The sequence below is a fragment of the Giraffa tippelskirchi genome, chromosome 5, assembly GCF_054371585.1.
Source record: "Giraffa tippelskirchi isolate mGirTip1 chromosome 5, T2T-mGirTip1v1.2.pri, whole genome shotgun sequence".
Classification (NCBI taxonomy): domain Eukaryota; kingdom Metazoa; phylum Chordata; class Mammalia; order Artiodactyla; family Giraffidae; genus Giraffa; species Giraffa tippelskirchi.
The window spans coordinates 36,856,376-37,144,733 of NC_137279.1; the positions used below are offsets into that span (position 1 = coordinate 36,856,376).

At 46.9% G+C, this 288,358-nt stretch overlaps 3 protein-coding genes and 2 long non-coding RNA genes across 12 annotated transcripts; 4 read left to right on the plus strand and 1 right to left on the minus strand.

Moving 5' to 3' along the window:
* Positions 1–3,959: 3,959 nt before the first annotated feature.
* MTOR (mechanistic target of rapamycin kinase) lies at positions 3,960–136,375 on the minus strand. 7 transcript variants are annotated; one of them, XM_081493286.1, is made up of 58 exons: positions 136,185–136,375; positions 128,065–128,240; positions 127,327–127,435; positions 126,467–126,699; positions 125,011–125,211; positions 124,174–124,308; positions 120,310–120,585; positions 120,117–120,225; positions 116,807–116,993; positions 115,733–115,861; positions 114,776–115,020; positions 113,497–113,712; positions 112,950–113,155; positions 110,104–110,226; positions 109,250–109,339; positions 109,033–109,125; positions 108,213–108,347; positions 107,858–107,987; positions 106,249–106,499; positions 96,133–96,219; positions 93,289–93,456; positions 92,677–92,789; positions 92,166–92,328; positions 90,966–91,058; positions 89,912–90,058; positions 85,535–85,677; positions 82,453–82,615; positions 82,190–82,335; positions 47,779–47,854; positions 44,701–44,840; positions 40,394–40,494; positions 38,572–38,687; positions 37,325–37,402; positions 37,030–37,137; positions 32,203–32,328; positions 31,978–32,109; positions 28,140–28,255; positions 25,454–25,571; positions 21,682–21,933; positions 20,915–21,015; positions 20,134–20,230; positions 19,593–19,691; positions 19,179–19,301; positions 18,820–19,002; positions 18,277–18,411; positions 17,892–18,066; positions 16,481–16,616; positions 15,729–15,876; positions 14,999–15,121; positions 13,581–13,663; positions 12,443–12,515; positions 11,765–11,839; positions 11,246–11,381; positions 10,553–10,618; positions 8,341–8,421; positions 7,982–8,062; positions 5,607–5,712; positions 3,960–4,912 (listed from the first exon to the last, which is right to left on the minus strand). In XM_081493286.1, exons 2-58 carry the CDS (start codon positions 128,224–128,226, stop codon positions 4,897–4,899), a joined length of 7,653 nt encoding a protein of 2,550 aa, XP_081349412.1. In that variant the 5' UTR covers positions 128,227–128,240; positions 136,185–136,375; the 3' UTR covers positions 3,960–4,896. The 7 variants fall into 7 exon arrangements, with proteins under 7 accessions (XP_081349412.1, XP_081349411.1, XP_081349414.1 ...); XM_081493285.1 differs by lacking the exon at positions 136,185–136,375 and adding an exon at positions 130,112–130,524 and having other exon boundaries at positions 128,065–128,267; XM_081493288.1 differs by lacking the exon at positions 136,185–136,375 and adding an exon at positions 130,112–130,524 and having other exon boundaries at positions 109,033–109,120; positions 109,245–109,339; positions 128,065–128,267.
* Positions 65,711–75,723, plus strand: ANGPTL7 (angiopoietin like 7). The gene is made up of 5 exons (XM_081493293.1): positions 65,711–70,408; positions 72,681–72,781; positions 73,370–73,564; positions 74,248–74,446; positions 74,651–75,723. Exons 1-5 carry the CDS (start codon positions 70,039–70,041, stop codon positions 74,818–74,820), a joined length of 1,035 nt encoding a protein of 344 aa, XP_081349419.1. The 5' UTR covers positions 65,711–70,038; the 3' UTR covers positions 74,821–75,723.
* Positions 107,647–114,048, plus strand: LOC145507223 (uncharacterized). The gene is made up of 2 exons (XR_014054706.1): positions 107,647–108,650; positions 112,894–114,048. It is a non-coding gene; the product is annotated as an uncharacterized LOC145507223 (long non-coding RNA).
* UBIAD1 (UbiA prenyltransferase domain containing 1) lies at positions 136,078–148,040 on the plus strand. Of its 2 annotated transcripts, XM_081493296.1 has the most exons (3): positions 136,078–136,627; positions 136,721–136,904; positions 145,466–148,040. In XM_081493296.1, exons 1-3 carry the CDS (start codon positions 136,394–136,396, stop codon positions 145,951–145,953), a joined length of 906 nt encoding a protein of 301 aa, XP_081349422.1. In that variant the 5' UTR covers positions 136,078–136,393; the 3' UTR covers positions 145,954–148,040. The 2 variants fall into 2 exon arrangements, with proteins under 2 accessions (XP_081349422.1, XP_081349421.1); XM_081493295.1 differs by having other exon boundaries at positions 136,078–136,904.
* LOC145507222 (uncharacterized) lies at positions 138,912–143,259 on the plus strand. The gene is made up of 2 exons (XR_014054705.1): positions 138,912–139,022; positions 140,309–143,259. It is a non-coding gene; the product is annotated as an uncharacterized LOC145507222 (long non-coding RNA).
* Positions 148,041–288,358: the final 140,318 nt, after the last annotated feature.

A 288,358-nucleotide genomic window follows, 5' to 3' on the forward strand; every position in this document is an offset into this window, starting at 1 on the left:
ATCTCTGTTCGTTTCCAAGGCAAACCATTCAATATCACAGTAATCCAAGTCTATGCCCCAACTAGTAACACCGAAGAAGCTGAAGTTGAACGGTTCTATGAAGACCTACAAGATGTTCTAGAACTAACACCCCCCAAAAATGTCCTTTTCATTATAGGGGACTGGAATGCAAAAGTAGGAAGTCAAGAAACAACTGGCGTAACAGGCAAATTTGGCCTTGGAGTACAGAATGAAGCAGGGCAAAGGCTAATAGAGTTTTGCCAAGAGAACACACTGGTAATAGCAAACACCCTATTCCAACAACACAAGAGAAGACTCTACACGTGGACATCACCAGATGGTCAACACCGAAATCAGATTGATTATATTCTTTGCAGCCAAAGATGGAGAAGCTCTATACAGTCAGCAAAAACAAGACCGGGAGCAGACTGTGGCTCAGATCATGAACTGCTTATTGCCAAATTCAGACTTAAACTGAAGAAAGTAGGGAAAACCACTAGTCCATTTAGGTATGACCTAGATCAAATCCCTTATGAGTATACAGTGGAAGTGACAAATAGATTTAAGGGACTAGATCTGATAGACAGAGTGCCTGATGAACTATGGACAGAAGTTCGTGACACTGTACAGGAGACAGGGATCAAGACAATCCCCATGGAAAAGAAATGCAAAAAAGCAAAATGGCTGTCTGAGGGGGCCTTACAGATAGCTGGGAAGAGAAGAGAAGCGAAAAGCAAAGGAGAAAAGGAAAGATATTCCCATCTGAATGCAGAGTTCCAAAGAATCACAAGGAGAGATAAGAAAGCCTTCCTCAGCGATCAATGCAAAGAAATAGAGGAAAACAACAGATTGGGAAAGACTAGAGATCTCTTCAAGAAAATTAGAGATACCAAAGGAACATTTCATGCAAAGATAGGCTCGATAAAGGACAGAAATGGTATGGACCTAACAGAAGCAGAAGATATTAAGAAGAGGTGGCAAGAATACACAGAAGAAATGTACAAAAAAGATCTTCACGACCCAGATAATCACGATGGTGTGATCACTCACCTAGAGCCAGACATCCTGGAATGTGAAGTCAAGTGGGCCTTAGGAATCATCACTACGAACAAAGCTAGTGGAGGTGATGGAATTCCAGTTGAGCTATTTCAAATCCTCAAAGGTGATGCTCTGAAAGTGCTGCACTCGATATGCCAGCAAATTTGGAAAACTCAGCAGTGGCCACAGGACTGGAAAAGGTCAGTTTTCGTTCCAATCCCAAAGAAAGGCAATGCCAAAGAACACTCAAACTACCGCACAATTGCACTCATCTCACATGCTAGTAAAGTAATGCTCAAAATTCTCCAAGCCAGCCTTCAGCAATACGTGAACCGTGAACTTCCAGATGTTCAAGCTGGTTTTAGAAAAGGCAGAGGAACCAGAGATCAAATTGCCGATATCCGCTGGATCATCGAAAAAGCAAGAGAGTTCCAGAAAAACATCTATTTCTGCTTTATTGACTATGCCAAAGCCTTTGACTGTGTGGATCACAATAAACTGTGGGAAATTCTGAAGGACATGGGAATACCAGACCACCTGACCTGCCTCTTGAGAAATCTGAATGCAGGTCAGGAAGCAACAGTTAGAACTGGACATGGAACAACAGACTGATTCCAAATAGGAAAAGGAGTACGTCAAGGCTGTATATTGTCACCCTGCTTATTTAACTTATATGCAGAGTACATCAAGAGAAACGCTGGGCTGGAAGAAACACAAGCGGGAATCAAGATTGCCGGGAGAAATATCAATAACCTCAGATATGAGGATGACACCACCCTTATGGCAGAAAGTGAAGAAGAACTAAAGAGCCTCTTGATGAAGGTGTAAGAGGAGAGTGAAAAAGTTGGCTTAAAGCGCAACGTTCAGAAAACTAAGATCATGGCATCTGGTTCCATCACTCCATGGGAAATAGATGGAGAAACAGTGGAAACAGTGTCAGACTTTATTTTTTTAGGCTCCAAAATCACTGCTGATGGTGATTGCAGCCATGAAATTAAAAGACGCTTACTCCTTGGAAGGAAGGTTATGACCAACCTAGATAGCATATTTAAAAGCAGAGACATTACTTTGCCAACAAAAGTCCGTCTAGTCAAGGCTATGGTTTTTCCAGTGGTCATGGATGGATGTGAGTTGGACGGTAAAGAAACCTGAGTGCCGCAGAATTGATGCTTTTGAACTGTGGTGTTGAAGACCCTTGTGAGTCCCTTGGACTGCAAGGAGATCCAATCAGTCCATCCTAAAAGAGATTAATCCTGGGTGTTCATTGGAAGGACTGATGTTGAAGCTGAAACTCCAATACTTTGGCCACGTCATGCGAAGATTTGACTCACTGGAAAAGACCCTAATGCTGGGTAGGATTGGGGGCAGGAGGAGAAGGGGACGACAGAGGATGAGATGGTTGGATGGCATCACCAACTCGATGGACATGGGTTTGGGTAGACTCCGGGAGTTGGTGATGGACAGAGAGGCCTGGCGTGCTGCAATTCATGGGGTCGCAGAGAGTCGGACACGACTGAGCGACTGAACTGAACTGAGTTGATATACAATGTTAATTTCTGCTGTACAGCAGAGTAACTCAGTTTTTCTTCTTCATATTCTTTTCCACTATGGTTTATCGTAGGATATTGAATATAGTTCCCTGTGCTACAGTAGGGCCTTGTTGTTTATCCATTCTATATGTAATAGTTTGCATCTTCCGGTCCCAAACTCCCAATCCTTCCCTCCACCTCTCCCCCTATCCCCTGGCAAACACAAGTCTGTTCTCTATAGCTATCTGTTTCAGTCCTGTAGATATGTTCATTTGTGTTGTATTTTTATTTTTTGGTTGCGTGCTGCGGGATGCAAGATCTTAGTTCAACCAGGGATTGAACCCATGCCCCCCTTCAGTAGAAGCACGGAGTCTCAACCACTGGCCCACCAGGAAAGTCTCTATTTGTGCCGTATTTTAGATTCCACATGTAGGTGATACCATATGGTATTTATCTTTCTGACTTATTTCATTTAGTATGATAATCTCTAGGTCCATTTTACAAGTTCTTTGAATAGCTTTTATAATGATTCAGTAGTTCCCACTGGGTAGCTGTGGTCCACAGGAACTTAGAAAAAGAAATCTAGCTCAACAACTGAAAACAGTATTGTTTTGGAAGAACTTGTTAGGCATGCTCTTTAGAGGAATCTAATACTTGCCAGGTCCGTTTAAGTTCTCTTCATTATTGCAACAGCTTTTTTACTAGGCTTTGCAGTTTTTAATTTTCTTTCCACCTGTTTGATACCAGTTTCTTTAAAAAACACTACTGAGATTCTACTTGTTTTAAAACTTCACATGATTCCCTCCCTGCCATCCCCAGCATCAGGTTCAGACTCCTTGCTGCTGGATTGTGAGGCGGCCGGTCTGGCCTGGATCTACATTCTAGTCTCCTTTCAGTTCCCTTATGTCCCAGTGACCGCTGAGCCGGACATGCTGAACTGTGAGGTCCCAGTGTGTGAAACTGCTGTTTTTATGTATAAAAAGCGGCCTAATACCTGCAGTCTCACATGGTTCAGGTTCACACGTGCCCTTCCTGCACGGTATTGTGCTTTCACACCTCTTTTCTGATGACGACGTCCTCGCTTGCTTCATTTGACAGACTCCTACTCCCATTTAAGACCCCCAGCAAGTGTCCCCTTTCTGTGAGGCTCCCAGTGGAACCAGTGCCCCCTACCCAAGGCTCTCGCGGCTCTCTCTTCTCACCAGGTGGCCGGGTGGCTCCTAAGAGATGTGGCTCTGTCTTGTCTGGCCTGGGAACACCCCGAGGACAGGGATCACAGCACATACAACCCTGTCCTGCATAGTCCCAGTACTCGGTGTTAGTGAATGTTGAAGGAATAACTGTTTCTTTCATGAACTAATATACAAGAATAAAAAGCCACTCATATTCATGTTTTTAAAATTCTGATGTCGTTTATTGGCACAAAAATTATTCAGATACAACACGGTGTCTAGACATGGCTACACTTTATACTTTGTGCATTTCATTTAAGATTTCTTTTGCTCCTACTTCCCGACATGTACTAGACCTTCCCTCTCTGTGTCAGCACCTCCATGACAGCATTTCCGTATTCCAAGGCCTTGCTCCAAAAGGAGGGCATTCAGACCTCACTGAAGACATCCCAGAACCAGGCCGGGGAAGGCCAGTGTGGGCCTCCTACTGCACTGTGATCCCCTCTGTGCACCTGCCCAGCCGAGGCTGCCTGGCAATCTGAACAGACTCTCCTCTGAGTGGCTCGGGTCTTGGCTTGAAGTGTATATGTCGCAGCATGGCGGGTGAGGCAGAAGACCAACCTTTCCCACCCATTTTGGCCCATCTTGCGAGGGTTGTTGCTGCGTCCACGGACCAGTGAGGTAATGAGATGGGCGAAGGCGATGAAGTCAGCTTCTCTACGTCTTTACAATCCAGAGTCCTAATCCGTGTCCTCCACGACCTGAGGCTTTGTGACTGCACTGAGTTTGCTGTGTCCATGTTGAGAGGAACGACTAGGCCATTCTCTTGTCAGCAAACACTTCTGAGTTCTTTTGTGAGTTAAGTCAAAACCCGTATTTCTAAAGTTATAGGTCTTCTGTTCCCCAAAATCAAGGGCTTGATTTCTGTAGTATTACTATGTTTACTGTCCTGGGAACCAAATCAAGCCTTGTGTTTCCAACAATATATTCTTTAACAGCAGCTAGAAAGTTGGTTCAAACCAACTTATAATATACAGTAGTTCTTTTCATTTACATTTCAGAGCTGAACTTTCTGACCATGATTTCAGTTTAGTGGAAGCAGATACCAAAGTACAAAAGCCTCAAGAGAAGTGCTGTGGGCACGTCTGTGCCTCCAGTTACCAGAAAGGACACCTAACGAGACAGGGAGAAAAGGAATATTTTAATAATCCTGGCTTCTTCAAAGCTTTATGCAGATACATTGAGAATGGAAAGAGCAAGGTCTGCCCACCCCCGGGACCCTCCCTGAGATCTCCCACAGCTAATTGTGCAGGACAGGTGTTATCGTTTCCAGCCCAGGCCAGATGCCTGCTGTGGTCCCGCAAGGACGCCTCCCTGTCACCCTCTCTCTCTAGTTTCTACCTTCAAGCATGCCTCAGGCGATTAATCAAAGCAGACCCGAGTGGTCCTTGAGGTTACAATCGCGGATGATAAATCTGTCTTTTCATCTCCTTCTCTCTGTCACCCCTCTGGCTTCTTCTCCTTTGCCCTTCCTGTATCTCTGATTTGACAGCAAAAACCCAAAAATAACACCCCCACTCCTCAAATAAGGAGGCCTCACTTATTCATCTAAGTCAATTTAACATACCATTTTAATTCACTTTGGCGTTTGCCTTCCAGATACACATCTATATGTCTCCATTTTCTCCTTTTTGGAACAATGAGCACACCCAGTGAGGATAAACTTTTGAAGAGATTTGAGACACAATTTCCCTATATGGATACCCAATTTCCCTGTATGGATACCCGCCCCCCCATCTTTTTTTGCGACTCTGGCTTTGGGGCACAGGCTAGGGGCCTGATTGCTTATTTGAAGAGAGGTGCTCACCAGCCAATGTAGCACTGGCAGAGGTTTTCATGGGATGTCGCTTGTTTGATGAGCAGCTCGACTTGTGTTGGGACATCCAGGGTTTCGTCATGAGAGAAGTCCCGACCTAGGACATAAGGGACAAAAGCGTCCAGTGTGCACCAGGCACCAACCTCCCAGCTACACAGTCCCCCAGCCAGGCTCAACTGTCCGCACAGCCTGAATCAGTTCCCCCTCGTACGTGAATATAAATGCTATATAATACTTGGATTTTTAAATTCACCTACACGTGACCCATAAACACCTGATATATACTAATAAACACACTAATATATACTCTGCTCTCAGTTTACAGAAGGTAAAGTCCTACAGTGGGCAGAGTACAGGAGTGGCAAAGATCTGGCCAGTGGGCTTCTATTCCATAATCACCCTTGAGTTGAGCAAGTGGCCAAGGAGCCTCTTTGAATCCTACCAGCCTCTCCTTCCAGCCCCTTGTCCTGCAGGGCTGCCTGCTTTTATCACACACTCATAGTCTCCTGCCTTATATGGGTGCTCAGCACTGCCTGGCCAGCTCCTCTAGCTATACATCCTTCCATCTCCACCACGAAGTTCTCTCCTCTCCTCGAGCGTCCAAACCTCTCCTCTGGCTCCTCACCCTCGGCAGGTGCCCTCATCTCCTCCTCTAGAGCCAACTGACTCACTAAGGGCAGAGTTCAGAGCCCTGATATGTTGGGCAATGTTCGAGGTACCAGCTTTGTTCAACACGGTTCAACACGAGCTCCCCCTTCTTCCTTTCCATCACCCCAGAGAGTGGGCCCTCCTCCCATTTAAGGCCGAGTTCATCTGCACTCTTGATCCATCACCTCCTCTTTGTCAGGAGCCTTACAACACTGACCATCCTGCCTTTCACTCACATCTGCAAACCCTCCCTCTCATGTGCTCACTTTTCTGTAAACGTTCCTCCTCCTGCTGAAGGCAACAGAGCCGCTCATCCAACTTCTCCCTCTTCAGCTATGTCCTCTCTCCTTCCTGCACAGCCAGACTTCCTGAGAGCTTTGAAACTTGTCTCTGTTCCTTCTCTCACTTCTCATTCTCTTCCACTGCTTTACTCTGGCTGCCAGGCTCATCAGAGCTCTCAGAAGGCCACCAGAGACCCAGAACCACCCTTGATCCCTCTCCACCTCTCACGGCCCATCATCAATCCTTTGCATTTTCCTCCTAAACAGCTCTCAACTCCATCTCCACTGCCACCCTTGTCTAATCAACTGTCCAGCTGGCACTGACTGTGGCAGCCGCTTCCTGCCCTTCAGCCCCACAGTCAGAGCAGGCAGGATCTCACAATGCAAACCTGCCCAACTCCCCTCCACCCCCTTAAAACCCTTCAGTGGTTTCTCACTACCCACAAGATATAGGGTAAAAACAGAAGGCCCTGCATGGTCTGGCCCTGGCCCTCTCAGAGTCCAAACACTTTGCATTATGCTCTTCTCACCCTTCTTGAGGGCAGTTTGGTCTGCCAGGCTTTCTGACCTTTTTTTCTTGCTATCCTCCCTCCCACCACAGGGTCTTTGCACATGCTGTTTCCTTTACTTGGAAGAATCTGCCCTAATTAACTCCTCTAGCAAATTTTAGCTCCTAGGTGGTTTGCTGAGGGAAGCTTTTCTGGAAGTCTTGGACTTAAAATTCCCCTGTTACTGTCATCACAGCCCTAGTCTCTCTTCCACTTACAACAGTAATCCTCTTTAGACTCATGAAAGCAGGGAAGATGCCTGTTTTTAACTGACATTGTTTCTTCAACATCTAGCACTTGCAGGTGCTCAATGAACCAACATGCCTTGATGACAGAGCTTATGTGCTGGGCCTCCTACGTTCCAGTTCATCCTCACTGCCTTCTGAGTGAGGTGTTCTTGTCACTTTCTGGCGAGAGGAAGAGACACAGGCCTGTGGGGTCCCAGCAGTGGTGCTGGGCCTTTGGCCTCCCTGCCTCCCACCCCGCGTCACACCATCTGGTCAACATGACACGTCTCCTGTTCAAAAGTAAACGGTGTTCCCATCCAGGCTCTCCACTCCGTAACAGCTACCTGAGCACAGGTGGACAGTGAACCAAGTGGTCAGATTTGCTCTAATATTCACCCATGATGATAAATTTTCTTGAATTGGCTGACTTTGGACTCAATAGAACTTTACTGTTAAACGTCACTGTTAAAACGAGATTATTACTTAAAGGAAGTTCACTGGTCATTAGAGAATCAGAGAGGATCCTTCACTGGTGGCCTCAGAGACACTCCAGTTAGCAGCACAGGGTCACAGTTTAGGCACCAATACCACTAGAAACCGGGCTGAACACCCACTCAAGGAGATTTTATGTTCCTTTTAAGTAGACACATACACACACTCACCAGTGAGCTTATCTCGAACCCTGTTAATAATCTGAATAGCCTTCTTATTTAGGGCCTCTGGTTTCACCAAACCATCTCCAACTGGAATAAACAAAAGCAGAAATAATAGTAAGATTGGATCATCATAACAGGTTCAATGCACACCTATGTTTTTCTCAAATAATCACTTTTGTTAAGTGTGGAGCAATTCTTCCTCTTTGTCTATCTTTGTCCTCAGAATATAATGAGAAATTCATGGGACCTTTGCTGCTCAAAGGCAGTTCTGTTGCTTCCTCTTACTGACCCTCCTCCTGGTGTTCACAGCTGCTCTTTTCTTAATGAGCTAGTCATTGATGCAATTCCTCAGAGGCTGGACTTACTGAAAGAATGAATAGATTCTGGCACTGTGGTCCCCGTTTTCTTATGGGCTGGTTCCCCAAGTTCCACACCATCCAAAATTTCTAGGAGGGAAAAAAATCAGCAGAAGATTCAAACACCAAGAAGCCACTGTTCAAGGTATTAGCTCTAATTCTTCATGTATGATCTCCCTTTTAACACCTGCCCCACCTGTCTCAGAGGAGAAAGGAAATAGGAAGTGTTATGCTCTTTATGAATTTAACATTTTTTAGGGAGTTCCTGAGTTGTCTAGAGGTTAGGACTCAGCGCTTTCACTGCTGTGGCTTGGGTTCAATCCCTGTTCAAGGAACTGAGATCCCGCAAACTGCACGGCACAACTCCCCCACCCCCTCAAAGAAAGGTTTGAAATCTGCATGAATTTGCAAACACACAGCATTAATAAAATGTTCTGACATACAGAATAGGCTCACGGGTCAAAGATCTGGCCACAAAATTTGGTTGGTTGGACCTGAACTGGTCATAACATAAAGAAAACTAGCTTTCAAAGGATCACACGTATGACTGAAATGTTATTCCTTGGAGGAATTTATACATCAACTCTGGGGAGAAGTCCACAGGCTTTACGCTCACCCTCTGCTGACTGTGGCCTTCAGGAGAGGCATCTAGAATCAGAACTCTGAAGCTATTTACACACTGCCCTGGGACACGACAGGTCTTCAAACCGAAGCTAGTGATGATAATATTTTACTCCTTGGAGTAAACTTGGAACTTAACTTGGAGGCTTAACTTGGAGTCCTTGGAACTTAACTTTTGAGGCACATACAAGCAACCAAGTCTACCACCACTGGTGCCACCAGAACAAGCTGTCCTAACTCCCCTCGGTATATTGCAGGCGGCACATGGCAGTCCCAATAATGTATTAACAAGGCAGACCCTGAGAGTTATACCAGTAAGTGTCACATAATCTGGGTGAGACCAGTCATCTGCCCGAGGCCCCCAGACACTGTGGGTGATTCAGGGATTCCCAAGTCCTATCATGGTGTCCAGGGTAGAGTCCAAGCTATTCGTGGATGACACAGATCCAGGATGCCCATTTCCTGCTGAGAACTCTCTCTTCCTTTCTACCCATCCAGATCCCACTCATCCAGTAAGATAGCTTCAATTCTACCAGCCCACAGGCTCCCTTATCCCTCGCAGTTCAGAGTGATACCTCCTTTCTAAGGCCTACCACCCCTGGTTCCCAACCAAACCACATGGCAGCTGCCTACCCAGTTTAGTGTGCTGCTCTATTATCCCATATATACTCTGGGATTCTGTGCTTCCTCAGAGCATTCTCAGTATGTCACATTGTTTTCATACCTCTGAATACCATTTGGCCCAGCTGGTAACCAGTTGCAAATGTTCCGCAAGTATTTGGAGAGAACGTTTAACTGTTTTACATCCCAATGGTATTTCCAAAATATGACTGTGTAGGATGTTGTTGAATGTGGGGGTCAAAGGGTTGGGTTAGGGATAAGGGGCAAAGGGGAGGGGTAAACGAGTCAAACAGCTTGACTCTAAGACGTCTGAGAGCAGGGAATACATGGAGCCTGTTCTGGCTCTCAGAGGGGCGTCATCTTCTTGTAACCCTGCTTTGCAGACCACGTTGCCGGGAACAGTGTGTCCTGTGGTTTCCCAGCTGCTCAGTCAGCAGTGTGTGTACATTTCCGCTGCTTCCATCTTCCCATTCCTGAGCTATTCCCAAAGCTTTAGAATTAAGGTAACATAGCTAGTAATTATCCCAGACACCATTTAAGGGCATGCTAAAGACTGGCTAATACTCAGACATACTTTAAAAAAAAAAAAATTTTTTTTTTAAATTTATTTGACTCTGCTGGGTCTTAGTTGCAGCACATGGAATCTTTGATCTTAAATGTGGCATGTGGAATCTAGTTCCTGGACCAGGGATCGAACCCAGGCCCCCTACATTGGGAGTGTGGAGTCTTACCCCCTGGACCACCAGGGAAGTCCAATTCAGACATACTTTAAATTGATTGTGTTTTTACATATAGATTAAGATTGGATAGTGTGATCAAAATTTCTGAGCTTTAGGTACCCACTTCTTCCTGAGAGGCACTAAATAAAAAATACATTAGATGCTTATTACTTAAGTCATGCCTTCTAAAGGCAGTGACAAGGCTTGCCCTATTCTAGAAATACCCAGGACAAAAACAGGACAGAGTCTGCAGCACTCACCTACTGACTGGCCAGCAGAGTAGGAATCTGTCCTCGTCCGTGATCGCTTGTTACCTTTGGTGTTTGCTAGGGAAAGAAAGAAAAGGAGGGTTAAAAAGTGCTTCAAACTTTGATTTGAAAAAAACTTGGCTGATATACTTTCCCTTAATCATAAAAATATAATTTTCCCAAAAGCCATAACTAAGAGAAAACCAAAAATGTAACACTTAGGAGTAAACAGGGGGATGTTCACAAGGCATCTGATCCTGAGGGGCATTTTATATGGCTGAGTGGGATTCAGACGATGTAAACTGGATAACGAGTGTGTGACAGCTGCAGTGGAGAAGACGTCTCTGATTAGTAAACACCTTCTGAGGAGGTTGGAATAAAGAGTAGACTAAGACACTGTTGAGATAGCACGACCGTTTGCAAATCCTGTAAAAATTCCATCTGCTATTCAACATAACAAAAGTCACTAGAGTACTTATTTTTTCTGAAAAATGCTTTCATCAACATCTAAACTGATGACCAGAATTTTCTTAGTTAATAAAAATACTTGATTTCCAGCCACCATAGCTGCCCTGTGGAAGTGTGGTGTGGCAGCTGATTACTGGGTCTTGGGGTCTGTGTGTGAAGGGGGGCAGGACTATGAGCTGGCCATGCCCACTGTAGGAGGGGGTGAGCCCCAGCACCCGGGCTCTTGCTGAAACTCACTGTCCATCAGCCTCCAGTTCAGCAGGGGGTCATAGACGAAGGCTTCCAGCACGGCCATGACGCTGTCCTTGTGCTCCCGGAGCACCTCCATCACGGTGTGGCATGTGATCCTGTAGTTGCCATCAAGGCCAGTGACCTGCGGACGGGCCAGAGGTGCGCACCACGGAAGTCACCATGCTGGTCCCCGAAGGCCTTACCACCAAGCATCACCTCAGAGGGTGTGTCACCCCACTTAGAGAGATGACATGGTTATCACCAAGGGGCCAGGCTGGGAATGCCTTCAGAGCAAAGGGTCAGGAATGTCATTCATATGAAACAAGGTCTGGCATAAAGGTTGGGTAAGACTTTTAAAGACTGATCATTTCTAACGGGATGGAAAATACCAGGAGGATACAACTACAGCATAAGCTGGGCATGTGGGGAGCTGGAGATCTAACAAGGAAGGAAGTCTGTCCTTGGAGAGGGGATGGAACTATACTGGTCCCACTTCAAAGCAGCTTGTTACTAACATCCACTCACCTCCATAGCATTGGTCAGCATTCTCGTTAGTCTAAATGGAATCTTCTCTGGGAATTTCTCTCTGGTCATAGCAACCTAAGGGTAATAAAGGGAAACCAGGTCCACTGGTTAGACTGTCTTCCTCAGCCGGAGCCAGGTGCAGGTAGATGGCTTTCCTTTGCATCACCAGCACAGATTTCAATTAGAGCATAGAAAGGAAGCAGCGTGAGTCTAGTTTAGTGATGGGACTTATCGCTGGGATTTAAGACAGCTAAAAATTTAAAAATAAAAAAAGAGAAGTTGGGGGAGTGGGTAGGGAGAGAGAGGAAAAAGATAAGTGTGTATCATGCCCAGGCCTTCAACCAGCATCTCCTTTTCTGAGTCCTGTAACAGCAAGAATCAAACAGCATGTACTTCATCTGTTAGATTGATGTTCTATCACCTTGAGAGAAGAGTCAGGGGTAAGAATACGGCATTTGGGCTTTTTTTTTTTTTTTAATAAATTTATTTATTTTAGTTGGGGGCTAATTACTTTACAATATTGTAGTGGTTTTTGCCATACATTGACATGAATCAGCCATGGGTTTACATGTGTTCCCCATCCTGAACCCCCCTCCCAGGCATTTGGGCTTTTAAGTTTGCCTAAATGGTCGGAGTGGGGTAGAAGGTGGTCCTCTGGGTTCTGGAACATGTGCTCACCTCAAAGCAGTCCCCAAAGTCAATGTGCAGGATCTTTCCACTCAGCCGGTCCAGCATCAGGTTGGATGGGTGTCTGAGAAACAGAAGAGAGAACAGCTCAGAAGAACAAATCCCCAAGTCTGTGAGACTCTAGGCCAGGGGTTGGTAAACAACAGCACTCAGGCCAAAGCTAGCACTCCACCCCCAACTTTTGCAAATAATTTTTATTGGAACACAGTCATGCTCATTTGTTCATGCACTGTTTTGGGCTGCTTTTGTGCTACAGCAGCAGAGATGAGTACTTGTGATGGAGACTGTAAGGCCAGCGAAGCCTAAGATATTTACTATCTGGCCCTTTACAGAAAAAGTTTGCTGACCCCAGTTCTAGGGCTCAAATGAGAATTGATCTGTGTGAATCACAAGTTGCCTCATGATACCAAGACAGTTTGTTTTCCCAAGGTCTTTGGTCACAGGATAAATGGTCACAGGTTTCTGGCAGTGCTGACATCTCAGAGTGACAAGGCTCTTTGAGATGGGCTCTCATCTCCCTGAGTCCCTGAGCCCCTCCAGGCAGGAGCATCTGGGTATTCTGGACAGGTACTCAACTAAGTTTTTTAAAAACAGGAATTTATTATTTTTGTGGGATTAAATTTTTTTACTGTCAAATAATTGCATGAGAATGATCCCAGAAGAAAAATTATAGACATCAGAATATTATTATTTTTTAAAATTTCTGAACTTCCTAAATGACTTTTGCAGTCAGTACATTTGCATGAAATTTAACATGTAGAAATATCAGAGGGATCTACTTTGGTTGGTTTCAATTATAGAAATAGGATTATTTATCTTAGCATAGTGATGATTGATAAATGTTTATTGAATCAATAAAATCAACTGGATTTCATATGGTTTTTAATACATTAAATCAACCTATGGAGAAAGTACCCTTGAACTATGGTTTTTCTTCTCTTTAGTTTGACATGCTGTTTTGATGGCATGGACAATAATAGGGGACTAAGGTTGATGCTGCAAAAAATGCCTAAAGTACAAAACACAAATATTTACCAAACGGTCATAAAGCTCACTGGAAAACAAAATGAAATCATTCAAGAAAACTATATAACGGAGAATGAAGATTCAAAGAAACAAATTCACTCACCTATCGCCCAGGCCCAAAATATACCCAACCATAGACATGACTGCTAAAGAGCGGGTATAATTGGTTCTTCGATCAAACCACACCTAGAATACAGAAGCACATGTGAACCGAGGCTCTGAAAACTAACTGGTTTTCAACACAATTATACCCTAATCAGTTGTTTGCTTACAGTCCAACAATAACCAGTTAGAATGTATAAGGGAACAAAAATCATTCATAATTACAAAATTAATAAACTCTGATCAGAATAAACTCAATTGGAAATGTGTAGAACTTAGATGACTAAGTAAATTAAACTTTGCTTAGAAATATAGAGACTAGAGTAAACGAAAATATCCATTTAAGGATATCCACTTAAGACTGAAAAGATGTAATATCCTTCCAGATTGTTTAATACATTTAATGTAATTTCAATAAAAGTTCATCGGCACTTTCTTGGGAATCTTGACAAAATGATCCTAAAATTTACCTGGAAAAAAATTACATGTAAATAACTAATGAGAAAAGACTTGTATTAACAGTGGGATACTTGAGGATAAATAGGCAGAAAGATCAATGATATAGAAATTCTAGAAAGAAATTCAAGGGCATACAAGAATTTAGTATATATGTATAAAAAAAAAGAATTTAGTATATAGTAAAAGTTGACTCTGTTACAGTGGTGAAAGGATGGATTATTTGGTAATATTGTGTGTGTGCTAAGTCACTCCAGTAGTGCCCGACTCTTTGTGACCCCACGGACTGTAGTCCACCAGGCTCCTCTGTCTATGGGATTCTTCAGGCAAGAATACTAGAGAGGGTTGCCATGCCCTCTTTCCGACACAGGAATCGAATACGTGTCTCTTAAATCTCCTGCATTGGCAGGCAGGTTCTTTACCACTAGCACCATCTGGGAAGCCCCTGGTAATACTGTCATGTTGGTTAATCACCTTACAAAAATAAAATCTATACCCTAACTTTAAATTCCAACTTGGGTTAAGGATTTAAATGTAAAAATAAATCTTATAATTAGTACAAGAAAATCTTGAGGTGGAGAGAGCCTTTCTAAATATAAAGCCAAGGAAACTTGAAAGGATTAAAAAATCTATTAACTTCTAACATTTAAAAATGTACACCAAAACCAAAACCAAAACTTCAAACCTAGAAACATACAATTAACAAAACTGAAAAACCAGAAAAATAGGAAATTAATAATATATATGAAAAAGATTTAACAGCCTTAATAAAATACTATTATAAGCAACAGTTGAAACATGACACTAACTACAGCTAGACTGTGTGGCTCAGCCATTCGGTTTCTGCTCTAAAAGACTACACATCACCCACAGCTAATCGTTACAGGACACGTCCACCAGGTGCACAGGAGCAAACGAGCCATTCCTGACGAGAGGGGAGGTTGGAGGGCAGGGGCGCCATACCTCGGAGCTGGGGCTCTTCAGCCACAGCAGTTTGGCCAGGTCATCCCCAGCTGTGTTGTTGACGGCGTGCTCAAACACCTCGACCTTCTGCATCAGAGTTAGGTGGTCATAGTCCGGAGCCATCTGCACCAAGACACAGGTGCTATGAAAGAGGAGCCCAAGACGAGCAACTCACATCCGGGAAGAAACAAGGCTCTGAGACCAGGCAGGGATGGGTTCTGATTTCACCACTGCCACCAAAAGGAGAAGGGGAACAAGGAGAAGCAGTGGCCACTCTAACCTGAGGACCACGGGAGGGGCCAGGGCACAAGGGGCGAGCACCAGGCCTTGCCTCGGTATCAGCGTCAGTGCGAACAAGAGCACTGGGAGGCTCATCAACTTCCTCACTTTCCTCCCTCACACACCTACTGAACACTGCTTCCCCATTCAGCCAGTCAGCGCTCTGTGTACAGTGTTAGGATCAGCAGATGTATGTTGCCTGACGAGTAATACCATCCAGTCTCACGGAGGGTGATGAAAACCCAATGGCTAGGCTTTAGGATCCTAGTTTCTTAGAGAAGGTTATCTGCTTGAAGACTTATACCATTAATCCTTTGTCAACAGCTAATTCCCTTGAATAGACTTTTCAGTGATGGAACAAGGAAAACAGCTTTGTACCAATTCCCGAACTGACTTGCGAGCTTCGCCCCCAAGACACTGAAGGGTTGGGTCTGGCAGCCTCATCACGTACCCGCAGCATGATGCGATGCTCGATGTTGAGAAGGATCTTCTTTTTCTCCCTGTAGTCCCGGATGAGGGCGTGCAGCGTGTCACAGTGGGGGACCCAGCCGATGAGGCCCGAGTTGGTTGATAATGGAATGACGGCGTATCTCTGGATGCTAAAGCCCACAGGAAAGCAGGGTCAATGAACAGAAAACAGAGCAGACCTTTGAGCCACTTGTGGCACATGCAAACTGGTTTTAATGAGCCTGTCCACACAAGGCTATTGTGTGATGAGGGACGTGGTGCGAAGCATAAAGCCTAAAACACAATCGGGGTTGATGGAATGAAGGTACCACCAGCCTTCCCAACCTGCCTAACAAACTCACTGCTTTGGGGGAACAATCCCATGATGACTTTTAAGCCTAAAATGACCTCCCCACTTAATATCCATGTTCTTAATAGAAAGAGGAGTGAGAGAAGCCTGAGGACAGGAAGGGCTTGTTAGGGCTGTCATTTCATCTGGCGTAGAACACATCAAATTTGTGGAATCTCCCATCTAAAGGCCATGAAATGTTCCTTTCTGAGTCCTCTGAAGGACTTCCCCTGAGAACACTCTAAAACCAATGGAGAGTCTTTCTCTTTGACATCTCAGCTACTGATGACCTCCTGTCAGGTACAGAATCATTTACTTGGCAAAAGTAAGTGACGATCTGGAAGAGAAGTAAGAAATAACTAGATTTCCCTAGTTATCTAGGGCTGTCTCTGTGGCATCCTGAATACCTGAGGTTTTTCCGAAGAGACGTCGGGTCATTGGCCAGAAGGGTGTTGACCAGGCCGAAGAGCTGCATCACCCGTTCGTCCTGCCGCAGGTCCTCGTGGCCCTTCAGGAGGAAGACAAACTCGTGCCCGTTGCTGCCTGTGGGGAATGAAGCAGGGAGTAGTTAGCGAGATGAGAGGTTTTCCATCCTGTCGGCTGGGGGACCACCGCTGCATTCGCGGGTCAGCAGACACATACCATACCCAGTCACAGTCCTGACAAATGGAAGAAATGCGCCATAGAATGGGTGAAAAGAATGGTCTTCCTTTTGATGGTCCCCCAGTGAGATGTTCGAATCAACGGTAAGTAAAGTTTTTTTAAAAAGCTCTGTCTTCAAGGGCCAGGAATGAGTCTGTACAGAGATGGTCACTCTACATGTTACCTCCCCAACCCACTTTCTGTCCTGCTCTGACCTTAGAAGCCTAACTCCTAGAGACCACATCCCCTGGGCTCCCTACTGTGCTTGGCCAATGAGGGCACTGGCAGGAGGTTAGAGGGTGGAAGAGGGAGAGGTTGGGGTACCTGCCCCTGACAACTGGTCAGGTTCTGGTTCTAGAAGTAGCTCCCTCCCTTGGTCTGGACCATGGCTTCAGGGGATGCCCTCTCTTTCCAAGTTACAGCCCTTGCTGGGCTCCGTGCCCTCTAGGTCTGAAGGGCAGGGGTGAATAATTATACACTTCATACTGCTGGCCCTCTTAACTCAGCCATGCCTCTGAAAACAGTCCTTCATTAAAGTCTCTTTAGTTAGAAGCTGCTGAAAGCTGACCAACATGCATATTAGTATTAGAAGAGACCAGCCTACAAAGAGACAACCACCCAGGGACCAGCATTTGCCACTGCTGGTGAATAATCACTGTTTAAGAAACATGAGTACTGTTAAAGGTGAGAGAGCTCTGAGTGCCAGCAGAACACTCAGGCCTTCAAAACCACCCTCCTGGTAGCACATGCACTGTCAGAACTACTGCTTCAGTAAGTTCACTTTACAAAGCATCCCCGCAAAGAGAGGATGTGAAGTATAAAGGACACTCCAGCCCAGGTGGCCCTCCTCGACGTGGCCTGTCATCTGCTGTGCTGCATCCGCAGCCTCTTTCTTCCTCATCGGCCCCCCGACCACCCCCCTGCCAGACCCCCCCTCCACACTGTAGGCCTGCACGGTTCCCTTCCACCTGCTCTGGGGTGGGGCTGATAGGCCTCACCTAAGGAAGCACAACAGTAGGAATCAACTAGAAATCCCAGCGAGGACGTCCTCTACTCGACTCTCAATACATGGGAGAAAGGTTTGCAGTGTGGACAGCAAGCAGTCACGTCAGGAGGGGAGGGGTCCCCCGGGCTGGGAGGGAGATTCGAGTACCAAAAGTGCACGAGGGGCCTTACCCATGAGTGTCAGCTTCCGGGGCCTCTGCTTGGATGTGATGACTTGCAGGGACGGCGCGATGGACTGAATGCGAATGATGGGCTGGTTGGGGTCGTAAGTTCCCGGCACAGCCAGTTCCAGATCCCGGCACATCAGAAGTTTGGGGGAGACGTACTGCAGCTCTAAGGATGTGAGCTGTGAATAGTTACCACAGAGTTTAGCTTCCTGCCTTTTGGGAGACTGTTTATGTATTTTTCAATGGATTGTTAGTAGCCATGACTTGTCCCAAAGTCTGCAGGTAGAAGTGGAGCCAGGTGCTGGGGGCTTAGTGTCAGAATGTTCACATGCAGCAGAACAGAAAGGACTATAATGACTGGTAACCCTGCTAGAACCATGAGATCCTACCTGAGGCAGCTGCTTGGAGATTCGTCTGAACACGTGGTAATAGAGGTCCCAGGCTTGGGTGAGGTCCTTGACGTTCCCTGATTTCATGTACTTCCTGCACCATTCCTGGGCCTCCATTAAATCTCGACCATACGCCTGAGAGGGGAAGCAGGAGAATGCACAAGGTGTCACTTGTGTTGACTAAGCCCAACTCTGAGTCCCCGGCAGGCAGCAGAACTGCTCGGGAGTGTACGCCGGCTGTACGGCACTGGCTGCGTTGCTCAGCAGCTTTCCAGTCCTGGAGCCCCACTCTCAGGATGGCTTCTCAGGTAAAGTGAGGTTGGAAGAGAGACGAGGTAGCCTCATGAAGTACCTCGTGGTTTTCCAGTTAAGGTTTTGGAAGCGTTCTTGTAACTTCACGACAATTGTATTTCTGGTGTTTTATATCCTGTGACCTCCCTCCATCAGAATACATTTTATTCAAGTCAGCAGAAAGGTCAGAGGGAAAGAAGTCTGCTAAGGACTTTGGGGTCCCGTCAATTCACGTCTTTTTTTATCCCATACCTGGTTAAAGGATGTTTCCTTCAGTGTCTGGGGTCCCCGCTCCATCATGGCATGCAGGGGCTCCAGCACCTCGAACATGCCTTTCACGTTCCTCTCCCCAAAGTACAAGCGAGATGCCTCTTCCAGGCCTTCGTGCCACATCTCGTGCCAGAGGATGGCCACTCGGATCAGCTCCTCACTCACCTGGATCAGAAAGGGGAAGGAGGGACATGCCCAGGGTGAGCTAAGCTCAGAAAGGCCTGTCTTGGAGAAACAGGAGGAACTCTTTCCGGCAGAAGGAGTATGCGGCCCCGCCCTGAGGAAGGAAGGCTGTCTCATTCGAGACTTCTGCTCGGTGGCTCGAGTCCGCCCAGACTTACCATCATGGCCTGCTGCACCAGGGTGTTGCTGTGCTCGCACATGTTCTTCAGGATTTTGTTGGCTGCGTTGTGCCGGGCTGTGGTGGTGGACTTGGAGGCCACTGTCAGTGGGTAGATGAGGGCCTGAAGCAAGTACAGAAGGAGCGTTTGCAAACGTGTAAAAGGAGGATGACGAGAGTATGGTGCTGACACTCATTCGAGTCTACCAGGCAGGGGCTGTGTGGCCTTGGGTGGAATTTTTTCTTTCCCAGAAGACCCCTGGGTCCCTGAGCCTGCTAGCTGGGCAGACCCTCCTGGGGGCAGGACAGGACTCTTGGCTCCCAGGGGCATTTGTGTCCCTAGAGCAGTTTTAGGAAAGGTTGATGGCCAAATCAAAGGTCAGTGGTTAGAAAACTGTCTGGAGTCTCCACGCACCTGGGGGTGGTATCGACCGATGTCTGTGAGAAGCTGGTGGATAAGACGTCCCACCAGGGGCCTCGGTGTATCAATTCTTGCAATGAGCTGAGGTATAACCTGATATTCAGAAAGACACAGTATGCAGCCTATGAGATGTGGAAACAACTCCAATTATTCTTCTGAGCCATGAAGAGCTCTTGCAACTGGTTTGATAGATATTGATGGGCATGGAAATGGTTCATTCTCTTCACTTCCCTAAAGGAACTGAAGAAAATATGGAGTCTTGACCTTGGGGTTGATCATTACTTCCTTACCACTGTATAGTGCATGCTTCCTTGCTCCTCTCAACACTGCATGATTCCAAGAGAGACGAGGAGCAAGACCTGACCCATCCTCACCTGTAACCCAATGCCCTCATCTGTAACCCAGTGCTCTCACCTGTAACACAGTGCCCTCACCTGTGACCCACTAACCTCACCTGTGATCCAGTGTCCCCACCTGTAACCTAGTGCCCTCATCTGAAATCCACCTGTCCCCACCTGTAACCCAGTGCCCTCACCTGTAACCAAGTGTCAATCTGGATTGCTTTCACCCCTTCCACTAAGGCTTCATTTACATCTGGCCAGTGACCATAATCAAACCATAAGGTGAGGACTCTGGAAAAGAAAAAGGAAAGTCATAGAAAATTTAATTTGCCAGGTTTTGCCTGCTTTCTCATCTTTAAGACTCTCTAGAAGAGAAGTACTGGCGGGGTCCCAGATCAGTGACTCTCCAGTGTGCTTGGTCTCGGGAGCACTTGGGAGTGGGGTGGTGGTGATGGCTGGCAGTGCCTGACTGGACACAGGAAGACCATCCCCAGGGAATGACTATTTCACTCCAGACAACAGAGAGGGATCACCATAGCACCAGTTCATACATCTAAGAGATGAGTCCATGGATAAGCTTCACATGTGTAGGAAGAGTTGCCTCTAACACAGTAGCAACTAGGAAACCTAGCACTTAGCCAGGAATCCCCCAGACGCAGGAGGGCTGGACACTGACAGCCTCTGGACTGACCAGCCTGTTATTTGTTTGGGCCTCTCAGAGTCACCTCTGAAAGCTGAAGGGATTCTAGCAATACTCTGAGAAAGAGCTGGGCTTCTTCTTTCTACATAACAGGTTACACACCAGAGTCCTCAGGCATTGCTCCTTCCTCTTTGCAGATTTTACCCACACCAATGAGGCCCAGTCAGCTGCGACTCTGGGATGTACTCATGGGGGTGAGGAGGGAAAGAGGACTTTACGGCTGACTCCTGTGACCTGCCCCCAACATGGCCCACCAGGACTTCCCTTCCTGATACCTGAGCGTGTCCTGGAGGTTGTTGCCTCGTGACAAGGAGATGGAACGGAAGAAGCCCTGGACAGCAGGAACAGTGTACATCAAGAGGGTTTTGGACAAATCCTGTTGGAATACACGTATGTTAGTGACACTCCCACTTCAGCTTTCTCATCTGTGAAATGGGCAGAACAGCCCACTAAACAGCACATCTCCAAGAGTGGTTATGAGGATTAAATCAGTTAATGCACAAAAAGCCTTTAGATAACACGACATGTAGCAAGCACCCAGTAACTACAATGGTGCCCTAACTGTTAATATCTTGGGCTAACAGTGGCTTCCTGGACAGGGCGGCAGCGGAGGTGGGGCTAAGGCCCTGAACATGCTGATCTCTGGGCTTATCAGCTTGAACTGACTGCCCCAGGGGAAGTGGAAGGGGAGAGAAAAAAACAGAGAGTGGATTCTGCTGGGCTCTGTGCTCAGAGTGGGCCCACAGATGTGCAGGCCACCCCCACACAGGTGGTGGGCATTAGGAGAATGAGCTCAGCCACATGGGAGGCATGACAAGGACCTCATTCTTCAGCATGGAGGCTATGTCAGGTCCCCAAACGCAAATACACACACAGAAGTACCGTCTAAACAATGCCAGATGGCAAGCCATGCTTTCTGACTTCCTCCAGGGCTTCAGAGCAGAGCCTCAGGCTCCTGTAAGCCTAACCAGGGCTTCATCCTCAGGGTGCCTGGTGCCCGGGTCACTCCGTGACTGCGGGGGCGGGGGGGTGGGGAGGGTACCTCGGTGACCTTCTTCTGCAGAGGAGACGGGGTAGGGCTGTTCTCGGTGCTCTCAGCCTCGCTCTCGCTGTTGCTCCCCTCGGTGCTGGTGGCGGTGGCTGTGGCCGTGGCCGCTGTGGTGGCAGCAGTGGCTGCGTTAGTGATGTTGGCCCCACTGGCGTGTCGCAGCTTCTTCTTCTCGTCGCGGGCTTGGTTCTGATGTTTGTAGTGGAGCACAGCCTCGAAGTTCATCACTGCCCATGCGTGCCAGGCCTGGGGGCGGGGTGAGAGTACAGACAAGGGGGCTGTGACAAGCGCTGGGGCAGGAGGCTCGGGTATCAAGGGCCTCGAGGGGTGTGAGGCCACAGCTGAGGCTAAGCAAGGGCTGCCCTTTCTTCTCAGTGGTCAATAAAGCAAACCTTCACGTCACTTCAGAGGAACACTTGGGAATGGGGCATTTCACTAAGTCCAATGTGATCCATTCATTCTGTGGTGCATCTGTTGTATCAGGGACTGTGGTGGCTGATGTAGGATGGGGGAGCATGTGAAGAGGAGCACGCCATGGGCCTTGACTCAGGACCTCTTCATCTAGAGAAGAGGTCGCTCAAAGACCTGCAAATAGGCAGAATGGGACAGGGGCAACGAGAGAGAGACAACAGGAACACCAGGTGCAGGGCTGGGAAGGCTTCATGGAGGAGGGACTTGGGGCAGATTTTGAGCCATGTTAGATGGGTGAGGAGGGAATAGGAAGGCACAGCAAGGATGTCCTGTAAGAATAGGGACGAAGATGCAGATGGGCAAGCAGCGTGGTTCACAGGAAATAGACATGTGCCTGAAGCTTAGGACACATACAGGAGGGCAGGGTATTCCCAACAGAGCTTTTAAAGATGGGTTAAGGGGCTTCCCTGAAGGTCTGCTGGTTAAGAATCTGCTTGCCAATGCAGGGGACACGGATTCGATCCCTGGTCTGGGACGATTCCACATGCTACAACTAAAGCCGGCACTCTAGAGCCAGGGATCTGCAACTACTGAAGCCAGTGCACCATAGAGCCTGTGCTCCAAAACAAGAGAAGCCACAGCAATGAGAAGCCTGTGCACCACAACTAGAGAGTAGCCCCCACTTGCTGCAATTAGAGAAAAACAAAAAAGACCTAGCACAGCCAAAAACAAATAAATAAGTACAGTTAAAAAAGAAAAAAAAAAAGATACGTTAAGGGAATTCCCTGGTGGTCCAGTGATTAGGACTTGGTGCTTTCACTGCTAGGGCCTGGGTTCAGTCCCTGGTCAAGGAACTAAGGGCCTACAAATTGTGGCTCTGCCAAAGGAAAAAAAAAAAGAGAGATGGGTTAAAAGCTGCGTTTGAAAGATTCCTTTGGTAGCAGATACAAAACAGATTATGGAGGACAGCGGAAGTTCAGAGAGTGAAGGTGGAGGTCTTAACCAGGTAGAGGACAGTGGGGAAGGGGCCACACCAAGAGCACAGGCTAGCCACGGAAGGTGACTCGCGGTCACCATTTGTCCCTCACACCTGGCTGAGGGTCTGTCGGAGGTCAGTGGTCAGGGACTGCCAGCCAGAAGAAGCCTTTGGTGCTAACTTCTCACACCTCTGAGCGTTTGAGCTGTAGTAATGCTTTGAGATAGCATGGCCTGGTGCACAGGGCATGAGGAAGAGTTTGATTTGGGACCTTATAAATTTGCAGTGATAGCAAGACATTAAATAATCCACTCATAGTTGGAACTTTCTGGATAACTGGTAAATTTCTTTGAATCCCTTGCTAAAAACCTTGCTTTAACACAGGAGTGCCCATTTCCCCAGCTAAGCAAAGTAGATGAATCACAATCAACTTCTACTTGATGAATAAGAATCCTACAATGGCCCAGGCTCAGCTTTCCCACACCTTCGTTTAATCCACACACACTTGTATATGTACTATGAGTTGGGGGTCACAGCAAACAAGACAGAGAGAGTCCTGCAGGCATGTGGGACTAACACGTACCACAGATGGGAGATGACAGCACAGACTCAACAGGCCCAGACCAAAGCTAGTTTTTTCTTCCTTTGTTTCTTTCAGAAAAGTTGAATGAAGGAAAGTAATCTGGTTAGGACACAGTTCTAATTAGTAAGGCTCCAGCTGGTCAAGGGTTCACTGGACATATTCTTCCAGCCTTGGACTGAAGCTGTCCTAGACAGAATAATTACTGCTGCTTTCACAAAATGGGCATTTTTCAGATCAGACTGATACGTGCTTAAAGCAGGACAAGAATTTTACTGTAGATGTTTCTGGGGCCTTCAGATGCAGGTTTTGACCCCAGAGGGATTCATTCCCAGAGTATTAGCAGGTTAAAAAGACACCAGAAAGGAGTGGAAGACATCTGCCTCACAGGCAGTCTAACCAGGAGGCCCCTCAGAAAAGATATAAAAAAAAAACATGAGAAAGCATGCTCTCACCAGAGATGTGTACTTCCAAGACTTACTCCTCTACCAGTCAAGTTTTTGTACATTTTCTAGTTTTATCTTCTTGAAAAATTTCCTATGATATAACAGGATGTTACTCAGAGCTTTCCAACAGAAACAGAAAGTTCAGTTCTTAGATGAGGAGCAGGCAGGGATGGAAATCATAAAGAAGCTGGGAAGGAACAGATGACCCAAGGGAAGATAAGAGTTCCCGAGACTATAAGGGAAGATAAAGTTCCAGATAAAGTTCCAGAGGGAAGGGAAGGGAAGGTTCCAGAGACTAACCGTGTGTCCAGATGCTCTAGGAAAACAAGCTGCTAAGAGTCTGTAAGACTGGAGAGAGTATGAAGAAAAGAGAACCTTCTTGTGATGCTGGTGGGAATGTAAACTGATAGAACCACTATGGAGAATAGTATGGAGGTTCCTTAAAAAACTTAAAATAGAACTACCATAATTAACTGCTACAGGACCCAGTAATCCCACGACTGGGCATATACCCTGAGAAAATCACAATTCAAAAAGAGATATGTACCCCAATGTTCACTGTAGCAATATTTACAATAGACAAGATATGGAAACAATCTAAATGTCCATTGACAGATGAATGGATAAAGGACGTGGCACATATACACAATGGAATATTACTGAGCTATAAAAAGGAACATCGGGTCATACGTAAAGATGTAAATGGACCCAGAGTCTGTCACACAGAGTGAAGTAAGTCAGAAAAACACATATTGCATGTTAACACATACATGTAGAATCTAAAAAAATGGTACAGATGAACCTATTTGCTGGGCAGAAAGAAAGATACAGCTGTAGAGAGTGGTCATGTGGGCACAGGGGATTAGGGGAGGGTGGAACGAATTGGGAGATTAGGATTGACATACATACACTACCATGTGTAAAACAGATAGCTAGTGGGCAGGGAGCTCAGCTCAGTGCTCTGTGATGACCTATAAGGGGAGGGGGTGAGAGGAGGTCCAACAGGAAGGGGATATATGTACACACACAGCTGACTCACTTCAGTGTACACAGAAACTAACACAACACTGTAAAGCAACTATATTCCCATTAAAAAAAGAATAAAAAGACGACAGCATCTCCACAGCCATGCACATACTCATAGTGTATTAAATCTTTCTCAAGTGAAAGAATCTCTCAAGCTTTCTGTATCAATTAGACCTCTGACTGACTAGCTCTTGGCACTCAAAGAATCAAACTCATGGTACCAGACCAGGCCACCGAGGCTCTGCGGTGAAGCATGAGCACACTGGGGCACAATGGAGGCGTCTGGAGGCAGCGGCAGGAAGCCTGCTCACTCCCATCTCCAGTTACCTTGTACCAGCTGCGGTCGTGCTCCGTAGCGGCGCTGTAGTACTGCAGGACTTTGGGGATCGTGCTCTCGTTAATGCCCTGTAGATTCAGCTGCCACTCTCCAAGTTTCAGGAAACACCTGAAAACAGAGAAACAAACCCTGTGTTGTTCCCTCCTCAGAAGAGCCATGCTGAAGAGGATGACGTCCCAGGAGCACAATGGCCTTCCTAAGGTTGACTCCCAGTCTAGGGAGGCAACACGACTGAACCACCTGGATTCTCAGCCACCTGGAGGGAAACAGACAGGTTTTGGGCACTGAAGTTTTAAGGGATAGTCTCTTCCTGCTCTCTTTCAATGCTAACATAAACCAGGTAACTGGCACACCGAGGTCTGAATGGACCTGGCTTCCCCAAATTCATTGCGGTGGGTGGCAGCTGCTGAGAGTAATTTTTCTTATTGATTGCTTTATGGCTTCTCCCTTATTTTCTGGCCATGCCATGCTACATGCAGGGATCTTAGTTCCTCGGCCAGGAATGGAACCCAAGGTCCCTGCAGCAGAAGCATGGAGTCTTTTTTTTTTTTTTAATTTTTTTTAAATAAATTTATTTATTTTAGTTGGGGGCTAATTACTTTACAATATTGTAGTAGTTTTTGCCATACATTGACATGAATCAGCCATGGGTTTACATGTGTTCCCCTTCCTGGACCCCCCCTCCCTCCCCATCCCATCCCTCTGGGTCATCCCATTGCCCCAGCCCTGAGCATTTGTCTCATGCATCGAACATGGAATGGTGTTCTGTTTCACATATGATAATATACATGTTTCAATGCTATTCTCCCAGATCGTCCCACCCTCACCTTCTCCCTCAGAGTCCATAAGACTGTTCTATGCATCTGTGTGTCTTATTCTGTCTCGCATATAGGGTTATCGTTACCATCTTTCAAATTCCATATATATGCATTAGTATACTGTATTGGTGTTTTTCTTTCTGGCTTACTTCACTCTGTATTACGGGCTCCAGTTTCATCCATCTCAATAGAACCAATTCAAATGTATTTTTTTTAATGGCTGAGTAATATTCCATTGTGTATATGTACCACAGCTTCCTTATCCATTCGTCTGATGATGGACATCTAGGTTGCTTCCATGTCCTGGCTATTGTAAACAGTGCTGCGATGAACATTGGGGTACACGCGTCTCTTTCAATTCTGGTTTCCTCAGTGTGTATGCCCAGCAGTGGGATTGCTGGGTCATATGGCAGTTCTATTCCCAGTTTTTTAAGGAATCTCCACACTGTTCTCCATAGTGGCTGTACTAGTTTGCATTCCCACCAACAGTGTAAGAGGGTTCCCTTTTCTCCACACCCTCTCCAGCATTTATTGCTTGTAGACTTTTGGATAGCAGCCATTCTGACTGGTGTGAAATGGTACCTCATTGTGGTTTTGATTTGCATTTCTCTAATATTGAGTGATGTTGAGCATCTTTTCATGTGTTTGTTAGCCATCTGTATGTCTTCTTTGGAGAAATGTCTGTTTAGTTCTTTGGCCCATTTTTTGATTGGGTCGTTTATTTTTCTGGAATTCAGCTGCAGGAGTTGCTTGTATATTTTTGAGATTAATTGTTTGTTGCTTCGTTTGCTATTATTTTCTCCCATTCTGAAGGCTGTCTTTTCACCTTGCTTATAGTTTCCTTTGTTGTGCAAAAGCTTTTAATTTTAATTAGGTCCCATTTGTTTATTTTTGCTTTTATTTCCAATATTCTGGGAGGTGGGTCATGGAGGATCCTGCTGTGATTTATGTCGGAGAGTATTTTGCCTATGTTTTCCTCTAGGAGTTTTATAGTTTCTGGTCTTACATTTAGATCTTTAATCCATTTTGAGTTTATTTTTGTGTATGGTGTTAGGAAGTGTTCTAGTTTCATTCTTTTACAAGTGGTTGACCAGTTTTCCCAGCACCACTTGTTAAAGAGATTGTCTTTTCTCCATTGTATATTCTTGCCTCCTTTGTCGAAGATAAGGTGTCCATAGGTGCGTGGGTTTATCTCTGGGCTTTCTATTTTGTTCCATTGATCTATATTTCTATCTTTGTGCCAGTACCATACTGTCTTGATGACTGTGGCTTTGTAGTAGAGCCTGAAGTCAGGCAGGTTGATTCCTCCAGTTCCATTCTTCTTTCTCAAGATAGAAGCATGGAGTCTTGACCACCGGATTGCCGGCAACGTCTTCCTTCGTTCTTTGTATGATGAAACTAACAGCTAATGTTCACTGATTGCTACTCTGTTCCAGGTATTGCTCCAAGTGCTTGACGTTTTCTTTCTACTAATCCTCACACCATCCTGTTCCACCCTAGGGAAAAGGAACTCTTACTATCCCCTTTTTAGATAATGAGGAAACTGAGGCACAGAGAGATTAAGTAACTTATTTAAAGTCACACATCAAACCAGCAGCATTTGAAAGCTATAAGTCTTAACTCTGAAGCTGGACACCAGGAGAATAGCACATGGGTGCTCTTGCGCTATTTGATCCTGGGAAAATAAGTGGCAGAGACTGTGGAGCAGCACGATTCAACAGCTGCCTGGGCCCCTACTGGAAAAGGTGAGAGAGATGCAAGCAACTGGCTGCTCTGGGAGCCTTGAACATGCCCAGGGGGCAGAGGCTGCTGATGGGGCAGGGGTGGGGCGTGATAGGCCTGGCCGTAGGGAGCTCACCGGGCCATGAGCTTGTGCAGCTCCTGCTTGTGCTGCTGGTCCTCGGTGGCGATGGCGTGCTGGGCTTGCTGCTGCATGGTCTGAACAAAGTGCTGCATGTGCTGGAAAGCCTCAATCTGTAGTAGGACAAAGGCACAGGGAGTCACTTGGTGTCTGGCCCAACACTAGGGGAAAGGAACTGCTGTTCACCCTCTCCCAAAGAACACCCTAGAGCATGGGGTAGGACAGGGGGCCAGGGCATGATGCTGAGAGATGGCTGGACTTGTCAAGAGGATTCGTATTTTTTCAACTCAAGGAGTAACTCTCCTTGGCCAACTGCAATTACTAGTTTAACATGCCTTAGGAAAGCTACTTCCCCAAATAACAATCCATATGAAGTAACCGGAAACCACTGCTTAATTCACTATCAATATATTGCCCTGGGGAAAATCAGACTTCTTGGGAGTTGTTTCAGGCTACTGAACCATGAATATTTGTTTAAGACACTGTGTACCTTGGACACTAGCACAGGAAAAATTACAGTGTAAAAAATCTAATAGATCCGGGGACAAACCACAATGGAAAAGAATATAAAAAATAGTGTGCCTGGTGTGTATACACACACACATCTAAAGCACTGCCATATAGCAGAAATTACACAACCTTGTAAATCAACTATATTTCAATAAAATACATTAAAAAGATTTGATAGAACTCTCAGTACCCAAATAAGAACACAGAGATGGGGTGAGGCCCCTCATACATCCAAGTGGAGTGGGGAAGACACTAGCCAAGCATTTAGTTGAACAGGTTGGCTAAGAAGCAAAGACTTCAGAGGGTCCTCAAGCAGTTCCATCTCTTTACATGATTTTATACAAAGTGAGTGGGAGGCATCTGGGTTAGTAACAGATAGTGGAACGAGGGAAGAGTAGAGCCAAAGTCAGAGGTCTGGGAGTCAGTTACAAACCACTTGTATAAACCTGCCATGTCCACACGCACCAGCATCATGATAAACGGAGTCCAAACTCTTCAAAGGGCTTCAAGGATGAAAACAGAGCACACAGACATGAGAAGTACAAATGGGAAAAACAGTGGAATCCAATCCACCGACAGAGAGGGGAAATGGCACGGGACAGAAAATGAAAGAGAATATGTGTTCTCTGCTACAGAAAAGGAGAGAAAAACCCAAAACTTCAAATAAATAAGGTCAAAATGATATCCTTATAAATTATATTAAGTTTTTCTTTCTTTTTTAAAAGTGGAAACATGTTAGTAATGATAGCTCTGAAGGAAAATGAAATTCCCTTGCTTGGGGGCCAGAACCAACCTCAGATACTTTTAATATATAAGGAATTAATTAATTAATTGGCATCAAGAGACAGAGGACTTCACCCAGAAGAATGACATGTCAACAATTTACCAGGGAACTAATCCACATATGAGGACAGCGCAGACACACACGTGTTCTAATACTTAACAAGACACCTGTCTCCCTCACATCTGCCTTTAGTTTCATTCCTCACCACTGGCTTTGAAAAATGAACTATATTAGCCTCTCACACCTGGGAAGTGGTAAGTATTCTTTTAGTTTTTCTTCTATGGGAACTACACTGACTAGACTTAAATCTGATTAGGAAGAGAAAAGAGAATTGACCTCTCATGACAAAGGTGGAGGATAACTCTGGGGCTTCCCTGGTGGCTCAGCTGGTAAAGAATCTGCCTACAATGCAAAAGATGTGGGTGTGAGCCCTGGTCTGGGAAGATCCCACATGCTGCAAGCAACTAAGCCCACACATGAGAACTACTAGGCCTATGCTCCAGAGCCTGGGAGCCACAACTACTGAGTCCACACACCATAGCTACTGAAGCCTGTGAGTCCTAGAACCTGTGCTCTGCAATATGAGAATCACTGCAAAGAGAAGCCCGCACAATGAAGAGTGGCCCCTACATGCCGGAACTAGAAAAAAGCCCGTGCAGGAACAAAGACCCAGAACAGCCATAAATAAGTAAATAATTATAAAAAAACAAGTAAAAAAACCTCCTTCTTTTCTCCATCTCCAGGAAGTGAGGAGGGGGAAGAGTGATCCTTTCTCTCTTACAGATAGGTCCCTCACTCGGAGGACAGGGCTTCTCTTAAGCTGAGTGTGAGCTGGGCAGACTCTTCTGGCTCTTGACTGCCTGGGGGCTTGTGGGCAAGAACTAGGTTCTCGGCTTAGTGAAGTTTCACAGAAGGAACCAGACTGTCTCTAGATTCTGTGAACTGTCTCTTCTAGAAGAACACTGGCCATACACCTACTGCCTGATGTTTTCTTGCAGAAGGGTACCTGCTTTTCCCCATGTCTACCTGACTGAGGCAAGGCAGAGAGTCTAGTCCTTATTTACAGCAGAAGAACATAACACTCAGAGAAGTAAAGTGACTTGTTCAACAGCACAGTTAGTATTAATAGTCAGTTTTCTTGGAGTAGCTGCTGAACTCTTATGAAGATGTGGCATCTCTAGCTCCAGGCTTGAAGTTCAAGCACCTACCTAATTTTAAATTGATTTCTAAATCTTTAATCCATGTGGTTTTGTGGTCTGCCTCCAGAATGTGGGCTCCCAAGAAAAGGCCATAATCTGTGAAGTTGGGCTGTAGTCCTATGTTGAAAGAAGCCACTCCGTGGTTGAGATATTAGCCAAGATACTCCTTATGCCTGCCTTCGGCAAGACATTCAAAGACTTGGAGGCTACACATAGGAAGGAAACCAGACTACATTCAGATCCAGCACCTTCTGTTTTTCTCATTTGCCTGGAGGAAGAGCAGGCTTTGAATCAGAAGTGCTCTGGCCTGAGAGGCACACTAAACAGAGACTAAACAAACACGTCCTCCCAAACAACAGAAGAGAAAAACCTTAAACTGCACATTTGGAGAAGGACACTTGGGCCATTACTTTTGAAATATGCCCCAATCAAAGACCCAGGACCTGGGTGCACAGCTGTGGCTCCCACCCTGGGTGGCATTCATAGTCACAGAACCTAGCACCCACAAAAGAAGTCAACTCCCAGCCACAGTCCAAGGATCTCCCAAGTGAGCCTTTAGCCCAGACTTGACTGCTCTTCTCTCATATCTCCCACAGCCATGGCTTCAGTGGCTGCTCTGTGCTCCTTCCTCACCTCAGGGACACTGTGGGCACAAGAGGGAGAAGACAGCTGGGACTCCCTCCTCTGTTTCCTTAGGAGGATGATGAGGAGCCAAAGCACCTGCTGACGGTGCCTCCAGGATCTACTTTGGGTTAATCACCACCATCAGCCAGGGAGATTGTTTTTAAAAATAAAATAGAAAAAAAATCCCACCAGAAGTCACATCTATTTCCCAAGGGCCTGTCTGTAAATAAAGTCAGAGGAATACCACACTGGCTTCAAGATGACTTTCCCCACTGTTTCTAGCATTACACCCTGGGTGTTGCTGCTTGTGAATCCAAACTGATGAGAGAAGAGACAAGACATCTGAAAAAACCAAGTTGGTCTTATGAAAGCTTCAGTCTGTGTTTTCATAAGCACACTGCTTTTTTGGATACTTCTCTTGGGGGAAAAAACAAAACAAAACACAACCCAGAAACTGTGCTTTTTCTGTTGCAGCACATTCTAGCTGCTCATAAAAAGAACTGTGATTACATGCATTGGTTTGATCCATGAGTATACGTGCATCTCCCCAAATGTGATTCACTTTTTGAAATCTGGCCCAATAGCCTCCCCACAGAAGCGAACTCCCTGACATGGTGGTTTGGACACTGTCTCCTTTCTGGCCTGGAGGAGGTAGTGAGAAGCAGACTAGGCAAGTGTTCTAGAGAAACGTGGTCTACTGCTGCAGTCGGGTACAGACCTTGCGGGCGCTCTTCCACATATTTTTCATGTAGGCGTAGGTCACCTGGGGGTGAACTGTTGGCAGAGGATGGTCAAGTTGCCGAGATGGATCAACTCCCAGGAGCAGCACTAAGGTTTTGTGAGCAAGCGCCTTCAAGACAAGAGGTCAGGTTAGACACAGGACTGGACCAGACGCAGCGTTCCCTCCTCAGCCCCCACGCCACTGAGAGGGCGGGACACTCACCAGCCTGCCACTCTTGCCACACAGGCTTGCGTACTTGAGCCAGGTCCTCATGTCCTCGTGAGGGCTGACGACGAGTGACCGCACCATGAGGATTTTCTGCCAGTCCTCCACGATACGCTGGCAGCCCTGAACGTTCAGAAGTGAGGATTAGATATGTGCTCTGCTATATCTTACCCCCTCACGGGCCACAGTGAAACCCACCCTGAAACAAAAAGAGATTCATTTTTATAATCTCATCTTTCTCAAGAGAAGGGTACTGTGAGTGAACGCCTCTTAGGCACTTTTCAAAATTCGAGAAGCTACAGAGCAAGGCCTCTGGAGCCTGAATCGTGGCCCGTCCACTTACTACCTATTGTGACTCTGGATAAGTCACTTAACCTCTCTGTGACTGATCTGTAAAATGGGATCAGAACGGTACCAACTTCATGGGGCTATGGTGAAGTTTAAATGAACTAATTTATTTAAATTTCTTTTCTGGATTGTAAATAATGTATTTTTAACTTTTTTTGCTTCAGTCTCTGGTTGAAGATGACTATCGCTGACAAAAATTAAAGATGTATCATTCAAAATTTTAAAAACTACTTAAGTGTAAAAAAACATTTAAATAATTAAAGTTTCAACTGATGTTAAGTTGGTGGCATTTATTTATATTCCTGAAGTTCAGTTCAGTTCAGTTCAGTCACTCAGTCATGTCCAACTCTTTGTGACCCCATCAACCGCAGTACGCCAGGCCTCCCTGTCCATCACCAACTCCCGGAGTTTACCCAAACCCATGTCCATAGAGTCGGTGATGCCATCCAACCATCTCATCCTCTGTCGTCCCCTTCTCCTCCTGCCCCCAATCCTTCCCAGCATTAGGGTCTTTTCCAAGGAGTCAACTCTTCGCATGACATGGCCAAAGTATTGGAGTTTCAGCTTCAACATCAGACCTTCCAATGAACACCCAGGACTGATCTTCTTTAGGATGGACTGGTTGGATCTCCTTGCAGTCCAAGGGACTCTCAAGAGTCTTCTCCAACACCACAGTTCAAAACCATCAATTCTTCGGCGTTCAGCTTTCTTCACCATCCAACTCTCACATCCATACATGACCACCGGAAAAACCATAGCCTTGACTAGACAGATCTTTGTTGGCAAAGTAATGTCTCTGCTTTTAAATATGCTATCTAGGTTGGTCATAACCTTCCTTCCAAGGAGTAAGCGTCTTTTAATTTCATGGCTGCAATCACCATCAGCAGTGATTTTGGAGCCCAAAAATATAAAGTCTGACACTGTTTCCACTGTTTCCCTATCTATTTCCCATGAAGTGATGGAACCAGATGCCATGATCTTAGTTTTCTGAACGTTGAGCTTTAAGCCAACTTTTTCACTCTCCTGTTTCACTTTCATCAAGAAAGAGGCTCTTTAGTTCTTCTTCACTTTCTGCCATAAGGGTGGTGTCATCCTCATATCTGAGGTTATTGATATTTCTCCCGGCAATCTTGATTCCCGCTTGTGTTTCTTCCAGCCCAGCGTTTCTCATGATGTACTCTGCATATAAGTTAAATAAGCAGGGTGACAATATACAGCCTTGACGTACTCCTTTTCCTATTTGGAACCAGTCTGTTGTTCTGTGTCCAGTTCTAACTGTTGCTTCCTGACCTGCATACAGGTTTCTCAAGAGACAGGTCAGGTGCTCTGGTATTCCCATGTCCTTCAGAATTTCCCACAGTTTATTGTGATCCACACAGTCAAAGGCTTTGGCATAGTCAATAAAGCAGAAATAGATGTTTTTCTGGAACTCTCTTGCTTTTTCGATGATCCAGCGGATGTTGGCAATTTGATCTCTGGTTCCTCTGCCTTTTCTAAAACCAGCTTGAACATCTGGAAGTTCACGGTTCACATATTGCTGAAGCCTGGCATGGAGAATTTTGAGCACTACTTTACTAGAGTGTGAGATGCGTGCAATTGTGCAGTAGTTTGAGCATTCTTTGGCATTGCCTTTCTTTGGGATTGGAATGAAAACTGACCTTTTCCTGAAGCTATTAGAGCCTAAACTTGCACTCAGATCTTGGCTTTGTCTTTCCTCTTCATTTTTTTAAAAAAATATCTCAGATCAAACACTGTACACAGAAGGGAAAAGACCTCATTCATTCACATGTATAAATTCTTTTAAATTAAAAACAGTGAACTAATCACTATCAAAAGGGCCAAGTTAATTTTATATCAAAAGACTGTTGAGAACACAGTGAGCCTCTCCTCCTCCATCTTCCTGATAAGAAATCAGACGCAGAGACAAACACCAGGGGGACGGGTTTCTGAGATCAATTCATTAGAGAATTCCGTGAAACCAAAGTCTAGCAACAATGGTTGAAAGTTTTAAAATAACCTTTTAAAAATAACGTTTATTTATTTCTGGCTGTGCTGGGTCTTCGTTGCTGTGCAGGCTTTTCTCTAGTTGCAGTGAGCAGGGGCTACTCTTCATTGCAGTGGCTTCTCTTGGGGAGCATGGGCTTGAGGGCGAGCAGGCCTTAGTAGCTGTGACATGGCGACTCCATAGTTGTGGTTCCCAGCTGAATAGTTGCAGCGAATGGGCTTAGTTGCTCTGCGGCGTGTGGGATCTTCCCACACCAGGGATTGAACCTGTCTCCTGCACTGGCAGGCAGATTCTTTACCGCTGAGCCACCAGGGAAGTCCAGTTACAGGCTTTTAAATATGACAGGACACAGTCTGAGTCTGAACAAAGAACCCAAGGCAAGAAAAGAACCCACTGCAAGTAAGGCTGACCTCTCATACTGTCCCATGGGAGCTACTGGCTGGGGAGTTCACCTGAATGGATCACAAAATGGCAGTCTTCCAGCCTAAGCAGTTGGTTGAGTGTTCAGACAGCAAGCCATCCACAAGAGCCAAATTCCTACCACAAAGTTAACAGTGTATTTTTAGCCTTTGGACCATCATCTTTCATCCCGTTAACGACAATGATTTGGAAAGTTAGAAAAACAGAACAAAGTACACTGAGTGACTGTTCTGGTGACTTCTCATCTGCCAGCTTCTCCCACATGCTGAAATCCCTTGGCTCTGGAAAGCAAAAAGTGTCTTGTGTCTCAAGGTAGGAAGGTCACGAAGGCCTAAGATGATGATGGTATCATGGACACAGTAAAGTTAAACATGGGTCTCCCCTCTCCGAGACTCGTCTAGTTCACCCCCTTCGAAGTCTCTGTCTGGCCAAAGTCCCACTTGTTAGAAGGGCAGAAGAGTCATCAGATCTCTGATTTGGAAACTCTTCACCCCATTACAGGCACTTAAAAAAAAACAAAAACGAGGGTGTGGACAAGTGGGAAATTCTGGCTTTGTGGAATTCTTTTCTGGGGTTCAACAGACAATTTTCCACCAAAACATTCACTGGACATTTCATAATTGCTAATAAAACATGGGAAGGAACTGCATGTGCTCATTTCAGAGCATAAACGACTGTGCTCATGGGCGAGCCTCTGCCCCACTCCTTTCCTTTCCAGAGGAATGTGCCCGGAACTCCATGGACAGGAATGCAACTTGGGAGTCAGAAGGCTCTGTCACAGCCTGCTGAAAAGCTGGAAGCACAAACCTCGGCTGGTCTGGGGACAGAATTTGGAATTAAGTGTGGATTGGATCAAGAGGAAAATGCTGACAATCAAGGGAGGTTGATTATGATGAGCAGGGGGACAAGTGCCTTCTGGAGCAGTGAAGGCTTTGCCAATGAACTTCCCCTTCTGTCTCCTCAGGGGACGGGAGAACTGTCCTTTTCAAGAACACTTGAGACTCCTGACTCCCAGGTTGGGAATTGACAGCTCCTCATGCTAAAATGATCAGAATGTACAATGTGAATACTAATGGGGAATTTGGACTAGTCTCTCGATGAGGGAAATTTAGGTGGAAAAAAGTTTGCAGAGATTACAGCATGACTAAGACCTGAGGAACTGTAAACCCCAGAAGTTAGTAAATGAAAACATCGCCGCCGCGCCACGCCCCCCCTCCCCAAAAGGGCTAGATGCAGGTAGCCAGCAAGTGGATTTAGAGCAGTGGATCTCAGCATCAGCCACATCCTGGAATTATCTGGGAAGGCTGGAAAGATACTGATCCTGAGTCTATCCCCAGGACTTTTGTTGATTTGGTCTGACGTGGCCTGGGTATTTCAATTTTTAAAAGCTTTCCAGGTCATTCTGGGCTTTCCAGGTGGTGCAAGGGGTGAAGAACCCGACTACCAATTCAGGAGACGTAAGAGACCTGGGTTCAATCCCTGGGTGGGGAAGATCCTCTGGAGGAGGGCATGGCAACCTATTCCAGTATTCTTGCCTGGAGAATCCCATGGACAGAGGAGCCTGGAGGGCTATAGTCCATAGGGTTGCAAAGAGTTGGACATGACTGAAGTGACTTAGCATGTAGTACCAGGTCATTCTATCACGTGGCTGAAGTTGGAAACCACTGATTTTGAGGTCAAGATTCTCAACTGGCTGGCCATAATGTCACTTATTTAAGATACTTTCCTTTTAAGAATTTCCTGGTGGTCCTGTAAGATTAGGACTCCATGCGTCCACTGCAGGGTGCACGGGTTTAATCTCTGGTTGGGGAACTAACAACCCACAAGGTGTGGGGCATGGACAAAAAAAAAAAGACTATTTTCTTTTATTCCCTGAGAAGGGTAAAATGAGGCTGGAAAAGTGGTCATTCTCTCACAGCTAAAGGCTCAGGTGAAAAGCCCGTGGGTGTTCTGCTCTGAATGCATACCGGGCCTCAGTGAGGAGGCAGGGAATGGATGCTAGCAGGGATGGAGGAGTGGGAGGGTGGCACAGGGCTTTCCACCAGGCTCACCTGTAGTCTTTCCCACCAGATCTGGCGGATGATCTCCCGTCGCTCAGGGACAAGTTTGTACTGGATAACCTCTTCCAGCTCAGACAGCATGTGGCAAGAAACCATGGCCTGATGGAAGCAAATCACATTCCAACTTAATACAGCATGAACAATCCAAAAGCCAGGCTTCATTTCAGTCATTCCTTCTGGTCCCACAGGCACACTCCCAGCAGCCTGTGTGTCCTCATGAGCCCACTCTGCAAAAAGAACTGAACTGAGCCGGAAACCCGGCACTGTGCAGGTGGTCCACACTCACCCCATAGGCCCGACTGTAGCTCTCTCCCGCCATTGCCGTTAACTCCGCGTCCAGTAGGTCCCGGGCTTTGTCGATGCACTGGAAGAGAACGAGAGAAGCATAGGAATGGGGCTACAGGCTTGGGAGCTGAGGGGAGCACTGTGATTTTTGGGCTTCCCTGCCAGACACACAAATTCCCTGTCTCACTGAAATCCTAGTGATGCAGAGAAAAGCTCACTGAAGAAGGGAGGAAACCTTTTACCTGATTTGAAAGCCCAGATAAAAGCATTCTCTGATTTCTCAGAAAAAACAAAAATACATTAACAGCCAAAAGCTCACCATCTTAGAGCTTGGGTGACAAGGGAAGGGAGACGTGCGCTTAGAAACAGAATCACTGTGCTCTCGCATCTCAAGAGGACAGCCTATGGACTGATCAGCTTTCAACTTCTTTTTGCTGGGCATGTTGGTAAGAACAGCCTGTGCAAGCACTCAAATGGCCCACCTGCTTTTAAGCACCTTGTCCTCCTAAGAGAGTCTCTGAAACTGGCAGAAAAATGCCCGATCCTCTCCATGTAAATGGGAGCTTTTGTGTCTGGAATATGAATGGCCCAGGGCTCAGCTTTCACATCGTGTAAACCAGAGCTCATAGGACTGCAGTCTGAGGCTTCTCTGTTTCATCAGTTAAAACCTTGGCATGGGGAACTCTTCCTTTCTTGAACGTTTCTGGTTAATGACTATGTGCCTGTCCTGGAGCGCTCAGGTCATTCACCCAAGCACCTCACCTAAGACAGTCTGGTGCCCGACAGGGTGGGTGTGATCACATCATTATTTTAGTTTGCCAGACAGCAGAGGATTTCCAGATCAAGTGCTGGCTTCCCTAGAAGGTATGCCCTCATAGCCAGAAGAGGTGGGATTTCTGCTGCAAGGGGCGCACTGCTCTCTGAATCCTCCTTTAGTGGACAGTTTCTCTCCACCATAGGGAACGCTAAAGCAATATGGTAAAAAGGAGGCCACGATGACCCAAGAAGCCAACTCCAAAAGCAACCTACACGGTAACTTCCAGAACAGGTGTCCCTCTCAGAGAAGAAAGTGGCTGACGTGCTAGGAGTTGTCTTCTCACTGAGTCTTAGGCTCCTAAGCCATTCTAGCAAGCCCACCGAGCCAAATGCCAGAGCCTGTTTACACAGGTGCCCTGTGCCTAGGAGCTGACTGGGCACCCGTGTTTACCATTTTATGCTCGAAGATTTTGGTTACATGTAGATTTTTACCTGTTGTGCCAAGGAGAAGAGGTCCTGATGTAGCGCCAGCACAGCTCTATAAAATGCCCCGTCGTGGGTGTCCCGAGGGATCATACAGGTGTACTCTTCCATGCTGTCCCACTGACCTACACGTGCATACACGCACACACATATACAAAGAGAAAGCATCAGAGTGGACAGCTTGCTGGGTTAAAGGCACTATATCAAATAGGCCTTGTCACTGTTACTTGCATTTAGCTTGGGGTTCAAATAGGACAATCTCGAGGCTGATGTATCAGAATCCTGCAGAGAGCCTCTATACTCTGTGAGGCTGAACAAGCCAATTTAACAACGCCATAGCTGTCTTCCAAACACGGGCCTCCGTGGCTGCCCCTGGGAGTTAGTTCCATGAGAGATGGAAGGAGCCACCTGAGTATGAGCCCACAGGTCAGGAGGGGGAGTGCAGCACCTCATTAACCTAGAGAACTCGCCTGGGAGAGTTCTCTGAGAACTCTCTCAGTGAGACCAAGAGCCTTTCCCCTACCAGTGGAGCATCTCACAGTTCAGTGATACCTTGGAAATTACATTTTCCCGCAAACAACTGATATGGGTCATTATCTGGACAGGGGACAGGATGAGACAGTTTACTTGTCTCATGCTGGCAGCACCTCTGCCTCAGAAGGAGGCAATAAATATTTTAAGAGACTCTGTCACAACAGAAAGATGGGCTAGGTCATAGCACAGTAGTCCTGTATCATGGCAGGCTGGGGAAATGGTGGCATCTGGGAACAGATATTCACTTCCCCTGGTGGGGTACGCATGTCTTAAATGCCAGGATTTCTAAGACCATCTGTAGAAAAGACACTGGCTTCATTAGTTGCATGCTGCAGGGCCCCTGATATTATGAGGCCTTTCCCTGCCTTTCACTCCAGACCACCGGTGCATCCATTCTCTGTGCCTCTGGGCAAAAGTGAATAACAAACAGTGACTCCTCAGGAAGCAATTCATTTCTGAAAAATGTTCTGGATCCAGCTCAGAGCTCATGAAAGGAGAGGATGTGAGCTCAGTGACTCAGAGGGTGGGGATGGAGGTGGACGTTATGTAACCTTCCTCCGGACTCCACAGGTGCAGCTTCCACCTGGGACACCCACAGACCCTCCCTCTCTTGCCAAGAGCACTTCTGGGACAGACACGGGTAATCCTCTCTGCTGGGGCCTGAGGTCAGAACATGACACTTTTCTGTGGGGATTAAAAGGAAATCACTGCTTGAAAACACTCAGGGAGTGAGGAAGGTGGGTGAGTGTTGGGCAGCAAGGAGAAGGAAAAAAACAAGACTATCAGAATGTCTGTAACTACTGGAGGAGGTGAACAGCATATAGGGACTCATTGTACTATTTACTTTTATCATCATTGGGAAAGTTCAACAATAAAATTAAGATATCAAGGAGATAGACAGCTGACTTCTTTCATTATTCCTGTGGGGTAAAAACATGCTGGTAGAACTCCAGCAATCATACTGGATCATGACACAGAGGCTCCAGGCAAAGCAGAAATGCAGAAAAAGGCTAATGACAATGGAGCCAGAATACAAACTTCACTAAGTATCTCAATGTTGATGCTCGCGCACTGTTTTCCCTGGCTTTCCTGTGAAGAGATTTTTATGCATGTCTTACAACTTAATCAAAGCCATGAGACAGAAAGGACAAACAGAAGAGGCAGAAGTGGACATGAATGGCTCCACGCTTCTGTAGACCTGACACTCTGCCTGCAGCCACAGTGCCTTGCTACTCAGAGGTGAGCCCCCAGCTTCCCTGTCCTCCCCATGACTGGGTGCCTGGGAGGGCAGCCTTACCTAAACCCCATGCAGCTGCAGCAGCCATGCGGGCCATCTTGGCTTGGGTCTCATCATTAACCAGAGTCCATTTTTCGCAGCACTGCTGGTGAAGCTGCCCCCTGAAGGAAAAGAATTATACAGTTGGGTTAACTGAAATCACCTCCATGACCTGCCCATCTTTCTCTCGAGCCCCTTGGGTTAGCTGGGGGGTTGCAGAGGAACTGGATGATAGGGGCCTGCCTTCAACTGGGAGCCTTTAAAGAAAAAGTGCTTTCATGATATAATTGAGAAGTGTCTGGTGATTTCTCGTTTCTATGGCCTGGTGGTTCAGAATTTTCCTGAGAATGAGTTTATCTAAGAGAGGGACTGTGTCTAACTCGATGTAACATGAAATGTCCTCAACATCTGGCCCTCTTCATAAATATTAAATAACTTCTTTCCTATGCCAATGAACTTTGGGTTCTTTCCCTTTGGCAGGCCTACAGAGAACGCAATCAGAAGAGACACATCTGGACATTCACTTTGGGTTCAAAGCTATAGGGACAATTGGCTCTTATAAGTATTATACAAATGGCTGCAGTCTGAAATGAAATTCAAATGAAATCAATCTGTGCAGAGGAAGAAGGCTCTACAATGGTCACATCCACCAGAAATCCAGATGCTGCTCACTCTTGGAATTTTGTACAATGACCGTGAGTGCAGGTGTCACTAGGAGACACCGAGATGCATTCGATACACAGAGAAGAATCCCTTAAGAAGAGACGTCCTGTTGGCAGTTAAAACTGCTGCCCTCCTATGTGGCAGATCTGACTGAAAGGAAACAAAACTCTGCTTCTGTGGAAATACGAGCTCCTGCATTCATGTGAGCTTCAAGACTCAGCTAGGAGACTCCTCAATCTCTCCTGCTTTCTGAAAGAAATATTGCAGGATATTTTAGCTTGGCATTAGGATTGGAGTCAAGAGAAAAGGTACAAGCTCCAAGTGGCCCAGCTCAGAAGCCTGTGGGACATAAGTGCACTGTAAGGTGACCTGGGGGACCGTGATCGGGGAGGAGATAAAGATGCTGAAGGGACCTAGGCTGAGCTCCCAGAGAAGGTGACTGGTGACCACATCCAGGAGAACTGCTCGGGGCCTCTATCCAGCATCGTGGCCCGGCAGTCATCACCTTCCACTGTCTCTCTGGCACACAATGAAGACAGTCAGGGACATGAGCATTCCAGCTTAATACATGGCCAAGATAAAAAAGAGGAGGAGGCAGGCAGCCATCCTGCCCCGTGGACTTACTGAAGCTCAGCGACAGCAGCTGGATGACCTCAGTGCTGGTTCCCTGCCACCTAAACCTAGAAACCTTCACTGTGGGTCCTGCTGGAGGTTCTCCTAGAGTAGCAGCTCTTCCTGCAGGAGACTTAGGTTTGATCCCTGGATTGGGAAGATCTCCTAGAGAAGGAAATGCCAACCCACTCCAGTATTCTTCCCTGGGAAACCCCATGGACAGAGGAGACTGGGAGGCTACAGTCCACGGGGTCACAAGACTCAGACACGACTGAGTGACTAAACAACAAGTTTCTAGATGATACAGATGTTGTGACCCAAGGGCCACCGTTTGAGAACCACTGGCTCAGGGCACAGCACAGCTCCTCTGGGCAGCGTATTCTGGTGGGAATCCTGCCTGGAGCTAAAGAAAAGCGACATTCTCTCTCTGAATGGTCCTTCCAACCCTAGAATTCAAATCTGTACAGCTCACAGCCATAGGCACTTCAGCCTCCCTCTGCTGTTTTGTCAGGACACCCCATTTCTGTGTCCCAAGTCTGAGAATTTGCTCTGCTCTTCACCTTGAGCCTGGGAGTGAGTTCAGTGTGAAACACCACATACTGTTACCTCCAGAGACAAAGCAAGGAGCACTGCAGAGTGGCATCTTACAGAGGAGGCCCGCCAGAGGATACAGGCACCGCCTTCGAGCTGCGACTGTGTCAACAGCTGTCAGACCCTGGTCAGTGTGAACAGAGGTCGGGTTCCTCTCCTACAAAGACTTCTTACAAATAAGAATGCAGAATATACTGATTCCTAACTCTCAAAGGTCGGGAGGGGAAGAGAACCAAATAGAGACAAAGTATGAGACTGTCTATGGGGCAAACACGAGGAGGTTCTCTGACACTTCTTTGTGACTCCAAGGAGGTCTGGGTAAAAGGTCCTCCAAGACTTTGACTTTCTTGCCTAGAGCATCAGCCAAAAGCCTAGGGGAGCATTCTTTAATCTGGAACACCTAAGTACTTGGCTGTCTGGGATCTCATTCCCAAGGAATCTGTTCTCAGGATGCAGAGGCCACGCAAGGGAACAGTGTGGGGAGGAGGCTTACTTAGCTTCACGTGGCTGCAGGTGTGGCTGGGGCTGGAGCTGGGGGAGGGGGAGCTATTTCTTGTAAGCATGGGGAAAGGGGGTCTTCCACTTGCTGGTAACCCCAGATTGTGCCTGACAGCCATTTCCGGTGAACAGCTGCCTCAGGCACGTTCAGGATATATACTCAAAGCAAAAGCAATTTAAAAACTGTACTATAAATAGAATCGACTGAATAAACCATATAAAAAAACCCTGCATATGATCAGGAAAAGAATTCTGCTTCTTTCATCTCTTTTAAAAATCTCTTCTAGTCTGCTGCATTTTTAAACCCCTTGGTCAGCATCACTGGCCACTTATACTTTATAGGTAATTATAAAGCTGGAAGGAATCCAAGACCTCAGGGGTGGATGGCACTGCGAAGTGCAGCATCAGGAAGCCCAGAAGACTCTGCTCTAGAGAGGCCTCAGGGCAGAGACATCAACTCCTACAAGCCTCAGTTTCTCAACTGTCACATGAGGATATTAAACAAAATCACACCTAAAGTCACTTCTCACAACCAAGCTAGCCCAGTGTTGGACAGTGGTTGTTTCTAACTATGAAAGGGGGAAGGCAGGACAGGTTTCCAAGAGGAAGAAACAGTTCAGGTGGTGCTTGAAAGATGCAGAGAATTTCAAAGGAGAAAAAGGAGAAGAGGTGAACAATACAGGGCACTGAATGAAAGAATGCAAAGAAAAAAATTCTGTGGGGTTTGGAGAATGGCCTAGCAACAGCCCTTTGGTTAAATAAAGTTCAAGTTCTAACTTGGTCTATAGGCCCAACTTGCCCTGGGGCTTGCTGAGCTCTCCTGCCCCACCTCTTATCTCTTTTCTGCATCACACCTGACCCCACAGCCACACTGAACTTTCAGAACCCGTAACATAATACTGTGCTCAATCCTCCTCACTGTCTAGGCCCGAGTTAGAGCAATTCTTCCTGGAAGCCTTCCAGAACTTTCCAAGTCAGGATTAGGGTCCCTTCTTATCACCCCTGGGCTTCTCCTTTATAACTGTATTCACTCAGTGCTACAGCAGCCTGGTCATCTGCCCTGTCAGCTCTGGGAAGGCAGGGGCTGTGCCCTTCTTGTTCACGCTGTGTTCTCGGGGCCCCAGCACAGATGCTGGCAGTGGGCAAGTGCTCAGTAATGACTGGTTGAATGAATGAATGGGGGGCCCTCAGTCTTACAAGCAAGAGAAAGCGGAGATATTTGCTCCTGGGGAGGTAGTAAGGCATTTGTTATTAAAAACTGTAGTTAAACTAGTTCATGACTGTAGTATGGCATTTTATTTTAGCTATTTTAAAAAAACTGCACTTCATGCTGGAAAACATCTCCTAACAACTCCCCAGACCAAGACCATGGCAAGTGTTCTCAGCTGAGCCATCCCTGTTGCTTCCATCTGGAATATCATTTCCCCTCTCTCTACTCTCTCCACCTGTCTCCCAGCCTTGGTCCTTCCTCCAGGAAAACTGCAAGGTTGCCCCACCCCCATGCGGGTCTTTCAGAGTTGTCTGCTCAGACCATTGTCCCTGTACTCTCAGTAACTGTACAGTAACTGCCTGCAAGCAGTCATCTGTTCTTCTTTCCTAAAATCACTAGCAATAGGTAATAAAGAGAAAAAGAAAAATCAAGGTTGTGGAGTAAGAATTTGAAGTCTTCATCAGCCAGTCAAGGTCAAGAGGCAGACAGAAAGAACAGGTGTAGATTCTAGGAACACACTCAGTCCTGTCCTGTCCTAGAGCATTATGAAGACTAAGTGAAAGAAAGAGAGAGAGAGAAAGAAAGAAAGAAAAGAATCTTTCTATCTATCAATGAGACAGAACAGAGACAGAAACACTCCCAAGTGAGAGATGCTTCCTGGGAAAACAAGTGAAAGCAAAAGCAGGAGTCTTGGGAGAGAGCTCTGGGAGAAGTCTTTCTAAGGCAGCTGGGCCTCCATCCCGCTGCAGCTCACCATTCCCCCAAGGCCTCGAGGCAGCGCATGCGGCCCAGCATCAGCTCTGGGTCGTCCTTGTTGGTGTCCATTTTCTTATCATAGGCCACGAGAGCATCTTCCCACTCGTGCAGCTTCTCATACCAGGTAGCCTGGATCTCCTGCCAGGTGGAAAAGAGAGAGGACTGCTGTGAGGCACAGAGAACACAGGGCTGTGTTTTGTTTATCCACAGACTCTATTTCCCTGAGCATGCTGTGTTGTATGCGTGACACTCCACCCAGTACAGTAGGCCTTCAGAGTATCCGGAGGTATGTGCGGTGCTGGTGGGGATGCTGGCTCCTCAGCACAGTGATGGAATGACCTGGAGATAACATGAGAGCAGTTGTCAGGCTATGTCTTTCCCCATCTCTTCCTGCCCAGACACAGGAGTCACCAGAACTCCAGCATGTGGGCATGCAAGGACAGGGCAAATCATCTGGATGGCAGGAAGCCCCGACAAGGGCTCCCGTAAGGAGGCCAAAGCCCGGATCTGCTGGAATGCTGACAGTGGGCCACCTGGAAGGGCCAGCAGCTGCTTTCCTGATGAGGCCAGAGAGACCAGGCCACATCTGCATATTTGCTGGAGGAAAACAACTCACTTTTCAAAAGCTCTTTATTCTCTGCATTACTTAATACATTTTTAAACTTTCAGGAAATAATAATTTAAAATACAATATAACACTGCCACTTAAAATTCTTTGGAAAAATCTTCCTCCCTTCTTCTATAGTCTCCCATCCAATGTTCCCTCCTCTGAGCACTTGGCAACTTCATCCCTGGCAGGGGCCAAAGGACGGATTCCATTACCCGGCAGATGGCGTGCCACGCTGCCATTCGGTGTTGGCCACGTGAATGAGCACCCGCTGCAGTCTAGAAGCTGCAGACTATGGCTCTCTGAATGGCCCGGGGACTGTTTTATGTCTCTGTCTGCTCTCCACCTGCCGCCACCCTAGTCTGTCTTCTGAGCTTCTTCCTCGCCAGCTTGGTGATGACTAGTTCTCTACCAGGCCAGGGAGCAGCTCTCCAGGGATTTCTTTAACAACAATCTGATCCTGCAGCAGCATTCGTGTGACATAATGCAGTGCCTGCATTCATTCTCCCCATTACGCTCCTTTTCCTTGCCAAATGAAACTCTAATTTGAATAGCATGTATGCTCACAGCTATGTGCTATTAAGCTCTCTGAAAGAATCTTTTCTTCTTGAACCGCCGTGAGGAGGTCACATCTATTTTAGGTCATTAACTTGTGCCTACTTCCCCCCGTTTGTCTTCAGCAGAGCCAGTCCCCTCCGCTTCCCCTGTCCTCATTCTGCAGCCACAACAGCCTTTGCCCCAGTGTCCGTGTACAGTGGAGTTTGCCAAAATGGGCTCTAAGCTTCATTTCCTGAGCTTGTTTAGAATCATGCTGCTCCACTATGCCTAAATATGAAAGACACAACTTAGAAAAGAGTGGCTGCAGAGACTGTAACATTAAAACTCTTAAATTAAAAAGGAACACTGGTAAATTTCCCATTTTGAATTTCTATACTGGGTGGAAAAGTGGGTACTAACATACGGTACCCACTCAGTATGAACAAGCAGAAAGTAGGGGGAGCAGCATATGGAGCAGGTCAGGTAGGGGGCAGGATATTTTGAGTTGCAATAGATTGCAGGAACTATAAGGTTTAAGCAATGAATCACACACAATTCTAATGAGATTGCTGTTACATAAATTGCGCTGAGAAAGCACAGGCTCTGCCAAGAAAAAGCAAACCATTGTCGAGTTTAATATGATTCAGCTACCTAAATATAACAGCAAATCCACCATGGGTTTAGCAATAATCCTGGAGCTAATGGCCACCTTCAGAACCTGGAGATGGAGGATCTTTTCATTTAAGGTTGGCACTCTGAGCCACCAGCATATAAATTCACCCGAATACCAGATGTTTGTGGAATCCTTGTTTCAACTACTGCAGTCTGAGCTCTACGGATATCAAAGGAGAGGACATCTCTGCCTGAGTGGACTACATTAAGCGCCCTCTCTTCTGACTTTCTTCCCTCTGCAAACAAGGTTGTGGCACAGATGGATGAGACATAGTCCTTTCTGTTTTGTCATGTGGAGACGCTTTCTCAGTTGAGTTACAGGCATGTGCTCAAGATGGCAAAATACTCCCTTAAAATTTTCAGTCCAATTGACTAGCCATTACATAAGGCAGTGAGGTAGTCAATTTTCTTTACTCTAACACACTGGGCTCTTGATTAAGGCAAACCGGAGTAAGTGACCAACACAACTAATAAAAGGTTCCTCATCAAATATATGGACCCAGAACTTCTTGACCTTCCAGGAAGCCAATGTTAAGTTGATTAAGTCAATGCTTTATATATGGTTAGGAAGTTACCAAAGCACCCTCCCAAGACCACAGAGAGTAATGGAAACATTTTAATATCGGTTGGGCAAAGATGGCAGGAAGGAAGAAACTATATAAGCAATAATGAAATAGAACAATCCCTCAATATCATGTATAAATTATGGCATATTTTTTTCTGGAGAATTAGCCATGGTTTCTTCTGAAGTATATACTGAGCCTCAAGTATGGGCAATGGTAATGTTGGCTGTTAGACAATGCAAAGATAACTCGGGTCATAGTTAAACATCTGGGCTCTGACACCAGGTTCTGCCACTTATTAACTCTGTCAGCTTAGGTAAGGCTGTTATCCTGTTGGGACTATAGTCCCTCCCATCCCTGTAAAATGGGATAACAACAGTACCTGTTCACAGGGTTGCTGTGAGGACTGAATTAGATGAAAAACATAAAGCACATAGCAAAGAGCTAAGCAAATTCTATTTGATAAGTACAAGTCATTACTGTTCATTAGATTCTGTCCTCACAATCTCTGTTCAGCCTGAACATACTCCATACGGCCACTGCTTCCCTCAACCTCAAGATACAGGTAAGTCAGCATCAGGTTGTTAATAATTGGGAAAAAAACAGAGAAGGACAGTAACTTTCTCAAGGCTGTGGCCTAGTGCTTCCCTAGCCAGGTGGCTGCCTCTTGCTCTTCTAAAAGGAATGAGACACTTACCAGCTCTCCAAAGTGCTTCATGGCATACTCCAACACCCCAGCAGCTGCCTCTGGCTGCTGCAGCTTATTATTAATGCTGGGAAAACAAAAGGAAGTGGAGGTTACACTCAACACGTCGGAGGGTGGGAAGAGCAGGGTCACTAGTGGGCAGATGGCTCACCAGCACATCGGGGACAATGTCTTACAGAAGCAGAAAGAACACCAGTTACCTATTATATTACCACTCGGGAAGCTTAGCTTGAATAATTTCATCTTGACCTCACACTCCTTATCTTGAAGTGGCCACACCTGGTGGACAGGAGGCCTCACCTGCCTGGGGCCCTTTCTCCAAGCAGCAGACTGACTGGTTTCCTCTCTGACGTCAGATGTCAGGCAGCACGCGTCTGTTTTTGAACTAAGAAACCCTGGCTCCAGAACCATCCCAACCAACACAACAGATGAGATACCTCTGAACTTTTAGTTTTATGTCTCAGTGATAAAAATAACCAAAACAAACAGAAACCATCAGGCTCTGTGGGAGACACAAAAGTGGCCCTGAGGCTGGGTCATCCATGTCAATGACAGAGAACCCTGGGGCCTATGGCTGTGCAGCTGTCTCGACTGCTCCCTGATGGGGTCCATGTCTTACAAATCTAGATGTCCCCTTAGTCCCTCTCCCAGGACCATGCTCTGCCTCTGAAGCAGGCTGTGAAGGGACCACATCCCAAGGCACTTGCCTAGTCTCTGGTGGAGATATGCTTTTCATCACCACACACAACGCTGCTGATGTCATCCTAAGGGCAGTCGGGGCTGGAGGACTGTAACTGTATTGGGGCAACTAGGCAGAAAAGCTGGAAGGCTTGCCGCCTGGAGTTGGTTCATCAGAGAGGCTGTGAAGACGTCTTGAATGGAGAGGAGCTGCAAGGCTCAGACCCTGTTCCAACAGGGAGGTAAACAGCAGCTAACCCAACACTAAACACAAGCTTGAGTTATGGGAAGGAAGGGAGGGAGGGAGGGAGCAGGCCTGAGAAAAGCATAGGATAATAATGACTGTATCTGTTCACAGGTAGGGAGCAAAATGTGACAGACTAGCTTGGGAGTCCAGACTGGTTTAATAAGCTAGGATCCAGTTTATTGCCCTAAGAACAAACTGTCTACTGGACTCAAATTAATTTTTAAGTGGTTTTGGGAAATTCCAGGATGTGGGTTCAACGTGGTAATATGGCAAGAGATTGGTGTTATAAAATACTATTTTTAAAAATTCAAATTCCACCACATTTCTTCCAATAAAACAGAGGGAACTGCCCAGAAATCTGATGAACTAGAAAAGTTAACATTTGTGAAAGTAATAATCGAATGCCTCATGTTTGCAAATCACATCTCAAACAATCTTTCCAATCTATTGCTCCTCTGACCTCATGCATCCCTAAGAGAGTGGGTAGGGAAGGGTATCACTAAGCCTGTTTTACTCCTAGGGAGACTGAGGCCTGAGAGGGCAGTGACTTTCCCCAAGGCCCATATGAACGAGGACAGTCTCCACACAACCTGAAGCAATCTTACTGTTTCCTTCACGGCATTCTTTAGGGAATCAAATGAAATAATGGATATGAAATTGCTAAACAGGTTCTTATACGTGCTTCTTCCTCCATCTGTTTTTGTCCAAGGATAGAAGCTTCTGGAATCTTACTTATATGTTTGTGTACAGAAAAAGCATACGTCTAATGTTGAGACTTGAGCCAGCACTAGGCAATCATCCGTGCAAGTTCTATCTTGAACAGGACTACCTGAGTGGGCTCCAAGCTCAAGGTCCAGGCTCTGCAACCAGAGGCGAAAGTAGCTGTACAGACGCCCTTCTCCTTCACTTACAGGAGTAGACGGGTCACCTTGTGTGGAATCTACTGCATAGACTCTCTGGCGCTTCTGAGTGGGTCCCAAGCAAAGCAGTGAACCTGAATGTTTTCCATAAGCTTTCTGCTGCAGGATTCAGAAATGTTTTTAATTTTAAAGTGATGCTGTAATGTCATGGTTTTCTTTAGGCAGCCCTGTGAGAGTACAAAGCTGAGAATGAAAATACGAGTCTGAAGGGACTCCCTCCACTGCATGCTCACTGTCAGGCAGTTTCCTATTCCTCTTGGCCTCATAAGTCAAGTTCTTAACTTTGTTCTCACTTACGTGGGGCTGGGAAAACTGTATTAATAATTAACACTACTGGGTATATATTTGTGATCATCTAATTCCTTGAGCCCAAGTAAAGATTTTGGCAGTATAAGAAGACAGGAAATAAGAAATCCAGTATATATTCTATATATTATTTATGAGATATTATACTGGGCTTCTCTGGTGGCTCAGACGATAAAAGAATCTGCCTGTAATGTGGGAGACCCATGTTCAATACCTGGGTCAAGAAGATCCCCTGGAGAAAGGAATGGCTACCCACTCCAATATTCTTGCCTGGAGAATCCCATGGACAGAGGAGCCTGGCAGGCTACAGTCCATGGGGTCACAAAGAGTCGGACACAACTGAGCGACTAACACTTTCATACTGAAATATGTAATATATCATATGTAACTATCTATAATGATATAGTCTATATACATACTACTTTGAGTCCTAATGTGGACTACTGGGATGGCCCTGGTAGGAGTATAAAGTATTTTGATGAGAAAGATAAGGAAAGTGTTCTTTGCCTGAACCAAAAGAAGTTAACTCTAAGAATCAGACATAAAAAAATCCAGGAGTTCTAAGAACTGTCTTCCAATCTCATGTTCTGGAACATATTCTATTTTCAAGACCAATTTATAAACATTACGAAAACTCGCCTTCCTCTGGGGATAAAGCAACAAAAACAAAAGCAAGCAAAAGCCATTTCCCCCTTCACTCTCCTACTTGTTATACATAAAAAGGAGAATTTTACAAGAAACTGATCAAAATCAGGAAGCTGTAACTAGAGACCTCAGAGGAGAAATACAGATTTTACCTTACTATTGCAATGACTTTGACCTACCTCCTCTAAGGACAGACCACCATAGCTCTGCAAATGTGACAAGAAAACTCATCACATGGCCCCAACTCCTTTAAGAGCAAGTCCAAATAAGTCACCTGTATAGCAGTTCCCACTTGAATATGTGTGGAGGCAGGTGAGGATGCAGACAGAGCCCTGTGGGAAGGAGAGAGGGATTGGGCTCATTGAGGACCCAATGACCAGGGCTCCATCAATGGTCAGGAAAACCAGGGGTACAACTTGAGATGCAAGGTAAGCTCTTGTCCAACAGTAAGGACAGTGAAAAACCACAACTTTGACTAAATGGACTAAAATATACCCATGAAAAAGGAGCGTGAGCAGAGAAAAAGGGTCCCTTTGATAAATTAAGTTCTGGTGTGAGTACCTGAAAGAAAGGAGACCGTACACACCTACAGTCAACTGTTCAGAGAGGAGAGATTTCAAGTTAACTGGCTGTTTTCTCCCTGTCGATTCTCTCCTCCTCCCTGTTTACATTTTTCTTTCCCACAGAACTTTCTCCCTAATACACCTCTCTCTTGTTTCCCCGCCGGGGAGTCTCCCACGTGTGCCTGTAAGGCTGCTGAAGGACGCAAGCGCAGGACTGAGGATCTGTAGATTCTCTCAGTGCTTCAGAGAGTCTGCCACCTGGTCTGAGATCTTAACTTTTTCTCCGTCCTCCATGGCTTCTGACACTCCATGCGAGGCCAAGGATTATAGCAACAAGATACCTAAATTTACTGAGAGCTCCTGTAGGTGCCAGGCACTGTGCTGACTACTGCTGATACGTGTTATCTTAACTCTGTGAAGTAGACACTACTATTAACACTTCCATTTGCACAGAAACGGAGAAGGCAATGGCATCCCACTCTAGTACTCTTGCCTGGAAAATCCCATGGATGGAGGAGCCTGGTAGGCTACAGTCCATGGGGTTGCTAAGAGTCGGACATGACTGAGTGACTTCACTTTCACTTTTCCCTTGCATGCACTGGAGAAGGAAATGGCAACCCACTCCAGTATTCTTGCCTGGAGAATCCCAGGGACGGCGGAGCCTGGTGGGCTGCCGACTATGGGGTCGCACAGAGTCGGACACGACTGAAGCGACTTAGACTAGACTAGACTTGCATAGAAAGAAACTGTAGGTCAGAGGGCTATCCTTTCACTTCAAAACTGTACCATTAAAAGGATCTCAAGTAATAACTAAGGGCACAGCTTTGCAGCAGCAAAGTGTGTCAGCTGTCTACTCCCCGCATCAGCGGGCACTAAGCAAGTACGTGTGAAATGGACAGATGGAAGCAGGGCAAGGACGTCTCCATGAGCTAACTCCACATGCAATTCACAATACAGGACAGGAGCCCTACTGTACTTCACTTTAGCCTCCTCATTCATACTGTGGTTGACACCCTGCTCTGACCCTTAAGCTCCCATTCCCTAGTTTTTCTTTTGGCTGCATCAACCAGCCTCTGGGATCTTAGTTCCCCAAGGAGGGACTGAACCTGAGCCCTCTGGAGCTGAAGTGCAGAGTCGTAACCACTGGACCACCAGGGAAGTCCCTCCGATTCCCTATTTTTTATTTCCCTTCAGAAGCCACTGCCTCCATGCCTCCCAGCACGACAGTTCCCATGCAGCCACAGAGGGTTTTTCTGGGGTGCTTGTTCGAGGCCACCAGGCATATAGACAGAGTCCAGGGTGCAAAGTGGGGGATGAGTAAGCCTCCATGGAAATGCAGCAGTTCCCAGCTACTAAGTTCCCTGTTGCCTGCCTACTTGGGTGACACAAGACCATCCTTTGAGATACTCCCCTTTGAAACTCAGATGTGCTTTTATGAGACTGAAGGGAGAGACAGTATGTGTGACTCATGTGCAGAGATCACCTTTGCTCAGAAGCTCCCCTGATGAAGAGCCCTCGTTTACAGGGCAGCTGGGAGTCTTCCACAGCCTGTTCTATAAACGCTCCCGTGTGTGCCCTGGAGTCTTTCCCTATTAACGCTGGAAGCTTATAAAGGGCAACCTGTTCAAAACTCAGCCCAACAGCAGAGGAGTGCTTAATGACACAAACCAGACCTCACTGATGCTGGTTGGGCTGACACACAAGTTTAGAGAGAGGGAGGCTTCGACAGTAACGTGCCCACAACAGCATAGAGATGACAGTCGACCACAGGGCCTAGCTCTTCTCCATGCCCACTGAGGCCAGAAGGCTAAGATGGCTTAGCTGCTGTCCTAAGTATCGGTGTTGTGGTATATTTATATTCTACTTCATATCCCAGTGAGAACAACCAGTTGAGGTTTCGTATAGTTGCGAATCTATACAGCAAACAGAAGCTGCCTACCCACAGAATAAAATGCAGAGCCCACAAATAAACCTGGTGTTAGAAATACAATGAAGACAGGAAAACAAAATGAATTAGGATGTCAAGAAGGGAAAAGGCAATTATTCAGACATATTCACTCATTCATTCCTGCCTCCCCTCTCCTACTCCAAGATTTAATTTTTATTAAAGGAAGCTGAGTTGAAGAGCTTGAAATTGGGAAAATTGACAAGTGAGGGAAGCACTTTCTAGAATTGAGTCAAATTAACAAATAAGAATATGAAACGGCCTCATTGTCTTCTACACTACACAGATTACCCCAGGCATCTTTTCTTCACTATCCAAAAATCTCTTTCCAAATGTAGGGAAAGTATGTAAGCGAGCAAGGAACTCAGGCATGAAGGAGCTTCTCACTGCCTTGGCGGGTTTCCTGTCAAGAGTGATGGACGAGGAGCCAGTGCTCGGTGCAGGGCCTGTCTACTTTCCCATGACTCTCCCTTTTGAGCTCTTCCTCAGGGCTTTCCGCAGGCAAGTGGCGACCAGTGTCACTGAGGATGTGCCTGAACAAAGGGTAGGTCATGAACTGCTCCAGGTTCTAGCCCCAACCTGTTAGCAAACCAATAGGGGGGTAGCTGGCTCAGCATCCAAATGCCATTCTTACCACCGGAAGGGAAACCTGAGGAACTCTATCGTCTCCTAAGTCACTGTTCCACAGGCTTCTGGACTAACGTCAGATCCAAAATCCTCTGGCCTGGGAATTCCTCCTGGTAGTTTATTTGGTCTTCGACCCCATCTCTCAGCCTTGGTGACCTTTGGCTACTAGGAGCAAAGACGCAGGCACACTCAACACTAACCGGAGCCCACAGCAAAGCCAGTCACACGAGGAGCGTCTGCAGTGGCATCTGGGGGACTACTCAGGCTTGCTGGTGCTCCTGTCAGGAATTTATGAGAACGTCATGCACTGGCTTCCCAAATGGCTCTGGGCCTTCTCTCTCCTGTCTATTTCTAGTGCAGATTGCTGTCTGCATTTTATTTGGTTTCCTGTCAAGAAAGAATTCTCTGAATTCCCTCAGTGCTGGGCTGGTGACACGCAACACAGCTGACAGGAGACCTCGGCAGGTCTCGCTGAGGAGTTCTTAACCAGGCAAGTTGTGAGGCCAATGGGACCCTGCTTTGGGTCCTTACGCTGAATCAAGCTGTATCTTTCTTATTTCTCTCTTAGAACGGTAGCTGCTTCAGACCATCTCTGTTACTTCTTCCAGCACCAAGACTCAGCTCTGTGTCCAGTGGGTGATTAGAAACAAAACTGCTTGATTCCTGTACAGAGTCAGGAAGATCCAGGGTTGGTAGGGCCCTGATATCTTCATGAGGCAGCTCCCCGGGGCTCTGGGGAGCTCAAGGGAATGACAGTGTCTTTTTGAGCAGGACAGTAGTGAAGACAGAAGGCAAGGAAAGAACATCTGAAATGTGCGCCAGAGAAAGGCGGTGAGGGGCAGCTTAAATGCAGGTGGCAGGGAGAGTGAAGGGAACTGGCAGGTGTTACAGTTCCGCCACTTAAAGCCAGAGTCTGGTTGTGAAGATAGCACTCAGGGTCTGGCAGGTCAAACTTTCCTTTCTTGCTCCAGGAACTTAGGAAAAGTAACTTTACTACTCTTCTAAACATTTCTTCTTCTAAGAAAGTGGAGGCTGGCCTTGTTAGAAGGTTTCAAAGCTGGGACATTTGGTGTCCCTGGAACTCTCGGAGGCCTAAGGCACCAAGACAAAAAGAATGTGATGCAAGAGAGGTGGACTGCCTCGACAGCAAATGGGTTCCTGACGCCTTATCCCAGAGCAGATTAAGGGTGAAGAGTTCTGACTTGTCTCCACTTTTTCCTTTGTCTAGTCATGGTATAAATGACATGTCTGTCAGAGTACCTAGAAGACTTGCCAGATCTGTATGTGAAAAAGTGGGACCTTAAGAATGAAAACGATAGGACTTCTCTTTTGGCCCGGTGGTTAAGAATCCATCTAACTGGAGAACAGTATGGAGATTTCTTAAAAAAAAAAAAACAAAACAACTAGGAATAAAACTACCATATGACACAGCAATCCCACAACTGGGCATGCTGCTGCTGCTGCTGCCAAGTCACTTCAGTCGTGTCCGACTCTGTGTGACCCCATAGACGGCAGCCCACCAGGCTCCCCCGTCCCCAGGATTCTCCAGGCAAGAACACTGGAGTGCGTTGCCATTTCCTTCTCCAATGCATGAAAGTGAAAAGTGAAAGTGAAGTTGCTCAGTCATGTCTGACTCTTAGTGATCCCATGGACTGCAGCCCACCACGCTCCTCCGTCCATGGGATTTTCCAGGCAAGAGTACTGGAGTGGGGTGCCATTGCCTTCTCCGACAACTGGGCATACACCCTGAGAAGATCATAATTGAAAAAGACACCCCAATGTTCACTGCAGCACTATTTACAGTAGCCAAGACATGGAAGCAACCTAGAAGTCTGTGACAGATGAATGGATAAAGAAAGAAGCTGTGGTACATATATACAATGGAATATTACCCAGCTATAGAAAGGAATGAATCTGAGTCAGTTCTAGTGAGGTATGAACTCAGAGCCTGTTATACAGAGTGAAGTAAGTCAGAAAAACAACTATCGTGTATTAATGCATACATATGGAATCTAAAAAACTGGTACTGATGAACACATCTGCAGGACAGGAATAAAGACTCAGACACAGAACAGACTTACGGACACAGCAGGGGCAGGAGAGGACGGGATGAATTGAGAGAGTAGCATTAAAATATATACATTACTATTACATAAAATAGATAGCTAATGGGAAGTTGCTGTATAACACAGGGCGCTCAACCCAGTGCTCTGTGACAACCAAGAGGGGTGGGATGAGGTGGGAGGTGGGAGGGAGTTTCAAGAGGAAGGGGACATATGTATGCCTATGGCTGATTCATGGTGATGTGTGGCAGAAACCACATAACATTGTAAAGCAATTATCCTCCAATTAAAAATAAATAAATTTGAAGGGGAAAAAAAAAAGAATCCACCTGCCAATGCAGGGGGCACAGATTTGGTCCCTGGTCCAGGGAGATCCCACATGCCTTGGGGCAACGAAGCCCGGGTGCCACAACTACTGAGCCTGTACACCTAGGGCCTGGGCACCACAACAAGAGAAGCCACCACGAGGAGGAGCCTGCACACTGCAACTAGAGAGTAGTCCCTGTTCTCCAAAACTAGGGAAAGCCCGTGCACAGCCAAAAATAAAAAGCAAAAAGAATTTAAAAAACAGAATTCTAACAACTGTAGATTAGGGAAAGGAGAGACAAAAATTCCTATCTTTTCAATTCTGGTGCATATGTGCTAAGTTGCTTCAGTTATGTCTGGCTCTTCCATGGGCTATATGTAGCCCACCAGGCTCCTCTGTCCATGGGATTCTCCAGGCAAGAATACTGGAGTGGGTTGCCATGTCCTCCTCCAGGGGATCTTCCCAACCCAGAGATTGAACCCACGTCTCTTATATCGCCTGCATTGGTAGATGGGTTCTATGTCACTAGCACTACCTGGGAAGCCCCTTTCAATACTGGTAGGGGGAGGGGTGTGTATGTGTGAGTGTATATATAATTTTCTTAATTAAAAAAAATTGGGGGGGTTCACAATTTCAAAATACTTTTGCCTATGCATATTCTGTATAAATGCATATTTTAGACACAGTCCTAGCCAGAGTGATGATATAGTATTGTATTCTGCTCTTTTACATGACACAGGCATTTCCCACTTTATCCGGAGTCTTCACAAAAACTTTTTTAACAGCTGTGTAAGAACATCTCCTGCGCTAGATCCCATGTCTGAACCAGTCTCTTGGGCGCACCCTTGCGGCCGGGTGAGAGCAGCACTAGTTAAGCCACCAAAGTGTGGCAGGAGCTCACAGGGGATTCGCCCTGCAGTTGTCTGCAGGCTTGGCCCTGGGAATCAGAGCAGCTGCACAGAGGATGGACACAGGGTCCAGCAATAAGCTGGACAAGCTGTCCCATTTCACCCATCACTTCCAGCCACCCCCTGGCTGGATAAACGGGGCCTAAATGCCCTAGCACAACCAGCGTGAGGCACTAAGAGGCCACAGAGCCCTGGAGTGTCAAAGCACACGATTTGTGCTGGCCAGGTTTGCAACCCAGGGGCCTGTCAGAGGCGTGTTGTAAAAATGATGAATGGCTGTCACATTTCCAAGGCTCTAGCTGATTTAGGGAGCCACTGGCAGGCGCATCACTCCCAGCGTGTCAGCCAGTTAATTACTTCCAACTTTATCTTTCTTGTCAACACTTCTTGACAAATTGGCCATTATCTTTTTATTCGACAACAATGAGCACTACTCCTTTTCTGGTGAGGCCTGGAGGATTTTCTCCTCCTTTCTGCTTCTTCATATCCAGAGTGAAATGAAGAGCTCTGAGAGAGAACATTAGGGAGAAGAAGCTGTCAGGGAAACAGAACAAAGCGGGGAGGGTTGACAGATGGAACCCAAAACTTATTTTCAACTACCTTGACTCAAAATAGAGTAGATATTTTGGGTAAAAATCCATCCTGATTTCTTGGCTGCTGCATGTCTAAGAGCTCTGACTCAGGCTATTATGTGGATGAAGTTGGGAAACAAAAATTAAATGAGCTGGCGTCCAGAGACTTGGCAGCTCTGAACTCTCCACACTTATAACTGTGTGAGCAGACGTGCCCTGGCCCTGTGCTCTGGTACAGAGTGAGGCCACACTGTAGAAATACTGATGCCCGTCCTGGAATTGGGAAAAGGAAAATATGCTACCTTCCTGGTAAGGAAAAGCTGACAGATGAGGACTACAACACACTCTAACTGAATCACCAAGATTCACAGCCAGTGAGATGTCCAAAAGAAGCTGGAGAGACCAATGGTGTCACCACTGACATTTTTCACTGTCACTGGGACAGAATGTCAGAGATGGCCATGGCGCACCCACTGTATTTCATCAGTTCTAAGATGCACATTTAACACCTCTGAAATCATGATACAGCTTATGATTCAAGGTTTCAGAGTACCATGACCCAGCTTAATTGCCAGTAGTCTGCCCCCCATCATACAGGTACATACAAATCAGAAGCACCTTTGCTAATTCACCATAAGAGTGGTCCCTTTAAATCTCTAGTCATTCCTGGGGATAAGCTAGATGCAGTGGAAGGGCAGAGGTTAACTACTGACCAACAGCAAGCTTTTCATTGTGTTCATGGGGTTGCTGAAGCTGGAGCTCCAATACTTTGGCCACCTGATGGGAAGAGCCGACTCATTTGAAAAGACCCTGATGCTAGGAAAGGTTGAGGGCAGGAGAAGGGGGTGACAGAGGATGAGATGGTTATATGGCATCACTGACTCAATGGACATGAGTTTGAGCAAACTCTGGGAGATAGTGAAGGATGGGGAAACCTGGCCTGCTTAAGTCCACGGGCACAAAGAATCGGACACAACTTAGTGACTGAATAACAGCAGCAGCAGCAAGCTGCGCCCTTTAGAATGGTCATGGGTGCAATGGAAGACCCTCTGTCTTCCGGTCAGCTCTGGAAGAAACCCCAGGTCTCTGCCCTTTGTAGAGCTCCTCATTGACAGCCAGCTTTCTGCACTGAAAGCAGTTTTCCTTGGAGTTTGTTTGTAAGATGCTCTACAAAGGCAAGCTGTTGTAAAGTGAACCTGTAAGAAGTCTTCAGAGTGGCCAGAAATAAATTGAAGCTCTACTGGTGACTGGTGAGGGACCTGGCCTCTTGGGTAATGAGTGGATGTAAGGGCATTAAAGAAAAAGATGGGGTGAGAAAGAAAGATACAATCTGTGCTCGTGCTCTGGCTACACCGGGGTTTCCTCCGTCTGACCCCTCTTTGCTGCCTGGAGCTTTTCGATAGGGTACAGATTCCTAGAGGAATACTGGCACTTCTGAAGGCAGCATGAGTCCAGACATTTGGAATGTGTTTTTACCAAGAAGAGAGGAGCTTTGAGTAAATCCTCACCCCCTGGACAGAGTGTTTTCTCTTCCAGCAGAGGTGCGGGAAAGAGAACAAGACTGTACCTTTTCAGGAAGCCAGGAAACAACTGTAAAGGCTGGGCTCATGCTTCCAAGCAACACAACAGACACCTTGGGAACATGTGTTTAGAGTTAAGACAGAGTGGGCTTGTTTGTCATCCAGCCCCTTGTCTGTAGGCTGTAAAGCCCAGTCACCCTCACCGTTAACTGGTTGCTCAGGCACAAACTGGATCAATTTCTTTAACGTTCTTCTCAGAGAGTTACAGACCACCTCCTGTTAGTGCTGCCTAAGTCAGGGCAGCTAAGGCTCAGGCCAAGGGGACGGTTCTCAGTCCCTGGGCGACTGCGCACGGACTTGCCATCTCAACCTGCACCCTGGCTGGGATCTGTCTCTGGTGAAGAGTGATTTTCTACAATTACAAGACAATGTGCGTGTGATTCCCCTTTGGAAAAGACAAGATCTGTTAGGTTTCTGGATTAATTATGGGGAACACAGCTGCTCAGACATACGACATGTTACTTTCTCTGTCTTTCACATGAACCTCTGCGTGTGGCCCCTCAGGCTGTGATGAGGGTTAACTGACAGGCCAATGCAGGGTCATGCTATTGCATATGCCATTCATACAGGCCTTCAGAATATACAGGAGGGGGGAAAACCCTACCCCAAATGCTCTGAGGCCCTCTTACTCATCTTCATATGTAACAAAAGAGGTTGCTACTGTTTGCTTTAGTCTCTAACACTTGCGATCCTACAGACAGTAGCCCGCCAGTCTCCTCTGTCCATGGAATTTTCCAGGCAAGAATACTGGAGTGGGTTGCCATCTCCTTCTCCGGGGGATCTTCCCCACCTAGGGACTGAACCTGTGTCTCCTACATTGGCAGGCAGATTCTTGACCACTGAGCCATTGGGGGTGAGATGCGAACCAATGATTTCGAGGGATACAAAGTGATTATACAGTAAGGATGCTACTTCAAGTTATTGGTTAAAAAAAAAAAAGCCTGAACCAAATGATTTCAACTCTTCCAGTTCTCACTTTCTTTGATTCTATAACTAAAACCTATGGAAGAAAATGTTAAAGCAGGAGAGAAGACAATGTCCTGCAATGAAGAACTCACCATGATGAAGACTGGTATTGACCATGGAGAGGGATTCTAAGCCTCCACAACACATGCTTATTTAGGGGGAGACAATCTTCTGCCGGGAAGTCATTCGTTCAATTGGCAAGTATCTCTTTTGTCCCAGGCTTTGTGCTAAGTGCTGGATGCTACAGCTACTGTGGTAGATGAGCCAGGGCAGGTCTCTGCTTTCACAGAGCTTATAGGTCAGGGAAGTAGATAAGCAAAACGCAAATGGAAATAAGTGCTGTGCAGGTAAACACCCTGAAGAAGACAGCGCACAAAGATGGCAAATAGCACAGGGTGCTATTTTAGATTTAGGTGGGCATGGAGGTTTTTCTGATGAAATGATAATCCATCACCTAAATTAATACTACTTCAGATTTGCTAGATATGGACTATGTGTCAGACACAATTCAAAGTGTTTTATAGCTCACATAACTCAATAACAAAAAAACAAACAACACAATTGAAAAATGGGCAGGAGACTTAAATAGAAATTTCTCCAAAGAAGACATACAGTGGCCAACAGGCACATGAAAAGATGCTCATTATTGCTGATTATTAGAGAAATGCAAGTCAAAACTACAAGGTACCACCTCACACCAGTCAGAATGGCCATCATTAAAAAATCTACAATAAATGCCAGGGAGGGTGTGGAGAAAAGGGAACCCTCTCATACTGTTAGTGGGAACGTAAATTGGTAAAGCCACTATTGAAAACAGTACAGAGGCTACTCAAAAAACTAAAAATAGAGTTGCTATTTGATCCAGCAACCCCACTGATGGGCATATATCCAGATGAAACTATAATTTGAAAAGATACAAGCACCTCTATGTTCATAGTACCACTATGCACAATAGCCAAAACATGGAAATAACCTAAACATCTATCAACAAACGAATGAATAAAGACATGTAACACTGCATGTAATGGAATATTACTCAACCATAAAAAGGGATGGAATAATGCCACCTGCAGCAACATGGATGGACCTAGAGATTATCACACTAAGGGAAGTAAGAAGTCACTCCATCATGTCCAGCTCTTTGTGACCCCATGGACTGTAGCCTGCCAGGCTCCTCTGTCCATGGAATTTTCCAGAGAAGAAAACAGGAGTAGGTTGCTATTTCCTTCTCTTAGGGGATCTTCCTGACCCAGGGATTGAACCTGGGTCTCCCGCACTGCAGACAGTCTTTTTACCGTCTGAGCCACCATGGAAGCCCCAAGGAAAGTAAGAAAGAGAAATACAAATACAATATGATAACACGTATATGTGGAATCTAAAATACAACAGAAATAAGTGTATCAACAAAACGGAAACAGACTCACAGACATAGAGAACAGACATGTGGCTGCCAAGGGGAGATTCTGGGGAAGGGAAAGATTGGGAGATTGGGAGTAGCAGATGCAACCTATTATATATGGGACGGATAAACAAAGTTCTACTGTATAGCACAGGGAGTGAGTGAAAGTTGCTCAGTCGTGTCCAACTCCCTGTGACCCCCATAGACTACACAGTCCATGGAATTCTCCAGGCCAGAATACTGGAGTGGGTAGCCTCTCCCTTCTTCAGGGGATCTTCCCAACCCAGGCATCGAACCCAGGTCTCCCGCACTGGGCACATTCTTTACCAGCTGAGACACAAGGGAAGCCCAAGAATGCTGGAGTGGGTAGCCTATTCCTTCTCTAGTGAATCTTCCCAACCCAGGAATAGAACTGGAGTCTCCTGCATTACAGGCGGATTCTTTACCAATTGAGCTATGAGGGAAGCCCATATAGAACTATAGTCTATATTCTGTGATAAACCATAATGGAAAAGAATATGAAAAAGAATACATATATGTATAACTGAGTCACTCTGCTGTAAAGCAGAAATTAACACAGCACTTTAAATCACCTATATGTCAATCTAATTTAAAAAAGTGTTTTAGGGGCATTATCTGTTTTTAAAGAAACTTTCTGACTGAGGTACAACACATAATACAAGAAAGCATATACTTAATTGTACAGCTTGATAAATTATCACAAAGTGAAGTTACCATTATAACTACCAACGAAACCAAGAACAGAACACAACACAATGCCAGCACTGCAAAAGCACTCAAGCCTTTTCCCATCACAGCTTCCCTCCTCATCCTCAGAGGTAGCAGTTGTCTCACTTCTGACACAACTGGTTAGTTTCACCAGGTTTTGAACTCTATATAAATACTCATCATTACGTTTATGAGATACATCCATGTTGCTGCATGCCATGTTAGCTTGTCTTTTTATTGCTGAATAGTCACTGTATGAACCCACCACAAGTGAACTATCTTGCTGTTGATGGAGGTTTTAGGTTGTCTTCAGTTTGGGGCTATGATAAGTGACGTTACCACAAACGCTCCCGTTTGTGTCTTTGCTCATATTTCCGTTGGGAACAAACCTCATGGTAGAACTGCTGGGTTTCAGGGCATGTTCAGCTTCAGAAGATACTGACAAATGGCCATTGTACATTCCCAGTGGGAGGGTACAGGAATCTCAGATGCTCCACATGTTTGTCAACACTTGGGATTCAGTGTTTCCCATTTCAGCTATTTGGGCTGGTATGTAAGTTGCATCTTCTAGTTTTAACTTTGAGCTTCCATAATGACTAATGAGCTTGAGCAGTTTTTCATGTGTTGACCGGCCTTTTAGATATAATCTTTTGTGAAATAAGTCCTGTTCACATCTCATGCCCATCTTTTAACGGGCTGCCTTTCATCTGTTTGTTTGACAAGAGTTCTATATATACTCTGGATATAGTACACACAGAGGAATGTACAGGAAATACCTCGTTACCTTTATACGCTCTTCATGATGGTTTCCAGTGAAAAAAGATGACTCCTTGTATTACATTTAATAATGTTTTCCTTTATGGTTAGCGTTTTTCAAATCTTCTTTAAGAAATCTTTGCTTATCCCCCAAACGCTTGAAGATAATCTCCTATGTTATCTTCTGGAAGCGCTCCTGTTTTCAGATTTAGAATGTAAATCTCCAGGACTTGAGGTTTTGGGTGTGGTATAGGGTGAGGGCCAAGAACCTTTATCCCCCACGAGGCTATGGAGCCGACGCAGCAGAGCTCACTCTTCTGTCATAAACCAAGAGCTCACAAATGTGCGGCGCTGTTGCTGGGCATTCACGTCTGCTCCATTTATCTGCTCGTTTACCCTGTGCCAATACCACATTGACCTAGTCACTGGCTGCAGCTTTAAGATAAATCTTGAACCCTAGTATGGTAATGCCTCCAAATTTATTTTTCTTTTTCAAAAATGCCTCAGCTATTTTTAATCTTTTGCTATATTTAACTTAGTCTTCACGAAAACCCTGCAAAACAAAGCAGTTGTAATTTTTTTTAACTAACATTTTTTGAGGGGGGCACATTGCACAGCATGAAGGATCCTAGTTTCCCAACCAGAGTCTGAACCTGGTCCCCTTGCAGTGGAAGCAAGGAGTCCTAACCACTGGACCATCAGGGAAGTCAGGAGTAGTTATAGTTTTTATCCCATTTCATGGAGTGGTCAATTCAGAGGTTAATTTGCTCTGGGGTCATATAACTATCAAGTGATGAGAGGGGATTAGAACCCAGATTTATCTGATTCTAGACCTAAGACTTAGAAGTCCTTCATATACTGCTTCCTTAATCCTCAAGCCAGATGAGCCCTTCTGGGCATTTAATATGAATGCATTACAATGTTAAGAAGTTCCAATGTTCTAAGCCACCAACTTCCAGTTAAAAATCTTGTTTGGCAACTACAAAGAGCCACTGTCCTGGTGAGACTCAAGAAAACAAAGCAAGAAGTAAAAGCTTCGTGGCTTTCTCCCACAGCCCTTGTCTCTGGAATACAAGGGCCCGGGGGCCCAGTGCCCCTCCACTCCTCCAGGTTTCATTCCAGCCACCACTCCTCTTCCTTCTCGCCCCCCACGCCACTCTTGACTACTTAGGCTGTGTAAGCCCAGGCTTTTCATACAGCTGCACTTTGCCTCAGGATGTTCTCTCCAATCTCTGGCTAATTCTTCCTTAAAAAACAAAACAAAAATAAAAACAAAAACACCACAAACTCTGGGTATCAGGCCTTCCAGAACCTCATCTGGGTTGGGCATTCCCCCTCTGCTGTGTCCCCCACTCCAGCCTGTCAAACAGCCCTGCAGTTCAGCCGTCTGTTTCTCCAACTAGCCTGTGAGACATGTGAAGCTTCAAATTTCTAAAAGGGGTCAGAGACAGACTTTTTTTTTTGCTAAGTGCTATAATTACATGGTAGGCTCTAAGAGGAAGCCTGAACGAAATGGTTTCTGATTAAGTCCAGGATGCACTTTTGGGTGCATGTGTATGAGCTCAGTCATGTCCGACTCTGAGACTCCATGGACTGTAGGCCTGCCAGGCTCCTCTGTCCATGGGATTTTCCAGGCAAGAATACTGGAATGGGTAGCCATTCCCTTCTCTAGGAGATCTTTCTGACCCAGGGATCAAACCCACATCTCCTGTGTCTCCTGCATTGGCAGGCAGATTCTTTATCACTGTGCCACCTGGGAAGCCCACACTCTAGGTATGAGAGGCAAACTAGGAGGCTTAGGGAAGAGGTGGCCATACCTTCCGTGATGCACCTGGGCTTTGGGCTGAGAAAGAAATAGGACTAAGTGGTAGATATGTCAGGATTAAATGGCCACATGTAGAAAGGCAGCTGTGGCTCATTAGAAGACTTCAGAAGTAAAACATGACCATGAGCACACAATTCAACTAAGAACAAGGCAGGTTCTTCTGAGATGTATTCATTCAACAAATTGAGAGTCTGGTGCTGAGGGCAGCCGTCCCTCCCTCACCAGTTAGGAAGCATGGTGTAAGAGCAGGCCGGGGCAGGAATACACTGAAAAACAAGGAGTCTCTCCAATAGGAACATTTTCAAGAAAATGAGATAGGAAGTCCACACTGGGGTAGAAGGAAAGACCACCTCTAGGCCCTTCTGAGCTGTGGACTCCCCAGGCTGCTCAGATACTGCCAGTCCTTGGTGCCAGCCCAAGGTGGCAAAGCCAAGAATGTAAGATTGATTGATTGGTTAGTTGGTTTTTTTGGCTGTGCCCTGTGGCATGCAGGATCTTAGTTTTCTGACCAGGGATTAAACGCAAGCCCCCTACATTTGGAGCACAGTCTCAACCACTGGACTGCCAGGGAAATCCCCATGAGCTTTATTTTCATAAACATCTTTCCCAGGAGCACCAAGCTCCTCTTTCACCACCAGAAAAATGGAGAAGAGGAAAAGCTGTACAGTGTCCAACCCAGGTTTTCCATATTTTCTTAATTAATTTCCATTTCTTATGGCCACTTTGTTCACTGAAGGGCAAAGAAAGGATTAAAAGCCTCTCAGACAAGGGAATAGCACTCTAGTCTTCCACATTTGTTCTGGTTTTCTCTACTGGCTTAGCTGTACTCAAAACAAGGACTTATTTTTCCTTCTTTTAGAAATTCAGAATCTAGGACATTTAGGGTTGTGGATGTTTTGGAGAATAGATCTTCTGGCATGGGATATATGCCTAATTAGCTATTTTTCTCAAAGGAGGGGGCGGGGGGATTGAGATTTGGGCAGTTTAGATAATTTAAGAAAAGCTTCAAATAAAAAAAGCTTCTGTCTCCAACTTATGCCTTATGTTAGAAATAAGTTTCCAGAAAAGAGATGTCAGAGAGGAGGTACTCATGCTAAAAGTTCCTACTTTTCCTGGAAAGGATTGCTCCATGGGTTGCTAATATGAATGACTTCAGAGTGCCTGAAGAACTATGAACAGAGGTTTGTAACATTGTACAGGAGACAGGGATCAAGACCATGCCCAAGAAAAAGAAATGCAAAAAGGCAAAATGGCTGTCTGAAGAAGGCTTACAAATAGCTGTGAATAGAAGAGAAGCAAAAAGCAAAGGAGAAAAGGAAAGATATACCCATTTGAATGCAGAGTTCCAAAGAACAGCAAGGCGAGGTAAGAAAGCCTTCCTCAGCAATCAATGCAAAGAAATAGAGGAAAACAATAGAATGGGAAAGTCTAGAGATTTCTTCAAGAAAATTAGAGATACCAAGGGAACATTTCATGCAAAGATGGGCACAATAAAGGACAGAAATGGTATGGACCTAACAGAAGCAGAAGATATTAAGAAGAGGTGCTTAAGAAGAATACAGAAGAACTATACAAAAAAGTTCTTCACAACCCATATAATCACAATGATGTGATCATCAACCTAGAGCCAGACATTCTGGAATGTGAAGTCAAGTGGGCCTTAGGAAGCATCACTACGAACAAACCTAGTGGAGGTGACGGAATTCCAGTTGAGCTATTTCAAATCCTCAAAGGTGATGCTGTGAAAGTGCCAGCAATATGCCAGCAAACTTGGAAAACTTAGCAGTGGCCACAAGACTGGAAAAAGTCAGTTTTCATTCCAATCCCAAAAAAAGGCAATACCAAAGAATGCTCAAACTACTGCACAATTGCACTCATCTCACACACTAGTAAAATGCTCAAAATTCTCCAAGCCAGGCTTCAACAGTACGTGAACCGTGAACTTCCAGATGCTCAAGCTGGATTTAGAAAAGGCAGAGGAACCAGAGATCAAATTGCCAACATCCGATGGATCATCGAAAAAGCAAGAGAGTTCCAGAAAAAATCTACTTCTGCTTTATTGACTATGCCAAAGCCTTTGACTGTGTGGACCACAACAAACTGTGGAAAATTATTAAAGAGATGGGAATACCAGACCACTTGATCTGCCTCTTGAGAAACCTGTATGCAGGTCAGGAAGCAACAGTTAGAACTGGACATGGAACAACAGACTGGTTACAAATTGGGAAAGGAGTACGTCAAGGGTGTATATTGTCACCCTGCTTATTTAACTTATATGCAGAGTACATCATGAGAAACGCTGTGCTGGAAGAAGCACAAGCTGCAATCAAGATTGCTGGGAGAAATATCAATAACCTCAGATATGCAGATGACACCACCCTTATGGTAGAAAGTGAAGAACTAAAGAGCCTCTTGATGAAGGTGAAAGAGGAGAGTGAAAAAGTTGGCTTAAAGCTCAACGTTCAGAAAACTAAGATCATGGCATCTGGTTCCATCACTTCATGGGAAATAGATGGGGAAACAGTGGAAACAGTGTCAGACTTTATATTTTTGGGCTCCAAAATCACTGCAGATGGTGACTGCAGCCATGAAATTAAAAGACGCTTGCTCCTTGGAAGAAAAGTTATGACCAACCTAGACAGCATATTAAAAAGCAGAGACATTACTTTGCCAACAAAGGTCCGTCTAGTCAAAGCTATGGTTTTTCCAGTAGTCATGTATGGATGTGAGAGTTGGACTGTGAAGAAAGCTGAACGCCGAAGAATTGATGCTTTTTGTACTGTGGTGTTGGAGAAGACTCTTGAGAGTCACTTGGACTGCAAGGAGATCCAACCAGTCCATCCTTAAGGAAATCAGTTCTGAATATTCACTGGAAGGACTGATGCTGAAGCTGAAACTCCAATACTTTGGACATCTGATATGAAGAGCCAACTCATTAGAAAAGACCCTGATGCTGGGAACGATTAAAGGCAGGAGGAGAAGGGGATGACAGAGGATGAGATGGTTGGATGGCATTACCAACTCGATGGACAGGAGTTTGAGTAAACTCCGGGAGTTGGCGATGGACAGGGCGGCCTGCGTGCTGTGGTCCGTGGGGTCACAAAGAGTCGAACACGACTGAGCGACTGAACTGAACTGATTCATTTTCTGCCCAGATATAAAATCTATTCATAATATTTTTCTGTTTGGGCAGGGGAAGTGGCTACTGGAAAGAATAAACAGAAAGCTGGCGAGGAAGCCGCAAAGCACCTTTCTTCCAGGATGTTCTCTACCAAGATGGCAGGGTCACGTGTGATGCCGCACAGGAGTGTGTGACACGTGGTTTGAGCTCAGGGTCATTTGTTGCGTAGGATATCATCTTGAAGATGCTAGTGGAGTTTAGCAGACCCTGGTGAACCTGGTGGTCGTGGCCAGGTTCACCACAGTGAACACCATGAGCTAAGGCTGCCATGGCCAGACATATACCAAGAGAGGGCAGGGGTGGGATGGCGGTGCCAGTGCTGAAAAAGCCCTTTTGAGCAGAGTGACAACTGCCACAGGTGCCAGCAGCACCCTCACTCCTAGGCAGGCACAGAAGACAGGAGGTAACCAAACCAACCCTGATCCACCTGATCCACTCCTGCTTTTTGATTTACAGGGGGAAAAAAAAAAGTGTCTGGTAACTCCAGCTGCCTGAAAAGAAATAACTTTCTGAGAAGCAGAAGCTCTGACTAGAAAAGGGCTCTGGGGGTCACAGCAGGAAGGAGGGCCTGAGGCCAGGCCTCATGCTCATGGGTGAAGGGGCCACACGGAATAGCCACAGAACACACAAGAACTGTACCTGGAAATGACAAGCGTATGTTCCAAAGACAGTTACCATATACAGAGAGAGGGACCTTTGTTTACATTCTTAGTGAAAAGCTCATTTTAAAGATTCAAGATGTGCTGAAAACTTTTTCCCCATTTGTTTTCAAAGGAGGAATCTCCTTTAAATACAGGACATGAAAAATTACAATATCCCTATTTTCAGGGATATAGATCATATATAATGAATCTGGAAACCATATTCCACAGGAAAAAGGAAATGAGACTCTAGACATGGATTATTAGGCCATGGGGATTCTTTTCTCTACATTTTAACATACTTTCCAGGTTTAGAACGTGGGCTGTGGCTGGGCTTGTTTCTTGCTCTGCCTGAAGACCATGGATGTGCGGATGCCCATGCAGGTACCTAACCCTGGGGGATTCATGCCCTGCGTTTCTGCCCCACTGTAACTGCTGACACACCCGTGCCAAGAGGCTAACACTGGCCCACTCCTTACTGAAGGAGAAAGTATGTAAAAAGACAGACAACTGGGTAAACCTGTGGGTACAAACTACAAAGTTCTTTTTCACTTCCTGAGAACTTTACTCTATCCTCCTATTTCTAAAGCTTTTTCTACATTGGAAATATTCAAATGTGAGATGGCATTAGATCCTGACCAAAAGAAGGTTTTGTAAAACACTGAATGCTGATCAGAGAAAGGAATAACTAGCCTTGTTAAAAGCACACTCAGAAGGATGCCAAAATAGACTAGAGCCGTGTATAAACAGCATGGATTGCATTAACAGGTCTCCCGGGGTGACTGGAGAGTCTTATCCCCACTCTCTTTGCCTACCTTGTGCTCACCCTGTGGTTATGTAACCTTTAGAATGGAATCTGGAAATTCTTCTGACCCTGCCCTGCTCACTGATAGAGCTGAGCCAGTGGCTGGCAGGGGCACAATCTAACAGGCAAAACTGGAAACACACAAACTCAGTCCTCTGGTCTCGGCCCAGAGACTGCGCAGGCAGGGAAAGAAAGACGCGCCCCTGTCTCTCCCCTCCCCTCCTCTGGCCTAAGTTTGCACTGACTTCACCGGACAGGCACCTGACCCTCCCAGATGAGCTGGGAGGGGCTAAAGCGCCATGCTCGGCCATGGTAGGGGTGGAGGTGCAGCAGCAAACGATATTTAAGATGCTCAGTTTGTTGAGCATTCAGACTTGGGAAGAAAAGCTATGGGCTACTCAACTGAGCTGTACTTTCAGAAACGCGAGTTTTGAGGAAGGCTAAGAGCAAGGAGAGAGAGAACAGCAAAGTGGTAAGTCCATCACGAGCGAAAGTCTTAGGTTCTAATCTGTCGCAGTTTTGCACACCTTAGCTGGGCATAGCTAGGTTCCCCCAAGGAACAGCCTTCCTCACCCAGGCCCACGAAAGATGCTGAAAAAGACTCTCTCGGCCGTGGCGTGGCTCTGCATTTTCCTCGTGGCCTTTGTCAGCCACCCAGTTTGGCCACAGAAGCCCCCTAAGCGCAAGACCCCGGCAGAGCTCACCACGGCCACCTGCTGTGAGGAGGCAAAGGCGCTCCAGGCCCAGGTCGCCAACCTAAGCAGCCTGCTGAGCGACCTGGGCAAGAAGCAGGAGAGGGACTGGGTCAGCGTGGTCATGCAGGTGATGGAGCTGGAAAGCAGCGCCAAGAGCATGGAGACACGGCTCACTGAGGCTGAGAGCAAGTACTCCGAGATGAACAACCAGATCGGCATCATGCAGCTGCAAGCAGCGCAGACGGTCACCCAGACCTCGGCAGGTAAGGACGCAGCCTCTCATTGCTCGCCACCTTCCCCTCACACAGCTGAGTGCTTCCCGTCTGCAGCCCTGCTTCTAGGTGATGTGGTCAGAATGCTCCCTGGGGCTTCTCGTGGAATTTAGTTTCTTGGGTACGTGCCACCAGCTCTAGTTTCTCTTTTGCAAGGCTTACAAAATATTTCTTTTGATTTCTAAGATGCTATAAATTTACCCAGGTCTCTCTTTACTCCTGCAATGTTTTGGCATATTGAAGGTATGAATCGCCATCCTGGAGCACAGAGAGATCAGGAGGTCTGCCCAGAGTCACACAGCAAGTCTTAGAAACAGAGCTCATGTATTCCCGACTAGTCCACTTCCTTGCCCAGAGCTGACCGGCTGTCCCCTCAGTCCCAAGGAAGTAGGAACGAACACCAAAATCATAACATCTCTAGAAAAGTTTTACCAAAAACAGTTTTCTCGGGTTCCTGGGATTTAGTGGGCTGGGCAATAATGGAACTTGGTTGTCCTATTGGCCAATCTCACTCTTCTCACTGGCTCAGAATTAAGTGCACAGACACTGCCCAGGGCATCTAAGGAGTCCTTCATGTTCAAAAAGGACTGGTTCCTCAAGGTTCCTCAATTCTGCATTTCTATTTTTTCCCCCCACAATCTCAAAATTGTCCCCAGTCATACAGGAAAACGCAATGCTGAAATCTGCATTTTTCAGTAGGCCCAAAATAAGATACGTTTACTACTCTTTTCTTTTGCAAAACATTTCTTAGTTTCTAGTTAGCTTGGCTCAGACAGGCCAGGTGAATCTGTTGTTCAGACAGAAATTTGGTTTTTTGAAATTATCAGCAAATTATTAGTTACAAGGAGCCGAGCCTATAGATATGTCACTTCTTACTGACACAAGAACAGAGTAAGTCACTGGTAATCCTTAGTTCAAATGAAGAAAAAGTTTTAACTGGAAATTAAGCCTAAAAATTTTGTGTAAATCACTTTCTCAGTATGTACTTACTGACCCTCAGCTTGGGATGAGAAAGGTATTTTCAGGTCATTTTTTAGACAAGTGAGCCCTGATTTGGGCCTGTGAGATGAAACAGATACGCAGGTGACCAGGGAAGGCAGAGGAACTTGACCTGTACCACCTCCAAACAGGTCAAGGAGCTTCTTGGGTGTCAAGTGCAGCTCCCTTGCCGGGCCTCATCCTCCTCCTGCCCAGGCCCTCATTCCTTACTTCCCTTCTCTACTAGCAGGTGTGAGGGCACCTTTAAACTCTGTAAGGAGTTAGCCCCTTGGAACGAGCAGTAACAGGAAGTGAAGAACTCTGATGGTGAAGGCAAGGGTCTCCCATTTCCCCTTTGCAAAGCACTTTGCCTCAAACAATTCCCACAGTGCTTCGAAGAGTCACCATCTGCCAACCGTGTCCTCTTCTCGAAGGCCGAGTGCAGTGATCACCAAGAAAAGAACCCCCAGACAGAGTGGCAGGGAGCATCTCCTGGACAGGCGAGGGTTTCTGCTTTCTGATCCTATCTGGAAAGGCTGTCCCTTCCACAGTGATCTCTGATATTCAGAACAGGAGACACAATCTGGTGTAAGGCACTAGCCCCCAGGGCAGCTGAGGAAACATTAAAATCAACCCCAGAGAGAAAGCCAGCCTGCCCAAAGCTCTCATTTCCCTGTTTTAATAACAGTGCCGGGGAAGGCCTACAGGGGTTCCTTAGATTGTTTGCATTTTCATTTGTTGAGCAATGTTGGATTAAGGTGGAGAAGATAAAATTATAAATCTCTGCTAATAAGGGACCTGGTAGCCAGTAGCCATTACCTCTGAAAAACAACAAAACAAACAGAGAAACAATAAAACCAAAGCCTCTGAGATCCTCATGACCTATTTGGCAATAGAGGTTTGCTGTCCCAGAACCTGAATCCATTGAACAGGAGCATCTGTTAGTGGCCCTCACGCATAGTAACAATTCCAGAATTCATGCCCTAGAACCACAGCAGGATAATTTACTTCACCACAAACCTTAAGCCTGTTTGTACTGTTGTACAACTCAGGTGAAGGGCTTCCCTACCCCTCAGCCCTACCACCAGTGAGGCCAACACACACCTATTCCAGGTCTCCTGATATTCATGTCTCCCAAATATGGATGCTGCATAGGAATGAACGCTCCTATGAATTTCATGGTAGAAGGAAGTCTCCCTTTTAAACTTTCAGTGTAGATGCAGCAGGGGTGCGGCCAGCCCTGGAGCCTGGGCCTGGACGCTCACCCTGCGGCTCACTCCTGCAGATGCCATCTATGACTGCTCATCCCTCTACCAGAAGAACTACCGCATCTCCGGAGTATATAAGCTTCCTCCCGACGACTTCCTGGGCAGCCCTGAGCTGGAGGTGAGGCCATCACAGCCTACTGCCTGGGTTCTGTCATCTCTTCTCCACCCACTCAAAGGCTGGGGACAGCAGGGCTAGTCAGTCTAAAGAGCAGGAAACTCAAAAGACAGGAATGCAAGCACACCAAATACCAGAGAGTGATCTAAACACTCCATTTATAAGGGGAAAAAGTCCAGGCATCTGTTTGGCTCCTTCAAATCACTACCAACCAAATACTAATCCTTTTGACATGGTTAGATCATGTTCTCACCACAACCTACATGCTGTGAAATCTTGCCACGGCCTACAGCAGTTACTCTTTAGGGAGAAGAAAACAGAGAACATACTGTAGGGAGCATGTCAGAGGACCTGGATGCTTTCCCTTCAAACTCTACGTGCACTTGCTCTCATCCTTGATTTTGATCTTTCTCAGCAAATCACCAGCCTGCCCAGCTTGCCAATACTGGGGAGAATTGCTACCTAGTGAGCCAGTGGCTGTGGAAGGGCCTATGTCCATCAACTCTGGGGGCAAAAGGAGGTGAGAAGCCATGCTCAGGCTCATGCTGCCTGTCTCGGCGGGTCCTAACCAGGGCGTCCCCTCTGTTTCAGGTGTTCTGTGACATGGAGACTTCAGGTGGCGGCTGGACCATCATTCAGAGACGGAAGAGTGGCCTCGTCTCCTTCTACCGGGACTGGAAGCAGTACAAGCAGGGCTTTGGCAGCATCCGTGGGGACTTCTGGCTGGGGAACGACCACATCCACCGGCTCTCCAGGCGGCCCACCCGGCTGCGCGTGGAGATGCAGGTGAGCACGAGGTGCGGTCCCCAGGACTGACCAGGGCTGTCACGCCCAACTCTGCACAACTCCAGGGGTGTCTTTCCTACTCCTTTCCACCGTCAGCTGGGATACTTGCTATGATGGTTTTCCTGCAGGTTGTAGTACAGTTGAGGAAGAATAGGTTTTTTTTTTCACCCCTGTATTGTTCACAAAAGTGAGGCTGCAGGTACAGGAGAGGCCAGACTCCGGCCAGAGCAGAGGAATCCAACTGTTAGCTGGGCTGAAACACTGGTCCCTGGCCTGGCCTGGGGTATGACGACCTCTGCAAGCAACCCTATTGGTGTCAGTTGGTGATATTCCTTAAAGGCCCTGAAGCATCACTATATTCTCAAGTTACTCTTATGACACCTCAGAGTAGGATATAGCAAAACTCAGGTCTACACTTCACAGAGAGAGGAAGAGAGAATGAAGGGGAACAGAAAAGAGAGACTAATCAAGCCGTATGGGGACTCAGGAAGGAAGTCTGATCTAGGACTCTTACTGTCTGATTTCCAGGTTAGTGTGTTTAACTAGAGACAGACAAGTAGTAAAGTCTTGCTACGTTCCCTGCAGTAAGAAGATGTATGGCTGCAGCTAGAGAGAGAGAAGAGGGGCAGGGTGGTATGACAGGAGGCCCTGCCAGTTTTTCTAAGGCTCTGCCTCCCCGACAGGACTGGGAGGGCAACATGCGCTATGCCGAGTACAGCCACTTTGTTCTGGGCAACGAACTGAACAGCTACCGCCTCTTCCTGGGCAACTACAGCGGCGACGTGGGGAATGATGCCCTCATCTATCACAACAACACAGCCTTCAGCACCAAGGACAAGGACAACGACAACTGCCTGGACAAGTGCGCCCAGCTCCGCAAAGGTGAGAGTTGGGGTCTGGAGGGGGGAGCTCAGAAGCAGGCCCACAGTCCCGCTGGAGGAGAAAGAATGGATTTATAGCTGCACAGTCAGTTTTCTGGCTTTGTACTCCTTTGTGACACTGACCCTAATGGCTTCAGCACATCCCTGCTGCCCAGGGTGTCAGTGGTCCCTGAGGACACCGGAGTACTGACTGTTTCCATCGCAGGTGGATACTGGTACAACTGCTGCACAGACTCCAACCTCAATGGCGTCTACTACCGCTTCGGGGAGCACAACAAGCACCTGGATGGCATCACCTGGTACGGCTGGCACGGCTCCAGCTACTCCCTCAAACGAGTGGAGATGAAAATCCGCCCGGAAGACTTCCAGCCATAAAAAGGGGCCTGCTCTGGAGGAGGACTGGAGAAACCAGAGGCTGGGAAAAGGGCAGAGGAGGAGAGGGAGGGAGTCTAGAAAGGGGAGGAACGGGAAGTGGCCCATCATCTTCAAGGAGAGGGAGAGTCTCTTAGGAGGACAGGACTCTGTGCTGAGGATGTTAAAGTAAGTGGGAGGAAGTATTTAAATGCAGCGGGTCCAGACACACACTTCTCAGGGGGCTGGCCTGAGGGGGTTCCCTGCCTGTGATCCCTGACATAGCAGCAGCTTCTCCTTTCCACACAATTTTTCTGTGGAGGAAAAACAATTGTGAGTTCATTTTAGCCATTTTGCCTCAGGCCGAGGTGATGTGAAGGGAGAAAATGAACCTTACTGCTTTGATTCTCTTGGGTGTTAGAGAAAGGAGTGAAGAGGGTGATGGGGGCGAGGGGTTTCTATTTTTAAACCCAATGAAATTACCTTCCGTCTATACACTTTTTTTTTTTTTAAAGACAAAAATTGTTCAGCTGGAGGTGAATGGACCCAGGCTGGAATGGACGGGAGGAGGTTCCAGGGTTCTGGGCCTTGCACTGGTCTCTGAGCACCTCCCCTGCTCAGTCTCCATCAGGCGCAGCACTGAGAGGCAGGGAGTAAGCCCTGTGGTAGCAGGAGCTCAAATGGAGGGGAAGATAAGTCCCTGTGGACACTCACACAAAACTGACTTAAAATTTTCTCAGTCAATACGGATACATCTATTTTTATTTACTTTATGAGAAAAGGGATCAAAAAGCTTCCTCTTTTATCTCGTCTATAAAGAAATGGCTGAACAGGAAGGTAAATGGCACCATGGTTAATAAATAATTCATGCTGCATATAAATAAGCACTTTGCTTTGTAAAAATAAAATACTGTAGTTTGTTTTAAATGTTCAGTTTTTTTCTTCCTTCCACATAAACTCTTTTAAATCTTGTTCCTTTTAAAATTATTACTATTACCACTGAGGGCATGGTGAAAAGTTTTAAGTGAAAAATCAGAGTGAGCCATGAGAAAGAGACTCTGGGTGTGCTGCAGTCTTCAGGGAAACCCAGGGAGGGGCAGGAAGCCAAAGACAGGAAAGCAAGGGAGAGAAAGGGCAGCAGGAGCTGGACGAGATCAGACTCTGGTCTACCCACCTGACCCCCACCCCCCAGAGGCCAGGGCCACTGCCTGGTGGCAAAATATTCTGCAAAGCAACACTCCTACTTTCTACCTGAGCAAACTTACATACACAGAGGGAAAAAAATATCTTTAGTCATAACAGACGTCAAATAATTTTGACCTTCAGGAAGTAATTTTTCTTTCCCAAAAAGAACCATTCCCTTGAACCAGTCAGGGTAAGGTAAGCATAATTCTTTAACTCACTATTTTCTAATGTATCTAGGGTCCTTTGATTGTTGGGAACCCACTTGACCTTAAAACCAAGATCATCAGGATTTTAAAAGAAGTAAAGTGAGTAGAGAATAAATATACTGAAGCAGGGCTTCCCATGGGACAGGCAGTCAGACAGAAACTTCCTGAAGCAGGCAAGGGATCTGAGATGCTCAGAAGTGGGCACAGTACTGCTTGGAGAGAGGAGAAAGAGATTAGAAGGAGATGAAGAGAAGGAAGAGCACAAGATGCCTGAGGCAGAAGTAGCTAGTCATTCTCTCTCATGAATTATATACCCCACAACTCAAGAAAACGGAGGCTCGAGGCAACAAGAACTAAAATAAGTAAGTGGGACTACCTCAAACTAAAAAGTTTCTGCACAGCAAGGGAAAAATAAAAAAACTGAAAAGGCAATCTACAGAATGGGAGAAAATATCTGTAAACCATAATCCCTGGATTAATGTCTAAAATAGATAAAGAACTTACATGACTAAATAGCAAAAAAGCAAATAATCCAGTTTAAAAATGGGCAAAGGACCTAAACAGTTCATTTTTCCAAAAAAGACATCCAAACGGCCAATGGGTACATGACCAGGTGCTCAACATCACTAATCACTGGGGAAATGCAAAGCATAACCACAGTGAGATACCAACTTACATCTGGGAGGACGGTGATTATTGAAAAGACAAAAGATAGTAAGTGCTGGCAAGGAACTGGAGAAAAGGGAACTGTTGGTGGGAATGTAAATTGGTATAACCACTATACCAGTCTGGCAGTTTCTTCAAGAAATTGAAAACAGAACTACCATAGGATCTGGCAATTTTTCACTTCTGGGTTCATATTCAAAGGAAACAAAATCACTATCTTGAAGAGATATCTGTATTCCCATGTTCACTGCAGTATTATCCACAAAGCTAAGAGATGGAAACAACCCAAAATGTACTTCAGGCTTTCTTGGTGGTTCAGTGGTAAAGAATCCACCTGTCAATGCAGGAGACATGGGTGCAATTCCTGATCCAAGAAGATCCCACATGCCGCAGAGCAACTAAGCCTGTGTATCAGAACTATTGAGCCAGTGCTCTAGAGCCTGGGAGCCACAACTACTGAATCCTGTGCACCCTAGAGTCTGAGCTCTGCAACAAGAGAAGCCACTGCAATGAGAAGTCTGCGCACCTCCATGTAAAGTAGCCTCAGCTTGCCACAACTAGAGAAAAGCCTGCACAGCAACAAAGACCCAGCATAGCCAAAAACAAATAAATAAATAGCACGTGTGTGTGTAAATATATACACACACATATAATATAAACAATGAACTATTATTCAGCCACAAAGAAAGAAATTCTTCCATTTGTGACAACATGGATGAATTTGGAGGGCATTATGCTAAGTAAAATAAGGCAGAGAAAGACAAATAACGTATAGTATCACACATGCAAAATCATGTTTTTAGAAGTGATTTCATAAAAAAAGAGACTAGAATGGTGGTTGTCAGGGGATAGGAGAATGGGGAAATGTGGAGATAGAGGTCAAAGTACACAAACTTTCAGTTATAAGATGAGTAAGTTTTTAGGATCTAATACACAGCATGGTGACTATAGCTAACAAAACAGTTTTGTATATCTGAAATCTGCTGAGAGTAGATCTTAAACATTCTCACCACACATTAAACAATTAGCCATGTGAGGTGGTTATATTGATCTTAGTAATCATTCTATAATGCCTATCAAATCATCATGGTATACATTTAAATATATACAATTATATTTGTCACCAAAGAGCCTCTTGATAAAAGTGAAAGAGGAGAGTGAAAAAGTTGGCTTAAAGCTCAACATTCAGAAAACTGAGATCATGGCATCTGGTTCCATCACTTCATGGGAAGTAGATGGGGAACAGTGGAAACAGTGTCAGACTTTATTTTTTTGGGCTCCAAAATCACTGCAGATGGTGATTGCAGCCATGAAATTAAAAGACGCTTACTCCTTGGAAGGAAGGTTATGACCAACCTAGATAGCATATTTAAAAGCAGAGACATTACTTTGCCAACAAAGGTCTGTCTAGTCAAGGCTATGGTTTTTCCAGTGGTCATGTATGGATGTAAGAGTTGGATGGTAAAGAAAGCTGAATGCCGAAGAATTGATACTTTTGAACTGTGGTGTTGGAAAAGACTCTTGAGAGTCCCTTGGACTGCAGGAAGATCCAACCAGTCCATTCTAAAGGAGATCAGTCCTGGTTGTTCATTGGAAGGACTGATGTCGAGGCTGAAACTCCAATACTTTGGCCACCTCATGCGAAGAGTTGACTCATTGGAAAAGACCCTAATGCTGGGAAGGATTGGGGGCAGGAGGAGAAGGGGATGACAGAGGATGAGATGGTTGGATGGCATCACCGACTTGATGGACATAGGTTTGGGTAAACTCCGGGAGTTGGTGATGGACAGGGAGGCCTGGTGTGCTGCGATTCATGGGGTCGCAAAGAGTCGGAAACGACTGAGCGACTGAACTTAACTGAACTGATCCCTCAAGAAAGTTGGGGACAAAGTGTCTATATTATATTAATCAAAACCAATAGGTTTGTTCCTGAAATTGACTCATATTTTTACAGATATGAAATTGAATAACTGAAATAAAAACCTTCTTGTGACAAGGTTAATGTTGAAAAAAAAAAGGCACTATAAAAAACCAAAAACCAACACACTGAAGCTCTAATTCAGCATCTGTGGTTTACCTCACTCTTCTGGGGAAATGTCTGAGAGACCAGGGAAAGCAGGTGGAAGGAAAACACACACCGTAACCCACAGAGGTGCAGATTCTGACAGTAATGATCACTTTTAAAGCATTTTGTCTGGGGCAGGGTGACACGGATTCCAAGGACTTGAAGGTGAGAGCAGCAAAACCTCTACCTTCAAGAGGACAGAACCACAAAAAGGAGAGCTCAGCACTCCTGACGGTAAAGAGCACTGTGTTCTGACACACCCTCCAGGGTGTGTGAGAGAAGGTACAAAGGGTGTGAAAGAGAACAGGACTGACGGGCAGTTGGCAGAGCTGATGCCAACTGTAAGCACTGGAATGTTCTCAATCAGAAAATTTTCTTAAAATGGGATAACATGTCAGGGGCTAGGCAGTGAGAGCACCAGTTTTGATCAGACCTTCTCTTCTACTTCGGGTGGAGAAAGAGAAGCAGGTGCTGTGGACAGAATCTGCATCTCCCTGATGCACTCCCCCAACCTCCATTCATATTTTGAAGGCTAATTCCCAATGTGATGGCATTTGGAGATGGGAGCCTTTGGGAGGGGATTAGGCCATGAGTGTGGAGCCCTCATGAAAGGGATTAGTACCTTCATAAAAAGACCCCAGGAGGACACACAGAGAAATCACTGACCCAGAAGAGGGTCTCACCAGAACCCAACCATGCTGGCACCCTGATTTTGGACTTCCCATCTTCTCCTAACTGTGAAAAATAAATGATGTTCAAGCCACCTGGCCTATGGTAATTCGTTACACAGTCCTGAATAAACTAAGAATGAGCAGGGCACCAGATCTTATCCTAATGCTAATATGCCAAGTAAAAACTGTGCACATGTGTAAGTACAGGAGCACGTGTGTTTCAAAGTACCTAAATACTCATTTAACTCTCTGCTCCCCAAATAAGCAGTTATATTCACTGATATATACAGCTTTGAGAGGCTGTCAGCCCCAGTTTGGCGATTACATGTGGATTTAATGTGTCCTGGAGCAGGTAGATAAAAATTTCAACAGGTAGGACGACAGATTAATCCAGTAGCAAGAGAACAGTACTGTCAGCACAGCACGGCTTTTCACAACAAAAATAAAAACTTAGAATCAATTGTGCAAAGATGTTTCTGTGTACAATTAATCTGATTGCTTCAAAAAGAATTTAAGGTAGTTGACTCAACCGTGTATACTAAACTTTAAAGTAAATGACAAATGCTGAAGAGAAAGTAACAGAAGGAAAAATAAAATCAGAGAAGGGAGGAGGGCAGTAGAAAAAACAGGAAAGATGTCTGCAGTGTGATACAGGTGGGCCAGGAATTGAGCTTTGAGCTCTCTAGTAGCCACTGTGAGGAAGGGAACCCAACCTCTTACTGAACAGCAATGCTTCCAAGATGAAACCAAAGTAGAGGCGGAGGGTCTGAGCCATGGGAGGAGTGTCTGTGAGGACTGGGGTAGTGCTGAGAGCAACTTCTGAATAAGCAACTTAAGGCTGTTTCTTAAAACTTTTTTCACTCAACATGATGGCGTAACGCAGCAATGGTGCTGAGAAAAAGCAGTTTTAGAAATTCAGCAGGAAAAACTACAAGCAGAGACAAAAAAGATGGGTATTGGGAAGATACAGGAAACCAACCGAAGGGATGAGCTGAGCTGAACCTGCACCAGCTGAGCTGAACCAATCTTGGAACCAACCAGAGTGTAGAGGCCCTGGCTTCACTGGGACCAGAGGTTTTTGTTTGTTTTCTTAAAGCCAGTATTAATCTGCAGGGAATTCCAAGGATGTATTTTCAATTACTGGAGAAGGAAATGGCAACCTATTCCAGTATTCTTGCCTGGGAAATCCCATAGACAGAGGAGCCTGGCGGGCTACAGTCCAGAGGATGGCAAATGAGTTAGGAACGACTCAGTGACTCAACAACAACATTTTCAATTACATTGGCTTTAAGAAGTTAAATGACCTTCTGGAACACTTTTCCAGGCCTCTGACTACATCTTCTTCTACATATCTGCATAAACACTAACACTTCAGTGGTTGTCTCAAATATGGAAAAAACTGGGGGTTGGATGAGGGAAGTTCCAGAGAGGTATCAAACAGAAAAAGGCAAGCAAGGAAATTAATGTGCAAAAACGAGTTACTTAATGTTGAATCACAACAGTCAGCTATGGGGTCTTCTTCCAGTTATGAAGCAAGATTGCATTACATAAACCAGAGACAGAAGGAAGGAAGGAAGGTGTCCGCTTCTGCCTAATTTGAAACTGAGGCCTACCCATAGGATGGCACATTTATAACCATTCCTGTGTGATATTTTAGATATCAGCATTCTCTCCAAGTCCAATTTATTTGGGCAAAAACACACTTCTATCTTTTTGGTCACTTTGTAAAGCACTCAAAAGAACAGAGTTTAGCATCTACTCAAAAGCAGAGCTAGCAGAGAAATTGGTTATTTGATTATCCTTTCAAATGAAGGGAGCGCCACTCACAGCAGGCTGTTTCAGCCACAGTGGAGGTCCTGATTAGCAGCATGAGTTTTCCTAAACTATTTGTAGTGAAATAATCTACCATGTTAGCATTTACATGAAGATAATTAGATCTCTGAGTTAATATTCTCCGATAATCATTAGGGGAAGTAAACAATTCTCTAGGAGCTGTGGAGCTAACATTTAAGGCTGCTTGTAGTTTCATAACAGCAAAAAATTTATTAAACAACCTATTTTTTCCATACCCAGAAGACTCAAAACAACCTTATGAAAGAACATAAGCAAATGAGAGGAAAAGACCACTGGATTTCAGACATGGCTCTGCCTTTTACATTCACAGCACTCCACAGAGGAAGGCTCACGAACCAACATATTTAGTCAATAAAACCCTAGCCCGCCTGTGGGTGGTCTCTGAGGGACAGAAATCAGCTCCTACTCCCAAGCCAGAGCGCGCGGTCTAACCCAGACATAAAATCTATTTTTCCTAGGCTGCTCTGGCCACAGAACTGCTTTACGCTGATTTCATCAAGACAAGTAAGCACAGGTTGGAAAAGAACAGGAGCCCAGGTGCTAAGGGTCAACAGAAGTGACAATTCTGGCTAGAGTACCAGGAAAGGCCACCTGCAACCACAACTCATTTACACATGTGGCCAGAACCGACAGCAGATTTGACAGAGAGGAGGTCTCCAAGGGCCTTCAGGGAACTGGCACCAGGCAGTGGGAGAAGAGAGGTCATATGAGATGCAGGCATCAAACAGAAAGGGTGTATGGCCTACCTGATGAGAGACTCGAGAATGGCGGGGGTGGGACCTTTCTGGAATTCCAGTTCTTTGTAGTGCAGTGCTTTGGCGTACGCTCGGCACTTGGCAGCCCTCTCGCCCAGCAGGACAATGCCGTTGTCATCTCTCAAAGGCAGGGGGCCCTGGAGGAGAGCAGAACCCCACAGCATAGGGAACAAGTGGCAGAGAGGGCACCAGGCAAGAGTGGGTTGTGTGGGTGCTTCCCCTCCTCCCACCAGCTGGTTCCCTGACAGGCTCACCTTGTCACTGTGTTCCATGAATTCAGCCAAATTTAAGAGGGTTTGCGTGACTTCTGCGATGTCCTGGGAGGTGAGGGCCAACTCGATGCTTCTGATAAGCTCATCCTGCTGGTCCTCGTTCAGCTCAGACCAGCAGGACACAAACGCAGCATTGAAGAGATCCCTGAAGGTAGACAGGAGTGGCGACAAATGCTGGAAATGCCCCTCCTGCCTCTGCCTGGTGCCACAAAGCCACAACTTATCAAGCTACTCCTGGCACTGATAATGGCTGTATAGGCCAAGGCAGTCCAACAGAACTTGCTGGAAATGGTCTCTATCTTCCCCACCCAATATGGGAGCCACTGGTCAATGAGCACTTGAACAGTGATAAGTGTGACTAAGAACTGAATTTTAAGTTTTAGTTACTTTTAATTAACCTAAATTGAAATAAGCACATGTGGCTGGTGACTGTTCATTTTTTCAGCACAGGTCCAGGGAAAACTGTGGGGGCAGGATGGAGTGGGGAGAAAGAAGAGCAGAACAAAATGACTTGTCTCCACAGTGCCTGAATCACTCTTCTTCATTAGAGGGGACGAACAGAAAGGGACTTTTAACATAGAAGTTGACATAACAGATTCAGTTAACATTTATCTTCAAATGATTCTTGGCATGTTTCTTCTCAGGCAATGTCTAAACTAAGATCAGAAGTGGCAAAGGCAGCATCTGCTATTTATTGCTTTTCAAAACATAAGCAGAACCCTTAGTTGGATGGTCATAAACAAAGTGACAACAGAGCTTAAGAAACTAGAAGCATCAGAAAACAGAACCCAAATCTGTAAGTCTTAAAACATTCCCTAAGCCAAACCTCTAATAGCTGGGGCCTTGGGAAGACCCGGGAGCAGGGGTACCATTCCCAGGATCACGACAACTATTTAAGACCACTACAGCACCACTCGGGTGGACACATTTGCTACCCCTGACATCTGGACTTCAATCCTATCCTCTCTTTTTCAGCAAATGTATGGACAGGGGGTTGGAAACTACAGGATATGCCTGTATAATGTATGGGCTTAAGCACCTGACGCCTATACATCTATTTTTCTTTATATACTTAACAGGTTAAATCAGTTCGATACATACATAATTTTGGAATCTGATAAAAGAAAACAAAATCTGAAATTCATGGGGTAACATGAAGACCAAGAGAAGCCCTGTGTACATTAAGAAGTAAGCTTTCTGATCTAGGTGCAATGCTACGGTGGCTCCCAAATGAACATGCTTGGCATTAATGGAACAGACACATATGTGTGTATTTATCACAAACCTCTTTTGGATGAGGGTGTGCTCAAAAAGGACTGGGAGCAGACAAGAGGAAACACTATTTCTCCATACTATGGAAATAAGAGAATGTGAAATCTGCACACTATGGAAACAGAGACTCCCTAGGAACAATTTTTTTTTAAGCGTTAAAAAATATTTGAAAGAAATCAGATGAACCAAATCATGGCAAATCAGTAGCAGTCTCAGGGACCATTTCTATTCCTGCTAAATACACTGCAAAGAGCAAACCAGCCGTGATGACGAAAGTGAAATGGAATACTTCACTTTTTTGGTTCCTGCTAATGAAAAGATTGCTAATGAAATCATGCTTCATTATAAATAAGCACTGTCCATTGTAGAAAAACTTAGAAAAGAAGAAAAAGAACAAAAAAAGAAAATAATTGTTCCTTAAATCCTCCTAGAGATAATCATTGTTGTATTACTTTATAATCTTTTTCCTATGTACACATATTTTTAATAGTTGAAATCCCACATTTGCACCATTTTGTATTCCATTTTATTCACTTACATTATGCCATAAATTTTCTATATGTGTTATAACTTTTTATAAACCAAATTTTCAATGACTATTTAAGATTCACTGTGTAAGGTTTACAGTATTTTTAAGGTAAATTCTATTTTCCAAAGACGGCTGCAGCACTAGCTCCTGTTCCACACGTTCTTCGAGGATCTTTCCTGCTGCTGCTGCTGCTGCTGCTGTAAGTCACTTCAGTCGTGTCCGACTCTGTGTGACCCCATGGACAGCAGCCCACCAGGCCCCTCTGTCCCCGGGATTCTCCAGGCAAGAATACTGGAGTGGGTTGCCATTTCCTTCTCCAATGCATGCAGGCATGCTAAGTCACTTCAGTCATGTCCGACTCTGTGTGACCCCAAAGACAGCAGCCCACCAGGCTCCTCTGTCCACAGGATTCTCCAGGCAAGGATACTAGAGTGGGTTGCCATTTCCTTCTTCCACTCCCTTATAAAAAAGTAGCATCCACATCTCCTCTCCTTGAGCCTGAATGGGTCTTTGTGACTTCTTTTGACAACAGAATGGGGCAGAAGTGACACTACATGACCTCCAAGGCAGGTTGTACAAGCACTGTGCACTTCTGTGTCAGTCCCTTGCGGACACTCACTCCTGAATTAAGACAGTATTCTGTGAGGAAGCCCAAGCAACCCACGGAGCAGTCCACATGGAGAGGAACCAAGGCCCATGGCCAGGGCTGAACCTTTGGCCAACCGTCAGCCCCAACTTGGCAGATGTATGAATGGGCCATCTTGGAAGCCGACCTTCTAGCCCCGGGACTAATACCCCTGCTGACATTGGGTGGGCCAGAGACAAACTGTTCCCACAACTCCTGCCCAAACTATAGATTTGTGTGTAGAATAAATAATTTTAGATGGCTGTTGTTTTAGACCACTAAGACTAGGGGACTTACGATGCAGTTACATGTAACTGGAACATCACTATTACTGGAAGCAGGTTATATTAAACTATTACATAGTTGTTTTCAGAGTTATAAATGAGTTTGTAATTAAAATTTTGAACCTAAATCTACTAATGAAAGGTCTATTAGCAAGGTTAAGATGGATTCTCTTCCTATAGTAAGAGCTTGTTCAATTTGCCTTTTTATTTTTTACCCTAGAAGTTAACAAAATTAAAAATACCTTTTTACTCTTACTGCTAATAAAAACTAATTCTTATATATTGCTTTCTACAGGCTGGTCCTCTTGACCACAATGTGAAGCTGGGAAGAAAGGGAGCCCTGACACACCGCACCTGGCCATCGGGTTGTAGGCCTGTGCCAGGGCCCAGCAGGAGCGCAGGGAGGGCGACGAGGAGTCCTTCAGCAGCTCCAGGCTCAGCCGCCGCAGCCATTCCAACCAATCATCTTTGGAGACCCTTCTGGCAGCTCCCCAGGCCTATACACCACAGGTGACAAAGGAAAACAGTCAGCTGTGGGGGGCAATTGTAAGGAGCCCTCGCCTATCTAATGATTATCCCACTTCTTTGGTTTATACAATTATACCTCTCACGACAAAACTCCCTGAGTACAAATACAAAAGAGTAATATTTAATTAAAGTCATAAAACAAAAGCAGCAACCTCTGGAATATAACACAATATACAGAATGCCTGTTTTACAACTCATTTGTGCTTGACTCTATCCGCGAAGCAGAGAGCTCTACAGACCCAGACTGGATGGGGACCGTCACACTCAGAATGGCCTCCAGCCGTGTGGGAAGGGCCCAGGGCACTCTGCAGTGGGACACTGGCTTATCTGACAGCGCAGTCACACAGGGTGAGGGAAAATGCTCAGATCTGCACCATCACTGATAGTGTCACAAAGCCCAGAGGACACAGCACTATGTTGGAATGAGACAAAAGGAGCTGAACAGATAGAACTTTTACTTTGCAGTTAATCCCCCTCAATTTTCCTCAAAACTCTGAGCTCTCCTGGCACCAAGAGTTACTAGCAGGGGCAGCTTAGGGAGGCGGATGGAAAGACTAGGGCCCTGGAGCTGAGTAATAGACTGGCCAGCAGCCACACTCTGTGGAGCTTGGCAACTTGAGTTCAAATCCCAGTTATGTAATGTATTGAGTGCCTGGTCTTGGGCAAGTTACTTAACTTTTCTGTGCCTCAGTTTCCTTCTCTGTAAAGTGTGGATAACAGTCCCCACCTCAGAGGGTGTTTTAAGGATTAACTAAGTTAATACATGTAACGGACTTAGCACAGTGCTCAGCATAAGTTAGTGCTCTATGTGTGAGTGCCTGCTACTCTGAAGTTAGAAACACCTGGCTGGAACCCTAGCCTTGCCACTCAGCTGCTGAAGAAACTCTGGGCAAACTACTTGTATGCGGCATCTGAGTCTTAAGTCTTCTTCATCCAGGAAAAATGCATCTAAAGGGTCTAGCTGGAATAAGGAGCAAAACATTGTTGCTCTTATTATCAAAATGACTTCTCTCTGAATTGGCCTAGCCTTAACTACTAAATCTCTAACTTCTAAAATATATTCTTAAAAGATTTTTCTGGCAGAACAGACAGGTTGATCTTCCCTAAACTAAGGGAGGATCAGTTAAGTTAGAGCAGAAGTTCTCAAGGGAAGTCGTCCAGGGAGTGAAAGAGACCTGTGTGTGCTGTATCACCTGACCATCACTGACCCAATCCATCACCTCCCTGGGATGAAACGGAAGTCTGCTGTAGCTTTTGATGAGTTACCAATAAGTGACAGTACTAAACTATTACTATACATCAAAAACTGAAGTAGAGATACTGTAAGAGACAGCTTAAAAATTTATGTGGATTCTCACTGACACAATGAGAATTCCTGAACTAGAAAGAAGAGTGACACTAGATACCAAAGACTTTCAGGCCTTATTCTGTGGAATGAAATGGGAACATCAAGTTCTTGTCAACCCACAGATTGCTGGTTTCCACCCTACACAGTGAGTCTCTGCATAGCAGCACTATATTACAAGGTATTTAAAAGTCATTCATACACAAGGAAGTAGTACTAATGTCTTTTGCCCTCTAAAGATGTGAGGTTGAGTTTGGGTGAGGTGAAGGCAATGCAGCACAGTGGTTAAGAGACTGGTCTCTGGAGTCATACTTGGCTCACATCCTTGGTTCCACCATCTACTGGCTGACATTGGGTACATTTCTTAACCTTTCAGTGTCTACATCATAAAAGAGGGACGGTAGTGACAGCACTGAACTCACAGTTACTGTGAAGATTAAATGAATCAATACATATAAAGTGCTCACAACAGTGCCTGACACACGGGAAGTGCTCAACAAATGTAGATGGTTATTGTGATCATTAACATTGGTACCATTCGATAAATGGTAGCAAATAGCTCTCCAAAAAATTTTGGCTTAGTGAACAACTGCACAATCTATCAAACACGATATGTGCCTCACAACGGCCTTTCCCCACTGCTTTGTAATTTAAAACATAATCAACTCTCAATTCTCTGGGTTTTACAGCAACTGTTGAAACTCCAGTCAGTTTCCTCTCATCACCCACCCTCTGCTGATTGCCTCATTTGGTAACACTGGTGCACGCTGATGGCATGCCAGCTTATTCATTTAGAAGATAAGCCCGAATCAATTACCATAAGACAGGAAAGCAGCTGAAAATCTTGGAGGCATGCTAGAGGTATATATAAATGTTTTTTATGTTTTCTGCACTATGTAAATCCTCTATTAGCATAGCCAATAGAAGGGTGACAGAGGTGGCAAATTATTATTTTGAAAGCTGGTTAAAACTGACAAATATACCAATCCCTAGTTATCATCACATGAATACGTAGAAGCACAATTTACTTTTAGATGAAATGAATCTGAGTGTTAGCTGTGGAGAACTTTGTTTAGGGTTTTTGAATTTGATCTGTTCTCTCAGGTGAGACAAACTAAGATGCCTTGTTTTTCCTCTTTGGCAAAGGTTATGTTTATTTTTTCCAAATCCTGTGTAAAAAGCAAAACCTCCTGGAAGCAAACTAGACCACTGGGGAATTTCCTGAAGTAAAGAAAACAAAGCCCTAAAGCAGGGCGGACAGCTGGAAGGACATTCTGCTCCAAGGCAGGCTGAAAATATCTGGGTGGAAACACGCATCTGGCCTCCTTGTCCAGCCCCTCCCTCAAGGGTGAGGTGTTAGCATGGTGGCCTCAGCAACCACTTGGGAATGCCAGGTGTTGATGCCCTTTCTCCTCCTGAGGTCTGGGGCTAGCAGTTACAAAACACACACAGGAGAGCAACATCACTCCTGATCCAGGGGTATTTTACCACTTTCATCTTAAATCATCAAACTTTTCTCAGTAGTGGTTACTTTGCAGTTGCCTATGTGGGTAAAGGCTGATGTCAGGAGTAAAGGCCAGTGTTCCAAAGTTGTGTGTGAGCCCATGCACACAGGTCTGTGTGCAAATCCTTATGGGCTTGGCCAAGAGATCAAGTCAGCTGGGACCAGCCCTGCCCAGTTCTTTACCTCTATCTGCTGCTGCATAGAAGTGCAACCGCCTTGGGTCAACTGGTCATAAAGGAAAGAAACCTATGTTGAAATCCAAAGTGGGAGCTGCTTTCAGTCACCAGAAGTACTAAAGACTGGTGTAAAATGTGGAAAATAAGCAACCTGATAAATTTATTTGAAAGTCAGTGAAGTATATGATTACTCTGTTTAGAGCCATCAGAGATGCTTTGAAACTGCCTATTTGTAAGTGGATCGCTGGGGACATACGTGATGAGAAGCTGGTTTTATCCCAGGCTTGGTCAGCATAGAGAATCCAGTACTGACCTGCAGAGATCTAAACCCTTGCTACTCAGTGTGGTCCTGTGGACCACTGCCATCGGCCATTACCTGGGAGCTTGTTAGAAATAGAGACTATCAAGGCCTGAGCTTGAGCCTGAATCAGAACAAGCATTTTAACAAGTTCCCCAGCATGTAGTTAAGCCCAATGAATCTGAGAAGTTTGTGAAGCACGGCTTTAAAGAGCCTGCATCAGTTTCAGCGCTAACTACAAGGCTGACTGGTTGTGTTCTATTCATGTAAAAAATGAGAATGCAAACTTCAACAAGTTCCACTGGGCTTCCCGGGTGGCTCAGTGGTAAGGAATCCACTTGCCAATGCAGGAAACACAGGTTTGATCCTCGATCCGAGAAGATCCCACGTGCCGCGGAGCAACTAAGCCCATGTGCCACAACTATTGAGCCTGTGCTTTAGAGCCCAAGAGCCACCACTACTGAGCTCACGTGCCCTATAGCCCGTGCTCCAAAACAGGAGAAGCCACTGCAATGAGAAGACTTGACCCATAACTAGACAGTAGCACCTAAAGAAAAGCCCGCACAGCAACAAAGACCAGCATAGCCAAAATAAAATAAAATAATTAAATAAAATTATTAAAAAAAAATAAGTTCCACTGCCAAGGCTCCAAGGGAACATAAAAGGACACCTTGTTCTTTACTTTCCTTCTATTAAAAAACTGTATAATTCAGATACTTGGAGAAAGACAAAATGATCTACGTTCATGGTATCTAGATTTTCAGAAAAATGCTTGGATTTTGGTTATTTTAGACAGAAGACAGCAAGAGCTGAAAGTTTTGAACAAGCGACAACAGCAGGGTTCTCCTTTCCAAGCCCTGCCAGGACACAATGGACTTGCCTTTTGGAGGTTGATGGTGCTGACGTGCAATTTCTTCATGGGCCCCGTTTCCACTGGTCCACTGGCTAAGGCATCACCTTGGCCGCTCCTCAGCATTCGATGCTGGTAAATCAGAGGGTCCTCCTCCTCGTCAGCCAGGGTATACCCCTGCAACCAGAGTTTACCGAACACTTGCGACTCCGTGAGCTGCTCCAGGTTAGAAAACACCCTTAAACCTTGGGCGGGTCTCACCTTTCGGAAGAGCCAGGATTTAGGAACGATTCCAGGAACGGATAGAATGAATCATGAGTGGGTTGTATTCTGCATTGAGACCAGTCTGCATTGATCAGTCCTGGTTGCTGACAAGCACTGACTTAGGAGTATGAGCATGCAACTGGCACGTGAGCCATAAATGCGATGAAGAGCTGGGGCAGCAAGGAGCTGCTTGCTGCCTGTTTTTGTCAGGCCTAAGGGCTAAGGCTGGTTTCTACATTTTTTTTAATGATTGAAAAAATAATTGAAAGACTGGTATTCTGCAACACATGAAAATTATTAGAGAATCAAATTTTGGTGTCCATAAATAGTTTTACTGGAATGCAACTCGGCCCATGTGCTTATGGATGCCTATGGTTGCTTCCAGGTGGTGGTGGCAGAGCTGAGTAGTTTCATCAGAAACCACCAAGCCTGTAAAGCTGAAAAAATGCACTATCTTGACAGAAGTTTGCCAATCCCTAGTTCAGAGCCAAAGGGCTTCCCCAGCGGCTCAGCGGTAAAGAATCTGCCTGCAATGCAGGAGCCTCAGGAGACTTGGGTTTGATCCCTGGGTTGGGAAGATCCCCTGGAGGAGGGCATGGTAACCCACTCCAGTGTTCTTGCCTGGAGAATCCCATGGACAGAGGCACCTGGTGGGCTACAGTCCATAGGGTGGCAAAGAGTTGGACACGATTGAACCGACTTAGCTCAGCACAGCACAGCACAGTTCAGACCTAAAAAGCTATATATACTCCCATTGCTAAGAATACCAGTTAAAAAAGACGATGAGGGAGCTTGACAGCAGAAACGAAGCACAGCTCACCTTGACAATCCTGCAGATGAGGACGTCGTAGCGCTGATGGTTGATTCGGTGTCTCACCAGAACTTTGTTCACCATTGGAATGAAAATTTGGTACTGCAAGAGGAGAGCAAACAGATCAGAAACCATTACTTTGGAGAGTGGGAAAGAGAGAAAAGATTATTAGCACTGCCTCATTACAGCTATTACTTCGGGGTTTGGGACTAGCTCTGTGGTTGCACGAGAATCACTTTCTGGCCCCTGAGCTATGATCCTTATGCCCACCGCCTCCCATCTGGGTCACTGCAACCGGCTTTTACTGTAATGATCTCTCTGCTTCCACTTTTGGCCCAGTCTGTTCTTCCACACAGCACTAAGAGCCATCATTTAAAAATGTTAGGTCAGATCACAGTATTCCTGTGCTCAATCTCTCCAAAGACTTTCAGTGTTGCTCAGAGTAAAACCCAGCGTACTTATAATGGCCTGTAACAGCAATGTGCAAATTCTAGTGGGCATCAGAATCACCTGGAAGGCATATAAAACCATAGACTGCTGCGCTCATAATCAGAGCTCTGGCTTGGCAGGTCCTCGGGGACCTGCAGTTCTAATGGGCACCCAGCTGTGTACATACTGATGCTGCCTGTTGGAGAATCACATTCTGAGAACCACTGGTCACAATACGTAGCTTCCAGTGGGCCCATCGCCAGCCCAGCCCTCACAAAGTTCTCTATGACCTTTCCAAGCCCTTTCCCCTGCTCCACTGCTGAAGTCACTACTCTCTTGCTGTCCCATCCCTCCAGGTTCTGTCTTCTGGAACCTGTGCCTTTGCTCTTCCTTGTGCCTGAAGCCAGCTCCCTGGGCCTGGGCCTTTCTGTTACTTAGGTCTCTGCTGAAATGTCACCTTATCAGACTGGTCTTTCTCACCTCCCCTAAAGAAACAGCGTCTCTCCCCACTCATCACCCTCATGAGATAAATGATGTCTCAGAGCTTTGCTTCACTGGAACGTGAGCTCTGTGGGAACAAGGACATCATTCTGTTCACTGCATCATCCCCAGAACAGCACTCAGCCCACAGAGGTGGCTCAATAAACACTTGCTGAATGAAGAAGGGAAAAAGGGCATAAATGATTCCCCTCCCTCTGACAGTGGTTGAGGCCTACAGACTGACAAGCGGAGGAGTTCACTAAGGCAGAACAGCACATGTGTTGAGGACTCCCACCTCACCTTCTTTCCCAGCTGAAAGACGAGTGAGGACAACGTGTCCATGGCTGTGGAACGGAGTTCTGGGCTCTGGTCCAGTGTGCGCACAATTGGATGAATGATCCGAGAGGCATAGTCCGTGAAATCCAGAGACTCTGTCAGACGGTCCACAGTCTCTAGTGCGGCCCTACAACAACCGCTGAGGTAAGTAACTGCTGACACACAGCCCAGAGTAAAAGAAACAACTGAGGGCTACCTTAACAATCGGCACCTAATGGGAGGGAATGGCTTCTGACGTTATTTTGGGTGCACAGAGCCAATACACACTGCAGTGGGATAGGGACAGTTAAGATTTCTATAAGCACTTCCATGGTATACTTCTGGACTAACCTAATGGGAATATGTTTCTGGACTAACCTAAAATGACAAAAAAAAAGAAAGATGGCCTGAGGACTTAGGAAAAGGACATTTTCAACAAGACATTTTAACGGTTAACTAGCTTGATGACTGTTAGTTCTAGAGGGCAGGTGCTCACTTTCGAGAAGGCAATGGGGCTTCGGGAGCATCAAATAACTTCACGATTGGGGGCAGCAACAAATGCAGATAGTCGTCCAGGTTGGCACCAAACAGCTGGATTGCAGCCAGCAACTGCAAAAAGGAGCAGAGGCACGGCGATGAACAAATACAGTCAGGGATCAAGTCCCTAAGTCCATGAAGGGTGGCAGTGGTAGGCTAATTCCAAATTTTGGGGGGACTCCAAACGGACTTTAATAAGTGACTTGGAATTACATTCTCTTGGTAGCACAGTCTCCCCTCATATTGTTTTGCTTATATGTTACTTTGCTTTCTCTGAGCTTACTTCAATTGTTAAGGGATCAGTGGCTGGATAGTAGAGAAAACTGCTCTGCCATAAACATTTATCAGATTATTCCATTAAAGGAGACAAAACATAAAGATAATCAAGAGAGGATCAGAAACATTGTATAAGCTGCACACTGCACACTTCAGGTACTGGAATATTCCCTAGGTCTTTTAGGCCGAGCACCACCCTGTCACTCAGAACAGGGTCTCGTCTCTTAGACGATGACCAACTGGGGACTCTGACGGACTCTGGAAATCTCTCTAGAGGATGCCCCAGGATACTTACCTTGATGGAGACAATGCGGCCTGAGCTATTGTCATGCATGAAGACGCGAAGCATGTGTGGAATCAGCTGGGGCAGGTAGAGCTTAAATTCACCCCCGAGGGCTACCACAATCTGCTCAATGAGAAGAATGATTGTGCTCTGGATGGAGGTGTTCATGACCCAGAATTCCTAGGAAGGGGGAAGACAGAGGAGCAAAGTCAGGGGCCCTTCTGCTGAAATAGGAACCAAGGAACTGAGACAGCTAAAAAGAAGCAGAAAGGCAGTGAGCATGGTCTGCCCTACGGAACCCCTTCCCTGTTCTCCGCTCCCCAGGTCCTCCTGTACCCCACATCACAGTGAACAACTAAGCTGCATCATCCCGAAAACACCAGACTACTTCCATCCTCTGTGCTTCACTCATGCTGCTCTCTGCTTAAATGCCACTTCTTGTTCAGCTAAGCCCACCTGTCTTTCCAGACCTGGCTCAAGCCTCATTTCTACTCAGAAGCCTTTCCTGTCTCCTTTCAGCATCCACTGTGGGTCCCTCTCCTCTCCTCTTTCTATCATCTGCAATACTTAATTTTTTTTTTTTTTTGCCATCCTCCCTCTATTCAACTGTAGGCTAGTAAAGGGCATGAAACCTGCTGATCCATCTCTGTCTCCCTGAATCCAGCAGAATGCCTAGCATATTCCAGCCACCCAAACCCATTTATAGAATGAATGGACCACCAGCTCTGCAGTGCTCTAGGAGCTCGCTAGTTGTCCAGGGTGGTTCTGCTTTGGGTACCACCTGGGCTCTGCCAGAGGGCGACTCTAATGTTAATAAGATTTCCTGCTCTTTCTGGATATAGACTTTGCTCAACAGCATCTAACATCTGTCCCAAACCATTTTCAGGCCAAGAGAGTGCCAAAAAGAGTATTTTTCTACATTCATCCAATTATATCCCACATAAGTTACTAAAATGAAAACCTGGCCAAATGGCTCCAGATCCTCTCTTAGTACTACAAAGCAAATTGGTCTAATCTCTCACTCCAAGGAAAACTGTCACTTCAAATCAATTCAGAAAGATAGTTGCCTAGTACCTTATTTAAAACCTCTAGAGCAGGAGACTTAATGATGGCAACATATGCATATTAGTACTCTTGGTTGTTGCTAAGTCATGTCCAACTCTTTTGTGACCCCATGGACTCTAGCCCGTCAGGTTCCTCTGTCCATGGGATTTCCCAGGCAAGAATACTGGAGTGGGCTGCCATTTCCTTCTCCAGGGGATCTTCTTGACCCAGGGATTGAACTCGAGTCTCCTGTTTGACAGGTGGATTCTTTACCACTGAGCCACCAGGGAAGCTTGTTGGGCTTCCATTTAAATCAGAGTAGAAGTCAATGAAAAAAAAAAATAAAGACAACTCCTCAGATAAGAGGCTTTAAAAGAAGTCTAAGTGGCTCAGTGGGCCTGCCAATGCAACAGATTCAGGTTCAATCACTGGGTCGGGAAGATCCCATGGAGAAGGAAATGGTAACCCACTCCAGTATTCTTGCCTGGGAAATCTCACGGACAGAGGAGCCTGGTGGGCTGCAGTCCTTGGGGTCACAAAGTGTCCAGCATGACTGAGCATGCACCACTTACTACTACTACTCTCCACTGGAGGACTACCGGGGCTCCTTACGAGGGGTTTCCCCTACCTTAAAGAAGCCAGGCAGCCTCCCCAGGGATGTCAGCTGGATCACTGTTCACAAAGCCCGAGCTCTCCCTGGGCTGGGGGGAGCTTACTAAAATGCCCTGAATTGAGAGCCAAGCCAAGAGCCCTGTTGCACATTCTATATCCTGAAGGGAGTGAAAGCTGGATTTGGCAGGTGTAAGGCTCCCTGCCCCAAACCCCTATGCTTTGGCCATAAGTCTTTTTTGGGAAGCAAGTCACAGATCACTTCAGCTTTGCCCCAAGACAACACTGCTTCCTCCTGTGTCACTCCCCACTTCCCTAATTCCATCCGACAGGCTCTTCAGCCTCCTGCAGCTTTCACTTATTTATACATATAGGAGTTATTTGGTTCCAAGGACTCATTTTTGGGGACGTTCCATTGTTCAAGCCAGTCATTTTCATTTTAGTCCTGCTGCCTCCTTCAAGCCAACTACAAAGGGCTGGTATAGAAGAACAAAAATTACTGGAAGAAGTGTCTTCCAATTTTTTTAGGACACAGCCATCTCTGCAAAGCAACCTCCCCAGCAGAGACACTGAAATTATAAAAAAAAGTAGGAAGCAGCCTCCCCCACTTCAAAACAGAAAAACGATACTACTGTCAATGGGGCATCCTGTACACCTGCTTAAAGCACATTATAACATCTGGGATGCGAGCCCCCTCTCAGATGTGACTGCAGTCAGAAGGCGGCAGTCAGGCTGTAGAAGGCAGCAGGGGAAAGCATCACCTTCCTCCTCAGAGTCTGACAGGAGTCCATCGTATTTAATGGCCCCAGGAAGGCCCAATCCCCAGTCCTCTCTTAGGTCCATGGTTTTATAGGCAGTAAGGAAGAGGGCTTTTGTGGGAACAGTGAAGCACTGCTGTGATACTAAAGTGAAATTGCTCTGCTGTGTGTGAGGCAAGGAACTCAAGTCTATTTCTGGCAGAACAATTACTTCAGGATTTCTCCTCAGACTTCACACCTTGAACTCTTGTACCTGGGAGCCTGTAGCCATGGCCCCTCTACCCCTTCATGATCTGCTGGGATACCATGCTCCACTTTTCATCCTCAGGTTGTAACAGCTCTATGACGACCCATAAAAAAACATGTCCACGTCATCCAAACCTGCTTCCAGATGCTCCCGGACCCAAACCCCAAGGAAGAGGCCAAAGCATTCATTTCTACTCACTCTCATGAGCGTGACTATCTCATCCATGTAAGGTCTGATGTGGCTCTTCACAAAGGACACCAACATTCCCAGCTGCTGGAACAGAAACTGAAACAGAGAAGAGGTCAGCAAGTTGGCAGCACAAAGGATGTGGAACTCCCGGGCCTACCCAGGGTCCACGTGAACCAATAAAGACAACTGTGGAATCGGCTTCTGTACCACCCTACCTGCTGAGTATAAGCTTCCAAGAACGAGATTTAAACCCGTCGGCGTGAGGGGTGGTGGAGCTGAAACGACTGTCAGTGGCTTTCCTCGCCAGGTGAGCCATCTCTGCTCAGCAGGGGCTCTGGGGCCAGACTGGCTGTTCTGAGCCATTTCTGTTACCTCCTAGCTTTGTGACCTTCATTTAACTTCTCTGCACTCAGCCTCTTCAGTGGGAAAATGGGAGATAACAGTTCTTATCTCATAGGCCTGCTCTAAGAGTTAAATGTGCTGATACCTGGAGAGCATTAGAACAGGGACACAAATACTGCTAAAAGCCCAGCGAACATCATCTACTGGTGAAGGATTTCTGAAGTTCCTAAAAACATAAAAAATGGACATGAAATTTTTAATTAACTATAAATGTATATTTTATTAATTTAATAAAGTTAATTAACTATAAATGTATTATTTTGTTTATTTCGTTTGTCTTAATTCACTACCACTTACTTTCTAAAATAAATACATCTAACCATTATGGGTATTGTGATTCATTTGTATTAACTAACTCAATTAAGTAGGTCTTAATTAATTAGCTAATTGTGTCTCTAAGACATTGTAAACCAAAACAGCAAGCAAATTGAGGGAAGGATGGGATAAGGAGATTCTATTTAGGCTGGTATCTTGCAACTGTCAAGAGATGCCATTCATGAAATAAAGTTAGGAGTAAGGACAGCTTTGGTGACAGAAATCCCAACTCTTTCCAGGTTTAAGATGTCTTCAAGGTATAGTTTTTATTTTGTTATGATCCTCAGATAGTGCTCCATGTCAATATCAAGTAGCAAATCATACTCTAAACCCATGCCCCCAATTTTTATAGCTCTCTGCCTTTGCTGCCCTCCACTAACAAGGATAATTTCATACCTATATATTTCCACCCTTATCCATGTTTTAAAACTTGGGTAAGTTTTAAACATAAAATAAAAAGTGCTTCAAATAGTGAGTAATGAGCCTACAGAACTCATTACCTGAAGAAGTGAGATTGACAGGCCTCTTCAATATAGGACTGGGCTCAGAGAGAGTATGGACTAATTCTCCAAGTTCAATGACACCAGTGGATCTAAGGGGATTAGAACTCGGTTCCACGTGGGACACAGGCTTGACTCAGTGGAACCATCCCTTCCTAACTCCTGGGCACCTCCTCACAGAACCACTGCTGATAGTTTCTGTGAAATGGTCCCTACAGTACATTACAGAGATCAAAGGACAGGAGATTCTATAAATTTGTGTGATGCAGAACGTGAGAGGAGGTAGAAAAGTCTAAGCTGGAGGAAAAGCAGGGCACTGCGGATGGCAGGGAGGTCAGGGGAAACCTCGAGACAAAAGCATCCTGATCGTGCTGTTGTTTCCCATGAGGTGTCCAGCAGCAGCCTCTCCAGTGGCTGATTCAGAGGATATTCACAGGCGGGTCCATCAGCCCCAGGCAGGGAGCCCAAGCAGCCACCTCATTTCTTCTCCTTTAGATTCTTTCACAAGCTTTTTTCTCTTTTTCCTCCTGAATATCAGTATTTTAAAAGAACACATAGTTTTGTTCCTGCAAATACTTTCTAGTGGCTCACATGGTAAAGAGTTCGCCTGCAATGTAGAAGACCCCGTTTCGATCCTTGGGTCGGGAAGATCCCCTGGAGAAGGGAATGGCAATCCACTCCAGCATCCTTGCCTGGAGAATTTACAGAGGAGCCTGGTGAGCTGCAGTCCACGGGGTCACAAAGGGCTGGACACGACTGAATGACTACCACTTTCACTTCCAGATGCCCTCCCAGGTCCCCTTGCTATGAAAAGCCTAAAAATAATGCATAAAAGATGACAAAGACTGTTGGTAGATTATCTGAACTGAAACCTTTCACATAAAGCCAAACCTTCAAAAAGTTACATATTAAGAAAAATGGTGACGCCCTCCACCCTCCAATTTGTCCACTGGCAAAAGGAGACAAATAATCCTTCAGTCTTGACGTGAGGTTGAGATAGAAGAAAAAGTCTTCCTAAAAGTTTGTAATTTCAGGCCACACTCACATGATGAGTTTAGGGGTAACTTTTAACTACCTGTGTGGCCTGAGGAACTCTAAGCCAAGAATCTAACTTCAGTTCTCCTGGACCACATGGTAGAAGCAAATGCAAACCCTCGCTGGAGAGATGCAAGTTCAGAGCATATATTCCAGTATTACTGCTCCAGGGGGAGCCCAGCTGAATATGATGCATGATCCAAAATTGTAAAACATACAAGGACAGACTTACAGGCTTGCTGCCAGCATGACTTGGCAAAAACAATAAACAACAGAATTAGACCCATTGAAAATCCTATATATACTGGAATTCAGTTCAATTCAGTTTCTTGGTCGTGTCCGACTCTCTGTGACCCCATGGACTGTACCACTCCAGACTTCTCTGGAATTACTGGACAGAAAATATAAAACAAACCTGCTTAAAATGCTTAAAGGAATAAGAATGAGAATTTTTAAAAATGAGTCAGGAACAAAGTAGTATAAAAAAATATTAGGCGTGTTTGAAAGAACTCAGGATAATTTTAGAAATTATAAAATGTAGTAGGAACTAAAAATTCAATGACAGATCAAAGACATGGTTGAAGAATCAGTGAACAGAAAATGGATGTGAAGACACATTCAGAATGCATCTCTGAGAGACAAAGATGAACAACAGGATGAGAAACTAAGAGACATTAAGGAGAAAGTGAGAAGCCCCACATGCTGAATCAAATTCTGGAAGGAAAAATAGCAGGGTGGAATCTTCATATTCAGAGAGTCCACAAATCCCCAACAAGGTAAAAAAGAGAAATTCAAATGCAGATTTGCAGTCCTGAAACCTCAGGACAACAAAAACAATGAGAAGATGTGAAACAGTCACAGAGGAAAGGGAGATTAAATACAAAGGAATGATAACTTCTCAAGAGCAACAAAAGAAGTCAGGAAACAGTGGGATAACATCTACAGCTAAAGCAGAACCCAGAATTGTATTCTCAGCTAAAAAAAGGTTTTAAAAGAGGGTGAAATAAAGATTTTTTTTCAGATAAACAAAAACAGCATTTACTTCAATGGATGCTCAGAAAAGGAATCTGCCTTAGAGAGAACGAAAATGACCCTAGGAGGAAGCTCTGAGATGGGAGAAGAAATGAAGTGGCTAATGTGGATAAATATAAACAAATATTGGTTGCATAAAATAATACAGTAATGTTTAATTTGGTGTTAAAAAAAGTGATACTACATAATATAAGAGGGAAGGGAGGTACTTTGAGCAGTCATCCCAAGTTCTGTATGTTGTTCAGTGAAAAGGATAGACATAATGATTAATTTTAGACTTTGTTAAATAAGATATGCAAGTCAAATTTTATGTGTGAAAAAGATAAATTTGGACCCATTTCTCAATGTGTACACTGGGACATATACCGAAGAGCTCAAAAATCTAAATGTAAAAAGTGAAGCCATTTAAGTATCTATATAAGAAGAAACAGGTGAAAACGATGTATACACAAAGCTTTTTTATTGCAGGATTATTTTAAATACCAAAGACTGGAAAAAATACAACAGTCATCAGCAGGGACCGGTCAAATAGCTATGGTATGTTCACACAATGAAGTCCCATGTGTCTCTAAAGGAATGAAGGTGTTTCTTAATACACTACTATGGTGTGAACTCCAGGATATGCTGTTGTGAATGAAAGTGGAAAAAAAGCAAGGTTCTGAAAGTTTATATTATGTTACCTTCTGAGGAAAGGAGGTAGTGGACAAATATTTTCTCATATTTTCAATAATAAACAGTGAAAACATAAAATTTAAAAACTGGGAAAGCTGGTTACCTTAGGGGGAAGCGTGGTAGGCAGAATTATAGCACCCCAAAGACGTCCAAGTCCTAATTCCTAGACCTGTGAATAAACTACTTTACATGATAAGGGGGGCTTTGGAGGATGTGATTAGGGGGTCAGGACCCTGAGATACAGATTATCAGGGTGGGCCCAATCTAATACAGGAGTCCTTAAAAGCAGAGAGCTTTTACAGGTTATGTTCAGGGAGAAAGATTTGAGGGCAAAAGAGTCAAAGAGATACAGTGTTGTTGACTTTGAAGAAGCAAGAAGGAGGCCAAAGAAGGCAGGCAGCCACTAGAAGCCAGAAAAAGCAAGGAAAGGGGTTCCCCCTAGAGCCTCCAGGAAGGAACACAGCCATGGGCACCCTGATTGCAGTTCAGTATGATCGATGTCAGACTTATGACCTAAAGACCTGTAAGACAATCAGTGTTGTTTCAAGTTGCTACGTTGGTGATATGCTACAGCAACGGTGAATGACAGAGGAAAGAAGAAATAAGGTATGAGAATGGAGAGAGAAGCTACTCTTTGCTGAATATATCAACATCTTGTCTTACAGTTTTGACTTTGCAACTATGCTAATGTCTTACAAAACAAGAACGAAAATTAAATTAGAAAAACTCACAAGAAATTTCTAAAAATCGAAAGTAAATAGGAATAAATGAATTTAACTATAAACCAAGCTGGTTTCACATCACTCAAAGGATTATTTCAAGTGACTCTGAACACAGTATTTTGGTGTATATTCCCAACAGGACACATCTTCAAAATAAAAACGAACTGCAAGAAACCTTGACCTGCACTCAGTAATCATAGTTAACGCTTGGTCATTTACTGTTTATATGTATACAAAATACATACATTCTGCAAGATAAAACAAGTAATTACCGAGATTTCAGAACAAAGGAATCAAGATTTTCAGTGTAACAGAAAAGAGATACAAGTATAAAGTCAAAGAAGTAAAAAACAACTCTTTAATCTTAAATTTGAATTTGAAATATCAGTATTAAAGTATGGATTATTTTTCCTTTTTAAAAACTACGTATTTCTAGTTCTGTTCACTGAGAAGGCCTAGAAACAATGACACAGCAGCAGCAAAGAGCATCCTAGCATACAAACTGCCGTCTCTATGTTCCATCTCTTACTTGAAGAAACCACAGCTCCTTGGAAGTAGCTATGCCCAGGCTGGAGTATAAGTCTGAAACATCTTTTTTTTTTTTTTTGCCGGAAAGAAAGAAAGTGATCAAAGACTAAGATCACTGGGCAGTTTAAAAAGAACACAAAGCCTGGTAGACTGAAATAATTAGATCATTAAAAGAAGACTGTCTTCAATACATAAATCTATGCATTGGCAATGATATTCCAAAAAATGGTGGGGGGTCGAGGGGGTTGCCTGGGTCACCTTTGAAGGTTGTCAGGGACCTGATTCACTATTCTGAAAAAGCGATAAAAGGAAAGAATCCTGCGTCTGTTCTGCCCTTCCTGAATGAACTATCCTTTAAATTGACTAAACAGTTGATGACATAAAGCTTTTTATAGATGATTTCTAACTAATAAATCCAGAAGGAATAACAGAATTAGAAAATCACCACTATGTAACTACTATTCAAATAACAGTTCTGGGAAACAGTAATCAATAAACACTAAAGTGATTGAGATAAAGGCAGATGAAGAACGCAGAGTCACACCACCTGAATCCTCTGGTGAACCTGCACATCACTAGAAGTGGATCATTTAGAAAATACCTGCTTACTAAATGCCCAAATGGGAAGTATGGTACCACCTATGAAGTATTTCTTGCTGAAAGAATAAAACCTGAAAATAATCAATCCTCTAAATCTAACCGGTCTACAAGAAAAATTAAAAGACATCTTGACGATACAAGCAGGCAAATCCAGAATGGAAAATTCTATAGGACAAATGACCTGGTTTCTCCCACAAATACACAGAATGAAAAGAAAAAAAGTGAGGGGAAAAGGAGAAGATATGGAAAGAGAATTAGATATATCAGCCAAGTGCCAAGTTATTTGGATTCTGATTTGAATAAGCCAAATGTGAAAAGAAAATTTTAAGACAAACAAGGATATCTGAAGAAGGATTGGTATTAGATTACATTAAAGAATCTCATCAATTCATTAATTTTGTAGATGTTGTAATTGTGGTTATGTGGAGGGGGAGAACTGAATGGTGAAATATTATTTTATCTGGAATTTGCTTTAAAATGCCCCAGAAAAAAAGTGTGTGTGAATGTGTGTGTGTGTGTCTAGGGAGGGAGGGGGGCAGGTAATAAGATGAAACCAAACTGACAAAATACTTATAATTAAAATACTTAAAATACTTATAATTGTTGATGAGTATGAGAATTAAATATAAGTTGTCTACTTTTTGTTTATGGTTAAAACATTCTATTACAAAATAGAGGGCAAGAGGTAAGAAAATGAAAGCTCAATCAAGCCCCAAAAAGAAAAGAAAGAAAATACACCAAGTAGGACAAAAAATAACACACTACATAAGATGGTGGGTATCAACCTAAATTTATCAGTAATCACAATAAATGTAACTGGACTGAATGTACTATTTGAAAGACAAAGATTTTCAAATAGATTAAAAAGTTAATCTAGCTATATTACTATATATATTATTATGAAATACCAACCTGAAGCAAAAAAGTCACAAGACAGTCAAAAGTAAAAAGATAAGAAAAGACATGCATCTCCAAAAGAGCTGGTATAACTAAATTAACATTAGGCAAAACAAATCTCAAGGTATTATCAAAGACAAAAAGGGTCTGTAAAATGATAAAAGATTTGGCTTACCAGGAAGATATGATGATTTAAAATGTGTATGCACCTAATAACATAATCCCCAAATTAACTACACTATGAGAAATTTATAAATCTATCCTTGTAAAAGAGAATTTTTATCTCACTTTTCTCAGTACTTGATAGATTTAGCAAACAAATATTAATAATGATATAAAAGATTCAAATACAAGTTCAAATCTAATAACATATGTAAAATCTTGTGCCTAACATTAGAAAATACATCCTATTCCCAAGCGCAGAGGAAGTGTTTGCTGAAAACAATCAAGCATTAGATGATTAAGGCAGTTTCAGCACACATCAAAGAATCATAAACCCAAAGCGATTGAGTTAGAAACCGATATCCAAGAAAGAAATTTAAAATTCTACATTTGCAAATTAAAATACCCACTTCTAACTAACTTGATGATGAAAGAAGTCATAACAAAGATTAGAAAATACTTACTTCTGAACAGTAATGAAAATACATTATTATTCGGCAATAAAAAAGGAATGAACAATCTGAACAACACAGATGAATCTCAAAAGTGAAAGAAGCCAGACACAAAAAACTGTGTATGCTTCTAATTCTATGAAATGTCCAGAAAAGGCAAATCTACAGAGACAGAAAGAGGTAAATGGTTGCCTAGGGTTGGGATAGGAATGGAAAGTGACTGCAAACAGGCAGGAGGTTTCTCTCTGGGGTTATGGGTATTTTCTAAAATTAGATTGTAGTGATGTTGCAACTCTGTAAATATACTAAAAATCACTGGATTTTACCTGTAAGAAGGACAAATTTTTATGGCATGTAAATTTCACCTCAATAAAGTTTTTGAATGCAGCAAGCTACATTTAATTTAATCTGCAAATTAAAATATCTACTTCTAATTTAAAGAAAGAAAGAAGTGAAGTCGCTCAGTCGTGTCTGACTCTTTGCGACCCCGTGGACTGTAGCCTACCAAGATCCTCCATCCATGGGATTCTCCAGGCAAGAATACTGGAGTGGGTTGCCATTTCCTTCTCTAGGGGATCTTCCCCACCCAGGGATCAAACCCGGGTCTCCTGCATTTCAGGCAGATGCTTTACCCTCTGAGCCACCAGGGAAGCACTTCTAATTTAACTTGGAGTTAAATCTACAGCCTTAACAGATTACATTTAGACAAGGAGAAAGATCAACCATCAAGAAGCTAATATCTAATAATTCTTTTTTAGAGCAGAAATAAGAAACAGGAGGAAAGTAATAGTAAAGAGCAGATTAATGAAATCGAAACAAAGATATAAAAGAGAAGAGAAACATGGGATTTCCCTGATGGTCTAGTGGCTAAGGCTCCCAACACAGGGGGCCCAGGTTCAATCCTTGGTCAGGGAATTAGATCCCACATGACACAATTAAGAGTTCCCATGTTACAACTAGATCCCTCATGCTGAAACTAAGATCCAGTGCAGCCAAAAAATTATACACATAAATTTTAAATTTTTTAAAAAAGAAGAGAAACAAAGGCAAAAATTGGTTCTTTGAAAAAGAAAAATACTATGACAAACCTCTACCAAGAAATTAAAATATAGAATAGTGAACAACTTTATACCAATAGATTTTATTATTCAGATAAAACACATACTTTCTTAGAAAAATATGACTCAAGTTGTCTTTAGAAAAGCTAAACAGATCTTTGAAGCTGTGGTTAAAAAAAAAATTATAAGTCAATATCTCTCAGGAACACAGATGTAAAAATTCTAAATTAAATATTAGATAGAAAATCAATGTATTAAAAAAATATCATAACCAAGATGATTTTGACACAAGATATCCAGGGTATTTCAGCGTTAAAGCATGTATCAGTGTAATTCAACATATTAATATATTAAAAGAAAAAACCAAATGATTATCATGAGATTAAAAAAAAAAGGCATTTGATAAAGCTAATACCTATTCATGGTAGAAACTCTTTACCAAATAATACTGTAAGGGGACATTCATAACCTTTAATAAAGCTACCTATCAAAAACCTACAGCAAACATTATATTTACTGATGAAATCTTAACTGCAGTCCCATTACATCAGGAACAAGATTAAAGGTTTCCTCTATTACAGTCTAATCAACACTATAGTAAAGGTCCTAGGAATGCAGTAAAGAAAAGTAACAGCTTTACAGACTGAAACAAAAGAGCCAAAATTGCTTTTTATTTTCTGCAGACTATATGATTATCTAGAGTGAAAACCTGGGAAAATATACAGGTAACTTATTAGAATCAGGAAGAAATCAATGAGGTTGATTATGTAAAAATAAACTACACTTGTACACTCCAGGAGCAAAATTAGAAAATACATTTTCTAAAAAACATACTATCTCTCTGAATGTACATCAAGTTGACCATATGATCAGAGAAGGAAAAATAATTACTTCCAATATATTTTAAATGCAGTACTCTGACTGTATACCCTTGTGGAATATATTCTAAGAACAGTAGGAACTGCAAAGCCCCCTTGAACTATATTCAGTAGGTTTGCTGCAGGTAGTGGTACAGGTATGGTAATCACAGAACCATGGTGCGTGCTCTATGGCTTAGAGAAAGAAAAAGACCAAGAGAGAGAAAGAGGAAGGGAAAGGGGAATTATTCTTTACAGAAAAATGCCAGCTATTAGAAGCAGAAGGAATGAAAGAACTAAAAGTCATTACTTTACAAACAGCATAACTGATTTTAGCAAGGATCCTCATTGGAGGCTAAAATCACTGGGTGAAAGGTAGCTGGGGAACAGGACAGTCACACAGTCTCAAAGTTATCATCCTACATGCTACTGATGACTGACAGGTAACTTTACATGAAGAGATCTGATAGACACCAACCTCACCACATGCTCAAACTTAGGACCAACAATAACAGGACAAATTGGCATTACCAGATCCAATAAGAAGTATTGTAACTACACCTCTGGAGTATTCCCAAAAGTGTCTAACTTAAATCTAGTCATGAAGAAGAAATCAGAGATCCAATGTGGGATGTTTCATCAAATTATTGGACTGAACACTAGATTACTGAGAATAACAATGCTGTCCCGTCCCACCAGCCACTCATCTTTTAGCTATTCTGAATGACATGACAGGAAGCTGGGCTGAGCTGATGAATCCTGCACACCTAGATGTCAGAAGCTCGGGGAAGTAATGGCAAGCAGAGTGCATTATAAGGAAGCCAAGGCGCAGATGGACCTTCCACACAGGCACCGGGCAGGGAGGAGCAAGGGTCAGGGGTGTAGGCACTTACCTCCCGGATGGCCCCGTCACAAACCCGAATGACATTCAGGAATGTGGGCATGACCTGGGGCAGGAACTGCACACACTTGAGCCCCAGGGACTTGAAGATGAAGGTGATGGCCTGGACGACCATGGTGTGGTGGTGAGAGAGGGACTGGTCTCGGAAGATGCGCATCAGGGCCACCATGGACACGGCCGGGTAGAACTCGTCTAGAGGCAGGTTCCCCATGTTGACCAGCATTTCGCTGGTGCTGTAGTCAGCTAGGACCAAACAGCGATGAGGGTCATGAGCTACATGAGACTCTGACTGTGGACAAAGCATGGTTAACAACAACAAATCCTCCAGACACTCATTAGCATTTGCGTCTCTCTCTGCCACATTCTAACAGCACTGGGAATACAGGGCATATTGGGAACCAATGAATAGGCTCTCACCATGAAGGACACACAGTGTTTGGCTTTTCTGTTATCTAAACTACGAAAGCCTAAAACAGTACATGATGGGTTTGCTTTAAATTGCTGTGTTTAATTGAGCTTCTTATCATTCCAGTTCACAACTTCGTAGCTGAAACCATCAATAAAAATAATTACTCTCCCAAATGAAAGTAAGGGGGATTAAATTAGGCAAACATCTGTTCAGCGGTTGCTTGGTCCCCCTGGGGAATTCAGACAAGTTAGCAACAAATGCTACCTGACCTGAACAACAAGGATCTCAAGGACTGGGGGTGGACGAGGGTATGGAGGGTGGGGGAGCGGGGTTTAGCAGCACAGTAAGGACACTGAGAAGGAGAACATCCAAGAGACTGTGTGACACGGTGCTGAGGGTGGAGGAACACCTAGAAGACATGGCTCGGGCTCTGCTTAACAGCCGTAGGTCTGACAGGACACCATCACAGGCACACTTGTGTAATATATAGAACAAACTGGAAGCAGAAGGAGCCCATCCACAGAGTTCAAAAACAAATTATTTTATTTACTTATTTATTTTATTTTGCTGAACTGGATGGGGAAGCCACTGTTGAACTTTCCTACTTTCAGATAAGTCTGCCTGATGGATAGTGGGTTAAGTCTAGAAAACTTGCCAGCATCCCCAGGCCCTATCCAATCTCTCAGGCTCTCTAAAGGCAAAGAACTCCAGGGCCAGACCACTTGATGGAAAAAGAGCCCTGGATTCAGATTGCTACCTGCTTTTCTATGCCCTCTGAGCCTTGCATCAGATTTCCCTATCAATTAAAATTGGGAGAATCAGTTCTACCCTCTTCCTCCTTGGGTGCCATGGGAAGAGATAATGTCAAACAGGCACTAACAAAGAATGACAGATGAACAAAGGTGATGGGGTGATAATACACCTCTTTCTCATCAGCACAAAAAGTGAGCACATAGTCTGCTAACCCTTAACAAAGAACCTAGGCAAGCAGGGAGACTCTAGACACACTGGGAAGCAGCACCCTTCCTATGATTCAAGAGGAAACTACTGACATTCCATTCAAAAGTCATCAAGTGAGCCAGTGAGGGATCATTTCATAGTTATCCAGCACCAGGCTCTTTATAAACAAGGCTTTGTGAGGGCTTTGTGAGGCGAGCACTTGGCAAGCCACTCATGGGTCCCCTCAACTTACAAGAATCCTGACTTGACTTGGACTCTGACAGGCTGACGGCAGAAGCATCCCGGGACTGATCGATCATGCCAATGTTCACTTTGTGCTTGTAGGGATCCAACGCCCCTAGAAGCCCCAACACACGGATAGCCTGCGTGGGAAAGAGGCGGGGAAAAAGAAAACATTCATCACAGCACCTGACTACAACAAAACAGTGCTCAAGGACACTCCTCTCCCGTTCCCAGCTACAAGGACAAAACAGAAAGGGAGAGGAAGTCTCATCGACACTGCTGGAGTGTGTTAATGTCGCAAACATCTCCCACTCTCTCCATTCTCCCAGCAAGTCTGTAAAGACTAAGTCTGACAAGCTTCCTACCTCTCGCCGTGTACCCTGGTTCTGCTCAGTCTTCAGGAAGTTCAGCAGCACCTCCAGCAACGTGGGGTACTTCCTGTAGGGCTCGACCACGTACCCAGTGCTGGCCACCAACTGCCCCAGGGTCCACAGAGCCACCTGGACATGCAAAAGACCACATGACTCATAGAGCCAGTAAGAGAGAAAAGAAAACATACTTCATACTCTTTGTTAAATGGTTATAACAAAGAGTTAAAGGCTATTACAAGAAAACAATTTCCAGTGAAGACACTAACCATAAACAGAAATCGTGAGAGATGGGACACAAAAACAAGATTACAAACCAATACAACCATCACTGGATCAAAGGTAAAGAGCAGTCTTGCCTTTCTCAAAGGAAGTATACAGTCTTTCTCACCATGGATGATTGACAGGAGAAGTCTGACCCAAAAGGAAATTAAGGTTGGTCTTACCTTTAGTCTAGGCACCTAATGATCTCGATGACCAAAGTGAAACCAGGGCTGGGGAGGGTGGGTTGGAGCTCTGTTGGCCTCTATAGACAGAGGCCAAGGCATTCTTTTTCCCTTTAGGGGGCTGGAGCTCTGATGGATATCTGTAATTTTTTTTTGTCTAGAGGAAATGGCACTGGTGAGCTCTAACACTAACAGTGCCTCTGGGTCAGGATGACAGCTAATTCTGGTTCCAAGTCTTTCTTCTTTTTACTCAGTCAACAAATGTTTCCGAGTACCCACTATGTGTTAGTCACTGTATGGGGACACTAAGGTGACAGAGGTCCCTGGCCTCATGGGCCTGTCCTGCTCAAAGAGGAAGTAGCACTACTCACCTGCCTTTTGGCCAACAGAGAGGAGTCTTGGAGCATGTCCATGATGATAATAAAAAGTTCATCAACCCATTTCCTCATTTCGAGGCCACTAACCTACAAAATGAAAAAGGAGGTGGCAGACAGCATTAGAAATTATGGCATTAAGAAGTATTTTGACCTCATTAGAGGTATAATCACATTCTTCCCATCCTACGGAAAAAAACAGTTGTCACCTTACCTGAGCCAACTCTCCTATCGTAGCCAAGACATTATTGATAACACCTGGGTTTGGATCAGGGTCTGGATCTTTCAGTTTCAAAATTAAAGCCTAGGGAAAGAGGGTACAAGAAAATGAATGCTGATGAGAGTTGACTAGAAAATTTTCACATAAGTAAAGTTCACCCCAGAGACCATCTCAGACACAGATAAATTACTTCTCCGGCTTTATGAATCCAGGGTTCCTCTGGAATGTGAATTCTCCTTTCTCCATACTGCACACAAGTCTGACATAGGAGGGGGCTGGGAAGTGCCATGATTTACAAATGTTTCCCATGCCTTTTCTAAACTGCATCTGTGTGACCATGTATCCAGATTCACATAGGTTGTGACACACTTCACATGACTCTTAACATGTTCAGATTTGAAGGTTGACTCAGATATATATGTATTTTTACCTGTGTCCTGCAGCATGTGGGATCTTAGTTCCCTGACCAGGGGTTGAACCTGTACCTCCTGGACTGGGAGCGCAGAGTCTTAGCCACTGGACCGCCAGGGAAGTCCCACTGCCTCAGATTTTAAAGCTCACTTATATATTCACTTTGGGGGAGCTACTTTATGCTGCTGTCTTCTCCTCTCCAAGCACATTTGATAATTGATGATGTGCTTGAAACAATACATCAGGAGAGCTCCTTCCTGCAATTGGTGAAATTCCTGGTATTCTTGAACTGCAGGTGTTTGATGCGGCTCTTGTCCCTGAGTGTGGGACGAAAGAAATGATCTACTTTGTTCAGTGTACCAGTGAGCAATGAAACACTCCCTTTGTCCCAAGACACCCTGGAGAGACAGTAGCCGTCTCTGTCTGCTGCAGATTACCTTCAGAATAGGCTCCATGTAGGGGCGGATAAGCCGCGGGGCATTGGAGACCAGGTGGCCCAGCATGCGGGCACTCTGCTCCTTGATTCTTCCAATGCCGCTGTGCTCCAGCTCTGTCAGAATCTGTAGGGAAGAAAGATTCTCTATGGCAGAGGAAACTCAACAGGTGCTATGTGTCTGAAGGGAGAATGAGGCGGGGACTAGAGGAAGGAACCAGAACTGTGGATACTCCACAAGCAAGGCCATCTCTGCAGCTCACAGAACAGTCCTGGAGACAGCAGTGACCAGAGGAAAAACTGCGTGAAACCAGCCTTTTCTCCGTCTGTCATAGTGCTCCACGGCCTCTTGGTCCTCTGTGAAACACAGAATTTAACAGTGTAGACAGTCATAGAAGACTGAGAAAACACAGGACTCACTGTGAACAGGGTTTTGCAAAAATAAAAACTGATGGAATGGCTTTCTGCAAAAAAAAATCTTCGCAGATCTTTTGGAATCTTTGCAGATTCCAGTCAGCAAATCACTCAGAGTGGCTATAAGTAATAACAACGGAATCAAAGACCAATGACGTTGAAAGAAATATTGAAACTCAGCAGTGGTCCCGGGCACCTCTAGATAAACCTAAACAGGGATCATACCAACAGAATCCCCTTGAATCTTAATGAACAGAGATAACATGTGTGATCTAACCAACCTGCTGAAAACACCAGCAAATCAGCATGTTATGCTCCTGGGGACACAGACATAAACAACTTAATACAGACAGACTTCTGGAGAGCTGAAGTTGGCAGAAGGAAACCTCCACGCAGTGGGAAAGTGAGAAACAAAGCTCATGTTAACTCAGCTACCCAGAGGAGTCCCCAAGTTAATGTTTCATCTTAGATTATTGTTTTAATAATCCCAATTTCCTGGACGCCCCTAGCCTGTTGTCAGTAGGTCCCAACAGACAGCAGTGAGAAGGGATAGAGAGTGATACTAAGAACAGACCTGTAACTGCAAGAAGAGATGGCTGTCTGGGAGGAAACAGCTCTAGGGAGGAGTGTACAATTCTCTGGGACAGCGTGGTGCCAAATCAGGGAGTCCTCAACTTACTCCAGAGCCAAAGAGCATCGCTGAGCGAGAGCACTGGGTAATAACAATACCCAGTGCCCTCCCTGATGATCAAGACACCAAGAAGAGACCACAGCACACTTGGGTATGGTCCCTTACCAAGGCATGCTGCTAAGTCACGTCAGTCGTGTCCGACTCTGTACGACCCCATAGACGGCAGCCCACCAGGCTCCTCCGTCCCTGGGATTCTCCAGGCAAGAATACTGGAGTGGGTTGCCATTTCCTCCTCCAGTGCATGAAAGTGACAAGTGAAAGTGAAGTCGCTCAGTTGTGTCCAACTCTTCGCAACCCCATGAAAATGTACGATTCAGCACGGGGAAATCTGCATCAAAGTATAAAACCAAAAAAATTATTTAAAATTTTTTCCCAAGCAGCTCGTTTTATTCATTCCTTTTGCTAATAAAGTGTTCCCAGATTTGAGCCTGCTGATAAAACAGAAAAAATAAAATGAAATAAAATTTTGGTGTTTCAAGGCCTGAGTTCAGTACAGAGTAAATTCATTTAATGATGCTTCACATTTTCCAGTATCAGAAAAATGAGAAGGCCTGACAGCTTACTGTAAGCTTCTCGACGACACAGGCCACCCCTGGCTGCTTCACTGACGTGCTTCCAGCACCCAGCAGTACTTGGAACATAGCAGGTGCTCAAAACATCTGTAGTCTGAATGAACGTACTGATATTCTCATTAGGAATTATATCCTTATCAAGCTTACTTAGTACAGTCTGAGCCGGTAGGCTCAACAATGATTTCTTTTCCTTCCCCAAACTTTACTTATTTCAAAAAGACTTAAAATGATAGGCACCCCTAACACAGGCCAGCAGTTAATAAATAAACCATTAAGCTAAAAGCATAAGTGCCAATATAAGTATATTTATTTGTTCACTGATGACTTTATTCACTGTCACTTTAATTATGATAAATTGTGAATAAATGATATTTCTTCAGGGTAAAAGTTACATATTTTATGATTTTCTATGTTTAAGTGCTTTATTTGTTAGAAGTGTTTATTTACTTCAAAAGAAACCATGGGGAGGGTCATGAAGCTGAGGGTGAGGTAGGGACAGGATGGACTGGAGGGACGGGAAATGACCAAGTAAGCCACGCTGAGACCCAGAGAGGTGGGTGGAAGTAACGCAAGGCAGGCAGGACTGGACCCCAAGCACTGCTCACAAGGTGGCCGGAGAACTTACTTAGGTGGATGAAGATAAAAACCAGGGGACAGGTTTCAGGAGCTCGAGCAGCAAGGTCAACCTGAGGCTCTAGTCCAATCAGCTGAGCTTGGCATCTGGCATTATTGAGGAAAGACAACCAGGGAGCCAGGGACCACAGAGCTGGGACCTCTCCTGTGCTTGGCCTCTGTGCCCAGCCTGGCATCAGTGGGAGAATTAGGAGGGAAGGATAGGGAGGCACTGGGCCGACAGACACCCTCTGCAGCAGATGCAGAAAACAGGAGCAAGAAATGGACTTGCTGGTGACTTGCCAGGAAAAAGGAAGAGCTGCGTGAGAGGTCAGCCTGGGCCTAGGAAGCCTCCTGGAGTCACACTGACAAGAGGCCTGTGAGGTGATAAGCACTTGAACCACAATTACCAAGCTGGGAAAACATATGGACTCTTGGCACCAAATGTGGCTTCTACCAGGCGTCTCAACCCTTCTCCCCCTTTCCCCTCTCTTTCCCCAAACAGTGCTCACAGGAACGTGCCCTCCCCACTGCCCAGAGGGGTGGCCGTCACACCCTCACCTGGATGAGCATCTTGCGCAGGAAGGGCATGACGAAGGCTGGATTCATGCTGCTGAGCCGGCCCACAGTGCAGATGGCCAGCTCCCGGATCTCAAACACCTGGTCATTCAGAGCCACGAACAGGGCCTGCAGGTTCTCTGCCTGGGCCAGGTGTGCGTCAAAGCGCTCGTCCAGGGATGCCAAGACACAGTAGCGGATGTCGGGGTCTGCAAGAGCGAGTGAGCCTTTCAGTGCCTCCTTCATCCCTGCAGTCCTTTCCCATGTCTGCCTCCACTGCCATCATTCTAGAGAGAGGACTCCAGACACCCTCATCTCACCGAACTTGTCATTTTTTTTCTCTACTGAAAGGACAAAGGTGACAGAATTCAAGGCTGATTATTTTACATGACAGGCTGGTGCAGCCAAGCCTAACGCCTTGCCAGAAAAGGAGCTGGACATCAGTTTGTTGAGGCCAAAGGATTCCAGAAGGGCCAGGCAAGGAAACTGGCAACTTCTAACTGCACCAGGCACCTACACTTCCCTAGACTGCCTGCATCTCAAACTTTACCAGGATCGGTTATCCCAACCACGAGCAGTTTGCTGAGCACATCTGCCACCACTTGCACTGCGGTCTGGCTGACCACGTGAGCGTGGCCACTGATGAGGTGGACAGAGGGTGTGAGCAGGCGGGAGCAGGTGCGGGCGGCCTCCATGCGGATCTCCTTATGCTCGCTGTTCAGGAAGTGATCCGCACAGTGGCGGACAAACTGGGTCAGAGAGTGGCCTGGATACAAAGGCAGAGAAAAGACAGAATGAACACTGCTGCTTTGGACAGCAGCTCTGAGACTCACTGGCTGCATTTTCCACCTCATGGCTACTAATTTAATTTTCAACAAGATATTGATCAGCAAGATACGACCCAGAACTCTTCTCTTAAAAAGGTAACAAATGGGATTCCAATGGGCAGAAAGGCAGATGGAGAAGGAACTGGGAGACGTACAAAAGACAGTTCCTCCCTGCTTCCATCCTAATCTTTTATTTCCTTCAAAAAATGAATTATTTTGTTTTATACTGACCCTGCTTTTCATATTCCCAAAGATTAAAACCATTTTTGATCAAATTTACCTAGTCTATTTTAGTTTCCAGATTTAAATACCAAAAAGAGAGTTTGATGTAGGCTGAGTTTAAATGTAACTCCTTTCTATTCATTAGAAATAAATTATCCTAAGTGTTTATCAGTGTAACTGGAGGAATTGAAACAGGAAATCACAGATGCTGTAAGTACTCAGCACATCTAGACTTCTTGTACTTGCTTGTTTCTCTGTAGTCTTGACCAGTACCACCTATGTGATCTTAAATTTCATTTACATGTGCACTTTTCCTCTCCTGAAATATATCTCCCTAGGGCGTTAACGTGGGTTTTTCTGCAGCTTGGAATTCCAAACTGAACTGCACAGTACAGTACTCTTGGAAATTATACAGCCATAGTAATGAAAACACCCCAAGCCCTGCTTATAAATTTTAAAGTATTAAACACCATCTCAGCTACAGGGAGGTAAGAAAGTGCAGAGTCCACCTCTGAGGCATTAGTTCCTTGGATTAACGCATACTGTTCTTCAAAATATCTGTACCCCCTACCCACTTTTCCTGTCTTTGTATGAGACAAAGAAACAAATGATAGGAATTAACAATATATGGAAAGAATATAGGAAGGATGAGTTGCTGCAGAATCAGCCACCCTGTCTCTAGGACCCAAGCAAGAGCCAGGGATTCTAGGCACCCTCAGTCTGTTCTCCAGGTTCCCAGTGTCACTGACTCTCTTGGCAAGAGTCATCACAATTTCTTACCTTCAAATTCAAAACTGCCGAGAGTTCGGAGGGCAAGGGTGATGCTGCCCACATCACTGGCCTCAGGGAGGGTCGTGAGGCCAGGGGAAGCCAGCTGATGGGCCAGGCCCTTGGGCATGCCTGGGTGCCGGAGGGGTTTATGCATAAGGACCAGGGACAGCATCTTCAGGAGCCCGTCTTGGATGTCCTTTTTCAGCTGTGGAATCTGACGGCTCAGGTCGTAGAGCACAGCTGTGAGGGCAGGGCTGAGGGGTGGGAAACCAGTCACATCAGGGGCATGTGACATCTGGTCTGTTCTGGAGAAGAAACAGCCCTTTCTCCTCCAGAACAGGAACTGAGTCCCATCTCTGCTTGGTCTTTACAGCAGAAAGAATACTATAAAATTGAATATATATCCTAAACTCTCTTGGTCTGATTCTGGATTTCAAAACCATCTATGATTCTGTCATGAGCAAACCTGTTTACTATAATTTAGCCACTAAAACCAAGTCTCAATAAGTCACCTGGGAAGCCAATTGATAGCATCATTCTTATTTTATAGCTGAAGAGAACAAAAGTGTAGGGAGTTTAAGTAACTTGCCCATAATAATATAAATGACAACTGAGAACGTTACCAGAGCGCTTCTTATACACACAGCACTGTACTAACAGTGGCTATTTCATGAACTCTTCTACTTAATCACCAGGACAAATCCAGACAATAAGAATTGTTATTATGCCCACTTTTCAGACTAGAAAGCTGAGACTCAGAGAAGTTAAATAATTTAGTTACAACCACCAAGCAAGCTAGTGATGAAACATGGATTTGAAATCAGCCTGTTTGTTTAGTGTGAGCTATCCTACCTAGTCAATTTTATATGCCAACAGCCATGCCTCTTTCTTTCCACATAGACCGAGGACTGTGGCTCGAGCCTCATACTACCTGAGACCGGGACAGCTCAGGTTCCTGACACCTACCTCAGGCCCACTGCCAGCATGGGCTCCAGCAGCTCCTTGATGTCCTGTTGGATGCCTGGCCCCATGGCTCGGGCCAGCATGCTGATGCAGGTGAACACTGTGGCATCCACCTGCATAGCCTTCTGTCTCCTGCAGAGAACCCAAGGGTGGCCAGTTTAGACATAATGGCGTTTTGTGATGTCCTACCTCAAAATCACCATGGGGCAAGGAGGGTAGGTTACCCAAGCGGGGCCACCCCATGTGGGTGTGCAGGTGACCTAGTGGGGCCCATCACACTGCCGTCACTGCAGACTTGTATATTTACAACAAATGCCCAGCAGATGGCAGTAAAGTCTCCTGAGTAAGGGGTCCCACTTCAAAATTCACACAAAAGGCGCCACATGGGTTAGTGTGGTGCTGGCCAAGGTACTGATTTAGGAAGCAAACTGAACAACATGCAGGTCAGGGACGAGGAGTGAAGGGCACAGCCATCATATGGTAAGAAATTCTTCTCCCTGTGAGGAGAACGCTGGGCTTGAGATGGGTGAGGCTCATTAATTCATTAGCACAATCCTTGCTACTAACACAGGGAACTATGAAGACATAATTCTAATGAACTCTGACTCCCTAAGACTTAGAGAATACCCCAGCCTCGCCACTTTGCAGGGTGCTGAAGGTCTTTCTCATATTTTATTCATTGGGAGGTTTCATGAGGAAGAATAATGTATCCAACTTTAGTGATGAGGGTAAGGGTGACCATTAGGTCCCCTCATTTCCAGTCTGGGAATCCTCACTTCAGTTGTTATCAGAATAAGACCTCTGAAAACCAGAAAAAAGATTCCCAGTAAGTAGTATATATATTGAGAATAGCACTGGTATCTAATATGTTCACAGGTATTCAAGCTTCCCAAATATTTACATCAACGTCACTTCATTTGGAAAAGGCCAGAGCTCAACTGAGGAAGGGCTATTCATTATATAATTTGCTGGTTAATGACACAGAGAACAGGCTTAAGCTCCACAGAAACTGGGATGAAGCATCCTTTCTCTCCAACCAAATGGGGTGGAAGGTGAAATAGTAATAAAGATGCTTACTTATGGGCGAAGTCCTTAGGGGGCAGGGCTGCTCGGATGATGTCCAGCACCCGAGGTAAATAGACCTTGAACTCAGACCTCACGGCCACAGAAAGTAGCCCCAGGGCTTGGAAGGCTGCTGTCCGTTCCTTCTCCTTCTTGACGCAGCTCAGGACATGGTTCATGGTATCCTGGAGGTACTGGGTATCTGAGCACAGAAACGACAAAGTGTATATGGCTCAAGGTGAGAGCTGGTCTCTGTGTCAAAGGTCAGAGTTCCTATACAACATGCAACTTAAGAATAAATCAAGAAAGCCTGTTGGAAAGACATTAAAGAGAATTGAGAGAATGTACAAACGAAAGTCTTATGCTTGATAATCACTCCTCTGATAAAGCTTTTAGAAATATTAGAAATATAAGCTGTTTTTCTCCTTTAATAAAAAAGAAACTTAAAAGTCTCCTCAAAACAATATCACATTAATTGTCCCCATCAGTGTTACATTTTGAGGGAAAAGATTGTATGCTCTTATTTAAGAAATATATGCTATTGGTTTAAAATGAGGAGAGGATCAACTAAGCTATTTTATATTGAAATTTACAGCAATATTGAAAATTGTTTGCAATAAACAGGCCATTCCACTCAGCCTAGGCCTAGAAATCACTTTGCTATCACCTAGAGAATTCTGTACAGTTATATTTAATAGAATAAGATTTAGTCTGTAATTTGGAAAGCCACATGTGTATTTTCATTAAGTTTACATAAGCCAATGTGCATGGGTAGGCGATTCTTGGGCAATTTAAGGTAAAGTGTTATGCCTCCTCAGAAGGCTGGAACTGCCTGCTTCATGCCTTGCTTCCGTTTCTCCTCTTCCATCCTGCTGGCCTCAAGGCCGTGCACCAGCAGCACATACATCAGAGCAGAGAGGGCAAGACCACACATGCCCATCCCCGAGAAAGTGAGGGCTGTGGAGGGCCACCAGGACCACACAGCAACACATCACTGCATTTACGCCATCGAGGAATGTCTTCTCCCACAGTTCATGGTCAAACAAGGTGAGACCACATGTGCCCATCCCCGAGAAAGTGAGGGCTGTGGAGGGCCACCAGGACCACACAACACATCACTGCATTTACGCCATCGAGGAATGTCTTCTCTCATAGCTCATGGTCAAATGAGGTGAGACCTCATGTCCCCCGTCCTCGAGAAAGTGAGGGCTGTGGAGGGCCACCAGGACCACACAGCAACACATCACTGCATTTACGCCATCAAGGAATGTCTTCTCTCACAGCTCATGGTCAAATGAGTTGACCTCCCGCCAGCTGAGGCACGCTGGGGCTTGAAAACAGTCACAGAGACCAAGGGGATACAACCCTCAAATCAGAGCACGTTTACGAGGAAAACTAGACCTTCGCAGAAGGGCAGTGTTTCAGCAGGAAATGAGCTTAAATCATGGTGGCAATTTCCTTCTCCAGATTTAGCCCCCCAAGAGACTAGGAATCTGGCATTGCTAGAGATTCCAGCCCAAACCCAAGGGGAGTATTTTTGACATTCCCAAAGCTTGCATCATCAGGAAGTGCAATGACTTCCAAACTGTAAGCTTTAAAAAGTGGCACTTTCCCAGTGAGATTGTACTTACACGGGCTGCCCAGGCTGAATTCCAAGGACATATTTTAGTATATTATTTAATAAAACAACAAAAACCCACAACAAAAGAACAGACCTGGGGGCCTTCTGAGCCTTGAATCCTGCAGCTAGGCTGTCTTTTGAACTTACTAGGGTAACTGCTTCCACAATATGCCAGACTTTGATCAAATATGGCCTACTTATTACACTCTTTTGAACCAGACTTTCAAACCAAGATCATTTAAAGCTCTACTGAATAGGGGCATGTCTGGTTATTAAAAACAGAGAAAAGCTGCTGAGCACCAGGAGAGAAGAATGGAAAACTAAAAAAATACAGGTGATTTTCATTACATCCTTTCTTTACGGTTCAGTGATTTTATGTGGCTAATTGTCTCATCCTCACTCAACACGGCCTGTGCTCACACCCCACACATTAACACTTCACCAGCTGTATTCTGCCACTGTCTCATTTGAGCTGAGCAGTGTGAAATGAGTCTATGCCACGGAATGGCATCTGCTGAGGGGCAGGCTGGCCTTCTATTTCCCATCTCGGCTCTCACTGAGTCCTGCATGCTTATGAAGTCCAGGCAACATGCACCACAGTGAAGACCAAAGAGATGTAGGGTAAGGTCTCTACATCCAGCAAGGAGAGAGATGAGACACGGATGTTAAGTATGAACAGGCAACTGGAGTAACAGTATAATTTTTACCTTTACCTTATTTTTAAAAAGGCTTTGAAGTAGCTAGAGGAGCCAACAACAGTAATGGTTTCTATTTCTTGGAGCTCACTCTGTACCAGGCACTTAGAAAGGTGCTTAGACATTAAGGCAGCCCATCTCGTGGGGGCAGGGACTGTCACTCTAACTGGACCTATCCGGAAGTGAAGGTCCAGGAAGGTCACACAATCTGCCCCAAAAGTCACAGTTAAGAACAGAGGCTGGGACTTGCCTTGGTGGTCTACTGTTTAAGACTCTGTGCTCCCAATGCAGGAGACGCAGGTTCGATCCCTGGTTGGGGAACTAAGATCTGGCATGCCTCACGGCACAGCCAAGAAAAAAGAACTGAGGGAAGATTCACCCCAGGTCTAATGCCATGGCCCTTCCACAGCTGGGGGTTATAATGAGAGAGGAAAAGCATGCTTCCAGCTGAAGTGAACCAGGTAGGTCTCAGGGAGAAACCACTGTCCGAGCTGGGCCAGTTTCAGGAGCTAGGAATTCACAGCAACCAGTGGGAACAAGGCAGGAATGGGGGAACCCACAGTCTATCACCCGTTAAACCAGCCCCTAAAGCATCCAGTTCTTCCTCCTTGTGAGCGAGGAGGCAGCCTGGTGCCCACTCAGGGGCAGATACAGGACTACCATCGGATCCTCAGTGCCCCACAGACTAGCTGCTGCACCCCACAGAAACCCAAACTGCCATTCCTTCAGTCTGTCTGGAGCCCATTCGTGAACGAACATGTTGGCTTCCACACGAGAACTTGCTTGGCTCTAGAAGCGCCTCTGCCTGCCCATTCAGACTGTCCCAGTGTCTGCTACATTTACAGAAAACCTGAACTACCTATCGCTGCAAATGGCTAAGAAACCAGAGACTGGCCTCTCAGCAGTCACTGCTTCAGATGAGAAGCAGTTGTAACTTTCTACAATCACATCTTCTCTGTTTAATTACCCCTGATAGGTAACAACATGACACGTCCATGGACATCCTCACCTGTGAAGGCAGAAGGTCGGAAGGCAGCCAAGCGGGGCAACAAATTTAGGATTGTCATTTGGATCAGCGAGTTCTTGCTATTCCTGCACTTCAGCACCCACTGGCACACCTGAGACAGGAAGGACACAGGGTTGGCAAAGGAAGGGGAGGCGTGGAGCTTGGGAAAAGAGAGGGCGGGCTTCCTGCCACTGACCTGATCAAATTTCTCCTCCATCAAGTCCCTGCAGCAGCGACTCTCCACCAGCGTGGACTTCGCGGGGCTGGGGGAAGCCCCGAAGCCCATAAGGCCTTGGTGAGAGCTGTACCCCAGCAGCCCCACCAAGGCGTTTGACTGCTGGGGCTGCACAGCCTGGAAACTGGTGAAAGGGGTGATGTGACGGGGTTTTGTTCCAAATCCCATGAGATCCTTGCAGTACTTATCATGGACCAACTGCTGCTGTGTGATCTCTTCCATTTCTTCTCTCAGGCGCTGTATATGTGGGGAAAAAGTCACCTTTACTCACAAGAGGCATTTACCTGGGCACCATGGAGTCTACAAGCAACACACACCCAACCCTGAAATGTAACTTTCTACAGAGGACGGCGGCCACTCTTCTCAAGGATTCAGGTTTCCCTAGGACCTTGAGCAACTTCAGTTTCACTTTTCTCTTTCATGCACTGGAGAAGGAAATGGCAACACACTCCAGTATTCTTGCCTGGAGAATCCCAGGGACGGTGGAGCCTGGTGGGCTGCCATCTATGGGGTTGCACAGAGTTGGACACAACTGAAGCGACTTAGCAGCAGCAGCAGCAGGACCTTGCAGGGGGCCTGATTCTGTTCTAATTTAGGCAGAAGAGCACCACCTACTGAACAATGAAGCAGCAGCAGGGGCTGGCTCCCAAGGACCCCTACTCTATCCTTGGTGTGGGAAAGTTGACTGTTGATGGCTTTGGCAAGAGACCTCTGAGAGGGTGAGGGGCAGTCCCACTCCAGCACCCTGCTAAGGAAGCTCTGCTGTCCCTCTTCTCACCCGAAACCCAGGAAGAAACAGCGGAGGCAAGTGATATTCTCAGAGGCCTAGGAATTCTGTAAGAGCCATGAAATAAGCTGATTGGCTGAGAACTCACACATCTCACCTATTCAAAGGACTGCTCAATAACTCGTCCTCCAACAGTCCACAGTGAGAAAGATAAGAGAACAATTAATTTCCAGACTTCCAAACTCTTCTCACAGATATTTTCATTTTTCAGAAAATCTTGTCCACTATTTTTGTCAAGGTCACCAATACTCTTTCGTTACTAAATCCAGTGGTCAGTCTCAGTCCTCATCTTATTTGACTTGTCTGCAGCATCTGACCCAACATAGTGTTTCCTCCTCCTTGAAACCCTTCATTCACTTGGCTCCTTGGACCCTGAGTTTTGCTGACACCCACACCCACCGCCACTGCTACTCCTTGGTCTCCCTGGGTTCCTCCTCATCTCCTGCCCTCAGGATCTCAGCCCCCATCTCTCCTCCAACCATCCTAGTTACCGAGGAGTTCTCATCTAGTCTCATGACTGAAAATAACATCCACATGCCAACAACTCCCAAATCTGTCTCTTGCTCAGATCTCTCCCCCAAACTACTCAACATCTCCGCTCAGATGCACAATACACATCTTAAACTTAACAAGTTCAAAAGCAAACCCCTGACCTCCCACCCCAGACCCATTACTCCCATCTCAGTAAATGGCAATGCTATGCTTCCAGTTGCTGAGGCCCCAAACTAGGAGTCGTCTCTCTCCCACCGACCTCCAAATCCCAAATTTAGAACCCAGCCCCTCCTGGCACCACCACAGCTCCCAGTATGGTCCAAGCTGCCCAAGTCCTCTGCTGAGATGCTACAGTTCTGTCCTGACTAGACTCCTGGCCTCAGCCATGGCCCCTCCAGTATAATCCATTTCCAATGATATGTGCAGGGGCTTCTGAGATCCTACATGATGAGTCCCCTCCTGCCCCAGGTATTCCCTGGACCCTGCCTCCCAACTCCTCTCTCCTCTCACTCAGCTCACAATAGCAAGCTCGCTCCCTTCATAAAGCAGCACGCTCCTACCATGGGGCCTTGTGCTTACAGAACCACTTGTCTGGAAGGGGCATCCCCAGATGTTTGTTTGGCTTTGTTCTTAGCGTCTTCACGGGTATGCTCAAATGTCATCATATTGTAAAATGTAATCCTTGACCCATGCTAGCATCCCCATTCCTTTCTCTGCCCTATTCTCCACAGCACATATCACCATATGCTGTACTATATATACTTTTATCGATTTGTGTATTGTCTGCCTCCTTTTGCTAGTATGTACTGTTTATTCACTGCTGCATTATTCTAGCTCTTAGGACACAGTATAGTTGGCCTAAGTAGATGCTCATTCTATTCTGTTGAATGAATGAAGAAGTTATGAAATTATAATACTTGATATTTGTGTGGTGGTGATGGTTTAGTTGCTAAGTCGTGTCTGACTCTTACAACCCCATCAACTGTAGGCTTCTCTGTCCATGGGATTTTCCCAGGCAAGAACACTGGAGTGTGTAGCCATTCCCTTCTCCAGGAGATCTTCCCGACCCAGGGATGAAACCCAGGTCTCCTGCACTGCAGGAGAATTCTTTACCAACTGAGCCAACAGGAAAGCCCTTACATTTGTATAGTTCTTTATAATTTACAAAGCACTGTCACAAAGTACCTATGAGCTAGGTGATATTGTCCCATTTTTCTGGAGACAACGAAGATCCCAGAGCTGCGTGGGGTACAGTGGAAAGCACCATGTTATACTTGGGTGGAGAAATCTCTGAGGATGACCATTTACGCAATGCCCACTAGGAATCAGGAGTTGTGCTAAGCACCTCACATATATTTAGAAACCTTACAGGAGCCCAATGAGGTGGATAAGACCCTGTTAAAACTGAGAAAACTGAAGGGGTGAAATAATTTACCCAAGTCACACAGTAAAGAGAGGAGTGGGGATCCAGGGCTAGACTCTGTGCTTCACATGCGGCAGCACACACTGTGCCTACATCCAGGACACAGCCACTGACAAACGTCACTGGGCCTCCAAAAGCAGGAAGCCCTGGGGTGAAATTCCACAGCAACCAGCTCCTCACGGGAAGACCACCTCCCAGATACACCCTGAATCCAGCATGAGTGGACTGACACTGAATCCACTTCTGCATCTACACTGCCAGAGTCAGTGGAAGCCATGTCTGTGTCACGGCCACACCTTCCAGGGGCTGCTTCCAGCTGAGAGAACGCAGTAAGAATGCTATGGCGGGCCTCCTCTGACAACCAGCTCTGGCCCGAGGACCCCGGGATGGCTCTGCACGGTAGACTAGGATGCTTCCATCCCACTCTTTTTCCTGCTCTTGTTCACTCAGGGTCAGACACACACTGAGGCCTGATGGTTCTCCCAGCCTCTTCCAGCTCCCTCCTCATTTTCTCTCATAGGTTATTTCCCTAATACAATTCTTGTACTTTTAAACCCATCTTTGTAGCTGCTTTTTGAGCCAACACACCTCCTAACTCATCTCTCTGCTTTACTCCTTGCCTCTCCACAAGCTCTTCCCCACAAGCAGTCAATGACTGTTAGAGACACATGCCATCACATCATCCCTGGGATGAGAATAAGAGCCTGGGCAGACCACAAACTATGAGCCTCCCAGTGGGGCCCCGCCCTCCCTCTCCCCACTCATGGCGCACCAGCCTCACTTCCCTTCCTGCTTGAACTTGTCAAACTCTCCTTCACCTCCAAGTCTCTGCATAGACAACCTCCCTGCCGGCCACTATGCTGGCTCCTCCATGTCATGTGGTCTCAGCTCAAATGGCATCACTGCAGGGAGGGAGTCACCTCCTCCATCCTATTTCCCTCCACCCCATTTCTTCATAGATCTGGCTGCTGTCTGAAATGCTCTTATTTCTTTGTCTATTACCTGTTTCCCTACAAAATATAAGCTCTGTGAGGATGAGAATCTCGCCTCGTCTCACTCTCAGAAAGGCACGTTGGAAGCCTGGAACCCCTGACCCCCCTGTTCCTCAGAAGTGGCTTCTCACCTCTCCCTCCATGCTGCTGATCCGGACCAGCTCATTGAGGATCAGCAGGGCTCCATGGATCCGGTCATCCCGATTCATGCCCTTCTCCTTGGCCAAGGTCTCATCAAACCCCTTCTCTGCTTCTTCAAACGTGTGCTACAGAGAGATGCAGAATGCCTTCATTACACAATGCCCAGAGTTAGAAAGCAGCCCGCCTGTCTACGTGGGGGGTTCTGAGGTTACCATGCCTGCTCAGGGACTCATGCCGGTATCACCAACAATACTAGCTCATTGAGCTCTTTCATCTAATTTAACTTCAACTCTCACAATGCCACTGTGAGGCAGATTAAAAACAGAAACTAAGTGACTTGCCCCAGGTCACAGAGCAGCCAAGACTAGAACCCAGGTATCCAATCCCATGTTCAAGGCTCGTGGTGTAGGACAAGCCTTAGTAGGTTCTCCTGGCAGCAGCAGTCAGCACAGGACTCACAACACTAGAGGAGAATTGGTATTTTCTCAGTATTTATTGCATTTCGTTCCTCCAAAGACACCCATTTTTCCCTACTTTAACATCTCTGAAGAGATGCCTTATAATTGTTAAGAAGGCAGTGAGTGTAACTGGCACTGCAGTCTCATTCTTAGTGGTGCATAAAATAATGGCGTAGCTATGGACAGATCTTTGCTTCTGTGAAAAACAACAGAATAACTACTAATTCACAGGGAGCTTAAAAAATCATGTGAGACCAAAGTAGACAAGACGCTAGCTCTGTGGCCAGGGGCCTACTGCTGCCCTTTAAGCCCAGGGACACTCTAGGCCGATGTGCTTTGCTGGAGGCTGGAATGGAACCATCTCCTCACCCTGTACCACTGTGGCTTCTGCATCTCCTTCGGCTCCCGCTGGGTGGTGAGGATCAGACAGGCACGAAGGGCGGCGACAGCTCCCTCCCGGATGGCCTGTTTGGGGTCCCACACGGCCACAAAGATATTGTCAAAGAAGGGCTGCACTTGCTGGAAGAAGAAGGTGGGGACGCTGATGGCCAGCTCACGGAGCACCAGGACCTGGGAGGGAAGGCACACAGAGATCTTGCATCTGGATCAGAGAGCTCTGTTCTCTCTGGAACACAGCCTCTTTTCATGCCAGAGCCAACACACACTAGGAAAATAGCACACTTGCCCACTCTTGTAGCTCAGAATTCCTGGGGACCTAGGAATGAGAGTAAAAGTGATCAAACATCTCAGTGTCCATTAACACAGAGTGTTTAGAAATAGAATGCTTGTACAGGAAAGTCAGGACACAAGTTCTGAAAGGGCAGCCGTGTTTGATGTTTTGTATACTGCTCCACTAGAATAGATAGTAGATAGATAGATAGATAAATAGCCTAAAATGTACCGGGAATACGTAGGCATTCAATAAACCTTTACTGAATGAATGTTCCTGTTTAATATTTAATCTTGCTACTTTTTTCATTTGACCATGGAGAAATGGAAGGTGGGTGGGGGTTGCCCCAAGTTAGAGTTAGAGAGTGGCACCAGAGGCAGGCCCCTCCCTCATAATGTGGCTGCTAAAGAGGGAAGCGACTGCAAAGGGTCCACCTAAAACTTCTATTCCCACCACACTGATTCATAGATTGTCTCTTAAGGACAGACTCTACCCCATCTCCTAACCTGGATTCTTAGCCCATCAAATCAGCCTTTTTCAGGGATGAGCCCTGGAGAGTGAGGAGAATATGCATCTAGAAGAGGGTAGAAGCCACCACTCCCTCAAATGCAGAACAGCCAAGGGGAAAGAGGAAGTCTGGACTGTGTACTGACCAATCGATAAATGACTAAAACATAAACAGGAAAGGTCTGGGAGAATGCAGACCCACTCTCCCGCAGGGGGAGCGAGTACCTCCCTTGATCCTCTCTGCAGCCCAGAACTTCCTTATTCCACAGGATATTGAGGAACCTTGACAGAGGGATGCTGCAGATAATGAAGCTGTCTGAGGCTTTGTAAGCCTCTTGGGTTGTGGCTTCTCCTCTTTCCTATGGCTGAATGGTGCCTTCTGGGGAGGTGTTTTCGATTCTGGAAAATCAGAGGTCAGGGTAAGAACTGCACACACAGGGCTGCCTCTCGAGCAATGAAAGAGAACGTTAATTTTCCTTCTCAGGAACAGAGCTTAGGGTGAGGAGAGAGAGGGATTCAGCACAGAACTCAGGGCCAAGAAGCACAGTGCTTCTGCCTGGAGTGACCCCTTTCACTCTTTGCCTCCCAGGGCCCTGAGCACATCATGTGAAGGATCCCAACACAGTGCACTGCTCCCCAGGCACTCACAGCCGCATGTCTCCGGCCCTCGTTGCGGTCAGCACCCAGCCATTCCAGGGCTCGCTTCACCTCAAACTCCACATACTCAGCGGTGAAAGTGTCCCCTGCCATGGCAAGGCGACCGATGGCCTTGGATGCCATTTCCATGACAACTGGGTCATTGGAGGGGAGGAGGTTCCGAAGGTAGTTAGCAAATCTTCCGATTCGAGTGGCATTCCCGCCTTCCACTCCTATGAGGCTGGCTGGAAAAGACAGGAAGGTAAAAGGTGGGGGGGGGCACAGGCTGCCCAGGAAAGTAGGAAGCCTTCAGAAGTACAGACTGCAATCTCCAGACAGTAAGGATGCAAACAATTTTCATTTCAACCAACAGGTTTGGCATTTGTGCCAGAACTACTTACATAAAGCAAATGACCTCATTTTAGTAAATACAATTTGTTTTCTCAAGAAGAAAAGGAAAACAAACTGGGACTGAATAATAGTTCACAGGATGGATGACTAGTTCCTGCCTTTCATTCAATGCCTCCCAACTCTACTTTTCTATCTGTGAGTCCTGCTATGCCACACTGCTCTACGGAGAACACAGAGCCTGGAATGAAAGCAGGCTTCCAGTCTCAGCCCTGGTGCACTGGCCCTAGAAAAGTTGCTTAATGGTTCTGAGACTCCATATGTGAAAATATCTGCTCTGCCTACGTCCCAGGACTACTGCTAGAATAGCTGAGTAAGTACACTGAAAGCCACGAGGCTCCTTAAAATTCCTTAAACAAATGTGAACTAAGTATCCAGTAGGAAGCAAACACAGGGTGCAGTGGACACAGAGGTGAGCAGTCCTTTATTTCCAGTTCTCACCTCACCAGAGACTCTGTCCTTACCTATGGCCAAAATGCCACCTTTCCTCTCGTTGGCATCTGAGCTGGACACCAGTTCAAAGATGTGATGGTTCAGCTGATCATAGAAGCGAGTAGACTCCTCTTGACTCATCTACAAAAGAAGATGTACTCAGCACAGCTGCTAACGTCTCCCTGATGGTGGGATGGCTCCCAAAGGTTAGGATCTGCGAGGCAGCCGGCAGGTACAGTTCAAGCCAAAGGGGACACAGCTGCTGCCCATTTCTAGTTTTAAACCGTACAGCAATTCATTGGTCTATTTAACAAATACTTATTATCTTACTCAATAGCAGGCACCCACCGTCCTAGATTCTACCTAGTACCAGAGGTATAAGGACAAAGAAGACATTGTACCTGACCTCAAGTCTGGTCTCTGTTTAGAAAGCCCCAAGCAACCAACTCCTCAAAGCCATGCCAACCACTGTTATCAGGAAGAAAGAGTGCAAGGTCTGGAATGTGGCGTGAAAAAGAAAAAAATGAAAAGAAACAGCCATCTCTATGCTGACCCTTAAAATAACACACCACAGGAAATGCCACAGAAATGTGTAACTGCTGCAAAGGAACCTGCACATTCTATGGACATGAGAAACTGGGCGCCTTTCTGAAATGGAATCTTTGCATTTTCTGAATCCTCACTTAGCTGTCAAGAGGCATCTAATTCAGGGATGGTACAGGTAGCCCCAACACTCCATGATGAATGGCCCCAATGACAACAGCCCGAACCTCTCGGAGCTCCATGGTGACGTAGTGCTGGAGCTCCTTGGCAGCTTTGGCCCTGGTCTCTTCATTCCGGCTCTTTAGGCCGCTGGCAAACTGCTGCAGGACGCTCACATTGCTGGACGTGGTGGCAGCTGTAGTGGCGGCGGCAGGGCCGGTTCCAAGCATCTTGCCCTGAAGTTCTTTGGAGAAATGCTTCCTTTAATATTCTGAATAACAAATTATGGCAATGAACTTATATATGGTCCCAGCTCCTCAACAGAGATCTTCATATACCCAAGTTAAGCTGGGGAGCCAAACAAGGTTGGGAGACCTCACTGAAAAAAATGCAAAGTGCCTTGAGCCACTCAACGACGACTGATGTTTAAAAGAGGCAGCACAGTAGCACAGGTCAAATTATGGGCTGTGCTGCCAGACTTACCTGGGTGTGAATTCAGTCCAAAATTATATACCTTGAGGAAGATACTTAACAGTTTCCTCAACTGTAATAAGAGGATAATAGTACCTAACTCATATGGTTGATGTGAGGATTAAGTGAGTTAACCCATGTTAAAAAATGATTAAAACAGTGCCAGGCACACAGTGAGTTCTTAATAGTTATTAACTGTCATTATCATTATGACTACTACATACATGGCACAGTCAGGTACTAGAGTGGGGAGGCAGAGAGAGAGAATAAGCATGCCTAAGACTGCCCCAATCCTTGAGGAAAATTTAAAGAGGGGCACCGTTTATTATTCTATAACAGCAGTATGAACCAACAGCAATATGAACCACAAATGTAACTTTGAATTTCCTAGTAGCCATATAGAAAAGGTAGAAAGAAACAAGAAAAATTAACACATTTAATCCCAATACATCCCAAATATCATTTCAACATGTTATCAATACAAAAAATTATTGATGTATTTTTTCATTCTTTTTTTCTGTACTGAGTAGCCAAAATCGAGTATGCATTTTACAGTTAGGACAATCTCAACTTGGACTAGTCACATTTCAAGCCTTATATGGCTGATGGTTATTGTATTGGACAGCGCAGTTCTGTATTTTTAAAATTTTTTATTATTTTCTATTTTTATTTTGTAGTCCTGCCCTGCAGCATGTGGGATCTCATTTCCCCGACCAGGGACTGAACCTGTGCCCACTGCACTGATGCTATGGCAGTAACATATACACCTATCCTAGGTATGACCACGTTATAATAGAAAATCAAACTTTCAAAATTTCTTATTTTTAAAAGAATTTGTGAAATTCAGAGAAAAGAAAAAACAGTATAATTGGTTCTGAAAAGCTTTTAAATACTCCAGCGTCAAGAAGAAGACTACAGAAAGAAGTGTCAGACTTTAGGGCTGAGGAAACCCAAGGATTCCAGAGGAGAAAACTACTACAGAGAGCATGCACTTGGCTGTGATGAGGGGGAGGGAAGCTACCAAGGAATTTCCAGTCTCAGGAACGAATCAGCCTGTCTTCATAAGGTCTAAGGCCCACAGGTTATCTGCTCCAGGCAGAATTCAATGAAAATACTAGAAGTTAAATATACGAAGGGTCTTGGCGAGGGCTTACAGAAGTTAAAAGTCCGGTGCCGAAACTAGGGATGGGGGCGGGGGAAGCAGAGAGGATGAAACTCAGGGTGGAACAGAGCTCAGCTCCGGGGAATGGGTCCTTGACAGGCATCCACAGTGGGGGGCAAGGGGCTGACGCTGACGTTGGTCCTCCCCGAGGACAATGTGTAGGTGGCTCAAAAGAAGGGTTGACTGATGGGCAGAGACCCAAAGGCGCCCCAGCAATACAGGAGCTGATGGGCCGGCCTTCGTGGAGCCAGGACGCACGGTAGGCTAAAGGGCTTGGGGGTTTCCTGGAGGTCCGGGAGAAGGTGGGCGTAGCCTCGTGCGATGAGGGTCAAGGGCTCAGGCGGCGCCCAACTCCATGGGGCCACTGAGGGGACCCCAAGTCCCACACGGACGGCTTCCCGGGGTGCCCCCATGGACCAGGTTGGCCGTGGGTCTGGACATTCCGCCGCCTTGGAGGGGTCGGTGCCAGGCCCCAGACTCACCGCGCGGCTTCGGCCAAGGCCTCAGCTGCCGCCGCTAGCGCCGGTACCGCCGCTACCGCCGCTTCAGGGCCCCGTCCCCGCCACCCGCCTTCCTCGCTGTCCTCTAAGCCGGGCGGGAGGGAGGGCGTACTCCTAGCCCTAAAGACCAATCGACGGGCATAAGAAGAAGATAGACAGGAATACAGGCCAATAATTATTTAGGAGAAGTGAGGCTTCGGGACCCGGCTTCTCCAGGGGGCGGGGACTGTTCAAATAGACAAACCCCGTGGCCAGTGGCAGGAGAAAGGAGGCTTAGGTCCTCTCGGGAGAACCAATCATTCGTGAGTTGACCTCAGTCACTTCCACGCACACATCCGGTGCATCGTTACTAAAGTTCCCCACTGCACCTGGGCCGTGGTGGTACCTGTTTCGCTGTCTGGCTGCCGCGGGATGGGACCACGAGGCATTAGGCGAAGGTTCGCGACCGCAGATTTGATTTTCGAGAGCAGTGTGTGAGCGAAACCGGCGCACTAGCACTAGTGTATCCATGATTTCTCTTCTGTGAAATGTAATTCGCATTTGAAAGCATTTTTAGTTATATTTACCAACTTTCCCAATATTATCTAGCTCCCAGGATCATTCGCCAGATACTATGGGCAAATTTTAACTAAATGAGCTGCTCGTGACTAAATAATTTCGAAGCAGTATCATTTTTTAAAAAATCCTTTCAAAAATCAATAACAGAAATGGAATTGGACTACGTCTCATTTTTTAGAAAAATCACCGTTCATTACAACATTGAAAAAATTTAAATATCTCACAATGGGAGTCCTATTAAACTATGACGCATTTATATTAAAGAAAATACGTGCAGTCATTAATAATCATAATTAGGTGAATATTTGCTAAGAAGGAAAAAGGTTAACAGTTATACAATATAATATAACCTATTAAAATTTTGGGCTTTCCTGGTGGGTCAGCTGGTAAAGAATCTGCATGCAATATAATTCTTATGTGTCTATGCTCACATGGGGAAATATAAAAGTAAGATGCAATGGAATTTGGGGAAGGCATACTTTTTTCTTTTCACATTACCCTCAATTACTTGTGTAATAAAAGAAGTGTTTGTTGACGAGGTGTAAGTTTCTAGAAGTACTAAATTGACAAAAGAGGTTTGGTGGTATTCTGTGGCTAACAAAATGTTTTGGCAGATTTTAAAGAAAGTTATGACTACTTTAGGTTTAGAATCTTTTCATTACATTGATTCTTTTGTGAAATAATTATTCCTCTGAATTTCACATTTTTCACTTGTTTTCAACATCTCTATATTTAGTCATTAAATATTTTTGAATGCATAATGCATTCACTATTCAAATCTCAAAATAAATGAAAATTATATTTATCATTAGAAGTCTTACTCCACCCCTGCCCCTTCACTACTTATTTCCTTAGTTCTTATGTATCCCTAGTTTCTTTTCATGTAAATACAAAACATACAAATATATGCTCTTATTTCCCTCTTTTGTCACACTACATACACTGTTATGCACGTTTTAAAATTCTAGAGTATCTTGGGGATCTTTCTATTGTAGTGTATAGAAAGCTTCTTCATTCTTTTGTTATTGTTGTAGCTGCGTAGTATTCCATCATGTGACTATATCACAATTTACATTTTCAGTTCTCTGTTGATGGGCACGTGTTATTTTCAAATCCTTTTTCATTTCTTTTTTCTTTTTGGCTGTGCTGGGTCTTCATTGCTGCGAGCAGGCTTTCTCCAGTTGCAGCAACGGGGGCTGCTCTCTACTTGTAGCACACAGGCTTCTCCTTGTGGTGGCTTCTCTTGTTGCAGAGCATGGGCTCTAGGGTTCTTGGGTTTCAGTAGTTGTGGCACATGGGCTCAGTAGTTATGGCACTTGGACTTAGTTGACCTGCAGCATGTGGAATCTTCCTGGACCAGGGATAGAACCCATGTCCCCTGTGTAGGCAGTAGGAGTCTCAACCGCTGCACCATTAGGGAAGTCCTAATTTCAAAGTCTTGTGGTTACTAATGATGCTTCAATGAATGCTTTTGTAAGTACAATTTTATTCCCTGGCTTCTATACAAAATAATGCCCAGAAGTGTGATTATAGAGTCATAGGGTAAATGCCTGTGTAATTCAATAGATATTGTCAAATTCATCTCTTATCAGGGAAGTACCAGTTTCCATTTCCACTGGCAATATATGAGACTTTTGTCTTCCTAAGACACGGTAGGGCCCTGTTTTCTAATGAGCAGTCAAAGATGGTTTTATAGCAGTAGTCATCAGTACATTTATAGGTCTCTTTTCAGGTTACAAAGAGTTTTCTTGTCCATTACATTAAAATAATAGTTAATATTTATTGAGCACTTACAAAGCATCAGACATTTTGGTGGATACTATACAATAGTGGTTAAAAGCATCTTGGAGTCTAACTGAATCTGAAACTTAGCTCCAGCATTTATTGTATGAGCTATATGAGCAAGAACTTATGTACCTACTTTCTTATCTTTAAAACTAGAAGGATTATAATGTACCTATCTCTCTGTAGGTGGTATTGTGTGGGTTAAATGCTAATACATGTAAAGTACCCAAAATACCTGGAGAAGGGGATGGCAGCCCACTCCAGTATTCTTGCCCGGAGAATTCCATGGACAGAGAACCTGGTGGGCTACGGTGCACGGGGTCACAGAGTTAGACACAGCTGAGTGACTCACACACGCACACACATACACACAAAATACCATGTGACACATAAGAACAGTCACTAAATGCTGTTACTGCTATTCCTGAACATTTCTATGAATGAGGCAGGTTGTGTTGTTCCACTTTGTACAGGAGTAATCTGATGTCCAGAGGGATTGGGTCACAGAGTATGTAAGTGATGGAGCCAGGATTTTAATATATCTGCTTCTTCCTCTTGTCTGATTTGGCAGCATTGAATATTCAGATTTTGCCAGCATTGCAAGTATGTGCTGGGTTGTGGAATTGTAAATGATTAACAACCAGCTGGGAGGGGAGGAGGGCATGTATGTGTATTCAGGGCTTTCTTCATGCTGTGTGACCTGTGAGGTCAGAATGCTCTGTCTTGAAATTCTTAATGATTTTTGAATAAGAGGCCCTGAATTTTTATCTTGCACTGGGCACCAGAATTACATAGTCAGTCCTGTGTACATATATATTATATGTGTATTACACCTTTCACTAATACGTAGGCTGTGTAGCACAAAACTTACAAATAATAGTAAAATAGATAAAACTCTTTATTGTAAATTCCATATAGCCAGTTGATTGTAACAGTATGCTTCTTTGATATTGTGTAACCTCCCTATGGCTTCATTGGCCAATGTGTGTAGTTCCAACATGAATGTCGGTTGGTTTTTTCTCTTTTTAAAAAGTATTTATTTATTTGGCACAGCCAAATAAATGAAATATGTCAAATTTTGTTGTTGTTGTTCAGTCGCTCAGTCGTATCCGACTCTTTGTGACCCCATGGACTGCAGCACGCCAGGCTTCCCTGTCCTTCACCTTCTCCCAGAGTTTGCTCAGATTCATGTCCATTGAGTTGGTGATGCCATCCAACCATCTCATCCTCTTCCAGAAATCCAGGATACTGGGGTTGTGTTCAGTTGCTAAGTCATGTCAGACTCTTTGGCTTCCCAATCTTTCACTATCTCCTGGAGTTTGCTCAAACTCATGTGCGTTGAGTCAGTGATGCCATCCAACCATATCTCATCCTCTGCCATCCCCTTCTCCTCCTGCCCTCAATCTTTCCCAGCATCAGGGTCTTTTCTAATGAATCAGCTCTTCGCATCAAGTGGCCAAAGTATTAGAGCTTCAGCATCAATCCTTCCAATGAATATTCAGGGTTGATTTCCTATAGGATTGACTGGTTTGATCTCCTTGTTGTCCAAGGGACTCTCATATATGATATCACATAATATTTGTCTTTGACTTACTTCACTTAGTATGATAATGTCTAGGTCCATACATGTTGCTGCAAATGACAATATTTCATTCTTTTTATGGCTCAGTAATATTCCATTTTGGGGCTTCCCAAGTGGCCCTGTGGTAAAGAATCTGCCTGCCAATTCAGGAGATGCAAGAGATCCCTGGGTTGAGAAGATCCCCTGGAGGAGGAAATGGCAACCCCCTCCAGTATTCTTGCCTGGGAAATCCTACAGACAGAAGAGCCTGGTGGGCTACAGTCCATGGGGGTCACAGAGACTCAGACATGACTGAGCAACTGTACACATGGCACAATATTCCATTTTAGATATATCTTTATCCATTCAAATTGCCAACATCCGTTGGATCACTGAAATAGCATGAGAGTTCCAGAAAAACATCTACTTCTGCTTTATTGACTATGCCAAAGCTTTTGACTGTGTGGATCACAACAAACTGTGGAAAATTCTTAAAGAATTGCAGATCAAGAAGCAACAGTTAGAACTGGACATGGAACAACAGACTGGTTCCAAATCAGGAAAGGAGTACGTCAAGGCTGTATATTGTCACCCTGCTTATTTAACTTATATGCAGAGTACATCATGCGAAAGTCCAGGCTGAACGAAGCACGAGCTGGAATCAAGATTGCCGGGAGAATTATCAAAAATCTTAGATACGCAGATGACACCACCCTTATGGCAGAAAGTGAAGAACTAAAGAGCCTCTTGATGCAAGTGAAAGAGGAGAGTGAAAGAGTTGGTTTAAAACTCAGCATTCAGAAAACTAAGATCATGGCATCTGGTCCTATCACATCATGGCAAATAGATGGGTAAATAATGGAAACAGTGAGAGGCTTTTTTTCTTTGGGCTCCAAAATCACTGCAGATGGTGACAGCAGCCATGAAGTTAAAAGATGCTTGCTTCTTGGAAGAAAAGCTATGACCAATCTAGAGAGCATATTAAAAAGCAGAGACATTACTTTGCTAACAAAAGTCCATCTAGTCAAAGCTATGATTTTTCCAGTAGTCATGTATGGATGTGAGAGTTGGACTATAAAGAAAGCTGAGCACCGAAGAATTGATGCTTTTGAACTGTAGTGTTGGAGAAGACTCTTGAGAGTCCCTTGGACTGCAAGGAGATCCAACCAGTCCATCCTAAAGGAGATCAGTCCTGGGTGTTCATTGGAAGGACTGATGCTGAAGCTGAAACTCCAATACTTTGGCCACATGATTCGAAGAACTGACTCATTTGAAAAGACCCTGATGCTGGGAAAGATTGAAGGCAGGAGGAGAAGGGGATGACAGAAGATGAGATGGTTGGATGGCATCACTGACTCGATGGACATGAGTGTGTAACCTCTGGGAGTTGGTGATGGACCGGGAAGCCTGGCATGCTGCAGTCCATGGGGTCGCAAAGTGCCGGACACGACTGAGCGACTGAACTGAACTATCCATTTATCTATGGATGGACTTTCAGTTTGCCTTCCTGTCTTGGCAAAGCTAATAATTTCTTAGACAGCATTTTCCATTTCAGAGCTTCAGTTTTCTCACTTGAAAAGGAAGGGATATAATTATACTTTCCTTATCACCCTCAACGTGCTCCCTGGTTTTGTCCATTTTGTTCACTGCTGCATGCAGTAGGTGTTCAATAAATCTTGCTGCACACAGTGGGGGCTCAATTAACGTTTGTTGAACGAAAAAAAGAATGAGTTCTATTTCCGTGAGTGACAGCTCTTGGTAAGTCGTAAAGCGACATGCATTCGTGGTCGTTCGTTAGGCTGTTTTCAACAAGACTCAAAGCAACTGTGGGTCCCCGACCTTGGGCAAGAGAAGGACGGGGCTGCTCGGTCGCCACCCTACTCGGTCCCGCCCCTAGGCCTCTGGCCCCGCCCCGCCCTGGCCCGGGCCCGCCCCGGCCCGGCCCCGCTCCGGCCCGGTCCCGGCCCCGCCCCGCCCCTAACCCCGCCTCGGCCCTAGCCCAGGCCCAGGGCCGCGCTGCCGGCCGGTGTTTCCCGGCGGGCTTGAGGTGGCGGACGCACAACATGGCGGCCCCGGCAGCCCCGGGGTGGCGGTCGGGGCTCATACTGAGGGTCTAGAACGGTCGGGGCTGGGGTCTGGAAGCAGACTTACACAGGTGACAGGAGGTCGGGGCCGTGCCGCCGGGCCTCCTGGGGTGCCAGGCTCACTCGCTGCAGCCCCCGGGCGCCGCCGCCTCCCCATCCCTGTCCGTGGTGGAACCGAAGAAGGTCAGGTCCGTCGCCCCGCCCCGTCCGTCCTCGCCCTAGCGCGGACGCTGCGCAGTGGGTCACTACCTCTGACTTAACCCACGTGCAGCCTCCATGGCGGAGAAGATTAACATCCACGCAGGAGAGACGGCCAAGGTTGAGGACAGGGACCTGCTGGGGAACGGCTGTCCTCAGCAGGACAGACCTCCGCAGCGCTCGTGGAGGCAGAAGTGCGCCTCCTATGTCCTGGCCTTGCGGCCCTGGAGCTTCAGCGCCTCGCTCACCCCGGTGGCCCTGGGCAGTGCCCTGGCATACAGATCCCAAGGCGTCCTGGATCCCAGGCTGTTGGTGGGTTGTGCCATAGCTGTCCTCGCGGTGCACGGGGCTGGCAATTTGGTCAACACTTATTACGACTTTTCCAAGGGCATTGACCACAAAAAGAGTGATGACAGGACCCTGGTGGACCGAATCTTGGAGCCCCAGGATGTCGTTCGGTTTGGCGTCTTCCTCTACACCTTGGGCTGTGTCTGTGCCGCTTGCCTCTACTGTCTGTCCCCTCTGAAACTGGAGCACTTAGCTCTCATCTATTTCGGAGGTCTATCTGGCTCCTTTCTCTACACAGGAGGTAAGTTGGCCTATTTGCTGCAAGTCTTAGTTGCGTGGAAACTACAGTTTGCTTGGGAATTATAGGGCTCTCGAAGAAGTGTCAAAGGTTATTTTCTGAATTAGACCATTTTATGTGAAATCTATAATGTTTGGGCCATTTGGATTTGGGCGATAACATTTTTGGCTTGGCTTATGGATGTTAGGAATAACTCATATATACGGTATATACTGAAATTTTTGGTGTCTAATTTCCTCTCATTCTTCATACCTTATAATGCCATGTGTGTGGGTGCTAAGTCGCTTCAGTCATCTCCAACTCTTTTCGACCCTATGGACTGTAGACCACCAGGCTCCTCTGTCCGTGGAATTTTTCAAGCAAGAATGCTGGAGCGGGTTGGTCTCCCCTCTAGGGGATCTTCCCGACCCAGAGATCGAATCACTTCTCTTACGTGTGTATTGGCAAGCTGGTTCTTTACCACTAGTGCCACCTGGGAAGCCCTTATAATGCCACAGTGTCAAATTTTAGTAGAATTAAATTTGAAGAGCTCAAATTATACACCTAATTACTTTCAGCTAGTTTGCTAGGTGACCCCTTGCAGCAGGCTGATTAAAGTGCTGATGGACAGGTGTTTGCTGCTGCTGCTGCTGCTGCTAAGTCGCTTCAGTCGTGTCTGACTCTGTACGACCCCATAGACGGCAGCTCCCCCGTCCCTGGGATTCTCCAGGCAAGAATACTGGAGTGGGTTGCCATTTCCTTCTCCAGGGCAGGTGTTTAAGCCCTATTTATTGAGCACCTATTATGTGTCAGGTTCTGTTCTACCTGAACACAGCAGTCAAGTCCCTGCCCTTCTGGAAGTGATTTTATATATCATGAGGAGAGATAGGAAAATAAAAATAGCAAATTATTGTTAGGATGACCAACATCCTGGTTTGCTCAGCACTGAGAGTGTTTCCAAGATGTGGGGCTTTAGGAAACCAGGGAGTTCCTGGTAAGCCAGGATGAATTTGTGCCTTGGTTACAGTACATGAGAAGATGAACAGTACTATAGGGAAACAAAAAAATTAAGTAGAGCAAGGAAGGAGGACACAAACTAATTTTAATTAGTTTGATCAGGGTAGGCCTCATAAAAAAGGTAACACGAGGGACTTCCCTGGTGGTCCGGAATTGACTCTGTGCTCTCGGTGCAGGAGGCGCAGGTTCTATCCCAGGTTGGAGAACTAAGATCCCACAGGCCCCTTGGCACAGCCAAAAAAAAGGTAACATGTGATCAGAGATTGTGAGAGGGGGGTGAGGGAGTTGGCTAAGCAGGTATCTGGAAGAAGGTAGCATTTGAGCAAAGATTGTAGGAGGTGACAGGTGAGGGAGTTGGCCGAGCAGTTATCTGGAGGAAGAGTATGTTGGAACAGCAATTGCCAAAGGCCTTGAGGCAGGAGTGTCCCTGAAAATGTTGGAGGAACAGCATGGAGTCCAGGGTGTGCACGAGGGAGACAGTAAATGGAGGTGAAGTAAAAGGAGTGTGTTTGGGCAAGGCAGTGTGGCACAGAGATGACATAGGCCTTAGTGTTTTGAAACAATCACTCTGGCTAAGTTACTGAGAATGGATAAAGGAGGGCAAGGGGAGAAGCAGGAACACCCAGAACGAATCTGTCAAGTAAAACAGGCAAGAGATGTCTGGTGGCTTGAATCAGGGTGAGATTAGTGGAGAGGGAAGAAGTAGTTAGATTCTGAATATATCTTGAAGGTTGGCAGGGTTTGCTGATAGATGGGACGTGAGACAGGGGAGGAACAGGAATTAAATACAACTCTAAAAAAAAAAAAACACCCAAACAAACATAACTCTAAGGTTCTGGCCTGAGCAATTGAAATAGTGAAGTTGATGTGGAGTGAGAGAGAGAAGGTTGAAAATAGGTTTGTGGAGAGAAAATGGAGACATTGACTTTGGACATCTTAACATGTCAGATCTCCACGTGGAGCTGTCAAATTGACGGTTGGATTTGAGTCTGAGTTCAAAGGAGAGGTCTGACCTGGAGGTAGAGACTTTTGAGAGTCTGTGCACATAGATTAAGTTGTACAGCAGGGTGAGAGCCCAGAGGAGGGATTATTGACAGACACCCCGAGGAGCCCCAATATTAAGAGGTGAGAGGAGAAGACTGGCCAAGGGAACTGTGATGGAGCATCAGAAGGAGAAAGAAGAAAAGCAGGACTAACTGTGGTGAACTGGCAGCCAGTTGTAAACAGTTCTGTGAAGGAAATCAGTAGGGTGCTGAAATAGAATGAATGTGTAAGGTGCTGGTGGAGGAAAGAGGCCCTCTGTGAAGGTAACACTTCAACTAAGATTTGAAGGACAAGGAGCCAGCCCTGGGGCAGAATTGGGGTCTGAGTCAGGTTCTTCAGGACTGAAGGAACAGCAGATGCAAATATCCTGGAGTAGGGAAGGGCTTGGCATCTCAGGATTTGCTGAAAGACCGGCATAATCAAGAGGGAGACTGAGATGCAGCTGTCAAGGGAGGCAGGGGCTAGATCATACTGATCTCTTAGGGCCTCAGTCTCGGCTGGTTCCTCCTCACTCTCAAGCCTAGTCCTTAGACCTCTTTTCTCTAACTCCATTTACTCCCTTGGCGATTTCAGCCAGTCTCATGGCTTCTGTCGCCATCTATTAAGCTGGTGAGTCTCAGATTTCTACCTCTGGACCAGGTATCTCCACTAAACTCCAACTCAGATCCCACTTCTGTTTTAGTTATTTATTTTTGGCTGTGCTGGGTCTTTGTTGCTGTGCACAGGCTTTCTCAGTTGTGGTGAGCCGGGTGACTCTTCATTGTGGTGCTCGGGCTTCTCGTTGTGGTGGCCTCTGTTGTTGCAGAGCACAGGCTCTAGGCACACCAGCTTCAGTAGTTGCGGCTGCAGGCTCTAGAGCATAGGCCCATTAGTTGTGGCACTGAGGCTTAGTTGTTCCTCGGCATGTGGGATCTTTTCGGACCAGGGATCAAACCCATGTCCCTGCACTGGCAGACGGATGCTTAACCACTGGAGCACCTGGGAAGCCCCAAGGTCCAACTTCTTACTCAGTAACTTCTCTTAGAGGTTATAGGCATCTCAACCTTGACATTTCTGAGGCCAAATTCTTGATCTTCTCCCCCCCAAAAATCTGCTCTACCCTCAGCTTTCCCCTTCTCACTCGATGGCAACTGCATCCTTCTGGTTCTTCAGGCTGCAAATCGTGGGCATCATCCCTGACTCTCCTTTCTCACGTCTCGCATCCAGACCGTCAGTAAGTCCCGTTGACTCTCTTAAAATGCATTTGGGGCTGGACCGCTTCTCATCCCCTCCCACCACTGCCAGTCATTTCCCTCGATTATTGCGGCTGATGCTTTACCGATCTCTGTGCATCCACCCTTGTCCCTTTCAGGGTGCTCCTGGATCAGCAGCCAGAGGATTCCTGCAGCCATGTCAGTCGTCTGCTCAAAGTTCGCCTTGGTTCCCATCCCATTAAAGTCTTTACAATGACTCCTAGGGCCTGACATTATCTTCTCACCCCCCCACCTCCCCCAGCTCTCTGACCTGTGCTCCTCCTCACCACGCTCCAGCCACACCGCCCTGTATCTGGAAGGCACCAGGCATGCTCCTGCCTCGGGTCCTTTGCAGATGCTGTCTCCTCTGTTTAGAACGCTGTTTCCCCATCTATGTGTATGATTTGTTTTGTAACTACCCCCCGTTTGCTCAAATGTCAGCTGCTTGGTACGGCCTTTTTTTCTACCCTATTGAAACTACAGAACAATAAGGCTTTCTGCAGCAGCTGAAAAAAGTAAAATCACGCACCCTCTCTGTGTTTTCCCTATAGTATCTTCCTCTACAGTATCTTCCTTATTACTTTTCTCTGCTTTTTCTACACAGCACACATCACATTCTAACCACAGAATGTATTTGCTGTGTTAATTACCTTCCCACTTAGACTGTAAACTCCCTGGGGGTAGGGATTTTAATCTCTGTTCTCTGCTGAACCCCATGGTGCCCAGAACAGTGCCTGCCTGGCATGTAGTCAGTACTTAATATTTATTGAATGAATAAATGGGGAGACATTGAAATGTATTGGGTGGAGGAATGACATAATCTGACTTACATTTTTTTGACGTTGACTTTATTGATGTATAATTGACGAACAGTGGAATGCATGGATTTTAAGCCTTATAGTTTGATGAATTTTAACAAACATTAATACATACAGCTGTATAACTCATGTTGTTGTTCAGTCGCCCAGTCGTGTCTCATTCTTTGTGACCCCGTGGACTGCAGCACACCAGGCCTCCCTGTCCCTCGCCATCTCCCGAAGTTTGCGCAAGTTCATGTCCATTGCATTGGTAATGCCGTCCAGCCATCTCATCCTCTGATGCCCTCTTCTCCTTCTGCTCTCAATCTTTTCCAGCATCAGGGACTTTTCCAGTGAGTTGTCTGTTTGCATCAGATGACCAAAATACTGACGCTTCAGCTTCAGCCTCAGTTCTTCCAATGAATATTCAAGGTTGATCTCTCTTAAGATTGACTGGTTCAATTGATAACCCATACCCCTATCATAATACAGAACATTTTCATCACCCCCAAAAGCTTCCTTGTGCTTCTTCCGTTTCAGCCCCACTCTCTCCATCTAGAGGGAACCACCACAACCACTGTTCCTCTTTCACATGGATTCATTTTGCCTGATCCAGAGCATCATGTACATGGAATCATTCAGTATGAATTCTTGTGCCGGTTTTTGAGTTTCAATGTGTTGTGATGTGATCAGTAGTTCCTTGTGTCTCTAAAAGGTAGCCATTGTATGAACATATCACAGTGTGTTTTATCCATTATCCTGTTCGGTGACTTTTGGATTTTTTCCATATTTTGGCTATCATGATTGAACATTCATTTTCAAGTGTTCTGTGGATATTTGTGTTTGTTCTTTCTTGGGTAAATGCCTAGGAATCAGATTACTGGGTCATAGGGTAGATGATGTTTAACTTTATGAACTGCCAAAGTGTTTCCTAAAGTACTTCTACTTTGTTTACCTTTGTTTACCGCAAGGCATGAGAGTTCCAGTTACTCCATGTCCTTGCCAACATTTTGATTTGTTTTAACAAATTCCTTCTGGCTGGCTGTGTGGAGAACTGGCCCAGGATTTCACTGTGCTGGCCCCTGTGGAAGATGGTGTTGGGAAGAGGGGATGCCTAAAAGGAAACTCCCAGGTGGGCCACACCTCTGAATCGGGTGGAGCTCGTGAGCCTTGGGTCAGACACTCTGAAAACAGGACTTTCTGCTCCAGGGCTATGTCATTTTCTAATGTCAGATAACCTCAAGAAGGTTGACAGACCTTTCTCATCCCCAGCTGAGCTTTGTGGTTGGTTTTTGTGCAAGTTCTGTTGAAGGTGGGGGCTAATCTTTGCAGGCACAGGTTTCTGTTCAACCTTTTGTTGTTCAGTCGCTCAGTAACCATGTCCGACTCTGCGACCCCATGGACTGCAGCACACCAGGTGCCAGGCTTCCCTGTCCTTCACTGTCTCCTGGAGTTTGCTCAAACTCATGTCCATTGAATCAGTAACATACTCCTTTCCTGTTCGGCCTTGCTCACGTCTTTTTTTTTTGCCAGGTGACTTAATGAGGTGTTCTTGGATACTCTCGCCAGAGGTCAATCAGGGCTATAGAGCTGTTCTGTTTCTTTCCATAGAGTCCTGAGGTCTGTCTGGAGAGCTGAGGAAATAAATAAAGGAAGGGGCAGCTGGTGGAGAAACTCGCTGGATCGGTGGTGGGAGCAGTCCTGCGTGTCATCTTCCTTGGGCAGGGGCAGTGCCTAAATGTGTGGGATGTCACCCAAGACATCGGTTTCCTCATTTAGAGCTCACGTGCTGCTGGAGAGACCTTCCTCCTGGTGGGCCTGTCCTCACACAGCCAAATTATTTATCAAAACACTGCGTGAGGAGTAGAGAATGAGTTTGCTGGGTGTTGGTGGGACTCAGGGACCATTCCTGTTATACCCTATCCTGGAGATGCTTCTTTTCCAAGAGCCAACCATGGTCATTTAGCGCTAAAGAGTCCCAGCCACAAGTCTGGAGGTAAACTTGCGCTGCATCTTGTTCTTCAGCTGCCAAGCCTTTAGATTCCCTACAGATAATGTCTCTCATTTTTAACTGTTTAAAATGCACTTTATGACCCAGTAGTTGTTTTTTTTTTTTAACTTTCTGATCCTGGGGCCATGTCTCAGTAACTTCTTTAGATCAGAGGTTTCCCAAGCTTCTGTAGCAATATATTTGTGGGTCACCTCTTTGAGTGGGTGCTTCTCACTCTTCCCATGCTGCTTTGCCTGTTTCAGTCCCAGTGGGACATTTTTCACAACCTTGGTCCCAAATTCCAGGTGCTTGTTACTGTAGCTCTGTGTTCAGTTCAGCCTGTCAGGCCTTGAGGAGCCAGCTGTGAACAAGGCAGACACAAAGCCCAGCCCTCGTGAAACCTACCGGTTCATGGGAGAGAGGGAGATTAAGAATTAGAAGTGTGGGAATTCCCCGGAGAGCCAGTGCTTAGGACTCAGTGTTTCTACTGCAGGGGATATGGGTTCAATCCCTGGTTGAGGATCTAAGATCCTTCATGCCACTCAGCACCAAAAAAAAAAAAAAATTACAAGTGTGGTGGAATTTATGAAAGTCAGGATGCTATGATGCATATTGCAAGGGGACTAAATATGGTCTCACACTGAGGAAGGCGGCTGAGGAATGACCTTAAAGTCTTGAGGGTTGAGCAGGAGTTGACCAGGCAAGGGTCTGGAGGTGGGGGAGTGTCTGAAGGCCCTGAGGAACTGAGAGGAACTGAAGGATGTAGAGGTGGGAAGGGGAGGAGAGCTCAGAGCAAGGCAGGAGGGAGGCAGGGCAGGGCCAGGCCAAAGCTGAGTCAGGTGAAAAATTTGGAGCTGTTCTTATCCTGGGGACAACTTGTTGATAGGGTGTTCTGGTATGTGTTTGCAGAAAGGCACAGCCAGCTTAGTGTTTTGAGAGCACCATTCTGGCTGCAGGGGCTTCCCAGGTGGCTCAATGGTAAAGAACCCGCCTGCCAATGCAGGAGACACATTGGGTCAGGAAGATCCCCTGGAGAAGGAAATGGCAACCCACTCCAGTATTCTTGTCTGGGAAGTCCCATTCACAGAGGAGCCTGGTGGGCTACAGTCCATAGGGTTGCAAAGAGTTGGACACAACTTAGCAACTACACAACAAATTCTGGCTGCAGTGTGGAGATTCGATTGGGATGAAGGAGGGGAGGCAGTGATGAGAACTGAAGCTGAGGGACCAGTTGAGTGTTGCGGGAGGTGGGGGGTGGGAATGTAGTGCATAAGATGACCCTGACTTGGACTTTGGGATAGAGTGTGGCAGGCTGGAGCGTGGCTTTGGGGATGGAGAAACTGGGCTGGTTCGAAAGACAGGATTTGAGGTTGATCAGCAGCACAGGAGGAAAAATGAGGGATTATTCAGCGTTTTAACTTCATGGGAACCAGAGACGGGGGAAGCAGTGTTGTAACTTCACCTTCTTAGCTGTCTTCCTTATTATGTGGGTGAAAGTTTCTCTGTATGGAGTTTGGGAATCCTGAAATTTTGCTGAGGTTAACTGGGGGCTTTCAAAACCAGAAGATGCTGCCAGAGGTTGTGGCCAAAAAGTAAGAAGCTGGGATGGATATTCCATGAGGGGCTAATCTCGCGGTGTTCCTGACAGGAGCAGTGTCTTATGGGGGCTGATGGATGGTGAAAGAAAGCCAAGCCCTGGACTGTAAGGCCTGTGAGAGCTGTCACGGACTCCCCATTGAACTGTGTGTGACTGGGAACCCCCTGCTCTTTTTTTCTAACAACTTTTCCAATTTTTAATTTACACGATTTTTGAAGATTATTTTCCATTTACAGTTACTATAAAATATGGGCTGTATTCCCTTTGTTGTACAATACATCTTTGAGCCTGTCTTACACCCAGTAGTTTGTACCTCCCCTTCCCTCACCCTTGTTCTGTCCCTCCGCCTACCCCTCCCAACTGGTAACCACTAGTTTGGGAAGCCCCTGCTCTTTGTGTCAGGGCTTTGTTGGGGGACATGGATGCAAACTCACTTCAGTCGTATCTGACTCTTCTTGACCCCATGGACTACAGTCCTCCAAGCTCCTCTGTCTGTGGGATTCTGCAGGCAAGAATACTGGAGTGGTTTGTCATGCCCTTCTTGAGGGTATCTTCCCCAGCCAGGGATCAAACCTGTATCTCTTATGTCTCCTGCATTGGTAGGGAGTGTTCTTTACCACTAGCCTTACCTGGGAAACCCTTTTGTTGAGGGACAGCAGGAAGGAAAACTCAGGGATGACTCAGACTGAACTGGGTGTTAAAGGGTTAGTCTTTTCTGTCCCTCTGTGTTACCGGAGAAGAATTCGGATTTTGCTCTGGAGGGGAGGGGAATACAACCACTGCCCTGCCTCCCAGACTAAGAAGAAAATGCCCTGCCCAGCCACAGGCAGCCTGCCTTTCCACTGGAGAACAGCCCCGCAGTTTCCAGCCCCGATCTCACACCAACTCTCTGGGTTTTCTGGCCATAGGAATTGGACTCAAGTACCTGGCTCTGGGGGACCTCGTCATCCTCATCACGTTCGGCCCGCTGGCTGTGATGTTCGCCTACGCTGTCCAGGTGGGGTCCCTGGCGGTCTTCCCACTGCTCTACGCCATCCCTCTCGCCCTTAGCACCGAGGCCATCCTCCATTCCAACAACACCCGGGATATGGAGTCGGACCGGGAGGCTGGCATCGTCACACTCGCCATCCTCATCGGGCCCACGTTCTCCTATGTGCTCTACAACACCCTGCTCTTCCTGCCCTACCTGGTCTTCAGCATCCTGGCTGTGCACTGCAGCATCAGCCTGGCTCTGCCCCTGCTCACCATCCCCATGGCCTTCTCCCTTGAGAGACAGTTCCGAAGCCAGACCTTCAACAAACTGCCCCAGAAGACTGCCAAGCTCAACCTTCTGCTGGGCCTCTTCTATGTGTTTGGCATCATCCTGGCACCAGCAGGCAGTCTGCCCAAACTCTAAGGGGATCAGTGCCCCCCCACACACACAACATGCCCCCCTTTCTTAGGATGTATTGAAGGCAGTGTCTGAGGAGGGAAGGTGATTCGGCACTGAGGGGCCTACAGATGGCTTGTGAACTCCCACCTTTTTTATTATTACATTCTTAAAGAAAATGTTTTGTTTTTGTTATTTTATTCCATTTTATGGGGACTCTGGAAACCACTCTGGCCTCAGAAGGTAAATTGGACGCACAGCCCTTGTTTTATTTATAATTTCCACTAGAGGGTGTTGTCAGGTCACTTTTAAGTGGATTAAAATGCCCTGAGAGTTGGCGAAGGAGCTGCCGGGATTGGCCTCCTGTCCCAAAAGAGCCGTAGTAACTGAGCCAAATGTCCTCGGTACCTTGGTCTGTCAGGATGTGTGATGATGATCCCCCATGACCAGGAGTGCCGGTCTCTCACCTTGAGCTCTCAGGTCTATGAATGCGCTGCTTGAGAGAGGACGTCCCTCATTAACAGCCCAACTGGGCTCCTGGCTTTTTGCCTAAATTGTGACTCAGACCCTTTTACCCTCCCTTCACTTACTGCCATAGTTGAGGAAAAGCGTCAGATTGCCACGCAGCAAGACATTTGGGCTGGGGACTTGGAAGGAATTAAAAACCACCGTGGAGGTAGCTGAGAAAATCACTCTGCTTTTGGAGAGAAAACGGGCAGGGCAGCTGGTTTCCCTGTGGAACCCACTGGTCTGACAGGAAGGGACCCCCCCCCCCCGCCCACCTCCCCATCCTTTTAGTAATTAGTAGGTGCTCTGAAGTTGTGGAGGCCTGCTGTCCTTGCCAGCTACTGGAGGCCCACAGGGCACCCCTCTTTGCCCTTCTTTGCTGTTCCTTGTGCTCCCCTATGCCCGCCCTCCATTTCTTCCTGGTCCCCATTTGTTTGTTTCCCATCCATTGTTTAGTTGCTAAGTTGTGTCTGACTCTGCAACTGCATGGACCATAGCCCACCAGGCTAACCTATCCATGAGCTTTCCCAGCAAGGAATACTGGAGTGGGTTGCCATTTCCTTCCCCAGTCTGTGGAGCCCTGCTATTTGGGCAGCAGCAGAGATGAGTCAGGGATGGTTGCCCCTTTTCACAGAACCACAGGATGAGCTGACCCAGGATAGTAGCCCCTCCATGGTGAATAAGCCAGTGGTCAAACATTCCTGACCCTGATCAGCCAAAATGTCAGGCCTACCAGTAAAGAAACTACGTCTTCCTCCTTGTGGACTTCTGTACTGACCCAAATTCTCCCGAAGGCTTCTCTTGGCCTTGTGCGGGATAGTTTGCACCCAGAGTGGGGAGAGGGGCAGATTCCAAAGTTGATCCAAGCTGCTGCTCATTTCATTGTCCATGCAATATAACTTTCTGGGCTAGAACTGCTTGGTTACCTTGGGTCCAAGACAGAACTAGATCGAGGCTGTTGTCATCATTCTTTCCTGTCGTGATTAAAGCCACTCTGGCAGGTATGTCAGGGTCTTGACCTGCAGAAAATAACATTAGAACCAACTCTTCATCCTTAAAATCAGGCCAGTTATAACTTGGCTTCTTGAGTTAGAATTAGGCATCTTACTTGGAAAAAACACATTTGCAGAAGTTGGAAGTTGCAGTTCTTCTAAAGTTAAAGGTAGTCTGTCTGCAGAGTTCCAGAATCCTCGAAGAGTGGTCAGAGCCCAGTAAGGAGGGTGAGGAGGACAGCACTCTCTCCTGCCTGTCTTCCCAGCACCATTTTTGTTATATGCCAGGCTTGTGTCATTTTGGTGCTCTTGGGAGTCCTGCCTTCAAAGACCAGCAGGGTGTTGTCACAAGTCTTACCCCTGAAGCTGTGGGCCTGAGAGCTCACTGTGTGCATAGACCAGACCACCTTGGTAAGGCCTTCTATTGGGGGTGTCAGTTAACCTCTGCACTGTTTCTGGCGCAGGTTTTGATGCATATTTTTATATATAAATCTTTCTAAAAGGCCAGATTCGGTGCCAGGCTTTATATGCAGGTCCCTATAATTTGTATTACACCCCTTGATTCAATGAAAGTTTTCTTTAGACTTGTTAATAAAACCATTTTTTTAATTAAAAGGAAAATGTGTATCAGTGGTCTGGCTTCCAGTTTCCCTGTGTTTTCCTCGTGCTGCTTGTCTCATCGTCTGCTTGTGAACGCTGACTCATAAACCTCAGGAGACCAGCACGGGCACATAGGTGGGGTGGGGGGGGATGCCTGATCTTTGGTGATGCATTACTGGATTCGACGAGCCCTTAGAAAAGACAGTAGTGACCTCCGAGCCAGTATGGGTTTGCCAAGAGCCACTCAGGTCAGATTAACCTCTGTTCTTTCCTACTTTCACTTTTCTCCAGCGGGTCACTGTGCTAATAGATGGAGAATGTGCAGACAGAGGACATTTGATTTTCTGCCGGGCATTTGACAATATGTCCTCTAGAACACAGCCAGCAAAGATACATGGAATGGATAACAGTCTAGTTAGGTGAATTTCTGCAAGACTGAAAAGGCTGCTTTGATGTGTCAAAGGAAAACTTTACCATGAGTAAATATGAACTAGTGCACTTGGGTCCCCCCAACCCACTATATGACATCAGAAGGGGAAGCTCCACAGAGTGACAGCAGCAGACATGGTGGGTGTTGATGACCCTGAGCTACAGCTTCACATGCTTTTACTTCTGTGAGTCAGACTTACTCTGTTCCCCAGTGGACATGGATGGAAATTTAGCCTCAGTCACCTCTTGGGTCAGTTCTCATCTCCCTAGGACCGCCCAGGACCCCTGTGCCTCCATGGGGCCAGAGCTGAGGATATTGGCTGGGTCCTTGCTCCATCTGCTCACTGTCTGTAAGGTCGCTTCCCTGCTGTTTCAAGCTGGGGGTTGTCCCTGGAATTTACCCTTGTTTCTCGGACACTCTGCTCTAGAAGGGTTCAAAATGCCCCCAACAGCAGCCTTACTTGCTGAGTACCATGGGCCTAGGGGGCTCTTGTCCCGGCCACTCTATCCCCATTTCGGCCCAGTCTTGCGGAAGCTGTCACTTTTTCCATGAACTGCCTCATCCACCTGACCTACTCAAAGCATTTCCCTCCTGCCCCATCCTGGCAGCTCAGATGGTAAAGAATCTGCCCGCAATGCGGGAGACCCAGGTTTGATTGCTGGGTTGGGAAAGATCCCCTGGAGAAGGGAATGGCTACTCACTCCAGTATTCCTGCCTGGAGAATTCCATAGGGAATCCTGATGGGCTACAGTCCATGGGATTACAAAGAGTCAGTCATGACTGAATGTTTAGCACTTTCACTTTCCACCCCTTTAGGACCTTTGCACAAAATCCCACCCAGGGGGCCTTTAGAAGCTCAATGCTGGCCTCTTCTGGAGTTGGGCAGTGACATACATCATGTTATCTTACCAACTCTTCTGTTGTGTGTGTGTGCACGTGCTTAGTTATGTCCAACTCTTTGCAACCCTTGGAGCTGACCAGGCTCCTCTGCCCATGGAGTTTTCCAGGCAAGAATACTGGAGTGAGTGGGTTGACATTTCCTCCTCTAGGGGATCTTCCCAACCCAGGGATCGAACCAGCATCTCTTGCATCTCCTGCATTGGCAGGTGGGTTCTTTACCACTAGCGCCACCTCCTTTATTAAAACCAAAATCAGCCTGTTACCTGGCCTGAGGCTCAGCTGGAGTCAGTGATGAGCTCTGGCTTCCGTGTTGGTTAATGTGACCTGAGGTAGAATGAATAGATTAGTGTCCAGGACAAGGAAGGCACAGGTCCTGCCCATCCCTGTGTTGTCAACCCCATGTGGTTGGCTAAGCCCATTCCTGGGCACCCTTCCTTCTTTCTTGGTTCTTTTCTGGATAGAGCAAGTGTGATAGATCAGGAGCAGGCCTTGGATGTAATACACTGGGATTTCAGCAAGGCGTTTGAGAATATGGGATGAAATGTGAAATGCATGAAAATACAGCTCCATGAACTTCATCTCTACCTGCATACACACACGTGCGTCTTCACGCTGGTAATAGCTGCAGCAGAGATTTTACACCTCTCAATGTGGGACCCACGTTCTGAAGATATTATTCATAAGCTGGATCTTGTCCAGAAAGCAGTAGGCAGACTGGTGAAGACACTTAAAACCATGTCAGCATGGAAAGGAGACTGGAGAGAGGTTGTGTGTGTGTGTGTGTGTGTGTGTGTGTGTGTGGACATCAAAGGCAAATCTAGGGACTTCCCAGATGGTACAGTGGAAAAGAATCTGCCTGCCAATGCAGGGAACATGGGTTTGATCCCTGGTCTGGGAAGACTCCACATGCCGTGGAGCAGCTAAGCCCATGAGCCACAACTACCAAGCCTGCAAGCCCCAGAGTCCGTGCTCCACAGCAAGAGAAGCCTGTGCTTTGTGATGAAGAGTCGCCCCTTCTCACTGCAATGAGAGAAAGCCCCTGCAAGGCAATTAAGACCCAGTGCAGCCAAAAAAAAAAAAGGCGAAGCTAGGAGAACAGGTGGAAGTTACTTGGCCCCAAATTTAAGCTCTTAGGTCAGGAAGAACTTTCTAGTTGTTAGAGGAATTGGAAAGGGAGATGTTTGAAACGTCCCAGTCGGTAGTGAGTTCCCTGTGACTAGAGGCATTCAAGAGAAAGATTGATTCCTTGTCAGGAACACTGAAGTGAAGACTTGGACATCAGAGAGGGAATATATGAGAAGACCTTAAGGGTCTTCCCATGCTGTGATGTGGGTGCTCTTATTATGGGATCATCTCTCAGACCTGCTTCCCAGGGGCTGGGAGGACAGAGTACAAGAAACATGTTGACAGTTCTCCTTGATGTCAGGTTGTCTGTCTGCGCATGTTAACAGGCATGGCTGTGATTGATATTACTTTCTTTTTTTTTTTTTTTTTAAGATCACACACACACATGCACACACAGTTGATTTCCCCTTTGAAAGCCCTTGAAGGGAGGTAGATGACAGCTCCTTTCCTCTGAGCCCCGCAGACCACTCTGCGGCTAATGGACTGTCAGCCTGTTTCATTAAGGGCTGCAGACTGTGCAGGCTGGTATAAAAGTAGTGCCTCTGGCAAGAACCTGGCACTTGGGTCTCAGCCAGTTGACATTTGTGATTTGCCCTTTTTCAAACTGGGACAGGCCTCCCAGCATGAGGGACTAAGCCAGGATGCCAAACGGAGGTACAAACCAAGTCAAGTCCCCTGCTTGACGGGGTGACAAGAGCCAAGCCTAGCTCTTCAGGAGGGCCCACAGACAGGTTCCCGGGGCCAGAGAAAGGTGGTAACCACAGGGCAAAGCCCCCCCTTAGGTGCCCCTGACCCACTTCAAGATGCAGGACCTCCGGGAGGGACCCCAGGGTCTTCAGAGGGACAGTGAGGGTCTTAATCACATGCGCTCAACCAGATTTCAAGGGTAAAAGGAAGATGCTCTGTGGCCGTCCTATGATGCTAATATTGAGTTGGCCAGAAATTCACTGGAGTTTTTTGTAAGATAGTATGGGAAACTTGGGGTTTCCCAGGTGACTCAGTGATGAAGAATCCACCAGGCAATGCAAGAAAGGAAAGAAACTCAAATTTGACCCCTGGGTTGGGAAGATCCACTGGAGAAGGAAATGGCAACCCACTCTTATAGCCTGGAGAATCCCATGGACAGAGAAAACTGGTGGACTATAGTCCATGGGGTTGCAAAGAATCAGACACAACTAAATGACTGAGCACACACACACAGCACCTGGGAACCCTGAACGAGCATTTTAGTCAACCCCGTACATCCAGAGAGGCAGCCCTCTGTGTGCTGTGACTCCAGAGGCACCCTAAATCGGCACTCCCTTACTCCTGCCATAGCCTTGTCCCTGTGTCTCCTAGCCTGCCTTAGAATTATCCCCATTAGGGTCACAGGGGGTGTAACCGGGTGGGCCTGGGCATGGTGTGGGTGTTACACACCTGTTATTTTGTCAAATGTCTGTTGTCAGCACCCCCAGGAGCTGGTAGGACTAGGGCACTTTATTCACCTAAGTCATCTCAAGCACAGGGCTTGGGGGCTTAGAGCAGGAGCTGAAGGACTGAGCCACCTCTGGGAGCAGCTGGACTTGTAGGGCTGACCGACAACTGTGAGAGTTCCAACTGTTCACATCAGCTGCCCCTGAACAGCAGCAAGGGGTTGGGGAGGGGAAGGGAAGCTGGGCAGTACCTCTTAAGATCTTTTAAGATCCAGCTCATCTTCCTGGTACATGTGCATGTGCTGTGTGCTCAGTTGTGTCCGACTCTTTGTGATCCCACAGACCGTAGCCCACCAGGCTCCCCTGTCCATGAAACTCTCCAGGCAAGAATACTGAAGTGGGTTGCCATTCCCTTCTCCATCCTGGTACATGGAAGCCTCTAAATAAATAAATGTTTGCTGAAATACTTAGTGAATGACAGTAATAAAGCTATCACGTGCTAGGCATTGTTCTCAAAACTTAAATGCATTATTATTATTTTAAAAAATTATTTATTTATTTATTTTTGGCTGTGCTGGGTCTTGGTTGCTGCGCGGGCTTTTTTCTAGTTGTGGGGAGCCGGGGCTACTCTCTAGTTGCAATGCGCGGGCTTGTCATTGCAGTGGCTTCTCTTGTTGGGGAGCACGGGCTCTAGGGTGCTTGGACTTCCACAGCTGCAGTACATGGGCTCAGAAGTTGCAGCTCCTGGGCTCTAGAGCACAGGCTTAATAGCTGTGATGCATGGGCTTAGTTGCTCCGTGGCGTGTGGGATTTTCGTAGACCAGGAATTGAACCTGTGTTTCCTGCAATGGCAGACGGATTCTTTACCACTGAGCCACCAGGAGAGCCCTAAATACATTCTTTTAAGCCTCAGAAAAACCTCAGGAATGGTGTATTAAAATCTTTTTTTATCATGAGAGAGGAAACTGAGGTTGAGGGAGAAGCTTACATTTGCCCAGGGTCACCCAGCTATTTGGGTTTCCCAGGTGGCGCTAGTGGTAAAGAATCCGCCTGCTAATGCAGGAGATGTAAGAGATGCGGGTTCAATCTCTGGGTCGGGAAGATCCCCTGGAGGAGGGCATGGCAACCCTCTCCAGTAGCCTTGCCTGGAGAGTCCCCATGGACAGAGGAGTCTGGCGGGCTACAGTCCATGGGGGTCACACAGAGTCGGACGCGACTGTAGCGATAGCAAGCTCGCACACACCCAGTTACTAAGCCATGGTTCTTACCTGAACTGTTTCAGTGCAAGTTCTGCACCTCTTCTGTGTCTTTGCAAGTCCTGCAGTGCCTTGTACACTGGAGTCTCAGTTAATTGGTCTGCCCTGGGGAGTAGGTGGGTGGTGAGGGAGGAGGAAGCAAGGCTGGGGGTGTGGGTGCCTGAGAAAGGGATTTTAGAAGCATCGAGAGTGACACAGTCTTCACCACTTCCTCAGTCCCACCAATGCTCTTAGGCAGGGGATCCTGGGGTGGCTCCCAAGAGTATGTGAGCGACCAGGCCGTCAGTGGGCCCAGCGAGGTGGCTCAGGGCTGGGGAGGTGGTTCCAGGTAGGACAGTTTGCTCCTTGCTGGTGGTGCTCTAACACAGGAAGCAGAGAGCCCGAGACCTGGCAGAAGAGTCAAGCAGTTGTATATAGAGGAGGTACTAAGGGCTGGGCACTGCCCTTGGCCTTGGCATTGGGCTGCTGCCCTCTGGTCTTCTCGGTTAGGAAGACCAGAGGGCAAACCCTCTGCCCTGTGCCCTCCAGCACCCCCAGGAGGCCAACTCTGTGGAGATAATCATTAAACCCACTTGTCTAACCTGCTGTGGCTGTGTGGGCTGAGGTTTCGGGTCAAATCTGCCCCTGCCTGCCCACGATGCACAGGAAGGTCCATCCTCAGGTAAAAATTCTCCTCCTGTTCCCCAGGTGCCTACCTCCATTTTCCCTCCTTCTTGCCATCCTCACCCAGCCACTGAATCCGAGTGCCCACATCAGGAATGTGGGTGACTCTGCTTCCTGAGCATGTGGCTGGGGGAGACTTCAGTCTCTTCAGGGAGGCAGAGCCCCTCCCTGCTTTCAGGATGAGCAGCATCCAGAGCTAAGAGTCACATGTGTTTGGGATACAGTAGACTTACTCTCTGTGTTCAGTGAGGGGAGGCTGACGCATATCAATGGTCAACTAACCCTTGACAATCACAGTGCATTGAGGGTAGAGATGGGGGTGCTGGATGGAACTAATCAGGAAGGCTTCCTGGAGGAGGTGATGATGAGTCATGATCAAGGCTTCCAGGAAGAGGTGGCCTTGATCATGATGAGTCATGATCAAGGCTTCCAGGAAGAGGCTTAAAAGAATGTATTTAGGGCTCTCCTTGGTGGAAGGCTTCCACCAAGCTTCTGCTGGTTTTCTCAGAAGCTTGACGTGCTGGTGGACAGCTGTCCCCGATTTGCCTAGCTGGAGAAGGTCCCTGGGATGCTGCCCAAGAGTGCAGGCAAAGTTTTCCCCAATCAACGTCGTTGGCAACACAGCACACAACTGCAGCACTGAGGCAGGTGTGCTGAGGGCTGTCACATCACTGCCAAGGTCAAAGCCTGAAGAATGAAAAACTCTGACACCTCTTCATGGAGACACAAACAAGAGGGGAGGTGGGGTGTTTAATCAGCCAAGGCTGCCAATACCTAATCAAGATGAATGGCCTTGAGAGACAAGGCCCAGGGAAGGCATCGTGTTAGGAGAATGGGAAGACTGCCTCACTCCAGGCTGCACTGAGACTGGGGGATAGCAGGTGAGGAGGAGCCCAGATGCAGGGTCAGAGGTCACCAGTGAGGGCCTTCTAGCTGATGCTTCTCTTGGCCAGAGACCTTCACTGAGAACCTATGTGGTGCCAACTCTGTCCTAGGATTCAAGATAAATGGGTATGCCCTTGACTTTTAGGGCTCATAGTGAACTGGTGGGGAGCACTCATACATGTTTAACTCTGATGCCATCCCAAGTGTCATAACAGAGGCGCAAGAGCTGTGTGGAGATTAAATTCTCCCCTCCCCACTGTCGCAGACTCTGATCAATTCACTGGCTAGGATAAAAGCCTCTTTCTCACCTCTGCTCCTCTCTGGCGCCACCTGCAGGCAGATGTGAGAAGAGACAGTCAGTTACAGTTAGATGAGCAAGTATTATGTTCCAACCCTCCACTAGGCTCTGGGGTGTAATGGTGAGTGAGACCAGTTCCCTATCCTCAGGAATCCTACAGTCAAAGAGGAAAGACGGACAAGCAAGCACTTCCAACATCACTCATGGAACTTCACTGTGAAACACTCATGGAGTCTGACAGCACTGGGTTTAATTCAGTCCAGGCTGTATCACTCACCCTATGGATGTGCTCAGCCAAGCCATGGGCTTCCAGTTCCTTCTCTACAAGGGAGGATGATAGTATTTGCTTTGTAGGATAGTTTTGAGTTTAAATGAAATATGTTCAGAGAATACTTAGCATGGTACCTGGGATATAGCAGGCACCTCTTGTTGTTGTTATTTAGTTGCTAAGTCATGTTCAACTTTTTTCAACCCATGGACTGTAGCCTGCCAGACTCCTCTGTCCATGGGATTTCCCAAGCAAGTATACTGGAGTGGGTTGCCATTTCCTTCTCCAGGGGATCTTCCTGACCCAGGGATGGAACCCACATCTTCTGCATTGGCTGGCAGATCCTTTATCACCGAGCCACCTGGGAAGCCCAGGCGTTTCTTAGAGTCCCCTTTCCTCTCTTAGTGATGAGTATTTTAGAGTGTGGTTGTTTCTGTGTAATCTCAGACTTCCCCACTAAAGGGCAGAAGACCCACAGCTGACATCATGGTGTTCTCCACAGTGCCCAAGCAATGCCTGGTATGGTCATTTATTCACTCCACAAACATTCACTGAGCATCTGATGAGTGTCAACTGTAACTGTGTGTGCTCAGTTGTGTCTGACTCTTTGTGACCCCATGGACTGTAGTCTGCCAGGATCCTCTGTCCTTGGGATTTTCCAGGCAAGAATATTAGAGTGGGTTGCCATTTCCTGCTCCAGGGTATCTTCCTGACCCAGGGATCAAACCTGCATCTCTTGCATCTTCTGCATTGGCAGGCAGATTTTTTACCACTGTGCCACTGATAAGTGTCAGGCACTGTGTGTGTTAAAAGCTAAAAATACAAGGTGAACAAGACCAAGTCCCTGCCCTCACTGGGCTTATAAAATAGTAAGGGAGACCGAAGAGAAATGAAACTATTCATTGTGAAACTCTATGTGTGCTTTGGGGAGGGGATCCATTTAGTAATTTCCTGGGGGGGCTCTGCTTTGGCACCCACACAAGGTTCTATGAGGAAACCAAGGCAGGACCCATTTAGAGCCTTTGTCTGAGGAGATTGGAATCCCAGTGGGGTGACTATGGTAAAGTTGGCCCTCCCCCCACCAGAGCCTAGTACCTCTGAGCTTCTGGTCTTGAGGCTTCCTCAAGAAGCCTTTCATCTGGTCTAAATGGCTTCCTCTTTGAATGCCCCATGGCCCTGGGAGCCTGACCATTGAGCAGGTGCTAAGAGAGTGTTGGATGGAGAGACAGATGATCTTATGTACAGTTGTAAATGGCCTGTCATACAGAGGAGCTTCAAGAATCTCTAAGTTAGGGACTTCCCTGGTGGTCCAGTGGTTAAGACTCTGGACCTGCCTGTCAATGCAGGGGACACGGGTTCGATCCATGTCAGGAAACTAGAGCCTGCATGCAGCAACTAAAGACCCAATGCAGCCAAATAAATAAATAAAGACTCTTCACTTCCTTTGCAGGATGTGTAGGTTTGATCATCCTTGGTCAGGGAACTAGGATCCCGCATGCCACACAGTGTGGCCAAAAATAACAAATCTCTAAGTTAAAGAAATTTTCAGGGTGTCATATTTCCTAAGTGCCGTGAGGAGTGATGACCTCGTCTCCTTGGGCTCCTGTCAAAGTTCAACCAGTGAAGGACATTCAGCAAACATCTAAAGTCTGTTTTACCAGGATTGTCATTATATTAAAAAAAAAAACTTGCCCACATGCATGTGTGTGCACCTGTGTACATGTGTGTATGTGTGTGCACATGTGTACGTGCAGGGACACCCACTCCTCTTCCTCACTGACAGGACAGTTATTGCTCTGGGTGCTCAGGATGAGCTGAAAATTAATGCAACTCAATGCAATGAGCGACACCTTGTAAAACAATCTCAATTACCAGATAACCAATCTCCGTGCAATTCCAGAGAGGATAAAAGGAAACCACGGGGGCTGTGAGCAAATGATAGCCCCGAGCCGCTCAAGCAGAGCAGGGAGATGGAACCGTCGGTTATCCTGCCAGCTCAGGACAGAGGTGGGGCATGGGGCGGGCTGCTTTCATGAGAAGAGCCATTCCTTTTCTGAGAAGGGACAGCGGGGAGGTGTCCAGCGGAAGATTAGTCAGGTGGGGAAGACTGCTGTGAAATCTGAGCCCCCAGCCCTCCGTTGCAGCTAATCTTGTTCAACCTGCAAGCTGAGAGAAGACCTGCTTCCTCAGGCAGAGACCCCACCCCCCGGGAGAGGCCAGGCCCTGCCCCAGCCACCCCACTGCCGGCGGGGGAGATCTGCAGTACCCGTTCTCCAGTCCCTTGCAGAGGGTCTGATCACCCAGCCTGGCTGGCTGCTCTTGGAAGTGGCCTGGGCTGCAGGGAGGAGGGGGTCTAAGCCGTGGGAGTGGTACAGCCGTCCACGCCGCTCAGGGGTACAGTCTCCATCCTCCAAGTTTACCACACCTTCTCTGGGAGGGTTTCCTCCCCCACTCCCCACGACCTTGAGACCGGTGCTTGCTCATGGTCACAGGGTCACAGAATGGCAGATCCTCCATCTGAATTGGCTCTTTTACTCTCTACACAGCCCTCATTTGGTTAAAAATCTTGTTCATTTTCAATGCTTCTCCTTACAAAGGCAGAGAGAGTGGTGGAAAGTGTGATGGGTTGTTTTTGTTTTTTATAAACCTCATTTTCAATTTAAATCTCCTTTAAAATATGGAAAGAACCACAGCTGCTTCTCTCCTTATTGTCTTCCTCTCCCATTCCCTTTCCTGCCTCTCCTCCTGCTTCCCTCCCTAACCCTTCTTCTGGGTCCCCCTGCACACCGGGGCTTCTCAAACTAATTGCCCTGTGTTTATTGAAGGAGAGGTAGAAGAAGCAGGGTTGAGGGTCCCATCAAGGAGAGCGTGTTGGGGTTCTCACTGCTGAGAGAAGGATGGATGATTCTGTTTGTTTTGTGCAGCCTGAGGTCATCTCAGCCATCCTTCCAGTCTGGAACAGAAGCATGTCTTCTGCATCTTTGGCAGATATCATCTTTGGGCTGAACAGCCTCAGACAAAACTTCCTACCAAAACACACACTGCAGTGCCTCAGGGCCCTTGTCCTCAATGCTTCTGCTGTCTGACCTGAATTAGGTTCACATCATCGGGCTTCCCGGGTGGCTCAGATAGTAAAGAATCTGCCTGCAATGCAGGAGGCCCAGGTTCGATCTCTGGGTCGGGAAGATTCCCTGGAGAAGGGAATGGCAACCCACTCCAGTATTCTTGCCTGGAGAATTCTGTGGACAGAGGAGCCTGGCATGCTACATCGTACATGAACTCGCAAAGAGTCAGACACGACTGAGTGACTAACACTTTCAGTTCACTTTCACGTGTGCATCACCTTTGAGACTCATCTCAATTCCAGGATGGAGTTATGATATGTGACGTCCATCTCATAGATGAGGAAACCGAGGCTCCTGCTGCAAGGTTAAGCACCGTACTCTCGATATCCCTAGACAGAACCATCCTCGAGAGGTCACAGAGCCAGTGGCCAAGCTGGGATTAGAAGCCAAGTCCTTTGACTCCTCACCCAGTGCTCTTTCCACCAGGCTCTGTGGTGTGGACCAGCATCTTGACCTTGGTCCTAGCCTTGAGAAGGCAGCACCAGGATCGGAGGACTTGAGAGTCCCAACTTTCTTCTGAAGCAGAGGCCCAGCCCGTGACAGAGATAAAAAGCAAGCCGAGAGGCAGGTCTGATCCTGTGGAGAGCAGTGATAGCTCCCCGGGTGAGGATAAAGCAAACAAGCAGGAGGCCGCCGGGGAGATACTCTCAGAAATGATGGAGTGCTGGTTGCTTCTGCAACTGTGGGGCTGCATCTGGGCGCCTGTGCTGACATGAGCTCCGCCCCCGGATCTGCATTGTCACCGGCTTGTTGGAAAAACAGATGTTATTGTCCTCTGTTCCCGTCCCTTTATCCCTAATAGGCACTCAAGTGCAGGAGGGGGAACAGAGAAACTGAGACAGAATTGTGTGTCTATTTCAGGCTCTTTCTGGAAGGTTGCACTTCTGTGGGATTTGGAGTTTGGGATGGAATGGGTGTGGGAAGGACCTCCACCCTTGCCCTGAGTGGTCGGGGTCAGCCTTGGGGAGGAGCTGCCCTGGCTGAGTACTGGTTCCTTCCTTCTCTCCAAGGTCCACCACCTGGACTGGACCTTTAATTGACATTAGGGAAAGGGATGATGGGGACCTCTGGTCTTCTGCCTTGACTCTCAGAATCTGGGAGGTTGGGTGGGGTCAAGGGGGCTTTCCTGCGGCTCAGTGGTAAAGAACCCTCCCGCCAGTGCAAGAGACACAGGAGAGGCAGGTTCACTCCCTGGGTTGGGAAGATCCCCTGGAGAAGGAAATGGCAACCCACTCCAGTATTCTTGCTTGGAGAATCCCATGGATAGAGGAGGCTGACAGGTTACATACAGTCCATGGAGTTGCAAAGGGTCAAATAGGACTTAGTGACTAAATAACAACAGCAACATGAGGTCAAGAGCTGATGAGATCAAAGTCCTGGGTTGCATTTTTGTTTGGGATTCATTCATTCATTCTTTCAGTGATATGCTGCTGAGCACATTCTTACAGGCAGGACCCTGCACGTGACAGCAGCATGCTGGTTTGCAGGTGAAAACTTTTCAGGGAAAGAGCAGTATATCCTCTTACATCAGGTCACCATGGCTATGATTTAATGGAAGCTCAGAGGCTCTCCTGCACCTAAATAGCTCTGCAGCAACCTCCCTGGTGCCTCAGATTCCACCATCAGTCAGTCCTGTGAATGAAAGCATTATATCTCCCAGAGGTCCTTGCTAAAATATAAGTGTATAACTGAGGAGGGCTCACAGAGGGCAAAAAAAATCTACCCGTTGCCATGGAGAACAGGCGACGGGACCCAAAATGAGTGCTATGTGAGATGGGTAAGTTTTGATGGGGGACAGAAGAGAAAAGAACTGTCCAGCTCATGGGCTGCTGCCCTGGGAGGGAGAGCCTGAGGGGTTGGATGAGAGAGTGAGAGATTTAGGGGAGTCAGTTCTCAGAGGGACCTGGTTCCATGCACCACTGGTCACTCCATTCTGCTTTATTTAAAAATAAAGATTCAACTCAGGCTTTATTTATTTATTTACTTTATTTTTGCCTGTGCTTGGTCTTCATTGCTGCACGGGCTTTTCTCTAGTTGTGGTGAGCGGGTGCTACTCTCTTGTTTTGGAGCATGGGCTCTAGGGCTCGAGGCTGCAGGCTCAATAGTTGTGGCAACAGGCTTAGTTGTTCCATGGCATGTGGGCTCTTCCCGGATCAGGGATCGATTCCATGTCTCCTGCAGTAGCAGGCAGATTCTTTACCACTGAGCCCCCAGGGAAGCCCTCATTCTGCTTTGAGACTGACAGTATAAGACTAAAGAACTATCCTAGCCCTTCTGCACCTGTTTGGAGTATGGGGAGAACTTTAAATGCTCTGCTGACCCTCAAACCCTGGAGGCTCAGAGATGGTACCACCTCTGTCCCCACACGTGCCTCCTCCACATCTCAGTGGGATAGATGGGGCAGAGAAGGGGCGGATGGAGGCCCCAGTGTCCTGTCTGTCCCCCATGATCCTGCAGCCTCACCTGGAGCCACACCATACTCTCTGCCTGCTTCCTCCCCTACTGGGGTCCAGGGGCTGTTTACAAGTGAGCTCAGGCCCCCAGCCAGGGGTTTCTCAGTGGGGCATAGAGCACCCTGGTCCACCTGGACAACTTTGATGAAAGAAAAGAGAACCTAATCCTTGAGTGGGGTCTGGGGCGACCCTGTTCTGCCATCCTCCCTATCTGATGGGTATTAGGGAGCTAATTAACTGAGGATGAGCCCACCTGGCAGAGATGCCCTTTGTAACCTCTTGTTACTTAATATTCAGAACCTCTCTCACCTCCCTGTTAGCAGAACTTCTAAAAAAAGTCACATAATAAACCACATTAGAATTCATCTGAAATGGTCTCCATAAAGATGGTTATTATTGCCTAGTGATGATTCTTGGTGAGCGCGCAGGCTCACTGAATATCAGAGCTGAGGGAGGGCTCACCCCTCCCCCTGTAGCCCCTTTGTCCTGCTCTAGGAAGCACTCAGGAAGCTCTCTCTCACCCTCCCCTCCTCTCTTCATCCCTGCCAGCTCACCTGACTTCCACACTGTCCAAAAGCTTGCCATTTCCAAGTGACAAGGGTTGGATGATGGCCACTGTCCAGGAGAAAATGGAAGGAAAGTGGCCTCAAAGGCTTGCTCACCTCCAGTCACTCCTTCTTCCCTCCCCTCACTCGTCTGCCCACCCCCGCTGCCACCACTCCTGCTCCCATGCTCGGATCTGGTGCAGCAAAAGGGGTGGTCTCTGGAGCAAAGGACTTTGCCCTAAGGATGACAGTCAAGGACTTAGGATGGAGAGGAGCTCTGAGAAGCCAAAAGGCCATCTCCCTGCCCCAAAACAAGGCCCCTGATCCTACAGCCCTGAAGGTGGTAATGATGCCTTAGTCATGACCCAGGTTTGGGACCTGGGCTCAGATGGGTCTTCTGAAAGCATTTTCTCTACAAATATACATTTCAAAACTAATCAGTGGGACTTCCCTAGTGGTCCAGGGAAGCCACTGCAATGAGGAAAGCCCTCACACTGCAACAAAAAGTAGCCACCACTCGCTGCAACTAGAGAAAGCCTGTGCACTTAGCATGGCTAAGTCTCCATGCTCCCAATGCAGGGGACTCGGGTTCCATCCCTGGGCAGGGAACTAGATCCCACATGCTACAACTAAAATATCCCATGTGCCGCAACTAAGACCTAGTGCAGCCAAATAAATACATAAATATTTTAAAAAGCTAATCTATGGTGTCAAAAGTCAGGAGCCTGGTTGCCCTTTACAGAGAGGCATGGATCAGAGGGGGCTTCCTGGTGCAGGTTACACAGGTGCATTCACTTTGGGAAGATTCACTGAACTATATATACCCTTGCTGTTGCTGCTGCTAAGTCGCTTCAGTCGTGTCCAACTCTTTGTGACCCCATGGATTCTAGCCCGCCAGGCTCCTCTGTCCATGGGATTCTCCAAGCAAGAATACCGGAGTGGGTTGTCATGCCCTCCTCCAGGATATATATACCTTTACAATTTGTAACTTCTTCTGAATAGATGTTACATCTCAATAAAATATTTACCCCCAAAGCCCTTTGTCAAATAGAGATTGTTAATACTACCATAATTATATCCCTGAAATAAAATAATTGAAATAATCGCTGTGAGGGTGGAATGGAACAGGTAGTCAAGAGCAGTGGATAATCCACAATTATTTTGGATTTGGAACTGGAATGAGTGCCTCACACACAGCATGCACTTGTTTGTGATGTATTTACTTCTGTGTGTGTGCTTTTGTTACTATTAAAATTAATTATAATATCTGAAGACATACTACTCAGCCGTGGGGGTGAGATGGCTCAGAAGCATCCCCTGGGGCACCGAAGTCCGATGGAGGCAGGATTAAGGCTCTGACATGAGGACTCCCTTGGTGGTCCAGTGGTAAAGAATCAGCCTGCCAATGCAGGGGACACGGATTCGATCCCTGGTCTGGAAAGATCCCACATGCCATGGAGTAACTAAGCCCGTGCACCACAACTACTGAGCCTACCCTCCAGAGCCCTTGAGCCACAACTACTGAGCCCACGTGCCTAGAGCCTGTGCTCTGCAACAAAAGAAGCCACTGCAACAAGAAGCCCTCACACAGCAACGAAAAGTAGCCACCACTCGCTGCAACTAGAGAAAGCCTGTGCACACAACGAAGACCCAGCACAGCCAAAATAAATTAACTAATTTTTTAAAAAAAGAGTGGATATGTGTATACAGAGGATGAAACGGTTGGATGGCATCATTGACTCAATGGACATGAGTTTGAGCAAACTCCGGAAGATAGTGAAGGACAGGGAAACCTGGCATGCTGCAGTCAGTCCATGGGGTCACAAAGACTCAGACAAGACGGTGATTGAACAACAGTATATATGTGTATAACTGATTAACTTTGCTGTACAGTAGAAACTAACACAACATTGTAAATTAACTACACTCCAATAAAATAAAATTTTAAAAAAAGACTTTAATGTGGGTCATCTCCTCCCCCCATTTGCTGTCCCCTCCCTTGGCGTTGGGTATGGTCACTCTTCATGTCGCTGCAATGCACATTTCATTCCTGCTTTGGTGGGTACCAAAGTCAGGTCTTGAGTGAGTGCCACCTCCCCTTGGCATGAAGGATCAGGAAGAAACTGTCCATTGGAGGAGCGCCCGAGAACCTGATCCCAGACTGGTGACTGTGGCACCCTGTTTGGGACAAGCCCTCTTCCTGTGGCAGGTCCCCTTCGCAGGGTGCTTTTGCCCCACTCTTCTCATCATGATGCAGAGCCTCCTACCCCGTCCCTTAAATCTGAGTCAATCCTTGACTTACTTTGACCAATAGAGGACGACGGAAAGGAAGCTGTACACTGTCCTAGCCCAGGCCTGGACAGGTCTTGCAGCTTCTGTTCTCCTCCCACTGGGCAGATAGCCACGTGAAGGAGGCAGGTCTGGCCTCCTGAAGGGAGAGAGGCCACATGAAGCAGAGAGGAGCCGTCCAAGCTGAGGTCCCCAGACCACCCAGCCGGCAGCCTGTACCAACCACCAGACATGTTGGTGAGGCCAGTTTTATTTTTTTAAAGTTTTATTTGGTTATTTTTGACTGTGCTGGGTCTTCCTTGCTATGCACGGCTTTCTCTAGTTGCGGTGCTCGGGCTTCTCATTGCGATGGCCTCTATTGTCATGGAGCATGGGTTCTAGGTGCACCAGCTTCAGCAGTTGGGGTGCACAGGCTTAGTTACCCCATGGCATGTGGAATCTTCCGGGACCAGGGATTGAACCCACATTCTCTGCTTTGGCAGGTGGGTTCTTAACCACTGGACCACCAGGGAAGTTCGAGGCCAGTTTTAGACCCTCTGTTCTTCCCAGCCACCAGCTGACTGCACACGAACCCAGAAAAGATTGGCCCAAGTCATCCACACACAGAATCACGAGCAAACACCTCCATTGTTGTTCCAGGTCACTAAATTTTGGGGTGGTTTGTCACATGGCAATTCATACTGGATGCAGTCACTAATGCCCCCTCCTGAGCACCTGCTGGCCAATGCCAGCATCCCGGGGACAGGACTGTCCAGTGCTGTCCATTCTTCCATCCATAAGCCCCAGAAGCAACTCTTTGCCCAAGATTTCTTTCTTGGTGCCTCCCCACTGGTTTCCAGGGCAGACACGGCAGTGCCCATTGCTCTTTATTAGTTTAATATATGTTGAAGCCTCCAAATGGATGCTGGGGCCCAGGTGGAACAGATGAAATGTGACTAAGTTCTAGGGGGGGATGATTGATAATGAGTAGGGACTGGAAAATCAATTGTGTTAATTCCTGATCTGTCACTGGGACGGAGAATTAATGAGAAAATCTGTCTAACTTAATGGTATTTACACATTATACAGAGTGTGATAAAATTGTCCGCAGGTGCTGCCTGGCATTCCAATTACATAAGGCCTGCACAGCCTGAGGGGCCAGCAGGTCTGAGCTGTCGAGGACCCAGGCCAGGCATGTAGAGACTTACTCAGATGCCCCAACTACCACACTAACCTCTCAATGGGTCCAAGGCCTGGCCTGGGTCTCACTGGCATGACTGGTCCCTGCCTGGTGTGGGCCATCCAGCTGGCAATGTCATAGGGATGTGCTGGAGGGCACATTTATGAGCCTGCTTTGAAGATAAACACTCCAGAAGCTATGTGGCCAATTGGACCACAACCAAGGACGGGTTCTCTCTTATGTGTTGGCATGATTTGAGAGACACAGATGTTCCTTCTGGCCCTAGCCCCCTGCCCCCAGGGACAGTCAGCACTAGCCTGTCTGACACCACAGCCATGGACCAGTCACTATTGGAAGGTGCCTTGAAAAGTCTCATGGAAACTGATGGAAAAGACTGCCTCAGAATCAGAGTGTCTGCTTCCCTGAAATTCTGTAGAAGGGCTTGTCCCCACTAGGGCTATCAGGGAGGTATCCCCGAGAACCCCCAATTCCTGATATTCACACCCTTATATGGTCTTCTTTCATATTGAATAGGGCTGATCTGAGGGTTCAATAAGATAGTATAGAAATTACTGTGACTTCTGAGGCCAGTTCAGAGACTTCCCTAGTGGTCCAGTAGTTAAGATTCCACCCTTCTAATCCAGGGGGTGTGGGTTCCATTCCTGGTTAGGAATTAAGATTCCACATGCATGATGTAGCCAAAAACTAAAAATAAAAATAAGGCCAGTTCATATATATATATATATATATATATATATACATAGGGCTTCCGAGGTGATACCAGTGGTAAAGAATCTGCCTGCCAGTGCAGGAGACACAAGAAATGCAGGTTCAATCCCTGGGTTGAGAAGATCCCCTGGAGGAGGGCATGGCAACCCACTCCAGTATTCTTGCCTGGAGAATCCCATGGACAGAGGAGCCTGGTGGGCTACAGTCCATGGGGTTTCAAAGAGTCAGACATGACTGAGGCGACTTAGCACTCATGCATGCATATATATACATAAAGGCAGCTTCTGCCTTGTTCTCTCATATCACTCACTCTGGGGAAGCTACCACCATGTGGGGAGGAACTGAGGCCTCCTGCCAGCAACCAGCCCTATGAGAGTGTAACATCCCGGAAGTAGGTCCTCCAGCCGTGGTCAGGCCTTCAGATGACCACAGTCCTGGCTGACATCTTAACTGCAACCTCAAAAGAGACCCAGAGGAAGCTTGCTCCCAAATTCCTGTCTCACAGAAACAGAAAGGAATAATAGATTTAGATGTTTCTTGTTGTTTTAAGCTGCTAATTTTAGGGGTAGTTTGTTACACGGCACTGGATAACTGATATAGGTGAGGAAGGAGATGGGTGGGCAAGGTCAGGGATATCTCACCGGAGATGTGGAGCTGATGGAAGACATCCTCTTGTACCTTCTCTGCACAGTTTGAGTGAAATCCAGAAATCCACTGTTATGATGTTGTTGTTTTTTGGCAGCACTGCATAGTATGTGGGATCTTTGTTCCCTGACCAGGGACTGAACCTGCATTGCCTGCATTGGAAGATCAGAGTCTTAACCACTGGACTGCCAGAGAAGTCCCCACTTTTATGTTTTGCTGCTTCCCCAAATACCCTAACTTTCCCACCTCTGTGCCTAAACATGCTTATTCCTCTGCCTAGAATGCCCTTTCGCCTCCCCCTCCACTGCACCTCCTCTTCGCCTCTTTTTCTTTCTCCTCCTGAGATGAACTCCTACTCGGCCATCAAGACCCAGCTCAGATGGGCCCTCCTCTGGAAAAGCCTTCCCAGTCTTTCTTGGGCAATTTTTGTCACCTTCTTTGGCACTCCTGAAAGTGAAAGTGGCTCAGTCATCTCTGATTCTTTGCAACCCCATGGAATGTACATAGAATTCTCCAGGCCACAGTACTGGAGTGGGTAGCCTTTCCCCTCTCCAAGGGACCTTCCCAACCCAGGAATTGAACCCAGGTCTCCCACATTGCAGGTGGATTCTTTACCAACTGAGCCACAAGAGAAGCCCTTGTGGAGACCCTATCGGCGTCCCTGGGGAGACCCTGTTTTTTAATGGATACCTGAGGAGGTTGAGCTGTAATGATTGGTGCCATGAGCTGTGGCTGGAGTTTAGAACTTGAATTTCATTAATCAACTCTGCCCTCCCTCTCTGTTCACTGGTGTCCAGGGGGATGCTCAATGGAAGGATATTGAATGAATAAATGAATGAACGAGCAAGCATCCAAGGCCACCTTGGGGAGGAAGAAAGGGTCCACATGAAGCCTGCCTTGTGGGTAGGAGGGCAGAGCTTGGCCTGAACAAAAGGAAGGAGTGCAGGCTGGTTATTGTGTCTGTAAGTTTCACATCTGCTCATCCCAACACCAATGAGAGAGCTCTTACCTCTGGCTGCCCCAGAGTTTCCCGGGGTCAGGAGAAGGGGTCTCACTAGGGAGGCCCCCATGTCTGTGTGTCCCATTCACACCCCTTTCCTGACCCCTGTCCCTCCTGGCTGTCTGTTTTCCATGCCCCACAGGCAGCCCTCCAGAGTCCCTTCCTTTCATACAAACCTAGATGGCAGGTGAGCGGTGGCCAGACAAATCTGATTCCTGAAGCAGGTTTAAAGGTCTCTTCCCAGAGTCCCTGAGCTCATCTCTCCTTTCTCTGTCTCGGAAGTGCCAGGGCAGCAATTCGGAGCTCAAACGCCCAAGTAGGGGTGCAGCCAAGTTCTTTACAGCACAGAATGAATTTGTTATGTGGGGATTCTTTGGCCTGAAGGATTGCTTAATGTCCTTATGTCACCCGGCGTCCCAGAGTCGGGAGAACTGCCTTGCATGCCAGTTGACTGAGAGGAAGGCTGAGGGGGGCTGAGGTCAGGGAGGCGTCACCTGCAGACTCTAGCCCTACTGCTGGCCACTCCTATTTATTGATTTATTCCCATTGTAAGCAAAGTTTATTTCTTTTCTTTTTAAATGTTTTAAGTCTTTATTGAATTTGTTACAATCCTGCTTCTGTTTTATGTTTTGTTGGTTTTTTTGGCCACAAGGCATGTGCCCCAACCAGGGATCATACCAGCATCCCTGTATTGGAAGGCAACATCTCAACCATTGGACCACCAGGGAAGTTCCTATTTCTTTTTTTAAATTGAACTATAGTTGATTTACAGTGTTGTGTGAATTACTTCTGTACAGCAAAGTAATTCAGTTATACATGTATTGTTGTTGTTTTTCAGTTGCCAAGTCATGTCCAACTTCACAACCCCATGGACCGCGCAGCACGCCAGGCTTCTACTATGGTTTATCACAGGAAAGTGATTCTAGTTCTCTGTTCTACATAGTGCGTGCTAAGTTGCTTCAGTTATGTCTGACTCTTTGCGACCCCATGGACTATAGCCCACCAGGCTCCTCTGTCCATGGGATTCTCCAAGCAAGAATACTGGAGTGGGTTGCCATGCCCTCCTCCAGGGGATCTTCCCAACCCAGGGATCGAACCTGTGTCCCTTGCATTGGCAGGTGAGTTCTTTACCACTAGCGACACTGGAGAAGCCTGTGCTATATAGTAGGACCTTGCTGTTTATTCATTCTATATATAACAGTTTACATTTGCTGACCCCAAACTCCTACTCGATCCCTTCCCAGCTCCCCTCCAACTACTCTTATTTATTGAGTATGTAGCAAAATCAAGTCCCAGAGAAAGAAATCATTTGTCTGAGGTCCCATGGCAGGAAGTGGCAGAGCTGAGATTTGCTCCCAGGCCTGTCTGACTTCAAAGACCCCTTCTCTGAAACCACTGTCTCAGCCTGACCTGGCCACTCCTGGAATCATGCAGCTCCCTCCCACCCCCGTCCCCAGCTCCCAGCCCATCCAGGGGTCTTATGTGTTTTCAGTAGGACTGAGCCAGAGGCCAAAGATAATGACAGCCTAGGCTGGAGTGTCCTGGGTCCCTGACACCCACTGGCCCCTCCAGCTTCCAGAAGGCAAATGGAGATCCTGGGATTTCCTGCTCAGCTGAATTCTACTCCCTCCAGAGCAGAGAAGGGTGGTTTGCCACGTCTTGGGAAGGTGGGGCGTAGCTTTGGAAACTGCAGTGCATGTGGAAACCTATGAACCAGAAGAGGTGGAGGAATGATTAAAGAGAGAAAGGATTAAAATCTACAGGGCTCCCCATGCTCTGCAGAGCCTCTCCAGCAAGCGGTCCTGTGATCTCTCTATTAGACAGCCAGCTGGCCGCCAGCTGCAGCGGTAAGAAGGGCTGAGTCCCTGACCCCAGCCTTAAGTCACGGAGAAAGCAGCATTTTGGGGCATGGAGGTGGGAAAGGCAGGGTGTGTTTGGCAAGCAGCAAAACATAGAAGTGGATTTCACTTGGCTAAAAATCAGGGTGAAGTGAAGGGGAGACGCATGGGAATGTCTTTATTCCATCAGCTCCACACCCTGGGTAAGATACCCCTGACCCTGCCCACCTGTCTCCCCCGCCCCATCTGTATCAGTTACCTAGTGCTGTCTAATAAATCACTCCCCAAACTTAGTAACTTAAAGCAATAACGAACGTCTATATATATTATCTCTTTATCTCTTTCTGTTTCTATGGGTCAGATACTCAGGAGCAAGTTCACTCTGGGTCTCTCTTGAGGTTGCAGTCAAGATGTCAGCCAGGGCTGTGGTCATCTGAAGGCTTGACCATGGCTGGAGGACCTACTCCCAAGATGCTTCAGTCCCATGGGGCTGGTTGCTGGCAGGAGGCCTCAGTTTCCCAAATGGCGATGTCTTCCTCAGAGTTAGTGACATGAGAGAACAAAGTAGAAGCTGTCGTTTTGGGGTTTTTTTTAATGCACTGGCTCCAGAAGTCACAAACAATCATAAAGGCCGGCAGTTACTGTTTCCAGCTTCTCCTGCGTTCCAGACAATCACTGCTGATAGCGTGGCTGTCTGGGTTCCCTGGGGTGACTGTGTCTGCCTCCAGAGTGGCTGGTCCCTACAGGTTGGGATATCAGTGTCCCTGTGACTCTTTTTCAGAAATCATGATGTGAGCAACCATGGTCTGGGAAGGCAGACCTTTGCTGCACAGCCATTCCCAAGTCTGCTGCCATCCCATGCCCTCCACCCATTTCTGCCTTCTACTTGCTGCCACCCTCCCCCCAATTGCTACATCTTTCATATCCAAAGATGATGCTCTCAGCAGTGATTGGAGCATAGGGAAAGCTGGGAACAATAGTAGCCCACTTTTATGGAGTACTTACTGTGTGTTAGGTTTGTATTGAGCATGGTTAAAGTGCTGACTACTTACAGACTCTCAATGGGTAGGTAAACTGAAGCACAGAGAGGGTAAGTGGCTTGCCCAAAGCCACACAGCCCAGAGCTAGAATCTGCCTCCAGAGCCCACTCTGCTAATCTCACATGTAATGCATCTGTGATATGAGGCAACGTTCCCTTTTTAAGGAAGCTACAGTTCATCAGACAGAGATGGGGGGTTGCAGCACAGCAAGAAAGATGGAGCTTGGATACCTGGAAGACCCTCCAGACCACAAGGTGTGAGGCCTCAGAAGCAGGTTTGTCCCTGAGTACGTTCAGGAAATGGAGTCTTCTGAACTGCAGTGAGCACTGGGGCAGCAACCAGGTCAAAGGGCTACGGCTTTAAAAAGAAAAAAATTTTTTAATTGCCTGATGGCTCAAATGGTAAAGAATCCACCTGCAATGCAGGAGACCCGGGTTCGATCCTTGGGTCGGGAAGATCCCGTGGAGAAGGGAATGGCAACCCACTCCAGTATTCCTGCCTGGAGAATTCCATGGACAGAGGAGCCTGGTGGGCTACAGTCCATGGGGTCGAAAAGAGTCAGACATGACTGAGTGACTACCACTTTCAGTTTTTCACAAAGTACACATAAGATAAAATTTCCCATTTTAACCATTTCGAAGAGCACAGTTAGTGGCATTGAGCACATATATAAGCTGCACAACAATCACCATTCACCACGTCCAGAACTTTCCTGCCATCTTGAGGTCTCTGCTGACCCCCAGTTCTCCTGCCAGTCTGGACCCCCTCCCTCCTGCTGGCAGGGATGACATGCAGCACAAGCAGGCTTTCCACTTCCGAGCGCAGGGAGGATTGCAGTGATCCACCGCTGAGGTTCAGTCTCTGCTGCAAAGGCCCAGAAGGGCTGCGCAGACGATGTGCTAGAACAACGGCATGAAAGGGAGTTTATCAATAGTACCTGGGGCTCAGTAATTCATAAACCTTTCATTAGTTTTACATCAATGACGGCTCAAGTTCTAGGAAGTAGATTTAGGCTGGGAAGACAGCCGTCTCCATAAATCATCATCTCTGAACATTAGGGAAGTGGAGAGAGCCTTTTTATAGGATTTCCCAGCAGCTCACTTGGGAAGCTTTGCTTTCTAATTCCCTTTTTTTTTGATTAGAAAAATTTTTTTTAAGTTTTAATTGGAAGGTAATTGCTTTACGATGTTGTAAATGTTAGTCTCTGCTGTACAACAATGTGAGTCATGTGATGTATACATATATCCCCTCCCTCTTGAGCCTCCCTCCTACCCCCCACTCCCATCACACTCCCCTAGGTCACTACAGAGCACGAGGTGAGCTCTCTGTGCTATGCAGCAGCTTCCCACTAGCTATCTATTTATATGGTAGTGTGTATATATATATAATGGGCTTCCCTGATAGCTCAGTTGGTAAAGAATCCACCTGCAATGCAGGAGACCCCGGTTTGATCCCTGGGTTGGGAAGATCCCCTGGAGAAGGGAAAGGCTACCCACTCTAGTGTTCTGGCCTGGAGAATTTCATGGACTGTATAGTCCATGGGGTCACAAAGAGACACGACTGAGCGACTTTCACTTGGGCTTCCCAGGTGGCAGTGGTGGTAAAGAACCTGCCTGCCATTGCAGGAGACAGAAGAGACACTGGTTCAATCCCTGGGTCAAGAAGATCCCCTGGAGGAGGGCATGTCAACCACTCCAGTATTCTTGCCTAGAGAATCCCATGGACAGAGGAGCCTGGCGGGCTACAGTCCATGGGGTCACAAAGAGTCAGATACGACTAAAGCGACTTAGCATGCAGTGTATAGATGTTAATGCTACTCTCTTGATTCGCCCCACCCTCCCTTTCCCCCACTGTGTCTTACACCCTTTCTGAGCTGATGTTGAATTTCCAACCTCATGTCCTTGGACAGAACACAGAGTTGGAGGCTCCGAGGAGGGATTAGAGGGGGAACCAAATGCCCCCGCCATTTGCTGGGGCACCTCCAAGCCTGCAGGCTGCAATCTTGTGTCTGGGCCACGGGGTTACCTGCAGAGGGCTCAAGGAAACCGCTCTCCCTGGAAGGTGCTTCTGTGAGAGGAAGAAACTGGAGCAGCAGGAGGAGAGCACCCAGGGAGGAGCTTTACAATTCAGCTCTCACCAGAAATGAGAACAGATAAAGCCTTTTTCTCTTTTTTTCCCCACATTCGAACATTTAATTCAAACTCGACTTGGCCTTTGGCTATAAGTATAAGCATTATTATTTTTTTCTCATTGGACTTATTTTATTTTTTATTGAAGTATAGTTGATTCATAGTGTTGTGTTAATTTCTGCTGTACAGCAAAATGACTCAGCTATGCATGAGTGCGTGTATGCTCAAGTTGTTCAGTCCTGTCCGACTCTTTGCAACCCTATGAGCTGTAGCCCGCCAAGCTTCTCTGTCCATGGGATTCTTCAGGCAAGAATACTGGAGTGGGTTGTCACGCTCTCCTCCAGGGGATCTTCCCAGATCTAGGGATCGAACCTGTGACTCTTATGTCTCCTGCATTAGCAGGCGAGTTACTTACCACTAGTGCCCTGGTGGCTCAGACGGTAAAGCATTTGCCTACAATGCGGGAGGACCCAGGTTCGATTCCCTGGGTGGGGAAGATCCTCTGGAGAAGGAAATGGCAACCCACTCCAGTACTCTTGCCTGGAGAATTCCATGGACAGAGAAGCGTGGTAGGCTATAGTCCATGGGGTCGCAAAGAGTCGGACACGACTGAGTGGCTTCACTCAGCGCCCCCTGGGAAGCCCTGATTCAGTTACACACACACACACATTCTTTTTTTATAGTAGTAGGTGCAAGGTAAAAGCCTTTTGCTGCTAACGAGAACAGTAGTGAGGACAACAGTGCTTAGAACAGTGCCTGCCACGGAGACAATTCTCCACGTTGGCCAACACAGAGGAACTCTCTGGAAGGTAGGGTCTCCACAGACAGGATGTCAGGGTGCAGTCCTCACTGCTCCCTTTCCTCTGGGCAGGGGTCCTCTCAGCAGCCTCCCATCTGCTGTCTGTTTTGCTTTGCAGCCCGTCTTGGTGCCCCGCCCGGTCCACCCTTTCTCCACATCTCCCCGGCGCCCGCCCCCACTGGGCTGCCTACCGTAAGGGCTCAGACAGGCTAATTACAAGACAGAGCGGAGAAGCACTAGTAGAAATCCAGGTGGTGATTTGGCGGCCGGGGCCTCTGGATTCAGTGATGTTCTCCGGTGGGGCAGTGCCGGCAGGCTCGACAAGTCAAAGACTTTTCAATTTCCTCCCCTCTCCCCGTCTCTTGCCCCTGGAGGGTGAGCCGGCGAGCGCCGAGCCGGAGGTGAACTGCCGCAGTGTTTGCTGCGTCTGGCTGTGGAATGAGACAGCTCCTAGCAAGAAGTGTCCCAGGAGAACTTTTACTCAGGAATAATCTGCATGAGGATTTATTTCCTCCTTGCTGGGCTTCCCGCTGAAGTGAAGGCTTGTTTCCGCTAGTCTCCGGCAGGAGGAGAACTTGGCTCAAAGATTTCAGTGAAGCAGCCAAAGATTCAGATTCAACTAGTGTTCACTGAGCAGACTGTGTGAGATACCCTCTGCCCATGGCTTTGCCCACTCTGTCTTATTTAGCCTTTGTAACAGCTTTCTGAGTTGTATTCCCATTCTACAGATGGGGAAGGTGAGTCCAAAATTGGTAATAACTCCATCAGCTGACATTTCTTTACTGCATTTACTTGCCATGTGTCTGGAGAAGGCAATGGCACCCCACTCCAGTACTCTTGCCTGGAAAATCCCATGGATGGAGGAGCCTGGTGGGCTGCAGTCCACGGGGTCGCTAAGAGTCAGACACGACTGAGCAACTTCACTTTCACTTTTCACTTCCATGCATTGGAGAAGGAAATGGCAACCCACTCCAGTGTTCTTGCCTGGAGAATCCCAGGGACAGGGAGCCTGGTGGGCTGCCGTCTGTGGGGTCGCACAGAGTCGGACACGCCTGAAGCGACTTAGCAGCAGCAGCAGCAGCAGAAGCCAAGTGTCAATTCTATTCACTGAGCTCACTTAATTCTCTGACAACCCTATGATATAGCTACTGCTATTATGCCCATTTTACAGCTGAGGAAACTGAGGCCCAGTGAGGTTAAGTAACTACTCCAGGTTACAGGGGTTGAAGGTAATAGGGCTGGGATCCAAATCTAGGCTAGCTGACACCAAGGATCACGTGGCAGAGCTAGAAATCGGGTCCAGTTCTTCTGATTCATGCCCAATTCCTAAAAGCCACACTTATTCTTGGCTTGATGCCCATAGGGGGGATGGACTTTGGAGGGATGGTACCCCATATACCTAAGGATCCCAGGAACTGTAAGGCCAAGACTTGATTGTGTGTTGTGATCAGGCTATTTAAGTGGCAAGCTACAGAAACCTAACTCAAGTAGCTTAGAATAAAGGAACTTTATTGGCTCCAGTGAAACCGGAGTCCAGGGGTGGGTCTAGGGATGATGTCATCAGGGCTCTGTCTGACTCTCTCTTGAGTTCATTCACCAGCTGCTTTCTTCTGTCCTCAGGACAAGGAGAGTGGGGGCCGCATATGTTGGCAGTTTAGGAACTGCTCAAAAGTCCCCTGCTAAGGGACTGAGTGGGAGCTGAAATACATTCAAAGCTCTGCTTGCCAAGCTCTGTGCCCTGGTACAAGGCAGTGTTGGGGCACTTTCCCCAAGTCATCTGCTAGGGAGACTCACGTATTCCTAATACATGTAAGATGCTCTATATATTACAGGTTACCCTAACCCCACCTCTTCCACTCAGGGAATATTTATGGAACCCCTGTCAAAGGACTCAGGTACTTCCCTGCCCTCTTGCAGCATATATTTTGTGTGTATGCTTAGTCGCTCAGTCATGTCTGACTCTTTGTGACTCCATCGACTATAACCCATCAGGCTCCTCTGTTCATGGGATTCTCTAGGTAAGAATACTGGAGTAGATTGCCATTTCCTTTTCTAAGGGATCTTCCCAACCCAGGGATCAAACCTGGGTCTCTTGGGTCTTTTCCAGTGGCACAGGCGGGTTCTTTACTGTCTGAGCCACCAGGGAAGGTTCCGATTGGCTTAGCTTGGGTCATGTAACCACACTTGGACCAATCACTTTTGCCCAAAGGAATCAGTGGATACAGAGGGGCCAGGTGCCCGTCCCTTTGGGGGAGATTGGCACTTGATTGGCAGTCTCACCAGTTACCACCTGGAATGGGGGTATTTTTCTCAGAGGAAATAGGAGGACTAGGCTGTGGAAATAACTGACATCCACCCAACTGTGGGAAAATTATAGTCCTAGGACTAAATTTCCTTTTCCTGGGACAAAAATGTTCCTAGGAAAATTTCCTTTTCCTTGACCAATAACATTTCCATCTGTAGTAGGCGATGGCTGGCCTCCCATTCTCTGAGAGAAGTGGATCAGGGTGTCCCTAAGGGTTTAGTCATTGGTCCTGTTCAGGAAGGTCAGGGGTCAGGACTGTTTACCCAATATCAAGGCAGTCTGACCTTCAATTTGAGAAAGAAGAAAATTGATGGGGCATCGGGGAGTGTCAGGGGTGTGCATGTCAGGGAGCAGGTACTGAGTGGGGCTTCAGGTCCCATTGTTGGTGGAAGGCTTGTATGCCATATTTACTGAGTACTTGTTACATGCCAGGAGCTTCACTTCAGTTCAGTTCAGGCGCTCAGTTGTGTCCAACTCTTTGGGACCTCATGGACTGCAGCACGCCTGGCTTTCCTGTCCATCACCAACTCCCGGAGCTTGCTCAAACTCATGTCCATCAAGTCGGTGATGTCATCCTACCATCTCCTCCTCTGTCATCCCCTTCTCCTCCTGCCTTCAATCTTTTCTGGCATCAGGGTTTTTTCTAATGAGTCAGTTCTTTGCATCAGGTGGCCCAAGTACTAGAGCTTCAACTTCAGCATCAGTCCTTCCAATGAATATTCAGGACTGATTAGGATTGATTGGTTTGATCTCCTTGCAGTCCAAGGGACTCTCAAGAGTCTTCTCTAACACCATAGTAAAGTTTCACTTGCTTTGTCTAATTTAAGCTCCACACCTACCCGGTATGTGTTATCACTTTTTGTTGGTGAAGAAACTGAGGCTTAGAAAGCAGGAAAAGAAAAATGCTCACTCAGGTGTGCTGACTTCCAAGTCCCTTGACTGAACCCACAGGGCCCTGAGGTCACAGAGGCATCCCCAAGCCCCTGCCCACATGCCCAGTGAGGAACCTCATGTGGACTCAGTTTCATCTCTTGATCCCTGGCCTCCCCTTCTCCAGCTCACCCACTCCTAGAGACCCAGTAAACCCTCCTTTAGCCTCTGCTCGCACCATCTTTCCCTTCTCCCACTCACAGCTGGTGGCATCTTGCAGTTTCCTGAGCACTTTCCTGTGTTCTCAAAGGATGAACATCTTCTGATCCCTGAGGCCACCTCATGGTCCCAGGACACCTGCCTGCCCATTTCAGGAGGAAGGCCAAGCTCAAGCTGAACCGAGGGGCCTGTCTGCCTCTGGAGAAAGCTCCCACTGTGGCCTTGTTCCTTTATAGGGTGCTGAGAACTGGGGCCCGGGTAGAGGAAACAGCCCTGTGGATGCATTGCCAAGGGTCTTCTGGGGACAAGATCACCCCTCCTGGAGACCCGGAGGCTCTGCTCTGTGAGATCAACATCTCTTTCTCTTCTTTTCTTTCTTTCTTTTCTTCCGCTGAAGTATAGCTGATATATAATACTGTGGTAGTTTAAGGTATACAACAAAGTGATTTGGTTCTGTATACATATGTGTGCTTGGTTCTATATATATGTTGTTGTTTAGTCACTAGGTTGTGTTCAACTCTTTGTGACCCTATGGTCTGTAGCCCGCCAGGCTCTTCTGTCTGGGGGATTTCCCAAGCAGGTATACTGGAGTGGGTTGCCATGTCCTTCTCCAGGAGATATTCCCGACCCAGGGATTGAACCTGCGCCCCCTGCATTGGCAGGTGGATTCTTTACTACTTAGCCACCCGGGAAGCATCCCTGCCCCCCTATATATATATATATACATACATACATATATATATATATATATATGTATGTTCTTTTTTCTAATTCTTTTACATTATAAGATATCAGATATAGTTTCCTGTGCTATACAAGCAAATTCTTGTTATCCATTTTGTATATGGTGATGTGTATCTGTCAAGCCAATACTCCTAATTTATCCCCCCACCTTTGGTAACCATAAAATTGTTTTCCACATCTGTGAATCTGTATTAGCTTCATAAATAAGTTCATTTGTACTATTTTTGGGTTCCATATATAAGTGATATCATATAATATTTGTCTTTATCTGACTTCGTAAGCTCTAAGGTAAGATCACGTAGTAATCTCTAGGTTCAACCATGTTATTTTAAGTGGCATTATTTCACTCTTTTTTTTAATGGTTGAACACCTCCATTATTAAAATGTGAGCCTGGGGAGATGCAAGTGACTGAAAGAGAAGCCCCAGCACCCAGGGCTGGGGACTCCAGTTCTGCCCCCTCTGCCCTGTCCATGCCTGCTGCTCATGCCCACTCGGAATCAGAGAAGAGAAGGTGAGACTCAGAGAAGCCCACAGCTGGTTTCCCATTCCTTATTCATTGACACTGACTCCTTTGTTCAACAAATATTTTGTGAGTACCTACTGTGTACAAGCACTGGGCTAAGCCTTGGAGATACCATGATCCCCCTGCTGTCATGGTGAGTTCAATCTTGTGGGAGAGAGGGAGATACATAAACAAGCAACTGTCACGTTGTGTGTTAAGTTCTAGTACAGGCGTAAGCACAGGAGACTCCAGATGCAAAAGGGTGGTACATAGCCTCTACCTGGGGGTTTCTACCTCTACCAAAAGGCTTCTCCGAGGAGAGATGATATCTTAGTAGCTGAGACATGAAGGATCTGAGGAATTAGCTTGGCAAAGTGAAGTGATCCAGGCAGAGTTATCAGTTTGTGATCAGTTTGCCTGGAAGTGAGAGAGTATGCATGTATGCATTCACTCATTCATCCATTCATTCAACGAATACTTTACCAGCATCAACTGTGTACCTAGCACTCTTTTAGATGTTGGAGCTGGCCATAGCCATGACCAGGCAAACAATGTCCATACCTCATGGCATTTACATGCTAGTGGGACATGGCCATTCATTTAATCCAAAGAAATCTTGACATGAATAGACACGTGGAAGGGACAGGGGCCTCTCCCCTGTTAAGGTTCCCTTGGGCCCCAATCTCTATCCTCCTCCTGCCAATTCTGGCAGCCGACCCCTGAGCCTCCCTGCATCGGTCAGCTGTGGGGAGGTCACCCAGTCCAGGGGGCAGCCTGTGCCGATGTATTATTAGCCTGGCTGAAGGCCTGCTGAACAGTTCTGCTAATTACAGGGATTCATGGCTTTAATTTACTTAGTAAGAGTAATGTGCTGTCACTCTGCTTTCAGAGCTCAGTCCCAGTGTCTGCTCCCTCTTCTCTCCTTCAACAGGTGGCCACCCAGGTTCTTGGAGCCTCCGCACTGATGGCCTTGGCTCCCTCGAGTCCAGGTACCTGCCTGCCTATCATTGTGTCATCTTGGGAACCTGTCTGCTGCCCCCTGGTGGAAAGGGGAGGAGACTCCTTACCTATCCCCACTGTAGAGGGGGGGACACTGTAGAGAGGCCACAATCTCTCTGGGGACATAGCTGGTTGGGTCCTCCCCAGCCCTCCATGTCACCTGTGCATAGGACACAGGTGTTCTCTGCATAGACCAGGGGTTCTGGTCTCTAGTTGATCCCCCCCCCCCCCCAGCTCTCTCTGTCTTATCCCTGTGGAGCAGTCACCCTAGCTAAAATCATTGTATGTGGTTTCCTGTTTCATGACCACCCTCTGGCTCCAGAGCATGAGCACCTTTGAGGACAGGGACCCTCTCAGGTGCTCCATTTGTCAAATGAATGAATGACTACATAAGGGTCTTACTCTCCCATTGCGTGAGCCTCAGTCTTTGTAACAAGATGACTTTGGATCTGGTGTTTTTCTTCCCCCAATCCCTCCTCAGCACCTCTCCCAGGTGATGTCTACAGGTGACAAGTGGCCCAGTGTCTTCATTCTGCCACCTGAGAAATGCAAGATCACGCAGCACAGAGGTTGAACAGGAGCTGAGGCCTGATGACCTGAACCTGTTGTCCGCTAGAGCGGGGACATCAGGACCAGAGCGTTCACTGAAGCCCAGGTCTCCATTTCTAGGGGATGGCTTCAAGCCTCCAACTAGAGCTTCCTTTGATTGCTATCATTTTTTTTTCTATTCGGGGTGGGGGACCAAAACTTCCTTGTGATCGGAGTCTTCTCCTGCTGTCTCGCCTGACTCCCTCCCTTTGCCCCCAGTAACTGCTCTTCATCATTGTAGTTGGGTTGGGGTTAGGGACGGGCTGTCTTCTCAGGGGCAACCTTGGCGTTTTCTTCCACTTTCCAGGCCAGTCCTGAGACCAGGAGGCTCCTCCGTTTCCTTCTGGCCCCAGAATCGTCATGTTGCCAAGACTGCTGTAGCTTTAAGCTGTAGCATCAGCTTAGTCCCTCCCCGCCTCCCCCACCTCCCCAGGGCAGCTGTGACAAACTTGACTGAGTGGATGGCCACAGTCAAGGGAGAAGGGGGTGCTGTTTGTTTTGTTTGCTCACTGCCATGCTTGCCCAAGCAGGCAGCCCCGGCTGGCAGGATGCCCAAGGGAGCCCTTCCCTCGATCAAGCCAAACATGACTAGTGCTGGGAGGAGAGTGGGGTTCAGTGGGGACAGGACGGTGTTTCCATTTTCTCTCTGGCAGCGACAAGAAACTCACTTGTCAATCTTTCAGTCCAATCAGAACAGGACAAAGGCAGCAGTGCGGCAAGAGGGATTGCAGTCAGACGGCAAGGAGAGAAGACACATCTTCCTGGAAAGGAAGTGAGGGAGAGACCCAGCATGTTAACCTAGGAGTGACAGCCCCAGCCTAGCCCCTGGCTGTCTGTGAAAGGGCAGGTCACGTCTTGCTTGGCCTCAGTTGCTCCATCTGCACTGCAGCAGGGGGAGGCCTGTATGAGCTGAAAACAAAGGTTGCTTCTAGTTCTGGGATTCCCCATCTATATCTAATCCCTGTCCCCTAGGCACATGCAGGAATGGAGCAGGGTGGCCCCTGACCCCTCGGGGGATGGCCAGCACTTGCTGGAGGAGCCAACACCGCAGGACCAGCTCCCTGCAGACGTGAGAGCTACTGGGTCTCAGCAGGCGAGAGGCCAGATTGATAATCAACTCTGGCCGTGGGGGAGCCAGCCTGACCTAATTAGTATGCAGTGCCCGTGCAGAGCGCTTAAGAAAAACTTATTAATTTCCCCTCCACAAAGACTGAGAGTTTGACAGTAATCACAGTATCAAGTCGTAATAAAAAAAAAAAATCCCTCTATTGAAAATAGCGGTCGGGGCTCTGGAGAGTTCAACAGGAAAAGATTGTATTAAGATAAAGGAGATTATAGCAGAACGGACATTAAAGGTTGTCATTGTCTGGTAAATCACCTCAGGGAGGCCCTGGGACTGCTGTTGCCCAGCGAGGTAGTGAGGACCAGGTTCCTGACCTGGAAACCCACCAGCCAGCCCATCTCTCTCTGGTCTCTCTCCTGCCCTCTGAGGCTGGAGCAAACTCAGGAATCTGATGTCCCTGCCCCTTGAAACTGGCTGAGGACACTCATCAGGGGCAGAAGGTGGAACAGTCTCCGGATTCTGGAGGACAGATCTCCACTGAGGCACTCTTACAGTCTAGCCTGATGGTGGGGGCTTCGGGACATTTGTCCAGCAGTGGAGGGACCTGGTGGGGGAGGGGTGTTTCTGTGTCACCTGTCCTGTTGGCATCTTCGTGGTACGGACAGAGTCCCGGTGCCTGAATCCTCCATACTCTGCCTGACCTGCCTCCCAGACACAGGCTGAGTCAGAGAGAGTGTCCTGACTTGCCCATGGGGAGGTTCCAGTCCTGGTGGAAAAGCCCAGAAATTCTAGTGAGGATTGAGACACCATGGGACAGCTAAGCCAGTGTGCTGCAAGTACAGAAGTCCTTGCACTGCAACAAGAGAACCCCCCGAGCAAGGCAACTAGGGAAAGCCCACTTGCAACAATGAAGACTCAGTGTACCCAAAATACACTCAGGGGCTAGATGGTCGTCGCCCCTGGGACTCTGACCAAGTAGTGGCTGGCTGGTGGGTGCAGGGCAGAGCCAGGGAGTAGGACCCTGCTACCCTTGACATCTTTGCTTGGGCCAAATGAGAGGTTGCACAGACTCCAGAGGTGCAGTCTGATCTGAAGTTACACTGAAATCAGGACAAGAAGTTTCCAGTTGTTAATGGCTGGGAGGCTGCCTGAAAGAGTGGAGTGATGGTGTGCTGAGGGGGCTTGTTACCTGTAATGGGGTTGTAGGGAGAGGATAGTCTCCTCAGCTTTGAGTCCTGACTCTGCTGTGTATTAGCTGTTCGTCCTTAGGTGAGCTACTTAACCCTCTGTGCGTCAATGTCCTTATATATAGAACAGTGGGAACAGTAGTAATGCAGCCATGAAATTAAAAGACCCTTGCTCCTTGGAAGAAAAGCTATGACAAACCTAGACAGCATATTAAAATGCAGAGACATCACCTTTTCAACAAAGATCCATATAGTAAAAGTATGGCTTTTCCAGTAGTCTTGTATGGGTGTGAGAGTTGGACCATAAAGAAGGCTGAGTGCTGAAGAATTGAAGCTTTTGAACTGTGGTGCTGGAGAAGACTTTTGAGAGTCCCTTGGACAGCAAAGAGAACAAACCAGTCAATCCCAAAGGAAATCAACCCTGAGTATTCATTGGAAGGACTAGTACTGAAGCCTTATTAATACTGAAGTCCAATACTTTGGCCACATGATGTGAAGAGCTGACTCATTGGAAAAAAAAACCCTGGTGCTAGGAAAGATTGAGGGCAGGAATAGAAGGGGGCAACAGAGTATGAGATGGTTGGATGGCATCACCAACTCAATGGACATGAGTTTGAGCAAACTCCAGAGGATGGTGGAGGGCAAGGAAGCCTGGTGTGCTACAGTCCGTAGGGTTGCAAAGAGTTGGACACAACTCAGAGAATGAACAACAACAGTAGTAATGGTATCTACCTCATAGGGTTGTGATAAGGATTAATGTATTATTATACATGAACAGTTATAAATTAAAATCTGCTTTTATCTCCTAATTGCCCTGGCCTAGGTCACACAGTCAATAGGTGGCCAACCCACAGGGCATGACTACCTTCTGCCCATCACCATCTTTCCACAAGCCACTTTAACATTTTTATTTGTTTATTTGGCTGTGCTGTGTCTTAGTTGTGGCATGCAAACTCTTTAGTTGTGGCATCTGGGATCAAGTTCCCTTGACCAAGGACTGAACCCGGGCCTCCTACATTGGGAGCAGGAGGACCACCAGGGAAGTCCCTGTGCAAGCCACTTCCTGGAGAGTGCAGTGTGGTGGCCAAGGGGGTGGAGCCCAGATGCCCTAAGTTCAAATCCTGCTTCAAAACTTGGGCAACTGACTCAGCTTCTCACTCACTCAGCTTCCCCTTGTGCAAAATGAGGAGGTCATGGGCCCCAGGTGAAGGTGCTGGTACCATGAGGAAACCAAAAAGGAATGGTCTCTGCCTGCGGACGACAAAACCAGCAAGGCAGAGCCCTCCACATGGCATTGCCCTCTGCAGCTGTCAGCCTTGGGCACGGAAGACTGCTCTGAAGTCACCCTGAGTTTATGATGCTGAGCCAAGGGGACCAGGCTTGTTACTTGTAATGGGGTTGTAGGAAGATTAATGTGAGGCTGGGCGAAGTAGCTAAGGCGAGTCTTTTTCCCAGTTAATATGCACATTTAAGGAACGATTTGAGAGTGTGAAAACTTTTAAAAGGAATGCTAATTTTAGTGGGAGAGATAAATTCTGGGAAGGAGAACGTTCAGAGAGAGGCTGCGCTGGGGTGGAGGTACCAGGTGGGCCTGCTCAGAATTCAGCCCCACAGGGAGATCCTCTGAGGGCCTTGCTGTGCCCACTGTTTCCAGGAGCATAGGCCTCTAAGGGGGCAATGGAGGATGAGATGGTTGGATGGCATCACCTACTCAATGGACATGAGTAGGGCAAGCTCTGGGAGATAGTGAAGGACAGGGAAGCGTGGTGGACTGCAGTCCGTGGGACTGCAAAGAGTCGGACATGACTGAACAACAAGATCTTGAGGGACACCCAAAGCAGACACTGGGTTGGCTGCGGTGACCCTGGACCTAGGTTAGAGCCTTGCTGGACTGGAACCCTGTAGTAGTGGGGGGCCCTTGGGTGTATTATGGAGAGTAGGCAGCGGAAAGGGTGCAACTCAGAGGGGCAAAGTCAGGGTGAGGGCTGGGAAGGCTTCATGGAGGAGGTACCACTTGAACTGAGCCTTGAAAGATGGGAGGAAGGGGTGAAACCTTATGGACGGTGGACTTTTGGTCCAGGAGATCCTGGTAGGATGCGGTGCCCACAGACAGGTGAGACCTAGGCTTCTTCAGTCCTGTGTCCAGGCTCTAGAAGGGTCCCTGTGAGCAAGCTCAAAGGAGGCCAGGGGAGTAGCCTCTTCTTCCTCAGGGCAGCACTCCGTCTCCTGGAGCCTCCAAATGGGACATGTGGATTCTCTGCTTTCACACGCTGTAAGTTTCCCATGGTTTCCTCAGCCCTAGCAGGAAGACTGGAGGCTGGACATGGCCCTCACCCCCATGCTCCCCAGCAGGGCAGGCCCTTCCTTCCAGAGTCTTGTCTCTCAGCATTAGAAAGGGTGTCACGCAGGTTCTTCCAGGGAACCCTGAACTCTAAGACCCCATCCCATCCCATCCACTTGTCCTGCTTAATAGGGGTGAGAACTTCCCTGTTGGTCCAGTGGTTAAGGATCTGCCTGCTAATGCAGGGAACATAGGTTCGATCCCTGGTCTGGGAAGATTCCATATGCCATGGAGCAACTAAGCCCATGTGCTGTGATTACTGAGCCTGCATGCCTGGAGCCCATACTCCACAGCAAGAGAAGGTACTGCAATGAGAAGTCTGTGTACCGCAACTAGAGGGTAGCCCCAGCTTGCTGCAACCAGAGAAAACCTGTGCATGGCAATGAAGCCCCAGCACATCCAAAAATAAAATACATAAAATTTTAAAAGTGGGGTGAACCTGTCCCTCCACTCGCTTGTTCCTTCTGTATCCACTGAGACCCAGGTGCTGAGGAATCAGTGCCTGGGAAGCTCAACGAGATGAAAAGCCTTTCCAAGAGCCCAGTGCGGTTATTAATAACATCTCTCAGCTCCGAATGCCTCTTTAATTCCTCCGCTTAAACCACTCTGGAATCCATAACACTTGCCCCTTAGCCTGTGATTATTCCACTCCCTTAATGGCCTTTTATGGAGGGACCTTATTGAAAGCTTTTCCCCAGCCTGAGTAAATCATATCCTCTGGGTCATCCTTGCCTGCAGTTTTATTAACTTCTTAAGAGAAGTCAGAGGGACCAGAGGGAGGCCAGTGTTTGCTCTGTCCCCCCAATCCCAGTGCTCACCTGGGTCTCTTACCTGGCTGAGGTCCTCGGAGGAGAAGGTGACTGGGGACCTTGGAGATCAAAGATGTTGGGGTGTCCTAACCCCACACCCCTCCCTCCCTCTCATAAATCAGTCTTTCTAGGGGGATGGAGCCTGGGAGACTTGGTGATATGAGCTAGGCACAGCAGGGAGCAAGGGCAAGCGCCAGGGAGGGCAACACCCACATCAGTCACCTGATGCATCAGTTACCTGGTGCTGTGGTTGCCTAGTGCATTAATTAACTGGTGCATTGGTTTCCTGGTGCATTAGATACCTGATGAAATTGGTTACCTGGCACATTGGCATCAGGCATGTGGTGAGCCCTAGATTTGACAGCAGGAAGGGGGAAGCAGAACCAGGGCAGGACATGGGTGCTCAAAATGGAGAACTGGAAAAGGTAAAGGACCACACTGATGCAAGATGTTAATAACAGGGAAAACTGTGTGCAGTGGAAAGGGTTGTATGGGAAGTCTCTGTAATTCCTTCTCAATATTTCCATAAACTCCAAACTGCTCTAAAAGTAAATCTATTTATTAAAGAGAAACTCAAAGGAGACCCCAGGAAATGGAGATACCTAGAAAAGACCAGGGGGTCCCCCTGGAGATCCAGGATGACTTTCAAGGGGCCCACATGCCTCTTCCCTGCCTCAGGATGAAGAAAGGAGGGGAGCAGCAGATGCTGGGAGAGGTGAGGAGGGTAGCAGTGGGGCTGGGCGGGGACTGAGTGTCCCCAGGGAGTGGAGGGGGTTTCTTAACGGAGCCTGGACCCATCTATATGGTCTGTTCATTGGCCGTGGTCAGAGGTGCCTATAGAGAAGGACCATTTCAGACTGATTTCCTGCTGTCCTTTCTCATCCCAACTCTGAACCCCTCAAAGATGCTGGCTCCTCCCTTCTGGTCTGGGAGAAGTTCAGGGCAGACCCCGTGCCCAGCTCTAGAGCCCTGGAGCTTCCTCCCCATTGAGAGGTTATAAACCATCTTGATGACTACAGCTGGAGGAAGGGGAGAAAGGCAGGACACAGGGCTGAAGACCACTTAGAAGGGGCCCCTGTCTCTCTGACTGTCCTCAGGAAGGATCTCAGAGGGGCTTCCAGCCCTGCATGACTGGAACAGCAGAGGTTTTGAAAAATTCTATCTGTAGCCCAGGAAGCCCAGATCCCCAACAGGCAGCACTGTGAGGACCCACCGCCTCTGGTGTCCCACCATCTGAACCCAGTGGGCAAGTCGTGGGAGGAGGGGCTGGGGTCTCCTCTTTTCCCATGCCTGGAAATGGAGTGAACACCTGGAGTCAGGAGTTGGACTCTTCCTGCCCACCTGTAAGAGGGTCCAGGCCTGAGTTATGACCTGTGGTAGAGGAAATGGCAGGCTCAGCTGTCTGGGGCCCCTACTTCTTCCAGCTCTGGGCTTGGAGTTGAAGAATGCCAGTTCTGACGCCCTCACCTTCCCCATTGTATCCCCAACAATAGTGGCTAATGGGTGCTGGCACTTAGTATGTACCCAGCTGTGTGATGAGGGATGTACATATATGATCTCATTATATCCTCACCCTATCTAAAGAGATCTCCTTCTCCTAATTATTATCTCCTGCACTGCTCTTTTTAAAAAAAATATTTTCTTTCTTTCTTTCTTTGGCTGTGCTGGGTCTTTTGATAAGGCATGTGAACCTCTTAGTTGTAGTATGTGGTATCTAGTTCCCTGACCAGGGATTGAACCCAGGCCTCCTGCATTGGGAGTGTGGAATCTTAGCCACTGGACCACCAAGGAAGTGCATGTACCCCTATTTTTCACTTCTTAGCAGGGATTGTAAGTCATATTAACTATTGACTTGTTTCCCGTCTTCCTTTTGAAGCTATAAATTCTTTCGTTCACTGTAGCATTCTTGGCATCCATGGTAAAGAAGACCTGGAACACTGTATATACTCACTAAATATTTGTTGAATAAATGCAGGACTTAATCAAGTGAATAGGCTCAGAGAGGCTAAGTCATTTTCTCAGGGTCACACAGCTTGGATCTGGTGGACCTGGAGTTCTTGCCCAGCTTGCAGATGTGCAGTCTGAGCTCTTACTGCTCTTACTTGTTCCCCTGTGGTGCTGGGAGGAGCTTGATTCCCAGGCCCAGTGCAGAGGCTGAGAATAACCTGAACCCTAGAGCCTTCACATACCCTCCTGCAAAATGGGTTGAGCTTCTCAGTGGTGCTGGGAGTGGAGTTGGATTTTCCCCTGAGCTGGAGCCTGGCCACTGGGCCACCTTTCTGGTCTGAGGTCTCCTTCTTCTTCCCTCCAGGTAACTATAGACATGGATTTATAACCTGGCTGGGACAGTGAAATACAAGCCCCCAGATAGGTGGCTGTGGAAATAAAGGCCACATTCCTCATCCCTGCTGGGAGACGAGGCAGCAGGAGAAGCTGAGTGTGTTGACCACTGCTGCAGCTCGAGCTGGGAAACACATCTGCGTCAGTTCCCATCACCTGGCCCTGGCACAACCCGAGGAGCCTCCCCTCCTCCCTGACTCCTGCAGGCCACACTCCATTCAGGAGCCAGAGTGATCACAAAAGACAAACTTGATTCAAACTTTAAAAAAAAATATTTATTTTTAATTGGAGGATAATTGCTTTACAATATTGTGTTGATTTCTGCCATACATTAACATGAATCAGCCGTAGGTGTACATATGTCCCCTCCCTCTTAAACCTTCCTCCCACCTCCCACCCCATCGCACCCTTCTAGGTCACCACAGAGCACCGGTTTGAGCTCCCTGTGTCATATAGCAAATTCTCACTGGCTATCTGTTTTACATATGCTAATGTACATGTTTCCATGCTGCTCTCTCAATTCGTTCTTACCAAACCTGATTAAAACTTTCAGTGGCTCTTCATTCTAGTTACCAAAAAATCCCAAGTCCTCTTTGAGCCCTGCACCTAATCTAGCCCTTTGTGCTTTGCTCAGCTTCCTCTCCCTTGTGACCCTCCTCAGCCTCCTGCCACCCTGGTCCTCTCTGGCCCTGGCCCACCAGAGCTCCGCCCCGCCATGTACCTTTGCTCTGCTGTTCTCTTCCTCGAATCCTATCAAGGCTGGGCCCCTCTCATTCAGCAGGTCTCAGCATCTTCCGAGAGAGGTCTCTCCAGATCCCAGGCATTCCTTAGCTGCTCTTCCTGTTTCACTGCTGTTGTTTTTCAGTTGCTAAGTTGTGTCCAACTCTTTGTGACCCCATGACTGCAGCATGCCAGGCTCCCCTGTCCTTCATTTCTGGAGTTTGCTTGGATTCATGTCCATTGAGTTGGTGATACCATACAACCATCTCATTCTCTGTCACCCCCTTCTCCTCCTGCCCTCAATCTTTCCCAACATCAGGGTCTTTTCCAATGAGTCGGCTCTTCACATCAGGTGGCCAAAGTATTGGAGCTTCAGTAAAGAGGGAATTTATAGGGCTTGGACTCCATCTTAGGCCTGTTCATGCTGATCATGCTCGGCCACCTCTCTAATGGACTCTAAACTCTGTGCTTAGTGCCTATGGAAATGACAATAAAAGGATAAGACCCCCTCTGGACAGGGGAACCTTGAAGATCGTATCCAGGTTACTCATCGCCTAAGAAAAAACGTACACTAATCACCCCTGTCTCTGGACAGGCCATAAATTTTTCTGTACCTATTGGAGTGTAACCTTGGGCTTATTGATTATTGGCCAGTTATTTAACTGTTTGAACACATAACACATGAATGATGGAATTATTGTGATTGTATTTACCCTTCCTTTGTTTATATAAGTCTCAAGGAATTTGGGGTGGTGAGTTCAAACAGGTACACATGGGGTATAAAAGATTTTCACAAATGCTGGTCGGGGTCCTTGGCTAAGAGAAGACTCTGCCTTGGGCCCGCTGGTGTAATAAACTGCACTCCACTACCTGCATTGTCCTTCTGAGTGAGTTTGTTGCCCAGAACACGTGGCTACAACATCAGTTTCAGCATCAGTCCTTCCAATGAATATTCAGGGTTGATTTCCTTTAGGATTGACTGGTTTGATCTTGCCGTCCAAGGGACTCTCAAGAGCCTTCTCTTCTTACTTAACACTGCAAGTTTAAAGTCTAACCTGGCCTCATTCATTCGTGGCTTATTCGTTTCGTGTCTGTCTGCCTCACTACAACCTACGTGAGCTCCGCGAGCACAGTGACCATGTCTGCTCTCAACCTGGACCCTAGACCACTGAGCGCCTCATAGTAGGTGCTCAATAAATGTTTGTTGAATGAATGAAGAAATTTTCACCTCTGGAAGGAGACTCCCTTGGGCATCCCTGCTGGGCAGCTCAGTTCCCTCCTGCTCCAGGACTTGAAATGCCAATACTGAAAAGTGGGAGAGGCAGAGAGGGAAGTGGGGGTGGGCCTAGAGCTCCCAGCCTGAGTGCTGGCTTGTGGAGGCTGAGTACCCTGAGAGAGAGCAAGGTGGAGGCACCTGAAGCGGGTGGCCACCTGGATCCTGTTTCGATCCCTGGGTTGGGAAGTTTCCCTGGAGAAGGGATAGGCTACCCACTCCAGTATCCTGGCCTGGAGAATTCCATGGACTGTATAGTCCCTGGTGTCACAAAGAGTCAGGCATGACTGAGTGACTTTCAAAAAAAAAAGCACTTGCTGGGGCTTCCCTGATGGCTGAGTGGGTAAAGAATCCACCTGCAATGCAGGAGACACAGAAAGCTCAGGTTCGATCCTTGGGTGGGGAAGATCCCTGGAGGAGGAAATGGCAATGAAGGAGGAAACAGACAGAACAGGCTCCATCTTGAAAGTAGGACTCCATCTTGGGCCGGACTGTGGACTCTGAGCTGTATGCCTAGTATCTATGGAAACGACATACCAACTGGAAAACCAGACCCCTCGGATGGAAGAGCCCCAGGGCTCATACCTAGACTCTTCCTTGCCTAAAAGAATATCCTAATTATCTGTGTAACTGAATAGAATCATACATTCTATTATGCTTATTGGGGTGTGACCACAAGCCTATTGATAATTGTCCACTGTTAACTACCTAGGCTTAAAGCAAAGGAATCATGGATTAACTTTGATTGTATCTTTCTTTTCCTTTGTTCAGACTAGTTTCAGAGAATTTGGGGAGGTGGTTTGAGCACGTACACTTAGGGTATATAAGGTTTTCACAAAAACTGGTCAGGGTCCTTGGCTAAGAGGAGACTCTGCCTTGGGCACTTAGGGTATATAAGGTTTTCACAAAAATTGGTCAGGGTTCTTGGCTAAGAGGAGACTCTGCCTTGGGCCCGCCTGTGTAATAAACTGCACTCCACTATCTGCATTGTCCTTTTTGAGTGAGCTTGGTTCCCGGAACACGTGGCCAGAACAGCAACCCACTCCAGTATTCTTGCCTGGAGAATTCCATGGACAGAGGAGCCTGGTGGGCTACAGTCTATAGGGTTGAGAAGAGTCAGACATGACCGAGTGACTAAGAACACACACAGCACGTGCCAGGAGGTGGTGGGAAGGAGGCAGCTGCCCCAGAGATGGAATAATGTATCCCCCTACCCCAACCCTCCGCGCCCCTCCCGCATCTTCCCCGCCAAGATGGGCCAGAGCCAAATGGGGAAATGACACCCTATTTTCTAGAATGTAATTTTTTATTAGGGCTGCCTTGTAAATGGGTTTGTGGCTGATCCTGGGCCCTCCATGTGGATGGCCCCTCCGTGTGAGTAGACCCCACAAGCCAGCCAAGGAGAGGCAGAGGGATATTCCCTCCCCATCTCTGGCTGTGGCTGGCCCAAGAGAGGCCACACACAGCTGGAAAGGAATAGCCTGGGCCCCGGGGATGGGGGAGGGTGGACTTCTCCCTTGCTGGGGGAAGGGAAGGGGGTTTGAGGGGCAAAAATCAAGCTGAGTGGGAGGGAGGAGAGGGTGGGGGAGACAGAAAGGGTGCAGGCTGCTTGGTGGCAGTCAGGCCAGGGCAGGAAGGCCTGATTTAGACCCCACCCGACACCCGCCTTAGCCCTGGTTTGCGTGAGGGGCTTTGAGGAGCCAGCAGAGCTGTCGACAGAAGCGGAGTTGAACTGTTCTCTCCCCTGACAAGAAGACGGACGAATCCCCATGGCTGTTATTTTTAGGGGAAACACAGCGCCCTGTCACCTCCGGAGAGACCTTCTGTCTGCAGCAGACAAGCAGCTCCCAGTAGCTGCCAAGTAGGGGTGCTGCGGATAGCCCTGCCTCCGCATGGAGGCTCTAGCCTCTCCCCTCGACCCAGAGGCCTCAACAGGACCCCTCAGTGGCCCAGCTTTGTGGCTGTCCTGTTCCCAGTTCACAGCCTGGTCTGGATCCCCCACCCACCTCCCTCCTCACTGGGCTTACCCCAGCTTGCTGTCTATCTTGATACCAAGTCTCTCCTTCTTATTGGGTCCTGCTATCACCAGCCCTGACCCCTCACTGAGCCTTGATCCCCCATCCTGTGTCCCGTGGCCCAAACAGGCCTCCCCCGACCCCCACCACCATGACTTCCACTCTCGGGTGAGACCCGCCGTTGGCAGGGAGGACTGCAGGCCTGTTCACTCAGTCCTGAGCTGACAGTGAATGTCATTAGCAGGTTCCTAACTGGGCCATGCTTCCCCAGCTGTCGGGACAGCCTGTGCACCATGCCAGAGAAATGTCACACTCGGGAGACAGCCATGTACCTGTGAAATGTCTCGGCCCCCGAGGTCCCCCTTGCCGCCTCTCTCTATCGCCTCCCTCTGCTGGGTTGAAGGTGTGTGTGTCTAGGGGTGTCCCTGTGTGGCCTTAAGGATCATTTTTAGCTCTCCTTTCAGTTGAGATTTCTCCTCGGAGCCCTTCCACTGGCTCCCATGTCTTCACTTGACCCTGGAATAATCCTCATGACTCTCAAGATGGTACCTAATATTGTCCCCATGATCGGCCCAGGAAGTAATGGTTTAGAGATGTCAAGCTACTTGAATGTGGCCATAGAGCTAAACACTGGCAGAGCCGTGATCGGGGGACCCCGAATGGGCATTTCCAGGTGGCAGAGCCCGGGTGAGGGTCAGAGATGTGTCTGGAGTAGTCTGTGGGCTCAGACACCATGACCTCCTTCCTCATGGCCTAATCATGTCACAAAGGCCCCGCCTCCTAATACCATCACCTTGGAGATTAGGTTCAACATGTGAATTTTGGAGGGACACATTCAGCCTATAGCATATAGTGTGCATATAGTATATATGTAATGTATGTATTGTGTGTATGCAGTGCACATACAGTGCATTCATACTGTACACAGTGTACATGGAGTGCATAGGTAGTGTATATGTTATTAGCACACGGGTCCAATTCCTGGGTGGGAAAGATCCCCTGGAGAAGGGAATGACCATCCATTCCAGTATTCTTGCCTGGAGAATCCCATGGAATGAGGAGCCTGGCAAGTTACAGTCCATGGGGTTGCAAAGAGTCAGACACGACTGAACCGACTTGGCATGCACATGTAATGCTCAATGGTGATGCTCCCCACCTCCACCACCAACTCCTGGTTGAAGGAGGGAGGGGGCACATGGCACTGCCTTCTCCACACTGGCCCCCTAGGGGGCGCACCACCTCCCTGCCCAAACCATCAGGGGAGCAGCCACCATCATACCCCATGGACACAGGTGGAAACTGCTTTTTAGTGAGACTAATTTGTTATCGAAACAACTTGAATCAACTTCAAAGTAAGTTAAATAAGAGATCATCTCTAGTTTCATAAATCAAGGGGGATACAAAGAGAGAGGGAAATAAAGAGATCATGGAAGCCAGGCAGCAGAGGGACTTGGGTGGCTCTGAGTTCCTGCCCCAGGAGAGGGGGCAGGGTTCTGGCATGGTGTGCTGGGAAGGAATCTTCTTTTCCTTCTTCCGACTGAAGAGCCTGGTCCAGAAAGCTGTTCCTCCTCCTGTTGCCACCGTTGTGGGGGAGAGGCTGGGGTCTCCGAGATGCATGTGGGTTTAGTCTGGGGCTGCTTGTCCTTCTCTTGTGGGCAGTGGATGTGCACAGAGATTCCTCTCCCCACCAAGGGGTTCCTGCTGCTCAGGGGGTGGGGGTACCTCTCTGTGTTTTGGGATTGCAGCTGGGGGTCTCTCGTTCCTGGATGCCTGTGAAGAGATTGGATTTGGAGTGTGATTGCAAGGCCATCTGAGGCTGCCTAGTGCGTGTCTACTGTGCTCTGTGTCCCCGCGTGTGTGTGTGCGTGCGTGTGCGTGTGCCTGGGCTTTCAGCAGGGCGTGGCCAGGAATATCAAATCCGCTCCGGATAAAAGGGAGCTGCCGGCTGCCTGTTCTGTTTCCCTAACGACGGCCACCACCTCACCTCGGGCCAAGCTGCCTGCAGCTAGGAGAGGCGTGGGGGCTCCCTCTCCCCCCAGCAACCACTGCCCGAGAGGCTCCACTTTCCCACTCTGAGGCCACCTGGACCCACTGCCCAGGCTCACGGCAGAGCACCTGTGGCCTTTAGACATTAGAGACAGACCAATTGCCAGCTGAAAGATGAGAGACCAAGAACGGCATGAGATTGAAACCCAGGAAGGGAGGGAGGAAAGTATAGAGGGACATCACAGGGGTAGAAGATGCCCGGGGCAGTGAGACAGGTGGGACAGCGGAGCAGAGAGGCCGGAGGAGAAAGTGACTCCAGGAGAGTCTGACACGCAGAGAAAGAGGCTGGTCGCAAAGCACTGAGCGAGAGAAATCTAAGGTGACGAGGCCAGAAACACTGCAGGGACCAGGAGGCATAAAACCTGGATGGGAGAGACCGAGGAGGCCAAGCTGCGCCTGCAGGGTGGGGCTGGGTGGGGCAGGTGATGGTGATCCCCCTCTCCGACACCCCGGCCCCTCCCACCCCCCCAGCCCTGGTGGCAGGCGGGCATTTCAACCTGGTCCTCCGGAGTGCCTGCAGAAAAACAGACCCCACTAAACATCTCTCACCAATAGTCGTCTTCATTTCTCTTTTGTCTTCGGAAGAAAGAGAATTAGAAACTCCTGAGGTGGATTTCTGTGCTGCGGACTTTCGTCCTCTCTCCCTCGCTCCTGCCCTCTTGTTCCATTGTTCTCTGGTCTGTGTGTCTCTGTCCCCCAGCTACTGGCCCTGGCGCCGTCCTCTCTGACCTGCCGCGCCAGTGTCCATCCAGGTCTTTGTTCCGCTGTCACCTGGGGGTCCAGCTGCCTCACCTCCTTGCCCTGTCGCCCCAGCCCCACCCTCCCGATGAACCCTTAGCCGCCCTCTGGGCCTCCCTCTCCCATCCCATCCCTGCTTGGCCAGACGGATGGCTGTTCCTGATTCCTGCTTCTTCCAGCTGTCTCCACAGCTCAGCCTTCAAGCTGACAGGGCCCATAAATCACTATGGCAGGAGGGGCTGGGGAGAGGAGTGGGAGGCAAGTGCTGACTGAGCACCAGCCTTGGAGTTGAGGTTCTCAGGTTTTCAGTGAACTGCTGGGGTGTAGAGCCCCCTGGCTTCTCTCTCTGCTAACAAAGCAACCTGGTTATGGTGCCCGTGTTGGGAGCAGCTCCGTGGAAGATGGACAAGAAGAAATAGTTTGAATATAAAGCAAGGGGGATTTAGCTTAGACTGAAAGAAGAACTTACTGTGGTGAGGATTATCATTAGAAAGAGAAGACTTGGGAAAAGGTGAAATCTCTCGGCAAGGAGCTTATCAATTTTGGATAGATTCTGTCTGCTGGTTTAGATATAGTGCTGCCTGGAGACAGAGGGGTGGACTAAATGATCCACTCAACACAGAGCCTGCACTTTGTTTGAGGGGACACTGAGGGTCAGACACTGATTCCAGGCTCTGGGAGGTCGTGGAGCCAAGAAGTAACCAGTGGGTGCCCAGGAGACATGCAGCCTGGCATCAGGTCCTAGCTGCCCCTCTGACCTGCTGTGTGCTCTTGGACTAGTCCCTCAACCTGGCTGGTCTCCATTTGTAATGTGAGGATAGTCCCACTTCGTAGAGCTGCTGTGAGGTTTAAAGGATGAGGTGTGTAAATGGCTATGTGTAGTGCTCGACAGAGAAAACACAGCTGTAATTGTTGGGCAAGTCACTCCACATTTCTTTTTCTCTTTTTTCTGTTTTGGTCATGCAATACAGCATGCAGGATCTTAGTTCTCCAACCAGGGATGGAACCTGGGCCCCATGCAGTGGAGGCGTGGTATCTTGACCTCTGGAGTCAAGGGAGGGAAGTCCCTCACCCCACTTTTCTAAGCTTCAGTTCTTCTTCCATAAAATCAGATGCCTAGCCCTCACTCACCCATTCAACACACACCCACTGAGTCCTGCTATGTGCCAGCCCAGCACTCGGCACTGGAGGTGTAATAATTCACACAACACAACAGCATTCCTAACCTTGTGGAGGTCACATTCTAATTGGGGGTGGGGTTGACAGAGAAAAGACAAATATATGTACTATAAGAAAATGAGACAGGATAACGGTGATAGAGAATGATGGAGAGGGAGAGGCACTATTTCATAGAAGGTGATTGGTCAGGACAGGCAGCTCTGATGAGGTAACATTTGAAACAGAGACCTACAGGAATCAAGAGAGAGAGCTGCAAAGACATCTGTGGTCGGAGCTGCAGGCAGTGGGAAGAGCAGGTGCAAGAGTCCTGGGGCAGGAGTGTGCTTGGTGAGTTTGAAGAACAGCGAGGAGGTGTGTGGAGTAAAGGAGGGGAGAGCAGTAGGAGAGGCCACTGAGGAGGAAACATAGCCCATTGTAAGTATGTGTGTGCATGTGGGTTCAGGTGTTCAGTCATGTCCGACTCTTTGCAGCCCCATGGATGGCCGCCCGCCAGGCTCCTCTATCCATGGAATTCTCCAGGCAAGAACACTGGAGTGGGTCGCCATTTCCTCCTCCAGGGGATCTTCCCAACCTAGGGATCGAACCCAAGTCTCTTGTGTCTTCTGCATTGACAGGCAGATTCTTTACCACTAGCATCACCTGTGCAGTCCAGCCCATTGTAAGGGTTTCATCTATTGCCCCAAGGAAACCTGATGCTCTTACAGGATTTTCACAGTGGAATTCACCTGCACCAGGAGGTTCTTCGGTTGCAACATCCTGGAGGGAACTGAACTTCTTGCTGCTCCAACCTATTCAGGACCTGGAGACCAGCAAGTGTGAGGCTTCATGCCTTGCTAACCACTGTCTGTTTCTGGTCTATAGAATGCCTGGGTTTTTAATAGTAATTTTAAAAAATGCAAATCCATTTTGCCAAAGTGGAGGGAAGAATTTAATGCATCCAGCTTTGTCCCAACTTGGAGCATCATCTTTGTTTTATAAATGTGGCAATGAGGCTTCAGAAGTTTCTGTGCTTGCTGGAGGTCATAGGTAGAAGCCATATGGTGTGGAAGAAAGGGATTTCATTGACCATTGATTTATGAGCATTGTTATCAACGTGTATCTTTCAAAATTACAGACATGCACACACACAGAGAACCCTCAAGCCCAGAGTGACACAATCACAGGATCTGTTTCTTAAAGGCCATCTATTGAGAAAACCATCATCAATGCTGAGAAAGCAAACACATGACCCGAGTACCACTGTGTCCCAGGCTGCAGCCACGGCAGACATCCCTAATCAATCACAGGGATCCTTCATGCTGAGCTCAGATGCAGCTTCTGAATTCTGCAAAGCCTCATAGGGTTAGTTTATAAAAGGAAACATATTTGCCATTTCTGCTGCAGGGGCAGGCTGTCCTGGGGGTGGGGAACAGGATAGCTGAATCTCTGGATTTGGGAACTTTCCTTGCCTGATGTGTAAACTGACCACTTCTCTAATATATGAGAGAGAATCAGGGCAGCCTCCAGGGTGCTGCCCTGATATTTGGTTTTCCAGCCACTGGGTTCTCTGCCCTCCCAAAGGTGTTCAGAGTGACTGGGATTGTTTGAATCCCCTATGGGATTTGTTCCAGCTGCCAGAAATGGATCAGGCTTGTGACTGGTGAACCCAGACAAGAGTACCTGCTGCTAAATGAACTGGAGATGGAAGTTGGTCCCGAAAGCAAGTCTTTCCCTTGGCTCAGGTGGGGATCAGATATGGAACCAGGAGAGCTGCCTTGCCAAGCCTGGTAAACTGAGTGAGAGGAGTGATGGTGACCTGACAAGAGAAGAATGAGGCTGAGGAGAGAGGGGAGGGAAGAAGGGAGAGGAAGAGAGCAGGAGGGGTGGAGAGAGGGGGGGATTGTCGATCAGCCTTTGGCCAGATCCCAGGGCTCTGCTGCAGGCTCCCTAACTCCTAAGGTCTTTTCACACTGTATTCATTTCATCACAGACTCCTGGAGGTTCTGAGCTCTTGTTTGTGGGATTTGTTGAAAGCGACAAGCGAGGCAGAATAATGTGGGGAAGACAGACAGACCTCAGTTCAAATCTTTGTCCTTCACTCACTTGCCTCAGTCCCCTCATCTACAAAATGGACATCTTCACGAGGAGAGATATAATGCTTCCAGCCTTCCCTCACCCTGTCACAGTCTGCAACTGAGCTTTGGGCACATGCTAATGCTGGCATTTAGCCTTTGTTTATGGGGTTCCAGTGCCTCTCTGTCTCAATTTGATCTGAGCTCTGGTGTTGAGACAGTGAGATTCTTTACTGGCATCCATTAAACCTTAACAGTACCCACCCCATGGGCTTGGTGTAAGAATGAAGAAAGTGCTGGAATTCTACAGCCATCTGTATCTATATCTGCACGTATACCCTCTACAGCTGTCTTCATTCCAACTGTCTGTAACACACATCTTAGGGCCCCGCATAGATTGGAACTCAGTCTAATTTCATTTGACAGGTCCTTCCCTTCCAGGCTCTTCCTCTGGTGCCATGGTGGGGAGGGGCCAGGGATGGCCTGGGGCAGTCCTCTGCTTTCCTGGAGGAATAGGGCCAGTTATCACCATGGGGCAGCTCCCTGCTCCTCAGCTATGATTTGGTACATGAAATTGGCTTCCTGTGCAAAACCTCAGAGAAGTCAGGAGATTTTTAAAAATAATATTTATTCATTTATTTATGGCTGTACTGGGTCTTCTTTGCTGTGTGTGGGTTTTTCTCTAGCTGTGGAGAGTGGGGGTTACTCTAATTGTGGTGTGGGGGCTTCTCATTGCCGTGGCTTCTCTTGTTGTGGAGCACAGGCTCTAGGCTGCATTGGCTTCAGTAGTTGCTGCATGTGGGCTCAGTACTGTGGCTCACTGGCTCTAGAGCACAGGCTTAGTAATTGTGGCCCATGGGCTTAGCTGCTCTGCGGCATGTGGGATCTTCCTGGACCAGGGATCGAACCCTGATCTCCTGCATTGGCAGGTGGATTCTTTACCACTGAGCCACCAGGAAAACCCCTGGTCAGGAGATATTTTTAATTTAACCCTGCTTCTGTCACCAACAGCCAGGGGTGACCTTGGGGAAGTCAGGACCTGGGGCTTGGGGCTCTGAGGGGATTGGTGGCAGGACACAGAAGGTCAGTGAAGCAGGACAAACTCCTTCCTTTTCCTGACCATCACCCAGTGTTTACATATAGATGCTCTGTGCCAGGCACAGTGCTGGCTGTGGGGTGTGTAATATTATTACACTATCGATCATAGAAAGCATAAGAATGCTGTTGATCCAGGATTCCTCATAGAAACCTTTGGGGCTAGATGCACTTCCAAGTCTGAAATTTTTCCAGATTTTAGAAATGTAATGTTCTATAAATTATGGAACAGTCAAACATATTCATATTTCTGTAGCAAAATACATATGAATAGTTCCAGCAAATGGGATAAATAAAGACCGTAAGTACCTCCGAGGTCAGTTCAGCTCAGGTTTTGCTGCCAAATGAGTTTTAAAAAGCTTTTTGGTTTTCAGAGCTTTGGGGCTGCTGGAATTGTGGAGAAGGGATGGGAGACTGTCCCCTTACCAAGCTCTGCGCTGGCATTGAGCCAAACATTCGATTAATATATTAAATCCTCATAAGAGCCCTATGAGGTTGATTCTATTTTTATCATTCCAACTTTAATAGAAGAGGCAATCCAGGCACAGAGAGGTTGAATAACTTGCCTAAGCACACACAGCTAGGAAGCGGCAGAGCTTGGATTCCAACTGAGGTCTGCTGTGTGCCAGCGTCTGCAGTCCTTACATGTTTATGATCCAGTGTGTGTATATAGGGGTGCTTGTGCTCAGTTGCTCAGTTGTGTCCAACTTTTTGTGACCCTATGGGCTGTAGCCCACCAGGCTCCTCTGTCCATGGGGTTCTCCAGGCAAGAATACTGGAGTGGGTTGCCATGTCCTCCTCCAGGGGATCTTCCCGACCCAGAGATCAAACCTGCGTCTCCTTCAGTGACAGGCATATTCTTTACCACTGAGCCACTTGGGAAGCCCTGTGTTTGGCAGAGGGAGACATTAACAATAATTATCGCTAGAAAATGGTGGAATAAGTGCCAGACCTGGGGTGTCTAGGTCCCTGAAGACCAGAGGAAGGGCCTAGCACAGCTTAGGGGTTTGGAGAAAATGACCCAGAGGAGGGGGCAGACCTGTCACCTACTGGAGACCTGAGAGTTGAGTAGGCACTAGCCAGGCATTGGTGGGGGCTTCCCAGGTGGCGCTAGTGGTAAAGAATCCGCTGCCAGAGCAGGAGATTCAGGAGACTCAGGTTCGATCCCTGGGTTGGGAAAATGCCCCTGGAATAGGAAATGGCACCACACTCCAGGATTCTTGCCTGGAAAATTCCATGAACAGAGGAGCCTGACAGGTTACAGTCAATGGGGCCGACAGGGCTGAGCGTGCACATACACACACACACACACACACACACACACACACACACACACACACACATGCATTGTTGGGGGAAGGAAAAACATTTCAAGCAAAGGCAACAGCATAAACAGCAGGCACAAAGACTGGGAGGACAGAGAGAGCATTAAAAGTCAGGAAAGCAGAGCTGAGTTGCACCCTGGCATGGGAGCCAGAGTGGAGCCAGAGAGGTAAGTTAAGGGCCAGCTTCCAGAGGGGTGCCTGCTGTTTCTTTTTGGCTCCTCCAGCCCTGCCCCCTGTGAAAGGAGGAGGTCAGATGGTGCAAGCAGAGAGGAAATTCAAGGGTATTTTCCCAATGGACAGGAATCCCAGTCTGCATAGCTCGCCCCTTCCAGGGCCAAGCAGGCAGGGCTCTCAGTGGGCACACACGGAGAAAAGGATTATTGATCTTTGAGTGGGCATACTGATTAAACTCCAGGGGCTCGCGAGGCTGGGGTGAGAAGTGGATCCGTCGGTGGAGTATCAGGATTGCCAGGTGCCCCCCACCCCCGACCTAGTCCCCTACCCCCAGCTGGCTGGGCGCTTGGCTCCAGCCCTCACCGTGCGGGCAAACCCTGTGAGTTCGAGAACGCACCGGCTGCCTCAGTACTGTAGACAAGGCCCCAGCCTGACAGATGAAATCTTTATTATAATGATTTTTATTTGGGGGCGTGCGTGCCTGCGTGAGTGCGGTGCGCATCTGGGGCCGAGGCGGCAGCAGCTGAAATCCCCGCGAAGGAGGCTCATGAATATTCGGCGTCGGTGCCCGCCGCACTTTGCAGTCATCGATTATTTATACGGGAAAGAACGAAAGCTTCATAAATAATGAAAGCGCCGGCGTCCCAGCTGCATCCTCCGCTTCCCTCCGCCCGGCCCAGGTGAGGAGGAGACGGCTCTGCGGTAGATTGGCATTCCTGTGGGGACGGTGTCTGCGTCCCCAAACTCCCCTCTCACATCAGAATCCAGTCCTTCTAGGCAGGAGGCATGTGTGTGCACATGTGTGTACTCACTTGCACACACGGGGAAGGGGGTCTGCACACACAGGGCTAGGCAGCTTGTCTACACTGCAGACTCTATCAGAGGTTCCAACCGACAGAGACAAAAAGCCTTGCCTTATCTTATGCACGAGGTGGGAAAACATCAGACACATCTCGTTCAGTTCAGTTCCAGTCTCATCTCTGGGGCTGTTGTACCAGTGTTCCAGTGTCTGATTCAGGAGGGGAGACTTTTCATGAAGTGCTTCCCCCTGTGACCCCTTTAGATACACAGCAGCTCTTTACAGAGATGAAGAAATCCTTCCATTCACCTTGGCCTCTAGACTCTGTACAATGCAGGCTGCTTCTATGTCTTTGGGGTGGAGGTGTGGCAAGTACGCAGATGTACCCACACCAAGTGGAAGCCCGCTACCCTCCTAGTGGAAGCAAAGACCTATACCCACTTCCTAACCACCCACCAAACTGTTGACAGCAGTTTTGACCCCAAACGTCTTCTGTTTTCCAAGCTCCTCATTGCCCTATCGCCAACCTTCCAGCCACTGCTATAGCAGCTGTGATTAGCGTAAGCCACTTTGCAAAGCTGCTGTGTGAAAGTCGCTCAGTCGTGTCCGACTCTTTGTGACTCCATGGACTATACAGTCCATGGAATTCTCCAGGCCAGAATACTGGAGTGGGTAGCCTTTCCCTTATCCAGGGGATCTTCCTTACCCAGGGATCAAACCCAGGTTTCCCCCATTGCAGGCGGATTCATTACTAGCTGAGCCACAAGGAAAGACCAAGAACACTGGAGTGGGTAGCCTATCCCTTCTCCAGAGGATCTTCCCAACCCAGGAATCAAACCAGGGTCTCCTGCATTGCAGGTGGATTCTTTACCAGCTGAGCTATCAGGGAAGCCTGAGGTTAAATAATTTCCCCAAAGTTGCAGAGCTGTGAGTAGGAGAGCCAGGGCCTGTCCAGAAGTCCCCTTTTCTCCACTGCTTTGCAATTAAGAAATTGTCTGTTGTGCTCTGTGATGATTGGGTGGGATTGGGGTGGAGTGAGAGGAAGCTCAAAAGGGAGGGGATATATGTATACACATAGGTGATTTACATTGTTGTAGAGCAGAAACTAATACAAAATTGCAGAGCAATTATTCTCCAATTTATAAATTAAAAAGGAGATTCTTCTTTGCTGTTGGGTCTGCCCTGGGTGGACACCCGCATCTTGAAGGGGTGCATGTTTTCTCTTTGACCACTGAAAGATGAAAGTGTGTGGACTCTACTGATTGGGACATTGAATTCTTCATATTACATAAACGTTGAATAAAAGAAAAGCTAAATATGACAGGCTTCCTTATCCCTGGTTGAACAGAATCACTACAGGGAGTTTCAAGAATTTTTTCAATCGAACTTTTAATATAATTGTAGATTTTGACATAATTGTAGATTCACGGGCACTTGTAAGAAATAAGATTGAGAGACCCTATGTGTTTTTTACTCTGTGTCTCCCAAGTGTTAACATCTTTCAAAACTATAGTACAATATCATGCCAGGAAGTTGACATTAATATAATCTACCAGTATTACTCAGATTTCATCGGTTTTATACAGACTAGTTTGTGTGTGTGTTTTTGTATAATTTTATCACATGTGTAGAATTTGTGTGTCTGTATCTTGTCAAGATGTTCCATCAGCAGGAGATTCCTCCTGTTTATAACCGCATCTACCCCAGGCTCATCACCTCCACACCCCAACCTTATCTCTGACCCCTGGCAACCACTGATCTGTTTCCCAAGATGATAATTTTATCATCTTGAGGATGTTATATAAGCAGAATTGTACCGTATATAATCTCTTGGGATTGACTTTTTTCACTTAGTGTAATTTCCTGAAAATTCATCCTAGTTGTTGCCTAGTTTATCCTTTAAATATCACTAGTTTATTCCTTTTTCTTGCTGGGCAATATTCTATGGTATGGATGGACCACAGATTTTTTTGGAACCATTCACCCATTGAGGTATATCTGGGTGGTTTATAGTTTGGGGATATTACAAATACAGCTGTTATTGGGGAGCTTTTGAAGAAAACTCAGCCAAACAGACTCCTCCCTTGGAGGTTCTGACTCAGTGATGGTAGGGTTGTGTAAAACTGTCTGTGCCACTTCAGACTTTTCTGGGATTACTTCTATGTTCTTTGTGTATATGAATAGAGTAGGAATGGATTGGGGAGAATGTTCTGGTCTAGATTTTGGAGAATGTGTGTCCCACCACTCTCTCTCTTTGGACTATACCTTTTATCTCCTTGTTCAGTCGCAAAGTTATGTCCACCTCTTTGCAACCCCATGGACTAACGCCAGGCTTCTCTGTCTTCCACTATCTCCTGGAGTTTGCTCAAATTCATGTCCGTTGAGTCAGTGATATTATCTAACCATCTCATCCTCTGCTGCCCCTTTTCCTTTTGCCTTCAATCTTTCCCAGCACCAGGCTCTTTTCCAGTGAGTCAGCTCTTTGCATCAGGTGGCCAAAGGACTGGAGCTTCAGCTTCAGCATCAGTCCTTCCAATGAATATTCAGGGTTGATTTCCTTTAGCATTGACTGTTTGATCTCATTATGGCCTCACTGTGGACTCTGTTTCTCCATCTGCAAATTGGGAACCGTGATTCACTCCTGTAGCTATTTAAGATAGAAGAAAGCAATTGTGACTATGAGATTCTTGGGGTTCCTCCAGCAAAGAGACCAGGGATCACCTGAAGGAGGGTGATGAGTTTTTGTTTCTTAGCTGCCTGTGAGTTGGAAAGGATGAACACATCCGGGAGCAGTTGGTCACTGCTACCTGTCCTCCTCTGCAGCCCACACAGCGGACACTGCTCAGATGTGAGCTTGTCATGCAGAGCTCAGGCTCCAGCCTCTGTCCCTGTATCTTAAAGAAAAGAACTGATGAGGCCGAATTATATACCCCCCACCCCTATTCTTGCCCTCCTTCCCACTGGACGGCCCCTCGCCTTAATTCTCTCACTCCCCTAGGCACTCCCTCAGGAAAGGAAGTCATACCCTCTCTGTTTCCAGACCAAGGCTGGCATTATTTAATGCCAGATCAGTAAAAGTGTCAGCAGCTTGCAGGTGAACTGCTAAGAGGAATGATTCATAACCCCATGCCAGGCACCGAGTATTTCCTCCCCATCTTCGCAACCCACCCCTCGAGAGAAAGGAGATAAATTACTGTCATTGCCTTTTATGGTACACATAATCGGGTGGCAACTTGGAGACTCGACTCATCTCAAAGTCATTTACAGTGAATTATTCATTTGGCTGAAGAAGTCTTCAGCTGGAGGGGGAAGTAGCCTCTTTGCACTCTGGCTTTGAGATGCCCTCTCCATACTAGCCCTGGAAGATCCAGGTTCCCCTTGGCTACCTCTGGACCTCAGAGTCCTGGAGTGCAGTGAGGAGGGGAGAGAAGGGTGTCTGAGCTGCAGGAACCCGCTTACCTAATCTACTCCCGGAGGATACAGTTGGAGTCCGGTGTATCTGTCTCAACTTCTGCTCAGAGGGGACCACGGGCTCTTGTTCACATCATTGCCATCTTCCTTTCTTCCTTCCCCTTCTCCCTCCCTCCCTCCCTCCCTCTTCTCTCCCTTCTTTATTTCCTTCTATAAACATTTATGAAGTCTTTATTAATATGCACCCTATCAGTCAGGAAGTGGTAGGCTATGGTGCAGTAACAAACATCTCCTAATTTCGGTGATCACCAGACATATTTCTCATGCAAGTTACTTGTTGTCACAGGCCATCCCTGTGTTCTGCTGTATGTGATCTTCAATCTAGGAATCAGGATGGTGGCTGCTGCTGCTGCTAAGTCGCTTCAGTTGTGCCTGACTCTGTGCGACCCCATAGACGGCAGCCCACCAGGCTCTTCTGTCCATGGGATTCTCCAGGCAAGAATACTGGAGTGGGTTGCCATTTCCTTCTCCACAAGATGGTGGAGCAGCCACTATTTTGAACATCACTGTCACACATATGCCTGCTAAGTTGCTTCAGTTGTGTCTGACTCTTTGCGACCCTATGGACTGCAGCTTGCCAGGCTCCTCTGTCCCTGGAATTCTCTAGGCAAGAATACTGGAGTGGGTTGCCATGCTCTGTCTCCTCCTAAAGCTTCAGAAATAACAGATGTCACTTCTGTTTCATGGGCCAAAGCAAGTCACATGGCCACATAGAAACTCAAGTGGGTAGGAAAGTATCACCTTACCACATGCCCTGAAGGAGGGGACAAGGAATATTTGTGACCATCCCTGATGATGGTCTCACAGGTTCTGCATCAGGCCTGGAAGATAACAAAGAAAGAGGGGTGGTCTTCTCTCTTCGTGAAATCATGGTCTAGAACAAAGGGCAAGGGAATGAGGCAGGTGCACAGTCGATGGTGATCCAGGGGGCTCAGTGCCAGGAAAGAGGTCTTCTTGGAATGCGTGGGAGGCAGGGTGATGTGGGATCTGGCTTCCAGGGGTGACCCCTTGGGTCTCTTTGATTGTGGTCAAGGGGATTCATTTCTCTGTGCCTCAGTTTCCTCCTACTTCCTTTGGGGGTGATGATGGTGACACAGTAGCACCTGACACACAGGGCGGTTGTGAGAGATGCATGAGGTAATGTCTGTAGAAGCCTTTGCTGTGAATTCATTTACACTTGTTTAAATAATAACAATGCTGAGTTGTTTCTCACAGGTACATTCAGTTCCCCACCTTCCGTGCCTCAGGATCACGGTTTTACCTGGTCAGTGTGGCTTGCGGGGACTCTCTAAGGAGTTGCCTTCAACTCTATGGAGATAGCAGTTACCCCGGAAAATGCCAGTGTGGGCTGAGGCTGGGAGCTGCCCCCTGGGACAAGGGACTTCAGGCTGGAAAGACCTGCCCCAAGGCCCAGCCACAGCTCCTTCTAAGCTCCAGATCTTGGGACATTCATTCATTTATTTGACACCTATGTACTGAGTGTGGCGTCTGCAGGCATTGTGCTGGGGTTGAGGAGACAGTAAATGATAAGACAGTCCAGTTCTCTGTCCTCCTGGTGCTGGCATTCCAGCAGGGAAAGAGGTCGTTTTTGGAGTAGATGCTGTTTGTCGACCAAATGCCCCTGGGATCCTGGTGACTGCTTCTGTGTGTGCAGCCCTCAGCTTCTGTGTGCTTTGCTTCTAATGCCTCTGTGACTCTCTGCAGGAGTCTGCCCTTGGTCTACCTGAGCTGCTGTGTGTACGTGTGCAGAGAACCAGTATTTTCCCCAGAGGTGGCCCTTAGCCAAGGACTGATGAGAATTGGAGAATTTAAGTCGCATTTCTTTGCCTGGAGTTGGGACAACCTTTGAGATGCAATTTCTGCTCCAGAGGTCCCCGAAGAGCTTCTCTGTCTGCTTTCCTGCTTCCTTGACAGTTTCTTCTAGGAGCACTTCCTTGCATCACCAGCACACAGATCTTCATCTCAGGGCTTGCTTCTGGGGGCCTCACTTAAGACACCTACCTGAAACCCTTCCTTTTTGAGAGGGGCCGACTTTCAGTTTTGTTCCAGGTTCTTTTCTCTCTCCATGTGAGTCAGATGAATACTGGTTAGTGTGACTAGTTGTACTCACTTTTACTCCCTTGCTCTGGAGTGGTTAACAGGGAGAAGATGACCCAGATGTGGCCGAGGACACTTGATGGGATATCCATCAGGGGCTTCTAGAAATGGTTTTCCTACAAGGACGCACAGAAGAGAATCCACTTCCTCTACTGTTCATATTATGTGTGGTGCTGGAGCCTTTATGGCCACATGGAGGGAGCTAAAGTGATACTCAGAGGACGGCCCAGCTCATAGGGCCCAGCTCATAGGTGAAGGGCACCATGGTCCTGCATGATGCTGGCTGAGAAATGGAGCATCTCCTGCCGTGTCAGTAAACAAGGTTGTCACAAATATCAGTGATGTCAGCCCTCCAGGGCATCCAGGAAGGAGAAGAATACCCGTGGGATCTGGCTGGTGAGTGCTGCAGAACTCAGGATGTGAAAAACACAAGATACTGGCCCCAGATAGCTGAGATGCATATGAAAAGAATGATTTCAATGAGCCCAGACTCCTGCATCTTCCCATACATAGAAAAGTGCTGAATTCCTTAACTTGAGATATCTGGTTTTCTTTGATTCACAAAAATACTTTTGATGGTCAGACTACTTGCCTTTTGTTGCAAACTTCTATATAAACTGACTCTCCCCCATCGAGGCCCCCGCCTCCTCGAAGCAGTTCTCTTAAGGTTACTTGAGATGCTGTCTCCTGGGCTTGAAGTCCTGATAAAACATAACACCCAAATTTTAGGTTGTGACTATATTTTAAGTCAACATAGTGAAGCTCAGAATTCACCAGTGGAGTCAGCCAACCTCAGAATGATTCTATGAAATGACAAATCCCCCATTTGTGGAGCTATTTTGCATCAGGTCTGTTATTATTTGCAACCAAAAACATCTCAATGGCTGTGACTTTAGATGATGATAGCTATTGTATAAGAGGGGCCCCTTCCAGTTCTCTGTGTATTCAGTAGGTGGGCCTCATCTGGGTTTTCCGTTTGGGAGAACAGAGATGCACCAGGTTTGGGATAAATTAAACAATATCTCCTTGTGCAAACTCCTGGATATAGTGGAGGACAGAGGAGCCTGCTGTGCTGTAATCCATGGGGCCACAGAGTTGGAACAACAACAAAAACAATATCACATGGCATGGTTAAGGACTAGGCTTTATTGGAGAAAGAGAAAACTAACAAGGAAGGCTCAAAACGCAAAAAAGTGAAGGCAAAGTGTCAGATGCTTAGTGGGGAGGACTCCAGGTAGCCTAGAGTTGTAACCTCATATAATTCTCCCAACATCCAGCACTTCTCCTGAATCATCATTTTTTTTTTTCCTTTATGGGCTCTTGTTTCCTTCTTTGCTATGGCTACCAGGAAGCTCGGAGTTGGATTTGTGGCACACCTCCCTCATTATTAGGACCTTGAAGATGCATGGTTGTGTTCTCCCCTTAGCCAGGCATTATCTTACTTTCCCTTTACTCCATGTCCCTCATCTATTTGCATTTATTCTGTCAGGCTCTGTACATGTCTGTAAATCCTGTGAGTTGTGCTTTAGAGTGAAGCAGGATGTATCTCAATCAGCCCATCCCCCACCTGAAGCTGCACTGGAAACTCCCTGAGGATGGGGGCTGCCAAGTGGCTTGTGAGAGCCTCCCCCAGGCATCTGGCAGATTGAGGAGAAGCCCACAAGCCCTCTCTCTCTGCAGCTTCAGGGGGGTATTTATTGGCCTCCTTGACTGATGCTTTTGAACTGTGGTGCTGGAGAAGACTGTTGAGAGTCCCTTGGACAGCAAGGAGATCAAACCAGTCAGCCCTAAAGGAAATCAACCCTGAATATTCATTAGAAGAACTGATGCTGAAGCTGAAGCTCCAATACTTTGGCCATCTGACGTGAAGAGCCAACTCATTGGAAAAGACCCTGATGCCGGGAAAGATTAAAGGCAAAAGAAGAAGGGAGCGGCAGAGGATGAGATGGTTAGATAGCATCACTGATTCAATGGACATGAACTCTAGGAGACAGTGAAGGACAGAGGAGCCTGGCATGCTGCAGTCCACGGGGTCACAAAGAGTTGGACATGACTTAGTGACTGAACAACAACAGCTGCATCTCAGCTGTCAGTCTCAACAATCCTCAAGTTTATTCTTCTTTTCTAGGCCCAGGGGAGGATGGTTCAACTCAGTCTCTTAAATGCTAGACTTGGGCAAGGGAGTGGAAAGTCCTTTGAAATTTCCAATAAATAAATAAAAATAACTTTGAGGGCTTGTCACCATGGAGACCGAAGGTTTGTTTAGTCGTCATGGCGACCCTGGGGTAGGCTCTCTGCTTGAAATGATCAACGTCATTGAAAAAGAGGGGCAAGAGAGGGAGAGATAGGAGCACATGCTACACAGTGAGAGCTGGGGGCCAGCAAATTTCTAGAAGCAAATGGAGAACGGGCAGTGTGTGTGTGTGTGTGTGTGTGTGTGTGCGCGCGCACGCGCCAGTAAGGCGAAACAAAGTGTCTTCTGGAACTTTTTTCCCTAGCAAACTGCCATTCTGATAGTCATATTATTCTAAGAAGCTTCTGATCCCTTTGCCTCCTGTGCCCTGTGCCCCTTGGGTTGAGAAGGGAACCAGGCCTCCAGCCTTGGCAATACTGCCAAGGAGTTTCCATGACAACATCAGCCCCCACCCGAGGGACTGGAGCCCTTGGCTGGGACCTCCAGGGAGTTGCCTGGGTAACCAGGCTCTCTTGTCCCACTTCCCCACCAACTAAAGCTCCTCAGCCCTTCCCCCCAGCTAGTGCTGAGAGGGTGAGTGATCAGGGTCACCATGGAGACCTGGCTTGGCTGCCTCTGCCCCTTTCCCGAGCACCTGTCTCGAAATGGCTATTGGGAAGGGTGTCTGGGTGAGAGCCTCATCCAGCAAAGGATGAGGACTGTATTGGGTAAGGAGAGAAATAATTAGGACTCTTCTTCTGACCATAGAAGAAGGTGGACCTGTGGTGACCATTCGCTTCTCGATTCTTCTATAAGTGTCACTCATGGCCTTTGCCTGGGGTACGAGTCAGGAGTCTGGCTGGCCACCTCCTCGCCCGTTGCCCCCGGTGCCCCTGTCCCCCAGCGCGCTCTGGGCTGAGAAGCTCTGACTCATTCGCCAGCTGAGAACTCTCAGGTAGTTAACGAGCATTTATTTCCCAGATGAGGAGACAGTTACATGATTAGTTGTTATTTTATCTCGCTAATGAAAATGCATAAAAAACAAAATGACCAATTAGCAAGAGCATTCATTCCCCAGGTCTTGGCTGTTTCATTTTGCAGAGTGCCATTCTCCAGGCACAAGGCTGGTGCCTCCAGCAACTGCCTGAGGTCACTTCTCCCCACCTCCACCCTCTCCCCTTCCATCCTTGCCTTTGGTTCCTGTTGCGACTCATCTGCATCCAAGTGACCTTCGTGGGCCCCTCCCCTCTTCCACAGCTGACAAGATACCCTTGGTCTCGCTTCTCCTTCCCTAACCATCTCCTTCTCTCCTTTCCAGTAGAATTCTTCATTTTCTCCCCTTCTCCCCCAGCCAAACTTCCTCGCTATTCCCACCCTCGGTTAGTTTGAATCCCCCCTCTTCCAAGAAGCCCACCCTGATAGAATTGGGTTAGGCCAGTGAAGAACTTTCACTTGCTTCCTATTCAACCAAGCTTCTAGGAAGCCACCTTGTCAATTTATCATCTGGTTTATTGACCAGAAAAACTGGAAGAATCCACCTATCCCTCCAAATCATAAGAAATGTGAAATTTGGGACTTCCCTGGTGGTCCAGTGGTTAAGAATCCACCTGGATTTGGACACAGGTTCGATCCCTGGTCCAGAAAGATCCCACATGCTGCAGAGCAACTAAACCCATGCGCCACAGCTACTGAAGCCCAAGTGCCCAGAGCCTATGCTCTGCAATAAGAGAAGCCGCTGCAATCAGAAGCCCTTGCACTGCAACTAGAGAGTAGCTCCCGCTCACTGCAACTAGAGAAAGCTCCTGGGGAGCCAAAAATAAACATGAAAGAAGAAATGTGGCATGTGGGCTCCAGTGTTGGTGCCTTTGGGTTTTGCCTTGACCCTGGGTCCCTCAGATTCTGAGAGCACCTAGGCCGTTGTGCTCAAATGCATGAGTGGAGCCATCACGCCTCTTCCACAGTGGTTGGGAAGGTTCTCCTACTCCTTGCAGAAAAGTGAGATTGATATGTTCCGTATTTGTGGCCTGGTGAATTAAAGGGGGAGAGGTAGAGAGCAGAGAAAAGGCAGTCAGGGAGGGGTACTGAAAGGGACCTCAATTGCCCTGGCAAGTTTGGTGAGTAGGAGTCAACACGGCACTTTGACTGGTTCCACCCAAACACAGGTATGCTTCACTCGGAGTTGAGCGAGTGTCCCCAACCCCTAGCAAAAGAAAATACAACTTGTGCTTAATCTGCATCATTGCAGAAGACTAGGGCAATGGGTGACAAAGTCAAGGAGACACTGTGGGAGAGGGGAGTGACCCAGAAAGGGATTTGTGGATAGGGGTCCCCATGGGCATAAGCTTCAGAACTCAGAAACCCCAAATCCCCGGGAAGCTGGCAGCTACAATGGACCCAGCCCGACCCTTACATGTGCAACCTGCAAGGTGGGTACTATTATCCCCATCTTATGGATGAATAAACCAAGGCTCAGAAAAGTAGTAATATATCCACAAGGAGGCTGTAAGCCAAAGAGGGTAAGAGTATGGATTCTGGAGTCACTCACACTGCTCAGCTTGGTACTTCCTGACTGTGGGACATCACGTGAACACACACCCTCAACCTTGGTCTTCTTGTCGTAAATGGGCTTATGATTACTTAACTCATACAGTTGCGTAAGAATTAAATGAGAAAAATGCATGTCTAAGGGACTCCCCAGCTCTTTGCACAAAATTCAAAAATGGTGGCTACTATCACAGTGTCTCCTGAGCAGATCTCTTTCTGTCTGTCCATCCATCCATCCATCCATCTATCAATGAATCCATCAGACTTTGATTGCCGGACATCTAGTACATGAATGATTAAGGAACAGTTCCTACAACAAGGGGCTTTGCACACCAATGAGGGAAACGGGCACACAGACACACAATCGAATAAGGTAGAACTGTGAGAGAGGTTAGACCAGAGCTCCTGACAAGGGATATGACCAAGGAGAGACTGAACAGTTTTACTTACAGAGGAGGGTCTGGGGCTAGACAGCTGATCCCAAAAGTGAGGGTTGGGATTACCAAAGGGGAAGCAGGGGAGAGATAAATTAGAAGCTTGAGATTAACATATACACGCTACTAGTATAAAATGGGCTTCTCCAATGGTCCAGTGGGTAAAGAATCTGCCTGTAATGCAGGAGCCGTAGGAAATCAAGGTTCGATCCCTGTGTCAGGAAGATCCCCTGGAGGAGGAAATGGCAATCCATTCCAGTATTCTTGCCTGAAAAAATCCCAAGTGCAGAGGAACCCGGTGGGCTACAGCCTCTGGGGTCGCAAAGAGTCAGACACGACTGAGTGACTAAATACACACACACATACACATATAAAATAGGTAACTATTCCTGTGCTATTGTATAGCACAGGAAACTATACTCAATATTTTATAATAACCTATAAGGGAAAAGAATCTGAAAAAGAATACAATATATCGATATATATATAAAACTGAATTACTGTGCTAGACACCTGGAACTAACACCACTGCAAATCAACTACACTTCAATAAAAAATAAATAAAACAAATATACTTTGATAAAAAAAAGATGAGGGTTGGGAGGTTCCTCTTAGCTGGGAAGCCTTCCCTTCTGGGAAGTGTGGGGCCAAACCTGCCTCACCTTCTTGGCCTCTCTACTCCACCTGTTCCAAGGATACCTTTGGGGAACAAAGGTTATTATGTGAGCAGCTAATTTCCGCTCCCACGGTTACAGTGCAGTGTGGCCTCACATGCCAGGAGCAGGTGTGCTGCAAATACCAGATGCCCCCGATGTCGTCTCAGGTCAAGATTGATGAGGAGAGGCAGGGATCTCCCAAAGACTGTCCGCTTCTCTCCACCTCCTACATGATGTCCTGGCTTCTGAAATGTTTTGAAGGCTTTGGTCCACTGCCATGAGCAGGCTCAATTACCTACTAGTGCAGGGAGTGAAGTTTACAAACCCTAAACCAGAACACATGGTTGAGTGCATGATTTGGCAATAGGACAAGAAGTTGAGATGAAAATTGCAAACACACGTAGAGGGTTGTACTCGTGTGGTGTGGCCAAAGGGACTTAATGACATGGGCCCCCAGCAACAACAACCCCCCCACCCCACACTCCTTACTCCCAACTTAGCTCATGATACCTGGAATTTCACCATCAAAGACATTCCTTTGTCTGTGGTTTATTCACACATTCAAGCCCCCTTGTGTACATGAATGCTTTCAACAAACGCCTATTGAGCAGCTCAGAAGTACCAAGTTCTGCATCAGGCATGGAGGATCAGAAATGAATGAAACCTAATCTCTGCCCAGCATTGTAAAACTTGCTCTTAGCTGGAGAAAGAAGACTTAAAAACAGGCAAACAAAATGCAGCCAAGCCTGAATGAGGCCTGTGCTGAAATGTTGTCAGGGACCATCAAGCATTGTTGAAGGCCAGCCTCGTGGAGGGCAGGGAAAGCTTCCTGAAAGAGGTGGCTTCACAGGTGGACGTTGAAGCTTTAATAGGAGCCCACTTAGCAAAGGGGTTGAGGTGATGGGTGGTGTTTCAGTCAAAGGTGAGGCTTGGGTAAAGTCACAGTGAGGTGTCCCTGGCACGTGGTTTTCTCAGCTGTCACTCGGGGTGTGAGTGTCATGGAAACTCTCCTGAGAGCACTCGGGAGTGGAGGGGGGAGGCTGTTGGTGTGGAGGCCTGAGCCCTGTGTTACATAAAGATGTGTGTGCGTGCTCAGTCGCTCAGTCATGTCTAATTCTTTGCACTCAGTGGACAGTAGCCTGCAGGGTTCCTCTGCCCATAGGATTTTCCAGGCACGAATACTGGAGTGGGTGGCCATTCCTTTCTCTAAGGGATCTTGGTAACTTCTCTGGGCTTCAGCAAGGAGGGAACAGGGCTGGGAAGAGGGAAGGAAAGGAAATGCCACCACCAGGTACCCACTTTGATTTGATCCTTGATACTTGTTATGATAAAATGTGGCTATTCTGTCGTTGTCTCTTATTTGGGGGTATTTATCCTCAGCTCCCCTAAGTTGGCTGGTTGAACGGTGTCTGGGCCTTCTGTTCCTTCTCTTTTTAATTTATCTTTTAAAAAATTATATTTATTTATTTGGTTGCATCGGGTCTTAGTTGCAGCATGTGGGATCTTCATTGCATTTTGTGGGATCTTTTGTTGCAGGGCACAGGCTCTCCAGTTGTGGCACACAGGCTCCAGATTGCACACAGGCTCAGAAGTTGCAGCACGTGGGTTTAATTGCCCCCAGCATGTGGGATCTTAGTTCCCCAACCAGGAATTGAACCTGCATCTCCTGCATTGCAAGGCAGATTCTCAACCACTGGACCACCAAGGAAGTCCTTCTGTTTTTATTAAAATAGCTTATTTAGGCTCTACACATAGGAAGTGCTTAATAAATGGGACTTGGTTTTTCAAAAAAATGTACCTTTCGCATTGACACTCCCCCAAAATATCCTCAGGACACCCCAAGAGGTAGGGGTTCTTGTGGGAATCGGGGGCTCTGGGAGCATGGGAGCTTGGTTAAGTCCACAAACCTCTCTGGCCAAAGTTTCCTCATCTGTGAGACAGGGTGAGGTTCTCTGAAGCAGGATCCTCTGTGGCAGCCCCACTCTATCCTGGCACAGTGTCAGCTTATCTACATGCCTTGTGCTGTTTTTCCTCCTTGGCCACCAGTGATATCCTGGGAAATTGTTACTTCGTGGCAACCACTGGATCAGTAATAGATGCTTTTAATAAGTTCATCAAGCTACAGGAAGGCTATTCTGTCTGCACTTGTGTGTCCAGCCACTGCCCTCAGTCTCTGTGTATCTTGTAGGTTTTCCAGAAAAAATTTGCATCCATCAGCCCACTGTGACCACTCAGTACATCTAGGGGAAGGAGTTCAGGCTTTAACTCTCTGGTGGGTACAGGAGGAGGGAATATAGGGGAGGAAGAGAAGCAAGAAGATTGCATAAGTAATCATGTGTATTAGTTAGCACAGTGCAAGTTATGCTGTGTAACAAATTAACCCTCAAGCCTTGGGCTTAGCACAACAAAGGTTTATTTCTCACATTATATGTCCAATGTGGTTTAGAGGGGATGGGAAAATGCTCTGCCCATTACAGTCAGTCAAGGACCCAGACTGATGGAGCTGCCACCATCTTGGGGTGCAATATTTGGAAGTGAGATCACCATGGTTGCCATCACCGGGGATGAGAGAAGTGAAGATCACACACCGACTCTTAAATGTTTCAGCCTGGAAGAGAATCATGTGACTTTCTCGTATAGCCTTTTGGCCAGAACAAGTCACATGGCCTTTTCTGACCACACGGAGTGTGGTAAACTGGAGGAGAAGGTGGGGTTTTGGTGGGTTCTACAAACACCTCTTCCACAGTGACTGAGCGAGTGGAGAGGGAAGAATAGAACATCTGAGTGAAGAAGTGAATGAAGTGAGGAGTGAATGAATGAAAGAGCAAGTGGAGGGTGTGAGTGAGCGGTTGTTTCCCAGCCTGGGGGCCCTCTCAGGCCAGGCTAGAGCCCCAAGGTCCTGGTAGCCGCACAGAGCCATCCCTCCCCTGGGGGCTGTACTGGCTACAGTCTACCTGCCACTTCTGGGATTACATTTCAGAAACTCATTTTGAGAGAGACAAGCTGGGCCCAGGGGAGCCATATCTCTGTGTCCTTGTCCTTGGAAGGTGGGGAAAGGAGAGGGGGAGGAGGAGAAGGAGGGGATGTGGGAGGGACGGGCCAGACTCTGAAAAGCAATTAGTCGAGAATGGGAAATTACTTTCTCTCTGTGTGTTTGGCTTTGGTGACTGAGCTGCTGCCATTCCCTGGGGCTTCAGCAGGGCTGCGGTGAGGACCAGGTGGTATGGCCTTGGATAGGGAATCCCTCTGGGGTGGGGGCTTAGGGCTCAGTGGACTGAGGGCTGTCCTCTGGCCTCTCCCTGGAAGCCCCTTGACATGGCCTTGGCTGTCCTGTGTCCTATGCCATAGGATCTTTCTGCAGGTTACTAAATTGACATGTCAAGAGCAGACAACGATGGCCCATTTCATCCCCGCATTCTCGTGGTATTGGTGAGTACCTGTTTATCTTAGTTGGGATTGGCCCCTATAGGAAGCAGAGCCTGAAACAAGGTCTTGGGTGTGAGGGTTTGTTTGTTTGTTTGTTTTTTTAATTAAAAAAAGTTTTGATCGAGCCAAGCAGCTTGCAGGATCTTAGTTCCATTACTAGAGATCAAATACAGGCCCGTGGAAGCTCAGAGTCCTAACCAATGGACTACCAGGGAATTCCTGGGTGCAGGCTGTTTAATTGGGAAGCAGGAGTGAGTGGGGAGGAGAGTCATGGAGGGAGGGAAAGCCATACAAGGTGCCTGTGGAGGTTGCTGCTATGGGTAATAGATGCTTATTCCACAGGACTTCAGAAGAAGGCAGAACATCTCCCAGAATGCCTGCCTGAGGGACAGGGGGATCCCAGCATTCATCCATTGGGCCCCTCCCCATTGGCTGAGGGTTGCCCTGGGGGTGTCTACTCCCCTTACTTCTGGGCAACATTTGCCTGAAAAGGTCTTCAATCTGCAGTGCATCAAGACAGGAGGCTGCCAGCCGAGGCATCTGAGTCCTCACAGAACCATCGTTTGCAGCTGGAGCTACCACCAGAGTTAGGCTCTGGGGATGCAGCACTGAGTACCAAAGCTATAGAGGCTGCTGTGCCCTGCTTACCGAGTGATGCTGGGAGGAGTGCAACCCTAGAGGACTGGGGTCTAGAGCTCCCTGTACTGATGCCAGTCTCACAGACACCTTTCTCCACTCCCCACTCTCCTCCACTAGGCTGTGAGTTCCTGAGAAAAGGGACCCTGATTGTACATTTCTTGGTTCCCAGTGTCCTGCCCAGAACACAATATGGGGCTCAGGAAATATATGTTGTGGAGAAAACCAAATCCTTGGAAGAGGCAGGAGTCAGGACGTGTGCAGGACCTAGAATGGTTTCCTGCCTGGTCACCTACACAGGCAAGCCCAGGGATGCCCAGAAACATCACTGGGGATGCGACCCCTGGATCCCTTCACCAGCTCTGGGATAATGATCTCTTAAAGGGCTAATACTCAGCTGGACTTGACCCACAGGGAAAATGCAACCTAAGCTGGTGTTGGGGTTGTAAGGGCGCAGGTGCCACTGGAAGGGTAGAGGGTTTTTCTGTGATTTTGTTTCCTTTCTGCTTTTCTCCTTATTGTGACAATGCCCTCTCCTTTGGGAGAATTGTTCCCTCCTCCCTCCTTCCTCACTCCATGTGCTTCTGAAGGGGCTGCCAATCACATTACCTTGTGACCACATGATCCAGCCACAGTGATTGGCTCAGGAATGGGCACATGACTCAGGCTGGGCCAATCAGAATCCTTCCCTGAGACTGCACACATGGATGCTTGGAGAAAGAGAAATCTTTCCTTCCAGCCCAGACTTTGGACTGGAGGGTGATCCCTGAGGTCCAGTGGCAGGATGAGGTGGCCACCCAGCAGAAGGTAAAAGGGAACAAGCTCCTGGGGGAGCAAACTTCAAGCTGTCTGGAGGTTTGTCACTTCTGGATGAACCCAGGCAGGGCCCTGAACCCCTGTCTGGAGACTCTATTGGGGCAGCCTCGTCTGGCCTTTTCAATATGCCATAGTCATTGGCTGCCTGTTCTAATTTAGGCAGCCTGGCCATCATAAACAAAGCCCGACTGCTTTGCAGGTACAAAGGTTAGATTTGCATGAAGAGGCCTATGTAAATCCCACTGCTTTTCCATTACCATTCCTCGCCTCTGACGTCACAAGTTGGGGACTGGTTGAAACACAGGGTGTTCAGCTGTCTGGTCTTTTCTCTTCCACTGGGCCTGAGCCTGACCTCCACCCTGCTCTCCTGACTTCATGGCAAGACCCCCCTCTGGCCTTAGAGCAACTCCTTCTTCTAGACCAGCAGTGTCCAGTGGCAACATAATATGAGCTATGTGGGCAATTTCAAATTTTCTAGCAGCCATATTAAAAAAATATAAAAAGAAACAGATTAAATTAATTTAAGATTATTTTATTTAATCCAGTGTATCTAAAATATTATTATTTCAACATATAATTTATATACAAATTATTAATGAGATATTTTATATTCTAGGCTTCCCAGGTGGTGCTAATGGTAAAGAACCCACCTGCCAATGCAAGAGACATAAGAGACACAAGTTCAATCCCTGTGTCGGGAAGATCCCCTGGAGGAGGTCATAGCAACCCACTCTAGTATTCTTGCCTGGAGAATCCCATGGACAGATGAGCCTGGCAGGCTATAGTCCATAGAATCACAGAGAGTCAGACATGACTGAAGCGACTTAGCATGCATGCATGCACATTTTATATTCTATTTTCATACTAAGTTTTCACTTGCACAGGACATGCCCATTTGGACCAGCCACATTTCAAGGGCTCAGTAGCCACACATAGCTGGTGATCATTGGGCTGGACAGTGCTGCTCTTGGTCCCCACCTTGTGCAGGGAAGAAGCTTGCTGCCTGCAAAGGTTTGGGTGATTTCAATGTTTTCATTTCAGCTCAGTTTCTCATTTGCACTAAAATGCTATTATGTGTTCCCTACTTTGGAGCTATGATGGGATCTTGGCAGTTAGCCCACAGATCTGGAAGGCAAGGTCTCAAGGTCAGAAATTCCTCACCCCTCTGGTAGGCAGAAGGAAGTCATGGGGGTTACTGTTTGTTTTTTAATTTTTTTGGATAATTTTAGATTTATAGAAAAGTTGTGAAGATGATACGGAGAGTTCCCATACACACTTCACCCTGTTTCCTCTAATGATAATTTTACCTAATTATAGTACATTTATTAAAGTTAACAAATTAAGCCTGGTACAATCTGTTAACTAATCTTTGGACTTTGTTTGGATTTCATCTGTCTTTCCACCGATGTCCTTTTTCTGTTCCAAGAAAATAGTTGATTTTTAATAAATAAATTCATCTATCTATCCATCTACCCATTTCTCAGTCATCTAACTACCTGTAGATACCTTGAGGTAAAATTGATATATGGTGAATTACATGTATATAAAATATTCAGTTCAGTTCAGTCACTCAGTCATGTCCGACTCTTTGTGACCCCATGGACTGCAGCATGCCAGGCCTCCCTGTCCATCACCAACTCCAGGAGTTTATTCACACTCACGTCCATTGAGTTGGTGATGCCATCCAACCATCTCGTCCTCTGTCGTCCCCTTGGACAAGTCTAACATTTGTATATCTGTGAAACCATCTCATGGTAGGTATGAACCGTAAAGTAACAAATAGCCAAGCTTATTTAGAGTTTACTAAATGCCAAACATTATCTTAAACACTTTACATGAATAAACATATTTAACCCTTGTAACAATTTGTTGTAGATCAGATTACGGCTGCCATTTCTTTATTCCTTGATATAGAATTATGCCCCTACATCCTTTGCTGTGTGATGTGACAGGGGCTCCCTCTAGAATAAGGGGAGTATATTTCCCACCTATTACGGACTGAACTGTGTCCGTCCAAATCCTCATGTCGAAGCACTAACCCCCAGTGTGACTGTCCTTGGAGATAAAGCCTTTCAGGGGGTAATTAAAGTTAAATGAAGTCATATGGGTGGGGGCCTAATCCAACAGGACTGGTGTCTTTATAAAAAGAGGAAGAGGTAGCAGGAGAATGCACATAGAGGAAAGGCCATGTGAGGACACAGGGAGAAGGCGGCTGTCTGCAAGCCAGGAGGAGAAATCTCACCAGAAACCAACCCTGCGAGCACCTTGATCTTGGATTTCCAGCCTCCAGAATGTGAGAAAATATATTTCTGTCATTAAGCCATCCAGCTTGTGCTGTTTTGTTATGGCAGCCCAAGCAGACTAATACATCACTCTGTTGATAGTGAGCTTGGCCGTGTGACTGACCTTGGCCAGTGATATGTCAGCAGTATGCCTCTTTAGTATGGCTTTAGTGTGTTTGGAGGACTTGGCTTGCCTGCCTATGCTCCTGTGATTCCTTATGAGAAAGATAAACCTGGAAAACTGCTGGTCCATGGAGAATGAGGAAAAACACAGAGCCGACCTGAACTCAACCCATGACATGCAGCTTCAGCCAAGACTTGCTGACCATGACCAAACCCAGCAGAACTTTAGCTGACTCAAAAAACCCATGATAAAGAAAATGAATGTAGAGACTGTAAGCCACTGAGATTTTGAGATTGTTTGTTATGCAGCCAAAACTGACTAATAAGCAGTTAATTGAGATAATATTGTTATCTCACATTTTATCAGTGAGGGAAGTGAGAAACAGAGAGGTTAAGTACTTGTCCAAGGTCACACAGCTAGTTTGTGGCAGATCTAAGATATAAACTCAAGCAGCCTGGCTCCAGTGTACATGCTTGCAACTACCACACACACTAGTCCTTATAAAATCAGAGTTCTCCACCATTCTCTGATTGGATGATTTAATTAATTCATTCTTTGACTTGTTAATTCATCAAACACAGAAGTTAGGTTCCCCATTATTTTTTTCTCATAATATCCCTATCTTCTCCTTAGCAGTTATCAATAACTGTTATTTATATGTGTCTTTTTCTATGGTGGTTTTCTATCCCTCTTGCTAGACATTCAGCTCTGTGAGGGCAGGGAATGTATCTTTTTTGTTCCCACCGTATACTGATCAATAACAGTCAGTAACTTCCTGTTAAATATAAGTGAGTTAATTGTTAAATGTCAGCACTGGTTATGTTTTGGGACCATAGAAATAAGGCATTTTACCGTCTCTCAGACACCAAGATTATGATGCAAGTAGCTAAAGGGTGATCAAGGTATAGAGAGCAGCGGGGCGCAAAGATGAATCATTTATTCTGCTGTTAGGGAGGTGCATTAGGGGTTTCACAGAGGAGATAAATAGTTGGGATTTGAAGGAAGAGTGGAGAAAATCTCTAATTTACTCTGATTTAGAAGACAGTCCTTAGCAGAGAGAACAACCAAGGAAAGGCATGGAGGTTTGAATGCATGGTGGGTGCTGGACTTTGTGGGTCATCCAAGTTGATTGAAACATAACGTGTGTGGGGGAACTGTCTGGAGGTCAGCTGGAGGAGGGGGTAACGGTCTGATCCCCGAATGCCAAGCTAAGGAGCTTGCACTTCACCTACAGGTCATGGAGAGGAGTCAGTTGCCCAATCCTGGAAGTGTTTGAGCTGACACTACAGGCACTTTTCTAAGATTGTGTAAAGAGTATTTATGCATTAGAAGAGGGCAGAGGCTATGCACATTAATAAGGGGAAACCTCACTAAAACGAAGTCAAGAGGCCAGAATGGGAGCTCTCATACCAATCAACGTCAATATATATCCGAAGAGGAAGATGTACCTTGCATCTCTGGCAGGAATGAAACCAGAAGGAGGAAGAAAGATTTTCTCCCTGCTTGAAAACAGCTCAGCCAATGAGAAGCTGTCACATTTAGCTAATAAAAAGACAGTATACTTCAAACTCCCAGTTTCCTCCAAAGGACTTTTTGCTTATAACAGCCCCACCCAACTTTTCCCTTCTCTATGAATGAGTTCCCTCTCCTTTACTTAACAGGACTTGCAAGTGATTCACTGTAGTTGCATGTCTTGAGCTGCAATTCTTTGGTGCTCCCAAATAAACCCACTCTGCTGGTAAAATAGCTGGCACTTTCATTGTTATAGGTTGGTATTACACGGAAGTTCCATTAAAATGTAAAGAAGATCACCCCCAACCCCCACCCCTGCTGGACAATTCTGAGGCTGGTGAGCAAACATACTGGTACCCACGGAGCCCACTGAGTCACTGCTTTCTCGCTGATCCTGGAGTTTTAGGGTAAGTTTTCCTCCTGAATCTGAGCTCCACTCTTTTTGCATTTTGAAGCTTTCCAGGCTTTATTTGGGGTCTATTTAACGGCTTTGTCCTTTTTTGTCTATGAGTACTCAGTTGGAATTTTGGCCTCAGAGTTTTGAAATCAGACTTTTCCTACTGGAACTCTGCAGGTATTTGACTTGTGTGCTTTTTAAGAATGATTCTTTTGCTCTCGAGAAAAACCTCTGAAAAATGGGACCCAGTTATCCAAATGATTTGGGGGCACCTTCCTTTCAGGAACGCTGGGCGATTTTATGTTTATAAACCACCGTCCTTCCTATGTGCATTTCTAACTAAATGGACTGACTAATCCAAAATAATTTAAAAACTTGATGGCCATTACGGGCAACTTTTGAATTCCTCAAACTTACCTTTCTCAAAATTGTATTAAACAGTCATGGCTCTGAAATCATCAAAACGGAATTGGACACCTGTTTTGATTGGTATTTTGAAGCTTCCAAAGTTTATCAGGAGTCTAATATGACCTCTTTGAAAAACACAATAATTAAATCAAGAGACAAACAAATGATTAAAGAAAAACAAAATGGCATCCAAAGCCTCGTGTTCATCTCTCCTCTTCTTTGTTTCAGGCTCCAGCCCTAGTGCCATCTTACTTCTTTGGGCCGATCAGAACCTGACCCTTCAAAGGTAAATCTTCAGAGCATCCAAATAAAGCTCAGGTTACCTATATTCCCTGGATGAATTGTGAGCCATAGTTAAGGAGTTTCTTAAAGTAACCGGGGAACCTCATGGGTTTGCTGAAGATTTTCACATAGTTGTTCAAACCAGCCAGTCTGGTTTCTCAGATTTATATCAAATAGTTTATATGCTTGTTGGTGAGAGTCAAGCAAACATTGGATGAAACTAGCCCCATGGGAACATCCTGGAGGGGATTTAGAAGTGCAAATCCCTAACTTTTGCAAGAGGCTAGAACACTTAATGAAAACCTCCACCAAGCAATTACCTTTCCTAAGCCTGTTGATCAGAACAAAATTCAGCCTTGCACATCAAAATCTGATGAAACTTTTCTAATCAAATTCAGGTTATTTTTAAAGAAAACTCTGATCTTCCTTCAGATGTTGAGTCCACTAGGCTACCTATTACCTCCATGTTTATTAACAGACAGAATTGGGATCTTTTGTTAAGAGGACCTGGATGGGATGGGAAACTATGTCCATTCCAGATTTAGTTAATTTGGCAAGTCAGCTCACTTGCACCAAAAAGTCACCAAAAGGAAAGACCACTAAAATTCTTAATCTTCATCTCCAGCAAATGAAGGTCCCTAAACAAAGTAAAAAACCTTCTAGTTTCCACTATTGTAAAGAGCCAGAGCATTGGAAAAAAGACTGCTACAAATTCCAGCATTTCAGCCCTTTCATCAGCCTTTCCAATGTCTTCCTAAGGCCCAATAAGGAGGCTCCAAGGAGCTACGAGGCTCTTCACAGTTTTCTCTCTTAATCAGCTTGAAGAAACATGTCTCCAAATTAGGAAGGAACTTCTGTCTTTACTGAGAGCAGAGCCACACTCTCGGTGCTCGACGCCACTGCAGAGAACTAATACAGTTCAGATAGGGGATCTCTAATAATCCTCAACAGGCTCCTGTCTCTCAGCCTTCTCCCTTTTGTTTGGGCCCTTTGAGAGATACACACCCTTTCTCCTTAGCTTCTTTGCCTCCATTCATTATTAGGTTAAGGCTTCTTGGAAGGGTGTTATGCAAGAATTTCTTTCTCCCAAAAGGGGGAAATAATTCTAAATTTAACAGTACCCATCAAAATACCCAACCAGGTAAATTAAATGACCTTTTGACATCTTTTTTCTGTTTCCAACAGTCCTGGATCTGATTCTTGAAACACTGATTATTTGTCCCTATTGAATCAGTTATCACACTCCTCAGTTGGCAAAAATCTCCAACTGATATTGGTGAAATCCACAGTGCACCTTCCATCAAGTTTCGAATAGATCGCTTCAAACCTCTCCCAAGAATTAATCAATTCCCTATCAACGCACTCCAGTATTCTTGCCTGGGAAGTCCCATGGACAGAGGAACCTGGCAGGCTACAGTCAATGGGGTCACAAAGAGTTGGACATGACTTAGTGACTAAACAACAACAACAATAATTAGAGAAGTCCCTTCAATGTATAAAGCCCGTAAAAGAGGATTTCAAGGCTCATGGCCTAATTATCCCTTGCACTAACTGTGGTGTTGGAGAAGACTCTTGAGAGTCCCTTGGACTGCAAGGAGATTCAACCAGTCCATCCTAAAGGAGATCAGTCCTGGGTGTTCATTGGAAGGACTGATGTTGAAGCTGAAATTCCAATACTTTGGCCACCTGATGCGAAGAGCTGACTCATTTGAAAAGACCCTGATGCTGGGAAAGATTGAGGGCAGGAGGAGAAGGGGACAACAGAGGATGAGATGATTGGATGGCATCACCAACTCAATGGACATGGGTTTGGGTAGACTCCGGCGGTTGGTGATGGATAGGGAGGCCTGGCGTGCTGCGGTTCATGGGGTCACAAAGAGTTGGACATGACTGAGCGACTGAACTGAACTGAGTCCCTCTAATACCCCTGTTTTACCTGTGAGAAAACCCAATGGATGACCTCTGAGCGATAAAAGCACTCTTATCCTTTGACAGGGCTTCCCAGGTGATGCTAGCGGTAAGGAACCTGCCTGCCAATGCAGGTGACTTAAGAGATGCAGGTTCAATCTCTGGGTTGGGAAGATCCCCTGAAGCAGAGCATGGCAACTCACTCCAGTATTCTTGCCTGGAGAATCCCATGGACAGAGGAGCCTGGTGGGCTATAATCCACAGGGTTGCCAAGAGCCGGACACGACTAAAAAGACTTAACATGCATCCTCTGACACCCTGTTGTTCTTAATGCCCACATGCTACTGACATCTGTTCCCACTGGAAGCTAAAATTTTCACTGTAGTTAATCTATGCAGTGTATTTTTCAGTATTCTACTTGATAAGGTTAGCCAATATCTTTTCGCCTTCACCTGGGACAGACAACAATACACCTGTACAGTGAAGCCCCAGGGTTTCACAGAAAGTCCTTACTTTTCTCAAATCTTGAAAGCTGATTTGGCTGATGTAAAGTTTTCTACAGGTTCTACTTTCTTACAATATATAGATTATTTGCTCCTATGCCCTGCTTCTCAAACCTCCTCACAGGAGGACAGCATTTACCTGCTAAGAATTTGACCTTAAAGGGATCTAAACTCTCCAAAGAAAATTTCAGTTTGCTTAAATTCAGGTTTGCTATATAGAGCACCTGATCTCAGAACAGGGACTGCGTTTGGATCCAGATAGGCTTCCTAGCATCCTGAACTTCCCCAAATCAAAAATTAAGCACCAGACTTCCCACGTGGGTCAGTGGTAAAGAGTCTGCCTGCCACTGCAGGAGACACGGGTTCGATCCCTGGTCTGGGAAGATTCCCACAAGCCGTGGAGCAACTAAGCCCATGTGCTACAACTATTGAGCCTGTGCTCTAGAGCCCAGGAGCCGCAATTACTGATCTCACATGCCGCAACTACTGAAGCACTCACTCCAGAGACTGTGCTCCCCAACAAGAAAAGCCACTACAATAAGAAGCCCACACAGCACAATGAGAGAGTAGTCCCCACTTGCCAAACTAGAGAAAAGCCTGTGCAGCAACAAAGACCCAGCACAGTCAGAAATGAAAGAAGAATGAATGAATAAATAAATACAAAGTTGAGTTTAAAAATTAAGAAAGCAAAACAAAGACTAAGTGCCAATTATGAAGTTGTCTCAGGCTATCTGGCTACTGTTGAAACTGGATTCCAAATTTCACTCTTATGGTCACCCCTACATGCTTATTAAAACCCAGCAAACTCAACCCCATTAATTGAGGAGAGCAAGATGACATGGACTTTGAAGCCTTAAAGGAAAACTTAATGAGACCACCTGCCCTTGGACATCGTAATTACCAGCTTCCCTTTTGCCTCTTTGTATATGAGAAGAAAGGGAATGTCCTCAGAGCACTCACCCAAAAACATGGGGACCATCACTGACCTGTAGGGTGTTGTAGCCAACAGCTGGACCCTATGGCAGGGATCTCTCTTGCCTCAAAGCCTTTCCTGCCACTGCCCTCTGGTTAAGGCCACTGAAGAGATAATCATGGGATTCCATTCAACCATCTTTGTACCCCATGTAGTGGAAGCCCTCCTGACTTCTCATTCACCCAACACTTTTCAGTCAGTTGCCTCACCTTGTATGAAATCCTTTTGCTGACTGCTCCTCACATAAGCCTTTCACATTTACTAACTTCAGCCCTGCTCCTCTTCTCCCCTCCTTCACTACAAAACCCCTCAGCACTGCCTGACGCTGACAAAAAGACAGCATCCATGAACCAATACTGGTGGGAAAATATTAATAAGACCATAAAAAGTATCTGCCCTCTTGTCCCATCTGTCCAAAATATAAGCCAAAGAAACCTGTTTGCACTCTTCCCAGACATCTTGAATTGCTTAATGAGCCATTTGAGATTTGGCAGATGGAATTCATATAGCTGTCTCCATCTCATGGATATAAATATGTTTTAGTCATGGTCTGTACATTTTCTCACTGGACTGAAGCCTTCCCTTGCAGACAGGCCATTGCTTCTTCTGTGGCTACAGTTTTAGAAGAGGTAATCCTTTAGGAAAGATTATCCCTACCATGAGAAACCATCTTGAACTTTATACTGATTGTGGAACTCATTTTACTGGTTAGGTTCTTCAACAAGTCTGTGCTGTTTGGCTGGTTTTATAAACTTGTTACTGTGCTTACTATCTTCAATTCTCAGGGTTAGCTGAATGTACTAATCTCACTGTTAAGACCCAATTGGCAGAATTTGTAAAGATCCTCCAAATACCCTGGCCCAAAGTGTTGCTGTTAGTCCTTCTCAATCTCAAACCCATCCCCTTTGGAACTCTCACCTTTTAGTCACAGATCACCCAATGCTCCTGGCCCCTGCCTCTTTTGATCTGCAGTTGATAAAAGAAGATAAAACTTGATATCGTAAAGGCTTAATTGCTTTAATTCAAAATAGCCATGTTTTAAAAGAGCAATCTTTTCACAGTGTGCTCTCAGGAGAGGAGAACCTTAAGCATCACACTTTTCAACCTGGAGATTTCATCTATTGGAAAAGACACCTCCAGAAGGACTCTCTTTAAACTCACTGAAATGGCCCCTATCAGGTACTGAGAACCTACCCTTGTGCCAACAAACTGCAGGGAATAGACTCTTGGATGTACATGAAACATCTAAAAAAAGCACCAGACCCTGAAACTGGGCTTATATACCATCTGGTGACTTGAAGGTAAGGATTTCCCAGAAATGAAGCAGACATCTGATGAGATAACTTTCCCAAGATGTCTGGACAAGGCCTGCGAGAAGGTTTAGAATTCACAGAAGTCTTTCTCTTTCATGTAGACTATAAACAAACTCTGGATTTCTATCCAAATGGTCTCTGAATTTACAAATATTGACAAAACATTTGGTTCTAAACAGTTTCTTTTGAGATAACAAACTGTTTAATTACTTCTTGTTTATTCCCGCAGTGTGTCTTCATAAAGACTTGTTTAATTCCTTCAGTTTTAATTATGCCCTTGCTGTAGTCACTTTTTTCAAGATACAGACTTAAGATGGGAAATGCCTGAGATAGCTCTCTGCCGTCCCTTCTTGTTACTCAAATGTGACCACCATAGCTTTCTAGTCTGCATTTTTTCCTTCTGATGTGGGACATGGAGCCCAGGAAAGGTCCTTCCCGGCACTGAGGGACAAAAGGTCACTGAATGCTGGTAACAAACAAAACAAAGCAAAAAACAAGACAAAAAACCCTGGCTCTTCCTTATTGATGCTTTTGGAGAAATATCTTGACCAAAGGGGGAAATATGAAAATTAATATGGGGAAACCTCACTAAAATGCAATCAGAAGGCCAGAAAGGGGACCTATCATGCAAACACCATTCAAGGTCAATACAGATCCCAACAGGAAGAGAAGTAATTTGCGTCTCCAGCAGAAAGTGACTCTACTAGTACCATCAGGAGAAGAAAAAATTTCCCCTTGCCTGTCGAAAACTCAGCCAAGGAGAGACAGTCACAATTCAGCCAATGAAAAGACACTATACTTCAAATTCCCAATTTCCTCCAATGGACTCCTTGTTTATAACAGTCCCTCCTCATTTCCCCTTCTCCTCTATAAAAGAGTTTCCTCTCCATTGCCTAACAACTTGCATGTGGTTCACCGTAGTTGCATGCCCTAAATTGCAATTCTTTACTGCTACCAAAGAAACCATTTTTGCTGGTAAAATTACTGGCTATTTTATTGTTTTTGGTTAACAAGGGAAAGATTCTGTCTAGCTCTGAGATTTGCTGATTGGATTGACAATGGTGCTCACAGCAGCTGTAGATAGGGGTGGAGAAACAATGGAGGGGCTGAAGCAGAAGTTATGTGAGCTGTGGTAGGAGGAGGTAATAATGAGAGAAATGGGGTGAATAGGGCAGATATTTAAAAGAATGATGACATGAACCTACTGAAAGAGCAGAAGGGAACGTGAGCTCCAAGTTTAAAGAGATTGAGCATAACCTTCTTTGAGCTGACCCTGGGAGTAGCTGATGATGCAAGGTGAAATGTGGCTGCTGAGGTCTGGACACAAGGGTCTGGGAATCAATAGCCAGTGACTGACAGTTCTTAGGCACTTCAGTCTGGGAAGCAGGTGACTTCTGATCTAATTAATGGCAGAGTAGTAATTGTATCCAGGTCATCTACCTATGTTGTTTAAAATTTTTTTTTATTATGGTAAAACATGTAAAATAAAAATAGCATTTTAATTATTCTTAAGTGGATACTTTAGTAGCATTAATTACATTCACATCATTGTGCAACCATCATCACTATTCATTTCCAGAACTTCTTCATGACCCCCAACAGAAGCTCTGTACCCATTAAACAATGACTGCCCATTCCTTCCCTCCAAGACATTGAGAACCTCTATTCTACTTTGTCTCTATGGATTTCAAATAGAGATATTTGTCTTTAAATATTTCAAGTAAGTGGAGTCACACTGTATTTGTCCTTTTGTGTTTAGGTATCTGGCCTATTTCACTTACCTTAATGTTTTCAAGGTTTATTCGTGTTGTAACGTGTAAGAACTTCTTTTTTCATGACTGAATAATATTCTATCAATGGTGACACCACATTTTGTTTACCTATATATCTGTTGATAGACACTTGGTTGTCCACTCCCCCACACCTTGGCTATTGTGAATAATGTAGCTGTGAATATCCAAGTATCTCTTGAGTCCCTATTTTCTTCTTTTGGGTCTATACCTAGGAGGGGGATTGTTGGGTAACTTACGTTGTGCCATCAATTTGCTGTGTGCTTCTGCTTAAGTCACTTTTACTATTTGGAATTATTTATTTCTTATCTTTAAAATGTAGTGTTTAAAAAAAATTTTTTTTACATGGCTTAAAAAGCTAGAAGGGACTTCCTATGGTGGTCCAGTGGTTAAGAATCCACCTGCCAATGCAGGTGACTTGGTTTTGAACCTGGTCCAGGAAGATTCCACATGCTGCAGGGCAACCAAGCCCCTACACCACAACTACTGAGCCCGAGCATCACAACTAGAGAGTATCCCTCACTCAGCGCATCTAGAGAAAAGCCTGCGTGTAGCAACGAAGACCTAGTGCAGCCAGGTAAAAAAAAGATAGGGGGATGGCTGACCACTGAAAGATAAAAAAGGATAGTGTGTGTGGAGGGCTCAGCTTTGGTGGGAAGCTTCCAGTTACAAGGAGGATTGGTGACAAAAGAGGAGCTTGTAAAGGAAACAAATGAGGAGTGTTGGTGGAGGAAGAATGTCTTCCCTGGGATCAGGAGGAAGGCTAGGAACGAGGTGGTGAGAGAGAAAAAAAAGCCTGACCCAAAGGAGTGCTCACAACGAGGTTGTTAATTTGATTTGATGAGCTGAGGCTGGGCTAAGCATAAAATCTGGGGTGAAAGCCAGAGGTATCATCCTCCAGGAAGCAGGAATTGTGAGCAGGAATGGAGGTCACCGGCTGCCTGTGAGCGCAGGCAGGGGGCTGGAGAGGAGGCTGGAACAGCTGTTGGGTATACCAGGGTCAAGCTGGAGGTTTAAAAGGATTGCTAAACCAGCCTTTCACCATTGAACTCATGGAACAGAAATAATATTTCCAAAGGGAAATTGACATTTGTGATGGATGTGCATATTTATTTATACATACCCTACCTGGCTTTCTATAAAATTTAAAGAGGACCAATTAGATATTAGATAATGAACACCATACTTTTTGGATTTGGGAAAAGACTGTAAATATATATATATATATATATATATATATTATTGTGATAAGCCTCTTTAGTTCATGTTCAATAGCAACTATAATTTATTGAGCTACAACTGACCCAGGGTTATCTTAATTAATTCTCACACCAACCAGAAAAGTCTTGGTGACCTTTTTAAGGTATTCTTGGCCAATCAACACCTCTCTGAATGTGTGTGTGTGAATGTGTGTAAGTGGGTGGGTGTATCAGTGTGTGTGTATAAAGGTATTTGTGGTATAGTGTGTAGTGTGTCAGTGTGTGTAAAGATGGGTGTGTATGTGGAGGGACATTGCATGAATGTGTGTGTTGTGTGTGTATGGATGTGTGAGGTGTGGGTGTGTGTGTATCGATAGGTGTGACAGGGTGTGCATGGGGGAGGTGTGTGTGTATGTGTATGCATGTGTTGCTGTGTGTGTGCCTGGCACCCCACCCCACCTGCCTTCCCACCATCAAGTCTGGGTGCTCCAGGCAGCAGTGTGGCTGCCATGAGATGCACTAACAGTGGTCCTGGAGCACCTCTGCATCCCATGCTCCCTGCCTCCTCCCCCACCCCAGTCCATTCCCAGATGGGGAACCCCTAAGCTCCCTAACTGGGTCCTGTGCACAAGGGTGCTCTCAGGGCCAGGTAAGAGACAAAGCCTTCCTGTTCAGCTCCCGGGGCTTTGCTGCCCTTACTCAAGAAGGCTTTTTATTCCTGGCTTAGGACAGTTATCGGGGTCACAGTGACCTGCTCATTTCAGCACCTGCTCAGATGTGCTCCATTTTATACCCAGACAGAAGCCTGAACTTAACTGCCCGGGATGAGGGGCACAAGGCCCCCTCTGTTACAAGTTGGGGAGACCTACTTCATCAGTGGCTAACTACAGGGTTTATAAGACTCATTGTCCCCTGGGCTCATGACAGGGCTGATATTTAAAAGAATTCACAAGCAATTTGGCCTGGTACCAACCATACAGAATGGATTCCATGCTTGATGGATAGCCAACCTTTTCTGGTCCCCCGCCCACTGCTTGCAAGGCCCATAAATAATCATCTGCAGAAAGACAAGGTGGGAGCAGGCCTCAGTCCCAGGAAACCCTGACACTAGGGCAGCTTGACCATCCCTAGTCTCTGCTTCTCTTGCTACTAATAAGAACTCCTACTTATTGAGTGCATGACTCCACTGTGCCAAGCATGTTGCACATACGATTGCATATAATCCCCACATAACTGTCTGAGATAGTACTATTTTCATTCCCAGTTTACAGATGGGAACATTGAGCCCAGAGGAGTTAGGTCCCTTGCCCAAGATCACACAGTCAGTAAGAGCCAGAGCTCAGGTTTAATCTGAGCTGGTCTGAGCTCTTTCAAGTCTCTCAATGCCCCCATTTCCCTGTTGGGGAAGCCAGCTGCAAGTGGTGAGAGTGGGGTGGAGACTGCCTTGGAGGGTGGCTGCTGCAGTCCTCCAGGCTTATTGCAATAGAATTCCCTGTAATTTGATTATAAATCATATTTCCAACCCAGCTGGCTCCGAAGGTCGCCGGTAATCAAACTGTCAGCAGGCCATCTTCAGTGGCTGCCGTAATCAGGGCACTGAGCCAGGAGAGCCCGTGGAAATCAAGCTTCCTGCCCACACTGTTGGGGGTGGGTGAGAGACCAGAGATGGGAACTGGTCCACAGGGCTTGGGGCTGGAGGCTGAGTGACAACTGTGTTTCTGGTTTCTGGAGAATGAGGGAAGGGGTGAAACTCCAGCTTTGTCTCAGAGCTCTGGGTGATTCCAGCTGTCAGCAAAAATGGCCGAGTTGAACCTTCTAATCCAGGAAAGGTAGCAGGTTGCACTACCTGTCACTTGGGCGGGAGTTTGGGGTCTTTCCTGGGGACACGGAGCCTTGGGGAGGAGGCAGAGGAGTTACATTTTCTAAACCACCAGCTAAGTCACACACACACACACACACACACACACACACACACAACATCCTGTGTAATCCATCAATGAGTCCCATGTGCTGGGAACTCTATGCTCTCCATTTCCTGGTGGCTCAGATTGGCAAAGGGCCCATAGCTTGCAAGTATCCAGGTTGCTATTTAGATGGATAGCTAGGTTTTATCTATACTTCGTGGGTGCTCAGTTGCTGAGTTGTGTCTGACTCTTTGTGATCCCATGGACTGTAACCTGCCAGGCTCCTCTGTCCATGGGATTTTCCAGGCAAGAATACTGGAGTGAGTTGCCATTTTCTTCTCCAGGGGATCTTCCCGACTCGGGGATTGAACCCGGGTCTCCCACATTGCAGGCAGACTTTACTGTCTGAGCCACCAGGGAAGTTATAATAGTATTTTTCAATTTCAAAATTTTGAAATGAGGCTGGGAAATATTGGTGATATAAAAAGTAAACAATTTTCTTGTCTGCAGGACTGTTCATAGCCTTTAACCCAGTGTATCATGTCTTTTCATGGGAGGAGGGATAGGAAGCAACCTGGGACCCCAGAGGCTCCAGAAGGGAGAGGTACCTTGTCTCCAATCCATCATGTGGAGGACTCCACCCCACCAAGGGAGCTTGCTTTCCGAGCCCCTGTCCCCCATCTTAATGCAGCCTACAGTGGGGTGAGTAGGGTGAGGAATCCCCGGGAACAAGGCAGGCTGATATCAGTGAGCGCCCATCTTCCCTGGGCTGCTGGAGGGCTCACAGCTCACCAGGGGCAGGTGGATTGTGCTGCCCCATCCCCTGGCCTCAATTCTCCCTTCTCCTGGAGCAGCAGCAGCTTCTACCTTCCAGGTCCCTCTGAACACCTGTGAACCTGGATTCCAGCTTCTTCTGAGGCAGCTGCTCCTTAGGGATATCCTGGGGCAGGGCTGGGACTCTTAGAAACCTCCCAATTCATTCTCCATCACTACTACCCATGTGAGCTCCTGGACTTCATCCGTGGGCAGTCCTGGGCCCCCAGCCCAAGAACAAACAGCAAATGAATGAAACAGATAGGCTGTATCTGTAGACTCTCTGCTCTCTGTTGAGAGTGGGGACCCAGCTTCCTCACTGTGGCTCAAACTGTCCTAAAAGCTTTCTCCTTTGCTCCTGGCACACAGCTGGACTACATTTCCCAGCTTGCTGTATGTCAGGGCCCTGGACCCCATGACCAAGTTCTGGCCAGTGGAATGTGGGTAGATGTAGTGACTGCCACACCCAGACCTGACCTATGAACCTCCCAGACAACCCCTTTCTCTTTCTCTCTCTCTTCTCTTCTGTTGATGAGATGCAGAAAATTCAACAGAGAAGTTCAAGGTTTTAGGAGATGGTGGGGAACAAGCTGGAAGATGCTGTTTAAAGTGAGATTTTTCTGGGTAGAGATTCCAACTCCTCATTTAAAGCTGTGTAATCTTGGGCAAGGCACTTTACCACTCTGAGCTCAGTTTCCACTTCTATATGATAGTGCCTTTCCTTGTAGGCTTGAAGGAGATTGTTTGATTTGAGACAACTCTGAAGGGCCATCTGAGCCTCAGAGCGCCCCGTAATATTATCTGGGGCCTCTGCTGTCACTGCATCACAGTCCATCTTCTCTCTCTGCCCAATTCTGTTCTTCTCCTTTACTGAAATCCTTACCCTTGAGTTCTGATTGAAGACGGTGTTGAAAGAAGTTATCGGAAGCGGGCTTTCAAATAGGATTTTTCAGCTGTATTATTCAACTTAATTAACAGTTGCTAAACTGTCACTGGTAGGGAACTGGAATGGAGAATCCGTGGAAGGGAATGCATTAGTAGATACAATACCCCAGGCATTTGAGAGGGCTGGAGGAAGTAATCATTATAAGGACTAGGGAGTCAGATCACTATTGCTGGGGATGGGGCAGCTACCAATGTAAGAGAGAATGACTATGAGAGGCTGAGGGTGATTAATCACCAATTTAAGTGAAGCATGAAATCCAAAGAGCCTGCTTGGCAGCATACATCAAGAGACTCTCATCTCCTGCAGCTTGAGGACAGCAGAAGCTGAGGATCAGGCCTATTTCATTATAAGTGGAGCTACAGAAAGAGCTGAATTCTCAACTCTGGCAAGTCAGCTACTCCAAGGTCAGAATCCTGATTAGAAAGAGTGGGTCACTGATAGATGATAGAGGGGTGGGGACATCTGGGTTGATGCACTGACAATCTTGAATCTCTAGATCCTCCTAAACCCTCTGGTCCCTGCAGAGCTTGCCCGATCCTCTTTGTCAAAGGCAGGCACTCCCTGCTTGCTTGAGATCAAGCAGGGGCTAGTGGCTTGCAAGGCAATAAGTATTTCCACCTTCTGGTCTGGCCACCTAACCTTAGTAACAGGAGTCGTTTCAATATAATCCAATTATGCTAACAGGAGAAAGGGACTAGAGGCCAAAGAGCCTGCAGGATCTAGTGGACAGGTACTGGCAGAAATCAGAAGAGCTTCTGTGGGTTAGATCAGATCAGGAGGGTTCTTGGGTTAGAGGCAATGGGACATGAAGATGGATGGGAAGATGGCATCCACATGGGAACATTATCCCGGGACGTAGGAGCCAACAACCTGGCAGGGACCCCAGCAGATGCTGCTAACCCGATGCTAGAAAGCTTGCAAAAAGCAAGGGCTTGCACAAAGTCAACTGGAAATGCCAAACTGCTGTGGTAGATAGTGAGGGAACATAGCAAAAGGCTCAGGGAAGTGGGCAAGTTGGCACTGACATGGATCTCCTGCATGAAGCCAGAAAACCCACCTGCTCACTGTGCTCCATGGAACAATCCGTGGACAGTCCATGGACACAAATGTTACGCAATGAACTGATGAGAGGGCTGATGGCAGGATGCTGTCCTTTAGAAACTGAGGCTGACAGTGGGAGATGCTGTGACAGGACAGGGATCCCTGATAGCAGGCGGAATGATGAGATCCTGAAATCACAGAGGTCTGCTGGTGGAACTTAAACTTTGAAAATGAGGTGGGCAAAAATGACTGCAGTGAGCATCAAGGTCAGAGTGGCAGGCAGGGAGCCTGGCCTGAAGAGAGTTAGAAAGATAGTTAATAACAGAAAATGGTTCCCCAAGGGCAATATAGGTGGGCAGCCAACAAGAGGGTTATGTAATTTACTCTGTCAAAAGAATTCAAGGGTGGAAGACCAGATAGAAGCTGGAAACAGTCCCTCATCCTGGTCAAGGGAAAAACAAAACAAACACCCCCAATATCACACCTTAGGAGGAGATTAGTGTTGCCTTTAAAGACCTAAGATGCCTGGGTGGTGATCCTTGTCTTAACTTTATTCAATTCAATAGTTTGGCCCTGCAAAAAAAAAAAAAAGAGAGAGAATTCTGAAAGATGGAGAGTGGATTTCCATAAGTGCAACCAAGCAGTAGCCTTGATTGCAGCTGCTGTGCTGTGAATCTCTGCTAGGGCAGATCAACACAGTCTCCGCTACATGGTATGCAGCCATTGATCTGGCAAATGTGTTCTTTCCCCATTTCTATCAGGAAGGGTGGTCAGAAGCAGTTTGCATTCATGTGGGATGGATAACAGTGTACACAGACAGTTCTGTCTTACGCATATGCTAACTTTGCCACCCTCTGCTATAATATAGGAGAAGGCAATGGCACCCCACTCCAGTACTCTTGCCTGGAAAATCCCATGGACGGAGGAGCCTGGTAGGCTACAGTCCATGGGGTCGCTAACAGTCGGACACGACTGAGTGACTTCACTTTCACTTTTCCCTTTCGTGCACTGGAGAAGGAAATGGCAACCCGCTCCAGTATTCTTGCCTGGAGAATCCCAGGGACGGCGGAGCCTGGTAGGCTGCCGTCTATGGGGTCGCGCAGAGTCGGACACGACTGAAGCGACTTAGCAGCAGCAGCTATAATATAGTGCTAAACAGTGGGTCTCAACGGAAACATTGGGCAATGTCTGGAGATGCTTCAGGTTGTCAGAACTGGAGGAGAGGTTGGGGTTAGGGACACTATGAGCATCTAGTGGATAGATGTCAAGGATGCTGTTAAATATTTTATAGTGCACAGGACAGCCCCCCAAATAAAAAATAACCTGGTCCAAAATGTGAATAGTGCCAAGGCTGAGGAAGCTTGGACTAAAGGCATCTGGCCCACCCCATCCTTCCGTGCTGTGCTTAGTCACTGTGGTGTCCAACTCTCTGCGACCCCATGGACTGTAGCCTGACAGGCTCTTCTGTCCTTGGGAATTCTTCAGGCAAGAACACTGGAGTGGGTGGCCATGCCTTCCTCCAGGGATCTTCCCAACCAAGTGGTCAAACGCAGGTCTCTCGCATTGCAGGTGGATTCTTTACCATCTGAGTCACCAGGGAAGCCCAAGAGTACTGGAGTGGGTAGTCTATCTCTTCTGTAAGGGATCTTCCTGCCCCAGGAATCGAACCAGGGTCTCCTACATTCCAGGTGGATTCTTTACCAGCTGAGCTACCAGGGAATCCCATCCTTCTGTAGAACACCAAACTGTTCATAATGTCAATGACATTATGTCAATGGACCCAGAAGAGCAAGCAGTGGCACACACTTATTAGGTTTTGAAAAGATAGACACACTTCAGAAGGCGGGGAATTTATATCTGTGAACTTTTCAGGGGTACAGTGGCTTGGGGCATGCCAGGACACCTCCCTCCAAAGGAAAGGACAAACGACTGTATCCTGCACCTCCCCCACATCAGAAGGAAACACAACATCCAATCGGCTTTTTCAGCTTCTTTAAGCAGCATATAACACACTCAGTAAATATTGCCAACCCATTGCACCAAGTGACATGGAGAGCTGCCAGCTCTAGAAGGGCTTAAGGCAGGAAAGAGTCTGCAGCAGCTCCTGACTGATGTACAAGCCGTTCCGCTACTTGGGTCATGTGACCCAGCAGACACAGATAACAGACGTACCTGTGGTGGGGAGAGGCACTAGGAGGAGTTTATGGCACATCCCGATAGGAGATTAACAACACAGGTCCCTAGAGTTCTGGAACAAGGCCATGCCATCTGCAGTGAAAAATGATATAGTGTTCAAAAAATAGCTTCAGTGTGCTTCTGGGTCCTGGGAGTGTTGAAGCATCTGATCAACCTGAGAGAGACAGCTTAGAGGACACCCTGTGAGCTTGGAGAGTCACCCTCCAGCACACAACACACATCCCAAATGAATGACTGATATCTGGTGCTGTGTCCCCAATAGGCAGAGTATATGAATCTGGAGTCTATAGCATCAAGGCAGGTGTGGCTTCACTTATTACACTCTCAGGAAACTATGTGTCCTGTCCCTGAAGCGTTAAGCTCTGTGGATCTAAAGTCTGTGCTGGTTCCCTGATGGGGAACACATTCACCTGAGTTCCGAGTAAGAGGTCATTAGACGTTAGCCTACATCAACCACTTGGACATTTCAGATTCCTTGTACCAAAAGGCCAGCCTGCAAGGAAAAGAGCCACCAAGTTGGCAGGAGTAATTGACCCTGATCAACTGGCAGAAGGTGAGATTGTGCAAAGAGGGCAGTTGTTGTTGTTCAGTCGCTAAGTCATGTCTGACTCTTCTCAACCTCATGGACTGCAGCATACCAGGCTCCTCTGTCCTTTACTATCTCCTGGAGTTGGCTTAAACTCATGTCCATTGAGGTGGCGGTGCTGTCCAACCATTTCATTCTCTGTTGCCCCCATCTCCTTTTGCCTTCATTCTTTCTCAGCATCAGGGCCTTTTCCAAAGGGTTGACTGTTCTCATCAGGTGGCCAAAGTATTGGAGTTTCAGCTTCAGCATCAGTATTTCCAATGAATATTCAGGGTTGATTTCCTTTAGGATTGACTGGTTTGACCTCCTTGCAGTCCAAGGGACTCTGAAGAGTCTTCTCCAGCACCACAATTTGGAAGCATTATTTCTTCAGTGCTTGGCCTTCTTTATGGTCCAACCCTAACATCCCTACATGACTACTGAAAAAACCATAGCTCTGACTATGTGAACCTTTGTGGGCAAAGTGATGTCTCTACTTTTTAATATGCTATCTAGGTTTGTCAGAGCCTTTCTTCTAAAGAGCAAATGTCTTTTAATTTCATGGCTACAGTCACCATCCACAGTGATTTTGGAGCCCAAGAAAATAACATCTGCCACAGTTTCCATTTTTCCCCCGTCTATTTGCCATGAAGTAATGGGACCAGATGCCATGATCTTAGTTTTCTGAATGTTGAGTTTTAAGCCAGCTTTTTTACTCTCCTCTTTCACCTTCTTCAAGAAGTTCTTTAGTTCCTCTTCACTTTCCGCCATTAGGGTGGTATCATCTGCATATCTGAGGTTGTTGATATTTCTCCCAGCAATTTTGATTCCAGCTTCTGATTCAAGCAGCCCAGCATTTCACATGATGTCAATTCTGGTACCCAAGTGATCCATTAGGTTGTCTCTTGGTACTCCCTTTCCAATTTTGACAGTAAATGGACAAGTGCAACAACCATGAACTAAGAGTGGCATGGATACCACGCCAAAATGGCTCAAAATGGCTGTGATGAACCAGAGATGAACCTGGCTCATACCACGAGGTAAAATTCTCCAGACAAGGAAGAAGATAGATCAGTTGCAGCATCAGGAGCAGATTCAGTGCCAGAGAAGCTGTAGTTCAACCCACTATCTTCTTTTACATTTTGAGAGGCAGTCTTAGAAGAACTGTCCCTAGATGGGTGGGCTTAACACATGGAGCAAGTGGGTCCCAGCAGAACAAGGAGTGGACTGTAGTGGATACTGTAGTGAGCCACACAGACCTCCCACTGAAGACCAAGGCACTCTTCTCCCAGCTTCTGGTAATGCTGGCTGCTGATGGTCCCTTCCCCAGAATTGCCCTCCGTCAAAGGGAGTTGTTTCACCCAAATTATGACCCCTCTCCAAGGGCAGCCAGGTTCCATGATGGGTTAATTCAGAGGAGCAAACTTTTGAGCCCCTTGCTTTGGTTTGGGACAGTTTCTAAAGGTGAGGCCAGCTCCAAATCTCCCTGTGGGCTCAGCTGAGGCCTCTGTTGCAGCTGCATCATACTTCAAGGTCTCCCTCTGCCAAATCCAGTTTTCAACCTCCTCTCAAAGTCTCCTATGGAGGGTCCTGTTCAACAGTGTTACTGCCTGTACATCGTTGCCTCAGAGCTTGTTTCGTGGGGAAACTGACCTAAAGACACTGTAATGATGAAGCCTGGGGTTGGTTTTGTCCCTGGCTCGTTGGTTTAGCTTCAGGGAAAACACATGGGGCTGAGCTAAGCCATATCTCTTCTTCCCTTCCATACCAGGCCCCAAGAGGTCAATAGGCAGCTCTGGGGTTTCCCAGTGACTGCATTCCCTCTGTGGATTCAGAAATGATCACAGAAATCTATGGGATGAGGAGGAGGCATAAGAGCCAAAGATGAAAAATGCAGCACAAATGGGCAGGTGAGACATGTAGGGTTGACTAGGTAGTAGCACATAGACTTATACCCCAAAATATGAGCACCTCATACAGATTCACAAAGCAAGTACTCAGAGAAGCTTGTTTTGTTTGTAACAAGAATCACCCAGCACTACTCATGTACAGATGTGACAGTTGGACCATAAGGAAGGCTGAGCTTATGAATCATGGGGCTGGAGAAGACTCTTAAGAGTCCCTTGGACAGCAAGGAGATCAAACCAGTCAATCCTAAAGGAAATCAACTCTGAATATTCATTGGAAGGCCTGATGCTGAAGCTGAAGCTCCAATACTTTGGCCACTTGATGCGAAGAGCTGACTCATTGGAACAGACCCTGATGCTGGGGAAAGATTGAGGCCAGGAGAATGAGGGAATGACAGAGGATGAGATGGTTGGATGGCATCACTGACTCAATGGACATGAATTTGAGCAAACTCTGGGAGATGGTGAGGGACAGGAAAGTCTGGCGTGCTGCAGTCCATGGGGTCACAAAGAGTTGGACACGACTGAGCGACTAAACAACTTACAGAAGCTGCTTTTTGTACGTTTAATATACACTTGAATAATAAAATGATAGTTTCCAGGCACTATGCTCTTGATAAACACTCACAGGAATCCCCATGAGAATGGAACTATTATCATCTCTAAGAGGAAACTGAGGGTCAGAGAGGTATAATGGGTCACGATCATAAGCTAAGCAACAAAATCAGGTGTCATACTCAAGTCTGCTGCCACCAACAGAAGGGACAATGGTAATGAAGGAGCCCTGCTGTTTGGGGACCTCACCCAGGAGGGCATGACCTTTCTCTGTATTCCCTTTACTGATGCATTCATCTCACACCATCTTCTGGGCAAGCACTGACCCTGCCCAAAGTCTAGTTGTGAGCCTGGTGAAAGGACATGATGTAGACCTCCAGGTGAAGTCCTTGTCCCCCTGCCTCCCTCTGCCTCCCCACTCCTGCTGCCCTGTCTCTGGGTCTACCTGCCCCCGATCCTCAGTGTTCACACTTGCCGAGACCTGCCTGTTGGAATCAGGATGTGGCTTCAGGACCTGGCCTCAGGAAGTTCCCTGTCTCCCACATCACTGATCTTGTCTTGGTGCCAGGAGCTTTCAGGAATCCTCATCTGAAAGTCTAGTTGTGAGCCTGGTGAAAGGACATGATGTAGACCTCCAGGTGAAGTCCTTGTCCCCCTGCCTCCCTCTGCCTCCCCACTCCTGCTGCCCTGTCTCTGGGTCTACCTGCCCCCGATCCTCAGTGTTCACACTTGCCGAGACCTGCCTGTTGGAATCAGGATGTGGCTTCAGGACCTGGCCTCAGGAAGTTCCCTGTCTCCCACATCACTGATCTTGTCTTGGTGCCAGGAGCTTCCAGGAATCCTGATCTGATAATGGATGCCCATGTCACCCCAGCCCCCCAGAGATTGGAGTCAAAGGCTCTTTCACTGTGTGCCTATGGCAGATAATCCAATCTCTTTGAGCTCAGTGTTCTTACCTGTAAAATGGGTGCTATAACATCTTCTTCTAAAGATAATTGTGTTAAATTAGAGAACTCGTGAAAAAGTGCTCAAAAAACTTTGGTTCTCAGAACTTCCCTGGTAGTCCAGTGATTAAGAACCTACTTTCTGCTAGAGGAGATGCCGGTTCAATCCCTGATTGGGGGACTAGGGTCCCACTAGGATGCTGTGAGGCAACTCAACCTGTGTGCTACAACTGGAGAAAGCCTGTGTGCCACAACAAAGACCCAGCATAGCCAAAATAAAAATAAATAAATAAAATAAAAAATATTCAATAAAACACTTCTCTCCCATTTCAGTCTTCTGTTGGTATTCCTGGTTCCTGTTTTCTCCTGCACGTTCATTCCTCAGATGTCCCCAGATGGAAAGGATCTTCATTTACATTTCAGAAGAAATACCAGACTCCTGGTCTAGACTAGATCTAACATTTTCCCAGGCTCCCGGGAGAGCAGCCCTGGTCTTTCTGTATGCAGCCTTCTCCCCTATGGTGTCTGCTAAGCTGGCCTCACCCCAGCCCCTCTCCTCTCCCTCGCCTCCTCCCTTTCCTCTGTCCATCCATCCCAGGCCTTAGAACCTCCACCGTTGTTTGCCTATTGCCCGCAACTCAATTGCCTCCTGGCTTCCGGTGCACAGTTCATTGCCGTTATTTTTCATTAAGTTTCTGGTTTGTTTTCAAATCTATTCCCCTGGGGTCCCCTGGCTTGCTTGGAGACAGGAGGGAGCAGAGCTGGCTGAATCTCTGGGGATGGCTGGACTGTCAGGAATGATGGGGGGAGAGGTGAGGGAGAGCAGCCATTCCCACTCTGGGGGGTGGTACTCAATACCTTCCTGATGCTCAGTATTCACATCCTAGAGTGGGGGCACTGAACTGACATCAATGGGGACCCTCTTTCTCCAACTTCTACCCACCCCAACTATCCCAGTCCTGTTAGTTCCTTTCCCAGCTTTAACTGCTGGTCCTACCCAAGTCCTACCCAAGTCCTAGTACCTAGAAACATTTCTTGCAGAAGGTTTGCCAGCCCAGCTCAGCCCATGTTCCCTCTCACCCCATCCTGAGATCACTGGAAGGGATAGGTGACCAACTGCCATTCCCCCTCCTGACTCCCCAAACATGTGTCTGCCTTGATCTCTCTCCCATGCGACCTTCTCTCCAGCTATCATCTGCAAGGGCAGGACTTCCTTGTTCTGCAGGAGGCATGGTCTTTGGTTTGGGGCAGCAAATGATAACCTAGGCCTGGGGATAAGCATCCTGAGCCCCAAGCCCCACTCTCTTTATCTGAGCAGTTGTGTGACCTTAGGGAACTTATGTAGCCTCTGCTTGTGAAATGCTCTGTGACTGGCTTGGAGATTATCTTGAAACGTCCGTATTTGGCAGTGTCTCAACTTGGTAGCCAGTTCATCAACCTTCCTGAATCTTACATTCCTTAGTGCCCCCCTCATAGGGCTGTTGGGAAGGTTAGAGATGAGGCATTCAAAGTGCCTGGTTCAGAATCCAGCTCATGTCATAGTCTGCACTGAGTGGTAGCTATTATTACTAATATTGGAGTGGGGGGCCTTGACTCTTCCTTTGAGTGTGGAAGACTAAACTTGGCTTCACCAAGAGGAATTCTGGTACCAAAGTTACAGAGGCACCTTTTTTGTTTACCCTGTTTGGGCTGGCCCTAGGAACACAGCCCAGGAGCAGACTTCAACAAAGAGACAGTGAAATCATGTGACGGAAGAAAGGTACAGGAGAAGAGGAGAAGATACAAGAGGATGTGGGGAGGAAATCGAGTTGATGGTCAAGCTGCATGGCGGAGAGGGGAAAGTGAGTGAGTATGAGAGCTAAATAGGTATTTTTTTGGGGGGGGAGGAGAGGGCTGTGCCATGTGGCTTATGGATCTTTCTCCAACCTGGGATTGAACCTAGGCCGTGGTGGTGAAAGTGCCCGAGTCCTAACCAGTGGAATGCCAGGGAACTCCCTAGATACCTTTTAAAATCATTTATTTATTTATTTTTGGCTGCACTGGACCTTTGTTGCTGCTCAGGCTTTCTCTGGTTGCAGCAAGCAGGGGCTGCTCTTCTTTGTGGTGTGCAGGCTTCTCATTGCTGTGCCTTCTCTTATTGCGGAGCACAGGCTCTAGAGGGCCGGCTCAGTAGTTGTGGTACACGGGCTTAGTTGCTCTGCGCATGTGGGATCTTCCCAGATCAGGGACTGAACCCATGTCTCCTGCATTGGCAGGTGGATTCTCTGCCACTGAGCCACCAGGGAAGCCCCTTAGATAAGTTTTTTAAGAAGAGGATGCCAAACACTAAATGTCCTTCTGTGTCTACCTCCTCTGCCCCCCAAACCTTCAATAAAGCATTTACTCACTGTAAAATGCCCTAGGAGGGTTTCACTTTTCCCTGTTGAAATCCAGGAGGGTTACCTAATGCAAAACAAGAAAAAGCCACGTGGGATGGCAAGTTCAACTACAAACTGAACTAATTTGGGTGAAGATGGAGCTTCCAAGCCAAGGTGACCACAACAGGACAGAAGAGGCCCCTATCTCCCATCACAGAAAAGCCCAGAAAAATTGGGAAGGATCATTTGACCCCTTCTTAAAGAGTCTTTTCCTCTTGAGTGTTTATTTTTAGATTTTGAAATTTTCAAACCTACAGAAAACATGAAAGGGCAGTCCATCAAACGTCGGTATATCCTTCCCATGGATTCACCAACTGTTTAACATTGACTGCTTTTAGTTTCTCTTTTTCTCTTTGATCACTTGAGAGTAAATTACAGCCATCACAACTCTCCATCTCCAAATACATCAGCACATATCTTCTTTGAACAAGGACCTTCTCTTACATAACCGTAACGATATAGTTATCACACCCAAGGACTTTAACATCGACCCAGTAATGTTATCTCCTATGCCACTTGTATTCAGATTCCTCAATTGTTCCAAAAATGTCTGTTATAGCTGTTTTTCCTCTCATTCAGGATCCACTGAGGATCGTGTGTTGCATTTAATTGTCATATTCCTTTCATCTCCTTTAATCTAGTCTTTTGGTGTTTCTAGTAATTGACATTTTCGAATAGCCTGTATCAGATGTCTTGTTAAATGCCCCACAATCTGAATACATCTGGTTTTTTCTTTCTAATTTGATTCAGTACAAACATTTTTGATGACACCTTCATGGATCACAGCTTTGTTGTAGTGAAGGGGCTTGTATAACTCAATGAAGCTATGAACCATGCCTGAAGGGCCACCCTTGGCCGACAAAGGTCCATATAGTCAAAGCTATGGTTTTTCCAGCAGTCATGTATGGATGTGAGAGTTGGACCATAAAGAAGGCTGAGTGCTGAAGAACTGACACTTTCAAATTCTGGTGCTGGAGGAGACCCTTGAGAGACCCTTAGACTGCAAGATCAAACCAGTCAATCCTAAAGAAAATCAACCCTGAATGTTCAACGAAAGGACTGATGCTGAAGTTAAAGCTCCAATACTTTGGCCACCTAATGCGAAGAGCCAACTCATTGGAAAAGACCCTGATGCTGGGAAAGATTGAAGGCAAAAGAAGAAGGGGACAGCAGAGGGTGAGATGGTTAGACAGCATCAGCGACTCAATTAGCATGAGTTTGAGCAAACTCTGGGAGCTAGTGAAGGATAGGAAAGCCTGGCATGCTGTAGTCCATGGGTTCTCAAAGAGTCAGACATGTCTTAGCAACTGAATAGCAACAACAAAACATTTCCGGTGAGAACAACCACATGGGAAATGTACTTATTACATCACCTGTAAAGCCATTTAATGTCAGTTTGTCCTATTTTCAGTGACCCAACCTTTGATCACTTGGTTAAGGGACTATCTGCCAGATTTCTCCATTGGAAAGGTTTCTTTTTCCCTTAATGATGAATGAGCAATCTGCGGGGCTATTGAGAGACTGTGTGAACATACTATTGCATCTGCCGTTGATCCTTACTTGGATTAGATGCTGGGGTTGCAAAATTCATTTCCCTCTTGAAGGGCCAGAGCTTCTGCTGGCATGTGGTTTATATGCATAGCCATGTGAGCTATGTCCATGCACTGGCCCAGGTGGGTGGCTTCATGAACATAATGGCCGAGGATTGCCCTTGGTGGCCTGTCTCAGCCCCTTCTTATGAACCTTGCCCTTTGCTGTCCTTGACCCCAGGGACTGGCTTCTTTGACTAGAGTTGTGGTCTACCATCAGCCAGAGAAATTTGGTCTCCTGGAATGGCTTGGTTGAATGGCTGCTAGTCTAGTAGGTCAGCCAGCTGGTTGCTAGAATGTGAGTCTGTGTGCATGAGCACACGTGTGTGTGTGTGTGTGTGTGTGTGCATGTATGTGTGTGTGTGTGTGCTGGGTGGGAGGGGTGTCTAGGACTTGGAACCCAGAGATGTCACATCCACCATGTGCCTGGGAGTTGCAGGGTGCTGGGCTCTGGCCTTGGTTTCCATGGCAATGGGCAGCCTTCTTCGGCAGTCTGCTCCTGTCTGGACCAGCTGATGATCATAGGGCTGAAGGCTTTGGGCTAGAGACAGAGGATGGAAGGGTGGCTCCATCAGACCCTTTGTGAATATCTTAGAGAAGAGAAGCCCCAGAGCCTTCATGGATATCTTGAAATGAGAACTTTGGGCAACAGCTCCTCTCACTGTACTAGAGAATGGACTTTTCCAGTGGCTCCCGGCTCCCTCTCTCCACTTGTTGCAGAATGGACTATTCCATCAGAAAGAGTCCCTCACCTTTCTCATGAATTCAACTCAAGCATTACACAGATTCAGATCCTTGATTTCTTGAACTGCTATAATACATGATCTTGATATTTTATTTACATACACTGTCTGTCTTGCTCCACAAGTCAGCCATTTGAGGTGGGTGCTGTTATTATTCCTATTTTATGGATATAAGAATTGAGGTTCAGAGGCCTTGCCAAGGGTCATGTGGCTAGTATCAGGATGAAGCAGAAGTGGAACTGAAGGCAATAGTGTGATGTAGCAACTAAGTATCTACTCGAGAAGGGACAGGCTACCCACTCCATTCTTGGGCTTCTCTGGTTGATCAGACGGTAAAGAATCTGCCTGCAATGCGAGAGATCCCTGGGTCAGGAAGATCCCCTGGAGGAGGGCGTGGCAATCCACTCCAGTATACTTGCCTAGAGAATCCCATGGACAGAGGAGCCTGGAGGGCTACAGTCCATAGAGTCGAAAGGAGTTGGACACGACTGAAGCGACTTAGCATCCATGTGCGTCCTGGTCTTAGGCCCCAAGTCTATGAATGGTGGTGGGCAGCTCGTTTTTGGAATCTTCCACCCAGCAGGGTGGACTGGCTCATTCAGGCTTCATGGCACAGCTCCCTTTTCTGTCCTGGCTGTTCTTCCCTGAAGCTCAAGGCATTGAGTTGTGACTTGCACATTTCCCAGCTCCAAAGTGCCAATCCTTCCCTCTACCTTATTGACTCTTGCCTTCTCTGGTGCACATGGGGAAGAGGAATTCAGTGTCATATTTTGGTAATGTAACCTTGAGAATTAGATAAGCACCAGAAGGAAGGCCGTCAGTGTAAGCTGGAAGTGTGTTTTCCACATTGCAACCGCTTGGGACTTTACCTCCTCAGCCATCCATCCATCCACCCAACAACCCATTCAGTCACTAAGCCAACATTTACTGAGGGCTCCAAGTTCCAGGCACTCTGCCAGGCATGGGAGATAAAGAAATCAATGAGAGAGGTTTCGTTTTCTCAAGGAGCCCATGGGTACATAGGCAATTATAAGATGTAGTTATTTGCCCTAGGAGAGGGGAGAAGATGGGGGTCTGTGGGGGCACAGGAGGGGCAACTACCCTAGCAGCAGGTCCAGAGGGTCTTGGAAAAATTCCCACTCAGCAGTTTTTCAGCTGAGACCTGAAGGTTGAGTGGGAGCTGGTGGTGGGGGTAGGAGGAGGGGGACATAGTACAAGGGCTTGAGGCCAGAGAACACAGTGCTCATGGTGTGGTTGGGTCTGGCTGCCATGGAGAAGGTATAGGAGGGTGCAGGAAGCCACGGGGTGGGGTGGGCAGGACCTGCAGGTCCAACCAGCTGAGATTCTAGTGGCATCTTCCCTCTTTTGAGTTCCTCATGGTTTGGGTTTGCCCAGGGAAGTTGGGAGGAGGTGAGAGGCCTGACCACAGTCCTTCTCCGGCAGGTCTGTGACCTCCAGCCCAAACTTGGCTCCAGGTCTCCACCCCTGGACTACCCAAAGGTTGGAAAGCTCCCCTTGTTCTTGCCTGTCCATTTCCCTGCTCATAACTCAGCTTGCCTCTCTCCTCCCACATCTACTCTGGTCCAGCCTTTTACGAGGCCAGGAGGGCTACTCAGCTCATTCTGGCTATCACTATCAGCCTCTCAACCCGTTCATTATCCGTCCTTTGGAGCCGGTGATATTTTCCATCGGGTCTCTGGGGCCTGCTCCACACCTGAGGCCTGAGAATGGCCTGAACCAGCTCAGGAGGTCCAGAAGGGCTAGAGGGGAAGGGGGTGCCGTGAGAGGGCAGCTCTGCGAGGCAGGCTGTGTGCAGCCAAGGTTTCCCAGCTCCCTCCTTCTTCCCTGACCTTTCCCCCAGGGTGGGGCAATTCTTACGGGGACACCGGTCGTCAGAAGTCCTTGGGTCCCCTGGGTTGGCCCCACTGAGTTGGCCATTTCGATGGACAAAGGGCTCATGCAGAAAAGGGTGGATGCTCAAGACTTAACCAAATGCTGGTCTGACCTGTGCCCTCTATGGAAGGAGCCCTGGAGGCTCGTTTTCCTGTAACCTGAACTACTTTAAGGAAAGAGCATGCTCCCTGCACAACTCACAACCACTCAACTCACACAATACACAAACCACCCCATAGGCATCAAACAACATGCACACACCCCATACTAGTACCCACCCAACCAAAGCCAGGCATACCATAGCCATGCCACCTACACTATGCAGCATACATACACACAGATACAATGTGCAACCCAACACAAGCATGCACACACACACACAGCATAGACAGAGCCACATCACGCAATGCATCCATTGCAATAAATCCAGAACTTTAGAGTATTAATCATGATAATAGCTAATGTTAATTGGGCACTTATAGTGCCAAGTGCTGTTCTAAGAACTTCACGTACATAAACTAGTCTAATCTTTATAGCAACTCTGGGAAGCAGGTACTATAATCCCCATTTAATAGCTTTCATGCTCCAAGGGAGGGCCATGTCCTGTCTCTCTTGTGTGTCCCCTGTTGCTTGGGATGGCAGACTCTCCTCTATAGCAGGTGACCTGCCTGCCATTCGCTCCTTCTCCCTCTAGTCCCTCGGCCTCTTGGTCCAGATATGGTGTCATGAAAACGGTGCCTTATCCAGGCCTCTCTCCTAACAGAAAGTATAGGTTGCCATGATTCCCTTTGTTCACAGCTCCCCAAGAACACAGTCCACCTACCAGGACCCTGCTGCCCCTCCCCTGCCCCACCTCTGTTTCTTTCTACACGACCCACTCCAAGTCCTCCAGCTGCTGCTAGTGTAGGTGGTAGAAAACTTCAGAGAAGCCAGCAGACCAGGCTCCTCTCTCAGCATCCTCTCTTCCTGGACCTCCTAGGCCTGCTTTCTGGCTTTTCTCCAGGCCAGAGGACTGGTCCACAGGAGCTGCTCCAGAGCATAGGTGTCCGTGCTAGTTGCTTCAGTTCAGTTCAGTCGCTCAGTCGTGTCTGACTCTTTGCGACCCCATGAATTGCAGCACGCCAGGCCTCTCTGTCCATCACCAACTCCCGGAGTCTACCCAAACCCATGTCCATCGAGTCAGTGATGCCATCCAACCATCTCATCCTCTGTCATCCCCTTCTCCTCCTGCCCCCAATCCTACCCAGCATTAGGGTCTTTTCCAATGAGTCAACTCTTCGCATGAGGTGGCCAAAGTATTGGAGTTTCAGCTTCAACATCCGTCCTTCCAATGAACACCCAGGATTGATCTCCTTTAGGATGGATTGATTGGATCTCCCTGCAGTCCAAGGGACTCTCAAGAGTCTTCTCCAACACCACAGTTCAAAAGCATCAATTCTGCGGCGCTCAGCTTTCTTCACCGTTCAACTCTCACATCCATACATGACCACTGGAAAAACCATAGCCTTGACTAGATGGACCTTTGTTGGCAAAGTAATGTCTCTGCTTTTAAATATGCTGTCTAGGTTGGCATAACCTTCCTTCCAAGGAGTAAGCGTCTTGTAATTTCACAGCTGCAATCACCATCTGCAGTGATTTTGGAGCCCAAAAAAATAAAGTCTGACACCTTTTCCACTGTTTCCCCATCTATTTCCCATGAAGTGATGGGACCAGATGCCATGATCTTAGTTTTCTGAACATTGAGCTTTAAGCCAACTTTTTCACTTTCCTCTTTCACTTTCATCAAGAGGCTCTTTAGTTCTTCACTTTCTGCCATAAGGGTGGTGTCATCTGCATATCTGAGGTTATTGATATTTCTCCCGGCAATCTTGATTCCAGCTTGTGTTTCTTCCAGACCAGCATTTCTCACGATGTACTCTGCATTCAGTTGTTTCCAACTCTTTGCAACCCTATGGACTGTAGCCCATGAGTTCCTCTGTCCATGGGATTCTCCAGGCAAGAATACCGGAGTGGGTTGCCATGTCCTCCTCCAGGGAATCTTCCTGACCCAGGGATTGAACCCACATATCTTATATCTCCTGCATTGGCAGGCGGATTCTTTACCACTGCACCATCTGGCCAACTAGCTGAAATTGCCCCCAGGCCCTCTCGTCAGCTCCCTGCTTTGTGTCTGGTCAGTGCTGGTGTGTGTGTGTGGGGTGTGGACATGGGGACCCCGCTAAGGGTGGTAGGGCCTCTGGAGACCCCAAGGTAGCAGCCACATCAAACCTGGCCTTTGCACTTGGCAGAGAGCTTCAGGGAGGTTTGGAGGCTTCAGCGCTCATGTAAGTGGCTCTGCCCCTGCCTGGATGAATTAGTGGTGGTCACCAGGTGAGACCTGGCCAGGTATACATACTAGCCAAAGGCTGCGAGGTTTCCTGATGAGTCAAAATCCTATAAGGCCTCCAGAAAAGCAGAAGGAAACTGCCAAGTTTTCCTCTCTGCTTGTCCACTCCCCTCACAATCACTAGTTTCCAGGTGAGGAAACAAGCTGAGAGAGGCTGACAATTTTTTTTTTTTAACAACTTTATTGAGATGTAATTCACATAGCATAAAATCCTCTCATTTAAAGTGATCACATCAATTTTTTATTTTTCAGTGTATTCACAGAGTTTTGCAATCCTCACTTTCTAAAAAGGATTTTAAAAATTTATTTGTATCTGCACTGGGTTTTTGTTGCTGCTTGAGGGCTTTTCTAGTTGCGGCAAGTGGGGCCTACTCTTTAGTTGCGGTGCATGGGCTTCTCATAGCAGTGGCTTCTCTTGTTGTGGAGCATGGGCTCTAGGGCACGTGGGCTCAGTAGTTGTGGCTAATGGGCTCAGTTGCTCCATGACAGGTGGGATTTTCCCAGACCAGGGATTGAACCCACATCCCCTGTATTGGCAGGTGGATTCTTAACCACTGGACCACTGGGAAGAGGAACATGGGGCATTATTGCTCAGTGCCGGCAGAGTTTCAGTTTTACAAGATGAAAGAGTTCTGGAGGGGGATCTGCATAACACCATGAAGGTATTTAATACCACTGAACTGTACACTTAAAAATAGTGAAGATGATAAGTTTTATGTTATGTGTATTTAACCATAATAAAAAAAATGGGAGTAGGAGGGAGAAGAAAGATCCTGGACGAGGACAGAAATCACAGGGCTTGAGTTGTAGTCCTAACTTTAACTGTGTGACCTTGGCCACAGACAGTGGCCTCTCTGGGGATGCTAAGAGATCTGAGTCACTCACAGATGGAGCAGAAGTGACTGCAGTCCCCGTGCAGGGGAGCACCTGGGGTGAGCCTCAGCCACTGAAGCTGGGCAAATGCAGTCCTGGCAGTGCCCTGGGACTCCTGCTGCCACCTGCCTCAGAGTTGTTGAGGCAGTCCGAGTGCGGGTTGGAAAAGAATTTCCGGACACTGAGTATTGCAGAAAGAAGTGAGTTTATTAAGAACAAAGAGCAGAGATAAAGTGAGCACTGTGAGCTCAGCGGGCTGACAACTCCTGACAGGCCAGGGAGAGTCGACAGTTTTCGTGAGTTAATAACCAATTTTTATAGCCTCAAGACAAAAAAAATTCCTGCTGGACAGTTGGCGTTAGATGATTGGTTGGAGTGCTGTAGGATGTTTACTGGAGTGGGCATCTCTGCCTGATTGGGAGTCAGGGAGCTTGTTAGTGATGATCAGGGGGCTTTTGGTAACAGTTACAAAGGGACTCAGTCAGCTTCAGAGGTGACCTTGGCTCTGGGCTCCTCTTCTGTGGCCTTGGGCAGGGCTCAACAAAGTTCTCTCTGGTTTGCTGGACCAGCTCCTTGGGAACTGAAGGAAGCATTGATTGGGTTCCCAAAAGACCCATGTTCAAATTCTAGCTCGCTCCTTACCAGTGGGGTGCCTAACCTCCATGAACCTCAGTACCTCCATCTGTGAAATGGGATAACACACTCCTCTCCAGCACAAGGCTGCTAAGAACTAAATGCAATAAAGCACAAGGCTGGCACACAGAAAGTGCGTGACAAACCATCTGCATTCTCTTGGAGCAAGCAGGCTTTTTCTGCATGAAGATGGGAAGGCTGGAGTGGAGGCAAGTTAGACACTCAAGACTTTCTTCCTGGCACTTGGCTCCCCCTTTGGGATCTGGAGCTGCAGCCCCTCCCCCACTCCAGGTTCAGCCCTGAGGCCACCAGATGGTGTCAGGGACAGAGCACCAGGGTGAGGTGGCGGAACAAGTATAGTTGCTTGTTTATTGCCCCCTCCTGGTACACAGTGGGCTCCTTGCTGGATCATCTATCTCAGCCGAAAACTTTGCTGAGATTTATCGTCTTGTTCCTGCTGGCTGCGGACTGTGGGAAGGTAAAAAATGTCCTTTTTGAGGCAATAAAATAGAAAATGGAACCCAATTTCTCTCCAGGGTAAGAATCATTATGTTTGACAATGGCTGTAAAGTGTGCACCAGTGAGGGGTGGGGTCGGCTGCTGCGGGCCTGGATGAAGGAGGGAAATGGGCGTAACCTCGCTCAGTCATGTCTGACTCTCTTGTGACCCCATGGACTGTGTAGCTCACAAGGCTTCTCTATCCATGGAGTTTTCAAGGCAAGCATACTGGAGCGGTTTGCCATTTTCTACTCCAAGAGATCTTCCTGACCCAGGGAGAGAACTCGTGTCTCTTGCACCACCTGCGCTTCCTGCATTGACAGGTGAATTCTTTACCACTGTGCCTGGGAAGCCTCTACAAGATAGAGCAATTATGCAGTCACCCAAGTGGGCCAGGAAGGACCCCAGGGCCCAGGGAAGCCACCCGTAGCCCACTTGATGCCTGGGTATACTTGAGTTCCCCAACCCTCAAGGACTCACATGGATTCAACTCACATTTATCGTGTCTTCCCTGGGTAGGGAGATCTGAGAAAGTTGCCCCGTTTGCTGTACCCAGGACTTTTGAGAGAGAAAAAAAGAATGTGAAAATTTATAAATAATAAAAACTATTTTTAAAAATAAATTCAAGTCAATTGAGTGTGAAGGAGTTTGGGTCTTATGCAGGGGGCACCATGAAACCAAGTTTTAAGAGTTTGCATGTGTGTTGTCTGCATTTTTTGAGATATAACTTATAAAGCACTTAAGTCCTAAGTGTACAATTTAATAAACTTTTTCACATGAACATATCTGTATAACTACCACCCAGGCGAAGATGGGGAACATTCACAGACTCTAGGAAGTTTCCTCACACCCCTTCCCAATAAATGCCCCTCAAGAGAACCACTGGACATGCACTTTCTCTCTCTCTCTCTTTTTTACCTTCCTTGTGTCATGCTGGATCTTTGGTTGTGGTGTGTGGACTTAGTTGCTCCAAGGCTGTGGGAACCTAGCTCCCTGATCAAGAACCTAACCCACATCCCCTGCATTGCAAGGCAGATTCTTAACCACTGGACCATCAGGGAAGTCCCTCCTCTCTTTTCGACTGTCATTTAATTGAAGACATTCAGCATGCATGCTTTTGAGTCTTCCCTGCTTTTGCTCATCAATAAGATTCATCCATGTTATTGTGTGTGGTGGTTCATTCTTTTCTATCATTGCTTATTATTCCATATGAGGATTTTATCGCAATTTATTCCTAATGATAATGTTGTTGGACATCATGGTTATTTCAAGTTTGGGGCTTTGATTAGTAAAGTTGCAGCGAATATTCTGGTACATGCATTTCTGTGGATGAAGGGAAGAGTTTTAAGCAAAGGAGTGATGTGATTAGACTGTTTTTCCTTTTGTCCTTTGTGATGGCTAATTTTGTGTCACCTTGACCGGGTCTTGATGTGCCCAAATATTTGGTTAAATGTGATTCTGGGTGTGTCTGTGAGAGTGTTTTGAATGAAATTAACATTTGAATTGGAAGTCTAAGTAAAGCAAATTGATCTTCTCAGTGTGGTGGGCCTCATTCAATCAGGTGAAGGCACGAATAGAACAAAACCCACTGATCTTCCTGCGAGTCAGGGGTACCCCTCCTACCTGACACCTTTGAGCTGGGACATTAGTTTTTTATCGCCTTTAGATGTAAACTGATACACTGGCTCTTCCTGAGTCCCGAGTCTGCTGGCTTTTGGACCACAACTACATCATTAGCTCTCTTAGGTCTCCAGCTTCCTGATTGGAGATCACGGGGCTTCTTGAACCTCTCTAACCATGAGAGTCAGTTCCTTTTTTTTTTCTTTGCTGTTTCCTCTAAACTTTTTTTTTTTTTTTGGAAGTATAGCTGATTTGGGGCTTCCTCGATGGCGCAGTGGTAAAGAATCCACCTGCAGTGCAGGAGCCTCAGGAGACTCGTGTTTGATCCCTGGGTCAGGAAGATCCCCTGGAGGAGGGCATGGCAACCCACTTCAATATTCTTGCCTGGGAAATCCCATGGGCAGAGGTGCCTGGAGGGCTACAGTCCATAAGGTTCCTAAGAGTTGAACACAACTGAAGTGACTTAGCACACAGACATGCATAGCTGATTTACAATATTGTGTTTCACGTGTATAGCAAGTACATGTGATTCTTTTTCAGATTCTTTTCCATTATAGGTTATTACAAGATACTGAATGTAGTTCCCTGTGTTATACAGTAGGTCCTTGTTTGTCTGTTTTATACATAGTAATGTGTATCTGTGAATACCAAACTCCTAATTTATCCCTCTCCTACCTTTCCCCTTTGGTAACCACAAATTTGTTTTCTACATCTGTGAGTCTGCTTCTGTTTTATAAATAAGTTCATTTGTATCATTTTTTAGATTCCGTATATAAGTGAGATCATATGATATTTGTATTCCTTTGTCTGACTTACCTTACTTAGTATGATAATCAATAGGTCTATCCATATTGCTCCAAATGGCATTCTTTCTTATTTATGAGAAATAAATAAGAATTATTTATTCTTATTTGATAATCTCTCTGTCTCTGTCTGTCTCTTTTGATATATGTGTATCTCTTATAGGGTCTGTTTCTCTGCTGCTGCTGCTGCTAAGTCGCTTCAGTTGTGTCCGACTCTATGCAACCCCATAGACAGCAGCCCACCAGGCTCCCCGTCCCTGGGATTCTCCAGGCAAGAACACTGGAGTGGGTTGCCATTTCCTTCTCTAACGCATGAAAGTGAAAAGTCAAAGTGAAGTCGCTCAGTCGTGTTGGACTCCTAGAGATGCCATGGACTGCAGCCTACCAGGCTCCTCCGTCCATGGGATTTTCCAGGCAAGAGTACTGGAGTGGGGTGCCATTGCCTTCTCCGCTGTTTCTCTAGAGTTGTTATTTAGTCACTCAGTCGTATCCCACTCTTTGCTACCCCATGGACTGCAGCAAGCCAGGCTTCCCTATCCTTCACCATCTCCTAGAGTTTTCTCAAGCTCATATCCATTGAGTTGGTGATGCCATCCAACCATCTCATCCTCTGTTGCCCTTTTCTCCTCTTGCCCTTAATCTTTCCCAGCTCTAGGGTACCCTAATACATCACTCTGAACTTTTATTTTGAAAGATTTCAAATTTATTATGTTAAGATGAAAATACAGTTGTGTTGAGTTGATCTCATTAATGACACTCACCTCTCCACATCACCCTCTTTGGAACTGTCTTCCACTGCTGACTCTGGGCTTGGCCACTGTATTTCTCTGATCAATAGGCCACCAGTGCCACTGATATGAGCAGCTGCTTGGAAGCATGTGATCCATTTTTCCTTTCTCTCTTGGACTCCTGCTACCACCATGAGGACACTCCTGGGCCAGCCTGCCTGCAGTACACAAGAGACTGGTAGAGGAGGGCTGAGTTCTGTAAACCGCAGACCAGCTAGGCTGCAGCCCACTCACCGGCTGGTAACAGACTCCTGAGCATGCCCAGCAGGATCTTTGGAATTGCCTAGTCAATGACCTGTGGGCTTGCAAACAATTACAACTAGCTGCTGCTTTAAGTTTGGGTGTGGTTTGTTAACACAAAGAAGAGATACAACAATAAACATTTATCCTTTACCTGGATTTACCTCTTATTAACATTTTGCCATATTTGCATTATTGTTTTTTTATACTTCTTTCCAGGAAATATTTGAAAGTTGCAGACCTCATGACACTTTTCACTCCACCTACTTTTTAAAATTTTTAATCCATTTATTTGACCACACCACACAGCATATGGGATCTTAGTTCCCTGACCAGGGTTTCAACCCATTCCCCCTACAGTGGAAGCATGGAGCCTTAATCACTGGACCACTAGGCAAGTCCCTCACTCTAACTACTTTAATGTCTGTCTCCTAAGAACAGGCCATCTTCCTGCATAACCATACATCCACCATCACACCTAGGCACTTTATATTATTACAGTAATATCATCTAACATAGAGCCCATATTCAAATTTCCCCCAGTAGTCCTTTATAGCTACTTTATTTAATATTTTAGATTCAGGATCTAATTAAGACCATCCTAGTACACTGCCCACTTCCACAATCTGGTCCCTGTACGTGGATGTTGGTATGCCTGGTCCAGCATCCAGCCATGAGGTCAGAGGCGGGGCAGACACAATGTCTGGGTTCAGATCCCTGCATTGTTACTTCCCAGCTGTATGATCTCAGAAAGCTGCTTCACATTCCTTAGCCTTGGGCACTGCATCTGCAAAACAAGCATGTTACTATCATCCACCTTGTAGGGTTATTGTAAGTATCAAATAAATTACACACAGAGGGGGCTGAAATGGTAAGTCACTGTGCATGTGTTCACCGCCTTCTCCCCTCTCTTCCTTCCTCCTCCTTCCTTCTTTCAATTTAATTGATTGAAGCTTTTCCCCCTCCATTCCGTTTTTTCCCCCATCCCTTTGGAAGTCATAATACATTGCTATTTCTATTCTCTTGTAATTACCCTAGAAAATTTAACCTGCGTATTTAGGTTATAATTGTCATCTATAATTTTTATCTTCACTCTCCTCCCACACAATTCCAAGACTTTTAAAAGCTTTAACTCTGGTTGCCCTGTAATTTTGAGTCTCTCTTGTTTGTTTGTTTTAACTCCAAGAGTTAAACATCTTAAGTCGTCAATGTTTGTTTCAATTTACCCAGATGTTTGCCGTTTCTTTTTTGCCCACTATTCTTTCTTGCATCTCATACCTTCCCGCTGTGTTCTTTTTTTCTTTTGTTCCTGAGGTTTATTCTTTAGAACATCCCTTAGAGAGGGCCTTGGTTGTAAACTCTTGACAGTTTTTGTTGGCCTGAAAATGTCTTTATTTTGTTCTCATTCTTGAAAAATAGTTTCAGAGGTTATAGAATTTTCAGATGACAGTTATTTTCTCTCCTTTCGGAAGGTTTACTCTCTGCCTTCCTGCTTCCAGAGTTTCTTTGAGAACTTCTCCATCAGTCTATTTGATGTTCCTTTTTAGGTAATCTCTTTTATCTTGGGCTGCTTTTAAGGTTTTCTTTTAGTCTATGATATGCTGTAGTTTCCCTATGGTGTGTTCAGGTGGACATTTCTATTCATCTTGCTTGGGGTTCTCTGAGCTGCCTGAATCTGAGGAATGGTGTCTTTCACAGTTCTGGAAAACTCTTAGCTATTTTCTCCCTGAATTTGACTTTCCATTAGTCTTTCTAACACCTCCTTCTGGAACTTTGATTAGATACGTGTTAGACCTTCTCATTTTATGCCCCGATATGTCTTAATCTCTTAAAAAAATATTCATAGTTCTTTGTTTCCCTGCTTCCTTCTGGGAAAGGTGGTCTTATCCTTTTTCCAGGTTACCAATTTTCTTTTCAGCTGTGTCTCATTGTCTGTTTTACCCACCAATCAAGTTTCTAATTTCAGTTATTAGACTTCTCATTTCTAGATATTTTATTGATTCTTCGTCAAATCAGCCTGGTAGTTTTTCATCAACTCATTTTCCTTTTTCACACTTTATTTCCTTCTACATTTTAAACAGGCTTACATATTTATTTTATATTCTATATCTGATAACCCCAACATCTGCCTTCTTTGTAGGCCTGATTTGTAGCTGTTTTTGCTGACCCTTGCTAATGGTGGCCTACTTCCTTTTGTGTTTTGACTTTTTAAAAAATTGCGCAGCCATATTTCTTAGAACTTCTTTTTGATAGGAATTCTCTGAGGCCTGGGTTTAGAGGTGTCTGTTCACAGATTTGTGCCAGGTGCCACTATCAATGGTGGGCCAATTTTCTGTTTGTGTGGGCTCTTTTTTGAACTCAGATTTTTAAGAATTAATTAATTTAGCTGTGTCATGTCTTAGCTGAGGCATGGGGAGCCTTCATCACATCACTTGGGCTCTCTCGTTGCAGTGCACAGACTCTCTAGTTGCGGTGCCTGGGCTTAGCTGCCCCGTGGCATGTAGGTGGGATCTTAGGTCCTCAACCGGGGATTGAACCTGCATGCCCTGCATTGCAAAACAGATTCTTAACCACTGAACAGCCAGAGAAGTTCCTGCTTGTGTTTTTTTTAGACCACATGAGTAGAATGAATTCTGGCCCAAAGCCCAAATGAGGGTGAGCTTGTGGGTACAAATTTTCACAGAGAGAGTTTTGTTCCTCTGTATTTTCCCATTCCTGCCAGAGCGAAGGCAAGTTTTACTTAGTTCATGTTGGGAAGATTCCATTTTATATAGGGGTGGGAAGACTGAATTCCCAACTTGCCTTGCTCACACTTTCTCTCCTGTCCCTCTAACACGGTGTGTCAATGTCCAGGCTTTGGTTGACCAGATATCCCCTGGAAAAAAACACTCATTTGCTGTTATGGAATTGCATTTCTTGTCCACTCTGAATTCTGAAGGTTATCTTTACTTTCCCACAGATCCATTCATGCATTAAAACTATTTTAAATAATTCATCTTGTAATTTTAAGTTTTCTATATTGGGAAGATAGCTTGAGATTAAAACTCAGCCATACGGCCCAGTTTTATTTATTCTTCATTCATTCACTTACTCATGCAACTAATATTTCCTTGAGTACCCGGCCAAATCATGGTTTAGGTAAAGGGACTATGGAGATCAATAAGACACATTTCTTGCTCTTGGGAGCTCACCATAATGTAAAGTCCCTTAAAAAGTTAATTGGATGATGTTTGGAGAAATAATTCAAATTACACAAATAATTTTGCCATTTATTGAGCTCCTAGACTGTCCAGGCACTGTGCCAAGTACTCCATATGTATCATTTCATTGACTGCTCTTGACAACCCCATAGGGGAGGCAGCATTAGGAATCCACTGATGGGGAAAACTGAGGCTTAGAGAGGTTAATTAACTTTCCTGAGGTCATAGTTGCAAGACAGTAGAGCTGTACTTAGAAATCAGGCTGTCTGGATTGAGAGTTGGATCTTAACCTTTGTGCTAAGGGATGGTCCCCACCATTCTTCCTGCCTTGATGACATCCCCTTCCCCATCCTTGGCTCTTCCCTCAACCACCTGGTTCAACAGTGACTTCCTGGCCCTGCCATGAAATCTGGGCCAGATATATGCTGGGGCATGACTCCCTCCCAGGCAGTCCTTAGAAAGACCTCTTTCCTGCCAAGAAGCAGCTCTATAAAAGGATATGGTGAGGGCAGCCTCATTAATATTCTCTCCTTCTGTCATTTTGGCAGGAAGAAGTGAGATACCATGGCAGGAGGGCTGTGTACCTGGCAAGAGGAAGGGTCTGGTAGCTGATTTTGCCCAGCAGAGGGGTCAGACTGGGTGGAGGAATCAGAGCCATCCTCAGAAGGGGGTCCCCAAAGGATGGGAAGATGCTTGGAATATATGAAGGGTGGGGGACTGAGTACTCACCCCCAGGGGGTCAGAAACAGGGCCACCTCCTAGCTGGGGCTGACTCCTTTGGGCCCACAGGGGTGGGGTGAGGAATATTCTTTATGACCAGCCTGACCCATCCTGTGCTATGTGTGTGCATGTCTTTCTCTCATACACACTCACACAACTCTGCATACCCTAAGGAGGGACCCGGCTTCCTGAGTCATGTCTTTGTCCCCAGCACACTTAGCTAAGAGCCTGGCTCCCAACTATAAATATCTGCTGAACGGATCATGACTATAGGCATTTGAAATTTTCTGAAAAAAATTATGTGTATTATACATGAATAAATGCTCATTGTGTGATTAAGCACTAAAGAAGCATAATATGGAAGAAAAAAGGAAAATCCAACCCCTTCTCTTCCCCTCACAAAACCACTGATAGCAATTTGGTGTGTCTCTTGCCAGATGGTTTTCCAGAATGCTTGAATTTGTTCTGTCTTTCTCTCTTTCACACACACACACACACACACACACAAACCACATACACACACAGATGTGTGGGCCCTCTCCACCCCCGTCTTTGCTGAGGCACCCACAGATCTTGAAAGACCCCCCTATTCCCACCATTCCCGCTTGGTCAGGCTGCCTCCAAACCCCTCCAAGGTCCTGGGCTCAGCCGAGACCCTGAGCCAGATGGTGCATGCTGCCCCATTCACAGCCCTCCTCCTCCGCTAAGAGGAAAGTATGAGCCAAGGGAGGCTGGGGAGTGTGGGAGAGGTCCCCAGGAGGGGGTCCCCAAAGGAGAGGGAGAGAAAACACAGAGTGTCCGCATTTTCAAAGAAAACCTCTTCTGGGAGGCCTCTTCTCCTCCCCTTTCTCGTTCCTCCTCCTTCTTATCAGCCCTCCCACCCTTTACCCCTACAGGGTCCCAGCCTCTCATCGTCCGCTCTGATCTGGAACCCTGTACGCGGAGGTCTCAGCTTGCTCTGAAGGCTTGTCATGTCTGCGTTTAATGAAGCTTAATTATCTTCCAAGATTCAATGAATAATTATAAATCTCTTCAAGATGCAATCACACGGGTTCACGCTTCATTAACGGTGGAAAATCAATTGTAATTCGTGTAATTCCTCTCTTTTGGAGATCAGTCTGTTTGTACACGCTCCCCCTTCTCACCCTGCTTTGTCTCCCCCAAGAAGTACATCAGATGCCTGGCTTTTTCCTTCAGAATTGATGATTCCTGGGGGCGGGGGTTCAGAGAGCAAGGCCCAAGGGAAGGAGGAGGGGGGAGAGAGAGAAGGATGGTGCTAGTGGGACACAGAGTAGATATTTATATTATTTTAAGAAGTTGGGAGAGGGGCAGGGAGGAGGGAAGTTCTCTCCAAGTCCACGAGAAAGCAGAGTGTTTAACCTTTTTGTTGGGGAGGAGGTGTCATCAAAATGTGAAAATCTGATGAAAACACCGACATCAACTGAAAGATGCACAGGCAGAGGGGCCCTAATGGGCCTAATGGGGGTGGGAAGAGCCAGGGCAGTCTGCAAGGAATCAGCCAGACCAGTGGAGGGAGCCAAGGGAAGTCTTCTTACAAAGATCCAGGCCCCTCAAAGTGATCAGAGGATGAGGGCTCCACAATCCTCCATTGTTGGTCCACTCTCCTCCCCTGAGATGTAGTTTGAAGTCTCTAAGCAGCACTGTGAACGGATTTTTCTGTAATGATGGCAATGTTTTCTTTCACACTGTCCAAGACAGCAGCCACCAGCCTTTTGTGGCTATTTAAATTTAATTGGGCTTCCCTGGTTGCTCAGATGGTCAAGACTCCGCGTGCAATGCAGGAGACCTGGGTTTGCTCCCTGGGTTGGGAAGATCCCCTGGAGAAGGAAATGGCAACCCATTCCAGTATTCTGGCCTGGAGAATCCTGTGGACAGAAGACCCTGGCAGGCTACAGTCTATGGGGTCGCAAAGAGTCAGACACAACTGAGCGATTTTCACTTCCCTGGTGGCTCAGGTGGTAGAGAATCTGCCTGCAATGTAGGAGACCCAGGTTCGATCCCTGGGTTGGGAAGATCCCTTGGAGAAGAATATGGCAACCTGCTCCAGTATTCTTGCCTGGAGAATTCCATGGACAGAGGAGCCTGGCAGGCTACAGTCCATAGGGTCACAAACAGAGACGACTGAGTGACTAACACTTTCCACTTGCACTAAAAGAACAATACAGTTCCTCAGCTGCATCAGCCCCATTTCAAGTGCTCAACCACCATGCATGGTTAAGTGGTGGGCAATTGGACAACACAGATACAGAGCATTTCCATCTTCACAGAAATTTCTACTGGATGCAGCAGAGCTAGGGTCCTCAATTGTGCTAGCACCCCATCAGCTATCACAAGCTGCCCCTAGATTTTATTTTAAACATCCCTGATTTGGCCCTTTATTAGGTTCTTATTGCCGCTGTAATAAATTACCACAAATGTAGTGGCTTTAAACAGCACAAATTTCTTATAGTTTTGGGGTTCAGAGGTCTGACATGGATCTCACTGGGCTAAAATCAAGATGTTGACACAACTGTGTACTTTTCTGGAGGTGTGGGGGGCAGGAGGTGGCAGAAATCTGTTTTCTCATCTTTTCCAGCTTTTAGAAGTCGCCAGCATTCCTTGGCAGATGGTGCCCTCCTCCCAACTTTCAGCTTCAAAGTCACCAACACCACGTCTCTCTTGGCATTGCTAGGAAGGGGTCTTTTTTAAGGACTCATGTGATTAGATTGGGTCCACCCAGATTACCCAGATTAATCTCTCCATCTCAAGATTCTTAATCATATCTACAGAGACCCTTTTCCTATGTAAGGTAATATATTCACAGGTTCCAGGGGTTAGACATGGACATCTTTTGGGGACCATTATTCTGCCCATCTCAAGTCCCAAACTTTATTTTCCATATGGGAACCCTGAGATCCAAACAGGAGAGGGCCCCTCTCCAAGGTGACACAGAGTGTAGTGGGTACTGTGGTGTCTGCCCAGACCCCCTCCTCTGGAGCACAGACCCGCCCCCAGGTGACAGGATTATGAGCTCTGACAACTCACAGCTGTGTCCCTCATGCAGCATTGCCCTTGGTCACAGGGAACTGCCTTGATCAAGGTTACACTTTCTGCCAGTGACTTTCTGATATGGAGATGATAAAAAGTCTGTCTCCTTGACTGCTTTCAGGACCATTCTAAGGGACCAGACCAGGTCCAGACCCCATGGGATCAGCCCGAGTTTCATCTGCTACTGCATCGTGGGTCGGCTGCTCCCTCTGGCCAGTCCTGCTGTCCTCACTGTCCTGCAGGTGCATCTCCTGAAAGATGCTGTGCTCTCTGTCTGCAAAGGTCCATGGGACAAAGCCCAGCTTGGTTCATAACACACTTTATGATCTGGCCCCTGCTAATGCCTCAACTTCAGCAACTCACATGCTCCCCATGCTCAAGCCCTGATGAGTCACTTTTAATTTCCCAAATGTCCCAGAACTTTTCTGCCTCTAAACCTTTCCCCATGCTGGCCCTGCTACTTGAGATGCCCTTCACCTCTCAGCCCACTCCTCCTTACTCTTCAGGAGTCAGCTCTTATGTCACCTCCTCCTTGAAGCCTTCTCAGATCTCCCTCCCTCCTCCAGTCTCCTGCACTAAGCTCCCATGGCTTCTTGGACCCACTGCTTGTGTGGTTTTTGCCAAAGTCTGCAGAGGGCCCTGTATCTTATTCCTTTCTGTATCTTCAGACACAGCATCTTGTCCAGAGTTGGGACTCACTGAATGTGTGTTGACTGACTCTTTGTGACCATTGCTGATCCTATGAGGGGTGTCCTACTATCCCTAGTTACAAAGAAGGAAAGTGTGGTTGAGAAGGGAGTGAGATCCAGGACACAGCTTCCTCCTTGAGACTTGTTTTTCCAAGAAAAGATGTCCTGGCAGCTTCCCAGACTCCAGCAGGCCATGGCTGGGGGTGGAGCTGCCCACGGATGCCTGGGTATCTGAGTTAGACAAACAGAAGATGTAGCTCCTGCCTATTGAGTGATTGTCTTCCACACATATGTTTCTGGTAATCAATTGGTGCATCATTAGCCCAGGGCAGTGGTCTCAGCTCCAAATGAAATGCAAATGTAATTGGTTTCCTTAGGCCTTGTGGGCAGGGCCCTGCCACATGCAGACTTCCCTCCCAGGAGGGGGCCAGGCTGCCTCTCCCAGACTTGAGAAGGCTCCTAATTGCCGGACCTGCCCAGTGCTCTGGCAGGAGGCAGGACCAGGCTTGGGAGAAGTGAAATAATGGGCTCCTGATCACGCAGTGGTTGCAGGCAAGGCACTGACTCCAAGCTGGGGATTTGTGGAGTGGGGAGGCAGAGAGGACAGCAGTCCCCATTTGCTGCTGGCTTGGGCAGAGATGGGGCCAGGGGACCTCTGGTGCCTGGGGAGCCCCACTTCCTACCACAAAGCTCACTGAGACCCCTGTGTGCCTCACAGAGAGACAACGTGGGCCCATGGAGTCTGGAATCCTCTCCCATCCCCACACTGTTTGCCAGCTGCACCCCTCAGAGCCTCACTTTGTACCAGGGAAGCGATATCATCTACCTTGCAGGGAGGTTGTACAGATGATATATGATGTGCCTGCGATGCCCTGTTCAGAGTTGAAGCTTCACAAACAGATGTTATGGTGTGGTGATGATAATTGCTCACATTTATTAAGTACTTACCTGTGTCATTGGAAAAGACCCTGATCCTAGGAAAGATTGAAGGCAGTGGCAGAAGATGAGATGATTAGGTAGCATCATGGACTCAGTGGACTTGCATTTGGGCAAACTCTGGGAGATAGTGAAGAACAGAGGAGCCTGGTGTGCTGTAGTTCATGGGGTCACAAAGAGTCAGACATGATTTAGGGATTGAAAAACAACAATACCTATATCAGGCCATGTACTGTTGTGCATCCATTATCTTATTCCATCCTTATAAAGATACTGTGAATAGATGCTATTATCCCCACTTTACAGATGAGGATAGTGAAGAACAGAGCAATTTGTTTACCTAAGATCACACAGCAGTGGGCAGTGGAGCCAGGATTAAGGCCCAGGTTGTCTGTCTACACAGTCTGTGTTTGTCATCTTTGTGAGGGTGCATTGTCTCTGACTGTGGATCCTTGCTCTGGTCCTCCCTAAATATCCCTGCTCTCCCCCTTACTCCCTGAGACCTACCAGGCTGAAACTTTCTCAGGTCTGTTAACTGCCCTCTGGAAAACAGGTTTGACCCTCCCTACTTCTGGAGTCTGCTGAGCTGGCCCCACAAGGGTAGCTAGTTTGTGGGTCACGTGATCTGAATATCAGTCATTTGATTGGTAGAATCTATTTTGTCCCCAGAATCCTAGCTGCAAGGGAGTCTGGAAAATACAGTTTAGGTTGTACAGCTTCTATGGTTCAGAATCTCATACTAGAAAGAGGTGGAACCTTGCTTTTGGGGAACCAAAGTTTCCCTCTTATGCAAGGGAACAAAGAAACTCTGCTCCCTCCAGGCTCCTTGACTCTTTGGCTTTCTCTAGCCCTGCCCTCCCCCAGCTCTTGGACTTTGATACTGAGTGTGGCATAGCCAGAGTTCAATCCTGGTTGGCTCCCCCTCTTTTTATCTGTGGGATGTTAAACAAGTCACCTAACCTCTCTGACCTCATTATTCTTCTTTGTGAAGTGGCAATGATAGTATCCTCCTAGAAGATGTTGTTGTGAAGGTTAAATGAGATGATGTAATGTGAAGGGACTCCATCAGAGCCAGTCCAGAGCCTGCACATGTGGGTACCCCATGGGTAAACTGGAGAGAGCTTTGAACTGTTTCTGGAGCTGAATTATTAATTTTTTAACATTTTTTTAAATTTAATTTTTAAATTTATTTTTGACTCTGCTGGGTCTTCATTGTTGTGTGTGGGCTTTCTATAGCTGTAGTGATTGGGGGCTACTCTGTAACTGCAGTGCATGGATTTCTCATTTCAGTGACTTCTGTTGTTGTGGAGCACGGTAGAGCTGAATTATTACATGTTTCCCAAGTGATAGCTGTGGACTGAATGAATTCTCTCTCTGCCCCAAACCCTTTCCCCTGGGTGGCTCTTCTACAGGACAGGGGACAGTGGCAGAATCTATGATGGTTTGGGGAAGGGTAAAAGTCAGAGCTCTCTGGAATTGCTGGCAGTGTGGATCCTTAAAGAAGCTAGGTCCCTAGAGAGGAAGAAGGTTGTTCTGGCTGGTTTAGCAGGTGTTAAAACAGGACAAATTCAATTAGTCTATCTGCTCAGGTGTTTGCTAAGCAACAAACAGAATCACAGATTCTTTCCTCTCTACCTGTCCAAAGTTTTCCTGTCTTCAAGGTTCACCTGAGGGACTGCCTCCTACAGGAAGCCCCTCTTGATTGCCCAAATTCATCTCAGGTTTTTGTCTTGTTTTCTCTAACTAGCACTGCAGTTGGCTTGCCATTTTGGTATGTGGTTTGGTTGTGAGTGCATACAAGCAGTGTGTCACTAACAATCATGGAAGTATCAACCCCTGTGAGTAATTTGCTTTTAAAAAATCTAATAGAGTAGATTTAATGTTATCTCTCTAATGAGGTCGCTGTCACTCATCCCATGTGCTTCCTTGCAGGGAGGCGAGCAGAGGTGTTATATCTGGGAACAGCATGGCCCCCAGGGCTGTCTCATCACTGTAGCAGCCCAAGGGTCATAAACGGTCAGGGCAATTGTGAGTGATCATGGGGCGTGTGCATTGCGATTTTATAGCTACATCCATTTCCTTTTACAGGCTGGATTTTATTAAACTCTGGGTGAGCTCAGATGGGGGAATTATTGGACTGTTATAATGAGGATAGTTAACCCCTCTGGGGGGCTTTCTCACTTGTCCCAGACGCTGCGTTGGGAACTCTGTGTGCACAATTATCTTCTTAATCCTCCCGCAAGCCTTTAAGGCAGGTTCTATTATTCTCCTCATTTTAGAAAGGAAAACCAAAGCTCAGAGAGGTTGAGAAACTTGCTCAAGGTCACCCAGCTGGGTGGCAGAGCAAGGATTTGAACCAAAGTTTGACTGAGTCAAGAGTCTTCTTTTTAAAAATTCTTTCAAGATGTCCATTAGGCCCCTTTGTATCTGTTCATTCACCCACGAAGTGAAAGCCGGGCATCGTGCTGGGTGCTCAGGAACATCAGAAGAGAGGCTGAGGGGGCCAAACCCAGTGGCCCCAGGGTTCCCTGCATCCCTGGGGAAAACATGCTACCCACCCGATACCCTGGGGTCCCATCGTTTCTCCCCACTCAAGATCAGAGGTCCATTGATTCTCCCATCCCACCTTCTTCTGCATCATATATTTCCCCTCTCCACTGGGTCATTCCCAACACCATAAAGCATGCTATTATTTTTCCCATCTTAAGAAAAGAATCTTCTGTACATCTTTCTCTTCCCTGGCTCCCTATTTCTCTTTCCCTGTACAGGAAAACTCCTTGAAAGAGTTATCATGCTGTCTCCACTTCCTTTCCTCCAGTGCCTCTTGAGTCCACCCCATTAGGCTCTCGCCCCCATCACTCCATCAAAACTGTTCTTGTCACAGTCAGCTGTGACCTCCTTATTGTTGAATTCAATGGTCAATTCTTAACCCTCTTTGTACTTGTCGTATGTGTTGTCTTTGACCCCAGCTGTTCCCTTCTCTTTGGACCCGATCTCTTAGCTTCCAGGATACCTCCTCTCCCAGCTCTCCTCCTATTCATCCCTGTTTGCTCACTCTCTGCCTCTTTTGCTGATCCCCTTGTCAGCCTGACCTGAGTGTACCAGCACTCCATCTTTAGACTTCTCTATTCACACACACTCCCTAGATACTCTCATCCAAGCTCCTAGCATCAAACACCATATAAATGCGGATGCCACCCAAATGTCTATTTCCAGCTCCAATTTGTCCACTGAACTCCTGACTCATATATCCAGCTGCCCACACGACATCATTGCTCAGATGCTAAAAGACACCTCCAATGTAACATACACAAAACTAAGCTTCTGATCTTTCCTTCCAACCTACTCCACCTCCTTCTTTTCCGTCCCCAGGTGATGTTAACTGCATCCTTCCAGTTGCCCCAGGCCAGAAATTTTGGAGTCACTCTTGACTCCTCTCTTTCCCTCACCCTCCATATCCAGTCCATCAGCAAATCTTGTCTGCTTTGCTTCCAAAATATGTCCAGGATCCAGTCTCTTCTTACCACCTCCATGGTTACAACCCTTCAAGCACCCATCATTGTTCTCCTAGTTTATTGCAGTGGTTTCCTGACCTGTCTCTCTGCTTCCGCTCTTGCCCTTCACTGTATTCTCTGCTCAACAGCCAGAGGGATCCTGTTAATACATAGCTCAAATCATGTGACTTCTAAAAACCCCTCCCATGGCTTCTCATATCACTCAGAATAAAAGTCAAAGATTCATTGCGACCTGTGAGGTTTCACGTGACCTGGTCCCTCCTTTCCTCTCTGACCACATCTCCTCCCACTTGGCCCTTGTCAGCTCCACACCTGCTTCCTTGCTGACCCTCAAACACCCTACACACGCTCCTGCCCTAGGGTCTTTGCACTTGCTGCTCCTGGTGCTTGTTGTTCTCTTTCTCAGAAACCCATTGGTTCCATTCTCTCCCTTCTTTACATTTCTTACTAAATGATTCTCTTCAGTGATGCCTTCCCTAGTCTCCTAAAATGCCCACCCCCACGATTACTCCCATTCTTCATCCATGCTTTACTTTTTTTCTTAGCACTCACAACTAATCCAACATGCATGTTGTTTACTTGTGTGCTGACTGCATCTCCCACTGGCATGTCATCTCCATGAGAGCAGAGGCTTTGGTGCTTTTTAAAAAACACTGCTGTACCCGAGTCTCTGTGTACCGAGTACACAGATAAAGTTTAATGATGAGTGAGTGAATGCCCTCCCCTGTCCAGCATGAATAGATCCAACTATCCACAGCATCCATGACACTCCCCCATGGTGTGGGAGTTGCAGAAGAATATCCCCAGACAGCACGTGGGCCCTTAACACAATGGGATTCTCTACTTTCTTGAGGAGAACATTAAACAATTTTGTTGTTCAGTTCAGTTCAGTCGTGTCCGACTCTTTGCAACCCCATGGACCACAGCACGCCTGGCCTCCCTATCCATCACCAACTCCTAGAGTTTACTCAAACTCATCTCCACTGAGTCGGTGATGCCATACAACCATCTCATCCTCTGTCATCCCCTTCTCCTCCTGCCCTCAATCTTTCCCAGCATCAGGGTCTTTTCAAATGAATCAGTTCTTTGCATCAGGTGGCCAAAGTATTGGAGTTTCAGCTTTAACATCAGTCCTTCCAATGAACACTCAGGACTGATCTCCTTTAGGATGGACTGGTTGGATCTCCTTGCAGTCCAAGGGACTCTCAAGAGTCTCCTCCAATACCATAGTTCAAAAGCATCAATTCTTTGGTCCTCAGCTTTCTTTATAGTCCAACTCTCACATCCATACATGACAACTGGAAAAACCATAGCCTTGACGAGATGGACTTTTGTTGGCAAAGTAATGTCTCTGCTTTTTAATATGTTGTCTAGGTTGGTCATAACTTTCCTTCCAAGGAGTAAGCGTCTTTTAATTTCATGGCTGCAGTCTCCATCTGCAGTGATTTTGGAGCCCCAAAAAATAAAGTCTGACACTGTTTCCACTGTTTCCCCATCTATTTCCCATGAAGTGATGGGACCGGATGCTGTGATCTTAGTTTTCTGAATGTTGAGCTTTAAGCCAACTTTTTCACTCTCCTCTTTCACTTTCATCGAGAGGCTCTTTAGTTCTTCTTCACTTTCTGCCATAAGGGTGGTGTCATCTGCATATCTGAGGTTATTGATATTTCTCCCGGCAATCTTGATTCCAGCTTGTGCTTCATCCAGCCCAACACTTCTCATGATGTACTCTGCATATAAGTTAAATAAGCAGGATGACAATATATAGCCTTGACGTACTCCTTTTCCTATTTGGAACCAGTCTGTTGTTCCATGTCCAGTTCTAACTGTTGCTTCCTGACCTGCATACAGGTTTCTCAAGAGACAGGTCAGATGGTCTGGTATGTGCATCTCTTTCAGAATTTTCCAGTTTACTGTGATCCACACAGTCAAAGGCTTTGGCATAGTCAATAAAGCAGAAGTAGATGTTTTTCTGGAACTCTCTTGCTTTTTTGATGATCCAGCGGACATTGGCAATTTGGTCCCTGGATCCTCTGCCTTTTCTTAAACCGGCTTCAACATCTGGAAGTTCACAGTTCACGTATTGCTGAAGCCTGGCTTGGAGAATTTTGAGCGTTACTTTACTAGCATGTGAGATGAGTGCAATTGTGCGGTAGTTTGAGCATTCTTTGGCATTTCCTTTCTTTGGGATTGGAACGAAAACTGACCTTTTCCAGTTCTGTGACTACTGCTGGGTTTTCCAAATTTTCTGGCATATTGAGTGCAGTACTTTCACAGCATCATCTTTTAGGATTTGAAATAGCTCAACTGGAATTCCATCACCTCCACTAGCTTTGTTCGTAGTGATGCTTCCTAAGGCCCACTTGACTTCACATTCCAGGGTGTCTGGCTCTAGGTGAGTGATCACACCATCGTGGTTATCTGGGTCAACTTGAATTTGTATTTTCTTATGCCATTGGACAAAGTGATCAAATATCTGCTTTATAGATCAATATTTACAAATCAATATTTGATTTGTTTAGTTAAATGCATCTATTTAAAAGCATATATCTAAAACAGGTACTGAGACTTCCCTGGTGGTTCCAGTGGCTAAGACTCTGTACTCCCACAGCAGGGGGCCTGGGTTTAATCCCTGGTTAGGGAACTAGATCTCACATGCCGCAACTAAAGATTCCACATGTGGCAACAATGATCAAATATCCTTAGTGTTGCAAGTAAGACCCAGAGCAGCCAAATAAAGAAATACTAAAAAAAAATTTTAAATAAAAAAACATAAGGTGCTAATTCTTAAACGTGGATTTTTCCACTTGGTGCATTCCATGAAATTAGTGAACTGCATGCAGCTCCTCTCCAGGGCCCCCTGACCCTCATCAGGACTGGGGAGTTTGCCTTCCCAGAAGGCAGACTTTGCTTCCATCTGGAGTGTCTGAGATCTTACCTTCTGAGTCTTTCTGTGTTGCTGTCACTGAAATTTTAGCCCAAGTTATAGGCGCCTAATCCCTTCAGAATAAGAAAGGTATTTTTGTCATTCATCCACTGGGTGATCATGGCCAGTAATCTGTAGAGAAGACGACTGACTGTCTTGACTTGCCTGGGTCTTTCAGTCCCGGGAAAATCAGTCCAAGTTGGTCATAATCGATAAAGGGCTAGTTCATAGCCACCTCCTTGCAGTTCCAAGGTCACAGGAACAGGGAGTACATTTGGGTTAATTTACCTTCCTGATACCCAGGATGTGACTGGTGATAGAAGCAAAGTCCGATGCTGTAAAGAGCAATATTGCATAGGAACCTGGAATGTTAGGTCCATGAATCAAGGCAAATTGGAAGTGGTCAAACAGGAGATGGCAAGAGTGAACGTCGGCATTCTAGGAATCAGCGAACTAAGATGGACTGGAATGGGTGAATTTAACTCAGATGACCGTTATATCTACTACTGTGGGCAAGAATCCCTTAGAAGAAATGGAGTAGCCATCATGGTCAACAAAAGAGTCCAAAAGGCAGTACTTGGATGCAATCTCAAAAACGATAAAATGATCTCTGTTCGTTTCCAAGGCAAACCATTCAATGTCACAGTAATCCAAGTGTATGCCCTGACCAGTAATGCCGAAGAAGCTGAAGTTGAACGGTTCTATGAAGACCTACAAGACCTTCTAGAACTAACACCCAAAAAAAGATGTCCTTTTCATTATAGGGAACTGGAATGCAAAAGTAGGAAAGCAAGAAACACCTGGCGTAACAGGCAAGTTTGGCCTTGGAGTACAGAATGAAGCAGGGCAAAGGCTAATAGAGTTTTGCCACGAGAACACACTGGTAATAGCAAACACCCTCTTCCAACAACACAAGAGAAGACTCTACACGTGGACATCACCAGATGGTCAACACTGAAATCAGATTGATTATATTCTTTGTAGCCAAAGATGGAGAAGCTCTATACAGTCAGCAAAAACAAGACCGGGAGGAGACTGTGGCTCAGATTATGAACGGCTTATTGCCAAATTCAGACTTAAATTGAAGAAAGTAGGGAAAACCACTAGACCATTCAGGTATGACCTAGATCAAATCCCTTATGAGTATACAATAGAAGTGACAAATAGATTTAAGGAACTAGATCTGATAGACAGAGTGCCTGATGAACTATGGACAGAGGTTCATGACATTGTACAGGAGTCAGGGATCAAGACCATCCCCATGGAAAAGAAATGCAAAAAAGCAAAATGGTTGTCTGAGGAGGCCTTACAGATAGCTGGGAAGAGAAGAGAAGCGAAAAACAAAGGAAAAAAGGAAAGATATTCCCATCTGAATGCAGAGTTCCAAAGAATAGCAAGGAGAGATAAGAAAGCCTTCCTCAGCAATCAATGCAAAGAAATAGAGGAAAACAACAGATTGAGAAAGACTAGAGATCTCTTCAAGAAAATTAGAGATACCAAAGGAACATTTCATGCAAAGATAGGCTTGATAAAGAACAGAAATGGTATGGACCATTAAGATATTAAGAAGATATTAAGAAGAGGTGGCAAGAATACAGAGAAGAACTGTACAAAAAAGATCTTCACAACCCAGATAATCACGATGGTGTGATCACTCACCTAGAACCAGACATCCTGGAATGTGAAGTCAAGTGGGCCTTAGGAAGCATTGCTACGAACAAAGCTAGTGGAGGTGATGGAATTCCAGTTGAGCTATTTCAAATCCTGAAATATGATGCTGTGAAAGTGCTGCACTCGATATGCCAGCAAATTTGGAAAACTCAGCAGTGGCCACAGGACTGGAAAAGGTCAGTTTTCATTCCAATCCCAAAGAAAGGAAATGCCAAAGAATGCTCAAACTACTGCACAATTGCACTCATCTCACATGCTAGTAAAGTAATGCTCAAATTTCTCCAAGCCAGGCTTTAGCAATATGTGAACCGTGAACTTCCAGATGTTCAAGCTGATTTTAAAAAAGGCAGAGGAACCAGAGATCAAATTGCCAACATCCACTGGATCATAGAAAAAGCAAGAGAGTTCCAGAAAAACATCTACTTCTGCTTTATTGACTATGCCAAAGCCTTTGACTGTGTGGATCACAATAAACTGTGGAAAATTCTGAAAGAGATGGGAATACCAGACCATCTGACCTGCCTCTTGAGAAACCTCTATGCAGGTCAGGAAGCAACAGTTAGAACTGGACATGGAACAACAGACTGGTTCCAAATAGGAAAAGGAGTACGTCAAGGCTGTATATTGTCACCCTGCTTATTTAACTCATATGCAGAGTACATAATGCAAAATGCTGGGCTGGATGAAGCACAAGCTGGAATCAAGATTGTGGGGAGAAATATCAATAACCTCAGATATGCAGATGACACCACCCTTATGGCAGAAAGTGAAGAAGAACTAAAGAGCCTCTCGATGAAAGTGAAAGAGGAGAGTGAAAAAGTTGGCTTAAAGCTCAACATTCAGAAAACTAAGATCACAGCATCTGGTCCCATCACTTCATGGGAAATAGATGGGGAAACAGTGGAAACAGTGTCAGACTTTATTTTTGGGGGCTCCAAAATCATTGCCGATGGTGATTGCAGCCATGAAATTAAAAGACGCTTACTCCTTGGAAGGAAGGTTACAGCCAACGTAGATAGCATATTTAAGAGCAGAGACATTACTTTGCCAACAAAAGCCCATCTTGTCAAGGCTATGGTTTTTCCAGTTGTCATGTATGGATGTGAGAGTTGGACGGTGAAGAAAGCTGAGCGCCACAGAATTGATGCTTTTGAGCTGTGGTGTTGGAGAAGACTCTTGAGAGTCCCTTGGACTGCAAGGAGATCCAATCAATCCATCCTAAAGGAGATCAATCCTGAGTGTTCATTGGAAGGACTGATGTTGAAACTGAAACTCCAATACTTTGGCCTCATGTGAAGAGTTGATTCATTGGAAAAGACCCTAATGCTGGGTAGGATTGGGGGCAGGAGGAGAAGGGGACGACAGAGGATGAGATGGTTGGATGGCATCACTGACTCGATGGACATGGGTTTAGGTAGACTCCGGGAGTTGGTGATGGACAGAGAGGCCTGGCATGCTGCAATTCATGGGGTTGCAAAGAGTCAGACATGACTGAGCAACTGAACTGAACTGACCTTCCTGATTTTTATAAGCTGATCCAGCAGGAGACTCTGTAAGCATCCCAAGCTAGCTTTGATTGAGGCTAATGTGTTTTTCCTGAAAAGTCCTATGTGGTCTGAGATAAAGAATTGAGAGGGAACTCCATAACGAGGCTGTTAGGACCTTCATATGACCAATAGCCAGGCCTTCTTAGGGTTGTTGTGGCTTCAACAGAGGGGATTTCCCCATCTCCCACCTCCTTCTCTGCCCCCATCCGTCCCATGGGATTTAGAGTACATCACTCACTACCCTAGAATGCCCACCCGAGCAAGAGGCAAGAATAATAGCTGCTATGTGCCAGGCTCTGAACATGGTTTCTGCTCCTTAGAGTGACTTACCTCCCTTTCAGAGATGAGTAAAGTGAGGCTCTGAAAATTGGTCAAGGCCCTTTACCTAGTACATTTGCTGCTCTGCAACTCCGGTGTGGAACTCATGTAAGAGACTCTCCCCACCCCACCGGCCTCTGTGTGGGTGACTCAAAGCTTATCTAGATGTACCTTCCAGCTGGAACAAAGATAAGGTTTTTTTTCCTAGACATTTGGCCCTTGGTGTGCAGATCATGACCCAACCTCAGACCCTTTACTTTGGGGATCTAGTCCCAGAGGTCCCAGCTTCCGAAAGTCCCATCAAAGGGCAGGGTGGAATAGATGGTCTTCATTTAGCTTCCAGGCCCCCGGTCTTTTTTAAGTTTTTGGCTGCATCCTGTGGCATGTGGGATCTTAGTTTCCTGACCAGGGATTAAACCTGCACCCGCTACACTGGAAGGCAGAACCTTAGCCACCAGACCACTAGGAAAGCCCCAGCCTCCCGTTTTCTTAACTGGCTCTTGAGTCATAACTCTCAGCTCCATGCTTTATATCCATAGCTCACTGGGTCCCTTCCACCTAGGAGGAGCTGAGAATGGCGAGTCTGGCCCAGCAGCCTCAGGGGGGTGGGCCTGCAAGCCTTTTTTGAGCTCCTAGTGTTTGCCCAGCACTGGCAGGTGACATAGCAGTGAACAAGGCATGGCCCCCTTCTCCCTCACTCACTCCAGGCAGAAAGCCGGGCTGTGTGAGCTGGGAGGGGCGTGAGGACCCTACCCCGCATCCTCCACAGGCCTGATCCTGTTTCTATGGTTTCTCCCTCCCTCTCTGACTCAAATTCTTCCTGCATTTCAAATTCTTCCTCCCCAGGAAGCCCTCCCTGACTGACCCAGCTCACAACTCTCCCTCTCGCATCCCTACCACATGGTTGGGCAATGAGCCAGAGACAGCAGGGGCTCCTGGAGGTGAGGGCCAGTTCACTCCTTCCCTTTATCCCCAGAAGCAACAACCCTAGGTCTCTGACAGAAACAAATTCGATAACCAAAGAATGTCGTTGTTGTTTTTCAGTTGCTAGGTCGTGTCCGACACTTTGCGACCCCATGGACTGCAGCGTGCCAGGCTCCTCTGTCCTCCACTATCTCTCGGAGTTTGCTCAAACTCATGTCCATTGAGTCAGTGGTGTCCTAGAGGAGGGAAAAACTGAAGGTCAGAGTGGGGCAGTAACTTGCCTGAGTTCACGCAGCAGGTTAGCAGCGGAACTAGGACTAAAATCTCTCTCGAGTCCTTTCCGCTTGTTTTGATAATACCCAGTCTTTCTTGTGGGGCTTGCCAGGTGGCTCAGTGGTAAAGAATCAGCCTGTGCATGCATGAGATGTGGGTTGGGAAGATCCCCTGGAGGAGGAAATGACAACCCACTCCAGTATTCTTGCCTCGTAAATTCCATGGACAGAGGAGCCTGGTGGGCTACAGTCCACAGAGGTCACAAAAGAGTTGAATATGACTTAGTGACTACACAATCAACAAACAGTCAAAACCTTTCTTGTGCATTTTTATTTGTCTGGACCTGTCTAAGCACTAAGACACGTGGTCTCATCCAGGCTGTCAACAGTTCTTCAAAAAAAGTACTAATATGATCACCCCCTCCCTGCCTACAAACACACTACCTGTGGCCTGGAGAAGCCCCAGAGTTGGACTTCAGATCCTCCATAGTCAGTCAGTGATGGATTACCATGCCAACCCAGGGGAATCATCAAATCCATGCTCTTCACCACTGCATCCTATCACAGATTCAAAGTTCATCAGCAGGAGCTGGATAGGCCTTGGGGGGCTGTGACCCCCTGAAAGTGCTTGTGTGTGCATTTTGAGGAGGAGAGAATCCATGGATTTTATCAGATTCTCAAAAAAGTCTAAACCCCCCAAACTAAGTCTCACTCTTGATGTAATATTAGTTGCATGATTACACATTAGGATGGGGTTGTGTGTTAGCCTTCAGTTGTGTCTCACTCTTTGTGACCCCATGGACTGCAGCCCGTCAGGCTCCTCTGTCTATGGAGTTCTCCAGGCAAGAATGCTGGAGTGGGTTGCCATTACCTTTTCTAGGGGATCTTTCCAACCCAGGGATCGAACCTGGATCTCCTGCATTGCAGGCAGATTCTTTAGCTTCTGGTAGTGGGGTAAAGAGGTGTGTGTGTGTGAGAGAGAGAGAGTGAGAGAGAGCTAGGACAAAGGTGGGGGACAGGCACCTGCTCTCCCTATTTTCTTGTCTTTGCTCCCAATGTTCCCTATTGAGGGGCCCTCCCATGCCAACAGCCTGTGGGCACCGCAGGACCAGGCTGGGCACACGCGTGTGCTCCCACACACAGGGGTTGCACTCAGCGCCCTTTTCCACGCCATGTTTCATTTCTCTTCTTCCCATCAGCTGGGCCTCCCCGGGGCCTGATCTCCATGGTTGCTTTATGGGAGATGTCAGCTCTCGGCTCCACTCTCCAGCCTGATGTAGTTATTAGGAACAGTGGCAAGAGGAGACAAAACACCAGGCAAGAAGGTGGGTCCCGGGGTCCCGGAGCAGCTGCCGGGATCTTGTAATCCCTCATTCCCCGTGTCACTGGCACCGACTCCCAGCTCCCGCAGTCACTTCCTATTTAGAACTGCATAATAATTAGGAGGTGTATCTGGAAACAATTAAAAATAAGCTGCCAGCATGTGGCTAATTTTGCTGGGCCTCAGTGATAGTATTAATCTGGAGGAAGAGGAGAAGTTGGGAGGTGGAGCCCTCATGAATCATCAGGACCCAAGTGGCTTCTGGCTTGCTGCTGGTCTTGACCTGAGGCTCCCAGCTTCTCACCAGCCTGGGTTCCAGGCCTGGTGGAGGCAGAGATGGCTCGGGCCACCAACCAAGGCCCCTGGTGGTCAGCTGGCAGGTGGGCTGGACTGGAAGACTCACCTTTTTCAGTGGCTCCCCAAAGCTGAGTCCGTGAACACCCTCCACCTATCCTTGGGCAGCTCCCTTGCCTCTGAATTTCCTGGGGTTCCTGCTACGTTGGCAGTTGTCTGTTGTTTCAGGACATCGTATACACACAGGAATTGTGCTTTGTGAACCATGGAGGTCCTGAGTTTGAATCTTGTCTCTGCCTCCAATTGCCTGGGTGGCCTTGGCTAAATTCCTTTCCTTCTGTTTCCATCACTCTCTCTCTCTCTGCTGCTCCAGACACCAGATTTCAGCTGTGACCCTAGACAGAGCTGGTTCAAATTCTAGTTCTGCAACTCACTGGCTGTATGATTTTGAGCAAGCCTCAGTTCCCTCAACTGCAAAATGGGGATAATAGTACCTACCTTTTAGGGGCTCAAAAGCCATTTGTGGATAAACCAATGAAAGCTCGCAATGCTGGGCTGTGCTGGGGAGGCCAGGGGGACAGAATGACCATGCCACCCACCCCCTGTGCCCTCAGACCTCACCATGTAGGGTGGGGCAGCCTCTCCCCTGGATGCTTGCTCTGCTCCCCTCTCCCCAGGAGAGGGGATACCTGGTCCAAGGGTGCAGAGAAGGATTTTCATCTTCCTTAGCTGGGATGTCAGGGGCATCTTCTATTGCCCAGCCCTGCAGCCATAGTTGGATCTATACAGGTAATAAGATGTGACCCAGGAGGGCAGCTGCGCTGGCTAGCTCCATTGTGTCCTTGTGCTCAGCACCTCGTAGGGTCTCGGCAGAGACTTGGTAAGTGAATGAATGGCTCATCTCTGCCCTGACCTGAGACAACACGATGGGGCCAATCAAGAGGAGGTGGAATATCGGCCCAGAATGCAAGTTCTCGGCCTGTAAACCCAGTATGCCCAGGGGGAGGGGCCTATGTGAGCCCTCTGCCCCAGGTGTAACATGGGGAGTAGGCTGCCAACAGGGACTCTGTCTATGTGTCTCAGCAGCAAATCCCCCTGAGAACCAGCTGATGTCCCCATTGGAGGGGACAGACCCTCAGACTTGGCTGACCCCAGGGCCAGTTGCCCACTCCATCATGGAGGTGGCCATCCACATTGTACTACCTGGCTGGCAAGTACTGCCCCTGTGGGGAGGTGCCCCTGGCGGCTTTGGGGCTCATCTGCACAGGTGAGGATGCTCTGCTAATGAGTCAGAAGCAGCAGACTGAAGGGCATGTCACCCAGCACAGTCAGGAACACACACATCACCACGTCATCTGTCATCCCCTGTGCCACCTGCAGCTGCCAGCTGCATCCACTCCTCGGGGACCTTCTCCTGTAACTCACATAGGCAGGTGAGGGGAGCCTATTTCAGGGCCCCCTAGGGAGCAGAGAGGAATTTCCTGGTGGCTTAGTGGTAAAAAAAAAATCTGCCTGACAATGCAGGAGGCGTGGGTTCGATTCCTGGGTTGGGAAGATCCCCTGGAAAAGCAAATGGAAACCCACTCCAGTATTCTTGCTTGGACGATCCCATGGACCAAGGAGCCTGGAGGGCTACAGTCCATAGGCTTGCAGAGTCAGACACAGCGACTGAGCAAGAACTTGAGCACAAAGGGCAGAGAGCACATGGCTGGCTGGGATGGCACAATGATGCTCCCTACGGCTGCCCATCGAGGATGCTTCCTCTGTCCCTGCCCTGGCTCCCAGCCAACACTGAAGCTGGAGAAGACTGAGGCAATCCCAGCTACCTGCAGCACTGGGCCCAGAGGTCAAGCACCAGACCACCGTCCCCCTGGGGAGCAGCTGAGCAGGGATCCTGGCTTTCCTCCCAGATAGCCGCAGGCTCAAAGTCATCTCCCACACAGAGCACCCCTCCCCACCTGGCTCCAAGCAGCAGGTGGTCTTTCCCTGGGCAAGTGGGGCCTGGAGATTACACTTGGCTCTCTCGCCACCATTGCCATCATCTGTCCTGTCCTCAAGCGGGGCCTGGCTCTGTGTCTCCCACAGGCAGGCAGGATGTGAAGCTTCCCACCACCTGCCCCAGCCTGGCAGGCTCCTCAAAGGCAATAATTGTCGGGAGAAATTTGCCAGCAGAGTGAAATAAAGAGCCTTGAAGGTATAAAGAGTTGGAACTGCCGCTAAGAAGCTGTTTTATATAGACTTTCATTCCCCAGATCAAAATGAAAACATGAGTTGTTTTTTTTTCATCTGTGCCAAAGCCTGTATGCACCAAGAAGGCGAGTTTGGGTGCAAGAGAGACTGATGGTGGGGCAGGCAGAGGGGTCTAGCTGCCCAAGGCCCCCGTGGTGGCTGGAGGATTTCCTCCAGGTCAGCTCTGAGCCATCCTGTGGCTCAGGGCCTCCTGTTCCCCTGCTGCCCTGGATGTACCCATCCTTGTGTCCATCTCCTCCTGCCCAGTTCCTGATCCGGGGGATCGGGGCCAGACAGGCCCAGGGACCCCTCTCCTACTGCTGCCCCCAGCAGGACATGAGGGAGGGAGAGTGATATTCTCTACCGATGCCCTGTGGACCTCTCTTCTCCACCTTGAGGCCCTCCTCCTTTTATATAACTTGGCTTAAGTGATATATTCATGGTAGAATATTGAGAAAAAAGATGAACACAGAGAGAAAAATAGCCTGTGAACTCCATCCCTATGTGTTGTGTACTGTGGCTTTCTGGTCCTTTCTGGTTCTTTCTCCTTCAGTGTTTGTAAAAAAGAGCTCCTACTGTTTATGTTTCTTTTGTAAGTTGCTTTCTTCTCCCATCCCCCCACCTAAGAGTATATCATGAACACTTTCTGTGAAGCCTCTTGGCTCAAGGTCCATCCAGTCCACAGGGTCTCATCCAACATTGGCTGTGCTTTTCCTCTTGTTGGTTGAGAGCATTCCAGGTGACAACAAGCAACCATGAATCCCTCCAACGCGCACACATGAATTTATCCTTAATGAATCAAGACAGCATCTTTATACCCTTGAAAATGATCTTGTGCAGATGGGCAAAATACTTTATTTAATCTGTAGGCAACCTGTGAATGTGTATGGACCCTTGTAATCAATCTGTGGTCCCTTAGGGGTCCACAGCTGTCTTGGGTGGGGAGGAGCCAGTAAGCATACCCGGGGTGTGTGTTGCAGTTCAGAGAGAGATGGGTTTGGACTTACACTGTGTCCCACATGTAGACTGAGCCAGTGGAGATGTGATTGGTGATTTGCTGTGTTTGCTTTCGAATCCCCTCTCCCCTTAGAGTCACTTCCGTAGGTTAAGGTGGTGCCTCTGGACCTCCTGGCACCCTCATCCTCCCCACTCCTTGAATGACTGGGGCAGGTAACCCATTAACCCCTTGAAGTCCACCTATTAGGCATCAGCAGAGACGAGTTGCTTAGTTAGTTGTCTGGGTGTCAAGGAGGTGGCTCACAGGCAATGTCAGTTTTGATGAGTGAGAGAGGTGGAAAAGACGGGCACAGAGGACCGAGGAGGGTCAGCTGGAATGGGGCTCACAGAGGGCACTAAAGTAGTGGCAGCAGGAGAAACTCTAAAGTGAAAGGAAGAGACTTCCCAGATGAAAATAGCCAGAAATAGAGGTAAGGAAAGCTATAACAAACCTAGACAGTATATTAAAAAACAAAGACATCACTTGGCCATCAAAGGTCCATGTACTCAAAGGTATGATTTTTCCAGTAGTCATGTACAGATGTGAGAGTTGGATCATTAAGAAGGCTGAGTGCCAAAGAACTGATGCTTTCAAATGGTGGTGCTGGAAGAGACTCTTGAGAGTCCCTTGGACTGCAAGATCAAACCAGTCAATCCTAAAGGAAATCCTAAAGGAATATTCATTGGAAGGACTGATACTGAAGCTGAAGCTCCAATACTTTGGCCGCATGATGCAAAGAGCCGACTCATTGGAAAAGACTTTGATGCTGGGAAAGATTGAAAGCAAAAGGAGAAGGGGACAGCAGAGGATGAGATGGTTAGATAGCATCACCAACTCAGTGGACATGAATCTGAGCAAACTCTGGGAGATAGTGAAGGACAGGGAAGCCTGGCGTCCTGTAGTCCATGGGGCTGCAAAGAGTCGGACACGACTTAGCAACTGAACAACAGTAGAGGTGTAAAGATACAGAGGTCAAGCCTTTTCAATATTTGACCAGGAACCAGCAAGAATACAGAATAGTAAGGCTGTGCTTACCAATATCAACACTTTCCTATAGTAAAACAAACAAACAAATCTTTTATGGCCCCAACAGGGTACTGTCCAGCTGGTGATGAAGGATCTTCCTAAAACATAAATCAGACCCTTCTCTCCCACTCAATAGCTTCTACCACTCTTGGGCTCAGATAAACTCTGAACTATAGTTCACAAAACCCCATGAGATCTGCCCTGCCTGCCTCTTCCACTTCATTTTGCACATCTTTCACCTCCCTTAAGCCCCAGCCCCAGGGCCACCTGTCGTTCCTCCAACACACCAGTCTCTGCCCTGCCTCTAGGCCTTTGCACTGGCTGTTCCCTCTGCATTTGTTCTTTCCCCAGATCTTTGCATGGTTACTTTCTTCCTAGTATTCAGATTTCTCCTTACATGTCACCACCTTAAAGAAGCCTGCCCTGTCCAGCCAAAGTAAAGTAGCCAACCGGTTTCTTTTGCTTCCATCAGTCTACATTTTCGTCTGCTTCAGTTTTCACCACCTGAGCTATTCTTGCTTTTTAATTTGTTTATATCTTTACCATCCATCTCTCTCCTTACTATAAGCGCTGCTAGGACTGCTCTCTCCCTAAAACTGTGCTTGGCATACTGTAGGTGCTCAGTGAATACCTGTTGACTGAATGAAAAAGGATGGGATTCTTATGCCCAAACAAGGCAGCCCTTTACATCTTTGGGAATTTCTGTTTGTTAGAACTGACCAGAGATGGTCAGGAATGGTTTCATTTCATGTATCAGGGCCAATTGATTGGCAGTGGCTGCCTGGAGCACTGGATTGAGAAAAAGTTTGAAGTCACCTTTGACCTCTGTAGGAGAGAGCAAGAGAACCATGATTGATTAGTAATGTCTAACGTGGTTCTAATGGTAAGACTAGTGGTATGTATGCCACATATCAGCCACCTCTGGATTAGACTAGAAGTCAGCCCCCCTTGAAAGAAGGTGGGGCCTCTTATTCTCCTTTGCAGCCCCTCAGCACCTGGCACACGCTAGGTGCTTGGTCATGTCTGATGCTGGCTGGTCTGCCAAAAGGGATCATTCAGCTTTGAGGCCCAGGCTGCTAAAGAGATAGGAGAAAACATCTAAGCCAACGGTTTTCAATATGTTTTTTTTTAACCTGCAGTGTTCTTTCTTCAAAGAATGTCTTACCGGAAGCCTGTTCTATATTAGCAGATGAAAGTAAAGCTGCTCTGGCTGAATCTGGGTTTGGAATTCAAACCCACCTCCTTGCTCCTTCACTACCAGAGACACCCCTGAGACATCTTTCAAAAACCTCAATGAGAAAAACCTAGGTCCAGAGAGAGAAAGTGACTTACCCAAGGTCACATAGCAACCAAGAACTGACAGCAAAGTTACCAGTCCCAGGACTCCCAGTTCAGTGCTCTTCCTGCTGCATCTCCAGGGTTTCCCATGGGACAGGTGCCCTTAGCTTTGGGCTGGTCTTAAGCCAGGAAAGGACATTCTCCATCTCAGCGGGGCAGGTGGACACCTGAGCAGCCAGCCCAACCCAGCCCCTGGGAGGGTAGCCTTGGCCCCTCTTGGCACCAGCACTGAGCTGCGGGCTTCTGCTTTGTTTATCTTGCCTTTGGAGCCCCAGGGCACAGCAGCAGAAAACAGCTCCCTCTCCCTGGCTGTGCTTTATTAATTAAAGCATTTCCCCTCTTTGGTAGCAGCTGCTTCAAAAGAGCTCAGTGAATGTTTAATTCATTGGTTCAGAGCTAGTCCCCCCATCTACCCCCCACCCAATACCTCCTTCTTTCAAAGTGCTTTCCCAGGAAACCCTCCTGGCGTGAGAGCTGTTTCCCAGCTTCTCCGCGGAGCCGAGCTGCCTTTCCTGCCGCGCCGCTCCGCTAGCTGAAGGTGATCTGTTATTCTGCTTGAGAACTCTGTAAGGAGTGATCCAGGCTGGGTGTGAGCCTGGGCTTTCCTCCTTGAGATGGTTTAAAAGGCCGTGATGTGTCGAATTACTACATGAGTATTTAATGATTATCTTCCTCGGCCGTTTAGAGGCAAAAAAATGAGGGTATTGATTACCCACTGATGCTGACTAAAGGGCCTGGTTCCCCAAGGTTTTGTTGTGTATGTGGCGGAGTGGGGGGTGTTGCTGCTGGCATGAGGTTGTCTCTGGGAGGGGACTGGGGAAGCAACATCTAGGGGACTCTGTCCTCCTTACAGCCGTGTTAGGTAAGACAGAAGGGCCCTGCCGCCCATGGTCTGATGACAGGCTCACCTCCAATGGGGCCACAGGGGCCCAGTGTAGGGATGACTTCCTTAGGTGGGAGATTTCAGCTCACCGGCCTTTTCCAGTCCCCAAAGATGGGCTTGTCTGCTCATCTGCACACACAGTGCAGCCCCCACCCCATCCCAATTTCCTGAGCTCTTGAAAGATCCTGTTTGACCTTGGTGGTTGCATGTATACGAACCCTCCCAAGGCTGGAGGAAGTGAGCCCCCCTTCCTCCTGCCTGTTAGGCTTGAGAAGGGGAGAGATGTGTGTGGCCCGGTTCAGCCTTCTCCTCCTTTGACCCCTCTTCCAGTCCCCCGGGGGCTTCCCCAATGGTTTAGAGGAAAAGAATCCACCTGCAATGCAGGAGACGCAGGAGACTCAGGTTTGATCCCTGGGTCGGGAAGATCCCCTGGAGGAGGGCATGGCAACCCATTCCAGTATTCTTAGAGCCTGGTGGGCTACAGTCCGTGGGGTTGCAAAGAGTTGGACACAATTGAGTGACTGAGTACGCATGAGCACCAACAGCCCCCTGAGGTCATGGCTCCATGCACTTCATCTTCCACAGGTATGTCCCTGGGACATATGTCCAATTTCCCTTTCTCTTCCATTCAGGGAAGTATAGCAGATGCAGGGGGAACATCATAATGCCAACTGAATTTATAACAGGAAGCACATTCTGTGAAAACCTGGGATCTTTAGGGTGTTAGGAGCAGGCTACCTGGGCCACACCTCACTAAGCACAGGGACACTGCAGGGGCCTCCACCTTGGGGTTGGGACCCACTGAATCAGTGGCGCTGGCCCATGGCCCCATGGTCAACACACAAGCTCCCCAGTCAGTCCGTTTGATCTATCCACTGACTGGGCAGATAGCCAGGCACGGTGGCACTTCCACCTTTGAAACACTGGGAATTTTTATTAGACATCTTAGAAATGGTCATTTAGTAACTAGATCACCAACAAGGATCTACTGTAGAGGACAGGGAGCTATACTCTGTACAGTAAACAATACTCTGTACAGCAAAGTATTGAAGTATACTCAGTTCAGTTCAGTCATTCAGTGTGTCTGACTCTGCGACCCCATGAACCGCAGCACGCCAGGCCTCCCTGTCCATCACCCAGTGCTGGAGTCTACCCAAACTCATGTCCATCGAGTCGGTGATGCCATCCAACCATCTCATCCTCTGTTGTCCCCTTCTCCTCCCGCCCTCAATTGTTCCCAGTATCAGAGTCTTTTCAAATGAGTCAGCTCTTCGCATCAGGTGGCCAAAGTATTGGAGTTTCAGCTTCAAAATCAATCCTACCAATGAACACCCAGGACAGATCTCCTTTAGGATGGACTGGTTGGATCTCCTTGCAGTCCAAGGGACTCTCAAGAGTCTTCTCCAACACTCTGTAATAAGCTAAGGGGAAAATAATTTGGAAAAGAATACATATATGTACATGAATAACTGAATCACTTTGCTGTACACCTGAAACTAACACAACATTGTTAATCAACTATGCTCCCATATAAAACAAATTTTTTTTTAAAAAAGAAACAATCATTTACTGAACACTTGGCACACATAGGCACTGTGTCAGCTAGACACATTAGCTCACTGAATGAATAGTCACCCTGCTCTAGGAGGCAGGCCATTTCACAGATGAGTAGAGTAAGGCAAGTTGAGACTACATAACTGGTCAGACTCACTCAGCATTAGGAGGTAAGTCTGGGTGTGCACCAGGCCTGAGCCCATGCCCACACCACTGACAGGGTTTGCTTCATCACACCTGGCAGGGCTACTGTACATCACCTCCAGCCAGTAGAGTGGGACCCAGGCTTGTCATTCCCGGGTGGCGTCGGGCCAACTAAGAGCACAGCTCTGGGATCAGATTCTGGACGTGTTACCTAACACCTGTGTGGCCCCCGGGGGGATGCTGAACCTCCTTCTGCCTCAGTTTCTTTGTCAGTAAAGTGATGATAATGATATGGCTTACCTCTGAAGGTTATTGTGAAGATTCCTTTAGGGAGACGATAAACACAGGAACGCCTCCTTGGTCTCAGGGTGGGAGATACACGGATAGAGGCATTACACGGATTAATGCTCTGGTGTGTTTAAAGGACAAGAGAAAGAAGAGGAGGATAAGAAGGCTCCCGACGGTGGGAGGTAGGGATGGTGTGTGTGTGTGTGTGTGTGTGTGTGTGTGTGTGTGTATGGGTATGGGTGTGTGCACACACACAGAGGCATGCACCCTGGAGCAGTGGGCTGAAGGTTAATGGTGGACAGGGGTCAGGGAAGGCTGCATGGAGAAGGGGATGGAGCAAAGTGGGCCAAGCCAGTGTCCAAGGTTAGAAGCATTCTGCAGTCAGAACAACACTGGCTGGGGGCATGCCTGTTGTCAGAGGAAGGGCAGGGTGGGGGTTGGCATGGGGAGAGCAGAGACAGTGGGAGGAGGCATCCTCGGAAGTGTGGGCAGACCCCGTGGCATTGCCGGGATCTTCATAGGGACCCTGCCTTTCCTCTGAGCAGAATGAGGGCCAGTGAGAAATCCAGGAGAATCACTGAGTGCAGGCCCTGGCACAAGTAGTGCCCGCTAAATATTTATTCTTTGTTATTTCTTTAAAATAATCCTCTTTTCTGGTAATGGGGCTGAGTGGGGTCCAGGTGCAGCCTCAGAGAGAATCTCCCCACCCTTCATGTCCCTGGAAACAAATAATCTAATTAGAAGTTTCCCCATTACAAGGGAACTTCTTTTCCTGTCTGTATGATGAGACTGGCTCCTTTGTCTTGCTTCCCGTGGAAAAAGTAGATTCAGCCAAGTGAGGGCTCCCTGTGCTGGGGAACCTGTGGGCAGGAGTGGGCTGGCAAGAGGGTGAACGGAGGAAGGACAGAAAGAGGAGAAGAAAGGGAAAGAAGAAGAAGGAGGGGAAGGAGGGAGAAGGAGGAAGGAGAGAAAGGGGGGCACCCCAGCGCAGGGTCAGAATGTCATTCAGCCCTCACCCAGCCAGGGGGATCCCCGCATGGCTCCCTCCCAGCGGGGCCCTGCCAGAGTCTCAAAGAGGTGGTTATTTTGGGTGGCAGCGTGATTGGGAGCTTGAAAAGCAAGAAATTGAGTGGTGATTAAGGTTGTAATAAGTTGACAACATCAAATATCATTACCCCTAGAACATGCAAATGATCCCATCTTTACCTGGGATTTGCCATGCAAATACCAATTAGCAGAGAAAGTATTTGCCTTGATAGGTGGAGCTGGTTCTTCCAATGCCTCCCTCCTGCCCCATAGAGGGTAAACCAACAGAAGGGGCACAGTGCCAGGGCAAGAGGGGGCTGTGCTTGAATGTCCCAGCCGAGGACAGGGGGTCCACAGGGTGACCACTGATTTTGTGAAATGCTGCCAGAAACTCTCACTTCCCTGATAGCTCAGTTGGTAAAGAATCCGCTTGCAAGGCAGGAGACCTCCGTCCGATTCCTGGGTCCAGAAGATCCCCTGGAGAAAGGATAAGCTACCCATTCCAGTATTCTGGCCAAGAGAATTTCATGGACTGTATAGTCCATAGGGTTGCAAAGAGTCAGACACAACTGAGTGACTTTCACTTTCAAACCTCCCTGCCACAACCTCTGCCTTTTTCAGGGGCCTCAGAAATTGCTAGAAGCTTCTTGAACCAGCCCCTGGGGCAGCGGGTTGCTGCCCCATGTATGTCCCAGCTGGGAGCTGACCTGTGCAGTCTCGCAATCTGGACATCCTTACACCATCAAAAAAACTCTTTTCTGTCACTGGGAGCTACATAGCTGATGATGACCCGCAGAGAAGTTGTCTGCAATGAGCCACTTGGGGTGGTTTTAGGGCCATGGCCCCAGAGCACTGGCACTACTGTGTCTTAGGCATTGACCTTGGAAGCGTCCAGGGCAGATGGCTGAGAGTCACTGAATAGGAGCCCCTGGCTTTTCCTTTCCTTGGCCAGATATTTACTCCCTGCCCCCAGTCAGCTGGTACCATGGAGGTACCGCCACTCATACTAAGAGGAATGTGGCACAGTGTCTGCCCTCAGAGAACTTCTGATTCCATTTGGCAGGTAGAAGCAACTGTTGCCAGAGACGGCAGACAGTGAAGCAGAAGGTGATCGACACCAACAGGAGAATCCTAGAGTTTCTGCAGAGAGAACTTGCCTTTTGCTGTGACAGCATGAGAAGACGGTACTGAGTCTGGGCTGAGCCTCGAAGGAGGAGAAAGAGAAGTGGGGAAGGAGAGAGAGGGAGTTCTTGGTGGGAAGAAACACAAAGCCAACATTTGGAGGTTGGAAAATGCATGCTGTGCTCTAGGGACAGTGAGTATGCCATTTATCCTATCTAACCACCCAGAGTTCCTTGGACTATAAGGAGATCAAACCAGACAATCCTAAAGGAAATCAGTCCTGAATATTCATTGGAAGGACTGATGCTGAGGTTGAAACTCCAGTACTTTGGCAACCTGATGTGAAAAACTGACTTATTTGAAAAGACCCTGATACTGGGAAAGATTGAAGGCAGGAGAAGAGGATGACAGAGGATGAGAAGGTTGAATGGCATCACTGACTTGATCGACATGAGTCTGAGCAAGCTCTGGGAGTTGGTAATGGACAGGGAGGCCTGGCGAGCTGCAGACCGTGGGATCGCAAAGAGTCAGAGACCACTGAGCAACTGAACTGAACTGAACCACCCAGCTTTCCAGCCCTAATCTCTCCATCTAAATCATTAAAGCAACACCAACCCATCACCAACCACCTCTCCACACACCACTCAGCTCCTCAGACTAACTGACCCATCCAAGCCACCAGTCTCCCCAACCCCAAATCCATCCACTCATCACCCAACCTCCCACCCCACAGATCAATCCACTTCACCATCATGAACCAACTTACCCATGCACCACCCAACCTATGAGTCCAGGCAAAGATCATAAACTCTGGACTAGCTGGCCAGGGTTCTTTTAAAGGGGGTGGTGATTAGACAGGGGTTTTTGGAGGAGTCCATGTCACCTTGGGTTAAGGCAGGTTTAAGGCTTGGCCCAGTGTCTGGATTTAACAAGCAGTTTGTGCATGGCAGAACTTACTATTTAGGTGAATGTGATTTATTCCAAAGCCAACAGGACTGGCTAGGCAGGGGAGCACTGAGGTTGAACTGAGCTGGAGAAAGGTTAGCCTGCAGGGAGATATAAGTGGGATCAGAGGGGGAAGACCACGGAGCTGGGTGCTCAGTAGGCCATTTGTCCAGACCTAGATCTGTTGTAGGGGGGTGCGGGACAGATGCTGGGGGCCCTCCCTCCATTCTGCCCCTCCATCCTGCCTCAGGCAGGGACCCATTTGGGAAGCTGACACCCCAGAATTGTCAGCAGGGAACTTATTCTTATGCTCAACCCTCACGTCTGAAGCTTTTGCTCATGGGCACTTCCCAGCAAGCTGGCCCAGGCCCAGCAGCAGGGAACAGGCTATAGAGCTATAGATCTTGTTGTTTTCTGGAACCCCCAACTGACCCATTCCCCTGATCTGTCTTCCATCCCACTGGGTTCCCTGCAGAGAGAAAGGAAAGCTTCCTGCAGCCTCTATCCATCTAGAAGCTTCCAACGGCTTCCATTCAGCTGCCTCCAGAAACACTTTTGATCATCTAAATCCAGGTTGTGTTAATTCACCAGATCCCTTAAAGTTGCAAGGCTGTTCTCTGATGTCTAATGGAAATTCCATCCTCAGCTTCTTGGAGCATCATGAAGCCACTCAGGGCACAGGAGGTGGATGAATGTGAGAGCAGCTTCTCAGGCAGGAACTGGCTACCCCC

Excerpts from the sequence above, each read along its gene's own strand:
- ANGPTL7 (XM_081493293.1), top strand. The coding sequence starts at position 70,039 with ATGCTGAAAAAGACTCTCTCGGCCGTGGCGTGGCTCTGCATTTTCCTC. Across the intron at positions 70,409-72,680 it reads GGTCACCCAGACCTCGGCAG|ATGCCATCTATGACTGCTCA; the intron begins GTAAGGACGCAG and ends TCACTCCTGCAG. Across the intron at positions 73,565-74,247 it reads GGCTGCGCGTGGAGATGCAG|GACTGGGAGGGCAACATGCG; the intron begins GTGAGCACGAGG and ends CCTCCCCGACAG.
- UBIAD1 (XM_081493295.1), top strand. The coding sequence starts at position 136,394 with ATGGCGGAGAAGATTAACATCCACGCAGGAGAGACGGCCAAGGTTGAG. Across the intron at positions 136,905-145,465 it reads CTCCTTTCTCTACACAGGAG|GAATTGGACTCAAGTACCTG; the intron begins GTAAGTTGGCCT and ends TTCTGGCCATAG.
- MTOR (XM_081493286.1), bottom strand. The coding sequence starts at position 128,226 with ATGCTTGGAACCGGCCCTGCCGCCGCCACTACAGCTGCCACCACGTCC. Across the intron at positions 120,226-120,309 it reads TGGAGGAGAAATTTGATCAG|GTGTGCCAGTGGGTGCTGAA; the intron begins GTCAGTGGCAGG and ends TTCCTGTCTCAG. Across the intron at positions 44,841-47,778 it reads TGAAGCACTTTGGAGAGCTG|GAGATCCAGGCTACCTGGTA; the intron begins GTAAGTGTCTCA and ends TCCACCTGGCAG.